The 282323-nt window shown below is 47.2% G+C and overlaps 7 protein-coding genes and 4 long non-coding RNA genes across 42 annotated transcripts; 6 read left to right on the forward strand and 5 right to left on the reverse strand.

Annotated features, from left to right (window-relative positions):
• Positions 1-3365: 3365 nt before the first annotated feature.
• On the reverse strand, positions 3366-44922 carry CFAP91 (cilia and flagella associated protein 91). Of its 9 annotated transcripts, none has more exons than XM_030020989.2 (18): positions 44773-44916; positions 43864-43940; positions 41576-41733; positions 38729-38812; positions 37390-37446; positions 36312-36493; positions 35440-35617; positions 34940-35097; positions 34497-34679; positions 34243-34385; positions 27961-28077; positions 24836-24907; positions 23176-23322; positions 19849-20070; positions 18410-18558; positions 17104-17195; positions 13576-13895; positions 3366-4241 (listed from the first exon to the last, which is right to left on the reverse strand). In XM_030020989.2, the coding sequence occupies exons 1-17, from the start codon at positions 44861-44863 to the stop codon at positions 13594-13596; spliced, it is 2412 nt and encodes an 803-aa protein (XP_029876849.1). In that variant the 5' UTR covers positions 44864-44916; the 3' UTR covers positions 3366-4241; positions 13576-13593. The 9 variants fall into 9 exon arrangements, with proteins under 9 accessions (XP_029876849.1, XP_029876848.1, XP_029876847.1 ...); XM_030020988.2 differs by lacking the exon at positions 3366-4241 and adding an exon at positions 13056-13272; XM_030020987.2 differs by lacking the exon at positions 3366-4241 and adding an exon at positions 13056-13495.
• Positions 14949-25058, forward strand: LOC121233423. Its single transcript, XR_005932799.1, has 3 exons — positions 14949-15045; positions 21475-21916; positions 23921-25058. It is a non-coding gene; the product is annotated as an uncharacterized LOC121233423 (long non-coding RNA).
• A 32-nt stretch (positions 44923-44954) lies between the features above and the next one.
• On the forward strand, positions 44955-57830 carry LOC115344109. 11 transcript variants are annotated; one of them, XR_003924424.2, is made up of 9 exons: positions 44955-45267; positions 46296-46355; positions 46429-46579; positions 47220-47396; positions 48634-48752; positions 49898-49975; positions 53621-53764; positions 54671-54849; positions 57392-57830. It is a non-coding gene; the product is annotated as an uncharacterized LOC115344109 (long non-coding RNA). The 11 variants fall into 11 exon arrangements; XR_003924423.2 differs by lacking the exon at positions 48634-48752 and having other exon boundaries at positions 47220-47418; XR_003924432.2 differs by lacking the exon at positions 48634-48752 and having other exon boundaries at positions 53621-53778.
• A 963-nt stretch (positions 57831-58793) lies between these two features.
• On the forward strand, positions 58794-61593 carry LOC115344108 (cytochrome c oxidase copper chaperone). 4 transcript variants are annotated; one of them, XM_030020999.1, is made up of 4 exons: positions 58794-58921; positions 59009-59154; positions 60890-60996; positions 61390-61593. In XM_030020999.1, the coding sequence occupies exons 2-3, from the start codon at positions 59036-59038 to the stop codon at positions 60972-60974; spliced, it is 204 nt and encodes a 67-aa protein (XP_029876859.1). In that variant the 5' UTR covers positions 58794-58921; positions 59009-59035; the 3' UTR covers positions 60975-60996; positions 61390-61593. The 4 variants fall into 4 exon arrangements, with proteins under 4 accessions (XP_029876859.1, XP_040980716.1, XP_040980715.1 ...); XM_041124782.1 differs by having other exon boundaries at positions 58805-58906; XM_041124781.1 differs by having other exon boundaries at positions 58815-58921; positions 59015-59154.
• Positions 61594-66365: 4772 nt separating this feature from the next.
• POPDC2 (popeye domain containing 2) lies at positions 66366-78078 on the forward strand. Of its 2 annotated transcripts, none has more exons than XM_030019573.2 (4): positions 66366-67609; positions 70056-70164; positions 73289-73643; positions 77625-78078. In XM_030019573.2, exons 1-4 carry the CDS (start codon positions 67065-67067, stop codon positions 77708-77710), a joined length of 1095 nt encoding a protein of 364 aa, XP_029875433.1. In that variant the 5' UTR covers positions 66366-67064; the 3' UTR covers positions 77711-78078. The 2 variants fall into 2 exon arrangements, with proteins under 2 accessions (XP_029875433.1, XP_029875432.1); XM_030019572.2 differs by having other exon boundaries at positions 66367-67609; positions 73289-73781.
• A 2251-nt stretch (positions 78079-80329) lies between these two features.
• PLA1A (phospholipase A1 member A) lies at positions 80330-98157 on the reverse strand. 2 transcript variants are annotated; one of them, XM_030019566.2, is made up of 11 exons: positions 97994-98155; positions 95978-96179; positions 94497-94674; positions 92906-93014; positions 89569-89670; positions 88602-88691; positions 87539-87706; positions 86392-86481; positions 85822-85930; positions 82162-82326; positions 80330-80811 (listed from the first exon to the last, which is right to left on the reverse strand). In XM_030019566.2, exons 1-11 carry the CDS (start codon positions 98064-98066, stop codon positions 80727-80729), a joined length of 1371 nt encoding a protein of 456 aa, XP_029875426.1. In that variant the 5' UTR covers positions 98067-98155; the 3' UTR covers positions 80330-80726. The 2 variants fall into 2 exon arrangements, with proteins under 2 accessions (XP_029875426.1, XP_029875427.1); XM_030019567.1 differs by lacking the exon at positions 87539-87706 and having other exon boundaries at positions 97994-98157.
• LOC121233424 lies at positions 91491-100316 on the forward strand. Its single transcript, XR_005932801.1, has 4 exons — positions 91491-92430; positions 97675-97793; positions 97975-98119; positions 98311-100316. It is a non-coding gene; the product is annotated as an uncharacterized LOC121233424 (long non-coding RNA).
• Positions 100317-103962: 3646 nt separating this feature from the next.
• On the forward strand, positions 103963-176608 carry CD58 (CD58 molecule). Of its 8 annotated transcripts, none has more exons than XR_003924171.1 (12): positions 103963-104082; positions 116899-117198; positions 117842-118096; positions 120254-120349; positions 122637-122696; positions 124509-124556; positions 124908-124979; positions 129295-129363; positions 129542-129610; positions 129953-130021; positions 153940-154081; positions 176240-176608. XR_003924171.1 is itself a non-coding variant. In XM_030019570.1 (11 exons), exons 1-11 carry the CDS (start codon positions 104031-104033, stop codon positions 140266-140268), a joined length of 1119 nt encoding a protein of 372 aa, XP_029875430.1. In that variant the 5' UTR covers positions 103963-104030; the 3' UTR covers positions 140269-140390. The 8 variants fall into 8 exon arrangements, 5 of the variants coding, with proteins under 5 accessions (XP_029875430.1, XP_029875431.1, XP_029875429.1 ...); XR_003924172.1 differs by lacking the exon at positions 176240-176608 and adding an exon at positions 156814-156910; XR_003924173.1 differs by lacking the exons at positions 153940-154081; positions 176240-176608 and adding exons at positions 134070-134230; positions 134890-135230.
• A 5049-nt stretch (positions 176609-181657) lies between these two features.
• On the reverse strand, positions 181658-208151 carry ATP1A1 (ATPase Na+/K+ transporting subunit alpha 1). Its single transcript, XM_030019846.2, has 23 exons — positions 207886-208151; positions 201198-201305; positions 199892-199951; positions 198668-198871; positions 198199-198312; positions 197529-197663; positions 197214-197331; positions 195990-196258; positions 194744-194942; positions 193206-193315; positions 191648-191782; positions 190901-191093; positions 190228-190403; positions 189547-189683; positions 187510-187660; positions 186797-186965; positions 186020-186174; positions 185538-185661; positions 184610-184755; positions 184353-184483; positions 183677-183778; positions 182455-182546; positions 181658-181995 (listed from the first exon to the last, which is right to left on the reverse strand). The coding sequence occupies exons 1-23, from the start codon at positions 207895-207897 to the stop codon at positions 181967-181969; spliced, it is 3069 nt and encodes a 1022-aa protein (XP_029875706.1). The 5' UTR covers positions 207898-208151; the 3' UTR covers positions 181658-181966.
• An 8211-nt stretch (positions 208152-216362) lies between these two features.
• On the reverse strand, positions 216363-224395 carry LOC115344060. The gene is made up of 3 exons (XR_003924396.2): positions 224293-224395; positions 223707-223925; positions 216363-217092 (listed from the first exon to the last, which is right to left on the reverse strand). It is a non-coding gene; the product is annotated as an uncharacterized LOC115344060 (long non-coding RNA).
• A 38342-nt stretch (positions 224396-262737) lies between these two features.
• Positions 262738-281468, reverse strand: MAB21L3 (mab-21 like 3). Of its 2 annotated transcripts, none has more exons than XM_030020617.2 (8): positions 281301-281468; positions 280735-280918; positions 277335-277475; positions 275158-275229; positions 272607-272898; positions 269543-269724; positions 268562-268756; positions 262738-265713 (listed from the first exon to the last, which is right to left on the reverse strand). In XM_030020617.2, exons 2-8 carry the CDS (start codon positions 280780-280782, stop codon positions 265480-265482), a joined length of 1164 nt encoding a protein of 387 aa, XP_029876477.1. In that variant the 5' UTR covers positions 280783-280918; positions 281301-281468; the 3' UTR covers positions 262738-265479. The 2 variants fall into 2 exon arrangements, with proteins under 2 accessions (XP_029876477.1, XP_029876476.1); XM_030020616.2 differs by having other exon boundaries at positions 281075-281468.
• Positions 281469-282323: the final 855 nt, after the last annotated feature.

Consider the following 282323-nt stretch of genomic DNA (forward strand, 5'->3'; position numbering starts at 1 on the left):
CCCCAAACCTCATTCTCTGCTGAAGTTCGGTTTTTTTTGTTTTTGTTTTTTTTTTTTAACCTCTTTTTTTCTTTTCTTTTTAAGTGAAGTTTCGGACTTTGATGTAGTGCACAGCTTGAATTTGGTCGGGAGCTTAGCAGGGGTCATTCAACAGAGCTCAGCGTTTCTTGTCAGTGAATCCATATCCCAGGTTGTCTGAAGAACTGCCCCGGCTCGGTATGGGGAGCAGGCGACGTGGTAGGAAAATAGGTTGCCGTGGGGTGGGGGGGAGGGTTTGCCGTGTGTCTAAGGCTTGAACCGCTAGTGGAAGCCTTTCATTTTAAAAAAATCAGTGCTAGCGATGAAGAAACCTGCAGCTTCATTATGGGAAAAGTCTTACCCGAGTGGGTTATATATAATATAATACACACACATGCACGAACACAAGCGGTTAGCTTTACCGAAGCAGCTCCTTTGCCCAGCCGGAGCTCCTGCCCGGAGGCGGAGGCGGCCGGTCGGCTCCCATCTTCAGCAGAGAAGAGCGGACGAACAAAACCCTCGGAGGGGGCGGGGGCCCAGCCGGGGACGTTAAGGGACTTTTTGGAAAGCGGCCACTGTGAAAACTTGGTGGTTTTGGGTTTTTTTTTTTTTTTTTTTTTTTTTTATTCCTCCTCCCACCCCGCCCTGGCTCTCGATTTGAACAGGCTTCCCTTTCCCAAGGTGCGTACAGGAAAAGGACACCAGGGTTTATAATGTGAACTGTAACAGTCTACTGGTTTATTTTGTAATATTTTTTTTAACTGCAGTTTTTACTTGCAGGATGCCACATTCTCCGATAGTTTCGATTTTAAATCCACAGCTAGAATCTGTATTTAATTTCATCTTTTTTAACCTCTTGCTTTTTTTGATCTCTATTTATTGATGCGCGTTGCCACGTCGCCATTATGTTTTTACATTGGTAGAATATTAATAAAATACACATCCGAGTGCTCTCGACAGTAATTTGTACCTGCTGACTTGTAGGAAAGCTGGCTATATATGAGTGTGTGTGTATATATATTATATAAATATATACATGTATACATAGATACAATACTGCTTTTTTTATTTTGTCTACGATCTCGAAACAGTCTGACTGAAGCGTGAGGTGAATGCTTGTTCTAGTCCATCTGTTCAGGGTCCGGGTTTCCTCCCTGCGACGGCGCGTGGTGTGAGCATCCACGTCTCTCTTCCTGAAGTCAAAGCAATATTCCTCGGGAAAGGGTCAGGTGAGCGGCCGGACGCAGCCGCGGCGTAGAAACGAGACTTTCGGAGACCTGATCTTGTCGTAGGCTTGCGGTTGGTGTCCGCTGCGGCCTTATCCTCCTTCAGAGAAACCGTAGTCGCCTTTGGTGCTTATCGAGCTGTTATTTGACCTGCGGATCTCTAAGGCAAGCGGTTGTTTTTCGGGAACGCGCGGACCTTCGCGTGGCCCGGCGGTTGCCGGCGGTAGCGGCTTCGGCAAGCTCGGCAGCCACGGGGGCGGCAGGGGTTTTGCTCACGAGCTCGGTGTGTTTCCTCTTGTACCTTTTATGCTGTTGACGTGGGATTTTTTTTTTTTTTTTTTTTTTTTTGGAAAACTTTCTCTTAGCAGCCCTGGAGCTGACAAAAGCCCTGCCCTCTCCCTCCTGCCTGACACTCGGGGAGGGTTCGGGGAGGCAGGAGCTGTTTCAAGAGGTGAGTGACCACCTACCGTGAAACCAATAAACCCTCATGTTTTAATCAATCCCTTGGCGATTTGCTATTGGGCACACAAACAAAAAAACAAAACAAAACAAATGGTTTTAAAGCTTTTTAGCTGTCATTAAATTCTGGCTGGCCGCAAAGGAAAGCACGCCCACGTTTAGAAACGGAAGGCTTTCCAAATCATTACGTGCAACTTAATAGAAAGGGTTGAAGAGCATCTTAATGCGAGAGCTCGGCTAGTCGGTGTCCCGAAAGGTAAGTGCAGGAGCTTGGTTGACCCAGTGATCCAAATGGATGCAGGAGACTCAAAAAGTAGGACAGTGGCAGGGTATGGATCTGCTGTATAGGCGAGACTGCTGAAGCATCGGCCACAGACGCTGTTATTTGGAGGCAGTAAATTACCGAGTCTTTTAAAAAAAAAAAAAAAAAAAAGTAATAAAAATAATGAAGAAAAATTGCTGCTTGTGCCAGGAAATGTGGCTTTTCTTCTTTTTTGTTTTATCTTTTTGCTTCAGACTGGCGGAGGGGAGTTAAGAGCGTTTCTCTCTGGTTTCGTGACTGTGCCGGCGTCTCTGTGTGTGTCTTGTGTGTGTGCGTGTGTGTGTGTGTGTGTTAGGCTGGGGGGAGGGTTGGGGGCACCCCTCTGGTTTTCTTTCTTTTTTCAAGGATCATGGCAGGATCACACACTCTTTTATACAAGTTAGATCCAGGTCTTTGAATAACCTTTTTTGTAAATAAGAAAAAAAAAAAAAAAAAACCAACAACAAAAAAAACAAAGCTCCTCACCAAATTCAAGCTTGTACATTATTATTTTTGGTTGTTTTTGAATTTTGAGTTTTATTGTTTTGTATGTAAATATGTGGACCCAGGAACTGTTATTAATGAGCAAAAAGTTACCGTTCAGGGCAGTGATTCTGTTTAATAATCAGACAAAATGTAGACGAGCTTTTTAAAGCCATATAGTTTTAACTCTGTACAGTAGGTACCGGCCTGTATTATTGTAACAATAACTCTAGCGATGTATAGTGTATCTATATAGTTTGGAGTGCCTTCGCTTCCATGATTTTTTGAATTTTATTTCCCTTTTTTTTTTCTTTTTTTTTCTTCCCTCCTCCTCCTTTATTAACAACGCCTCCCACCCCAAACCCGCATCTTTGCTCCCCACCCCCTGCTTTCTAACTCTTTGAGTGCTGTAAGGTTTCGGTGATACCCTGATCAGTAGCGGAACGAAAGGAAACCGTCTCCACCGTCATTCATTTCATTGGAGCCGTGGCTTTGTTCTGGATCTCTCCCAAGTTGCCCACCCTGCCCTCTCCTCCTCCCGCTAGCAGCGACCGGTTTCGTTCGGACACTTGCCCTAGCAGCTCATTTAGACTTTGCTCGTCTCTTTCCCCCCCCAAATCCTGCGCCCAGAAGTCGGCCGGGCGGCAGCAGCAGCTTCCCGAGGCTCGGCCTTTCCACCCTCCCTGCGGCTGTGCCGGGGGCAGCGGTCGGGCCCCGGCGAGCGGAAAGGACCCCCGGGGAGGGAAACCCCCCGCACCCCCCAGGGATGCTGCGCTGGAGGAGCGGGGGCATCGCTGTAGGAGACCGCGGTGGGTTTTTTTCTGCCGGGGGGACTTTCTGTTGCCTTTCTTCTCCCTATTCCCCCCCCCCCCCCCCCCCCCCCCCCCGTTCCCCAAAGTCACTTTTGTTTTCTTGAGATGATAAGTTTAACATGACTCTTGATTTCTTGTGCCCAGCACGAAGGCCTTGTTTCTAAAACTAGTTTGCTTGTGTTTTACTACCTTGTTAGTATTCCACATAAGATTGTCTTGAATGGGAAAACACTTAACTCTTTACCAAACCAAAGGTTGCTGTTTTATTTCGAAGCATCTCGTGTTCATTCCAGTGAAGCAGAGGCTGCACTTTCTTTCTGATGACACGAAGGTCAGTGATGCCAAGCTGTTGGCGACAGTCCGCTCAGAGCTGTCCCTCTCTTCTTTTACTCTCTTTCGGGCTTGTTTTTTAACCCAGTCTGGTCTTGATCTGTCCTTTACGTCAGCCCTGCCTTGGCGTGGGTCTCTGAGCCGGACTGGATCACAGTCTGTCTCCCCCCACGGACACCCGATCAAGACGCTGGTGTTCTTTAATGTTAAACTTATCTACCTTGCTAGGGAAAAAAAAAAAAAAAAAAGAAAAAGAAAAAAAAAAGACCTGCAAAAGAAAATTGGCTGGTAGAAGATCCCCGAACACTTTGTCCCCTTATTTCGAAGCCAAGCTTTACCTAAAATAACAGCAGGTGCCTGCGACTCGCAACTTAAAATTTCCCCCCGGTTTTCAGTACTTGTAGAAGTCAAGCAGCCTGTCAGACTCGTACTCCTGTACTAGGAACCTCAGCCACCGCGGAGAAAAAGGAAAAGCCGATGAGGAAAAGCACAGTAGGGTATTCGGTCCGGGCTCTGCCTTTCGGAGACTGCCAGCGGGTACCCCTGGGGTGGCAGCTGATTTCCACGGGGCTCTCAGCCGGTTCTGGTCGTAGTTGGCTTCGTTTTGCAACACTGCAATAACGGCAAAACGACAGGAAAGGAAAACAGTACCTAAGGGGTTAGCTCGAGAAAAGTAGCTTCCTTGTGTTGGTCTTTCTCAATTTATTTTTAATATATATATATATAAAATATATTTATATATATATAATTTGCTTGCCTGTAAAATTTGCGTTCATTAATGTGTTGCTGATGGATCACTTGGGCCTGTACACACCAATTAGCGTGACCACTTCCATCTTAAAAACAGAAATCTAAAAATATATATATATATTAAGGACTGTGGGTTGTATACAAACTATTGCATACACTTGTGCAAATCTGTCTTGATTTAAAGGAAAAGCAAAACCTGTATAACATTATTACTACTTGAATGCCTCTGTGACTGATTTTATTTTTTTTTTTTTCATTTTAAATATAAACTTTTTTTGTGGAAAGTATGCTTAATGTTTTATTATTTCCCCCGCCCCATTCCCCTTGTAAATACGTTTTGTTCTGTGTGACTCGGTTCGGAAATAGTTAACTGGTACTGTAATTTGCATTAAATAAAAAGTAGGTTAGCCTGGAAATGAAATTTAAAAAATACCAAGTGTGTGGTCTTTATTTCAAAAACTTGCCCCTTTCTTTCCTCCTCCTCTCTCCCTTCTCTACCCCTTGTTCCTCACCCTCACGCCTCTTTCCACTCCGCAAGAATAGGTGGACGTGAATCTTTGTAATAATAATTAAAAGAAAAACCACAAGAAATAAGCATGTTTTCTTAAATAAGCTGTGTTATTCCATGCTATTTTTCAAGAGATGCCAGCTTGTCTATGATACCGTTTGATTTGATGGAGAGAGGAACCCTGGGACATAAATATTTCAAATTAAAACCAACCAATCTTCCTTTACCGTCCACCTATAGATACGAACTTAAGAACCTGTGTAAACTGCTGGCTTTGATGAATCCTGCACTCATGGTTGTTTGGGTTTGTTTTTGGTTTTGTTTTTTTTTTATCATTTGATCCCATTAGTAATGTTATTTGGTGGTGATCTGTAAAGTTTGTCGAGACCACGTCCAGTGGACCGTTCCTCCAGCAAATCAGCACGTAGCTATCTCTGAGTTGGGTTTCCGGTACTGGATAATGTATGTATTAAACATGACATGTCTATTAGCGCAAAAGAAAAAAGAAAAAAAAAAATAAATAAAAATCCTTTTTTGGGCTGGCTGACCTGGCCGAATCCATTCTGTCGCTATCCTAAAGGCTAGATGCGAGGTCATGTGACTGCTGCTTCAATAAAAACAAATTTATATTGCAAAGAGGCTCCTTTTGGTTTGTTCGCGTGCCATGAGCCGCGGTCGTCCCCGTGAAACCTCCTCTGCTGGGCTCCTCCGGGCTGGAGCCTCCGCTCCGGAGCCGCTCCAGGAGAGGTGGGAGCTGAGTGGGAAGGGTTGTCCCCGAGGCTGCTCGGGGAGAGACCTCGGTTTAGGAGAAAGGCCGCCTGCGCCCAAATTTAGCCGGAGACGGGAGGAGAGGCTGCGGGTACCAAACCGGTGGGTGCGTTAGAAGGTCCGAGCGGGTGAAGCCCGGCGCTCCCCGCAGAGCCGAGGCGTCCCCCGCTCCCCGGAGGAGGCAGACGGCGGCGACGGGACGGTTGATGCCCTTGGTGGGTCCGCGCCGTAAGTCTCGCGTCGGGCTCCCTCCGCCCCCGCTTGCTGCTACGCGCCGGCTCCCCCGGACTGAGCCGTTTTGGGGGCTGTTCTCACCTTTCCCGGGTGCTGGAGCTGCACCCCTCAAAGCGGGTGCCAGCCCACCCCGGCTCGCTGTTTTGTTCAGCCTCTGCCGCTCCGGCAGGCGCCGGGACAGGGCCTGGGAAGCTGGGAAGCAACACAGGCGACCAGCTGCTGTCCCTTCGCTTAACGTCGGTCCCCCAGCGTCACCGGGGTTCGGGCTGCATCTAACTCGTGTGCCGAGACCGGGGCTGCTCTGCTCAACCGGTCCAGTTCCATCTGCAAAGGCATCGCTACCTGTACGGCACCTCGCTAGGTGAGTTGGTTGATTTAAAGTTCACCGCTGATGGGGAGTTCATCGCAATCCTCAGTAATTTGGCGGGGGGTAACTATCCTTGGGCACTTTTCTTTTCTAGACGCACGTGCGCTGGGGTCTCCTGTCTCTCCCGACCTCCTCTCGCCGTGGACGCGAGCTGTGGGCTCTCTTTCTGCGCTGTCTTTGCACAGGAACCCCCTGCTCCAGTCTCGGGTCTCTCTTCTGAATGTCAGAGGCCCTTGACCAGGACCCAGTCACCTCCTCACTTCTTGCTAACCTGACTGGAAGGGGCTCTTCAGCTCCTTCACATCTTTCTAATCCTTTCAATTATATCTATCTCCTCTATGGTTGTTTTTTACATGCTCCTTAAGCAGTGGGTACCAAAACCAGCCAGAGGTTTCCTACGACGGTCTCCCCAGTGTCAAATAAAGGCACGTAGAGACCATCTTGCAGCTGGTGCCTCTCTGTCTCCTTACCTGAGGATCACCTTCACCTTTCTGTGTGGAGGCTGCAGTTGTCCAGTTTATCCATCACTCCCTCCCCTTGTAATTCCTGCAAATGTTATCGCTGAGACTTTTATAGTTTCATCCCAATCACCCTTTTAAAAGATAGAATGAAAGGCCTTAGCATCAAGAGCCAATCCCCACACAACCTCCCAGGGAACAGTCATTCCATCACTGTTTCCCAAGTGAAAAATACCTTTCGAGACCTGTCTGTAAACCAGGTTCAAATCCACTTAATTGTCAGTCACCAAAGCCTGATTTAAAATGCTAATCCAAACGCAAAGCAGTACCGAGCTGAATGCGGTACAAAAGTCTCCTCCACTGACGTGCTTTGTCTTTATCGACCAAACTTCCAGCCATCTGGGTTGAAATTAAAAGTCGGCGTCAAGGCTACTGGCACCGTTTGTTATCTGGAAGGTGGCAGCTTTCAGGCTGCCGGTGGTAAGGTCCAAGTCGCTTTCTGCGCGAGAAGAACAAGAGCCACAAAGGAGGAGGGAAGCAAGCCGCAAAACGCGGAGGGGAGAGCGGGAGCACCGCGGTTTGTGTCTGAAGCACGAAGGCCAGTTGCTTGGAGACGGCGAGCCCGGCAGATGGTACACGACCTCATTAGCCAGTCTTGAACCTCGCTTCCCTCCCTTGGCTCCGGGAAGGGCTTGGCTGGGTCGTCGTCCCGTCTTCCCTCGCTAGCCCTGGGGAGGGAGGTGGCATTCCTGGCGAGGGCAGGGCTGCCCCGTCTTTGCCGGCTTTGCTAAACCAGTCGTGCCCAAAGGCTGCAGGGTCAGACCCGACCTGCTGCCAAATCCGAGCTCTGGTGGGAAAGGAAGGCGCGTAGGTAGCAACGCCACGTGAGGCACGGCAGGAAAACCAGGCTCGTGTCTTGGTGTGAATGTCGTACAACTGCTGAGGCTTTGGAGCAGAGACCAGTTCCCCCAGTGCAACTCTTGCTGGTGCTCATCGCAGGTGACAGTGCTCAGGGCTGTAAGGGAGAGTTGGACTTTCACAGCAAACACCCGCCTTTGGTCAATGCAGGAATGCAGTCCTGGATCTTGTTGCACACCCAGCTAACTCCTGACGTCCTGGCGCAGATGTTTTCTTCTTGGTATGTCCTACTGCCTTCTGAGAGTCTGCGTGCGACCGGGTAGGTCTCCCATGTAGTCAGTGGAGCTAAAGCTTTCTCTTTCAGGGATTCCCTGCTCTCTGCATCACCCATCTCTGCTCGCGCTCTCCAGAGGCAAGGCTGGGTCCTCCAGGACAAGGTAAGTGGGGAACGAACAACCGCAGCAGGGTAGGCTGCCCAAGTCCAGGGCAGTCTGCAGAGCCTCCTCGCTTGCCACAGAGTGAGAAAATGTGGCCGCGGGCAAACGAAACCTCATCCCCAGGCAGAGCTGCCTGGCAGAGGAGCCATGGGCAGGGACCTGGGGTCTGGGTACGTAACAGATTGCTAAGTAGAAAGATGGAGGAGTTTGGGTTGGTTTTTTGGTTGGTTTTTTTTTTTTTTCCCCTAAGCAAAATTTTTAAAAACTGGTGGAATCCAGGCGTTAGAACAGGACTGTTCATCTTAGCTTGCTGCCTGAACGCCCTGTGCTTTACGCCACCTCCACGTGGTGAGCATTTGCGGGGTCCAGACGCCTGTCGCTGATGCAGGAATACGTGGCAGGTCTTGTCAGAGGGAAGCTGGGGCTGCAGGGAGCCGGGTCTCTTTTCCCAAGTAACAAGCGATAGGACAAGAGGAAATGGCCTCAAGTTGTGCCAAGGGAGGTTTAGATTGGATATTAAGAAAAATTTCTTGACCGAAAGGGTTGTCAAGCACTGGAACAGGCTTATGGGAAGTGGTTGAGTCACCATCCCTGGAGGTATTTAAAAGATGTGCAGATGTGGCACTTGGGGACATGGTTTAGTGGTGGACTTGGCAGCATTACGTTAACAGTTGGACTTGATCTTAAAGGTCCTTTCCAAGCTAAATGATTCTATGAGTCTATGTTTCCTACGGCGTAAGAGCAGGTGTGTCCTCCTCCTCCCTTCTGCAGCTCGTTCCTGTAACCAAATCCTTTGCCAGGCAAGAGTGCTCAGGAGGCGGATGGTGATTGCTGGCAAAACCCGGGTTGTCTGAGGGCATTTTTGCTCAAGGAGATCACCGATGTTGTTTGGGATGCTGTTGTTTGTTAGCAGTCTCAGGCAATGAAGGGGACTACCCAGCTAGAGAGTCTTTGGACCATCTCAGTTACACTTCATTCCTCTTCCAAGGTTTTTGTTTCATGGCACCAGGCACCATGGTTTGTGTTTGGCTGGAGGCAGAAAAATTACACGGGCAGGTGGAGAAAGGCTTCAGGAGGTAAGGAACCAACATAGCATTTGCAAGAGGCTTTAAAGGTTGGCCGTTACTGGCTCGGTAATAAACAAAGGGGAGATTCATTCTTAGGATCAATCCTGCAGCAACTTAAGGAGAGAGGCGCGAATGCAGCTTTTCAGTCTCCGTAACGCTGGTGGGAGCGGCTGCTTTCCAAATTCTAGCGATGTAAAATGGTGAGAAGATGCTGGCTGAGAAGGGTATTAAGGAGAAGGTTTAGTGCGCTCTCGGTTTAGGGACTACGTAAGAGCACTGGTTAAATATTTCAGGCTTCTTGCTGCATCTGTATTCAGAGCACTGGTGTTGTTCACGCTCAGTGCTGACGTTGTCACCAAGAGCAACAGCATCGGGTCCTTTCTGCGCAGCTGCAATTAGCTCACTGCAATTTGCATTGCAGGTAGCACCGCACGCTTCCAGCCGCTACCCCAAGGAAGAGGAGGAACATCCCAGCACCCAGCACTGACCGAGGAGCTCCAGGATGGGCAAGGAGTGCAGGTTTCTCTGAAAGCTCCCCATCGGGGGGACCAGATGAGATAAATCTCAGACGGCTGGGCATCGGCTGGGCTGTGCAACAGGTCCAACCAGGCGTAGACTAGTGGCCAGGCGCGATGGTGAGTGTTCGTAGGGGCAATCGCAGCAATCAGGTCTGTTGGGGATGGTGTGCTGAGCCAGGCTGGCCGGGGAGGGCTCTGGCCCCGAGTAACAAGTGGATACAGGTGAGCAGCCCAGGAAGGAAACGGGAACGGGACATCCCTTCCGAGTGCTACGTGAAGGATTGGGCTTTGGCAAGTGGGAACAGGCCAAGAGAAGTGGCCTGGACTCCAGCCACAGGAGGTGGAGGATGAGGTGCATGGGATTGACATGGCGTGTGGGAGAAAGGGAAGAACGAGAGGGAACGAATGATACGATCAGTGCAGAGAGCCAGAGCTGCCTCTCCTGCCCGGGTTTCAGCGTACACCCTTCCCATCGGCCCACTGGGACTGTCTCTCCCGTGCAAACAGCCTCTGTTGAGATGCTTTCCCTGCCAGTTCTGCTCCCGGCAGTGGCTGTGAGGAGAGGTGGGGGCCTCGGTCCAGCGCGGTCCCAGGCAAATTGAATTTACTAGTCTAGGTGTACACGTTACGTCTCAGGGAGTTGGTTTTGGCAGGTGTTCAAAACAATTCCTGCCTCTCTGGTGGGATGGCGGGCACGCGTATGAAACAACAGCTCCTCTTCCAAGCCCAGGCCCGACTCTGGAGAGCACTGAGGTGAGGAGGCTGGTGGATGCCGAGAAGATACTGACTCACCGGTCAGAAAAACGCAGGAAAAGCTGCATGAACAGGATTTTGGTGGAAGCAGGGAGACAGGACTGGGAGGAGGGAAAGTTAGTATCAGTGCAATTGGACCTCGTTAAAAGCCTTTGGCATGTGAGGACCATACTTGGAGGATTATTCCCCCACCAAAGTTGTGTGAGGGCTGAACTGAGCCCAACAAAGTAGCGGGCAGGTCCTGTGCGCTCGCGAGACCAGCAGCAGAGGGAACAGCAGCGCTCAGAAAGCGGCAGGAACAGCCAGGTCTACAGCAGCAACTTTTGCGATGGTCATGTTGCTTTTAAGGGAGGCAGGAGAGACGGGAGAGCATGGGTTCGTTGTGTTTTTATGTTGACTAAAACGTAGATATAGTAAGCGCCCAGTGGAAAAGGTGCGTTGGCTTCCAGTTGTCCTACCAAAAGTCCTTTTTGCTGAACTGTAGTTATCGCGATAGGATTTCCTCCTTCCACACTGCAAGAGCCGTATCAGCAGGGAAGACTTGAGACAATTTGCGTTCATTCGTTTACCGCAAAGAGACCGATTTTTCAGCATTCTTACGGCGCAGTGACCCCAGAGGCTCGTTTGGTTCAGCCCGTCTCTCCCACCTGTCAGGATGCAGAAGCCGGCAGAGCAGCACAGCCAGGCTCCCTCCCAGCGGGCAGCTGGTGAAAGAAAAGCGGGACAAGCAGAATTTCCCCAGTGTTTCCACTGTATTGGTGCAGCCCTGGAGGCATCTGCTGTGTTTGTTTCGGGTACGGGCTCCTCCCCAGGGTTGTTCTGGCTCCTGCTAGGAGAGGGAATGGTGCATTCTTCTGCTGTTGATTTATGATCCCAATTCCCTCTCACTGTGCTCGTTTTCTTTCTCAAAGCACATTCTGCAAAGCTTGGAAAAAAAAGCCCGCACGTGACAACTGAAAGCAGTTTCTAGAGCAGAGTTTCCTGCAGGAATCCTGCCGTGGCCGTCAGTTTACATGCTAGGCAATGTCATGTGGAAAAGATGGCTTTACCCCGACGGTGTCCCTTAAATCATAACAGAAGCCAAGACATTTATAGCTCAGGCTGTGCATAGCATCTGGAGTCCTCTGCCCCCTCGTTGTCATGCAGAGGGCTGTATCCCAGCAGAAGACCGGAGCGCTGCAACCTACGTCCATTCCCACACCTGTTGGAACACTTCTTATCTTTTTAAAACCACGTCAAATTGTACAACGAGCCACATGGAGAATGTTTATTTTGCCCTACCATCTCAGAAATACAGTAAATGCCTCAATGCATTGGTCTTCCTGTTCTACTGTTATGCTGCATCAAGTTTTCCATGTCTCTCTCATTACATAGGATCTTGTGATTCATGTTATCCCCCCCCCTTTCAACCAGGCTAAATTTGTCCAAGGTGGCCTGAGGCAAAAGAGCCGATCCCTGCACAGCTTCTCCTCCCACACTGTGGAGAGTGCTTCTTTCTATGTTTTTGCATTTGCTACCTTCCCTTTTACTGACTAGCTATGTACGCAATGAGAATTTTCCCAAATCCCCAAACCCTAATGGGATCATCCTCACAGAGTCCTAACCAAAACTCATCACCCATCTCTGACTCCTGCCAGATTTTGCAGTACTTGCAGAGGCTGCCTGACCCCACCAGTCACCTGGTGCCCCTGGTTCAGTGACCTGGAGACCAGCAGCGGTTTCTTGGTGCAGCCCTTGTTTCCCCTCTCCAGTTCTGATTTACAGCTCAGCAGAATATGGGGGTATTCAGACTTTTTTCCTCCTTTCTCCTCCCTGCCACTCCCCTTCCCCCCCCCCCCCCCAAGCCCAATCCATAAAACAGAAACCTGATGCAACATTTTTCCAGGAATGCACTCGTGAGCCTGAATTTTTCACCAGCTGCTGGTTTGTGTTTTGAAGGAGCAGCGCCGTGTTCAGGATTAGTTAGCTGGACCGTATCTGAGGCTTTATAGACCCCGCACAAAGAACAGGCTATCAGTTACACAGAAATGATGGAAGTACACAGAGATCAGCCCGTTATCACGTTAGCACTGAGAGCTAATACTGCTATTTGTTGCATAAGTTGTAGCCATCCATGAGTAAGCATTTTGGGTGTGGTGGTGTGGCTGTGCCTGCTCCTCCAAAAGCTGGTGCGTTTGATGTTGGTATTGGTGTAAATGTACCTTTCAGATGCTAAACCCAAAGACTTCAGGAATTTTGACAGGTGAGCGCTGGAGAGCTGAGCAAGTCCCTGACAGCTCTCTGATCAGATGCACTGCGCCTGTCTGCAGCCTGCTGATTTCTGACATCCTGAGCTGGAGCACCCCCGTGCTTGCAAACAAGGCAAAGCCAGCATCCTTTCTGGGTAGCCCCCTGGAGCTGGAAAGCCAGAATGACTAACACTGTTCTAAGAAAAAGAAGATTCTTTCCAGAATTGGTCTCCTTTGGGATGATAAAAAGCAAGAAGAGGTCAGCCCAAAGAGTGACATTTCTGGAAAAGCCGTAAGCACTGGCTAATAGGTTCTTTGCACAAGCTCCATCAGCCCCCACCACGTCATTCTGCTATCACCTAGCCTTAGTTATTAGTGCCAGACACTGCCTGGTTGGCAGGAACCACTCTGCTGAGGTCAAGGGCGCCTGTTCTTTATGCAAGGACTAATTATGTGAAAAGATGATGCAAGAGCTGACCGTTTTCATTCAACTTCAATGCTTTATTAATAGCAGTGCTAATGCAGGAAGCCGCTCTGCCTTACTCCACTGAGGAAATCAGTGGGACACGCTTGAGAAAAGACTCTATGTATGGTCTCAACTCAAAATTTCCCACTGCTGGAATATTTTTTCATTTAATGTTATTGATCCAAGGAAATACCATCAAAAGCCCAGGTGCAGATCTTTATTGGTCTGTGCCTGGAAAACAAACAAGGAATGCTGCTTTCTCACTCAAGCTTCTCTTAATAACTAGAAGAGGAAAATTAGTTAATGAGGTCCAAAACTAGTTGGGGAAGGGGTGGAGGGGGTGGTCTGGGGCTGCTGCACCAAAATGTATACAGAGTGGTTCCAGGACAACATTGCTGGCAGGCAGCAGGAAGGACAGCCCAAGGGACAGAGAGGATTTTCCATTCTGGGTGCCCTGAAACAAGTAAATATAATGTGCTTCCCTCTCCTTCATCATGCTCTGAGCTCAAAACACAGAGGCGAAGGGAAACTCACCTGGCTCATCTTCTGTCTCTAGGAGGCTGTGGGATCCTTGTCCAATCCGTCAGAAAGGTTCACTGCTGTCTCTCCTGGGCTTTCTTCGCACAGAAATTTAGCTAGTTCGTGTGCAATGGGGGCAGAGCAAGCGCTCTCAGCTGCACTTGGTCCAGCAGCTGTCCCGCTCAAAGCAGCGCTAGCTGTCCCAGCAGGAGGATCTCCCTTTATCTTGCTGGCAGATGTCTCCTGATGTAGTGCCAGATCAGCCAGTACCCTCTCTGTGCCCCCGTGGATGATCTGATGAGCAGCATAGATGTGTTTTCTTTGGGATTGCCTCACTGTGCATAAAAAGAGGTAAGCCTTTTACTTGGAAATGTAGAGCAAAGTGTTCTCCGTAGGGGAGAAGGGAGGGATAGCTTTTAGCCTTCCTGCAGCTGTGGAAAAGCCTATCTCAGGAAAAAAAAAATCACGCCCTTCTAACTTTGGCTGAAAGCGTTCTACTGCCACCTAATAGCAGCAACCAACTTTGCATTTCACTTTAAAGACTAGCCCCCACGGTGGGAAGGAAAGCCAAAGTGTTCTCCTTTCCAGCTTAGGGCATAACTGCCCAGCATATGTTATCAGGCTTTAAAATAACCTCTACTTCAGTGTCTGTTAATTGCAGCAGGCCTCTGGAAGACTGGAGCTGAAATCTGCCCTCTCCTGTGTTACAATTTTGCCTGCACTGAGAAACTCTTATTGAGTTCCAGGTAAGACTTGGAGACAGTATAGACACATTAAATCACCTACCTTATCACTTCCCTTTTGCTACTGCAGGATTCTTCTTTATTGTGTTTTACAGTTTTCATCCAATCTCATTTGTCTATATTTCCAGCCCACCTCTTGGGAAATAATTACCTAAGCCAAAGCATTCACCCTACAATTCTCTTCATTGCTCTTCACTATTCTTTGTTCCCTCGTTCTCTCTCTAGACTTAAGACACTGGTAAACAGTCATGGGGACTGAAATACTGCATGCTTGTAAGGAGGGTGTGGGGAATGTTGCAGGAATGAGTTATGGCTCTCATCATGTCACTTCCCTGCAGAAGTCCAAGCCTTCCTTGTTGCTTTGGTCTGTTTATGTTGTAAGGCTGAGTGGTACTTTAACTGTGAATCTGAACCACTGGCGTCTTGCATGCTGTCACACAGTTCTGCATACTGTCATTGACTCAGTCGTTCAAAGTTACTAACCCGTCCTGTTTATGTTTATCCATCTCCCAGGTCCATTTTGTCAACAATGAATGCAACTGGATCTCACTTGCATTTGAAAAGCTGACCTTCACCAGCCAGCTCTCAATTCCCAGGAGAGCTTTCTCTACCAAAGGCATTTTGGCTTCAGTCGTGTATGCATGAACTGCATCAACCATACTGGGAATACTCTCCTGGTATTGCTGCAGTCCCCTCCTCCACCCACAGTGAATTCCATCTAAAAGAAAGCAGGCTTACATTGGTGAGTGATTGTCCTTTTAAAAGCAAGTTTTTTCATATCAGCACATTGACTTCTACTTCCAAGGAGGAAGACTTCAGAAGTGAGGTGCAGAGGGGTTTCAGGATGAGCCAGTATTGCATAATCCCTGCTTTTATGCATAGGAATGTGACAAAAAGAGGAGGAAAAAAAAAAGAAAACAAGAAAAGACTAGGTAATGGCAAAATAGAGATGTTTAAGGGAAAGCTAAAGTGTAGGCAAAGACTGAACTTGGAGGCCCTCAAATCTTTGTTCTACAAATGGATTTGCTCCTCTGGCAGGCCAGACAACTGCTCTCAGATCATTTCCTGCTAGTTTCAAGGAGGGTGTATGCTCAAGCCTATGCCAGATTGCTAAAACACAGTTTCATAATGAATAATCTGGCTTGCTATAGGGAAAGCTTTAAAAGCTGTCACAGAAACACAATACACTGATGGGCTCATGAGATGTAATGCCATTCTTTGATACCATTTCCCTTGGATTTACATGGAATAGTTACCGATTCTGCTTCCCTGAAGGTATCGCTGTGCAGGAGGTTTATGGCAGGGTGTGTCCACCAGAGCGCACATTTGATGGAATTCAGCTCTCTCTTAAGTGTATGGAGTCCTCTCCACCTCATGCAGCAACAGCAGAAGAGAGTATGAGCCAGATCTCTTCCTAACATTTGATGTCTGCTGTCACAAGAATATTGTGGCAAGTTTCACCTGATCACATTTGAAGGAGCTCTTGTACTTTATTACCTATTGCTCTAGGTCTTCCACCAGCATCCACTTTAATTTTTGTCTGGGTCTAGCTCTGCTTTCCAGGCAAACCCACTGTAGCTATCACAGATTTTGAAGGTTTTTTTCCTCTGTTGCTTGAGAGTGCTTCTGAGGTGCTTTGTTCATTAGCTGCTGTTGGATTTAAGCTCGGTACGTATTTTCTTCCTTGATGGTACCTCTGTATGTCCAGAATCCTAGGCCATCTCCAGGTCTTCTCTTCTCTTCTCCCTTCTGAGACAGGCTACCCTGTGTGTGTTAGTGCCTGAGCTGCAGGCTTCATTGACTAAAATTACATCACCTGCTTTGGTAGGCTTGCAGAAGCAGGGCTAAGGAGAAGGGAGCTGATTTAAGCTTATGTAGAATTGCCAGCTGCTGAGTAGATACTGTTGTTGCGACAAATATGCAAACTAGGAAGACAAAAGTTTGCACGATTCGGAGACCAGACAATGTGTTTGCAGGGTTTCTGTTTTTACAAAGCAACAAAAAAAGCAATGAAGTGCCTTTGTTCTCAAGTCAGAGAAGTACACTGTGGGAAGGACCACTTCAGACTCTATTGTGATACAATTGCTTTTCTTAGGTTATATCCACTTTCTGTGGGTGACTGGTTTCATCACAGTCTTCTGAGTGTGCTGGTCAGTGGAAACATCCCAGCTAAGAACAGCCATTAATTCATGATACTCAATGTAATACACAGGTTTCCAGGGCCTTCCCCTCTGTATTTTGATAGATACTATTCCATTTTGGCTCAACAGAAGCATCCTTTACAACTGCAAGATTATCTACTTAAAACGGGATCCCACTACAGCCAACCCTAAAACCTTATCTCTGCTTCTAGCTCTCAACCAGTTGGGGGGGAGGGGGAAAGCATAGGAAAGCATATAATCTTCCTTCCACATATGGCATGTATTTAAGTAATCTGCCTGTTAAAGACTTACACGGTTTTTAGAAATTGCCATATAATACACAAATCACAGCCATGCTACTTCAAGACTTTTCCCAGTTTGTTTTTGAAGGTGCAATGGGCTGCTTCTTTTCATGTAGTTTTATTGTTGCAGATACACGAAATTTACATCAGGTCTGAATTCAGGCCACCATTTTAAAAGACTAAAGCTCATGAGAAATTGGTGAAAAAAGGTCAGAGGGCTTAACTTTCTACCTGCAGTGTGCAAAAGAGGAATCTCAGAGAACTGAGAACTCTTGGCACTGCATCTTTCCTTTCAGTGAGCTAGAGCAAGGAGGGTGAACCAGTTCACAAAGAGAATAAAGTTACTGGACACCTTACCTTTTTCTCTGATAAACATTTTCTCAGCTTCTGGAATCAGGAAATCATAAACCAGCTCTGCTACAATCTCTTCTGACTGCAGGCGAGTTCGACTACAGAACAGATGCAGAGTGGTATTAGTATTTTAATTTTCTTTCCAGATCACCTCTGCAAACACAAGACTCCCTTGTAAATATTCGTGCTATTTTCAAGGGAGTGTATTTTCATGGCAGTAATTGTCAGCTGGCTCTCTTTACCCTACAAGTAAGTGACAGTGTGACTATTCCCCTTTGCACTGCACTGCCAATGTGTTCAATACTGCATTGGAAAGCACTATTTCCAGGGAGAAGATCACCCTAGGCTCCTTATCCTCAAAGGTATTTAGGAGCCCAGTTCTCAGTGATGACAAACTGAGTTAGACACGCAGATACCTCTGAGGATTTGCATCTTTGTCAATTTAGTCTTTGGCCCATTGCTGAGTTTGCTAAATTTTTCCCTTTTGTGACTCTGCATTTGGCTGGTCCCCGTGCTCTTTTCCATGCCAGTGTTTAGTGGGTTCCCAATTGGCCCAGGGGCTGCATGCATTATCTACGCTTCATTCTCCCCAAGGATTTCAACATTCTGGTTGTATTCATCTAGTTACAAAATACACAGCTGCTGTACCATAGGAGAGTCACTGTGTCATTGGGATTTTTATGGCTCAGTTCCAAAAAAAGAGCATAGAAACTGAACTGGAGGTTTGGCAGGTCCTAAAAAGTATTCACTGCTGATGCCCCAGCCAAACACAAGACTGTGGTGTTCTCAACAACTTACTCTACTCAAAGTGCCTTGTCAGGCAGCCATCAATATGACTGACCCCCATGGAAATTGGCAGTTTCTTAAAAAACAGCCACCCCAGAATGAAAGGCTGCTGTATAGCTGTATCTTTTAGCATCTCTTTCAAATGGATTTTCTGTAGTAGTGTAAATAAATGAAAAGACCAGTATGAATGGGTATTGCTTTAGGCAGTTCCCAGATTCACTTAAGGCTCAGTCACAGCATCACATTGGCATGGAGAAGTCTAAAAAGGGTGATTCACAGATCCCACAAGTGATTTGCAAACGGAATCTGGCACATGCTGTATAGAAATAAGGCTCTGATGGATTTATATGTGTGTACCAGGTAGTAAGTGTGGTTCCCATACAGCAGTCGCACTACTGAAGCGATCATGAACAGCATTGCTCTGCCCTTCCCATGTCTTAGATTACACATGTAACCACAGATGCAGATGGTCAGGCAGGTTCTAAACTGCTGTAAACAGCCTCTAATGTGCCATTTAATAACATACCGACTTTCCATTTCATAAGCAATGTCATTGATTTCTACAGCCATTCTCTGAATCTCTTCCCTGGCTTGTTCTTCAGCTGTGTCCTCCATGCTACTCAGGATAATGTCCTCCAAGTAGGAGTCAATAGTGCTCTGGTGCACTTTCACCACCTGGAACAAAACACCAAGATATTGTTCCGCTGCCTATTGCTGTGCCAGGAACATGGTGGAAGCAGATTTCCAAAGAAGCAAGAACAACAGATTTTCACCAGACTCTTAATTTCAGGCAGGCCAGCCTGAGATTTGGTTTCAGAGGTGCTTTCTGGGAAGAATAACTTGTGTAAAAATCCATTTTCTGATAATTCTTTCTGAGAACTAATTGAACAGAAACAAGTGCAGGAAAGAACCAGCGGTGGAAAAAAAACTTATCCGCAGATCCAATTCTGCTGCAGCAGGTTAGTTCTGTGAACGCAATGGCAGTTGCATCCTCAGTTCTCATGGTCCCCTGAGCAACAACTGCCAAATAATAATCATCAGTATTGACTTCAGTAAATTAATCAGCTTTCATTCAAGCAAATCCTGAAGGAAAAAGTTCCATCAAGCCAGTCAAAGTAACATGAATAAAAACAAGATAAAATTATTAGTTTCCTTATAATGGTTGTAGAGCAGAGATTCTAGAAATGGGTGTTTTCCTTCTGCTAGTCTGAAGGGCATAAGCTTATGGCACTTTGACTCTCCTTGCTTCCCACTCAAAGGTGCAGAAAAGATGAGAAGCTAAAATTAAAAGAAAAATAAACATGATGCCAGACTCTCTTGGCATTGACCTCCTCCCACAAAGTTTGAAAATCATTGGTTTAGTCAATTAGGCTCCCACTCATTCCCTTCAACTGGGAGGAATATGCTTCACACAGTCAGGAGCTAGGGAATAGGAATAGGACTGTAGAATAATTATGGAATATGGTAATAATTCAGGATTTTTATTTCTGGATTTTGAGGTTATGTTATCCATTATCATTACTTCAAAATAATTTTTGTACTTCTTGTTATTTGCAGTCCACTTTTGGCAACCAAAATCTTTCCAAAACCTTGCTTAAAGGCATCCTTCCTGGGAGAGCACCTAGTACTTCTGCTGGACAGACCAAGTGCTGACGAAACATTAATCTTAAAGATGATCTAGGTACATCTGTTCTCCATGGGTGTTTGTTGTAGAAATTTAGAAACCTACATCCATTCATGATATGCCTAACAGGACTGTCTGTAGAGGTATTCAGATAATCCTTAATTTAATGGGCATGACTCTTTTAGGAAGGAATCACCCTCTCTTCAGTAAGCCTTCCCCCTCATTTTTAAAACTAGCCATAACCAAAGTCAGAGCTGAAGCACCTCCCTTCCATCTGGACCTTCCCACAAGTAGGCAGTTCCTACAAACTGCCCACAGTCCCACCAGTCTCCCTCTCTTGCCTGTCTGAAAATCTCATCTTCTTCCTGACGCCGCCTCTCTTCCACCTGACGACGTCCACTCTCCTCCGCTTCCCGCATCCGCCTCTGCCTCTCAGCCAGCATGACAAAAGCGTGGATCTTCCGTTCTTCTTGCAGCCTCACCAGCTCTTTGGACAGGAAATCAAATATGTTCGCCAGTGCCCTTCCTTCTTCCCTGGCCAAGTGGTTTTCCATTGATGATAGCTTTAAAAAAAAAAAGGAAAGAATTGTGTTACAAACCCCAGGAATGTTGTTCAAAGTCCCAGGACTACCACAGGCATGTGAAACAACTCTGCAACATCCTCTCAGACCAGCCATGGGACAACCCTAGGAGTTTTGCATTCTTTTTGTTTTACATGCGCTGGCCTGGATTCTGTGTAATGTAATGTTCCTATATATAGGCTCTGATGGCATGAAGAGGCTAAAAGATGGCAAAACTAGTCAGGGTGGAAATAGTCCCGACACTGTCACACTAGGACAAGCAGCCCCTATGCTTGGGTAGGCGGGAGGAGATAGAGCACTAGACTTGCTGTATTCCAGGTATTATGAACTGCTTTTGCGGCTGTGAGTATAATCAGAATAGTTGCTGAGGCCATCTGCTTGTTACTGGGGAATGCTCCACTGCCCAGACCAGGAAAGGGGATGTATGAAAGTGACAATGAAATTACTTCAGCTGCATACCCTCCATCTTTCTTGCCTACACCAGAACAGAAAAATAGGATTAAAAGTTGCAAATGAAGCTTCTTTCTAGCATTTGGAAAGTAAATCCTCAATCTTCATGAGTAGGCAGCTTGAGTAAAGATTTAGGAAACCACAATTGTGAGTACAGTCACATTTCTATCCTCTCCTAAGGATACAAAATGTTTGTTACAGTTCAAAGCCACCTCAGTGAAATGGTATGTCTTTGGCTGGACTTTCATGATGTGACCAAAGTGACTAACTTGCTGAGACAATACAGCAACCATGAGTCCCTACAGTTTTAGGTACTGAGTTATTACCTAAAACTGTACAAGTTACTAACCACTAACAAATTGAAATCAACAGTAATTATATTGAGTTTTCAGAAGTGCAAACAAGACCTCAAAATTCCAGGTAATGAAAAATCAGAAAGTCTGTGACAGAGCTGAGATTAAATTCCAGGTGTTCAGCATTACTGTGCCATTCACTCCTTGTTCCAAGCACATCATGTTTCATGGGTCAGGTATGCGTGATTGCACTTTGGAAAGGGACAAGATCTATGGTAAGTTCATTATCTCCAGTACGGACTATGAAGCCACAGTCCTTGGCAGGAGGGATGTCTGGAACTGGTTGGGATGCTGTGTTTCTGTTGGAATAAACAGACAATAACAGAGTAGACCTGAATGTAAAACTCAAAATGGAGCTGAAATATCCCAGACAAGTAGTAATAAATCAGTTTGCTTGTACTGCTGTGCCATTTGCTCATGCAGTGTTTCAAAGAAAGTGGGACTGTCAGTGTTGCACACATCTAGAAGTGACAGTGCTTAGCCCATGGGTGTTTAAGATGGAGGACAGCAATGCTGTAACTGCACCAATCCACAGGGAGGGATAACATGGAACTAATGTGCTGCTTCCTCTTTACTGCTCCAGGTGCTGTGCCTACAACTGGTGTGAAATGGAGGAAAACAACCCAGGAACACTCTTGTCTTAGACTTTTGTTATATAGGAGGTTGGAAATTTTCAACCCCTCATCTTTGACCATTTTATCTAGAGTTTCCATCCTCTTTCTGCAGGAAGCGTTTTTTGAAAAATGCCTCTTTTTATAATGGAAAGGTCAAAAACCTGAAAAAAACCTGTGACTGCCAAAAACTATAGAACTGTGAGTCATCAGTGACTTTCTAAAATAGCCACACACATAGAAAACTCCTGCACATGCATTCCAGAGAGTTTTAAAGTTCAAAGTTTTTGAAGACCTGAGCCTTGGACTGTGTGCCTTCAGAGACATAGCAAAAAAACCAATGCAAGAGTAGAGGAGGTAGATACCAGCAGAGGGGGCTAGTGGCTCTCCCAAAAGGAAATTCGGAGATCAGAGGTCAGCATCTTTACCTTTGCTCTCTCTCCTCTGTGAATGTCATTATGGTGTCTGAACTGCCCTCCTTCACTCTCACCTGCGCTTCCAGAAGAGAAGGAGCATTTCATTTTCCTAATGCCTAAGTCTTTTATTTGTCTTTTAATTTCTCAGTAGAAAAATTCTGTATTCCTGCATTCCACACCTGGGCTCCCTGTATATGAGGGAGCATCTGGAAATGATAAACAGTAAAACACAGTCACCCGGTTCAATTTTTACTGCGATCTGAGGGGAAATTTTGTTGCTGCCCACCCAGCAGGAAGCAGTGGTCTGGTTCCATCTCCACCAGGCCAGCTGGCCAGTGGATGCTGTTATCATAATCTGGAACCTGCAGAATTGCCTCACAGCTGGTCACTGAAAAAATAGGATAGTAGTAAAAACGATAGGAAAACCTGCAGGAATGTGGGAGATACTGTGTATCTGAGATGATGCAGTGAAGTCTGGACAAAATTTCTTTATGATCCATTTCAGACCAGCATCTGCCATTTGATTCACTTTGCTCTGGAAGGCTGTGGCCCTGCAAAGAAATAGGATGGGAATTTGCATCCCCAGCTCTCACTAGATCCTTGGCAGAGGATGGAGCCCAAAATTTCTCTGCTTTCCATAACAGTGGCAAGTACAACAATGTGACACCATTGCTAAGGTCCTAGAAGTCTCAAGCCCAGCCAGATTTACAAAGTAAGCCTGCTTTGGCTTCTTTTGTGATGTCTTATGCCCGAGGAGGAGCCTGAGAGGGTGCCAAGCTAGGAAAGGAACAGGGAAATGACAGAGCAGTAACACACATTCAGTAAAACATCTGACAGATGTGAGTGACAAGCATGTATTGCGATGCCAGGTCACAGCACCAGTCAAATGGTTTGAAATGTGGGAAAACTGAGGTTTGTCTGACAGTGCAGTTTGTTCAAAGCCCTGTAAATATAAATAAGCGCTCTGTCTGCAAACAAAGCAAGTGCAGCCTGGGTAGCAGCTGTGGTCGGGACTCCTCAGTCTGTTTCTGAGATTCCCCAGAGCCCCCAGAGCAGTGAGAGAGCAATTTTAGCCCCTCAGGCATTCAATGCTTGGCCTGTGCTAGGACAGCATTTTTGTTACTTGGGGTGCTTTCTGTGCTGTGGATAATAGAAAACATAAAGAAATTAAATGCGGGAGAGCTGGTGGTACTGCAAGCACAGAGTGCCCGGTCAGGACAGTGTTGTGAATCAGCCTTCCCATCTATACAGGCAAACCTTGTGCATTTGCAAGTCATGCTGTTGCTGTAGAGCCCGTGTCATTTGCTCCTCTGCCTTCAAAAGCAGCTGTCCATCCTCCTGGAGTGCGTGAGTCGTGCGCAGCTCTCTGATCAGTTCCAGCCGCTTCTCCTTCCCTTCAAACATCTTTAAAATAAACAACCAAGCATATTAAATGGAGAATATAGATCAACATGTTTTGCCAGCAGAGCACACCCTTTTTCTCCAAGTTGCAAGGTCAGCTGTTTCCAAGACCTAGTTCTCTAACGAATTTGTGGCCACATTTAGGCAAACACTACAGCTGTCAGGTAAATCTTGCCTAAACCCTCCTGCATAGAAGATGAAAGTTGAGACCTTCTGCTGTGGCATATAGATGATCCCTTGCTACTTTATTATAATTTTTTTATTATTATTCTGTTTGGCTTCACCCAGAACTTAAACCACTGAAATGCAGAACAGCAACACCAATGTCAAGTGAAAAGGGCAGTAGCCTTCTGGATATCCTGTTATATCAGCCTCAACATCCCAGTGTGAGCATTGCCCCTTTTCCTCAGTCCAGGGTTAGATGTCTCCTGGTTCAACATCTACTGTTCTCTGACCTTCATTTTGTGGGAGTCCAGCAACAGCTCAAAGCAATAAATTGGTGGGGAGGTTGTTGAAAACTGCTGCTGTCCCTGTTATGGGATTACGTGCCCCAGCCCTTCCCTGACACTGTCTTATTTTCATTCCCCCTCTCTTCCAACAGGGCTTCCAACAGCAACAAAGGATCACTCAACCCTGCTCAAATCATTCTTGAACTGAGTCATGTATTTCTGATCCAGTAGAAGCTGGAAGAAGATTCCTAAAATGATGGGACATTTCATCATGTGGAAGTCAACAGTCCTGCAATGGCATCAAACATCCTTCTTATAGATCACCACAGAACTGGAGAAGACTTGGGAAGTCTATGTTCCACCTCAAGCCACTTTCACAGTATTGCATTGTTTGCTAAAGCTTAGGTCAGAGTCCCACATGGGAACACTTCACAGGCATTAAATAATTAGTGCAAGAGAGAATATAAATTATATTCTCAGCAGGCATGAAAACAAACCTTCTGGACTGGTCTGATCAAAAGTGATAGACTTGCTTAATATAAAGCCCATGAGGCATGGCCATTCAATTTTTACCTAGACCCACTTCTACTCCACTGAAAGCAGAATGATGGGTCCTGCACTTGCTGGAAATCATGGTGGTATGCTTCAGTTTCTCTTCTAAGGTTCAGCTCACCGTCACAGGAAACTGGAAAGATGGTATGAAATACAAGCTGCCCTGCTGGGATGTGGGAGGTTTCAAGGCAAAATGTACTCATGGTCCAGATCTAGTCTAGAATTTGCCATTTGAGTAATTCTGCTATGAAACATCTAATTAAACAGCTGAGTGTAGAGGATGGCAGGAACAGGGAGACACTCGCAGACATGTGTAGGAACCTAGAAGTTCCTGTAAGAAATTTGGGCTGGAGAGCAAAGACTTCAGCCTTGAAGGACTCCAGATAACATACAGGAGGATACGCTGCAGAAGCCTCATTACCCTTGATTGGTGCTGTGGAAGAAAGATTGCAAACACACTTTCAACCATTCCCACCATCATTCTGGACAGACATAAACAAAGAGACACAGAATACCATGTTCTGAATAGCCCTGCCTCGGAGCAACTTCTGCAGACAGATCACTGCCAGTTCTGTTTCCTCTTCCTCCTGCCAAAACACAACAAATATCCACACAATAATCAATTATTTCTTTGGAGACTGAGATTTGTATAGATTATCCATCTAACTATTAAAAAGTCTAACTCACATCCAGCTTTTTCTCAGTTGTTTCTGAATACCATTCTTCTAATTTCTAGGGAAAGGAAGGTGAGTCAGAATAATATGTACTTCCATGTTTTATAAGAGATGGGGAGAAAGGCTGTATAATTAGATTCTATCTGAGATTTTAGAGGGTCTTTAGAGACAAATATCTAATGATAAGGAGATGTTGATGGAGAAAATTACTGTATGCATGAGAAGTACTATTTGTAGCTTGACTGAATCTGAGTTTGCAAAATGAGCGTCAGCTACATTAATTTAACAGGTCAAGACACTAAGGGGATAGAATTATTATTGAAGGAGGTGCAAGAGAGCTATTAACCATAAATAAAGGGATTAAATTAAAGGGGAACATAAACAATTTTTCTTTTGATATTTATTCCAGTGGTGACCTTTATCAGAGTAACTCCGTGAATTTAAGACCAGAAAGTGATAGTTTGGAAGTCGCATTAATTACATTATATTGTGATTTGTCTATTTGAGAACTTTACTGGCCTAGCATTGTGTGACTGATACCAACTTGGAAGAATGATGGAGCATAGTGGGAAAGGGAACATGACCATGGCGGGCAGGGGAGGGGGGGAAGGCTTATAAAGGCTTATTTTAAATAGAGGAAGCACAGCTGGCAGCATTTTTCTTGCTGAGGGGTATTCTAGTCTGGAGTTGACAGTAGCAGAAGGAAAAAGCCCATTGGATGTCTGGGAAAGATAAAAAGAAATCTAAAAATTGTAGGGAAGTTTTTTTAATAAAGAGCCTATGAGGTCTGCATTGAAATGTGGTATTTTAGAAGTGCTGGAAAAACAGGGAAGACCGTGGGATGAGAGAAGTGGTGTGGGCTTGAATCTTAGTATCTGTTTTTTTCTTAGGTGTTGAAGATTAAGTTTTCAAAAATGGAAAAGGAAGCATTCTTGCCTTTCCACACCACCACCCAGGAGAAGCAAAGCAGAACTAGCCAAAGGACTGCCTTATGATTTGCTATGTTCTTTTTCTCTGGAAAGAAGGGATGAATTTCCAGTCCAGTTAGAGAGCTAAACTGTACCACATCACCTGGCTACAGTCCGAAAGCCCTTCAGCACAGAGTTTTGGAAATGGAGATGGCACATATACTGGACAGGTAAGCCAAACTGCTTGGTTTGATTTAAACTAACATTTGGTTTAAATTTTCGTGAGATGTGTTTTTCTGTACTTCTGTTGTTCAGTGCTGCAAATGATGCCTTAGCAAGGGTAATCATCAACTTCTCCATCTGCCTGCTACAGACCAGCAGGAAAGAATGAGGGGAGATGGAAAGCCTACCATGCCCTGCAGGAAAAAAAAAAAAGGAATTAAGGATATAGAAGGATCTAGGAGCAGGCTGAAAACTAGAGGGGGCTGGGAGAAAGTGATAAACCGGTGAAGGAATTCAGAGGTGCTCTGTGAGCTTGTCATGGCTAGTAAGTGCATAAGAAATGACTGGGGGAGAGGAGTTGAGGAGGCCTGCAGTAGTGCCTCCATTCTCTCCACTTTCTTTTATATCCCTTGTGGTCCATGTCACCTGCCTGTCACTCTGGCACACTTCCCTTTTGAGATCCTCAAGTCCAGCAGGAAAAGGCTGGTGCACATAGCAGTTGGTACTCGTATGTGCGTATGGCAGGAAGAGAAGCATTAACAACAGAGAAGAGCCTTGCTTTCAGTCCTCCTCGCAGCCAGCTGGTAGGAGAAACCTGACTTGGATTGTGCAAGGCAGGAGATGTTAGTGCTGCTCTTTCATGGCTGAAGTGGCCTGATTCTACAGATGGAGCTTCACTGGAGAGCTCCACTCTTTTATATGTTCACACATAAAGATACTTGAAAATAAACCAAATGTTGACAGAATTCATTCAGGTGGAATTCTATTGTATTGGAACTCTTTAAAAAAACATTATGATCTGTAAACATGCTCAAGAATGACTACAACTGGGGGATAAATCTTTCTGACTTCTTTCCATGTTACTTAGAAGTACTTAAAAATCTGCTAAACTGGTAAATCTGAATAGTGTAAATCTACCACTGCAATACAATATCTAATACCTAGGAGTTAGTAAAGCTGTGGAAAGCTCTTCCCAAGGAGAAATTCTTGTTTCAGCCATCTTAAAATAGACTGTATAAAACACAGGACATCATACTGCACAAAAGAAGACAGCATGGATGATCTAATAAGACTTTCTCACTTTCATGGTTGTGTGACTCTTAAATTCACAAGCTTAAATGATAGTAGTGTCTGATTCTTACTACATCATGAAAATGGTGTTAATAAGCAGATAAAGCAATCCACTGGGGCAACCACCTCTTAAGTACATTAAGAAAGGAAAAGAAGTTGCAGCTCCCCTAAAAAGTTGTTTTTTCCTACAGCATATCACATCTCCCATGACACATCATTACTGCTATTTCAGTCTCTGCAGAAGAATCATCTTCTGTGAACTGGAGCATGCTCATCAAAGACTGCAGCCTGCATGATGACAAGAGCTTCACTCCAGCAAATTAATGAAGTGCATGTTCAGTGCTAAGCAGCCAAAGTCTCACTGACTTCAATGGGACTACACTTAATTGCTCTGCTGGATTACGATAGTGTTGTCAGATCAGAAGGTTGGAAGACACTGAATAATAATAATATGATTCTGCTTTTTGTTCCCCAAGAACAAGGGATTAACACGTCTACTGATTTATGTCTTTTATAAAATAAAGTTTAGTTGAGGATTTGGCCAACACATATTGTAAAAGATTTGCAATTCTTTGGCTGCTAGTATCTGAATAGAATAAAGAGAGACTAAGAGAGTCTAAGAAATAGTGATGGCTATTTCTAACATGAATACACACAAAAAAGATAAAGCTCACTTCTTTCCTTCTCTGGACATTCCTTTAACAACTGTGTAGGAAACAATCAGGGATCAAAAGGAAAAAAAAGTGCTAAAACCAGCCCACTTACAATTGATGGGTTTTCCATGATTGGAGTGGGTGGCCGAGGAACAGGCTTTTCTACTTTCTCAAGGAAACGGAGGGGCTTCTTTGGCTCCTTGATTTTATTCTTCCTCTCCAGTAGTGCCTGGAATAGACATACAATTTAATCAGAACTGGGCTAGATAGAAAACACAATAAGGCCAGTCCTCTAGATGCTGACTGTTGCTGATCACGCTGACTAAAGGGAACTGAAAGCATTTCTACTTTGCAAGCTTGTGGCATCTATTTCTCACTGCGCATCAACTAAAAAATGGAATATGGTCAGTAGATGAGGCTATTGGTTGTCCAGCAGATACTGATGGGAACTTCAAAATCATGTGTAAGAAGGAAGCGAGACTTATTTTACTATATTTACAAGTAAGTCATCAGCAATTGCATAGGGTGAGTCACCTAAAATTAATCTAAAAATGGTAGGAACTTAACCTCTAATATAATAAATTCTTAAGTTAAAGCATATTTCAGATTTTTTCATTTTAAAATAGGAATCTCACTGAACCAATTAAATCTTGACCCATATGCAAGCAGAGGAGAGGCAGTTGTGTATGTTACTTTCCTTATGCAATGACAAAAACATTAATTATTTTCTTATAAGATAGAGGTAAGATCCTTTCAAAACATGAAAAATGGGTAGGAATATCACAGTTTAATTGCAGTTTACATATCACTACAGAATGGTTATAAGTCTTTGCCTTTAACTATAGGTATAATGCTTGTTATTGCAGGTTAGAAATGTTATACGGTCAGATTTTATGAAGGGGGTCACTTGAAGAGTATACTGTCACTGTTCTGTGCCCCTTCCTCAGTGAAATGTCTTTGTATGATACGCTCTTAATGTGCAGGGTTGAACCAAATGACCCAGCACCCTTTCCTTGCAAAATATGTTTTAAAACTCTTCTCTGCCCATCTGCAATTGCCCAGCAGCCCGGTGGCACTCACAGCAACTGTACAAGTGGACTAAGGGCAAAAGGGAAACTAACTTGCCTGAGAACTTCCTTCTACCAGGAAAATCCACAAGTCCATTAAGAGTGGGTTTTATCTTGCTTACAGCTGTTTGGTAGCAGATGCCAAACCTCGTCAGCCGAAGCAGGCTAGGAGTGGAAATGCCACCATTGCCCCAACTCTTCCAAGAAATTTTCAAACTGTTTAGAGAGCCAAAGTCCAGCCAACTTCCCATCGCAAGCTACTTAGAACAATATATTCAGATAATCATTTCCAACTGCATGGCAACGCTTGCCTGCTGTAGGACATCACACTTTGGCTTGCAAAGAAAAGGGAAGAGACTATGTACATTTAAAGCTCCTTCAAAATTATAATCCTACGACTGTATGGGTTGGATCTATAGTCTTAATTACTGAAAGAAGAGACGTATTCCAGCAAGGAAAAGTGTGCCTTTTTCTTTTCCCTCTCTCTTTCAAATGTTCAAATACAGTATTTCACTAGGGACAGAAACCAAGCAAAAAACTTAAGAAAAAAATCCCATGATTAATTTCTCTCTCCGGTAACAGGAAATTGATGGCACTTGCACAGAATTGCTAAATTAACGAAGTTTTGAAACTCCAGTGGTCATTGTACAAAACTCTTCTTGCATATTGGATCTGAACTTTCAGGCCAGGATAATTAATTGCTCCAGAAAAGGAGAGAGATTTCTAGGTGGAGGGGATAAAATCCTTCATTATTGAAAACTTCTGAAATGGACCACGTTAATAATGCAAGAATCAAAGCCTATAAACTGCTTATAAGCCATGTGAAATGGTTATAGCTCAAAAATGTTGAGAGATTTTCTGAACTGTTTCTTGTATTTGATGACCTTTGAGCTCTCTGGCATGAAGATTATAACAGTGCTTGCTATGATTTATGAGGTGTTTTGCATGATGGGGGGGGAATTGAAAGAAAAAAGATGCTGTAATTGTGATTCTTTTGAAAACAATGGCTCCTATGTTTATTAGTACAATGTTGCATTCATAAGAATTTTTCTAATAAAACCTTAGCCTCCAAAAATATTTCTTGCTAACCACAATAACAAAATACAACCAGAATAACAACTTTTAAAGACAGAAAAATCTAAGAGCACTTCTGACAAGAGGAAATTCTTATTAATGTAGATTTGAGAAGTACTGCGGTTCCCAGAAGCTGTTTTACCTTTTCATGTCAACACAGTCTAGTGCCTGCTTTGCTATCTTTACTAAGTCAAAAATGCTTACCATTTGCTTTCTCTAATCTGAGGTTTTAAGTTATTTTAAGACTTTAATGTAAGAAAAGAGAAAGAAAATATGTTTTTTTGCGTTAAGTGGTTCTGCCTAACTTAACAAGTTACCATATTTTGAAATAGGGAGACTAGGGCCCAAGAATCGCTGCAGAATACTTTATTTAAGAAGAAAAGAGTGCTAAATTTCTGAACAACATACTTCAAATGTTACTGCCTACGTATCACACTCTAATTTTTCTGAATAGACTACATTACTTTTTTCAGGTAGTAGGTTCAGAGTCATGGTATAATCTGGTTGGATTTGACAGCGAAGGACCAGCCAATTCATCTCCTTTTCATTTTCCTGGCAAATGCAGTGAACAGCAAATGGCATGCATGCCTTTGGCCATACACCTTTGCTTCTTCGCTAGCTTCTGCTAGAAGCAGAACTCTTGACAGGATAGCGGCTTGAGAAACAATTCTCTGTTCAAAGAAATCATTCTTTAGATTCCTTCCTTATCTTCTCTGTGATCCTCTCCTTTTCACAAGACACTAGGTATATTTTATTTTCATGTACAGCACAGAGTATACAGTCATGTTTCTCTTCCTTTTTGCCCATGAATGAAGAAGGTGAGATCATCAAGGACGGACTGACTACCTACTTTGTGATGCAGCATGGCTGCTGCATATTGACTGATCAAGACTGACACAACAGCTCTCGGAGCTTGTCTAAGCATGAGCCAGCTAACACTGTGTTGGGGATCTGTTCTTGATGAAATAACTGCTTGAACAGGATTTCCTACATTTTGAAGTTGGCAGAGATTTTCTCCAGACATTCTTGGCCCCCCTACTTCTCCACCTCCTTCTAGCAACTGGATAAAGGAAAGCAGGTGTGATGAGAGTTACACTTAATGCTGAGGTGAGAGGTGCCTTGTTCTGACAGCATCTTGATCCAGCACTTTGAAACTACCTGACACTTCACCCCTCTTGAGTCACCAGAGCATAGAGGGTCAGCCTAAAGTCACACATTGTTCTGCACTGGGATTTCTTCTAGCAGCTCCTCCATTCCTTGGTGTACTCAGTTACCTCATTCATTTCTTTCCTATAGTAATTAGCTATATCAGTATGCTATCTCCTTAATGCCTTGGATTTTCACACAAGGCTGTCTATATAATGGCTCACTTACTTACATTCCTTAAAGAACTGTCATCTGCACTGGCTAGAAACTGGCTTTCCTTGTCCTTTTACATACCAGGCTTAAGATACAGATCATTGTTTTTACTGTAAATGCTGAGTGACTCCTGTTTCTGCCGTGTTCTCTTGTTTTAGAGAATTATTCAAAGAATACTGAGTGTACATAATATTCCTGCAAAAGGTTTCAGGATGCTCCTCAAAAAGTCTGCTTCTAAAATCACTTCTTTTTGGCTTAATTTCAAGCCTGGAAGAAGCTGTTCTCATTCTCAAGAGGACACAGATCCTTTTTGTAGTTCCTTGGATAATTGCTTGTCCCTTCTTACAAGCTTTAAGCTTAAGAAAACCCTCTATGGCAAACCAAGAGGAACATAAAAAGGAGGACTAGTCTATCTTGCCACTTGTTTGGCCAGAGAAGCAAGCCTTGGAAACTTCCTTTATTAAAATTAATTACTTCAGAGGCCAAAATCTAGCATTCCTCCTCTATTTGCCACCTCCTTCCACAGATTATCCAGGGAAAATGAAAGAAACTCATTCTAGAGCTAGATCACTCTGTACTCTGAATTTTCTAGAGTTCTGCTTTATTTCTAAGATTATGGGAGAAAATGTGTAGATTGTGTGCTAGGACAGCACTAAGAAGAGGCTTTTGAAGAGAAAACTGGTCTAGCTGCTCAGCTATAGAAATAATGCAGAGCAGCACAGTGCCTTTCTGAGATGATCCCTAATTGCCTGCTTTAAACTTCTTTCATACTGTGTGTGATGGAGGTTGTTGGCAGGACTGAGACTGCTTGTGCCAAGTGGTCAGACAGCTGTCCTCTCAAGTGCTAAATTCTGTTAACTCAAGTCCTCTGCACCCTTTACTGCCCTCTTCTTGACAGCTCCAGTAGCTTATGAGGTGGACCAGTCAGAGAGGCCCTGCTAAGCCAGAACATGCTATAGCCTTATAACTTAAGAAGTAAAAGCCTCTGATGGGAGCAGTGACCAGTAACAGCACCACAGAGCTCAAGCGCTAATTAAGGCAGTAATTTCTTGTTGCTCTGAACAGGAAGTTTGTTTAAATCTAACGGTGACTGAGGCAGGCTGGGTGTTTCACAGTGTCAGTACTTTCTGCTTGTCTGGACCAACCAGTCTGGTGGCTACTTCTGTATATCTAAAAGCAGCAGTTAAATTTTGCATAGTGGATTTATCATCTTTGCCTGCAAAGGAAATGCTTTGTGATTTTAAAAGAATATACATTTTGCCTTCTTGTGGTGGGGAAAAGAATATTAATTATGTTAGCCCCCCAGTTGGTATAAACAGTAGATCAAGTGATCTACATTGATTTAAGAAAGAAAATATGCAGAATTGCCTGCTTTTGTTCTGCATTCCATCTCCCTTTGGCCACCAATTTTTCTTTCAAGAGAAATTATTGTGTGAGCTGCCAGCATTAGGGCATACTTCTCCGTGACTACAGTTTAGACACTCCACTGTAGCCTTTCAAACCATGAGAAGTATTTTGAACAAAAAGAATACAATTGCTGTAATTGGAATTCAGCTCTGAAAGCTTGGGCTAACGTTCTGCTGCCTATGAAAACCGTATTATGATCCAGATTATATATAGTCACTACTTGAATTTCACACAAAAAGCACCCAAACTCAAACCCCTTCAATACTGCTGTGTCTTCTTCTCTAAAACTGTAGTGAATTAATGTCCTTAGTTCTTGAACAATTCCTGTAGCACTCAAGATTTTCTTCAAAAATTTTCCTTCTGAATAATAATCAGATGCAATGTTTCACCTTTTACAAGACCTAGTGGAATTTAAATTTGAGATAATATGATTGATTTTTCAGAACAAGATTTCAATTTAAAATTCATTAGTAGAAAGTTACTGTCTGCATTGAGAGTATTATTAAATTACACTAAACCAAGAAAGCTATACGCGCAATTTCCAATTATGAAGTACTTCTTCACTAAATAAAGCATAAGTGAAAGTTGCCAAGCTTTACAAATGAAATTAAATATTTTTCAGAGATACAGCAGCCAGCCAAGAATATGCCTGATTTTAAAAAAGGTAACACTCAACAGCATCACAAGTAGCATACTTAAAAGTACATGTAATTTACAAATACTGTGATTGTAGATGCAAATGAGGCACTTCTTTCCTCAGTGGTTAATTGCATATATGGACACCTCATCTGCATGAACAGTTGTGATAAATTAAGATATGCAAAACACTATTAGCATGTTTGCAAATCAGATGCTGTTGTTAGGGAACAACAGTGATGTGCATCCACCGTTCTGATCTGATTTTATGAGTGGGGTCATTTTAATCATGCTTTGCTGCAGGTGTTTTTACAATATGTACTTAAAATGTACATTTTTAAAAATTTGCAGAATTTTTAGAATATGAACCCAGATTTGGTTTGTTTAATTATTAGTAGTTTGACAGTGTAACCAGTAGGCTTGCCACTTGTGCATTATAAAAGCAAGGAAGAAATGAGAATGAGCAAATGGCGGGAGAGAATTCCTAACTGTTTCGATCCAAATATGTTTCGATCCAATATATGTTGGATCCAAATATGTTCATAATATGTTTCGATCCAAATACCTGATCTGTAGGAAGACAGAAGCAGCTATGCTTGTTTTCTATAGAGTTGGAGCAGAAGCACAGATATTAGGGAGAGAGTACTGACAGACTGAGTTCCGGAGCGGTACTGGTCATGCCTACAACAGTCTGAATGTCCGATCCATTCTGTCCTTGAAGTTGTCTTACAGAAAATACTAATCTAGCGCAGGAACTTGGGATGAAAGCTTATACATGTGTCTTCCAGATAGTATTTCTGAGCAGTTCAAATCTAAGAGGAACTGATGTGCTGCTGGATGCAGCTCCATACCTGGTGAACCTGTGCCAGCTCCACCTCTAGCCTTGCTGATCTTTTAATAAATCCAGTCTTAGTGGTAGTGTACTTAGGTTTCGGAGCTTTAATCTTGGCCTGGGTGAAAGAATCTGGGAGAGATGCTTCCAGTTCACACAGTCCTAAGAAGTACAAACAGCGATTAAGTAATGGAGTGGTGGGGAGAGAATTTGAGTTTTGTTAATATTTTAAGTAAGCATCTCATACAAAGTAAGTCTTCCAAAATGCCTTACCTGCAAAGGTGTTAAGATAGAAGTTTTTTACCACATAGCATTCAGAATGGTTGTCTGGGAAATAACCAATTCTAGACAAAGGAGCGTATGTTTGTGATGCAAAGTCCGTATATTCTTTGATGATATCTCGTCTCTCCAGCTTCCCCATCACATTCTTCCTCTTAGCTATCAGTTTCCTGAGCACTGAAAAGGAAATATAAATGTGAGAAGGTTCTCCATACAAATAGTTCTAACAAAAGCCCCATCTTCGGAAATTCACAAAAGCTTTTGCTGGTTAACATAAAACATGACCTTTTGGACCAGAACAAATGCTGGCCACGCATACTTATATTGTAGATGCAACCTGCTTCATCTTGAATAAAGACTGCAACCTTGTGAAAATAAAAATGGCTTGTCTGAAAACTTAAGTCTCATTCTACTCTCTCCCCCGTTTTGAAACCTACTCAGCGCACAGTCATGCTGAATCTTTTTTATTTTCTCTTCTTTAGCCTTCTGATGATTTTGCCAGTGGTCATCCAAGCGCTTGGCATCCAGCTCATTCTGATTCTTCTCTCGCCTCTGCAGCAGCTTCTTTAAGACTTCCAGTCGAACCTCCTGCAACCTGCAAGGAAAGAAAAGGCCAGGTATCACCTACTGTACTCTGCAGTGTTCTTTGCAGTGCTGTCATCATTAAATCCTACATACCAACTGACTACTTTACACATAGTTCATATTGCATATCTCGAATTTAATCTTTCTTTTAAAACAGTGAGTTTACTACTGGTGAAAAGTATTGTGATAGCAGTCTTTTACACTAAATTTAACAAAAATATCCTTTCCCAAACTCAGGGGATTTTCACAGAAATAAAAGGCTTGTACCCTTCAGCCAATCCCCTAAACCTTCCTGTTCCTTCTCTATTCAGCCAATAATTAAAAGAAATTAAGAGTATAATTGAACTCCTACTTTTCTATTTCCTGTTCTCTAAAGGCCCACTCCTTCCTCTCCATATCATCCATCATTTTCCTCCTCTTTGTGATTTGTGAGGTACTGTCCATTGTTGGAAGAGTTGCTTCCCATGCACGTTTTTCCCGGGCACGTTCAATCATCTCCACCTCGGCGAGTCCTGCTGGTAGCCCTCGACCTTACAGGGACAAGAAGCAGCAGCTCTTTAGAAGAATGGTGAATCCAGCAAATAATCACCACCAATAAAGTATTAGAGGGCTGGATGGGCACACACAAGCAGAGCTGTCAATAGCCAGAAGTAAATACTTCTAGGGCCAGTAAAATTCTACAGTATGAGGAATGGTAGGACCTGCAATTGCTATAGCTTAGTTGATGTTAACACTAGCACTTCATTCCTCTACTGCAGGCTTCAAAGGAGGAAAAACTTTTCCAGGACGACACTTTCTGAGAATGAGCACTTTCTTTGGCATGTTCAGTGTCCATCACTATTGTGGGTGTGATGCTGGGAGATGAGGATCGCAGGTATATTCTGAGGCAGCAGTGTTCGTGCTGATTTTTTACTGATGTCTAACTCAGAACAGCTGAAGAACAGTAGGTAAATAGAAAAACTGCTCCTAGTTTGTATCTGTAAAACATATGACCTTTTTATATCGAATGATCTCAAAACTCTTTATGAAATGCCCCAGAACAGCGCTATTAAGTAGGAAAATAGCATACCTGTTTTAGAAATAGATAAAATAATATGCCCCAAAGGAATACAACGAAGGGCTGCCAAAGCTGGCAATAGACTTGAAACCTGACCTTGAAAAAAAAAAGAATCTCCTGCCAAAGAGGCGACGATTATTATCATTTATCTTAATTTCACAACTCACCCCAAGTGAGTGTAGCAAGTGTCAGAAGTTCAGGGACTGAGCCACTGGGAACTACATATTCAGGGGAATAGGGATCCGTCTGGGTTTCACCATCCCTGTAATCTGTCTGTGTGCCCAAAGTTCGTAACTTGGGACCGAAGACCTTGCTGTCTCTTGTAGCTGAATGGACATAGGGCTCTGTCCTAAAGACATGCAAGATGGAAGAACGTTTGTCACATTCATTAAAAAAACCAAACCAAAACAAACGCAACACTAAGTCAAAGGTAGGATACCCAAATGTGTTTTATCTTAACATTGCTCCCATTGATGTTAACTCCATTATCTTTAGTAAAAGCAGACTGAGGCTACACTGAGTCCTCTGAAACCTCCCTCCTGAGGTAAGCAATCCAGAAATCTTCTGGTTTCAGCTCTCACAAGTTACTACATGCAGATCTTCCCTATGTATCCATTCTAAAGCACTGCTTTTAATGGGCACAAAAAGTAACTCATGGTTGAGTGTAAAATGAAGCTGGACTGCTTCAGTTTAGCTTACATGTTTGTCTTTCCAACAATTCCAGAACAAAGAGTCAATTCTGATGTAAGCACACGCAACTTCCATTGACTCTACTTGGAAATGAATCTTCTTATGTCCCCTCAAAATTTGATCCCCACTGGAAACCTCATTAGACTACTCCATGGATGCTCTGCACCACTGAATAGTACTGCAAGTAGCACAGAGATTGTAATAAAATATCAGAAGATTTTCCAACAATATTGCTGTATTGGAGAATCTTCTTTGCATTGGTATCTCTTCTAGGATTCAGAGACACTTGGCTTTCTCTTTCAGGCCTCATAATCATAACACACTTGAGGCACATGTCCTTTACCCACAAATTACTACTTATATACTGCAAGCAAATTCTGAAACAGTCACCTGTTTCTTCAGGAGTTCTTAATGGTGAACAAACCCTTACCTCTTAATAAATTTCTCCTGCTGGTTCATTATGAATAATCTTGGTCACCAGCTAAATAGTTTCCCAATCTTTTTCTAGTGAGATATGACCCACTACACAGTAATGTTCCAGAACTCACTACTTACTTTGCCATTGCATAAGCAACATTTAGTGGAAGCAGCTTATTAGAAGGGATGAGAGGTCTGAAAAGAGAATGCAGATGTAAGACAACAACCATGAGCATAAAAGATCATTAGAGTTTAGAAAAACTGCAGTCCACTAATTTCAGTGGAGTTACACTGATTTCCCACAACTCAGGTTCTGTAGTTGCGTGTTTAAGAATTGTGCCTGAATGTTAAATAATTCTTTCATAGCTAAGGAGTAAGAGATAAAGTTTCACCAGCAGGACTGAGTGTTATTCTTCTGTCAAAGCAGCAAGTGGAATTGCAAAACAAGACAATAATTAAAAGAAATTTGTTTTGAGTGTGTTCACAACATTTTGTGTATGTTTCACTAATTAGCTCACTTTTTTCACTTTGAGCTTTTGAGAGGTTTTTTTTGAATAAATTCTTGAAATCCTGAAATGAATTCCTACCATCAGCTAGTAAGGTAAGCTGGTTTGGACTTATCTAATTTGATTGTTTCCTTTTTTGTAGTATTTTATGAAGTATCTTAAAAGTGATATGGGCTCAACAACATATTAATAATTCCTTTTTAGGCATTCTTATAGTTTGCATATTGCAGTTCACTATCAATTTCCCTTAGTGTCTGAGAGACTTTAAAGTTTAATTTCAAATTGCAGAAGATAACATCATCTTTGTCCTTTTGTTGTTGTTGTTGTTAAAGGAGCCATAAAGAACTTCAATTTATTAAACTTGGCAATTTTTTTATATTTAAAGTGGACATATTGGCCAATAGCTGTTGACTATTATAGCGAATGTAATTCAAAGTATATGTGACTAAGCTGAGAATGTTTGTACGCTAGCTGTTGGTTCAGATCTTGAGTCCATTGCTGACCTGAAGTGTCATTCTGGAAGGAGCAGAGCAGTCCTGCAGTAGAGGACATTGATGAAAAGTTAATTAAGGATTCCATTTGCTTCCTTTCTGCTCCTGGCAGAAACTGGGAATTAAAAGGTTCCTTCTTACCTTTTCCAGGAGTCTGGAGAACCACAATGGTTTTGTGAGTATCTTCTTCCTTTGTGTAGGAGGATCTACAGCCCAAGGCTTTCTACAAATAATTATCAAGTACAGAATGCCTGGTACATTTGCTTATATGGTAACTCATTACCTGAAAATTCTGGCATAGCGTGAATTTAAAAAGACCTTGTGATTTAAGAGTTGGTTACTATTTAGATTTTCCATGGCAGTGATCAAAGAACTGACAGAAAAGACAGAAAAAATAAGGCTCTGGCATTTATTCACGGGCTCTTTAAACTGCACAAAAGCAAGCTTCTGAACTCTGTTTCAAATCAGTTCATTCCTTACCGTGCAAAGTATTTGTAGCGATTCCTTCCACTAACTTCAGGATCTTCATACACAATTTGAGGTATTTGAAGAGAAGATTGAGCTCTAAAAGCCAAAATACAGGATATCATTTAAGAAGTATATTCAGAGCAGTTCTGATCTTTTTTTCTTATGCATTTTTTTTTTTTTTTAATCTCTCTCTCTGCTTCTCTGGTTGCACAATCAAACATGCACACTACAAATTCTACAAAATCCCCATACTTGTACAAGCAATTATATTTTGGTTTTTTTATACCTACATATATAGCAAAACAGTTTGACACTTTATGTATATTTCCCACTATGTAAGGGCAAGAAATTGTCATTTGCTGCCTTTAATAAAAATGTCTTACCTGCTTGTCATGAAAAGGATTGGCCACTTGTAAATGCTTGACCTTGTAAAGCAAACTACTTTTATTGGGAGCGGGGGGGAGCAAGCTCATTTCCTTAAGAGGGAAAAACTTCCCGTAACAGAAAATACATGTAAAGGAGTAGCATGAACAAAGGGAAAGACTACCACTTTCTACTTTTCAAAAGTAGCTAAAGAGATTTCGAGCAAATGTGGAAAATTTTAGAATCAGCGATTTCAATTTGAATTCTCCAATAAAGGAGAAAAATTAGGATGATCATGTGAATGTTTCAAAACCTGTGCTGGAACAAGCATATCTTTTGCAAGAACAGTCTCTCTTCATTTTTTTTTTCCCCATTTTGAAGTAGGCAGACTGTTTAAAATTTTCACTATAACATGTTGGAGTGTTTTCTTTATTTTAAAGCTTTGGAAGACCATGAGGTAGACCTCATTAAGGCAGTGAGTGAGAGAACGTGTAGAATTGAGTCCTTGAAAAGCTATGCATGAGGATTGCTATTCGATTTCACAACCACTTTATACTCCAGCCTTATTCTTCTCAACCTGCAAGGTAGTTAAAACCAAGAAACAGAAGTTCTTTTTTTTTTTTTAAAAAAAAAGCCCATATCATGCCATTAAGGTAAGTAATTTCTTTAAGGTACATATATGGCAAGTCCTGAAGGTCATGTTTTTCGTAAGACCATTTTTGGGAATTTGTAAGAATCCGGACCTCAGATGTACGGGATTGTGGGTGCTGGAGTTGGTTGCTGCTGCCTAATTTTAAATACAGAGGTATATTTACAGAGATACAATTAACAATACATAACATTGCTCGACAGCTGGGATCAAAACAGCGGATCGCATGCTGAGATCAGTTGTCTTCAAAGACCTCATCTAAGCCCTGCGAGCTGTGCTGTGGAAATCAGGGAGCCACAGTATGGCTACCCACTACAGCAAAGCCTATAGAGAGATGCTTCATTAACCTCCCATGACATACAATTTACTGCCAAGGTAAGTTTAAAGTCATCTCTTCCCAGTGCTTTCAGTCATATCACATAACAAAAGAGAGGGGAATGTTTCGAGATGCAGTGCTGTAACCTGAGAATACTTGCTCAGCACTAATCAACCTATTATTGTGAAGTTGTGTTTGTAATTCAAATGAGTCAATTGAGCTGACTAGTTCCACTAGCTGACTCTTTACATATCAGACTGTTGCTCCATCCAGATGGATTTGTGTTTCATTCAGCACAGGTGGGCACTTATTCTTATGATCTAACTTTATTAGCATAAGCTGTTCATCCTATTATGGTATAGTTATAGGCACAATGGGAACCCAGTGAAATAGCCCCTTTTATTCCACAGATCCTGCCTCTTGCATGTCCTTGACTTACATTTGCTGACTTTGCTGAAATAAATGAGCATTTATTCCTGGTAACCTTGCAGACGCAATGCAACTACTGAGAAGACAGCTGGGAAATATTCTATCTTCTGTATCAGCAACACTGTCAATCAGTGCAGGTTGAAACAGAGGGGATGTATTTCTCATGTTTTGTTAATTTCAAGGCATTTTGCAAATACATGTTGTTGAAATGCAAATCAATTTTAAATCGGCGTAGGGGTCAAATAAGTTCTTGTTACAGAATAACAGGCAAAGTCTAAGAAGCCACTGAGGTTTTCATGTGCTGGGGACAGTTTGAAATGCTGAAAACAAGAAAAAAAAAATCTTATTTTATTATGGAAATGAGAAGAATATGCTTTCGAAACTGAACAAAACCAGGTGTGAAATCCGCTGTATCATTCTTAAACATCTTCAATCACTGTCTGGCATGTGGTAGAACTTACCAACAAGCCCAGAGCACACATCATCTGAAAAGCCCATGGTCTAAAGTTAGCTTGTTAATGCAGCAAAAACTTCTGAAAACCACTACCTAGGCTGATGCCTGCCATCTTGAATACAGCCACAAAAGGACTCAAAAAAATACCTGGTGTGGCAAAACACATAAACTTTTTTTTTAAATATTTGCTGAATCAGAAGCCCAAACTGTGATGCCAGGAGAAAGTTCAACTAAGAAACCCCTGCACTAAAAATGTGGTGCCCTGCTTCAGGCCCCATACACCCTTGCATGAGCAGCAAAAGCAATCTAACCAGCTGCAACTGCATGGGACTAAAAGGAAACAGCTCCTGCTGAAGTAACACACATGAGTCACTGAAGTCTTCATAACTTATCTGATCTATAAGTGATTGAAATAACTCCCTTTCCCGGTAACCGCTGCAAAGCAGATAGCACAGGGATGAAGGAATGTGCAACATCCACCCTGTAAGAAACAGATGGGCAACCATACTCCACAACAGCTGCAATCTCTTAATTTCAAGGGAAATATAAGTAGGAGCAAATTGCAGTCATCTCCACTTCAGTGTGCATGGGTTTTTGTCGGTTTTGTTTGCATGTTTGTTTTAAATTATCCAACCATAGAACACTTACGCAGCAAGCTTCTGAAGAGCCTCCAGGCGCTGCTGAGCCCTCCCTCTCCATCTTCGGTCAATAAATGGAGGCACTGGATCTTTGCCCTCCAGGCACAAATTGTGGCCCGGGAAATGAATCAAGCTACTAAACATACTTCTGAGCATTGGTGCCTTTACCTAATGTTTGTGTGGACACAAAGAAGAGAGGCAGTGATTTAGCGATTTCAAACAGCATTAGAGATCAGAATTTCAGCTTGCTGTGATTTACAGGACTGCACATTTGGGATGGGGAAAGGAGGCATACGTATGCTAATGATGTCAGCTGGTTAGATGGTACTTCTCAAGATGTGGAGCATACCAGACTAGCAGCAGATGCACAGTTATGTCTTCTGGCTGTTTTCCAGTGTCTAAACTTACACTTAAAATCGAAGGATCTAACGGTTCGTTACATAAAGAAGTTAGCGTGCAGTAACTGTGAATATGCAGTAATATGAACTTCTAGCACATTACCCCATGTAACTCCCTCCTATTTCGTGTGCTCTAGAAATGAAGTAACATATTCCACTTACAAAGTTACATTATTTTATACTGTAACAGTTTTAGCATATGTTAAAAATATCTCTATGAGAGTTAGCACACAAAAATGATCACATTAAAAATCCACACCCTTCCTTCTAAGCACTAACTCCCCTGGGTAGATACACCTTAAATCTCTAAATTTATGGTTGCCAGTAAATCTTTGCAATTGTGACTCAAGTATAAGTGATGTAGCTATATTGGCTTGAGCTTCTGTAAAGCCTGAAATCAGTTTTGAATTATGAATCGCTCCTTTCATTTCAGCAGGTGCTAACTCAGATGCATATAGGGTAGTGGTGACATTTCAAGCACACTAACTCACCAGAGTGTAAGAGAGTGTCAGATGATGAAGATGTAGGTACCCTGCTACGAGTAGCTGCTTGCTGTGCATGAGACTGCATTTTTGTTTCATTTCTCTCCAAAGGGAATTCAACTTTCAGGAATTTGGAAAACCCTATAAACTAATATCATCACAACCCCTGTCCACCCAGTTTTGTGATAGAGTAAGAATTCAAAGTTGTATTGTTTTGAATTGCACATTATGCACTTGCTGATTCATAAGCTTAAAACACGTTTTATGCCAGTCAGAGTGAGTCCGTCACCATACCCATCTGCAACATTACACCTATGACGTGACATTAGTGACAGTATGCCTGCTTACTTTGTCTGGCCTGAACTGTTAACACAGCCATACTGTTGCAAGGATCTCTATGATGACAGGCAATGTTTCCAGCTCCATGTGTATGTCTCTCTACAGAGAGGCAAACACACATTTTTTCCATGTAGATATAAGAAAGAGTCTGAGATAATGGGGTAAGAGACATCCAGAAACATTCTTCAAAAAAATGTTTCTTGATTCTATTGTTGGAAAGCTGCTCAGGGATTTTGTCCTCGCAGAACAGCAATGGAGTTTCAGAGTTCAGAATATCTGCCTTGCAGGCTCAGTCAAGTGCATAGCTTCAGGGGACTCTGTTTAAAATCCAATTCATTGTGCAGTTGTACCGAGTCTGTTTTCCTTTGGCATTCTACCTATATGCAGCCTGTCCAGCCATCAATCACTGCTCTCTGAAGGTGTGACTGCAACTCCCACAGACATGCTCTAGCTGGTTTTGAACTAGCTGGGGTGAATACTGATAGCAGGGGAGCAAATGCAGCAGGGAGCTAAGCATGGGCTAACTAGCTGAGGGCTTAGCTAGGAAGTTAAATTGCGCTAACCTAGTATGAAGAATCAGGATGGGTCTGCAATCTTTACAGGCTGCTTAGCTGTTGCTACCTAGTTCATTTTAAACTGTCTAATTATGCTACCTTGAACTGCAGTGTAAGTGCCCAAGGTAAATGAGAAGGCACCATGTGAAATAACACATTATTTTAACAGTTCTGCTTGAACAACAGCCCAAGAACTGTCCAGTTCTTTTAGTAGATCTTAATAACATACAAGCTATTGTTAACAGCATTTGGAGATAGTCTTTTAAAAGTACTGACACACAGTTTAGGAAATTACTCAGGACGTGAAACTGGGCATTTCTAGGCTGCTGCTACAGAGTCACCCTAGGCCTGCAATCATGGTTACTCCCTGTGTTAAGTCTTGTTTTAGATAAAACTGCTTCCTTTGCTTTGTATTTTGCTGTTTTAAGGGAGGAGCTTAGAACTGAGACAGTGTTTCTACCCATGTGTATGCATACACACAGAAACATAAGGTGCACATGTGAGCTATCTTTGGCCAACACCTACCACTTTATCACCGACAAGCTGAATGTGGACATTTGACTTTGAATGGTCCTTCTCACTTGATAGTGTGTACAGAGGGTCTGAAAGGTAAGTGAACAAATGGAACTAGTTACATATTTGAGGAATCAGCATGAATCGTCAAGCTCCACTGTCTGTCCATATGAGAGTATAAAACAAACTAGGGAAGAAAAAAACTGAAATAAATGTCTCCATATCAAAGAAATTCCACCGTCCCACAAATGAGCCTCAGAGCTGAACTACTACTGTTCTGTGGAACACGCACATGACTGAAGAAAAACCTACTTTCTTTGGAAGCACTGCCGACTTAAAATAGAAGATGAAGACATGAAACAGAAAAAAGAAAGCATGGCGCAATGGTAATCAGTGGAAATATCGTCCTCTACATGATGCGTCCCTCTGGGACACAGAGCTAGTGCTGACTTTCCTCCAGCTCGCAAATGTTTCGAGTCCCGAGCCTCTCCTCGCTCCTGGTAACTTCCTTACCGCTGCCAACCCTAACGCTTTACCCCTGCGGGGCTCTGCCCCGCTCCTGGGGCTTGCACCCATCTTCCCGGCTCCAGACCTGCTTTCCCTGCCGAGCTAGTTGCCGGCCTCTCCGTGACGGCCCTGCACCTCGTCTATACACGGCGGCCGGTCGGGGAGACCCGGGGAGAGGCGGGAGGCCTGCTCGGGCGGCCTCAACCGCTTCACGACCCGCACACAACCGTCCCGTCCCCTGCCAGCACCTGACTCCCCGCCCCGGGCCCGGCCGAGCCCCGCTGGACGCGACCTCCCTCCCCGCGGAAGGGTGTCGGGCCTGGTCGCACCGGTTCCCGCCCCCCCCCCGCCCCGCCCCGGGGGCTGCAGGGGGGCGCGGGGAGGACCGCCGTCCCTCCCGGCCGGGCCCGGTACCGTAGGGGCAGTCGCAGGTCCGGCCGGGAGCCATTTGACGGCCGTCCCCGAGGAGCGGGGCCCGCACCGCGCCCGTCGCCGTACGGCTCATGGCGCCGCCGTTCCCATGGCGACCGCCGGCGGGCGGGGCCGGGGGATGCCACGCCCCCTAGGGCGGGACGTTAATGCCGGGGCGGGGGGGGGCGTTCCGGTTCCCCGGCGGCGGCTTCTCGGGCCTTTCCCCGGGGACAGGCCCGGCCCTCGGGGTTTTTCCCCGCCGTTTCCCGCATGCTGCCGCCGCTTCCTCCGAACCTCCGGTGGTAGGGGGTTGCCTCTCCCCCCGCAGGGCCCTGTGAGGCGGGCCAGGCCCGCCCGCCTCCATCTTGTGCCGCCGCGGGCGGGGACGGGAGGGGAGGGAGCCTGCGGGGTGGCGGGGGCGCAGGCCTGTCCTGCTCCGGCGTGGAAAGGGGGGGGACGCGGGTCTTTCGTCGGCTTTTCATCTTTCATCGGGCTTAGGTGGGTTTTGGTTTTTAACGGCTCTTGCTGGAGTTGTTCTATGGGATGCGCTCCAGTTCCCCTGGGCCCTCGCTTAGTGCTTAAGAAAGCTGGTTTAGGAATTACAGTTGGGGACTGGGTTCGAGCCTGGATATTATTCCTGGCTTTGCTTGTTACTGCTTAGGACTTCTGCGGCTGTAAAGTGGTGAAAATAGGGTTGGTATCCACTGCCCGGAGAGGTATTTTTGCACGTGTAAAGCGTCTGGAGAGACCCGCACAAAGCGTTACAAATAAACATTACGCTTTACGAAACATTGCTGTTTTTGCAAGGAGGAGGCCATCCTCGCCATGAGGAACAAAGTTGGAAGCTTCTTTGTTCCCTTAGACAGGAAGGGCTAACGCTTTGGTCAGCCTAAGGAGATAACGGAGGCAATGCTGCTGAGACTTGGAATAGGACGTAAAAAGCAGCAGAATTGCAAATGGGCCCTCTCCTCTGCCTATAATCTTGAAGCAAGTCCCTCGTGTTAGTTATTTTGTATATAAAACTCTGTATACCAAATAATTATTCACAGCTTGCCATGTCTGACATAAAATTGTGGCCCCTTAGTGCTTCATCACAAGAGAGCAATGTTAGGACTATGGTTCCGAATTCCTTGGCTCTGCCAATTTACGCATAGACATTTAATTCAAATTCAAATGCTGGTTTACTTTCTTAAAGGCCCATCACTTGCTTGAAGCAACAACTTCTTTCTTAGGGTATTTGATCAAAATGGGTCAACCGAAGACTCAAATGTGGGTCTGAACTAAGAAATGCTGTCACAGCTTTGTTGCTGACTGACATGTATTGGATACTACTTTCCGCAATGGATTGATCCATGCCCTAAAGATACCCAGCAAGCTGTAAAGGCCCTCATTTTACTAGAGAGCTTTACAATGTGATCTCTTATTTTAGTTATTGACAGGGGCAATGAAAGTCACTTTTTAATAGAGTTGCCCAGCATTTCTCATGATCAGATTCAGTTTTCCTGTTTTGTATCTCATTTCATTAGAACTCCATAATTTCCATGCTGAAATTTTTCCACGCTGGACATCTGCCTTGAGGCAATGAGGTGTGTAAACTGTACTTTGGCCAAAAAAATGATTCTTTGTCGGCTCCACCCTCTCACATTTTTCCACTTTAAGGTTTTCAGGGATGACTGGATACAGGTGGCCTGGAGTTCTGTTTTTCTGATGAGGAAAGGAACCAGATGGAAACCAGGTAGAGAAGAAACAATGGAACAATTACATGAGTTCTGGACACAGTACAGCAAAATGCCAGGGCATAGCTTAACAAGTGAGTACTTTCTGGAGTTGTGGAAGATCAAAAAGGGGCAGTCCCGCTATTAACTTTAATCGCATTAAATTGGACTAAATGTGAGATGTTGCCACCGTCTTCTTTGTTCGCCATGAGCTGCCTGGCCCCACTGCCTCTGACCTCTTGGTGTTGGCAGCTGAAAGACTATGTGGGGAACCATCTCAGGAGACTGAAGTGGCTGAAAACTAACCTGTCGGAAAATAAAAGGTAAAAGTTTTCAGGTCACTGCATAGCTGCCTGAAGACTAGTACTCGCTCACAGAAGGTATATGTGGCTGAGCTAAAAAGCTCAAGGTTCAGGTTCATGGAGCTTGCTTAGATTAGATTGGGGGTGGGGGTGGTGAAATACTGGCTTATTTTTAACTAACGTTTCAGAGAAATCTCTGTGAATTACAGATGTGGACAGTGAACAGCCTTACAAGTGTTCAGAGATGTGTTGATTATTACTATCTTGAATGTTCTTTGCCTGAAGTCTTCATATTCCTGTGGATCTGCAGCTGGAGTGAAACCTGGCCAGGGCCCCTGGCCTGCTGGTGTGTGATGCGGAATACACTGCAATAGCAAAGTGGTGAGGTTTGGTCTGAATCGGTCTTTTTTTTTTTTTTTTTTTTAAAATGCAGATCAGCCATTTCCAAAGAAAAAGATCCCAAAACATGAAAGGCTCTGAGAAAATGTTTGATCCCAGGCAGTAAACTCGGCAACCTTGTCTCTGACCAGCGCTTTGGAAAAGGGACTCAAAGCTTATCTGGCAGGTTGGTCTGTCCACATCAAGGACACATCCTGTCACTCTGGTGAAGGTGAGCTGAAGGCAACTAAATTGTAAGCATTCACAAAAGATTCCTGTTTCTTAGCTATAGTTTTCAAAGAACTTGACTGGTGGGCTTTCTCCTCAGAGCTGCGGGCTGTAGCATGATTTTTTGGGTTGGCTGTTTTGGGTTTTTTCAGTAATAGCTTTTCCAGAACAAGACTGTATCTGAGCTGGGGTGCTGTCTATCTGATGACTTTTTTTATAGCCACTTGGCTCTGAGGGGACACCAGGTGCTCAGATGTACAAGTAAACTGTCCACACCTTTGTGAGTTATTGTGCAGTGACTGAGTGGACTAACTCTGTGCCAGTGCTTAGCATGTTGCAAAATTGCAGTGAAGTGCACTAGTTTAGCTGCCCATGAAAGAGGCTGAGCAAAATGCATTTTATCTCACATTAACCTTGAGATAAGATGGTGTAATTTGCTGCAAGATGAACTACTACTCTGTTGATGGACTCGTTATGCTGTGTTGACTTGCTGATGCGTTTGAACTATAAAATCAGACAAAGAGAAGTGGAAAATTTAGACAAGGAGGGTAGGATTAGGCATTAGTTGAGAGCAGAATAGTGGCTGGACAAAGAGAAGATGGATCAGATGTGAAAGTGTGGTTTTAGAGGAGAAACTTGGCTGGCTGAGCGAAGAAAAATTAGTAGAAGAGGGTGGTGGTAGAGAACCAGCGTGCAGGGGGAGGAGGGAGAGAGAGGGTGAGCAGCCAGTAGAGCAGAACTGAAGTGGTCTCGGCAAGAAAATGGGAGACCTAGATGAGGAGCTGAAAAAGTGGGGAAGGGTGCAGAAAGGCAGGACGAGGGGGGAGAAGGCAAAGAAGTTGAGCTAAACAGATGATGAGGCTCTCAACTCTGTCTTCCTTCTGTCCTCCAAAGCCTGGGAGGGAACTGGGTTTCTTGAATGTGACTTTTCCCCTGAAATTCACGAGGATCTGTGAAGCCCCTGGCAAGATGTCATCCATCTGGCTTTAGGCTTAATTATGTAGATAGTCCTCTTCTGCTCTCTGTTCGTTAGCAGTTGTCAAATGACAGCACTGTTGTGGTGGTGGGTGCATGTGATAGTTTGTGGCAGCTTTTTTCTAGTTATTAAAAAAATCTAAGTTACAGGCAACAAAGTTACAGCAATAAAAGCACTGTTGAGGCTTTGATTGCAGGAAATGCCAAAATTGTCGTCTATTTAAAACCGGTAACCGTTAGCGTGCCATTTCCCATTCTTGCCACAGGATGTCGCAGTTTCTCCAAGTATGGTCCATCACAGTCTCTAACCTGGGTGGCGCCAGTTCAGCACTTCTGTTAAATGTGGAATGATATAAAATTAATTTGGCCCTTGAAGCCATCCAAAGTAAGCTCTAATTTCCATTCCCTGTCCGATCTCCACATGGTTTACTAACTGTGTATAATAAACACCTCTTTCCAGATGTGTGAATCAAGAGCAGGAAAGCAGCAGCACAAGGCTGCAGTCAATGTGATTGCTAGGTTTTTAATCCAGAAGAAGGGGGCCTTCCTCCCAGCCCATCAGAAGAGACTGTGAAAGCGAGTGAGAAAAAGAGGAGGAGGAGGAAGACATGGTCACTATTCCCGGCAGGGAGCACATCAAAAAGATGTGAGAAGACAGATGCTGTGAAATCTAACTTTTTGTGGATTAAGGCCTTGTCTCTGTGCTGACTTTTGGCTTAGTAGGGCATTATATCCATTGTGGAATACCTCACTTGTAACTTGTGACATCTTTTGTAAAAATGGCCTTGGAGTACTGATTGTGGTAAATGGAGGTTTGCCAAGGTGATGTCTTTGGTTTCTTTGTGCTGTTTTTACTAAGAGCTCTGCTGAGAGAGGCATCTTGAGATACAGCTACTGAAACTGAAAAAACTAGATGAGCGTCATTATAGGAGACCTGTTCTCTCCTGCTTTTCTTTTCTTAGTATGACTGTTGGCACACTTCTTGTACTAAAAGCAGTCTACAGATGAGGATAGCCTAAAAAGTCAAAGTTCAAAGAAAATGAAGTAGTAGTACTTTGTGATCACAGTTAAAGGATTCACTTCAAAGTGTGCTGAAAGACTTCCGTAATGGTTTTGATTAGCACTTGGGGAAAAAAAAAATAAAAAAGGAAGGTGGAATGAAGGACATTTTCAGCCCATGTTTCAGAGAAGTCCAATCTGTGACAAACCCCTGAGTTTACCAATACTTCAGGCATCCTCTGAAGGACATTTGTATACTTAATTTCACTTGCATTGAATGAGCTTTGGATGAGATTCTTAATGAACAGGGATGACATTTGAATGATTTGCTGGGCTGAAGTCAGAAATGTTGTTGTCTCACCTCAGTAGGAAAAGGATCTTGGATCAAACTGCTTAGGGGACTAGTGAATTCCTAGTGTTCTTACTCCTCCCATGCAATACTCAGAAGAATAAATGGCAGTGCCAACACGTTAGCTTGCAGCTTTCAAGTTCCAGTGTGTTAAGACATTTCTTTTTAAAATTAAACCTTAGATTCCCTGTGTTCCTTGCTGCACCAATCAGTGGTTGAATCAGCAGAGGGGATGCCACATCCTAGTCAGAGCACAGGAGGTAAGAGAACAACCAGAGGAACAATTTGATGGAAGGGGAATATTACATTAACAGACAGGATTTTATCCTGTAGGCTTAGAAGTTGGGATGAGCTTATATCTTCAAAGCAATCAAACTACTTTTTGCTTCTGGAGACCTGGATGAGAAATGTACTTATAGCTGGGTTGTGATGGGATTCCATATCTGCTTTTCAGGAGGGTTTGGCTCCAGCCTTATCATCTGTTTGTCTATTTTAAAAGTAAATAAATTAAAACCTGTATTTGCTGGTAGCTGCCTGTTGAGCTGAGGGAAGGAGAGAAAAACCCCTGACTGGGAAAAGGGAGTCCAAGTGCAGGGAGGGAGGGAGGGAAGGCAGGCAGGCAAGAGGCAGGTGTAAGTAGAAGGAGCTTGAGGAGGGATGGGAGATGTTTCAGGGAGGGGAAGGGGTTGTGGCCACCACTGAGTTCTGGTTCTGGTGATATCCATTTCTCTCAGCTCCATACTAAGCTGAGAGAGGACAGTTCTTGCTTTAAAAGGGCAATCCTAAAAACCATTTGGAGCCTGTTCATAGTCTGGATGGGAGAATGTGAATTGCCCTATTTTCCTCAGCCAAGCCTGAGGAGGGGCCCTATGAAGTACTGAGCTCCCTAACACTTGACTGGTGGTGCCTGTGCAGCCTGCAGGGATGCAGGGAGGGTGCTGTCACCAGCAACGACCATCCTGGCCCAGCCGATGGATCACGCTTCCCGACTCTGCTCTCCCCCAGACAAGGCAGGGGGCCGGCATGACTAAGAGGGGTGGTGACTCCCTAAGAATGTCAGGGGCTGTACAGAGAAGGTTGTCTCCTTGAGCCAAGGAGATCTCTTTACCCAGAAGCTCAGGAGTTCAGTAGCTAGATTTTTAGTGACTGCTTGATGGATTGTTTGTACTAAACCCCACAGCAGTGCAGGGTAGCTTAACAGTTCAGAAGACAGGGAGACACGTAGTATATATTTATCTGATGTGTCAAAAACTATGAAATGGAGTACCTTGCTGACCTCTGCAGCATTTCTGCCCTCCTTGCTCTTTCTCCTATTGTTTGCCAAGGTGCCTGGTGAAGTCTGGCTTCCAGCTAGTTGGAAAACTTTACCAGGGAGTGAATGTTTGTGCTTGCCTGATCTGAAGGGAGCACCAGGGACTCTTGATTTTTCTGTGACCATTTTAACCACTCTTTTCATGGAAATTAAATAGCTGGACAGAAGTGTTATGGAGACTCATTTCAGCTTGTTGTTAGAATACAGTATAACTCTTCCATACACTACACTCTTATTTCCTCTTAAACAATTAGTGCGACATGGTCTTAATCCTGTCTATTACTTTCCAAAAAAATATTTACTTATCATCCTTTAATTGCAATCCACTGGATGGAAGTCAGCTGAGGGCTAGCACACATCCAGGGGCCTGGGGGAGGCCTACCAGAAATAAAAGGGTGAGACAGCAGTGACAGGACACTCAGGCCACAGGAAGGAAAAAGCTAGATCGGATGGGGGCTGAACAGAGCCCTCTCAAAGATTGGGGAAGGATGCGTAAGTATCACTTCCCTCATGTAAGAAAACAAAGCCTGTACTCTCTTCAGTCTTGAAAGTTCCTCTATCTTTCCCCTCTGTCTTTGCCTGCACCCTTCACACGTCACGTCCCAGTCTCAAATGGTGGAAACTGAACAGAACACAGTACAGGATCTAGAGCACATCACTGGTGTCTTGACGTATCAACTATGAGAGCATGACAGGAACTCAGCATCTAGCGTGTTGATCTGGAAACGTCCCCTCTTTGATCCTGAGTAAGTCTTTGGATGGACCCCTAGGAGAATCACACCTGGAGGAATCCATTCTAGGTTTTAAATAAGAGGCTGGAGTAGTTGAAGTTAATGATGTGGCAGTCCAGACAGGATGCATTGAGTAAAATTTAGTGTTTGTTACACAGAGTAAATACCAACCCAAGACACTCAGTACTTTGAGAAAATACTGCACAGCATACTCTACAGCATCTTGAAAACCAGGGCAAAATAGCCAGGATATGGGCTTGAGCTGAAGGTTTAGATGAAATTTTCTGCCATGTACATGACTTGTTTTCCCATGTCACTTTTCAAAAATAATTGTACTCCAGTGACATAATGTATTTAGGAAGATGTCAATGTAAATAGGCTCTCTTGAGAATCCCTCCACCTGCATATAGAGATGCCCTAATGCTTCTCAAAATCTGATCCTTAAGCACTTGATAGCCAAGTCCAATTGATTTTTGGTGGGAATAAGGATTCTAAAGATCTCCTTGAGAAAGTGCCAGTAATGCTCGTTAGACTTAGAAAATCTCCTGGATCAACAAGAAGAAAAGCAGAAGAAAACAAGTGCAAATGAATTAGGTGTTCAGAGTTGAAACCTAGCTTGAACACTGATGTGAAAGAAATGGCTTAAGAGTGACTGAGTTTTCTACATTATTTTGTAACTTTGCAAGTAACAGCTGTGGGGATTATAAATGGATTCAGAAGATACATAATGTTGCAGGCTCCCTACAAGCAGCTTGCAGCACTGTGCAGCATATGGCTTGATGCAATATTTAAAAGGAGTGAGGTGCTGGGATGTGAGTATATAGAAGTATGCAGCTGCAATCAGTGACATCTCAAAAATGGCATGACTCATGTATTTGTAAATACTAATGATTCCTTCCAGGCTTCCAGTTAGCTCCCGCAGTTTGTAGTGAATGTTCAACTACTTTCTATAGTGGAGCGTCACATTTCATAAAACATGATCAAGAGAGACTTGCATAGATTCAAACAAGCCGGGAGCGCTACCAACACAGACATCAAAATGGCATACCAAGCAGAAGAAAATTGTTAATAGCAGCAACACTTAGAGGAAAAAAAAGACAACTGGAATGGGGGCAGTGGAAAAGAACTGTACTGTATTGCTGCTTCTCAATTGATTGACAGCTTAACACCATTCACTGGAGTTGCAGAAACACTGCCTCGTTTGCAGCAGAGCCGATCAAGGTTAGAAGTTTGTATTAGGGAGTATTTTATGGAACTACAGTGAGGCATTTTTCTTCAGTACACAGGCAAGTGGACTTGGGTTCTGAACGAGATTTCCTGTAATGCATAAGCACAGACCTTAGGCAGCATTTGATTTTTGTGGGGTGACTTATCAGAGATCATCCATGCATGCATGTGGTGCTACCTATTAACAGTGGCTCAGCTGTCTGATTGCTTGGGGTCACATTCTGATCAGTTCTGACAATTCATATAGGGCTTATGCAGAAGTTTGATAGTCTTAACTCTTTCAGGTCATGAGAATAGAGAATGAAGGATGTTTCCTCTTTGGAAAGAACTGCATAGGCAGCTGTCTTGGTTAACTCTGCAGTGGAGGAAAGATAAATGTCTGAGGATAGCAAAACTTCCCCGTGGGTGACTAGTGTGTATCTTCTTCATGCCTAAACACTTTTAAACCTGGGCTATTTTTTTTCTGATGTTTAACTGAAACCAGAGAGTCTGACTGCAGCGGAGGGACAGACCTTTGCAGATTAGTGATGTTATTTTCCAAATACAGATTAGGATTTTCTAAATTACTAAGCGTAGTGACTGTCAGACAATACACGCTTGTGTTCTTCAGCCATGCTCTTTTGTTGTGTCGGTAGCACATGCAGCCATTTGAGCACAAACACCTGGCCTTTTCTTCTCACCAGTCTGTGCAACGGGATCTATTCCAGAATGCTCGGATTTTCATGGGTGTTCCCTCCACGATGGGAAGCAGCTGATCAGTTATCCCAGCAAGCACTGAAGTAAGCCTAACCAGGTTTGAAATGCACCTCCAACATCAGCTGCTGCATATCTGCATTGTGGAAAAGCTGCCACATGTCCAAAGGCTCAGTTGTGCTTGCCTCCAATGCATGTGGAACAGGCAGGTTACTTTGTGGCACAGCACAAAATGCCATCTTCCTTCTTCAAACATGTTACCAGGGAGATCGCATACTGAATTTGCTGTGCTGATCTGGCTTTTGCAGCGTTGCATGCATGGCAAATTCATAATCTTTACTAATATGTTTGAATATGCTTTCAGTGGGCAGTGAAAAGAAGAGGCATAGCATGAAAGTGATGGTAGTCATAATCTTAGAACAAACTGAGGAGAGATGTGCAGAAAAAAAATCTGAGAAAGACATTAAGATCCTTTAAGTTTATACCAAAAACAAGCACTGATGTCTTTTTTTTTTTTTTTCTTTTCCTGCATGAACATCCAGATTTCACTGGAAAAGTCATTCATTGCTGGAAACAGTGTCTTGACTGTACTATAAAACCACTGGTTTCTTAGCAAAAGCAAGCAGTGGTGGCAATTCTTGAAATTAGTTTTGCTGTAAATTTTGATTGGGACAAGAGTCTGCTCTGCCTGTTGCTGTAGGAGGGTCGCTATCTTCTTTACTATGGAGGGCTAGGCCGCAGAGTCCTGGTCCCAACATGAATTTCTGGGATGCTGTGGGCATAGTCCTGCAATGTCAGAGACAGCAGTTCTGGTTCTAAAGTGGCAAGTGGCTGCGATCTTGCAAACTACCTTCCACCTCCAGCCTCTGACGCTCTGAAGATTTGGCCGAATTTCTGGCAAGAGGTGATCTGTTGCAGTAAGAGCTTGTAGGGTACTCAAAGAGACAGAAATGCCTTAAAAGTAATCTTGATTCTACTCTTGTTTCTTTAAGGGCTTGCTTGCCAGTATGGAAGGAGACTCTCTCTATACAGCCTTCCGTGGTGATCTCCTGGGAGGGGATGGTTCAGTCCTGTGGTACAGCGTCCCTGCATACAGAATTCATGCCATAGTCCTGAAACATGGGGATTTGCCTCTTCAGCCTGGGAATGGACTGGCGCATCACTTCTTAAGGTGATTTTAGCCCAGTGAACAATTTGCCTTCACCTAAAGATGGAGTTTGAAGCTTAGAGGGGATGTAATTAATCACCTTAGAGTCTCTTCCATTGTACTAGATCAGAGCAAAGGTCCTTCTATCCCAGCATCCATTCTCTCTCAGGTCACACCGCTGAGATGATAGTATTTGGTAGTTGCAGGTCTGCAACTCTGATCAAAAAGAGAAACTCTACCCTGTAGTTGGGCAGTTAATATAGTAGGCAACAGGGCCCTGACAAGTCATCTTGTTCAGAGGTTTGAAGTCCTTTTTTTAAACCGTGTGTATCTAAGCATTGACCAAAACCACAGACAACTTCTTTGATAATCAAACACAGCGTATGGTTGACTGGGCTGCTGGAGCAGTGGCTGTCTCATGTTTATACTACATCAAAGACAAAAATATTTCTCTAGAGCAATATTAAACAGGTTTCTTTTTTCAAGATGGTAAAGGGTCATTGGTTCCCAGAATAGGCACTACATGGAAAATATCAAAATACCTTCAGCTCTGTTTCACCACACAGATTTTCCACAGTTAAATTTACTTTCCGTCATGTATATCAGAAGTGTGAGAAATCTGGAAAACCCTGGACTACCCCAGACTGCTACTTTCAACTGACATTGACAGGGGCTTACCCTACCTAACAGTAACAATGAATGTAAATATATTTTTGAGGTTCCTTGAAAAGTTTGTCCATTTGAGTCTCTCTAACAGACAAGTACTTGTTTTTTTGGACAACCATTCTTTTAGTGGGCTGAAACCAAAGATAGAAGAAGCCAACGGCAATGACTGCAGTGCTGCTGTGATATTTACACATCACGAGTCACTGCCGTATGTTCTTTAATTCTGATAAAGGGGAAATAGGGAACAGGGAAAATAATTTGGAACCCCATGGCAACTGGGCAGTCTCCCCCTATTTCACCCATTACTCCTCTAAACCAGAGCTGCCAATGTCCACTGCTGTCTGTAGTCCTTGTACTCTCACACGTGGCACCAGGCTGCCAAGTGACATGGTAGATTGAGGGAGGATCTTTTTTTCATTATCTTTTTCAGAGAGACTGAGATTTTCACTGAATCTTCTTTCCTGGGTACTGGATCTAACAATTTTCCAGCAGTCTCAGCTCAGTAGCCTGCCCTTAGCTATTCCTCTTTGACTGGTAGATAAATCTGTTCATCCTGACACATACTCTTTAATATAATTCTCTGCCACTGTCAGCAGGCAGAGGACAAGTGGAAAACAGAAAGCACCAAGTTAACAATCAATCCTTACGCACAATGTAATGTCAGAAGAGAAAAGGCTGTGGTCTCCCCTCTGCACTGTACTCCAAATTGGTGCAATCAGTATGAAGATGTGTTAACTGTGCTTTAATGGCAATTCCCTTCCTTCTCCTCCCTCCCAGCACCTGCCCCTTCATCCCACCAAGAAGTGATTCCTTCTTCCAGGGTGATTCTGTTACAAACTATTACCATGCAGGCAGCATGGCCAAAATAGCAGTGCTCTTCCTTAATCTATTTGGACAGCTGCTGGAGTTAAAATGGAGTGCTGCTTGCAGAGATGTTTAGTCTCCACATGCCATACCTTTGTGCAGACCCCTTTGAAGTCTTCTCCCAAGATGACTAAATTTTAACCTCCCTCGGCCCTTGGTATTCTGTAACTCTGGCAAGAGTATAAAATGTGTTTTGTTTGGTCTTTTCCTGGTTTCTACAGGCTAAATCAATCTAATTCAAACTCTTTTTTTAAATAAAAGCTGTTGTTAAATAAAAGATACTGTTCACTTGCAGACTTGGGAAACCCCCTTTGAGGTTTTTTTACCACAGGCTTTCCCTCAAAGAGTTTGCATTTCTGCCACCAGCTCTTTCTAGGCCTTTGGATAGTGGCCAGCAGATAAAGCTTTAGAAAGAAAAGACAAAGCTAGTTAATTTGAAAGGAAAACTTCCTTAATGTGTTCAAAAAAACCCTAATACCAAGGCACTGGTTTGGAGAGCTGATCTGTGCTTTTGATAGGCATTTCAGTCTCAGCTCCATCTTGCAGCATGTTTGCATGGATTTGGAAAAGCATATTCTGGTCAACATACACAACCAGTACATCTTCCAGTTCATCACAAACTGGCTGCATGGCCTCCCAGCGCATGTGCGCTGAGCCAGGAGGCTCTGTGGGTGTAGGTCAGTCTGAACAACCTTCCCAGCCGAATGGGATAGCTGGGGACAGGCTACCGAGCCTGAGATTCACGGATAATTAAGTAGATGGCTGATGAGGTGAGTGAGTGTTACATGACATGATTTCAGAGGCACGATGGCAGTGCATCAGCGATCTCCTCAGAAACCTGTGTTTCAAGGAGTCACATTGTCAGGGTGCAACAGACGTGCCCTGATGGTGAAGACGGGAGAGCTTCATCGACCCGTGTGATGAAAATGTGGAGCTTTGGACTTCTGGAAAAGAGCTACTAAGTTCTACTTCTCATCTCTCTCTGTGAGAATGAGGGGATCAAAAAAGAATCCTCTCCTGTCATTTACTCATTCAGGTAGCACAAGTCGGTGGTGTTGGCATTCACCGTGGTGATCTAGAGGAACAGAAGAGCAAAATCTCTCAACAGAGAATGACCTCACTTCTGGCCTGGCTTATTGGAAGGGTAAATACCGAAAATAATGAAATAATTCTCTCTGTCTTGCCCAGGGCTCTTGAAAACAATGGGGCTGCTTGATATTTCATGAATGCTGTAGGGCAGGACCCTTTTCAATCTTTTACCTGACTGGAGTATTCAGATCCCTAGCAGATATTTTGAGTTCCTAAGTTTTGCTGAGACTGAGAGCATGCAACCTGTTTTATAGGAGCTACTGCTATTTACTCTTCATCACAGACAAAAATAAATACCTCTGTAATTGACAAGTATGGGATAATCTCCCCCAAGTGTAAAAAAACTCATCCTAAAAGTCAGAAATTAATTAAATACCTAAAATACAGGCCTTTTGTCCCTGTAAATGTTCTTGTCAGTGTTCCTACAATTTCGGATCCCCTTAGTACCTGATCCAAGCTGCCAGTTCTTCTTTGACTCTTGCTACACCCTGTTAAAAGGCACAGCAGCTGCATCCCACTGGGCATATTCCTCTTTTCCCCTTCCAACTTCTCAGCAGCGTCACATCCACTGATGTGCAGCCCTTCCCACATTACCTGCGTGGGGCGTCCCTTTGCTCTGCCAACGTGCCTGCCAGTCTATACATGTGCACGTGTAACCCTGTCGCCATCAGGGCTGGTGGCAGGCACAAGCGTGGCACGCAGTTGCGTTAGGGAGCTGACAGACCGTGGCGAAATAGCCAAGCTGTTTTGTATGTGGCAGAGACCTGGAAGGCAAGAGTGGCTGCTGATGTCTGGTTTGGGGCAGACGACAGAGGAAAAGCAGCTCTGTGTTTTTTTCCCTGATTGCCCGTGGCAGGGACCGGCCAGGCTGGCCCTCAGCCATGAAACAGCAACGTTTCCCGTTGCCAGTGATGGTGGCTGTGCTCGTCACGCGGTCTTCGCTCCCACGCATCTCCAGTTTTCTGTGCACAACTGCGATAAAGAACTGAGCCCCCGTTTTCCCCACTGCTCGAGTAGGAAAAAAGAGCTTTAGGTAGCTGGCTACAACTTTCTGATCGGGGGCCTGGCTCTGGGAGAACTGAAATCCTGTCAGTTGCCGCTCTAAGTCTGCGGTGGGCGGCAGGTCCTCTCAGGAGCTGACGCCATTTTCCACCCTCCTGCCTGCTCTCTCCTTCCCTTATCTTTCCGGCTCCGTAAGGGTCGCGCGTTCCTGCAGAATATCTCTTTCGACGCGCTGATTGATCGTTACAGACTGGAGATCCGTTTGTCTTATAACCGCCCCCGAGCCGGGATAGCGGCCAACACCGCCGGCTGAGGGAAGGAGAGCTCCCGAACTACATCTCCCAGCATGCCGCAGCCGGGAGCGTACCCGGAACCGGCGGAGGTCTCAAGGTTGAGCGGTCCCTGTGGCGGAGGAGAGCGGTCGTCCTTCTTCCTTCCCTCCCTCCCTCTCTCCTCTCAGGCTCCGGGCAGGCAGGTAGCGGCGGGCGGCGGGGCTGGGGCGGGACGCGGCACCCCGCTGACGGCCGCTCCCTGCCTGGTTCTCTTTCCCCCCCCCTCACAGGCCGTGGCCGCCGGGGAGCCGCCCGCCATGTCGACGGTGGCTGCCGCCAGCTGCGACGCGAAGGGCGCGGGGGAGGCGCGGGAAGAGAAGAAGCCGCTGAAGCCTTGCTGCGCCTGCCCCGAGACCAAGAAAGCGCGGGACGCCTGGTGAGGGACCCCAACCGTCCCGCCTCAGGCTTCTGGTGGAGCCCGGCTCCCTCGGGGCGGGCGGCGGCTCCTCCTGCGGGGGTATTTCCCCTTCGCAGGCCGGGCCCGTCGTCGAGTTAACGGGGCTTTTTAGTCAGTCCGCCGCCCCGGTGTGGCTTTGACCCGCTGGATTTCCCTCCCGGCCCTGCCCGTTGTTACCCTCCTAGGAGCTTCTGTCCCTGCCGAAGTGCCGGGGTGATTTTTGGGAACGCTCCCCGCCCCGGGTGGAGGGTGTTGGTGCATCCAGGAGAGGTGGGAGAGCGCGGAGGAGAAGCTGTCTTAAAAGGGTAAATGAGAAATGAAGAGATTAATGTCTCACAGCCCTAGTTTAAAACAGGTTTCAGAGATTAGCTTTTAATGTGGCTTACAAATCTTCACTAGTGTTGACTGGCTGAAGCAGCTACCGGCAGGTAGTAACATTTTTATTGTTTAATTGATTATAAACACTGTACTCTCTTAAATAAAAAAAACCCAACTTTGTTTTTTAGGTCTCAGAGGATGACCTTTCTCACAGGTGCAAAACTTGACAATGATATATATAGCTGCATATGTAATTATAGGCTTAGTCACAATCATCAAACAGCATGAAATGCACCCCCAAAATAGAGTTCCTTTGTCTATGACAGTAAACCTTTAAAAAACTTTAATCTGGTGACCAAATTGTCTTTTTTTTTTTTTTTTTTTTAACCTGACAGGTGGTACAGATGTTGTTCAGTAGGTGACATAATACTGGAAGCTGTATTTTTGCTAAAGCTAGGGGTGCATGTTTAGATAGGTGGTAGAGTAAAGGCGAGTCCAGGGACCCCTAAGGAAAGGGTGGTAGGATGCAAGTCCGGAGTCAGATGGGGTTGCCCTGGGTGGCCAGCTGACCTGTCCGTACTTACTGTAATAAAACTTTAAAACATCTTATTTTCTTAATAATTTGTTATTCACAATTTGGTAGTTTTCTTTCTTTGGCAGCAAGAATAGCATAACGTGGTGGATGAGGGTTGATCAGACCCGTGACCTGCGCTCTGCAGAGCGGTTGAATCCCCGCCTCTGGGGACAGGAAGCGCTCTGCCAGTCAAATCAAAGAGCAAGTCTGAACTGCTTTTGCGGTATGCGCCATATACTGATGATGGTAGGCTCTTACCGCTATTTGAATATATATTAGACACTTGGATGGATGAGTAACACCAAAAGTTGCCATATATGTTAAATCATTTTTTTAAGAGTATCTGGACAGGTTTTTTTGCTTCAGGTTCCCTAAGTACCAACTGATGCTGGACTAAAATGTCATTTACTGGTCAACCTATTCTGTATTGGTCTCTTACTGGAGAAATTTTGTTGCTTCCTTACTGAATGATTTGAAACTGGTTGCTGACGAGATCAGCATAGTTGATGAAGTGATGCGACAACCTTGTGTTGTATAACAAATCCCTGTCTAGACCTGCCCGGAATAGACACCGGCCTGTTCATAGGAAGTTCTGTTATGCATTTCATCAAAGTTCTAAGTGCACAGCTCTGGACTTGGTCACCTTTCTGAGATAGTATTATACTTTCCAAAACAGTGCTACCCTGGACAGGATAGGCAAAAAGATCTCTGGAGCCTAGTAGGGTTTTTTGATTGTCCCCAACAGCTTGTCAGTTCTGTGGCTTTGACTAACAGTAAGCAAACATTTTGTTGTTGAACCTTGGAAATCTTTTTGTTCTGCAGCATCATTGAGAAGGGGGAAGAAAATTGCAGGGACCTAATTGAAGCTCACAAGGAGTGTATGAGAGCTCTGGGCTTCAAGATATGAGATGAGCAGGATTGTGAACGTGGTGAGTATAGCCTTCAGTGTCCTGGCATCTCAGCTGGTGCCACTGGAAGGCCCAGAGTACTGCTCGTGATGGCAAAGGTATCCTCCTTATGAGAGGGAAGGCAAAATAATCCTCATTGACACTAGAGTAAGCACTGCTGTCCTTGTGAGGGTGGTGAAGCCTTCTGGCAGTGTACAGCCTTTGCAAGTAGCTCTTCAGCAGTAGAGTATGGTTCTGCCTCTTGTTGTCTTCTAATAGATCCGAACTTGAACTTAGATTTCTAATGCTAGGGCAGTGTGGGGGTTGTTTTGTGTGGCTTTGTTGGTGGGGGCTTTTTTTGTTGATTGTTGAACTGTCCCTCAGTATCCAGTGGAAATCCATGTTTGGTGAAGCTGTCTTTCCTCTCTCTTCTAGATGATGTCTGTGGTGTGACTGTGTTCTGGAAAGCTGCAAAATGAATTATTTCTGCAAGTTACTTCAAAGAACAAATAAAGAATCTATTTATAAAGAGTCTCTAATGATAGACTGTGCATCATGTCTGTGGCTTTTCCACTGTTAGCTCTTGACCGCAACTATAGAAAATATATTTTTTTCCTCTTAATAAAAGTCTGAAAATTACCAGCGTTCCTGACTTCTGTTTCTTTTTAAGTAAAGAAATGACAGTACCCTCCTCATTGAAAACAGCATGTGAGAATGAGTAAAGCCTGCTTACTCATTGACATGAGAACATTGATTACTCCGGTGTTGTGGTTGAACAGGTGGGCCTTCGGTAGGTTTTCCCGCTGATGCAAATTGAGAAATCGTGCTAGTAACACAGCCTTGTTACAGCTTTCAGCAAAGGCATGCTGAAGCTTGTCGTGCTGTTTGTGACGGTAGGTGTAACTGTATTTGTAGAAAGAAGACCGCTTTCGAAATGAACTTTCCTTAGAGTCAAAACTGGATTTGCTTTCCCCGTTAGAATTCTTTCAACTTTTTTTGAATAGCTTTACCCTAGGATTCAAGCTTCATTCTTTATAATGAAGAATTAAGTACTTTCCATATCAAACTCAAATTCTTGAGCTAGTAGTTCTTCAAGGGAAAGGGAGCAGAGGACTGCAGATGTATGTCCAGGTCACTTGCCTGAAAGAAAAGGCTTTTTTTTTCTGCCCAGTTTTTGTTGGGGGCGTGTGTGGGCGTTCGTGTTCTGGCTTTTTTTCTCACCTGTGTGACACGACAGTGGGAAGGTGGTTGTGGCCTTTGATTCCTTCTTACAATCTAGAGCAAAAAAAGTGCGGTTGGTAGCTTGTTACACGTGGGACTTTTTTGGTTTCATGCTATGTTGCTGTGCGACCCTAATGTTTTTCTTGGTTTGGTAAGTTGACTTTGTTTAAGATGGCATCACTGATTACTTCCTTTCCTCCTGCTGAGTTTTCAGAAATTGAAGACACGAAATCTGTCCTTTGTCTTGATTCTTCTCTTGGTTTTGATCCTGTTGGAGGGATGGGTGCAGTCCTGACCATTTCTCTGCCTGCTGGGCCCTGCGTATTCTGAGCTAGCAATGAACAGGCTGTGAAAGCTTAGTATGTGACACTTGGTAGTGTCTCTGCCGAGGCTCACAAGTTGCGTGAGGAGAGTTTAGACTCGCCTTCCGGGAATGTTTCATGAATGTCCTGGTGTTTGAGGAAATGTACTCTAAAATGCTTGCAGGGGACAAGCCGGGCTGTTAGACTTAGCTCTACACTGCTCGTCTACTCTCCTGTCGTGAGGTAAGAGTTATGCCCGTGTTGGCTTCCAGCCTAAGAGAAGGGACGCAGGTGTAGCTCTGGCAAAAAGCGTTCAAAGCCGCCTGCGGCGCTGTAGCTGGCTGTGGAGCAGGACCTGGTGTTCCTCTTGGTGTTTATTGTTGTCTTGAGGTAGAAACTTGAATAAGGTCGTTTATTGTTGAATCAACACGTGTCAGAGCTTGAACTGAAGAGAACGTTAAAAGGTGGACGAGCACCAGCTTTGCGGTAGCATGTCCAGTCTGGGTAACCTGTGGAAATGGTGCCACAGAGTGAAGAGCAGGGCAGGGGTTGGCAGTGGTCAAGTGAGAGTGGAGTGCTATTTAAATCAGTCCAAGAAAAGAAAAAAATGGGTCCCTGTAGAACTTTACACAATTTCTATAAACTTAAGAAATGGGACATCTGGGCCTGCATGAAGGTAAAAGCATGGTAGATACTTTAGAAAGTTTTTGGAAGGAAGATGATGAGTGGGATGCTGCGATACCTGTGTGCAACAGGTACAGAAAGGATACTGGACGACTCAAGTACGAAAAAAACTTGTAGTCAAATCACATTTCTTGCTGGGCGGCTTCATTTGTTACTACGGGATTCCTGTGGAGTGGATTCAAGGCTTGATTCGAGGAGTGGGAGTTACTGGCACTGTGTTACTACTTACCGATGGAGCTGGTGACAGACCCTGCCCTGCACAGGGTGCTCGGTGTACTTGCGAGGGCATGAAACGTGGCAGCAGCAGGAAACTTGACTAAACTGCACAGCAGTACAACTAAATACAGTACGTGCTGTCTTTGTCGCTTTGTGATTCACCATGAGCTAACAGTTGTAAGTTGAATGTGACTTGAAACACCAGGTGGATATTTTGGAGCTACAGGGTTTATTAGCGTGTAAGTAACAGTTTTGCAGACTAATGCCAGCGATGCACTATATAATAAATCAAAAAGGAGATGTCTGATTATGCCTGCTCTGACTTTAAGCCACCAAGGTCTTAGTGTCCTCATCACAGGTGACTGGACTAGTTTTCAGCTTATGGGATCAGTAGTCAACCTGTAGACTTCCTGAGGATGGGCAAAATAGCCTAGTCGTTTAGCTGCTGTGAGATTTGGGACTGGTAATCTCTTGGTGCGGTGCTGCTCTCAAGGACAGAGGATTTATTTGCCAAACATAGCACAGGCTGCACCTGGATTGCATCATCACATGGGGCTAAATATTAAGTGCTACTGGTTGAATTAATTTTAAGTGGGGAAATCAGTGGAGTCTTATTTTTCTTCTTCACAGACTCATTTTGTTGTAATGCCTTATGTGCCCTCTTCCAGGGAAGAATCTTAGTGCTGCTCAGGCGTTTTCTATGCACTTGCTCTCTTGATTCCAAATTGGTTTGGGCCTTGGTATCTCCTTTTTAATACTTGTGTGGCTTTCCCCTTGAATCTGTATTGGCTTTAGAACACTGATCTCAGATGAACCCCGGCATCCTTAGATGGAAGGCATGTATCAAGGCAAGGCATGAAAATAGAATTTCTCTTTGGAAAATTAAGAGCTTTTTGAACTCTTGCTGGGTGGAAAACTGGAAGTGCTGTGAAGATGGTCTGTATGGCCATGGTACTCTCATGGGAGAAAGGAAGATTTGAGCCTTGGTGGTTCAACCACTTGACAAATATTCCTTTTAAAAAAACAGGCCTGAAAACACCTAAATTAATCTCTAGCATATGCTCAGAAATCTACCTTTTAAAAGGCTATATCATTCGCTCTACAACATCACGTTCAGCCGCAGTAGAAAAGCTGTATAGTTTCTAATGAGAGCTTTATGCTGTCGGTTTAAAGATTCCTGCCCACCTTCCGCAGGGAGGTCGCAACGGGCCGTCCTCGCCTGTGGCGCTGGCCCCAGCAGCACTGCGACCCAGCGCGTGCCTCTGGGCTTACTGCAACACCCCTGTCCGAGGAAGTACCTTCTTTGTCGTAACGAGTCATTAGCACTGTGTTCCAGAGTATTTTCTAGCTCAGGAATTTACCTAACTGAGGAGTGAAATGAATAACTTTTTTTTTTTTTTTCTTTTGTCACTTTCTTTGATGTTGCCACAGAAGTTTTTTGGTAGTACAGAAAGGTGGGAGGAATTGCAACGTTGCTTCTCAGAATGCTTCCTCTAATGTAGTTCTACATTGCTATTCATAGCAGTTCAGTTTTGTCTCACAGATCTTATGTAAAGTATCTTTCTCGTAAGTGTTCCCAATCTTGATATCCCAACTCCCCACTACCATCAAATGTCAGCCCATCTTGGAAGGAGGGCCCCTTATAATAGTGATTTTTTTTGCAGAGGCCTAAAGGTAGACAAGTTGTTGGGATCATCTAGCAAGTACATGGCGGTGATATGAAAAACAGAACTTGGCTCCCAAGATTTTTTATTGTAATGGTTTGGCTATAAGGTCATCCTTCCCTCTTTGCAGAGAAGGTCAAGAGAAATGAAGTTCTTCATTTCCCCATACCTCTTGCAGCTGAGCCTTGTTCTGCTTCAGTCAGTAGGATTTATTTCTTCATTTGAATAAGGGACCACTGGAAACAAGGTTCCCTGTTTCACTTCACCCTTAACAGAAAGCATCTTTCTGAGTGGATCATACTCATCCTCTGTGCAAAGCTTAATTTGTCTTGTTTCCTTCCCACATGGCAACCTGTCAAGATGGCACAGCCTTTGCTGCTCGTAGGAGTCGTACCGCTCCGTGTTGCACGTGGACTAATAGTTGTAGAGATAGATTGTACTGTCCAAGACCATGATGAATTCTTTAAGGTTGCCATAAAGCATTGCTTCAGCCTCGCCCAGTAGACAGTGTTATTCCAGAGCACTGTTAGTAGAAGAGGCCATTCGTGTGTCTTTAAGCGAATGGTGCCAACGGGAATGGCATGTTAGGCAGGGCAGCTGCGAGCTCAGCCTGAAACACGACCACCCTTGAAACCCTATCCGTACTCCACTGACCCATGCAGGCTGACTTCATACTGTTGACTGACTGTGTGGGTTGCGTCAATGCCTGAAATGTAACTGCTTCCTGGCAGTGGGGCAGATCCTGCCTGTGTGACTGATAACGTGTTACTTGAAGCAGGGGAGAAATTGCATTTATTCATCTTTTCTGTAGATGACCACGGAGGACTGAACTCGGAGGGCCCCTCTCGTGCCTGTGACCCGGGTTACCCGAGTGGAAAGTGTTCGCTTTCCTCTTCGTGCTAAATGAAGGTCTGAGGGGTTCCAAATAGCTATAAAGAAATGAAAATGTGAGATGACGTTTCCCAAGGATGCTTCCCAACAGAGCCTGTTCTCTGTGGGATGAGAGAATCCTCCCTCAACTAGGGTTTCCCCGCAAAAGAGGCTTCCAAGTGTTACGCTCCCAAAGTTTTAGGCAGGATAGTCTCCTCTTCGTGATAGATGAAGCTGTGTCCCAACACCTCATTTAATCTAGCTTTATCCCTTGCAGTCACAACTGTCTGCTGGTGCAGAGCTTTACCTCGTGCCCCTTGGTCTAAAACACCCCACGAGATGGAGCTCCCTGGAGCAAGGGGAGGCTGTGCTGCAGTGCCTGGAAAGCATTTCTCCATCTCCCTCTCCTTTCCAGAGACTCTGGTAAGTCCCTGCCGCTGCTACGAGCCACAGCGGGAGAAGGGGGTGACCTTTTTCCTTTTTTGTGCTGGGTGAAAGTCGCTCTCTTGCAGGAGCGCAGAGTGGTGCGGAGCCCCACGTGTGGCTGGAGCTGGCTGCGATAAGCTGGTTGTTTTCCCCTTTCCTTTCCCCTCCTCGTGCTGCGCTGTGCTTATCTGGGCGCCCGAGTTATGTTAAGTAGCGGGTGCGTGCTTGCTCTCTGTTCTCCTCGCTGCTTTTGCTCCTTGGATTTCAATTCCAAACATGGTTATCCATTTGGGGTCTCTCTCGTTTCCACTGCCAAGTGATACACATTCCACGCTCAACACCAGCTCCCTCCGCTGCTCTCTCGTGGTCGCTATTTCCATTTGCTGGAGGGCCGGCGAGAGAGGCAGTACGACAAGATCTCTGTCCTGTCTGCAAGTTTTCCAGCTAATGGCCTCTACACTTTCTTTGACTGAGCTCTTTTGGCCTCGTATTTGCCAGCTCCTTTTCTCACTGGTGTGGCTAAGGAGGGGGCCAGCCGACGGTTTGTGAGCCACAAAGAGGAGAAACAAGCCTTTTGGGGATTTTTCGGGTGCAAAAACGTTCAGCAGCACTTTAACATGTCGCTCTGAAGCGCGCTGCTGTGGGACCGGCCGGCGCTCAAGAGGAGGAGGAGGAGGAACAGCTACCCAGCAGCTCTGGTTTCAGACCCCTGCAGCACCCTTTGTGTATGACAATTCGTTTTGAGCGCAGGACGGCCAGGGAGGGTGGGGAGTGGGGAAGGATGAGCGCAAGCAGCCTCTCTTGGGACCAGGCTGTTCTCCAGCCTCCGGTGTGCGATGCCTGGAAGGAGATTATGGAGGGAGCAGCCTACCAGCTGGCCAGCTGCATCGTCCTCCTGGGTTACATGGGGGGAAGCGGCATCTTTGGGTCCCTCTATATCTTTGGCCTCCTGGCCCCAGGCTACTTCTGCTATGCTCTGTGGGGCTGGCTGAGCGCCTGCGGGCTGGATATCTTCGTCTGGAACATGCTGCTCGTCTTCGCCTGCTTGCTTCAGCTGGCTCACCTGGCTTACCGGCTCCGCAGAGACACCATCCCAGAAGAGTTTGACCTCCTCTACAAGACCATGTACCTGCCCTTGCAGGTGCCCCTGGAAGTCTACAAAGAAATCGTGAAGTGCTGCGAAGAGCAAGTCCAGTCGCTAGTCAGAGACCAGAATTACGCGGTGGAGGGCAAGACTCCCATCGACCGCCTCTCGTTGCTGCTGTCTGGCAGGTAAAGGCTCTCCTGTTTCTGAGCAACGTCTGACAGCAAAGCGCTGTGGCTTACTGTTGTATTTCCACCCCCTGCAGAAACTGGGGTGAGGATTGTTTCCTTCCTCTGAAAGGCTTTGAGATATGCATCTGTTTGTTGGGGAGGGGGGTAATTTGCTTTTGGGGGTTGTTTTTGTTTTCTTTTGTTTTTCTGAACTAGACTATTTCGGGGAACAGTTTGCAGAATCAAGCTATGTGCAGTGAAGCAGCCAGCCCAGCTCAGCCTTGCCTGTGATATTGTTGGGGAATCCTTACCTCCTTCTCTGTCATTTTAAAATGATCTTATTTCTGATGGGAGCAGACTGGCTGTGAGAGAGTGTTTCTCAAGGCAGGAAGGCAGTGCGTCCGGACTTGTGGTCTCTGGGGGTACCAGACACACCTCTGTGATGTGAAGGGATGTGCACTGACTACGCTGAGTCCTCAGTTCGCCTGCTCCCCCAGGCCAGCAGTGGGATTCAGGGAGAGGTTCCACCCCTGTTCCCAATGCCTTGACCCTCAGGGCTCCAAAATTTTTCACTTTGAGGGTCATTTCGTCAAAAAAGAGAGCGCTCTCCTGTGGTGGATCCCACCTCATCAGGCCTCTTTCTTTCCCTGTGCTGTTGTGCATTCATGATGTTCCTTCCTCTGGACCATCAAGGAGGACCTCAAGGACCTCTAGATAGTCACAGCTGATTCCCTGGCAAGCCATGCACATTTGCTGTTCATTTACTGGAGCTTTGATTATTGAGCGAACTGTGCTGATGAAGTACTGTTATTTGTTCACCTGAGATCCCGTGGCATGTCTCTATGAACGTATCTTTTAACGATTTGCAAAATCCAAATGCAAAATAGTAATGATATTGGCTTCCCAGCTGCTGCCATGCACTTGGCACTAATGTCAAGTGAGAGTGGGAAAGGAAGAAGATCTGTAAATGGGAGCAGGGCTGAGCTGTAAGAGGTGTGTCTCACAGGGATTTTCCTTTGGGAAGACAAACCCAGCATCACCTGGGGCTCGTGTTTTATTGCGGTGGTCCATTCTCTCTGGTGAAGGTGAGGGGGGGCTGTAAAGAAGGAAAGCTTCCTTTTTTTTTGGTGTTTGTCCCTTTTCTAGGATGTGTTAAGAGCATCCTGGGACCACTGACCAGTGCTGAATGGCAAAGCACTCGGAGGAAACTGGGTACGTGTGTTTCTGTTAGGTGTCTCCCCTTACCAAATGTCTGTGCTGAGCAGCTTGCTCCGAAGTTTACCATATCTGCAAAAAATGTTAGTGGGAAAGAGTCTGTGCTGTCTTGCCCTGCACTGGATAAACTGCTGCTGCTCTGTGGGCATGAAAGCGCTGCAATGGACAGTAAGACAGTGCTGGTGGGGTAGTTCTGCTCTCTTTTCCAGTGGCAAGTATGCATCTTGGCTGATTGAGGATGCTCTGCGGAGATGGGATTGGATTTCCATTTCCTGGTACCCACTCTGTTGCCTCGTGAGGTCCTTGCTGAGCCAACAGAGCACTGCTACTATTATGGTGTCCCCTCTTAAACTGAACAGTAGCAAGACAAGGGAAGCTTAGAAATGCAGAATGTGCCTGAATCAGGAAACCTGTCTTGCGATCCCTGGCCCTTCCAGGCAGCATTCCCAGCTGACTGGAAGCCAACAGTGAACTGAGCCTTGTAACTCCTGAAAGCAAGAATTGCCTTTGTGCATTGTACAACAGGGGAACATGGCGACAGGGAGGCAAGAGGCCCCAAATCTGGTGGTGCAGAGCTACCAATAGAGCTCCCGAGTGCCCTGCCGTTGCCCCAGGCCTGTGCAGCTCTCTTTCTCTGCTCCCGCAGCAGAGCTGGGTGCAAGTTCGACCTTGACATTGGTAGGCAATTGTAGCAAAAGTAGGGGAAGGGGATACTTGGGAAGCCAAGAGAGATTGAATGGTAACGTGCAGCAAACAATGAGCTCGCAGCATGATGTGTCAGGAACGATGGCCAATGCAATTTTGGGGGTTTCTGGGTGTAACAGCTTCCCAGCATCGAGGCAGGGAATGCCCTCGTGCAACCCTGGGGACAGGAAGAAGATGCAAGTACAAAGAGCCACAGGCTGGCTTAGAAGTACCTGAAAAGCAGCAGCAGTCTTGGGGCTGAGAAGTCCTGATTCAGGACCAAGCATTGCGCCTGTGAGGGCTGCCTTTGTAGCAGGAAACAGAAAACAGATGGAATTTGGGAAGTGGCACCAAATATCGTTTCCCACAGAGAAAGGAGGGACGGCCCCATAGACTGGAGCATCTGCAGCTGTCCTGGAGAGGGTATGAGACACGTGCGTGAGATGAGGAGAAGTCCTTTCCTCCCTGGTGGGAGCAGCTGCCTGCACATTGTGTGAGCTGATCAGGTTCGTGTGATGTCTATTTTGTGGCCTAAGCCTGTGCGCCTTGCCTGTCCTCTCTGCAGGGTCCGAGTGAGCCAGGACGGACAGTTCCTTCACTACATCTTTCCGTATCAGTTCCTGGACTCTCCAGAATGGGAGTCGCTGCGACCCTCCGAGGAAGGAACTTTCCAGGTAACCCCGCACAGCCGCCGCAGCAGCCCAGCTTCGCTCCTTGCTGCTTTGTTGCATGTCTGAGAAGGGGACGGAGAGAGCTCATTATGCCGTTCAAAGCTAACGAGGAATACTTTCCTCCCCTTCGTCATGTTTTAGCCAGCACAGGATAGTGCGATCAGCTGTGTTATCTTTTTTCTACCTTCCTTTGAAGACCTCAGTGTGTGCTCCTACTATCAGCTGACAGCAGGGAGAGTAGAACGTGGAGCTCCTTCCAGTTTAGCAGGGAGACGAGGTATCGGATTGCTGGCTCTCTTCCATTACAGCATTCCCTAGTACCTGTGTTGGTGCATTTTCCCTGCATGCTGCTAGCAGGGTGCATCGTTCCAGCATCAGAATGGCAGCCACGGCGATATGCAGCAGTGATGTAGATCCATAAATATCCTGTTCCTCACAGAAGCTTCTGATGGTGATGTGTTTGGGGTGGAGAAGCAGAAAGGATGATTCACACCCGAATATGGTTCTTTCTAAGCAGAAGAATCCCTTGCTGAGAGGCCAGACCAATTCTTATTTGCAGCAACAGAAAGGATTTTGCTCTTGCTGTCAACACCCCACGGTATTTGTGTGGCTTTCCTTCTGGAGGAGATTACTTAAGCCCACATCTCTCTGCCTTTAACTCACATCCCAGGACAGGCTGATCCCTGTCAGGATGTCAGTCTAGAATATGTCAGTTAGGGCATATGAGGAGGGATTTTGCTAATCCGTTGGGAGCGTGGGACAGTCATGAGGGAATGATGATGCTTTCTCATGAGGGCAGCCACGTTCAGACTTGGTTAAACCAGGGCAGCTCTCCGGATCTGCTTTCCTCAGGTCTGGATTGGGCCCATGTGTGAAAGGGTCATGGCGGTCGCTCCTGAAATCTATGCCACCGCCAGTGATTACGGTCTTGCAAGAGGAACAGTTGCAGGAGTGGGTGGACTGTGTGACTGCAGCACCGGGCTACAGCTTGTGAGCAGAAATAGGGATGTCGGGCCAAGATAACAGGGTAGAGGGGGCAACAGCAGCATGGCTGTGCTAAGGGTGGGGGTATCTCGTGTTTTGCACAGGGCTTCAATCCTGGACCATATTTGCCTAAGAGTCCAGCAGAGAGAACGATGGCTGCCCGGTGCTCCCGGCAGGGGAATGTCCGTCTGGATGGCACGCAACCTGCAAAGACAATCTGCGGCGTTCTCTGAGCTAATTTCTGTGGAACTGAATGTTCCCAGACCTCCTGAGTGTCTTTATCTGTGATGCGTGGGACAGCTCGCGAGCAAGGTGGTGCCAGGCTGCACCAGCCCTGCCAGCACCACGCTCTTGGCCCCTCTCCTGCTCTGCGATACAGGGCTGGTCGGGGAGGTCGGCTGTGCCCGGCACCGGGATGGGCAGGTAGAGTCCTGGGTAGGGAAAGGCTGCAACCAGGTGCTGCAAATGCCTAAAACCCGCGTCTGCTTGCTGAGGAGCACGAAGGAGTAGCAGCCTGTGTGAGACCAGCATTCAGCAGGTGAGACTTGACCAGTCCGTGTTCCTGGCAGGACGTTACTCTTGATGGTCGTGCTTAGCCATGGTGATGTGCTGCTTTTGGCAGCTGTTTAACCCACTAGTCTCTCTTACCTGAGTAGTTAATATAACTCTGTGGCATATCTCAGACTTAGTCCTAGCATCACAATCATTTAGTTAAAAAAGTGCGTGTTTTGACTCCGGGTCTTTGCTGGAGGAGGGCATGGAAGGTTTTTCTTGCCCAAGTTTTCCCCATGGCCCTCTGGATTGAGCGGTTTCAGTCTCGAGCCTGCCAAACAATGGCAGAAGTGCAACTCGGTCTACGTGGAGAGATGGTTTCCTTGAGCTTTCAGCTTTGGCTGTGTCCCACGGGACTGGTGGGTCCCAGAGCCTGAAGGAGTTGGGTTTCAGGGCTGGCACTTTCCCCCAGAAGGCTGAATTATGGGCTCTGCCGATGCTGGAGCACTTGTGTCGGGGGGGATTCATGAGTGAAATCTGTCCTGCTGTCCTGGTTAGGAGGCAAGTTTTCTTATTACATCTCAATCCCTCATGAGGAGTGGAGGCTTTCGATCGCTGTGCCAGAAGTTGGTTAGGAAAATGAGATTCAGGTCATTTCAATTTCCATGTGACCCTTCCTCTTGCTTGCCTCAGCCTGGGAAAGTTCTCAGGTTTTATCTCCCGTATTTCTTTCGTAAGGCAGCTGCTTGCATGGCAGTGGCATTAAATATCAAACCCAAGGACACACACATGCAGCCAAGCCGTGTTCAGCTTCCCAGTGGCCCTCTGCCATGGTGGCTGGCCAAGGAGACCCCTGGATATAGAGTGAAAGGGAGCCCCCGGGATATTTTGGCTCTGGCACTTGTTCACATGCCAGTGTCTCCATTACACTCGGATGTTCTTCTTTGGCCCAAGGCAGTTTGACCCTTCCTGTGTTTCTTATCTTTTTTTTATTATTATTATATTTATATATTACAATATACACTCATGTGTTATGTAATGTTTTTTATTATTAATAGTCTGGTCTTACAGCGAGGGGGAAAAAATGCCTCTGTTTGCATTGGCAAAACCCAGAGCAAAACAAAATGTTCTCTAAAATGAACCCAATAAAACCTCAAGTGAGTTCCCTATCTACACACACAGTAAAACCCTTTTACTTCCTTCCTCGCTGAGCTGTGCCGCACGTCCTTCAAGGCCATTCAGCCCTACAGGGCCCAGGAGAGCTGGCGAGAGAGGATGTCCCTCCGGCGCAGGGTGGCCAGGCAAGTCTTCCAGGTGGCCCTTCGTGCACCCAGGGCTTTCTCGGAGGCAGCAGCATCTGAAAGCGAGAGGGTGAGACGTAGCCAGCCAGCCATGTGGCTAGCTTAAGCAAGGGCATGCCACTAATTGCATAGGAAAACCTGGTCTCCGGCTCCCTGGGGAGAGGAGGAATAAGGTAAGGATTTATCCGATCGTTCAGCTTGGACAATCCGGCTCTCCAGCCCCGCCGTCTCCCAAGGAGAGCAGGTGTCGAAGGGGCTGGGGGTCTTCGCTGGCGAGAAGCACGCAGCCCCAAGGCGGGTGACCCCTGCCGAGGCGGCGGGGCTCACTCCGCTCCCTCCCTGCCCCGCAGGTCACGCTGACGGCCGAGACCGACTGCAGCTTCATCACCTGGCCGAGGAAGAAGCTGTACCTCCTCCTGAGGAAGGACCGCTACGTTGCCCGGCTCTTCTCCTCCCACCTGGGCTACGACATCTCGGAGAAGCTCTACTCCCTCAACGAGAAGCTCTTCGCCAAGTTCGGCCTTCGCTTCGACATCCGCTTGCCCAGCCTCTACCACGTCCTTGGGCCAGCCTCCTCCGAGGGGGAGTCGGAGGACTGCGAGGAGCCGTCGCCTGCCTCCGGCCAGGCTGGTGCCTCTGAGCCCCCTCCGCAGCCACCGCCGCCGCCGCGACCCCGGGCATCCCGGCCCGACAGTGACCTGCTGGGTGAGGACTCCACCAGTCTTGTCTTGGAAGATTTTGCTGAGTTGCCGGGGTCTTTTATGGACTATGTGAGCGAAGGGGAGTATATGAAGTGAGGGCACTCCTGGCACGGGCACGCCTCACCCTGTGTGGGACCCCCGCGTAAGTACCCGCGTGTGGAAGCAAGTCCTTCCCGTGATGCGAATGCCTGGGTAGAGCGGCGGCCCCCAGCCTCTCGCCCTCGTTTGCTGTGGGTTTGCTCCTCCGCAGCATTTTTTTTTTTTTGCCTGCTGCCCCAAGGAATCCTGGGAGGTGGGCTCGAGCTGTCGTGATTTTCTTAAGGAAAAGCGGCAGGGTAGAGGCTTGACTCCAGGCACCAGCCACGCCATGGGGTGGAAGGGCACCGTAGGAAGTTCTTCCCTGCCCTGTCCTCTCTCCATCCCTTGGGAGATGCAGAGAAACTGAAATGGTGTCCAGGCTGGTGGGTGGTACGTGAGTGCCCGCAGAGACCCCACAGGGCTCGACCTGGCTCGCCATGAGGTAGAGCTGTGCCTGGAGATATTCCAGCACTGAGCTGAGAAAGATGTCTGCAGGTGAGAGAGCAGACAACCCCGGAGATGCTGACAGGGGTAGAAACGGTTCCAGCGTTTACAGAGGATTGATAGCAAGGAATTGCTCTACACCCTGCAAGTGCTCAGTCTGGGGAGGGGGAGAAAGCTCAGAGTCCTTCCTCCCCGCTGCCCACCACAGCTCATCCCAGCATTTGTTCTGTTCCCCTTGTTTCTGCTGAGCTTCGTCTCAGCCAAATCAGTAAGGTATTGAAAAGACTGCCCTGTGTGGTATAGCTCTTGCCTCCAATCACCCTGGGTGGACTGAACAGGCTAAACATTGTTTTATCATGCCCCAAACTCTGCTTTCCAGTGAGTGGGAGCGAGATGCTCTCTTCCAAAATGCCAACTCCTTACTCTGCAAGGGAAAAATTCCCGGGCCTGGTGGATGTTGGGGCAGAGGAGCAATGCACGCAAACAGAAATAGACAGGAGGGTGGCTCGTGCTTGAAATTCAGATCCGAGTGGCCAAGAGAGAAATTCCACACTGAGCTCCTTTTAGCCAGCCGCTGCATGCCAGCTGCTGCACGCCAGCTGCAGACCCCAAAATGTGCATTCCTGCTGCTGCCCCATAATAGCTGCTTTCTGGCATCCAGCTGCCAGACACCAAGCCTGGGACTGGGATTTCTGTCCTAGAAGGGACCACTGCGTGTGTCCCAGTTGGGTCTGCATGGCAGGGAGAAAGTTGCAGGGCTGGGCTTGCGGCTGGGGAGACCGTTTTCCAGCAGGCATCCTTGAACACGGTGCACCATCGCATCCTGGTTTTCCCTGCGCCCGCTTGGGTCTACTTCTGGGCTGTAAATGCTTGGGCTGTGGACTCACCGGCAGGGAGCGTGAAGCAGGACACACTCCTGCCATGAGCCCTGACAAGTCTGCAGTAATCTTCCCTACCCTGCAGTGCTTGTGCACAAGCCTCACCGCCGTGAAGGCAAAGGGACTCTCCCTCCTTGGTGCTCTACGTCAGAAGGCTGTCTGGGTCAGACAGCACTTGCTATTTGCAGTATGCATCTGGTAGAAAAGGCCTTTTTTGCTGACTCATCCAGGTGCTGTTCTTAGTTTTTGAAAGATTTTCCTGTTTCGTACAGTTCTGCTTTGGGTTGAGTCATGTGCCTATTCCTGTACTGCTTCCATGCCTCCAAATTTAAAATCTGGGATATGAAGAAACTGGCCAGGGAAGGAACAAGTGTATTTGGTTTTGCTTGAATCAGATAAAAAGTCAGCAAGAGTTTTGCTTAGTTGTTTTTCGTTGGTTTTTTGTTTTAAAAAGGAGGCACAGAGCGAAAAAGAAAATAAAATCCTCATTTGTTTTCTAGCTTAGAAGTCCTAGGAATGTGAAGTTCCTCATTTTGCTGGTAGACTGCTGGAGATATGAATCTGCAGCTTTTTCAGTCCTTACTTGGAGAGGCAGGAACACTGAATCACTTATGAGGCAGCCATCCTCCTAACAGTCAGGCATGTCTGAATGAATGCAGATAGTGTTGTAAACGTGGTGAAGTCACTTTGTCTATGCTTTGCTTGTATTTTGTCTTCTCGGCAGAAGGATATCCATTCTCAGGTCATTGGCAGAATTCTCCTCGTTGATCAAGCTCAATAAAATCAGAATTTCAAATGCAATTAAAAAAGGAAGGAGGCAAGGAACACCGTAGCTTTTTTTTTAATTGTTTCCACCCATTTTTGGTAATGAGTCAATATTGTGGAACATACACGAGAGGTGTGTGCGTATGTGTGTGTTGGGGAAAGCTTGTGCAACACAGCACAAAGCTATTCTTTCTTTCACACAATCCTTTTAGAAAATGTTGGAAGCTGGAAGCTTTTTTCTTTCTAGATCTTGTGAATGAGGCAGTGTCAAGGTATGCTGATAATTGCAGTAGAGACGTGCGATAAAAGCCCAAATGTTTCAGAGGCCGGTATTTGGGGTGGGAGAGGAGGATGATCTTCCTTGTTTGTCAGTCTGGAGACAATAGCCAGTGTGGTATTTTAATTTCTAAGGTAATTAGACAAGGAAAACAAACTTTGTTTAGTGTGTTCATGAACGAGTGCTTCCTTGTTACTCTGCTCACCACTTGGGTATCCTAATCACATCACACCACAGCAGCACAACAGCAATTGTCATGTCCAGACCGTATTCCACAGCGACTTGAGCGCCTAACCACAAAAATTAGTGATACAGAGGGGCTGCAGTTTTCCCTTCTGGCCAGGCACTTGTCAGAGCTTAGCGGATGATCTGAGCAGGTCTGCCGTGGCCCAAGGAAAGCGCTTTCGTAACTTTTCCCTTGGAACTGGTGAAAACATCCATAATAAACAGGGATATTCCCTGCAGTGTCATTGTTCGAAGTAAGCAATAGGTGCGGTACCAGAGGTCAGAGCTCCCCTGGGGCTTTCCCCTGGTCTGTGTTCTTGTCTCCTTCCCCAGCAACTTCCAACCTCAATAATCACCTTCCAGCTCTCTAAATTCCCCGTGCTGAAGTGCTTCTATGGATCACATTCCTTTTCATTTTCTGTCACTACAACAGCCACCTTGCAATACCACAGTGCAGGAGGGCAACTCTTGAATGCCCAAAGTGCTGCAAAGATCATGCAGAATAAAATATTCCTGGGAGATATAGTGGCCCACTATTCTTATCATCGAGTTCCTTGAAAGAGTTTCTAGTCTGCTTACAAGCAAGACAGATTGTGATATCCCATTGATGAGCACATTCTTTCTCTGAGGACGAGAGATACTTCAATAACTTACAGGCTGCCTGTTTAAGAGGCAGATTCAAAGGTTATGTTCAAAGCTTGCTTTAACAGTGTACTGCTGTATATAGCTCAGAGCTCCATAGCAAACTAAACTTTATTCCTTGCATGAAAATTCAAACAACTAAAAGCCACCTGCTTTTTCCCCTTTTCATATTGCATTTGTTCTAGTTTGTTGCTATCAAGTGCTTGCAAAATGTGGAGCTGTTGCTGCCTAGTTTTGTACTGTTACATCTTGGGGATGGCTTTCTATTTGGTGGGTGAGGTGGATGGATGGATGCTTGATGGCCTGTAGCTTGGTATCTAAGTTAGTAGGAATTGTTTTACACCTGCTTTGAGAGCAACATCAAAGGAGCTGTGGCGTCTGTTTCAACAATATCACAGAAGGTGCTCTGGAGGGGTTTGGTTTTGCTGTCTCAGGATGGCTGCATAACCCCATTTTCTGATTTATTACATGTTGAAGAATTACATAGTTTTGCATGCTAATTTAGGAGGGGAGGGAGAAGGACAGGTATCGGTGGGCTCCATGAGGTTAGTGTCTTGGAAAAGTTTGGAAGCAAGATTTATTCCTCTGATAATAATGGTGTTCTCTTTCTTTCTCTCCCCCCTGACACCACCTCCCCCCCCATTTTCCTCCCTCCTCCTCTGCTTTCCTTCTGCAGCCTCTGGAAACCCTCTCCGGAGTTCTCCCTACCCTCTCCGCAAAGGACGAGCCCCTCTGGCTCCTACTCAGACCCCTGAACTCTAGGGAACAACAGGCTGTTTTGCTCCCGAAGCCCCTCCAAGGGAACGTATGCTCACACAGGTTTCTGACCAGAGAGACACTCTTTAGCACGCACTGAGACGTCTGCCTGCAGACATGTACACTCAGGAGCACGTGAAGCACACGCGTGAGACTGCAGTGTGACACTCCAGCACCTCCCACCCCACGGTTGTTCACCAGAGCTGCCTGCCCCAGTGTGCTTCCACGGTTTGTTTTCTAGTCCTGCCTCTCTGAGGTGTGTCGGCAGCTCTGATACCAAGGTACACCAATATCGCTGCAAGCGATACCAGCCTGCTCGCGGATCTGTGTTCCCTTTGATTTAATGATTTCCATTAAAGTCAGAGATGAAACTACTGGTGTTTGAGGATTTGGAGAGGGTTTGAAAGGCTTGAGGTGATCTGAAGGCATGGGGGAGGAAAGGACAGGGGAAAATGGGCTGCCTGATGGCTTTGGCAATGGCCTTGCAATGGAGAGCATGATATGGAGATTTGATATCATGCTTCTCACTGGGCATCCACTCTAGTGAGACCAGAAATTACTTTTCCAGGGGTTAGGATTTCTCATTTATGACAACCACCACTTCTCAAAGAAGTTACCAACTTCTGGTGAAAGCTCAGTTGTTTGAGTTGATTCTTTTGGAATAAGAAAGAGGAGGAATTGGGACTGAGGGCAGGTATGGGCAAGAAGGAGAGCCTGAACCTTTTTTTTTTTTTTTTTTTTGGTGGTGCTCAACGGGGGATGACCTCAGGGTGCACACACTGAGTGAAGAAGTGAGTGAATACAAAACATCTCTGGGGAGAGCAGCCACTGGTAGGAAGAAGTGCAATATCTTAGATGAAAGTAGTGTGGAGGTAGAAGGCCTCTTCCAAGTTCAGCTGCAACAGGCTTTGGCTGACGAGCTTCCCAAGCCATTTTCTCTGTCAGGGAACTGGACAGGGCAGTACTGGTGGAGGAATCCTCTGTCCCACAGAGCCTGGTGCAACCAAGCTGGGCAGTGGGGGTAGGAGCCTCTCCAGGGCAGATATCCAGGGAAAGAGTGAGGAGCATCAGTCCCTTATCAGCACGCACAGGGCAGGGCGTTCTTCAGTGCCTCTTGGCACAGACATACAGGGGCACGGCCGTTCTGCGTGTGGGGCTGGCTTTGTGTCAGCCCTGGGCTGGTGGAGGCAGCCCTACCTGCCTTGTGCTGCTCACACAGGGGCTGTGGCCCAGAGACCAGTTTGGCACGTCTTTCAAGTCTCAGCTGGGCGAGATCTACGCCCTTGGGATCTGGCACCGTTGCTGAGTTCTGGAGAGGCCTCTGAAGTGGTGAGTATGTGGGATCCACGGCGTACACAGCTCCTCGCTCTGCTTGCCTTTGCTGTCACCCCAGGGCAGGAGAATGGGGCTGCCCCGGGCCTGGGGATCATCCTGCTAATGGTTGGCACCATGTTCTGTGGCTGCATTCTTGCTTAAGCCTGACCCCATTGCCCTTCACAGGTAGGAAATATCTCCAGCAAATTAACACAAGAGCTGCTGGGGTCCCTTCTGCAAGGGAACCGAAATGCGCAATGAAACTGCATCCGTCTGTCATGGTGTTTTATACGCCTGCCTGAAGTAGTGGACGGGGCTGGTCTGAATTACACACTGCCCTTCACAGGTGCCTGCTGAGGTTATATTCCAGTCTTCACCAAGAAGCTCCCTGGAAAATCTTCAGTCATGGCACCAACTAACCTGGATCTTTGTCTGGTTGTTGGAGCCCAGCTCTAACCCCCTCTTGAGTGTATGTTGGAGATGGTGTTTGTTAGCTGGCCTTCCAAAGAGCCACGCGGCAGGGCCCAAAAGCTTGGATGTGAGCTGAAAGCAGGAGCTAACTCTGCAGTGACACTGTCTAGTGGAGAACGAGTGACAGGTCATGCCAAATGACTGAGGCTTCTTCATGGCAGAAATGCCTTTAGCACGTCCCTCTCTCCTGACCATGGTGTTCCTGGTGCACTTCTCCATCACCCAGTGAAGCCAGTCCAGGGAACCAGAGAAAATGGTCTACAGAAGATGTGATTTGTAAGCAGAAGTGATGAAAGACTCGTCTCCTCTTTAATTTGCATATGCATCAAGGTGGTGGAAAAGGTGTGGACGGGTGAGGGCTGTTTCTATGTACATGCGTTTCATATTGTAATCTTTCACCAATTCTTTCCAGACCTTGGCTACTCTTCCAGGTCTGAAAGGCTGTGCTGAGTTTCTGGGACTAAGTTGTGTTAGGTGGCCCTGTAGCTACGATGCTCTGTCCTCCTCCTATTACCTTCTATTCTGGGCAGTTGGTCAAAGCAGTGCAAAATCGGATGCAAGAGCACTGCCATGCTCCTGGTGTCTGTTTCACTTCATGTGAGCTTCAAAGAGAACAAGCCAACAGCCAGAGTTGCTACTCCAGCCCTGTCAGGGAAGGAGATCCTTTCCAATTACTTAGCAGGAGCGCTAACATGAAATCAATAGGGTCTCACTCTGAAAGTGTCTTGTAGATGGGACTACTGAGTTTCCCATTGGAGTGTTGGCTAAGAATGACTCCTCTCTGTGCCAACCCTGAACCACACTGTTTCCCCTTGCTGAGGAAAAATAATACCTCTCACCTTTAATATGAAGATCTCGGGACACTTTAATATAAACCACAAATGAATCATCCCAATACTCCAGTTGTAGGAAGAGTGATACTATCTCCTCCTTCTTTCATACAGATCCAAACCTTGAGATTAAATGACTCGTGCATCTCACTTTCAGAGCTGGGTACAGATCCCATGACATAAAAGTCCCAATACGGTCTTTTGACGGAGAGGTCTTGCTGTAACCTGTCGAACTTGTACTCACCGATCTGCCGCACGCTTCTTTTCCTTGACAACCTGTCCCTAATGCAGGAAGTAAATAACCCATCCAGTTTTTATGGCGAAAGTATCATCTGTAAGCAGAGAGCAGCAATAGGTTTAGGGCTCCTTTTCGGTTTTGGGTATGCCTGCATGTTCCAAAGGCAGTGCTAGGCACAAGCAGTGGGCAGCTCGTAGGAGATGTCTCTGTTGCCGGGGAGGGTGAGGTTCCAGGGCAGGCATGACGTTGTCCGGCTGTGGGAAGAGCACAGGGAAGTCAGGCTGGGCATTGGCAGGTGGAGGTTGCTATCCTTAACGCAGAGGCAAGCAAGCTGCTGATGGACCTTGTGCTGCTTTGCAAGGGAACGATGACCAGGGTGCCCTGGCTGGGATGAACTGCCTGGAGGGGTGTGTATGGGGTTGCGTCCTTCACCTTTCCACCGCCCCCTCCTAGCAGAACCATTCTTGCTCTGAGTGCTCCCAGTTTAGTGTAAGAGCATAGTTGCGAACCCGTGCAACTCTACAGCTTTCTACCTCCGTCGCAGCCAAGTCCTGTACTTTTAGGGGTGCAGGTTAGCACACCTTTAAGGCAATGTGCCATGCTGACCCATTCATAGGTGGTAAAAAGCCACGTATCGGCACATCCATCCCAACTTTGGAGTGCTTTGGTCTGCAAGGCACGATAGTAAGGAATAGTCCTTTTGCTCAAGGAAGCGCCTGGTATTTACATAGGAATGCCTCTTTTTTTTCCCCTATCTGGGCCTACTGGATGTATTTTTACTGCCTTGTGCTTGAGTCTCTTTACTGCCCAGCAGAACAGAATTTGAAAGTGAGCCCAGTTTGCCTTCTGCTTCTGGTTTTCCCTGCTTTGGAGTACCCGGTAGCTTGCTTCAGCCTGGAGCCAGCGTAAGAGTAAACTCAGAAGCAACGTGGACAGAGTTTAATGTGTCAGCATAGAGCCAGCTATTTTGTCCTGCCTCCAAGAACTTTGGATCTGCAAAACTCCTGGCAAGAATATTGTATTATGGGGAAGACCATCATCTCTCTCAGGATGAGAAGGACTTGGCTGCTTCTGCTCTGGGTAAGGTAATTATGGCTGAAGGCATATACTCTACAATGGCTGGCCTAGAAAATGCCAAAATGGTTGTTTTTAGCCTTAGTGCTTTATAAACCTGTGCAGTATAAGAAGCAGAAATATATTACTGGTATTCTGTTGTCTCATCCTGAAAAATGTTCATCTGTCATGTTTCAGATGGGGGCCCACTGCAGACAGGGGGAGGATGGAGAGAGCAAGCAAGGACAAAAGGAATAAATTCTAGTTAGTACAAGCTTTTGCCATGGTTTGTGACTTAAGCATCTTCGAGGTGATGTAAATTGCAACTGTTTTCCTTTCATGGCACAACGCTTTTATCCTGGGGGAAGAATTGTAGAAAACTCCTAGAAAACTGCTTTGGTAGTTTGTTTCTTTCACAGGTAGAAAATGATTTACAGATTGGAGAGACCTCTTTATATGTTTATCTAAACAGGAGAGAGAATGCATTGTTTCAAACTACAGGCTGCATCCACAGGCTCAGTGGATCCCTGTAAGATATTCCTGTGACTTACTTGCTATCGAGAGGCAGGGGGGCTACACAGAACTTGCCAACAATGGATGGTTCATCCTTCCTCCAGAATTGATTCTTGGGGAGATACTTCAGTGTCACGCTGTTTATATGGCAGAGGGGAACTCTGTGGGCCAGCAGGCGTTTGCCCATCTCCTGGTGCCTAGGTCTGCAAGGCAGGGCGAGAGATGTGAAGGAGAACATTCAATCAACCTGCAGATGCAGGCTGTGTGCAGATGTGTTGAAACACTGGAGGAACCTGGGGTATTACCGTGAAGCCCTCACATAATCAAACGGAGTGAGAAGACTCATCTGTCAAAACAGGGCATTGCATGAGACTCTTACTGGCTGTATCTCCATGTTTTATCTCTATAGTCAGGAATATTTCTGTGTAATATCCTTCCTTCCATCACACAATTGCAACAACTCTTCTTGCTGTTGCATATAAATTGAAACACTGCCCAGACTGCTACAGAGAGCTAAGTGGTAGATAAAGTCAACGTCTATGAAATCATGAATGGCATGGATAGGGATCGGTGGTTCACCATTTCTTCCAGTACACAAACTAGGGGTCATCAAAGAAAGCTAAGAGGTGGCAGACTCAAAAAGATTGCACACTGCACAGAGTACCATTCCTTTTAAGCTGTTAAAATCCTTGTTGTGGATGCTAGGAAGTTTACATAACTGTACAAGTCATGGGAGGGGGACTGGACAAGTTTGTGGAAGACAAAAGCTAATAAGGACAAAGATCTCAGCTTTGGCTCTGAAAGTCCCTGAGATGTAATTAGTCAGACACTGGGAAACTATTTGGGGAAGTATTGCTACATGCTTACACTGCCTTTTTTTATACTGTTCGCTAGGTATTTGCTTTTGACCATGTCGAAGGTGGGATGCTTGGATAGAAGGACGTTTGTCTGTCCCTATGCCCTTGCCCAGGTAACATGAACTGAGAAATGCCAGAGGTTTGGTGAGCAGCCAATGATCAGAGCCCAGTCGGTCGTGTGCTAGGAAGGAGTGCTGCCCAGCTACTTTACATAGGTGGGCCACCTCCTTTCTGTGGAGTCCATCCAATGGACCTTCTTATGCTTGATCTACCTGGCACATCTAAGAGCCTGGAGATCATTGATTTCCTTGTGCTCACGAAGAATATGGGTGTAGCTGACTCAGCGTGATCCCAGAAGCACCCGGGCGACTGCCTGATCAGTAGTGTGATGGTAGGGGAAGCGGAGAGGTGACAAATGGGTCAGGAAGAGCCTACAATTCCGCTGACCAGAGTAGCACCCCGAAGCGGGCTGACAGCTGCGCTCAGCATCCTCCTCGGCCAGAGTGGCCAACCCAAACCAGCACATCCAGTCCCTCCCTTAGACTGCAGTGGCAGATGCTGGAGGTTTTGTGTGTCTGACTGTCTGGCTTGAAGCTGCCAAAAATAGCAAGCATCACGACATTGTAGCTACGAAGGTGAATAATGAATAGCAAATGGAAAACAAACAGAGGGGAGGCCATCTTTCTATTGTATATTGTCCATGGGGAGGATCAAGCTGTGCCCTAGGACAGAGGAACACAGTAAGGTTAACCAGGCTGAAGAAAGTGACTCCTGGGACTGACGTTTGGTCCAACCCCACACAAACTTTGGATGGATGTAGGATTCTAGGCTGGCTTCAGAAGTATGTTTCCTTGGATATGGGGGATGATGTCGTGTGTGTGTGTAAGCTATGGCAATGTAGCTGGGAAGTGCGCTGTGTAACAAGCTCCTTACTCTGTCAGCCCCATGGCAGCTATGGGGCTCGGGGATATGTCTCTTGGGGCACTCTGAGCAATGTGTGGGGTAACGGCATCCTGAGGAGTGAGAAGGGCAATGTGAGGCGAGACACAACCATGTGAGTCTCTTGCTGATAGTATAAGACTGGCTGAACTCTCCCAGGTTCCTCTGCACTTCTGGGGAACTGCAGATTGACATGCATGTCAGATCACCTGAAATAAGTCAGTGATCAATCAGTGTCTGAACTGCGATGTGAGAATCTATGTTTAGATGCCCATTCGACACTGAGCTTCGCTGCACTGGGGGGCTGAGCTTTGCCTAGAGTGGGGAAGTTTCTTCGCTCTTTGCTACAGTGTGAATTAAAAGGGTTATCTTCAATTTTATACTCTCAAATCTATAGGTTTATTGCTGTAAGCGATTTTTTTTGGTTTAGCCTTGTGCTTCTTAGGAAGGCATTTAAATGAAACACAGCTGCTGTTCTCCCAGGGCAACGGTATCTCTGGATAGGTTACCCTGCTATAACTCTACTGTCTCATTAAAACTTGAAGGTACAGCAAAGCCTTGGGATTGCCTGCCTGTCTCACTTCCCCAGGCAGCCTTTCCCTCCAGTGCTCACGTGGCTCCTGCTGGACACCTATCAACCCTGTGTCCGCCAACTGCAAAAGGAAGTGCTGCATGTCTTTCTGAGCAGATCAAGGGTCCTGACTTGACCTGGGTGTTAACTATTTCCTCCCTCCGGCATCTTTGGAAAAGGCAGCTTTGGCTTCCAAGCTGGGGAGGGGTTGAACAGACTGAGCTCCACCAGGCTGGAGTACAAACTCCAAATTGCAGTGCCTGGCTGAAAGTCTGTGACCAAGCAGCTATATCACACTGGAGAGCACCCTAGAGCGTGGCTTTCCTTTCTCTGGTTCTCACCCCCACCTCCTGGTGCCCAGGACTGAAGCAGCAACACGATTAGCTTTAGGTCACAGTATTTTGGCTCAGCAGTAAGGACTGTGTGAGAGCCAGCGCTGGAACCCTTCTGATCCTAGGAGAGTTGGCTGGGGCTCTTGAGCAGACTGTTTTTCTGCTTCCCGAGGCAACCAGCAGCATGTGCAAGCTGCACGTCTACATTGCGGTTCCCAGCCCACAGCAGTGGGCAGGAAGGTGTAGGAAGAAGTGAGGAAGCCTTCTTCTGGGGAACTGCTCTGTGGTGGGGAAATCCTCCTATGGCAAAAGCTGTGGAACAGGAGTCTGAGTCTGGTCCTTTAATTCAGATACGATTGGGAGGAGTGTGGTGCTTTCAAGAGAGAGCTGTCTGTCTACATGTGTGGTCTTGGTCCCCTGCACTTTGCCCTACAATGGGAGCCTGAGTGCTTTGCTGCATTACTGCAGAGGCAACAAGCTACTGAACACATTTCTGACTGTGCAGAGATGCACTTGTCTCCTTTTTGCAGCTGCTGTCCTATTGGGCATCAAGAGAAATGTCTAAGCCACCAAGTCCATCAGCCTGGAACCTCTGGTGGATGGGATCTTGCTGTACCCATCTCTGTCTAGCAGAGCAGGGCTAATAACTATCTGACAGTGATTGCAGTTTGAATTGGTGCCAGGCAAGGGTATGGTGTAGCAAAGGAACCAGCGTAGCAACACAAATGTATGCAAATTTGGGGATCCTGGAGTATACTGCTTTGTGCACTCAGGGAAGAGGTGGACCTAGCCAGGGTTACCGAGTAATAGTAGCACATGCCTGATGCTTGAGAGCATTTAAGTTAAATGTGGAGGGACTCGAGAAGAAAGGTTGTGGTTCATCACACAGTGATTGCAGTCAGGGAGATACACTATTGTTGTGCCTTTCCTGGACCAGTATAAACATCCTTACAGATGGAGCTGGGATAAAACAGGCCAGAAGCATGCACTGTCACTCACATGGTGATCTTCGCTGTGTCCTTGGTGCTGTTGCTGCAGAAAGTGATCTCAATGCTGGTGACTATGTTTCTTTTCTTCTGCAAGTGGAACTCAACCAGGCTGTGATGGACTGAGCAAGAGGCAAAGTATGTGGGAGTGAGGGCAGGTACTATCAGTTGGACCTACCCCTGCCAAAAGAAGGCCTCTAGCACTCATTCCCTGGTCCCACCAGCAGAAAGACAAACAGACGTGAGAAAGAAACTAGTTTCCGTGCTGTGAGAGGCACAGTGGGCAGCTCTGTATAGTCCCCTGCAAACAGACAGATATTTTCACTACCCTTTACTTCAGTCCTGAAGCCATGTGGCTGTGTTAATCTAGGGCTGCGCCCACACTAATAAATCCATTGGAAAGGGCTGTAATGGAGGAGATGTGCAGGGTTAATGCCCTTCAGCTGTGTGTCTCAGACCAGCTGGGCCACAGCAGCTGATTCTGATGGGGATGGTGGGTTGTAACTACCTGGCCTCCCCGGAGGATCTGTCTCATTTGGTCAACACCCTTCTGACTCATTGTTTTTTTTCTCATGCTACTTACCACAGAATGGGGCTGAGGGACTGGTCATTAAATAAACTTTCACTTCCTTGGGCAGCTTTCTCAAGTTGACACCTGCCTGCTCCAGCAGGCCTGCAGGAGGAAATAAAGCCAGTGCAGGGAAAGCCATGAATGACTCAGAACAGAAATATAATCGGTCCCAATTCACCTCCACTCACCCCGCACAACTCCACTGTCTCGGAGGACAGACCCTTTTTTATACCGGTGCAAATGAGAGCAAGTACAGGTTTGTGATGTCTGTTTGACAGGTTAACATTCCCTCAGGAAACCTATTCCAGCTACCCCAGGTAATCATCATCAGAGTACCTCTTGGAGGCTTTGTTTCATTCCTCTGCTAACAAACTGTGTTATCAGTTGCACCTGTGCAAAATGAGCAAGACTAAAGACTACCAAGTCAGGAAACTTAGTGCAGATGTAAATGACAATGCAACCACAAGGTGCTGGGAAATTGAATTTCTTGTTCAAGTGAGAAGACCACCATAACTTGAGGCCTGCACCACTGCTTAGCTGACAATGTGGCTTGGTGAGATGGGGAAGGGGTGGCTGATCTGAGAGCACCTATACCAAAAGAGGCCTCTCCTTATATTCCTCTGGTACCAGACTGCAAACATCACCAGAGCACTTCCTCTCCTCGTGCCACAGCTCAGTTTCAGAAGCTGAAAAGAGGCAACTGTTACCTTCTACCAGTCCAGGGAGTTCATCTTTGGGGTGGCCATGGCAGGAATTTATGAGAAGGAGGTGTCACAGCAACAGTGAGTGGTTTGTAGAAGAATGGGACTTCAGGCTTGGGCTAAAATTTCCAGCTGCTTCTCTAAACAAGACACTTTTTGAGCTAATTGCACTTGTTAAGCAGGTGGTTCTAGAAACTCTCTTTTAACTCATTTGTGGGCCCTATGAAATGTTTAAAGATCAGAAATGTTCAAGGTTTTGGTGTTCTACCTTGGGCAATATACGAGCTCTTAGAGTTTCTCTATAGAAGCCTGAAAACAAAACAGCTTCTCACTATCCCCAAAGAGATCCAAAGCAAATTTTGCTCAGAGAAGTCTGAACCGCGTACTGTGCTCTGCACTGACTCCCATCAGGAATGTATTGTCCTCTGCTCCAGGAAGGTCTCAGGCTGGTACTGTACCTATTCTGGGACAGGAGAACAGGAAGGGATCAACACAGTCCAGGCAATGACCATTTAAAAAATCTTGATGACTCGCACAGGGGAACGCCACGATTGGACAGGAATGTTTCAAGGCACTGACATAGAGATGTACTGCCCTCATGTGATCACAGATCAGATACTTATAGCCTGCAAGAAAAAAATGCACCCAGAGAAAAGCAGCCATGAGCCTTTCTGTTTGCTTCAGTCTTTTTGCATGCTCCCAAGGAACTGAGAGTCAAGAAACACTCTTACTGATTCTGCAGTGATCCCCTTCCCATTAATAACATTTTGCAGAGCATCTCTGTGACAACAAGCCCAGATCGCACTGCAAGAGAAGTTATGCAGGAAGTTAGAAGGGTATCTTCCAGACTAACAGAGTGCCTCAGAAGAAGGGGACCCCAGGACTGCCCCGTCTCCATCAGCGTACCATCGATGAGGCCCCAAGCTCTCTGCAAGGGGGTACAATAGCTTTGACTCCCACCTGCACTGGGTCCCCAGCTATGGGAAGTGAGGTACTATAGGTGTCCCCTATGACCTGACCCTCAATGTAGCTGGCTCATCCAGAACATATTTGAATACTTACCCACGCTATTTACTATGTAAAGTCCTATTCTCTAGCAGGAAAGGGCAGTGATTGTACAAGCTGTCTCTCTAAGGATAGACATAGCTTGCAGCATGAAAACAAAAAGAAGCTTTTGCTAGTAGTACTTAAGAGCCTTTCTAGCAAAAATGTTTTCTTTGTTGATACAAACTCTACTGATGCTAGGGTTTTGGCTCATACAGAAGTGTCACCAAAAGCACACCTCTTGACAGTGGTGCTGCCAAGACGCTTGACCTGTATGTAATTTTAATTTTAGCTGCTTGTTGTACTGCTGAGAGGACACGTGGGCCATGAATCCCTGGTGCCATATGTCTTTACAAATACATGTTGTCTCACTTTGATGTCTGCCCTGACCGTAGCAGGAGCTGGTTGCCAAACAGCATTTTCGTAGGCTGCTAAATGGCCACGAAAGCCCTTTGCTTGGCCACAGAGCGTTCTCACCTGCAGAGATGAATCGGGGGCATCCTGGCTGATCCTTGCCTCCATTGACGAAATAATCGATGTGGCCTACAGGAATCCGGATCCCAAAATCTGAAAGGAGGTGAAATGCCACTTCATTTTTATGCTTGGGTCTTCTCTAGGCTTTACCCTACATGGTGTTTGACAGGCCCCAATAATTGGTTGAACATTAGTAGTGCTGGACCCAGCTCTAGTGCTGGAGGCAGCAAGGACAGATTTCCTGTTCCGACACGTCTGCATTGTGCAGGTTTCCTGCACGGAGCAGAGTGTGCTCCAGGCCCTGCCATCAAAATGACTGGGAACTGCGGCGTAATCACCACCTCCGTGACTCAGGTTCTTGATTCTGTATAAAGCAGAACAAAACTGACCACAATCTTAATGGGGGATTATGAGGCATGATTGAGAGTTATGTTGGCAGAGATTTTTGTGATCTTCAGGCAAGCGGTGCGACTCAAAGGCACCACATTATTCTTTAGCACATGTTCTGCCTACTTAGACCCTAAGCGCTTTGGAAAAGTTACTCTGTTGTTCCACCAGCTGATGGTTTCACTCTGTTATTTTCCACTGGCACTCACAGTAGCACCCTTCTTAGGTCAGGTGGGAAAAGGCAAAGTAAGACCAGACATGTAAATTCCTTCCAGGTGGTAAAAGCCACGCTGAGCTGATTCTGCATAAACTCACTCTGCTGTAGCAGGGTTAAGGAAGTAATATTTGCTGGAAGATTGCCTTCTGTCTAATCTCCACCTGTCTGTTTTTGCGAAGTGCTCTGGGATATGGATACCTGCCCATGAATTCATCATTAAAGCCTATCTAATCAAGAAATATCCTCAGAGTAAACCTGACCACAGGGTAATCTGGCATAAAAGGCACAATGACCTACAGGCTCCTTAGCAATAGTGACAGCAGGAGGAACAGAAGCATGGGCCGAAGAAGATGGAAGCCAGCTTACTGTCAGCATCGGTATGAATGGCTTCCACAAAGAGGGCATCCCCAGGATCCAGGCGTTCCTCAGGGCTGGCTCTGGTGTACTTAGGGCCTGCAGGATCCAGGCCTGTAACAAAATCAAACGCCTCAACAACAAATGCTCTTCAGCCCCTCTCTTTCTTGTTTTTGGACAAGGTATTTTATCCAAAACTTTTAAAATGTTGCTAGGCAGAAGTGATAAATTATTCCCAGGTTGCACTGGTTATGCTCCAGAATGGTTTCTGTCCCCACTGACTTCCACTACAGCTTCCTTACCTTGTTCTCCACTGTTCCACTCCCCTTTAAGCAGTTTTGTACCTCAAGTTTCTAGGCTGTAAAGACATGACTGAGGTTCAGATAGCTCTAACAGAGTGGGTGCAGAGTGTCTTTTGGATTTTTGGTGAAAGTGAATCAAACTCGTAACAACTTCCCTAACTGTACTGTCATCTGTATTAGTACTACAGTCTGAGAAATGTCACTGAAGATCATCAGTTAGGTGATGAATTCAGCATCCAAGCATTACAAAGGTTTGATACTATCAAAATATCCTTAAAATAAAGAGGCTTCTGAGCCCTCTACCCACAAATAAAATCGAGTCCTTAAGCAGCCATCTACATTTTTGCTTAAAACTTGCTCCTAGAGCAACTTCTGGGGAGTCAAAGGAATACAGAAAATTATCCTTGGTGATACCAAGGTGCAGTCAAAGATTATTTTTTTCTGTTCTGGCTGAGGTTTATCCTGTTCACTTTTCATAGAAAATTAATCTCACAAGATTTTTTTTCACTCCCCAGGCAACAACAATAGTTTAAGCAGCAGCTCTGTTCCACATGCCACTTAGCCTCAGAGCTGGGCAGTTTCACTGCCTTGGACTCAGTCGCATTAATTCTCTATAAAGGCGGCAATATCAACAATGTACAAACTGATGTTTCTGCATTTCTGAGGGGGGGAGGGGAGGAGAGAAAGGGAAAGAAGGAAATAAAATTCTTTCCTATTCTTTCAACAAACAAAAGCTAATAATGGGACAAGTGGTCAGAAGAATATACTGCTTTAATTTTTCTTCCGTGTTCTTTAATCTTGACCCATACAAAAAGCTGAGAGGTTCCCCCCCCATACTTCTACAGACCAAGTTTTAGTTAAAGGCTTTAAGAGATACTGAATAGTGTTATTCAGTATAGCTTAAAGTTCTTCCATGAGTAGCAGTCAATTCTAGCACGGCTCCAAGGCAAGCATGTTTCTATCCTCTATTCCTACCTCCTCCAAGCACAAGCTGCATGAACTCCACTGAGATTTACATCCTCAGCAGCTAAGAAAACTATTCACTGAAGTTATAGTGTATGCAGCTGAATTCCCTCTGGCTTTTTCATTTCCTCTGCAAGAATTGAAACAAATTGCTCTTCAGCAATTTTAGATACAGGCTGTTCATTCCAGTTCCTAGACCATTTGCTTTCCTGCACACGGAGATATCCACAGGAACAGGCATAGGTTGAAGAAACTCACTTCACAAAAATAAACTCCATGCTCTGATCTCCAAGACTCACTCTGCTTTTTTCTCCACAGCTCTTTTTAGGTGATTGAAAACACTTCAGCAAGTTATGGCTCTGGGATCACATTCCTCTGTGCATGTATGCATGTGTGAGACGAGGCAGGAGATGAGATCAGACATATCTTGGGTCTAATTCCACCTGTCTTCAGGCTCCTAAATCTGAACTGGAACCTGCAATGCCCAGCATGCCTATGAAATCATAGGACAATCAGGAGTGTAGAAAAAGGGTGTCTTCTAGCAGAGTTAAAAAATAATGGAATAAATAAACCTACAGAGCTTTTATTACATGTAGACAACATAAAGGGGAGGAGTCTCTGACTCTGAAGTTAATTACCATGGTTTCCCAGGAAAGTGTCTGGTTCTGAAGATGTTGCTGATCATGAAATCCTGGTGCAGGAGAGTCATTACTCCAAGTCCCTCCTAATGTAAACTTTAATTCACAGCTTAAAAAAGGGCCCAGCATGAAACTCAGCTCCTGTTAAGGAATGCCTGTATTTCATGCCATGCGGGTAGCTGTGACATGCAAAGGCTGAACCAACATCTCTCTGGCCTGCCCTGCTGAGTGTGCAGTGAGACCGTCCTTGAGGATACCTCTGAGAGACAGACCAGCATGGGCTGAGGCAGACTGGGAGCTGTGGTCACTCTACTGGAGCCTTTACGTCTGTTTCTTCTTGGTGGTATTTCCCCTCCTATCAAAATGAACCTCCATCCCTGGGGATTCCCAGAACTTGACAAGACCCTCAAAAACCTGATCTAACTTAGAAGGCAGCCCTGCTTTGAGTAGGGGAGGTGAACTAGATACCTTCCAAGGTCCCTTCTTACATAAATCATTCCATGACTCTATTCATGCTCCATACCTAAAGACTGACAAGGCCCTGAGTGAATCAAAAAGCTCTAAATGCCATCATCGGCCTCTAACCACCTTCATCTGTGATTCCCCCACTGCAACCCCTTCCTCACACCCAGGAGTCCGTCTGTCTGTGTTTAAGGTTAGCTCTGATTTGGTACAGCTGGGTGGCCTTAGACCAGTCTACTGTGAAAACAGCTGATTCGTGGGAGAGAACAGCAAGAAGCCTCATCTGGGGCCTCCCAACAGTGACTCAGGCTTTTGCCTTTGGTCCATGCCTGAGCTGTGTCGTAGGCATGCTATGCCCAGCCCCGTGTCTTGCTTTTATCATGCTGACTTGACTTGCCGGCTTGATCTTGGGCTTGCCTCATCGCTACAGACTCGCCTGGTGATCACTGGACTGTGGATGACTCTGGTTCCTGTCACTGGACCTGCTCTGCTCTTCTTGCCCAGATACGGTAAGACCATGTCCCTTGTCAGTGAAGCCACTGTCCCTGCCTGAAGTGCTGTCCCCTTGGGTCTCAGCTTACATTTTCCTGCAGAGCAGCTCTTGCTGCTCCCCCACAATGACATGCGTTGTGGGCTTTAATTTTAAGAACTACAGAGGTATACCTGGAAGCATGGAAGAGGTATACATAAAGTGGAAGCATTAGTCACGAGGCCTCATATCCTTTTAAGCTGGCACCAATTTGAAGAGTGGAGCAGAGGGAGAAGGACCCTTTTGCAAATACATGCATTCTTTTGGCAGTGTGGAGGGGACTGATGTCTGGAAAGGCACTGTCACGCTCTTCTGAAGCTAGGAAGGAGCCCATAAACTTGGATCTAATGAGCCCTTATACAATTAAAAGACCACTGTAGTTGACTCCCTTTCCTTGCTCTTTCATTCTCTCCCTTGAAGAGCAGGTGAGGACCCAAGACTCAGTTTTATGATACCTGTTATCCGTCCCAGCTGACCGCCATGGAAGTGCCCCACCAGGCCCCCGACATGTGCACCGAGGCTTACCCCAATGATGTGGATGGATGTCCCTGAGACTCCCAGGGCCTGCAGATTGATGATAATACAAAATTAATGTTTCTGTAGCAGAAAGGTGTAATACCCTGTCCCAGCCCACACAGGAGCTCTGTATCTCTTCTAATATAGGATTGCTTTTGAGGTGTATGGTGGAGAACCAAACAGATGTGGGAATCATAGGCATTGCCCTTTCTGTTTTTCAGCATCTTTCTTCAGGTCCACAGATGCAAACCCAACCCTAACCAGGGTGGTCAAATGGTCTTGTTCATAACTATGTAGCCTGTAGCTTCTCTTTCCACAGCTTGCTTCAGACTGAATTTCCTTCTCTCAGCTGAGAGATTCATGTTCACCATATGAATAATCTTTTTCTCAGTAAAGCAGAGGAATTTTTTTTTTCACTTTTGTACCACCATTGTACCAATACTCTGATTAGTATTTTAAGATTATATTTTCAGAGATTAAGGATTTATCCATGGGCTGAACTGCCAGATAAAGCACAGCCATTTAGACCTGATGTGAGATGACCCCATCCACAGGAGTTCAGCTGCCTGCAGGCTGGTCTGCATGATGCAGTACCATACAATGGGAGAGCATATAGTGCACGAGAGCGTGGGCACAAGATGAAAAATCTTGACTTTGAAATGTATGAGGCCATATCCTGGAGCACTACTGAGGCTTATGAGAAGAGAATATAGTCTTCTGCGGGGTAGTGTTGCAGGAGAGGCTGGACAGAAAAAGTCCTTAAGTAGCTGGACCAGTGATGAGTGGTGGGGACACTGTCCAGCTCAGTCATTTGTTCACAGTGTGGGCTAATCAGTAACAAGGCATGACAGTCCTCTTCCTCTCCACCCCAGCCCTCATCCTTCTAATGACTCAGCAGCTCCAAGGGTTGCTGTATTTCTGGATACAAATGTGTGACTGTGCACAACGTGTTGCATACCCAGGGTCTCCCATGCTGTGCAGCCTGGGTCTGCAGTGCAAATGTTACATGGAGAGTTTACACGTAGCTGGTTAACATGAAGGTGTGTCACCCTCATTGCATAAGTGTTGTTCAGCTGCACTGTGCACAAACAAACCAGGACACATCTGGGGATTTCCAGCTACTGAGAAGTGTATCTGAAGCCCAAAGCAAATATAAAATACCCTCAAATCCCACTCCTTCCAACTCCCTGCACAAAATTTCTGGGCAGAAGAAGACTGTCCAGTGAAGCATAGACCTGAGAAAACCCACAGCATCCTTCAGGTTTGTCCCGGGCTGGAGAGGCAGCTGACAACTGGGATGTTTTTCCCGAAATTGTCAAAACTCAAGAGAAAGAAGAAAAACAGCGGCATGCTCGAGCCTGGACTGAGAGAGATGGGAAAAAGAAATTTCTTCAGTGCTACACTCTGGAATAAAGAGCCCACTGGTTCAGCTCTTGGAGACAGCAGATTTGGAGCAGTTTTCTGGATTGTTTGCATGAATGATGTTCTCTGGCCATGCTCCCACTCCACTGGAAATGCACAGTAGCTTACCAGGAGCCTGCTGATGAATTGTGAGATGGAGAGGGCCAGCTGTGTGACATTTTCCACTGCAGAGGGATAGGCTCCTGTAGACCCATAAACCCAGTCTACTGCGATCACGTTCACCTGGCTTGTGTGCAGTATGGCATGGACAAGCCCTTCAATCCAGGAAGGTTTGGTACCCAAAGCCCTGTGGAGACATCAGAAACAAGTATGTTGGGTGTCTTCCAAAATAGGCCATGTGCCAGTATGTTGTTGACTGGTGCTGGAGCTTCGTGTGTCTTTAAGGAGGCTGCCAGTCAGTTGCTGAAAGATTTGTCTGGTGCCAGATACAAACACGTGGCATTTCTTCGCGATGGTGTAATAACACTTTCCAGAATGGGCTGATTCAGAATGGAACCAGATATTTTAATGAATGAGATAACATTTACAGGGCTCAGGCTGAGATCTCAGTGTTGCTGTGGTGCTTCAGTTAGCCCCCCCCAGAGCCCACCTAGGGTAAGTGAGCTAACCAGAAACACCTGGATTCTGCTCTGCTACCAACTGGCAGGAAGTCCTTGGCCAAATCACCTAGCCTTTCACTGCTATATTTCCTCATTTGTAGACAATTTTTAAAAAAATTCTGTACCCCAAAATTCAAGGAAAACTGAGGAGGCTATGTTCTACCCACTCTCCCTAATACCACCTGGTGAGGGGTGTGCTATGTCACATAAAGGCAACAGCTGGTTTTCTGAAAAGACCCTGCAACATCTTCTGTGGTTTTGTCCTGGTCTTCTATGCACTTTCTGTTCAGGCTTTTTCACATCAAAATAAATAATATTATATGGTCACACCTGGCTGAAAAATGGCATAGTAAAATAAGCTTGCAGAATGGTGACAGCTTAAAAAAACCCAGCTCAAATCCCTGCAGTTTCAAGAATAGAAGTATAATGTGTCTGGCAAGGCTCCTAAATGGCTGACTAATCCAGACTGTTGATAAATCAGGACATGGGCTCCAAGAAGACAATTTAAAGGGACAAGAATCTTGAAGGAAAGACTTCTTAAATAAAAAGGTCGAAAGAAGGAAAGAAAAGGAAAGGGGTAAAAGAGGACAGAGTGAGAGAAGCAAGAGAGTGAGAGAGAGAAAGAAAGAAAGATTCTAATTTCCTAACTTTTTTTAGGCTCCAAAAAATGTGAAACACACACAAAATAGGCAGCTGGTCCCAAGCTAAAGGACATAAAGTTGTGTTATAATGAGGGTTGTCAGTAGCATTTTCCATGCCTCTGGCCCTGGCCCACCAACAGTCTCCCAGACAATTCCCAGGTCCAGCTTGGAGCTGAGCACTCCAGACTCTTCTTGGCAGCTGTTTTGCATGCAGCCACTCTGCTGGGGAGACTAAGAAGGTCACACAAGCAGGAGGTTTCATTGCCAGCCCCACTCAGTGCTTGGGAATGCCCCAGCAGTGTTTAATTTACCAATAAAAACTTAGTCACAGTGCTCTTCTTTTTCTCACCTGAAGCCATGGATTATGATCTTGGTTTCCAGGCTGCTGTTGAAGCTGTAGTTCTCGATGCTATCATCAGCTAAAATCAGCTCGCCACAGCTGGGTCTTGAGGAGGTAAACAGAAGAAACTGGACCTTAAGTTTACTGCCCCGTAGGAAATTTGCTGTCTGGAAGTCAGTGCAGTGATGCCTTGAGAGTCTGTCTGTACTCCCTGCAATGAGAGGGAGTGAATAGCATATTTAGTCGGCATCTGTGCAATGGAAAAAAAAAAAAAGCTCATTCTAATTCATTAGGAAAATGAAGGTAGCAATCTTGCTTCTATTGGTAAAGATTAAAAGGATAGAACATAAATTAAAATCAGCCTATTCTGGAAACTTTATCTGTCTGATAAAGTTGTTTCTGTCCTTTGGTGGAATTCACGCTGGCTGGGGAAGATAACTGTGGATATCATGGTATCTTTGACTTCTGAAAGTTGTTTTACTGAGACATGAATGACATTCTGTTGGGGTTTTTTTCCAAATTGGCCACACACACCAGCTACTAAGTACATTTATGAGCCAGCTATTAGATCTTTAAAAAAATGATTGCCAACAGGTAGTCACCACTGAATGGGGATATTTCTATTAGGCTTAGTAGAAGGTATAAGTTTAATTTACAATTGTATCAAAAATCCAGAAATAAATATGAGAATGCTGATGTCAAAATATAAGAAGGCTGATGACAAAGTGCGTCAATGATAACTTCCTGATTGATTCATTTCCTGGATGAAAATGCTTTATGGGAAAGAAAACGCAGCTACTGGAAGGCACTTTGATCTAGACAGAAAAAAACAACCCAAAACGTCAAACCTGTAGCTAGTAAAAAACTGAGCAAATTTAGGCTAAAAAGCAAGCATAGAAGTTTAGCAGTATGTATGGCTAGCAGTATGTATAGCTAGGTTACCCACAGAAGAGTTGGATTCTTCATCTTTTGTCATGTCAGAGGACTGGTTGCTATTTTGGAAGGCTTGTTGAAGGTAAGATGTTGGATTTACTGAAGGACTAATGGGGTGAAATTTATTGACCTGCGATGAGCAGGAAGCCAAATAATTGATTAAATGAGCCCTTCTGACCTAAAAAGTGTTACTTTATGAACTGGCATAGTTGCATCCTGCTGCAATCACAATGCATGCACCTTCCCTTTTCTGGACTGGAGGAAGTGAAACTGCCCTGAATGTGCACGTACAATAAAATTTAAAAAAAAAAAAAATTTTTTTTTTAAATCAAACAACCAGCTTCCTAACTGCTGGCTGTTCCCATAGAAGATACTTTACACTAGCTAGGCTGAACATGGCCTAAGGGTCAGCACAAAGGAGTGAGATTCAACATTCAGATTCCCCCTTGTGGGATGTGACTATCCCTCACTGTTGTTTATTTTGGTCTTCCTGTGTACTGAAGGCAAGAGAGAAGGAGATGTTCTCTGAGATCAATTCGGAAAAAACAGAGCTCGTGAGGCAGCTTAACTAGCAAGGGTGGGTTCCATGCAAACGCAGTGCATGTCAGAAACGGCGTAAGACAAGGGGGATCGTGAGTAAAGGTAAGGCAGGAGGTGCACTGCTGTGAAGCTGCAGGTGATGTGGGACTGTAGGGATGACCACAAAAGCAGTTTCTCTGACAGTACAATTAAAGAAAGACATGTAACTGTGGTGTCTGTTTATTTTCCCTCAGCTACTGCAGATTACACTTGCTAAGCTTTCAAAGAGGGAGATGCCAGTGCCAGAGGTCAAGTGGTCGCTTTTCTGCTTCCTTACACTTCAGAGTAAACCCGGATCATTCTTTTAAATCAGGTTAGTGGAATTAAATCACTGAGACTGATTGAATCAAAGCATGGGAGAAGAAAGGACCATTCTTGCACTACCCTTTCTCCTGGCACCTAACTAGGTTATAGCAAGGGCCTCTTGACACACAGGTTGTTTAGAGAGAATTGAATTCAGATCCTTCTATATAAAACCTTCAATTCCTTGCCAGGCACTCATGTTTTCCTTACCTGCTTCTGCTGAGCTGAACAGCAAGAGGACAGCAAGAACAACGAGGGGCTTTCTCTTCGGATCATCAACCATCTTCCTGTTAGTCCACTACAAGTACAAGGATTGTACAGGGAAAAATAGCCGTGGTGGGTTTCTCGATCAGCTTGACTGTTAATGATCAACCAGCTTGTGCTCTTTTGGGAAAAAAAGGGTAAGGGCAATTACCTCTACTCTTATTTGACCATTAGCCAAAGTCTGTGACAGCAGAGGGCTTCACTGACTTTTTGGTTTAAAAAGATCCTGACATTCCTTTCCTCCTTACCTCCCTTTCCTCAAGGAAAACTTCTGACTTCAGAAATCAGCTAGTGAAACCAGTCCCAGCAAGCGACAGAGTTACAGTGCTTTATCCTTGCCACCTAGACCTGTCTGTCAAGTTCTGACTGCGGACACTGATTTGTCACAAGGCTTCGCAGTAAGTCCATGCCAGGAAGATTCATGCCAGCCTTGCGTCTGTGTATTTTCCTATTGCATTGCTGTCTTTTTCCTGTACTTCTACTTTTGGTCGGATTCCTGTAGCTGCCAAAAGAAGGCAAAGCAATGGATTACTTCTGAAAAGTGAGGGGAAAGACAGGCTAAAATGTAACTGGTGGCCATATCACCGTAATACACTCAGATTGTACATTTCTTAGGGTAGGCACACTCTCCACTTTTCCTTTAGAGACTGCATTTCAGATACTACAGGAAATAAAAGGATGATGCCAGTAATGCACCAGTATCACAAGCATGCAAATACTTCAAACAGATCTTTGAAGGAAAAACTTTACTGCTTTGGTGTAAACAGATGGAGAAGCATAAGCGTGCAACCAAACGTGTAACCCCGAGTCTGCCACATGACATTCATGAGATGGTGGTACCATCTCCCCGGCTGCGTTAGACTTTCAGGTAAGGGCACATCTGTTTCCTAAGTCTCGTTGGTGCGTGCTGGTCCTTCTTGCAAAAGAACAAGGCAGCTTTACCCTTGACTGTTAAACGGCAAGAAAGGTAACGAGCGAAAGAGCATTCCCTGTCCAGGCACTATTTTACAGCTGCTTTATTTGAACAACAAAATGAAGAAATTGCTTCAGTCTGATCAGAAAGATGACCAAAGACCTTTCCAAAAGCATCAGACATTATTTTCCTTTACATTTATTGGTAACAGCTGTCATTTCCTTACCCCAGTTTGCTCCAGCCAAAGGCCTTGGGGCTGTTTCAGGCAGAAGATCTCTTTTATTTCCAAGTGACTCCAGAGAGAAATTTCTCCAGTTCTCACAGGGAAGTTAGGCAGCATCAGCTGCCTGGCCTGGAGGGCTACTGAAGCCCTGTCCCATCTGCATCCTCCCAGAGACACATAGACAGATACATTCTGATCCTGAAATACTTGGCTCCATGATCAAGCTGGCTTATTGTCAAAGAAGGAGGTTCTTAGTGTCTCTTCAAATATGCGATTGAGTTTGTCAACCCAATCAGTTTTCCAGGATTGAAAGGTGCAATACAAATAGCCAACTCCTGGCTTCCATCCCACTCTTCGTCTTTCCAACCCCAGCAGTAGACTCGCGTTGATTCACAGATTGTAAGACAAAAGCCCATAGACTGCAACGGACCCCCTCCTTCTTCATTACACCCACAAATTCCACTGATCTGGATAATCTCTCAATCAAGAAAGGAGGAAATAAACCTGTGAAATTGTAGCGATAGGCAGTGACATTTCCACGCAAGCCTCCAGAGTAACAGCGTAATTGTGAAAATGACAAATTTCTTAGACTAAGACAAATCGGAGCACCTAAAGAAAACCAGCGAACACCACCTTCCATTTTTTATTTAAAATTATGGTAATAAGCTCTACTCTTTGTAGCAGGATGCAACTGTTACTCTTTGCCAAGTTCTATGGAAATTTTGAAATCCATGTAATATAAGGCAGGCACTGGTATTACAGCCTTAGAGTAAAACAAACTTGCGGCCAAGATGTGCAGGTCTGATTTAGTTTTGCACTGCTATGTGTATTTGCAGAGTTGTTAAACAACATCCTGGGATGCTAAAAAAAAAAAAAAAAAAAGTCATAATGAAATTCGAAATTCTGTTTCCTCAGCAGTTTTTTTTTCTGTAATCTCAGATTTAGTAATTCCAGGAAATTTTTGATTACATCAGCACACTATGGTGGTCCCTCATGCAAACAGTGAAAGCCACTCAGTTCCTCTGTGCTTAAAATTCTCTTACCAGTAAAACTATTTTGGTATGAAGGGTTTTCTTTTTCTGTTTGTGAACTTAATTACTCAGTAACTACAGTTATGTTAGCTCAGAAACTTAATGTTGGTGCCACTTATTTTACTTCCCAATGAGTGATTATAATAGCAATGGGAACACTTTTGCAAAGACTTTCAAACCACATTAGAGTTCTTTTAACAGTTCCTACAGCCTACGATCACAAAGCACTGTGTGATTCACTTGAGAATGAATCAGTGATAATGAAAGCAAACAAACTCGATTCTTTGCACAAATTCTTTTCATTAAAAAAACTGAAAAAAAATCACACCGTCTGCACATTCAAGCAAATGCTGAAATGCCCAACTCAGCTGAAAATGTCATCTCCCCACCCACAAAGCAACAGCTCGCAGAGGCATATAAGCACTGCAAATGCCCAGTAGTCAAGTGGAAATCTGATCATAGGAAATTCACTTAGACTGGAAAACTGTTCATTGATACTAGAAACAATGCAGTCGAGGCAGCAGTGCAGGACATTGAGGGAAACCAAGGGTGAGTTAAGCAAATGACGACTATTTAAAACCACTCCCTGAGGTCTTTGCATTCGGGGGGGGGGGGGGCGGAATGAAATATATGCAGAGCTTAGTTCACTGTACATTAAGGCCTGGATCCACCCTACTGCTGGAATACTTGGTATCACAGCTCCTGTATTTTCTGTCCCTTGCCCCTGGAGTAGAAATCATGGCTTTATGTTAAGCACTTCGGCTTCTGTGTATTGTTCCCAGGATTGACAGAGGAACCGGGTTTAGTTCTCACCTCAACAAAAAGCGATTCAAACTCCTGACTTTCAGAAGATTGTCCTAACTATGAGAGTGTGGGAAGAAAACATTAAAGATTGACTTGGCAGCTGAGGAAGGGAAAACACGGGCAAGTCTGATTGGGTGCTCAGTCAGGAAAGGAGGAAAACCAGTCATTTTCTTGAATCTTTCATGAGTCCTTTCTGGACCTTCCACCTAGTATGACTGTACAAGCATGCACAAGAAGGGAGGATGCATCCTTGCCACGTATCCCTGTAGTCTCCCCCAAATAGAGGAGCCTAGGTGAGGGCACCAGCCACCAGGCTCAAGTTTCTCACTTTCTCTGCTCTGTGAAGCTCTAATCATCCTCTACAACGTGGAGCAGCTCAGTAGAAAGAACTTAGCCCTGTTTTGAGTGGGTGTGGGTGACCTACTGTGGTTCCTTCCACCCTAAAATAATCTAAATGAAAGTGTCAGTCCCTGCTTCACATTTCTTGCTGCTAACCCCAAAAATCTCATAACCTACAGGAAAGCTGTAGTGTGCAAGGTGGGAGGTGCCCTCCTCTCAGCAACAAGTTCAACCCAAAGTCTCTGACCTCTTGGGAGGACGTTTTACCTGACAAGAGGACTAGTCAGCGGCAGAGACCGGCTGCTCCTGCCACCCGGATACAGCAGGAAGACGGCCACATTACATTTCTAGTGTGAACACTGTGACTTGGAGCCTTCACAGGGTAGGGAGCTCCCTTTGACGCTTGACAGAGATTCAGAACAGAGGGGAAAAGGGAACAGAGGACAGAAAGGCTTGTTAGGGGTTTCTGTCACTGAGCAAAAGGAATTTATGGGATGAGCCTGAGTCCATCTGGAAGCCAGTTATGTGCCATGTCATTCCAACATAGCTATGGAGAATGGATCAGTATTATTGTGATTTTGTAAGAACTGAATGTGACAGCATTGCTCAGCCCAAAGTGCAGTGTCATTCTAGCTCATGTTACAGCCTGCAGTGATGAGGTAAGGGAGCTTACAGGGACTCCTAGAAGGAGGAAAAAAAAACCACTCAGCCTTGGAACATCTTCAGTGTTGATTTTTGGAAGGTCTTCTGGTTAGAAGTCTCCACGGTTGCCAATATTTTTTTTTTTCTGAACTGCTTATGGGCACTGTTGTGTGAAAAACAGAGCTGAGGTCACTCCAAGTGGTGGTGAATAGTCCAACACAGCTTCTTGGCAGTGAGCGTGTGGTCGTGGTTGAACCCCAGCCAGTAACTAAGCACCATGCAGCTGCTCGCTCACCTCCCTCACAGTGGGATGGGGGAGAGAATCAGAAGGGTAAAATTGAGAAAAACTCGTGGGCTGAGATAAAGACAGTTTAATAGGTAAAGCAAAAGCTGCACACACAAGCAAAGCAAACCCAGGAATTCATTTACCACCTCCCATTGGCAGGCAGGTGTTCAGCCATCTCCAGGAAAGCAGGGCTCCATCACACATAACTGTTACTTGGGAAGAAAAAATGCCATAACTCCAAACATCCCCCCCTTCCTTCTTCTTCCCCCAGCTTTATATACTAAGCATGATATCATATGGTCTGGAATATCCCTTGGGTCAGTTGGGGTCAGCTGTCCCGGCTGTGTCCCCCCCCCAACTCCTTGTGCTCCCCCAGCCTCCTCACTGGTGGGGTGAGAAGCAGAAAAGCCCTTGGCTCTGGGTAAGCACTGCTCAGCAGTAATGAAAACATCTCTGCATCATCAACACTGTTTTCAGCACAAATCCAAAGCATAGCCCCGTACTAGCTCCTATGAAGAAAATTAACTGTATCCCAGCCAAAACCAGCGCAGTGTCGAGCACACCAGGAGAGAGCCAGCCAAGGGCTGAACCTGTGGTGAGAGCCTTCCCATCCAGCACTGGTGCTGTGCTGGTCTCCCCTGGGTCAAGCAGTCGAATTCCTGGGAACCGAGCATGCTTTGAGGCTGTAAGGTCTGCAGCTGGATTCTTCCCAGCCGGGATAACGCACTGCGAGTGGGATGCAGGTGAAGGATGACGTATCCACTTGCAGCAACTCACCACCGTGGGAGGAAAGCTGGCTTGCCGCTGGAGTGTTTGGCAGAGCAGCAATTTTTCAATAGTTGGTGAGTGTTTATGTTTCCCAAACTCTTGCGGTATTTTCCCTTTCTTCCTCAAAAACACTCTGTCAAGAGGCCAGTTAGTTACCCACAAAAGGGAATGTAAGTTTGTTTTAGTTTTGTGAATGGGCTTCTGAGCAGCTGGCGTTGAAGGAAACCCCTAGAAGTCAGAGCTGGTTTCTGGGGTTTTTTTGTTGTGTTTTTTTTTTGTTTGTTTTGTTTTTTTCTCCCCTTCACTCAGGCAGAAGGGTCACCCCCCCACGCACCCACACCCCCCCAGAGGCCAACCCAGCCTTGGGTGAAATGGGTGAGCATGCCCAAGTTTATCCTCGAGCCCACCCCTCAAACAGAGATATTGCCAGGTGTCCCCTGACGAGAACAGTGGGCATTTTGGGGAGCATCGGTGTCAAACACCAGGGAGTACTAGGCTTAGATGACCATCATTCTCTGAGGCGGCGAGCTGCACGTTACCTCCCGAAATCCGTTCTCCCCCTCACCTGTGGGGCTCCCGCTCCACGTTAAACTGATTTAATTTCAGCTTTTCAATTAGCAGAGCTGAAACTTCCCCGCTGGGAGAGAGCGAGACGACCGTTTCTGCCGCCAGCTCTTGCCGGGGTTGCGCCCCACGAACCAGAAACCCCCTCGGCAGCATCCCCTCGCACCCCAGCCCCTCTCCGGCAGCCGCAACCCACCGAGACGACCGCGAAGTCTGAAATCCCCTTTTCTAACGGAGACCCGGGAGTTTCCAGAGGAACCCCCGTTACCCTCAGCGTCGCGCCGACGCCTCCTTCAGCCGGGCCCTGTCAGAGGAGGAGGGCGGGCCGCCCGAGGGAGCCGGGAGGTGGGCCGCGCCTTGTCTTTAGTTTCTGTTTTGGCTCGGGTGGGGTGAGCCGCTGAGCAGAAGCAGCCATGAGGCTGCCCTTTTGGCTGGGCTGGCTCCTGTTCTTTGCGTCCCTGCTGGGTAAGTCAGTGGTGAGGCGGCGGGGACTCTCCCCCCTCACCGGTGTCGTGGGCGGCAGGAGGGCGGGAAGCGAGCGGGAACGACGGCGCTGTGGGGAGCAGGTCGCCTCCAACCGCCCCCTGCGCAGCCCGCCGGGCGGGAGGGCGGGCTTGGGCCGCCCCGGCGCTGAGGAGAAGGGCAAGGCGGCGAGGGCGGCGGTCTGGCAATCGCCGTTCGTGTTTGGTAGCCGAGGGTGGGTTCCAGCCTTGGGGAACGGCTTTCACCCGCGGCCGCCCCCGCCTGACCGCGGGCGGACCCGGCGTCGCGCTGAAGCGGGGCCGTTTGTTTTCTGCGTCCTTCCGAACGGTGGAAGGCAGAAGCGAGCGGCTGCCTTCCCCCCCGCATTCCACACGGGAATTTCATAAAATCACCAGCATGTTTAGGATCTGCCCCTGCAATGCTTGTACACCTTTCGTCTCAGATGCGTGTAAATGGGAAGGTTGCGGTGTGAAATGGGTGTGGCGCTTATACTGTGGGTTAGTTTCCTGAGCAGGTGGAGTTAATTATTCTGTGTGCCGGGCGGGAAGCGTTGCTGCAGAAATGGAGCCTCATACTCCCCTCGGTTCCTGAGGTGTTAAGGAATTTAGGAAACTAGCTTTCATTGTAAAAAAAAAAAAAAAAAAATTTGTATTCTTGTCATCCCTGTATGTGAAAATGCTGTTTATTTTGTATGCTGTGTTCCTTCTTGCTCAAGGAGAAATCATCAAAGTTGTTCTCAGTGGTTTTGTTTTGTAGTTTGTTTATTTGTGTTTTTTTTTTTTTAAATAGTTGGGGCTTTTTTTGTAGAAGTAAACTATTACTATTAACTTCTGGTGAAATACTAAACAAAGGCCTTCTTAATCCAAATTCAACCTGTGTGCCTGAGGAGCATAGCCCTCATGTCCATAGCCGTTGCACAGGGCTATGAACTTGAGAAGTACAAACAAAACTTGCTCATTTTTGAAATTGAAGGCAGATGTACAAACTTTCTCATTGTCATCAGAAGTAGCTGCTTTTGCTAGGTGGGCCAGGCAGCGTGGCTTGCTGAATATAGACATTCTTATCATTCCTCTAGTCTAAGGAATTTCTTGGTGACTTTGTTGCTTTGGGAGTTTCCTGGGTGTGCCTAAAACAGGACCTATTGTATCCCCTTTTTAAAAAAGAGTAATCTCCTCTTGCTTTTCCTGAAGGCTTTAAGTAGCTGGTTCCACTACTGAGCGTTCAGAACAGCTCCCTGAGATTTCCTCCCATACTATTCCAGAAGTCTTCAGCTTGTTTTGTTTAATTAAGATCGTGAGATCCTGTTCTGCAACCAAGACTGTAAGAGAGCATTGGGACCAGGTGTGCGAGAGGTCCAGTGGAGAAGCTAGGACTCTGCATACCTGTGTGAATCAGTCTGCCCCTGTTCAGCCCTAGATGCAGTTTGTTTGTCTCACCTGCAGTGCTTTTGCAGATAGTTCGAAATGAGTGTTAGTAATGCCTGATTAATTGAGTGTCCTCTTGTAACTTTTTGTGTGTGTGAAGGCACGTTGTTACCTTACATTACCTAAGTTGGCATGCTGTTGCTACTCTGAGCATGTGAGTCCAGCTGCTGTAGACTTAACCACAAAACAAGATTTCAGGTTCCAAACATGCAGATGAAAAGGAGAAACGATGGTGATTGGGCAACTGGAGAGGCTAATTGTGGCTGCAAGTATCATAATATCCTCCTTTAACGAAAAAATTAACTAGCTCTGTTGTCTTCTCCTCTCTGTAAAACTTTGATTCTGCAATGGTTGATTAGGGTAGGAGATCAGGAATACAAACTCTTCACTGTTGTTCACTCAACTAAATCAGCAAGGTTTCACACCATCTTTTTGTTTGTATGCTTGCATTATTGCTATTATGTGTGTGGTTGCTAATGTGTAAATGTTCTTACGTTAAGTTTATCAAGGTAAAAAAAATCTGTCATCTCCATATGAGAAAATCAAGACTCTGAAAGTCAGACTGATCTGCCCAAGTGCATAAAGTAAATCGGTAGCAGTTTGACTTGGTGTGCAAGTTTCTAGCCTTGCAAATGCCTGTTGTAAACACCAGGACACTGTTGGTAGATCCTCATCCTCTGTCAGCCTTCCCTTCTTGAATCCCTGCCTCCCTGGCCTCCCTGCTTCTCTACCCAAATGCAAAGCACTGCACCTATCCCAGTCTCATGTTGCTGAACATCTGGAAATGGGGGGGAGAGAAGCACATCATAATCCATCCTGAAGACATGCTCCTTCATTCTCCTACGGGAACCTGTGACATGCAGAAGCTGCAGTGTAGCCTTGGCATCTTCAGAACCCCCACTCACCACATAGGGATTACTGCTTTTCACGATGTCCTGCCAGGTCAGGTTTTTATCTGATAAAACCTCAGACTTGCAGATACAATGCATAAAGTGTAAATGGTACTTTGGATTTTGATTTTTAGACCTACCAAGACGATGCTCCTTCAGTCATTGGAAGTTTGAGCCAAAACTGTGGTCATTTGGGGGATCCTGGAGATTGTATGTGGGTGGAAAAGAAGTCAATGCAGTATCTGTGGCCCCATTTGTTGAAGGAACCCACAGAGAGATCTTTGCGCCCTCCCTGTATGAGGTGAATGAATTGTTGGCTACCGCACCCGCAGGAGGATTGCAGTGCCAGCCACACTGGTGGGGATGTTCTGCTGCACTGCAGATGGCAGCCAAACTTCTAGTGACTTTAGCAGAGTCCCCAAAAGCAGAGGGGCTAAGGGAGGTAAGCCACATAAGTGAACTAGAGCACCTAGAAGCATTCTGTGTCTGTAGCGAGGCTCATCTGAAAGCCAGAGAACTCTTTCAGTGGTCTGAGCATCACCTCATTCTTAAGCAGTATTACTGTCTTCTAGTTCTCATATATTTTGCTGGGGCCGACAGAAAGATACTTGTTAGCAGCTCTCGTGTTTTCTGACTTCTGAAAGTGACCAACACAGAAGCCACATTTACCTTAAATGTGGCTGTTTCTTTCCCATTAGGCAGTTTGACAGGTTTGGGCAGGTTTTTGTTTTTGTTTTAAAACTTCCTCTGTTTCTTTCTCTATGCAGAGAAGTACATGCTCCTTTTCATGTTTTCGTTGCTCATAAAAATACCGGGGTTGCTCAATGTTTTTTCCTGTGTCTTTGCACTCCACGAGAGATGTCGTGGGAACTACATCACAAGGTGTTGGGTTGAATGGGAGAAAATCTGTACTCCTAACAAATTCAGGTTGCTTGTAGAATGTGGTTAGTTCCATAGGCTGCTAGTAGAAATGTTAAACACAGTTTTAAATGGTATGAATGGAAAAGTCAGTCGTCAGCTGTGTGAAGCTGACACCTGATTGTGTTGTCATGTTACCTTACTCTTGATCTTCCTGAATAAATAGAGGAAGTTCTGAATTTCTCATAAAGGAGGACCCCCCCCCCCCCCCAAAAAAAAAAAAAAAAAAAAAAAAAAAAGAAAAAATCCTCTGCCTGCCCCCTGCTTAAAAACTCTTGATAAATCTTTGCCTCCGGAGCTGTGGCTGTTTATATCATATTAAAAACAAAAAGAAATAAATATTTTTTTTGCCATTGATATTTAACAATATAGGATGAACACAGAGTGAAAAAATGTTACTGATGCTTTCTTGGCTTAATATGACTAATGGTCTTAGTCCTTAGAAAGCCAGGATCATCTCTGGATTGCATGCACAGACTCCTTTGATCTTGAGAGTTGACAGTGTGGTTAAAGGTGTTTGTCAAAAAAAAAAAAAAAAATTGATTGTGTATGTGGATTTGTCTTTTTTTTTTTTTTTTTTTTTTTTTTAATGGCCCTCCTATCAGTTTACAGCCTCTTGAGACCATATTGGCTGTGTTCAGGGTGGTGTGGCTGTAGGCTACCTGGGTGATGCAGGGTTTGTAAGAGACATAGGTTGTAGTTTGGAGTACATTTAAGCTGGTGTGGTCACAGGATGAGAAGAGTTCCTCTCTATGCTGTCCGTTTGTGCTGTTCTTTGAAAACAGAACTACAAAGGTGATCTGGTTGAAAAATGAACTCAGTTGAAGGAAAAAAGTTACTGAGACAGATTTCTCAGTCCTGTTGATCATATAGCTACATAAAGACTGTGCTAATACAGCATAGGAAGTGCTGTCTGGATGCTGGGAGAAAGTAAGTGGCCAGAGGATTTGAACTGCTTTTTTTTCTGGCAGTTCAGGCTAGGCTTAAATGCAAGTCAGGTCTGTCCCTAAGCAAAGCCCAGAGATCAAAAATAATCAGTATCCTACAAGACACAATGATCCTCCCTAATAGTTCACCATTGCGAAAATGCGAATTCCCAGTTCTCCCCCTTCCTCCTTTGCCTCACGCTGTCATGTGCATTCAGTGGATTATTTAACTCATTGTGTTAATGGCAATGTAATTTGTCAAAAAACCCTACAAAGTTAATGAATGGTGTTGGCTCGGTCCAGGGAGCATGCAAACAGAGCAGGACCTTGAGACTGCAAAAAGGAGGGCAAAAGCAGGAGGGGAGGGAGAGTGGGGTGCCCCCCCCCCCCCCCCCCCCCATGAGTGGGCTGAAGTGTTTGCTTAATTGCCCTGAGCTAATCAATTGTCCAGGGCAGGGGGCATAAGATTTTTAGAATAGGAGTTCTCACATTGCAGCTTGCTATGATGTGTGACCTGAAGAAGGGCCTCCTTGGTTACGTACTCAACAGGAGAGCTAGCTGAATCTAGGTTGCCTCAAAGTACAGGCAGTAATACTTTACTATATAAACCTTCTGAAGCTAGAGTTAAGTGATTAGGTTATCCTAAGTTTGTATATGCAGAGCACCTCATGCTATAACTACAGAGCATACAAGTATGATTTTATGTGCTCTCTTCCCACCATTGCCCCATGTAGTGCCTCTCGCAGCAAATGAAGGTTTAGAAACCATGGTCCTGCAGTAACCCCTCCTCTGTACGGTGAATTCCCTGGAGTACTGTTCTGTTAGTGGACTTTGACTTCGGCAGAATGGACGAAGCTTCCCTGCTCTAGAACAGCATGTAAGAAAGATTCTTGTAAGGCAGGGATCAGTCTTTGCCTCCTAGGGAATGTCTTGCACTACCATAGTCTTTTATAGTAAGACAGGTTAAATCAGTCATCAGAAAAACTGTGACTGAATAATTATTAATAAAGTCATAATGCTGCTCAGAGGTAATTTCTGGGGACTGAGGCTTGGGAGGTAGGACTATACAAAGCTAAAATCCTAGGGTTGTAAGGCTTTGTTACTATCCAGGTGATAGGAATGATGGAGGTGAATTCAGGTTTCTGCTAGACGGGTAGGAAGAAGAAGCATGACAAACTTATGTGGTTTGCTTAGCAGAATTGAAAGCGCGCTACTTAACCAGGGGTGATGATGAGAGCTGCGAGTAGGTGAAGTTTGCTAATAATGTTGTATCTAGACTGTTACATCAGAAATTTCCCCTTGCTGTTAATGGAGCGCAACATAACCAAGTATGAGAGAGGTGTGAGTACAGATTGATCAACGTGTTAGCTACTGTACCACAGTGCTTGGAAGGTAGAGATGCTATGCTAGCTAAAATACCGCTAACTCTGTGGAGCTTTTTGTCTTGCTGCTACCTTTAGCGTGGCCCTGGTGATGCTGTACACATACCTTTATCCTGGTGTATGAACAGGCAGACTTGCTAGAGATAGAATATTTTTGTTGATGTTTGTTTAGTATGAAATGACTTGCAGAGAACTAACCTAAAGCAATGCTTTGGCAAAAAAAAAAAGATCAAGAAGGTGGCACAAGAGTAAGTGCCCACACATTTACGTTCAGAAAGAGGAGTATCCTTTCCAACTTGGAAATATAGCCCAGTGGATACCTCTAAATAAACTTCATATTAGAAGTATCTCCTCAGAGTTGCTTTTATATCAAAAGTTTTAAAGCTTAAGAAAATTTGCCAGAGCTGCAGTCAGTATCCATGTTGAGATGTGCACTGCACTGGGCTCAGAGCTTCCATTTTGGATGTTTGAAGAAACAAAGCTGAGCTGCAAAATTTTGGATTGGACAGATTCTGTCCTTAATTCGAAGGCAAAGACACCAGGGTTTCAGGTGCCTTGTTGTGAACCAGATCCTCCTGGCTCACAGGACAGTCAGAGGTGGGTAGAGATCTGGAAGCAAGTTGTAAAGCCCAACCCAGTCACTTGCTCACTCCCCCTCACCAGGATGGGGTACAGAATCAGGAGGGCGAAACCAAGAAGAACTCATGGGTCAAGATAAAGACAATTTAATAAATGAAGGGGGGGAAACGAAGTCGGAGGGGAACCAAGTGGTGCAAAGGCAATCACTTGCTCCTTCCCACCAGTGGACTTCTTTGAGCAATGGCTACTTTGGAAAAACTCTCTCCCCCTGCCTCATTTTTATTCCTGAGCATGACACATGGTAAGGAGTATCTCTTTGGTCAGTTGGGGTCAGCTGTCATGGCCGTGTCTATTCCCAACCTCTTGCCCATCCTCAGCCTACTCCTAGGATTGGGCAGAGTGAGAAAGAGAGAAGGTCTTGATGCTGTGCAAGCAATGTTCAGCAATAGCTAAGACATTGATGTGTTACCAACGCTGTTTGGTCAGATCTAAAACACAGCACCATATGGGCTGCTGTGAAGAAAATTAACTCCATCCCAAGCAGACCTAGTACACAAGTGCATGGTAGCGGTGACCATGGCAAGTAGTAGGAAGAATAAGACTGGGCAAGTGATCGGAGGACAAGGGGAGTGGAAGAGGCTTGGGCAGGAGACGGAGCAGGGTGGAGGGAGCTAGAGAGATCTGCGAGGTTCAGCAAATGGAAGAGATGTAAGTGGGAACAGGGCCCAAGAACTGAAAATTCTGGCTATTGTAAAAAAAACCAAAAACCAACAAACAAAAAAATGCCCCAAAACCCCAACTTTGGAACTAAACTTACAAAAGTTGTTGGAGATTTGCACCTTCCTCTCCATTCTGGTGTCAAAGTCAGCCGGTGTCTGACCCTGGTGGTAGCTTTATTCCTGGAGAGCTGAAGTTTTGGTCCTCTGTTTTCCCCATACCTCAACTTCTTTCCCTGCAAGTATCCAGGATTGCCTAGTCCTTGTCATAGCCAAGCTTTTCTGCACCTTGCTTGTACCTAAGCTCTGCTAGGACCTACTAAGTCCTTCTGAGCCACATACCGAGGCTCTGATAACCCTGCCATAGGCTTCCCTGAGCTGTGCAGTGGAGCGTGCTCTTTCTTCCTCCTTTTTCAGGCTGTGCCAGCGCCCGCAAGGAAATTGCAATGCAGCTGGGCACAAGAGGGTCTGCTCTGGTCAGGACACAAGTGAGAAGTTTTTAGGCTCTCCTTCAGTCGACTGTGCATTTTATCTCTTTAACACAGGAAAGTGTCTTGAACACGTGGTTTGACTAGTGAATTACTGGAGAAGAGGGAGGCAGCGTCTCCACCTCCGACAGCATTTTGGAAGGCTTTACCTCTGTCCCAGGAAGGCGTAGGGCTGTGAACCCAGAGTGGAGAGAGGCAAGCGCCTTCAATGAAGTGGGTAAATACGAAGGGTTGGATGTAAGATGCAGCTCGATCCTCGTCATTTCCTGGTAGCTATTTTAGGAAGCCTGCTCAGGGCACAGGCACGGTCACTGCGCTCCGAGCAGGGCCTGTGCTGCTGGCCAAAGGGATAGTCTTACTCATGTACTTCCCAGATTCGCTTGTTTCCGCTCCGTTGCATGCACAAACACCGGTGTTCCCACAGCGAGTCGCACCTGGGAATTACAGTCCTTCTGGGGGTGTGTTGGAGGTTGGGGTTTTTTTGGAGTGGGGGTGTGTGTCAACTTGAATTCCAGCAGATTGTACTCTCTGTGTGACTATTACATTGGGGGAACGGGCAGACAAAAACAAAGGAGAGGGAGGAATGGGTAGGTCTTCCCCACCTTTCTGGTCAGCAGCATAGTTTTAAAATGACTGGGTAACCTTTGCATGGGGATGCTGCCAGTTTTTAGGCCCGTGCTGAGGGATATAACTGAAGATACGGATTTTGTGGTGGGGAGGGACCCACCCTTGTTGGTGAGTGCCATCCCTAGGTCCTGCCTTTGCTGATGTGTAGAGCTCTGTAGATGCAGGCAGCCCTGTATTGTCCAGGAGTAGCAACACATACCTCTGTGAACTTGCTGCAGTATGCAAGTGAAAAACTCCACTTTTGATGTTACAGGTAAGATTTGCAGTCATTCCTGCACGAATCTGATTTTCTCTTGCAACAGCCTGGGATGCTGCTACAGCTTACTGTCACCTGTGTTGTCTCTTTCCTGGCTGTAGCTTTTGCCCGTGCTTTTATACCACGGATCTAAGTGCTTTTTTACTGGAGTTTGGGAAGTGGGTCGTGTTTGTGGCCTGTGGGGGAATTAGGCAGACTATGGGTAAATATTCTGATAGTCCTTCTGGACTGAACATTTATTTCAGTGTTCTCTGCAACTGGTGGTTCTGAGGGTTAGGAGGGAATGTAACTCTGCTGCTTACAGTTGCTGGGGGAATTCACAATTTAAAGATAAAAAAAACCCCCAACAACTAAAAAGGGGGTAGTTGGGAAGTTACAAAAAATAGAACACAAATCCACTATTTAGAAAGCCCAACTCCTGAGGCAGACAGTTTCTTGCTATAAGCCAATCAGTAAGGACTTTTCCATCCAGCTTCAGCAGGAGGAACATTAAAGTCTTAATGGTAATATGGGAGCCTAACTACTGCTTGTATAGACCTAATATATGCATATATACATTTCAGATAGGTACTTGAGACCAAAAAAGATGATAGTGATAGCATTAAAAATAAAAAGGGAATTAGCTTACAGAAGTTCTCCGGAATAACTAAGCCTTACATCAGCCCCAAGAAAAGTAGTGAAGAAAATAAAATCAGGTAGACAAATGTAGTAATGAAGCATTTATTGCTGATAAATGGAATATTAGATTCCACTTAGTCTGAACAGAATACGTGGATACCTTTAGCTGGCTTAAATGCTTAAAGAGTCAGAATTATTCAGGTGAATATCAAAACTCAAGTATAGCACACTATGTTGTATGGGTGCCCTGTTACTCTGTGAGTGAAGGGCTGTTGCCTTGTCTCGCATAGGCTGCAATCCAAGCTCTGCATTCAGAGACATCATTCGGTTAGCATGGAGTTCCAGGTTACGTGCATTAGCCGATTCATTGTCAAACATGAGAAAATCTGAAATGTTTTCATGTACTGCAAACTGGGCTAAGGTTCATGGGTTGCTGTTTGCTGCAGGCCAAATCTGTGCACCCATGCTGTTGTAGTGGTTCAAATGAAGTGTGGTAGGAAGAACGCTTGACTGTGGCTCCGAGTCCTGGGTAGGATGAGAAGTCTGTGTAGGCGAAGGTATCTGGCTGCTGGAGAAGTGGGAACAGAAGATGTAGATGAGATGAGGTGGTGGGTTTGTAGGAGAGGCTTTGCTTGCACAATGTTAGCTTCTCTTTATCAGTAACACTTTCATTATGTGATTTGTTTGGAAGGATAGGACACAAAGACATGGCGTAAGAAAGAATTTGGAGTGGGTTGAAGGACGTACAGGAGCAGGTAGTCTGACAGCTTCTACAGAAGCTCCTGGAGGCCTTAGCGCAGTGCTACTTTGTTGTGTGAACTTATCTTGGAATAATAGGGTACAATAAGGAGAGAGGGAGAAAGCAGAGAAATATCATTCTTATTTCTGGCCTTCCAAAAAGAGTGTATGAGAAAGTGTTTGGCTGTTACTTCTCCCTCGTTGCTCACAGCAGGGAAGTTAACTGGTGTGGAGTGGGAAATCTGTGTATAAAATGAAGTAGAAAAGAGGGGGAGGAGTTACTTGGAAATTTAGAAAATGTATGATGACACATGCTTTCTTTAGAAGCTCCAAGATATGTGGTGGAGATCTTGTGCAATGTTTCTGTATGACGTATAATTTCCTTGAAAAAAGGAAGCTGATAGCATTGAGTGGGGGGTTTCTTCATGTTTTCACTAGAGTAGTGAAGCAGGCAAGTAAAAGTGTCCAGTCCCTGATTTTCAGACAGGAGGAGATGGTGGTTATCCTGAAAGGGTAACCTTTTCCCTGTCTTGCTCCTGGGAGCCCTGATTGTCCTTGGGCAGGAACTCTTCAGCTCCTTGCTGCCAAGCCTTTGTTTTAGCAGCCAGCAAGAAGAGAATGCGCTCAAGAGGGCAGCGCTCCCCCAAGCCAAGCAGAAGCTATGGAGGTAAAATGAGTTTTCTATTCAGCTCTGCTTTTCTCCAGTCTCATTTCTGGGCTTGAAGAAGAAACAATCTTACCCTCGTAACTCTGGCCTAGCTCTTATGACTAACTGAAAGAGAGCAAAGACGTGGAGAGTTTACATGCGTCAATACCCAGGCTTAGGAAGTTATTAGTGCTTGGCTGAGGAGCAGTGACTGTCCTTGCTCATGTTCTTAGTCCCGAGCAAATGTCTGCTTTCCTCCCAGAAGAGAGTTGTGTTACCTTGCTCTTGTCAACAGCCACTGTGGCTTGACTTATGCACTCTGACGTTAAGTCACCACAGCTTGGTTGTATCTGTGAGCCGAAGTTGCCGAGACGTAGAATTTCACAGTGGGTAGAGCAGGGAGTTTTTCTCCATGCTAGGAGTACTATAGGTCCCTAGGCAGTGAGAGATGACTTCTTGAGGAAAACGCACTCCTAGAAATTGTCTTTGTGAAACAAAAGTCTTTAACAAGACTTGAAGCTTCATCGGATCAAAACAGTATTTCATCTTGCCCAGCATCCTGCCTTCTTGTGGTCTCCAAATACGTTGGAGCTCCTGGGTTCTTCTCTTTTCTGGAAATTGTTAATTGAGATGTGTAGAAAGAGATGCTCATACTGGAGCATGTTTAAATGAGTCTGAACAGGATAGGAGACAAAAAAAAGGTGGGTGGGTTGTGTTGAAAAGATGTGGGAGTGGTAGCTGAGCCCTCTTTACCCTGTTTACTTGTCCAGTTCCTGTGCCTGGAGAAGGTCACAGCATTAGTGCAGACAACGAGAAGCAGAAACTGTAATGGCATAAGAAGAGTACTTTCATGGGTAAATTGCAAACAAATTGGATAGTCCATGAGAAGTAAGGCATGGAGGAGACCTTCTGTGTGTGCAGTTCTGTACCCAAGCACACAGAATTGTGTTTCCCATTGCTTGCCTTTAGTGTCCTGTCTGAGAAAGTCTTTGTTTCTATGGTGTGGCACCAGGCAGAAGAGCAGGACACTTAGTATGTTGGCAAGCATTGTTCTTTGCTGATGGGGAACCTAATCTACTTAATGACTGGCCTTGCTGACCTCCTGACTGCTTTCATGTGTAAAGGAGATAGGATGTGGAGCAAGATGGGTTATAGTTTGTTTTCTGGACTCATATACAGTGAAGGGAAGTGACTTTGTTTTGATGTGATAAAGCTGTAGAATCTGCATTGATTTATGAACAGTAGTAAGTTTTCACACGATGATGACATGAGAAGCAAGGGAGACACAGAATGATATAGAGTGGTAGATTCTTGACTTGATGCCATTTAGGAATCAAAAAAAAAATCAAACCCAAAACAAGCCCAAAATGGTAGCTGTCACTTGGGAGCACTTGGCTTGAGGAGGCTTTTGAAATATTTCTCTTTCACCGTGCACAGTTAGTGTTTAAAGGGAAGTTTTCCATGGTGCATATTGGAAATCTTGCCTTAATATGAGACCTCATTTATATCTTAATCATGCCTTTCCTTCAACTTAGTAGTAAAAAGTTACCGGCTACCATGGAGCGGAATCAAGTCCTTAATGCAAGTGTAACTTGAACTCAGTATTGGCATGTTTTTGTCGGTGTCTACATACATGTCTGCCATGGCAGTACACTTGTGGTTTTTGGTTTTTTTTTTTTGAGCCATTCAGAGATATTCAGAAGTAGGAGGTGATTGCTGAAGACTGAAGCAGGGACACAGAGATGCTAATGGTTTACAGTATCCCTTCCCCACAGCAGAATTTGGTCTCACCTTAGATCAGTGGATTTTTTTTGCACATACAGCTGTTTTTAATAAAAAGTAGGGAGCATCTCTCATCCCTCTTCTTTTTTTGTTGTTTGTTTGTATTGAATGTTTCATCCTTTTTTAGCAGAATGATTGATTCAAAACTGATAGCAGTTAAGGTTTCTGGACAGCTCCCATTTCTGGCTTGCAGCTCTGCTAGATCACAGAGGTTGGGATGCTAATTCACATACATTGATTGTGAAATAAACTTGCTTAAGTGATGTTTCCAAAGGAAATCCCTAGTATCCCCGTGACTTCAGAGCAGGCGCTTTGAACCAAGTAGCAGTTTTGTGTCAGAAGTGTGCTTCTTAGCAACTCTGTGAATATTCGTGCTGGAAAAATTGCAATTTATTCGCTCAGCAGGAGCTTCAGTCTGGGCATTCTGCAACAAGATGCTGAGATAGATTTTGCTGGTGGTAACAATTCTTCATTGCATCTTTTTTACCAGACCATGGGCAGGAGACCTAATTCAAGTGAACAGGGGAAGTACTGAAGATAGAGGAGCTTAGGATAGGGAAGAAGATCAGGACAATGATTCTACCTGGGACCAGAATGGGGAAATTGGATCCCCTTGTGGCGCCTGTCACAATGTAGTGCAGACAGGCTGGGTTTGGGCAATTCTTAACTGACACATGCCTTACTTTGCAACATTGTGATGTGCTTCTAACCCAAATTTGAATGTATCTGATAGTGCATACAGCATTAGTCAAGCAATAGTTTATAAAACAATTGTTAAAGTAACTTTTTTTCTTTTTTTCCCCTGTAGCACACATCTGCTGTGAGGACGTGTTTGGCATCTTGGGAGAAAATTTTACTTTTCCAGTAAAAATAGACCAAAACATAGTGGAAATTATTTGGACAAAAAACAAGGATAAAGTGGCTGAATGGGAAGGGCAAACCAACCCGATATATTTTACTTCTCTCCAGAACAGAAGCTTGCTTAACAAGGAGAATGGGCACTTGACTATATTTAACTTGGAAAACAATGATGCTGGCACATATGTGTTAGACTGCTTGAATTCTGGGGAAAAAAGTTATGTCTTAACCTTCATACTTGCTGTGTTAGGTAAGTAGTGGAAGAACTGCATAAAGAATTTGTACCACTTTATTCCCTTTAAGAAGTCTAGAAGGGGGATTGTTTATTTGTCAGGGAAGCAAACAGAAACAGAGGGGGGCTGTTCTTTGGCTCTGTTGTTAAGTTGCTTAGGCACTTTGAATAAATTTTCAAAAGTGACATCTAATTTGTGTGCCCATCATTACCCACCTTGGAATGGCTTCTAGAATGTGTGTAGATGGCACAGTGTGTACTTTCAGGTAGATAACCAAACTCTTTGAGCAAGCTGACCAAGTTCTCCTAGGCAGTATGTATCTACTAAAGATGCTCCTGCAGGCATATTATACATGCTTGAATATCTGTGGCATCATTCTGTGCAGATCTATGCAGCTTCACTAGTAGTCTTTGGGAAATATATTTGACCAGTGTGTATATTAGTCCTATTGACAATGAACTGTGAGGCTCTGAAGAACCACAAACTGGGCCACTTTTAGAAATACATTTCTTTCTCACGCACATGCACACGTGCACACCTTACACATACACTTCTACCTCTACACTCTCCTGCTGCTCTTGTTGCTCCAGCCCTTGTCCTGTGCTAAAATTCAAGGCAGTGTGTAATCAAAGTAATACAGAATGTTTTCTCTCCTTTTAGCTCCTCCGTCAGAACCTGAAATAAGTTGCAACATCAGTGGTAATGACATGGCGTTAAAATGTACAGCAGATTTCCCGAAGCCTCTGAATTACTCTTGGAAGTTCAGTAGCTTACCATTCACTCATCAGACCCAGGAAATTGTCATCCCTAAGAAGAACGTTCCTGCCTCTGAGAGCGCTGCATGTTTCATTAAAGTCTCTCAAACGGAAAAGAGCTCTGAAATCTCTTTGACTCAATGCTTTCCAGATAAAAAAGGTAATGAATGGGTCAGGTTGTTTATGCAAGTCTGAGAGGCTAGGCTGGGAAGCAGCATGGACTTTGTCTGTAAGGTTTCTACTGACTTCTCAGGAAGTTGAATTTAAAGAGTAAAAAGCATCAGAAGTCATTTGTCTGCTAAAAGTGTGTTTAAGGTTGCTGAAAGGTATGAGTTTGACAGTTTGATCCCCCCTGGAAAGATACTTTTTGCAGGGATCTCACCAGGATAAAGCCTTCTGCTGTGACTTGAAATGAGTAATAATAAAGAAGGAGACACACTTAGAAGATCTCTTCTGAACCTTTGGCATTGTGTAATTAATGCTAATGACTGTTAGGCTCTTTGTACTACTTTCCAGGAACTGGAATGAAACTTAAGTCACTTTAAGTGAGTCATCTAGCAGTCATTAGATGAAATAATTTCTCATCTAGCATGTACATGAGTCAATGAGCATACGTCTTTTCCTCCTTCACAGGGAGATATAAAAAGGAGAAAAGAGAGTTTTCCCACTGTTGCTTATTGCTTTGGGACAGCCTCAGCTGAGCTCCAGGCTTGCTTGCTTTTTTTTTTTTTTTTTTCCCTTCTTTTTTTAACATAGCATGAGAACTTGTTTGGAACCATCTGGTTTGTAGGATGTGTAAGGCAGTCCCTAACTGACAAAATTTCCCACTTCTCTGCAAAAGTAATTTTCATGGTTTACCAGTATAGAATTCTTCCTCCTTCATTGGAATTATGTGTTAGAGACTTGTTAGAAATGAGGCATGTGGTGGCTTGATCTTGGCTGGCTGCCACGTGCTGACCAAAGCCACTCTATCACTCCCCCTCCTCAATGGGACAGGGGGGAGAAAATACAACAAAAGCCTCGTGGGTCGAGGTAAGGACAGGGAGATCACTCGGCACTTGGGGAACATTAATTTAATTTATTGTCAGTCAAAATCGGAGTAGGATAATGAGAAACAAGAACAAATATAAAACACCTTCCCCCCACACCTTCCTTCTTCCAAGGCTCAACTTCACTCCTGATTTCTCTACCTCCTCCCCCCCAGCAGTGCAAGGGAATGGGGATTGGAGGTTGCAGTCAGTTCATTATGCATTATCTCTGCTGTTCCTTCTTCTTCATACTCTTCCCCTGCTCCAGTGTGGGGTCCCACCCATGGGAGACAGTCCTCCGTGAAATTCTCCAACATGGCTCCTTCCCATGGGCTGCGATTCTTCACGAACTGCTCCAGTGTGGGTTTTTTCCACAGGTTGCAGTCCTTCAGGAATGGACTGCTCCAGCCTGGGTCCCCCATGGGGTTGCAGGTTTTGCCAGCAAACCTACTCCAGCATGGGCTCCTCTCTCCATGGGGTCACAGGTCCTGCCAGGACCCTGTTCCAGCATGGGCTTCCCACAGGGTCACAGCCTCCTTTGGGCATCCACTTGCTCGGGCATGGGGTCCTCCATGGGCCGCAGGTGGAGATCTGCTCCACCGAGGGCCTCCATGGGCTGCAGGGGGACAGCCTGCATCACCATGGTCTTCACCACGGGCTGCAGGAGAATCTTTGCTCTGGCACCTGGAGCACCTCCTCCCCCTCCTTCACTGACCTTGGTGTCTGCAGAGTTGTTTTTCTCACATATTCTCACTCCTCTCTCCCAGCTGCTGTTATGCAGCGTTTTTTACCCTTTCTTAAATATGTTATTGCAGAGGCGCTACCAGTGTCACTGGTGGGCTCAGCTTTGGCGACCAGCGGGTCTGTCTTGGAGCCGGCTGGAACTGACCCCATCCAACATGGGGGCAGCTTCTGGCATCTTCTCATTGAAGCCACCCCTGCAGCCCCCTTGCTACCACAACCTTGCCATGCACACCCAATACAAGACATTTGCTGAAATTTCATTTGGCTGAGATCTGGCTTGGCCTTTCATAGGCCAAAAAATGGAAGAGCCATTGCTTTTCAAGTGGTGATGTGCCTTTGCTGAACTAAGGTACTTACCATGTAACTTTCCTGGAGCTGGCTTAGGGTTTTGCTAGTAACTGACTCTGGTGCATTAATTTCTTGAGGTTACTTTTTTAAAAATGGATAGCTATAAAACGTACTCAGGGTTGTATTTCTACTGAAGTAGTCTATCACACAGTTGCTTTTTAACTAACCAATCATTATTTATTTTATTTTTTTTAAAGGGGACAGCTATGACAAAAGAAACAGAGGTGGTCTTATCGCAGCTTTTACTCTCTTAATTCCAGTTGTAGGAGTACTAGGATTCCTATACAGAAGAGGTATGTGTAGCATTACCTAACTGAGCTTGACATGCTTCAAAATTATGCTGATCTAAGGTTCTGTAGAATGTATGAAAGTTTCTGATCATGGGATGTGTTGTAAATACAGTAGTAGAAACAAGTACCACCTAGGCAAAGGCTAATAGATTTGAAGGAACTTTCTTGCACTTGGACGCTGGGCTCTGTATACTGGGAAACACTGTAGTTTGTATTTGCATGTTTCTTCCTCAGACTGTTTCATTTACTGTGTGTATCTATGGCTTCTCCCATTCCTACCTGAGAGTGCTTTCACTGCCTTTTTTGAGAGCATCATGAAGATGCTATCAAGGTCAGATTTCTTGTTGGGACAGGCTCTTACCAGGGTTGTTGAATACCCAAGTCTAATCTGAGAACTCAGTGTGCTCAACTGATACGTAGGGACTTCTGTGCCTCCTGTCAGCCTGTATTGCCATCATTTTGGAGTTCTAGATTTGTTTCTTGGTTCATCCCTACACTGAATTCGAATATCTTTTTTTGTAAATCTGACAGCTTATTCAGAAATGGTAATTTTAGGCTGTCATTGTGTATCTCTTGCTGCCACCTTTTTAGGTTAATATGTCAGATTGTATTCTGGCTTGAAAAAGAGGTACACACGATCTCTTCTCTTTGTGTTTGAGAGAGTCCCAACCAGGAATACATTGCCTCATCCTAAGAGTGCTCTACGTGGAAAATTTCTGTTGGTTTCCAGGTGGGGTCAATACTTGGGGGTGGCTGCAGGGTGAAGAGCATGGGATGCATCTCCTGTCTGGGAAGGACTGATTGATGGTATTCTGGAGGGAGCCTCTGATCAGACCATACATAGATGTACATTGCATGTGGACCTTTCCTGATCATTCTCCATTTAGTTTCTGTTGGCATGGAATCACAAAATAAACTAGGTGGGAAGGAATCTCTGGACGTTTCATTCAACTTGCTGCTCAAAGCAGGACCGACTTCAAAGCTAGATCAGGTTGCTCAGAGCCTTGTCCAGTCAAACTTTGAATAACTCTAAGGATGGAAATTCCTCAGCTTATTTCAGCATATGTTCAAGTGCTGAATCACCCTTGTGGGGAAGGATATTTTCCTTATTTCTCTTAGGCTTTTGCCTTTTGCAACTTGCAGCCATTGCCTCCTGTCTTTTTGTTCTGTACTTCTGAGAGGAGTTTCCTTTGTTTTCTATGTAAATTAATTGTAGACTGCAATTAGCCATTCCCCTAGCCTTCTTCAGGTTGAACAAACCCAATTCTCTCAGTACCTCCTTGCATAGCTCCTGCCCTCTAAACATCTTGGCGGACACTTGCTGGAGTAGCTTCAGAATGTCAGTGTTTTTTCTTGAATTGGGAGCCTAAAACTAGACACAATACTCCACATGTGGTGTCACAAATACTGAATAAAGGGGAAGAATTATTTCTGTCGATGGGCTGACTACACTTCTACTAACACAGCCCAGTATCTGGTAGGCTTCTACTGCAAGGGCATGTTTCTGACTAATGTTCAACTCATGGTCCACCAGGGCTTCCAGGTCCTTTTCTGCAGAGCTGTTTTCTAGCCAGGCATAGCTCAGCCTGTACTGTTACATGGGGTGATTTCAAGAGGTGCAGGACTTTACATTTGCCTTTGAACATCACATCTTTTCTGCCAGCACATTCCTCCAGGTTGTTGAAGTTCCTCTGAGTGGCAGCCCTGCCTTCCACGCCTACTCTCCCCAGTTTGATGTCATCTGCAGGCTTACTGAGGGTGCCTTCTGTGCCCTTGTCCGTGTTGGTGATGTTGAACAACACTGTGCTTGGTATCAACACACGAAGAATGTCACTCATAACTGGCCATCAGTTAGACCTAAAACGATTCAGCTACTTCCCTTGAAACAGCGAACATTTGACCATGCTAGAAAATAAACTTGTTATGCCTTGGTAGGATGAGCACTGCACAGGTATAATCAAACAGAAGATGTGATTTGCTGATTTAACTACAAGACTCAGAATCCTAAATTGCTAAGCTCTGCTTTAGATTTGGTGAAATGTGTTCTGACTTCTTGTTGTTGCAAGAGGCCCATTTTGTTGATCTTATTGGTTGTCTTTGCCCCAAAACAATATTTCACTCTCTTCTTTCTTCAAGTCAAGTATTCAGTTGCATGTCCTAAGTTAATTTTTTTTTAATTTGGGGGGGGTGGTGTGTGTGCGGAATGGATGGAGGCTGTCAACTAGTTTCCAAAGGCACAAAACTTTATTTCTGAGTAATTTCTCCAGGTATTCCATTTGTTTTGGTGCAGGTAGAATTAAACGTGGAACAGGAAGAGCTGCTCTGAAGAGCAGTCTGCTGCATGGCTCAGGTAAGAAAGCTAGAGTGTCACAAACATGTGGAATTCAGACTATTGCTTTAATTTGGTCTAGGCTTCTAAATTTTTTCTCTGTAGCAGTATAGTCTTTCATTTGAGAGGTAAAGGAGTAAGTTTTGTTTCAGGCCTTAGTTGTTTTACATAGCGTAGTTATTTTTTCCACATCATTGCAGGCCTGTCTTCTCCTTGTAACTTCAAGATGAGGGAAGGAGACAGTCAGTGGAAGAACTTCTCACCTCTCCATTAGTTACCAGTCTGCTTCCCACCCATTATTTCTTCACGTGATGCCGTTCTGCAGGCAGTACAGATTCTCAGCGTTGTCTGCATTCCTGTCTTCCTGTCCAGAACTCCACTTGTGCTTCTGCTGTCCATTCTAATCCTGCATTGTTTTCCTGGGGTGTGGGTGTTTGTTTTTTGTTTTTCATTTGGTTTTTTTTTTTTTTACTTCTTTAATTTGCAGCAAGATTGTTCAATTCTCTGGCTTCTGGGTCTGTGTGTTGGGGGCTGGGAATCACTCTATACAGTGAGCAGCTAAGGAAGGGGACAACTCCTTTAGTCTGTGCTCCTTTCACAAGGGTGAATGAGGCTAACGTGTTTCAGCTTTAACATGTATGCATCTTGTTGCCAGGACCACTGTGGTCTGTTCTTAGAAACCAAACTAAATCAGCCCCTAGGCAGTCAAGCAGATTAGGGAGAACAGGGGAAGACTCTTAAAAACTACTTTGTTGTGAAGGTCACCAGACCAAATACTGTTTTGGTGGGGAATGGCCAAAGCTCCTGCCATCAGATACGAGCTCAGTGCCCTGTTGGAGTGTTCTGGTGTTGAACTAATGTGGCTCCATGCGGGATACTCAGTCTGGTATCTTAGATGAGCTGCTGGAGTTAGCGTAAAGCTGGAGCAGGATATTTCTTGAACTGCAAACTACTATGTCAGCTTTGCAGAGAATTTCTGTATATTTAATTTAATTTCTTAAGTTGTTCTTTAATTTCTGAAGTTTCTTAATGTTTTTATGGGTTTGGAGGTTATAAAACATGGTCCTTGGTTATGGGCCTGGAAGAGATGCCACAGGCAGGGAGACAGCACTATGAAAGCAGGGTTTGGGGTTTGTTTGGGTTTTTTTCTCCCTTTCTACCCCCCATGCCCCAGCATATCAAAGCCTTACAAGCTTTTTAGCAGGATTTTGGATAAAGAACTTCATTTTTCTTCTGATATTTTCATACATTTGTTAAAGCTGTAGTTCTAGCCCGTGGTTCGGAGATCACTGAAGTCTAGAGACTACGGATGGATTTGAAGGTGAAAAAAGGAGAAGGGTGGGAAGAAAATAAAAAGAACAAAAATCTCTTCCTTTTGGTACTGCACTTAAATTTACTTTAGAATGGCCCACGTTTCTATTAGAGTTTCTTTAAGGTCTGCAAAGAGAAGGGGTTTAAAGTCACAGTGTTAGTGCAACACATAGGTGAAGTAAAAAAAGGAGATGTGGATTCTCTTCTCAGCTGTCTCTGGCTTTTTATGGCAAATCTCTGCAGCTTTATCTCCTTAAGTAAACCCACTTCAGAAAGATTTTGTAAAGCTGTAAGCATAAGTATACATAATGTTGGTTATGGTCTGGTACCTTAAGTGGTTGCTGGAGGGAAGTTGAAATTAATTGTGAGTTCTTCAATAAAGTGTCATAACATACTAGTTATCAGGAGTATCTGCTAAAAGTGTTATAATTAAACTGTCACTTTAAGGCTGAGTTGCATATTTTGCAGACTGTTGTGCTACCTCCATACACATTTCTAAAAAGGATTTCTGTTTGCTTGCAGCTACATCTTCACAAGCTGTTGATTGTGAGAATGAAAAGTCTGAAGCAGGTAACAAGTGAGATGGTGCCCTAAACAGGGGAACATGAAGGGAGGAATTTTGCCCATGGCCTTTCGCAGTCCAAAACTTATTAGCATGTTCTCAGTGCAGAGTTTACCATTCCCCTGTTGGTATAGAAAGACCTATTGCCTTAGGAACAGTAAATGTTGATGGGTAGATCACTAGATGAGAAGTCAAAAAGACCTGGATCCTTGTGTTTGTTGAATGGTACGTAACATTGCAGAGGAGGTGGTGTGCTGCTGAGCTCTGGACAGCACAGAGCAATGACATATGCTGGTGTGGGGAAGAAGCGATGGAATGTGCTCCTGAGGGACTGTAGCTCTTCTCTGATCTCTTTTCAGGTGAAGAATTGAACAAGGAGAACAGTGCCCTGAAAGACAAGCAGACAGTTAACAGGGATGTAAATCAAGAAGGTAAGTGCCTGTTCTGTGGAGCAGTCAGTGCTAATGACCCAGTGGGAAGACTGGCCAGGATCCCTTGGAGTTGAAGGCTCAGAGCAACTGCTCTGTAATGCTTCTCAATGGAGGTATTGGGGGGGGATTGTGCCATGAATCCTGAACATCTGTTCTCTGTGCAGGAGTTTCAGGAGCAAAGTAAACCAGCTTTCAGGCTGTAGTTAAGGGTAGAGTGAGTCTTGTGGTTTTACTGCCCTTGGAAATAACCCCAGCAGAGCATACGGACTTGAAGGATGTGTGTTTTGGAGATCATTTGGTTTAAAAAAAAAAAAAAAAAAAAAAAAAAAAAAACAAAACCCTAGTCAGAGTGAGATGAGAATACTAGTCAAGTAGCAGTCCCTGCTGAAGTGCTGGCTTCTGGTCTTCTGGTTGACGCTGCCTGTTGGGAGATCTCTGCAACGGGGCCTCCAGTCCCCCAGTGTGTTTACATGAAGCACTTAAGTGAGGAGGAAGAGTTGATGTGACCAAGAGGAAGCTTTGCCAAGAGGAAGCTTGGTTTGGAGAGATTGCTGCTCTGTGAAATGGAGTCAGGCTGTCCTTCATTGTCTCTGGTGGAAGACGGTACTCTGTGTGCATGTGTGTCTGTCTTAAATCTCCCTGACATCTGCTGGAAAGGCAACGCAACAATTCAAGCAGTCAGGAAGATTTCTGGGCAGTGTCAGGGACAGCTTCTTCACACAGACTACCAGATGCTCCAGCAAGGACTTATGTGTGGCTGTATCTGCTGCTCCCTAACAGGGGAGGACTGGATGGGGATGTGGTCACGAATGGCTGCCTTGGCTGTAGTGCCCAAGAAACAGCTCCAGATCCTGAGAGGAGTGAGGAAGGTAAGCATCGGAGTACAGGCCCTGCGCTTTCAGAGAGCGCTTTCAGAGAGCAAATTTCCGCTTATTCAGGAAGATGGTAGGCAGGATCTCATGGGAGACAGTTCTGAAGAGCAAAGGAGCTCGAGAGAGCCATCAGGCCTCTAAGGAGGACTCTCTCCAAGCATGAGCACAGGCCATCCCCACAGTCCAGAAAACAGGCAGGCAAATCAGGAGGTCAGCTTGGCTAAGCAGGGAGCTCCTGACAGGGCTCCAGTGCAAAAATTGCTTACATTAGACGTGGAGGCAGGGGCAGGCAGTTCTACACTGGAGGAATTCAGGAACACTGCCAGGGCCGATAAGGATGGTGTCAGGAAAGCCAAGGCTCAGGGAGGCTTGAAACCATTGTGGGATGACAAGGACAATGAGAGCAGCTTCTACTGCTAGGTTATCTGTGAAAGAATAAATGAGGAAAACGTGGGCCTGTTGCTGAACAGGGGATTGATTTAGTGATATCTGATGCTGATGAAGTATAGGCTGGATGAGCAGACGGTGAGGTGGACTGAAAACTGGCTGAATGGCCGAGATCAGAGGGTTGTGATCACTGGTATGAATGCTAGTTGGAGGCCAGTATCTAGTGTTGTACCCCAGGGGTCAATACTGGGTCCAGTCCTCTTGAACATCTTCATTAATGATCTAAATGCTGGGACAGAGTATGCCTTCAGCAAGTTTGCTGATGATACAAAACCGGGAGGAATGCCTGACACACCAGAGGGATGTGGGGATGTGTTGCCATCCAGAGGGACCTCGACAGGCTGGAGAACCATGCTGGCACAAATGTCATGCAGGTCAACAAAAGGAAATGCAAAATCCTGCACCTGGGGAGGAATAACCCCATGTGCTGGTATATGCTGGGGGCCAATCAGCCAGAAAGGCAGCTTTTCAGTGAAGGACCTGACGGTCCTGGAGGACAAGAAGATGAGCATGAGCCAACAACGTGCCCTTGCAGCAAAGAAGGGTATCAGTCTCCTGGGTTGCATTAGAAGGAATGTTGCCAGCAGTGTGGGGGAGGTGATCCTTCTCCTCAACTCAGCACTGGTGAGGCCACACCTGGAGTCCTGTTCTGGGCTCCTCAGTACAAGGGAGATATGGAGCTACTGGAGAGAATCCAGCAAAGGCCATGAGGATGATTAAGGGACTGGTCGTGGTCCTGGGCAGCCTGCTGTAGTTGAGCGTGCTTGAGCAGGGGCATAGGACAAGATGACTTCTAAGGTTCCCTTCCAACCTCAACCACTGTGTGATTTTGTGATACCATCTCTCATACAAGGAAACGCTGAGAGAGCTGGAACTGTTCAGTCTGGAGAAGAGGGGACTCAAGGGGGGTCTCGTCAATGTGTATAAATACCTGATGGGAACAAATGAAGAAGAGGGAGCCAGGCTTGTCTCAGTGGTTGCCCAGTGACAGGACAAGAGGCAGCGGACACCATCTAAAACGTAAGAGGATCCATCTGAACATCAGGAAATGCTTTTTTGCTGCCAGGGTGACTGAGCTCTGGAACACATTGACCAGAGAGGCTGTAGAGTCTCCATCCTTGGAGATATTCAAAAGCTGTCTGGACATGATCCTGCGCAGCCTTGTCTAGGTTCATCTGCTTGAGCAGGGGGGGTTGGGCAAGATGACTTCCAGAGGCTCCTTCCAATGTCAACCATCATCTGATTCTCTGATACCAGATATAGATAAGGCTGAGATACCGAGTGCTACCTTTGCCTCCATTTTTGACAGTCTCTGTGGTGTTTTTACCTAGAGGTAGGTTCAAGGAGGAGAGGATCTGCTAGTAATGGAAGAGGGTCAGATCAGGGATTTCTGGAGAAACCTTGGCCCAAACTAGTCCATGGGATCTGATACAAGGGTTGCTATAAGAGCTGGCAGATGTCATTGTGAGGATGTTCTTCATCACCTTCAAAAGTCATGTTGGGGAAGATCTGTGACAGCTGGAAGAAGGGAAACATTGCAGCTATCTTCCAAAAAGGCTAACAGGTCCATCTGTGGAACTGCAGGTCAGTCAGGCTCACTTTCATCCCTGGGAGAATCATGGGGCAAGTCTTCCCGGAACATGTTTTTGGTCACAGAAGAGAGATGGTGACTGGGAATAAGTGTAAATCGCAGTTGACCAAGTTGACAAGCTTTTTTGGATGAAATGACTAGATCTGCAGATCAGGGGAGAGCAACGGGTGTCATATGCCTTGACTATAGCAAGGTTTCTTATGCAGTGTCCCTCAGCATTGTTGGAGTCCTAAGTTGGGATGTCCTAGTATGGGTGAATGTCTGTCTACATGGGTAGAAAACTTGCTAGACTGTCAAGCCTGCAGGTAGTGGTTAATGGGTTGTACTCCACATGAATGCCAGTGGCAGGTGGAGTACTGCAGAGGTCTATTTTTTTGGTGACCTGGACAAGGGAGAGAAAATAGTGTCACTGAGTTTATAGATGACAGCAAAATGTGGAGTGCAGTCAAATCAGTGTGAGAGCGGGATTGTCATTTGGAGGGAACTGGAGGGGTAGAGGCCTGCGTGAACCTCGTGAAATTCTGCAGGGGCTATGCAGGCTCCTGCACCTGGATGGACCAACGCCCTGCACTTGTGCAAGCTGGGCCCTGACTGGCAGGGGAGCAGCTCTGCTGAGAGGTACCTGGGAGTCCTTATGGGCAGGACGCTATGAGTCAACAGTGCTCCCTGGCAGCAAAGGCGGCTGATAGCATCCTAGGCTGTTTTAAGGTGCACTTAAGCCAGTGGATTGAACAAGTGGTTATTTTCCGTTACTTGGCACTTGTAATACTCTACACGTCATTTAACATCTAGTTTGTGGCCCACCCAGTGCTGGAAAAGTGCTGATAAATTTGAGCAAGTTCAGCAGAACGCCACCAATGTGGTCAGGGACTGGAGCACGATTCCTCTGAGGAAGAGGCTGAAGAAACTGGACTTGTTCAACCCCAGAGAAGAACAGGCTTTCAGGGTACCTAACAGCAGCTGCCAATATCTATGGGGATATCGATAAGAAGGCTGAGCCAGGATGTTTACTGAGGTGTATTAGCACGATATGAAGGTGATGGTCCTAAATCGAAGCAGGGGAGATTCTGTGTGGCTATGAGGAAAAAGATTTCTGCCTCTAAGCATAACTAATCACTAGGATGGTCTGCATGGAATCATCATGGAGTTTCTACCCTTGAAGGTTTTTAAGACCTGACTGGAGAAAGTCCTGAGCAAACTGTCTAGAACTGAATGTTGACCTTTCCTTGAGGAGGGTGTTGGGTTAGACACCTCCTGGGCTTCCTTGCCAAGTGAACCCGAGTGATTCTGTGTGTCTTATGAATTGTAGCTGGTGACTCATTTCTAAGCAGTTACTGATACCGCCGTGAAGTTAAGCAGTGAGATACACTCCGGAGCACTGTAGCTCTCCTATGATCTCTTTCAGAAGCCTCTGCCATGCAGAACAGCACCCTGACATCTGAGTGTGCAGTTAACCATGGTGTAACTGAGGAAGGTGAGTGCCTGTTCTGTGGTGGGGAGCTGTCCTGGGGGAAAGGTGTTGGCTTTCTGGTGTTAGCTGATGATGTTGGCAACATGTTGAGTTGTAGCTAGTAACTCGCTCTTAAGCAATAGCCAGTAACTTGAATCTGAGCAAGGCAGGGGACTGTAGTTGTCTTCTGATCTCTCTTCAGACACCTTTAAGACGGAGAACAGCAGCTTGCTGGCCAAGCATGCAGGTGACCATGGTGTAAATGAAGGAGGTGAGTGCCTGTGCTGTGGAGAGGTCTTTGTTCATTGTGACTTTTGGCTAACGTTTCTTGGTCTGAAGTTACGGGCGGCACCATGGGCGCCGAGTACCATCTGTGCTTGGCCTTTGCAGGGTGTGGGAAGGGATCATGAGGCCAGTGTGGAGCTGGGTATGGAGGAGAGAGGGGAGGTGTTGTATGATGGCCCCATGGGGGTGGGGGATGTTGGTCAGGGCTATTATTGATGCCAAACAAATGGCCCAGCTCTCAGTCAGATTACTCTTGATTCATCTGGGCCAGAGAGGGGGAGTGTTGTGTGCTCCAGGATTGTCTGAGTATTGCCTGTTTTCTTTGCAGAAGTGACCCAGGATGCGGAAGGTGGAAATGGGGAGCACCTGAGCAACTCTCCCAGCTTCAGTAAAGAAGGTATGTGAGGGTGAAGCAAGTTCCCCGTGTCTTGGGAGAGTGTGCAGACTGGCATGGAGGCTGGGAGTTGTAGTGCTGGGCCAGGCTGTGTATGACCCTGACCCTTTTGCTCAAGTAGGAAATAGAGTGGGAATTATTAGGAGGGAAGGGGTGTGTGTGTGGTGGGCACATGTGTGTGTGATGTGTGCTAGGGAATCAGATGTTTGTGATGGAAGTGTTCAGAAGACTGATTTAGCCAGCTTAAAACTGTAGGATTAAAGTTTACTAACATTCATTAATAACACACCTCTTGCTCATGCTTGCACTTTTACTTTATTTCATGCCTTAACAAGTGGTAAAGGCTCGTAGTGGTTGAGCTGTCAGTAAGGCAGTATGTTTTTGTGTCAGTAGATTTCTGAACTGCAATTCTACCTTTTTAATTATGAATGCTGTTGAACATCCTATCAAAGTAGAGAGATACTGTGTAACACTGAAGTTGTTTTTTTTTATTGCTTAGGTGTGCAGCTGTGTTTTCTTTGGTCACTAAGAATGGAGAGTTTACTTAATTTGTGTTTTTCTTGTGGTTTGTTGTTTTTTAAACCTACATGGACATGGTGAGCTGGGAAAGCTCTTCTAAATAAACAGACCAGTGGGCCTGAGGGCTGACACATGGAATGAGAAATCTGATTTTTACCCTGTATGGGAGAATAGTTGATCAACACTACATCTTATGGTTATTAGTGAAATTCAGGCTGCAAAGATACAATGTTTTGCAACAATTGTTTCATATTCCATGAATTAATTAGAACCTTTACGCAGTCATCAGTTCTGTATGCTGCATTTACTATGAGGGCATAGCAGGCCTCTGTTTATGTGTCTCCAAAGCTGTTTTGCCCTCTCAGTCTATTTTCTATGGTATGTGTGCAGACCAGTGCATCTGTGAGGTCACACAGCTGCTTCTTGGAGTACAGCAACATGGAGAATATCAAAACTCAGATTAGTCCTGTCCCAAATCTGGTAACAGAAGAATATAAGGGCTATCCTCTAATAAACTGCACAGGCAAAGGCTTACATTGGTCTGTCATCCATCCAGACCAGAATACCGTTTCTGTAGAATTTTTCTGGAGTAGAGGAAGCCTATGGAATGCTACCTGGTTTCACTCTGGTTACTAATTAATTTCACACAGTGATTCCCAAGAAGTGTTAAAGGTCAAAGGTTTGGAGCTGAGATCATTGACTTTTAGTTTATAGTGAAAAATCTTACTGAGGCATCTAAATGTGGCAAAGAACACAAAAGGGCCACGCCCTTGCGAAGAGAGCAATTACTACACTCTTAAGTTTGGCTTCCAAAGCACGTAGTAGTATTGCAGAAAACCCTGCTGAACACTTATCTGTAGAAAAATCCAAAGTTCCTATCTGTGCAACAGGAAGGTTCCAGGCAGAATAGTTGAAGCTGTAGCACAGTGCTAGATCTCAAAGTCTCTGGTCTTCGTGACAGCCGGGTGGTGGAGGTAGAAGTAATTTCCCCAACCTAGCAGATTCAGTGGCAGCATGGAGAAGTGAAATCAGCTGTCATCAATAATCGTGACTTTCTCAATTCCCAAGGAATATAGTTGAAGTGCACGACCTACTTAGAAAGAATTTCACTGGAGTTGTGTAAGAGTTTCAGAAGTAAGACTGTAGGTAAATATGTAATAAAACTTTCTCATTGCTGGTGTGTCTGCAAAGCTTACACAGACTAAGATGATACTGAGAACCGTTGCTGAACTTTGAATCCATCTAATGACAGCAGTCAACTTATCTGGGTTTGAGAGACTTGCTGTAATTTACCGTAGTTCAAGCATGCTTTACTCTGACTCTAGGGAGCATTATCTTTCCTGTGGATGGGTGAAAATTGTTCCATGGCGACTGTAACTTGTGGGATGGCTTGAGCCAATCTGGCCACTCACTATCACTGAAAGTGGAGGTCTTGCTCTTTGGACCAGCTCTGATGTTCATCACACCCCTCTGTGAGCCAGTTTAACTACCTCATGTTAGCAGGAAACTGACCCAGCAGAAAAATCTGGGTGGTCTTCTGCTGGACTAATAGATTAAATCTGATCACTAAGGGCTTTGATAAGTACTGGGCTGACATACTGGAGGGGATGGGATGCTGGTCAGTGGTGGATTCAAAGGGAGAAGGAAGGGCAGGAGACAGGGAAAAGGGCTGGGGGGGGGGCTCTCGCAGTGATAGCAGGACAGGCTGAGATGCGCATATGAAATATGCGTTGCATAAAGCTGTTACTTTCTCACACCGTAAAGCTTTGCTGTGCTTTCAGCATGCTGTAGAACAGCCGTAGTTTAACTGAGAATGAGTCTGGTGGTACAGGGCATGAGCTGGTTTCCCAGAGCTGAAGCCTTTGACAGTACTGGCTGTTCTACATAGAACATAGCTAATTTAAAAGTACTTGACAAATAAAACATCTGTGTTCAAGGAGTTCTGGACGATGCTCTTAGTCATACGGTTTAGTTTCAGGTAGTCCTGAGAAGAGCAGGGATTTGGACTCGATGATCCTGATAGGTCCCTTCCAACTTGAGATATTCTATGATTCTATGAAAGGTTTTGTTTTCAAATTTATTAACTGAGTCACCAGAAACTTCTTGGTTTGAAATTTTTTGTCTGACTTAAATGTTTAAAAAGGAAATTTGTAGTATAAGCCAGTGTATATCAAAGCATTTTTGTTTGGTAAGAAAAGAAGTTTGCAGATTGATGGAAAACAATTTTCTTTTCCTCAAAAGAAAAGGAAAAATGTTGTTTTGTCTGTCATACAGCCCTTAGTTAAGTGCTGTAAATATGGGTATTTCATACTGGTTTCTGCTTTTTGTGTTGTAGATCAGTGTTCTCCAAACTTTTTTGATTGTGCACCACATCAGTAAAACATTTTTGAACATACACACCCAATTTATGTATATTTATTTATAAATTATATGCATGTGCTACTGTACTCAAGTATTATGTACATTATAAAATACGCACAAAAATAGAAATTAAAAAAGGGTGAAGTAGGGATGATGTAAACAGCATTTTTAATGGTGAAAAAATGTTTTCTTCCTGTACTGCAACGGATTGCGTTGCACATACCCCACTTCGGAGACCACTGATGCAGATAATCCATTTAAAGATTCTCAAAATGCACAGGAACGTGTAAGCTAGTGGCACCTTACCGCTGCAGAGTTTTCTGTTCTGCCAGGTTTGATTCTTCTGTTGAATTACCAGCCAAGCAATCACATTCAGATATTTGCTGAAGACAACGTGGAAAAGAGGGAGGGGGGTGGGAAGTCTCCGAATGTGAGAAAACATGGATGAGTGAAACAGTGGGAAGGAGTTAAGACTGAGTATAAGAAACTGTGATGACTCTGTGATGCAGATGAAAACTGCTGGTGAAACTGTCATGAAACAAGGAAACAGACTTAAAACAGGACTGTATAGCTGGGGAGGAAGCTGTGGTAATTTGTAATAACTGAGTCAGATCCTGTAAGTTGCCAAGGAGAAATACTGACGATCAAATGAAGTAAGTCAGTGTATGATTCCTGGCCTACATGACATGCTGCTTTGCAAGGGTTACTTACTTGGCTAAACTGTGCTCCCATGTCATGCTTAAGGGTTTAGCATCTGAAATAGTTATGTAGTTACATCATGTCAAGACATCAGATATAGCTGTGCTTTCCTTGGTGCTGTTTGCAAGCTATGTGTGGACAGAACTTTTTGCATGTTGTGGGGAGTGTGAAACCTGATGCCTATCGCCATAGCTCTAAAATGAGAGGAGAATGCTAATTTCCTATTCAGGTCCTCTCACTGCATAGACACAAGCAAACCGCTGGCTGGCTTCTCAATCACGTTCTTGAGTCTTGTCATCAAGCTGGCGTAAGTCAGCCGTAGGCAAAGCAGTAAACCTGCTTGGATTTTAAGGATACAAATCATAAAAATACTTCAGGCCTATCCAGGAATCTTGTGAGAACCAGACTAGGGAAATCTTCCTCATTGTCTACAGAGATGAGTACCATGTGTCACTGTATGCTGTTCTCCTAGACTGCCTCGGGGTCTTATCCTAGGTTGGAGTGATGCTGAGCTAGAGACTAGTGAAAGGGAGCAGCAGTGCTATCAAAATAGGAGCAAAGACTGAATGACACAGTGTCCTGTTGGTTCACCTTATACTGTTGCTCTGTGTGCACCAAGATGGAAACACTGATGTAAGTGGACCTTGTGTATGCTTTATTGGAAATCAGCCTGGTTAGAGGTTAATGCATGTTGCATGCAGTGAGTTAAGTTGTGCACATAATCTTGAACTTGATGGGTTCTAACTTCCTGCGCTGTAACTTCCCTTTGCCTTCAGTTTCCTTGCTTGTCAAATAAGAGCTCTGTCTGCAATCCTCAAAAGAGAAAACTCCAAAAGCACCTGGCATTACTGTGTGGGAGAAATAGCAGCAGCATGACATGCATGTGTGGTGCACAGCTGATACTAAGATTGTATACTTGAACCTTTGCATGAAAGTGGTATCTTTGCCTAGTTATGTGATCTAAAGTCATGGAGTCAGAACAGCCTTGTTGGTTACCAGCTGCTTAGCCGGTGGCTGGCAGTAAGTGATAAATGTTCTTAACTTGCTCCAGTTGCAGAAGAATGTGTCTAGCCATAAACAGATAATTTGGGTAAAACAGCTAGTGGCTATCATATACCACAGGTTGCATAGCTGCTGTAATTGGATTGTTTTGGATCATGTGACAATGTCTTAATTCATCTTCACACTTTATTAGTATTTAAAGCCCGCAGTATTCTTGTATAACTAGTTCAATTTCTAGAAGAGAAGACATAATAATTTACTTGTGTGCTTTTCTTTTGCTTTTGCTTCAGATCTTAAATCATAAGCAAACAATGGAAGAGAAGTGGTAGAATTCAACGGCGAAGGAGATGCTATCTTTTCTCTTGGAGGTTTTCCATAAGCACTGAAGTCATCCATGAAGAAGTGCTTTGAAGACTAGACGAGCTGTTTCCAGTGCCTATTCTTCTTTTCTCAGAAGGGAAATAGGTTGAATAATGGACAAAATCTTTGGTATTGTTTTGTATCTGTTTTTAGCAAACAGTGTTCTACTTACACAAATTGCAGGGCTAAGGTCTTTTTTATAAATGATATTTGGAAATTAACAAAGTCACATCCATTGACGTGAATGTGGATAAAGCAAAACCTAACCAGCTTTCTGTGCAACTTTGGATCAGTACGTTTTTACAGTCAGAAGAAAGACGGCTCATCCTTCAGCCATTCCAGATGGATGGAGGTTTGCATTTGCTAGTCTCAGTTCTCCAGCTGGAACTCAATGCTCCAGACAAATATTCTCCAAGATAGCTGTCTCCTGGAGTTGGTAGAACACTGCTGTTAGGCACCCCCGCAAAGCCTACTCTTTTCCAGGCTTGAACAAATACAGTGCCTTCAGCTTTTCTTTACAGGGCAAGTGCTCTGACCATCTTGGTAGCCCTCCACTGAACTTGCTCCAATTTTATTGATGTCTGTCTTCTTGAAGGAGTCCAAAACTGGATGCAGGATTCTAAATGTGTTCTAATGTGTGCCGAGTAGAGAGGGATAATCACTCCCCTCAACCTACTGGCTAAGCTCCTGTTAATACAACCCAGGATGCTGTTAGCCACCTTTGCTGCCAGGGGACACTGCTGGCTCACATTTGGCTTGCTGCTTACTGAGATCCCCCTGCTTCTTTTCAGCAGAACTGCTCCCCTGTCAGCCAGACCCTGGCTTGTACCATTGCAAGTGGTTCCTCTCTCCCAGAGCTTTGCATTTGTCCTTTTTTAATTTTAACCTGTCTAGGTCTCTCTGACAGCCCAGCCCTTTAGCATGTTGACTGATTCTCCCCAGTTTGGTGTCATCTGCAAACTTGACAAGACTGCACTTTACCCCCTCCTCCAGACCACTGACGGAGATGTTAAATGGGACCGGTTCCTGCACAGACCCTTGCAGTACTCTACTTGTCTCAGCCATCCAGGAAGAGTACGACCTGTTAGCCACTACCATCTAAGCCCAATTATCCAACCAGTTCTTTACCATAGAATCATAGAACAGCTTGGGTTGGAAGGGACCTTTAAAAATTATCTAGTCCAACGCCCCCTGCTGCGGGCAAGGACATCTTTCACTAGATCAGGTTGCTCAAAGCCCCATCCAGCCTGACCTTGAACACTGCCAATGATGGGGGATCCCCAGCTTCTCTGGGCAACCTGTTCCAGTGTCTCACCACCCTCATCGTAGAAAATGTTGTCCTTATGTCCAACCTAAATCTATCCTCTTTCAGTTTTAAACTGTTGCCCCTTGTTCTGTCACTACAGGCCTTGGTAAAAAGTCTTTCTCTGTCTTTCTTATAAGCCCCCTCTAGGTATTGAAAGGCTGCAATAAGGTCTCCCTGAAGCCACCTTTTCTCCAGGCTGAACAACCCCAACTCTCAGCCTTTCTTCACAGGAGAGGTGTTCCATCCCTCTGATCATCTTCATGGCTCTCCTCTGGACCCACTCTAACAGGTCCATGTCTTTCTTGGGCTGGGGACAATACTTCAGGTGGAGTCTCATAAGAGCAGAGTCAGGGGAGATAATTGCCTCCCTTGACCTGCTGGCCATGCTTCTTTTGGTGCAGCCCAGGATACAATTGGGTTTCTGGGCTGCAAGGGCACATCGCCAGCTCATATCTAATTTTTTGTCCACTGGTATATCCAAGTCCTTTTCCACAGGGCTGCTCTCAATCTATTCATCCCTCACCCTGTATTGATATTGGGGCTTGTCCTGACCGACGAGCAAGACCTTGCACTTGGCCTTGTTGAACTTCGTAAGTTACACGTGGGCTCGCTTTTCAAGCCTGTCAAGGTCCTTCTGGATGGCATCCCTTCCCTCAAGTGTATCAACAGCACCACTCGGTTTGGTGTCATCTGCAAACTTGCTGAGGGTGCACTCAATCCCACTATCTATGCCATTGATGAAGATATTAAATAATATTGCTCCCAGTGCAGACCCTTGAGGGACACCACTCATTACTGGTTTCCACTTGGACATTGAGCCATCGACTGTAATTCTTGGGACGTGACCATCCAGCCAATTCCTTATCCATCCAACAGTCCCTGTAGTTTGCCCATTCAAGCCATAATGTTCTAACTTGGATATAGAAATACTGTGGGAGATGGTGTCAAAAGCCTTGCTAAAGACAAGGTATAAAAATACTTTCCACTCATCCATAAATCTAGTTATTTCATCATTATAGAAGGCAGTTGGGTTGATTAGGCATGACTTACCCTTAGTTAAATGTATGCTAACTGTTCCCAAACATTTTCTCCTTCATGAGCCCAGAAATGTGTCTTAAGTGATCATGCTGCATGATTCTCCCAGGGACGAAAGTGAGACTGACCAGCCTGTAGATCTCCAGGTTGACCTTTTGGTGCTTTTTTTTTAAAATGGATGAACCTTTTCTAGTTTTTCTAGTTAGGGACTTCCTCAATCTCCATGACTTTTTAAAGGTTACCTGCACTCACAGTGACATCAGCCAGCTCTGATAGCACACTTGAATACATCTGATCAAGTCCTGTGGACTGGTGTGGATCAAGTTTTTCTCAAGTAATCCCTGACTTCTGGTAGTTTTTCTTGAGCCCTTTGACTAAGCACAGAGCCTGTGAGACCTTGTTAATGAAGACTGAGGCAAGGAACACATCAAGTAACTAAGCCTTCTCTGTCTGATATCCTTAACCCACCCCCCCAATTCAGGAATGGGCCTGTATTTTCCTCCTTTATTCCTTTACAGTTAAAGTAGCAGCAGATGCAGCTCTGGTTGCTCTTGATGTCCTTTGCAAGTCTAAGTATAGCTGAGCCTTGGCTTTCCTGACACCATCCTTATCGGCCCTGGCAGTGTTCCTGAATTCCTCCAGTGTAGCCTGCCTGCCCCTGCCTCCACGTCTAATGTAAGCAATTTTTGCACTGGAGCCCTGTCAGGAGCTCCCTGCTTAGCCAAGCTGACCTCCTGATTTGCCTGCCTGTTTTCTGGACTGTGGGGATGGCCTGTGCTCTTGCTTGGAGAGAGTCCTCCTTAGAGGCCTGATGGCTCTCTCGAGCTCCTTTGCTCTTCAGAACTGTCTCCCATGAGATCCTGCCTACCATCTTCCTGAATAAGCGGAAATTTGCTCTCTGAAAGCGCAGGGCCTGTACTCCGATGCTTACCTTCCTCACTCCTCTCAGGATCTGGAGCTGTTTCTTGGGCACTACAGCCAAGGCAGCCATTCGTGACCACATCCCCATCCAGTCCTCCCCTGTTAGGGAGCAGCAGATACAGCCACACATAAGTCCTTGCTGGAGCATCTGGTAGTCTGTGTGAAGAAGCTGTCCCTGACACTGCCCAGAAATCTTCCTGACTGCTTGAATTGTTGCGTTGCTTTTCCAGCAGATGTCAGAAGTTCTCTCCTAAGTGCCAGAGTCTGTGAGTCAGAGACTTCCTCGAGCTGTTTATAGAAGCCTTTACCTCCTTCCTTACCCTGATCTGGTGGTGCTATAGCATGCTCCAACCATGTTGGTCATCCTTACTAGCCTTTCCTGGGATCATGACCCACGAGCTCTCAGCCAGCCTGTCACCTGCTCTGGATCATACATTCACCATACATTCAACCCACTCTTTCACAGAGAGGGCAGCCTCTCTTCCCCTCCTACCTCCATGACTTTCCTGTAGAGCTTCTACACATCCACTCCAGTGCTTCAGTCGTGCAAGCTGACAATGTTGTACTTCTGGGAACTTATGGAGAACTGAAATTCTTCCTGCTTGCTTTCCATGCTGCATGCATTTGTGCATGTACTTTCATGCCTCCTCCTGCCAATTTTTTTTTTTTTTCTTTTCCCCCCCTTCTGAGGTCTGTTTTGTTCCTGTCACCCTGTACCCTTTACTTTGGAACCCTATCCACTACTACTTAACTGTGGGTTGTGATCTCCATTCCCATCATTCCTACTTCAGAGCTTTCCTCATGAGGTTGACTAGCCTTTTGACAAAGATTTTACATTAGACAGCTCTGTAGGACATTTAAGCTACTCCTGTGTGGCTTTTCTGGTAGTGAAACCTAACTAAAGTTTCTAACACTATGAGAAAGATCACAGGTAACTTATGTCCTGTTGTAGGAAGTACAGACCCTACAGAAAACTTGAGATACTTATTGATACACATATCATTTGGATGTTTACTTGCACTCACACAATTTCTTCTGTGCTTTGTAGCTGCACTGCAGGAGTATTCAACAGGATCTTTTGTTAGAGCTAGACCACCTTACCTCTACTGCTGTCTGTAAATATTTGCTCCTAATTTATTAAAACAACCTTATTAATATGAAAAAAAGCTTTGCCATATCTTTTTTGTAATATATACATACACTTTTTATATAATCTTGAAAGTCAGTAACCAATACCCAAAATAATCTTTAACCCAAAGTGATTTATTTTATGTATGTATTTTTAAGTCACAGCTCCTTAGCAAAGTGTCCTCCATTGCACCTTCAAGAGGTTTATCAGGATGATGGTGTCTACTTCTTAGTAACTTTTTAACAAGTTTCCACACAAAGATGTCCTTTGTCATGTACTGTGGTAAGGGTAAACCTGTAGCTTCTTTTCCTGCTTGGACAAAGGCTTGCTTTCTGTTATTGATATAAGAAATAATGGTCAAAAAAATGATTGTTTGGAGGAACTGGCTGAAATTGCTCCCAGAAACTATACCGGTTCATCTAATAGACTGCATTCATCCTGTGCAATTTAATACTGAACAGCAAGCAAAAGTCTCACATAGGGTGTGGTTTTGAAAATTCCTTGACACCTGATACTGACTTTGTTTCCAAAGCAAAAAGCAACAGCCTTCAAATATAGTAAGCAGTTGTGGTTAATTAACAACAGTTGCTGGAAGTCTTCAGCATAATTTGTGGAATTTTGGAGCTTTATCAGAAGTAGAAAAACCCACATATATGGCAGGCTGACGTAAGACCAAGAACTACAGGCTCTACAGTGTCTTGCTGCCTGCTTTCACCCACTCGCTTTGCAAAGTGTCTGCTGTGCATGAGAAACTTCTACCCACTGGTAGAAGTATAGACTTTGCAGTTTTCAAAGCAAGATTGAAGCTCAGGGCTTTTTTTATCGCTATTGTTGTTTTCTTTGTTTTTTATGATGGGTAGATTTTTGTTTTTTGTTTTTTTTCTGTCAGGATGTGAAGCCAGACATTTGGGAAAATAAATTGGCCTGACTTCCTGCCAGTTTTGGTGACAGCACTTGCAGTGCCATTCCCCATGTCCCTCTCTCCAAACGTTTCCTTTGCAATAACTAAAAAAGAATAAACATTTTTTTTCCGTGAAAAATTTGTGTTCAATCTTATTTTGCAGTGAATGCAAAAATAGGCAGTTTTCAATAGCAAAGAGTAGAAGCTTACTTGAGATGCACAGTTACTTCTGGCTCGTGTACAACTTGAGTCCAGGAGATGCTGATTGTATTCCAGGAAGCGAGCCTGCCCTCCGACACCCTGAAGTCCCAGCTCATGTTGATGTTGAGACCTGATTGTTGCTAATAACAGAAACTCACAGTGAGTACAAGCTGCTGTTAAGTACTTGTGCTCACAGGACACATCCCAATTGATTCCTTGGTCCTGACTCCTTTTCTTTGTATTAGCTTTATCCTACGGAAGCAGTGCCTGCAGGAAATCCTGCTCCTCGTTTATCCCGGAATAAATGAGATCAGAGCTCAAGTGCTGGTGTAGAACTGATTTGATGGATTTTGGGCATCAAACTCAAACCACAGTTGTCAAGGCAGCTTTGTGTTGTGCTGACATGCGCAGGCAAGCTTTCAGTTGTTTGCAAACACCCTGTCCTGGATCTAGCTGTGCTGGTTGAAAAGTTATCATTGGATGTGCAACTGTTGGGAACAATCTCTAATAGATTACAGTGTGAAAGCAGTTGTGTGAGTTGAAAGAGCCTTCGTTGATGCCCAAGAGCTAACTTCATACCGAGCTCCACAGGCATCGTTGTGAGGACTGGCCTCCAGGAGCAGGACTGCAGGGACACCAGGAACGGCAACAGGCAACACGGTTGTCTTTTGAGCAGACTTGCGTCTATGCCTTAAAACCAGGGGCTGATAAGACCTGGCAGACTGCAAGGAGGTGATGCACACCCTATGTGGCACGCTGCTGCTGGAACACAAGTTTGCAATGCTCTTCAAGCAGTAGCAGGTTAATTTACTAATGCCCAAAGCAGCAAGGGGGAGGTGAGCTTGTGTGCTCTCCCTGTCTCTAGGTGCAGTTTGGGCTGTGGCATAGGTACAAGGACATGAAACGTTTCTATAGACCCTAATGAGCACGTGAACAAAATTCTGAGGAGCTTTGCCATAGGGTTGACCTCAAGGAGACTTTCTTCCTTAAAGGTGGTGAGTACAGTTGACCGTGGGGCACCATGTGAGCCACTGTGTCTTAACTAGTGCAGTCATGGGAGAAATCAGTGTATCCTATGCCCAAGGATGTATCTAAGTTCCTACTTTGCCAAGTTTTATATGACTTAAATATAAAACTTGGGTCAAAACTTGGGTATAATGGAGCTTCTGCTTCATCCCTGTTGGATATCTGAGGACGGGCCTGTGAGTCCCAAAACTTGCCAATTTTTTCTAGCAGTTAGAGAGAGAAACTGTGCCTCTCTACTTAGAAAAATTCATTCCTAGCCTTATAAATCTCAAGTTTCCCATTTAGACTGTTTTCCTCTTCTGTCATATCCTGTTGTGCTTGTTTGCCATTCCTCTTCACTGGGGGATTCTGCGCTCTTTGAGTATGCATTTTTGATCTTTCTTTGGTTCCTGGGGGAGAGCGGGGAGAAGAGAATGGAGAGGTGGACCAGGAAGATGGAGCAGAGGGGAACCGAGCGATGAATGGTAGGTGGAGGTAAGTGCAAATAAGGTCCAGAAATTCTGTGTACAGTACTGCAAAACAGACTGAGTTTTAGGGGTCCAAGGGTAAATTCATCCCAGAATGATCCCTTGAAGTGCTTGCCTTATGCTGCAATAGTCTGTGTCTTGCAGTCCTGGCAACAGAAGAGCCATGCCTTTCTATTGGTATCAGCATTTCCCCGCTAATTCTGGTTGAGGGTTACATATTCAGAAGTTTCAGTTCCAGCTGCAAGTTCTCAGTTTTAAGTGAATGTTAAGCTAACCTAAATAATTTAACTAATCAAGGAAAGTCCTTGGTGGTGATGATGTCTGTCACTCAAGCCAGAGGACTGTCCTGGTGAGACAACGTTTGAAAAAAAGGCGAGAAGCTTTAGGTGCCAGAGTGGCAGCCTGAAGCTCCGTGTGTCTGGGTGCTGTTGCTCTGCTGGGGCAGGACTTGCTCTGGGGCAGGACCCGGCAGTGTAGGGGATTATTCCCAAGTTCCCTCTGCTGTGTGGAGAGGGAAGTTTTCTAAGGAAGGCCATTGATTTAGAGGGAGAGAAAAAGGCTCCTGAAGATGAATCGCCTGTGGATTAGCTGGTTTGCATTAAGAGCTGTAGGAGGCAGGTTGCTGTCCACTTACTCAAAGGGCATTTGGTGAGTGGGGCTTACCCTGTGGGATGGTTTGTTGCAGGTGTTTTCAAGGGCCAGTATTTCTTTTTTTTTTTTTTTTCTTTCTCGAGGAATTAGAAATTGACGAAGACATGCAACCTTTTCTGTTCTCTTTAGAACATCAGAAAGAGGGGCCTGGACCCCTGGGGGAAATGATCTCAGCAGTAGCATCGTGATTTAGGGTAATGCAAGGCCAACAGGCAGGGTGGGCCAAAGTTTGGATTTGAGAAGTAGGAAACTATAAGGAGCTGGCTGTGGGACTTTGAGGTTAGAGGCTTCTTTGGCTGAGGGCCACCCCATGGGGGTGGGGGACTTGTTCCTTGTAAAAAAATGTTGTGACCCAGGGATGCTGTGGATCACATTTCCCATTACACGTAGACTGCTGGTATCCTGTGCTTGTGCGCTGGGCTCTGAAGACCCTTCTACTTCCCATCTCCACTGCTTTTCTTTTCTCCCTCAACAGCAGGAAGAGAAAAATTTTACCAGGGCAGCAGAATTTTACCACTGAGGAGTGGAACAAGTTCTGTGCAGAGTTTTATTGCTCAATGGCCTTGCATGGTTGCTAAATTACATCTGCTCTGAAGCATGCCAGCATCCTGAGAAAAGTTTCGCTGCCTTCCAGTGAGTGTGGACCTGGTTGGTTGCTGCAGCCAATCTAGCAGGGAAAAAAAAAGGTCAAGTGAAATAATACCTAATTTGGGACCACTGTTATATGATTCCCAAATATGTCAGTGCGTGGAATGCAGCCAGACTATTTACTGTTCTTTGGCTCCGTCATGGTTCTGAATCGTGAGTTTTGCTCAACAGCACCAGTTAAATGTAAAGTCCTCTGGTTCAACTCTGCAGTGTATCAGCCAGAACTCATTTAATACGCTTTTTCTAATTGCTATGGTATCACAGTGGTAACAAGTATATGGTGAACTGAAACATTGTAACAATTAGTAATGTGCTCCATATTAATAATTATTTATCATCTGGTTGTTTTTCAGTTCTCTATTTCTGGAGCCAAATAAATTATGACAGAAGTTCATTGTAGTGGCAAAATCAAACACTGAAAGATCAGAGAATGCCGAATTCAAGATTTTCTGCACAATTTTCCCTTATTCCTCCTGTACTTAATGCATTCTGAAAATAGACTAGTATTTTCAGGAGATTCCTGTCACTGATAGTAAATGAATCCTGCTTCCACATTTCGTTTGATTTTTTTGCATTAACTTTGTATAGCCCCCTGGTGGTATCTTTTAGGCATAATCCAAGATGTACTTTAAAGTAATGCACTTTCAGATGTTTTTGAGTTATGTGTTCACACCATAGCATCTGACCATTTCACAAACAAATTTTCTACCCTCTAAGACAGAGGGTGGTACGGTCCCCATTTTACAGATGGACAAACTGACGCACAGTGAGATTACAACCAAGTCTGTCAGATGTGTTCGCGGATTACGGAGCATACACGACTTAAGCCTCGGCTTTCCTGCGTGCTTGTGTTGTCTTAGGGCCTTCGTATGGTTAAGGTAGAGCCCTGTTCACCTTCAGTTGCAGCTATTAGCAAGATCTTTTGTTGCACACATGGGGACACAAAAAGCTTCAGCATGGCAATCCATGTATGAATTCTGTTTGGGTGAAACTCCATGTGTTTGAGCAGCAGAGAAGATGGCGTTCCCTGTGCTCTTGTCCTCCCCTTCTGCTAGAAAAAGTAACAGGGCATTCAGGACAACGGTTCTTTATAAATGAGCCGTACAAGCTGGTGCTTTGACTTGTTAAGTAAAGACCAATGATGTCTGGAAATCTTGTGCTTCGTGTGTGTGCAAATGTTTATGTTCTGTATATGTGCATGAATGTGTGTGCATCTGTATATTGTGCACTGCTTGTACAGGGGAGGGAAGTATGCTGGAGAGGTAAATTATTAACCTCTTAGTGCACTGGAGCTTTTAGAGTAGAAAGCGTTTAAGTTACTACTGTATTTGCCAGTAGACCAGTGCTTGTGCGGGGCTGTGAATGGTTTGGGATCCATTTTGTCTGGATGTAGCAGTTCCCACTGAATTGTGCTGGAATGGATGTCAGGAGATGGGTGCTTTCATCTGCTGAAACAGTAGAATGGTTAAAATCTGTGCAGCCGCTGGCCCAACACAGGCATTTGGCCACTGTCTACCTTAAATATGTGTTCAGCTGAATGTTTTGGTTTATGCAGAGCATGGGGGAGCTCAAACAGCAGTACAGATAACATCCAGTTCTTCAGAAAGGCATGTAACAGCCTTACCGTTGTTTTTGTCTGCCTGCCCACCTCCCACCTACATCTGCCCTATTTTTGCTGAGGATGTAAAATGTCAGCCTGACAGTTCAAGTGTGGCAAAATAGCAAACAAATGTGAATAATGGGAAGCCTCTAGCTGAGGCTGCCTAACATGGCACCACCTGCATCAGTGAGAAAACATGGGTCTGTGGGTGTCCAAGAGTTTACTGTACTGTTTCAGGCCCTGGGAGACCCATGGAGATGGATGCATCCCTTTTGCTCGTACCAGTCTTACCCATTTAAACTCCAAGGCTTTTAAAGCAGGGCTTCGTGTGTGTATTTGTGTATGTTTACGGATAGGTGTGTGTTGTTACCTAGAAGAGCTGTAGGCTCAGGGGGACGTAATCCCAATCTTCTGCTAGAATTCTATTTTCTTTCATACTATAAATTTAGGAATTACATGATATGCAACCTGTTTTCTTTTGTTCATATCCACATTGTCTCCAGATCCGCAGCCTGAGGACAAAGTCTGGTATACTACATTGTTATAAATCTGTGGAGGTGGCATAACAGTCCTACGTTATATCTCTGAAGATTATTTCTTTGGGATTTAATCTTTTTTGTATTCATCATTTTGCGAGCATCCAAGACGCTGCCTCTGTGACGAGAGCTGTTTCACCCACAGCACCATTTCTCTCTCCCAACACGTCATAAGGACAGTAAAAGAACAGCGGTTTTGGCAGCTGTTCCACCCAGTTTGCATAACAGTGACATTACTGGCATTTTGAGCATGTTTCAGTATGTAAAATGTCAGAGCTTTCAAAAGCTCTCAGTGATTTGGGGGTGCCTTACATTCTTAACATCCAACATTAGGTTAAAGAGCTTGCTGGGATGACACGATCCAGATCTGAACTTTCACAGGGAGTTACGTTATTGAAACTGCATCAGTTGTACCAGGGTAATAAAGTCATCGATTACCTTGGGATTGGCTTAAAAATCATAAAACCTTAAAGAGTAAAGAAAGACGAGAAACAGCGCGGGGCTAGAGGCCCGATAGAAAGAAATACCAGACTGATTCACAGAACTGGGACATCTCGTTAGCAGAGGGTGGGAACTTGGATGCCAGCTCTCTGGCAGAAACACGGCGGAGCTGGACATGAAGCTCTTCCCTAGAAATATTTTCCTGAACTTGACTGCAAGTTCGTCCTCTGTAGAAATATTTCCAAGTGCTTCTGATATGACTGGCCAGCAGGCACCGCTCTAGCATCAGCAATTGCTTGCCTGCCGGGGCATCTGTTTTGGCAAAGAGCTTCTCTCGGTCCCTTCCAGCTCCCTTTTTTACAGCTCAAGGCACCAGTTTAGCCTGGAAAGCTTAGGCATGGCCCGAGGGGGCTGGGAGCTGGGCAGCGAGTGTATTTACTCGCATCCTGACACAGGTTGCCACAAGATTTGTGCTTGGTTACTGTGGGCAGTTCTCGGACTTCTCCTGGGTTTCGGTACGCCCGGATATAGCAATGAAGTGTTACTGGCAGGTACTTGGTCAGGAGGGAGGTAATTTTAACAGATTATTATTTAATGCTCTGTGCTTGGAGGTTTCTGGAGGAGCTACCCGAGTGGATTTTCAAAGCACTGGCAAAATAGATTTCCTAAGGAAAGGCTTTTGCTTACTGCGTTGGATTTTAGCCCTCAGAATATCCAGTGACTTAGAACCAAGTGCCCTTGTGCAAACACAGTTTGCGTACCCCTCAGCCACATCCAGACACGACCTGTTCTAATGCGCTTCTTTCAATACAGCTGCAACCCCCCCGCTGCCCTTCCCTCCACCCTCTGGTCATGCAGGTTTCGATCCCAGACTATTAAAGCAGTGCAAAGCCTGCATATTGCAGACTAGCTGGTAATTAAATCTCCCAGCCACAGAAGTAGTTTAAACAGGTACAGCTGGAACTGGCTGAAATTTTTCTTTACTGCCTTCTGGGCTTAGACCAAAGCAGGGGTTCTGCTGCCTCCCTGGAACAGGTAGGGGAGGGAGTTGCAGGAAGAGGGCAGAGAAGGGACAGCTTTATCAGCTAGAAACCGATTGAGTGACCTTTCTGCTCTCTGGACTGAAGTGGGACCATTTCCTCTGTGTGCTGACATTTGCTCCAGCCCTGTCCTCCTGCCGCTTTCTTCACCTCCGCTTCACTTTGTAATTGCCTTTTGTATTGTTGGTTTACCCCACCCATCCCCATGCTTCTTCCCTTCAGCATCTCCTCTCCAGGGATTCCTCTGCATGAACCTGGCCAACACTGGAGGCACAAAAAAGGGCAGCCCTTGCTCTGCTTTCCTTGCTCAGTCCTTCCCGTTTCTGTAGGTTGGGTCTGTCTTATTTGAGACCTCATGCCACTTGTGGTTTCTGTTTGAGGAGAAGAAAAAGGTATGAGGATCCTTTTCTTTTTTCCTTTTCTTCTTCCCATGCAGATCTCCTGGGGTACTCAGAGTTTGACCTCTGTGGGTTCTCACACCCTGGCTGGAGCTGCGGGAGAGTCAACCCTTGAACAGCACATCATTTCTTACTGATAGTTTGTGCGTCATTGTGTTACGGTGTTTATGCAATTGTTGCTTGCAAACAGCACTTTGTGAGTTCGGCTCCATTTCCCCTCCCCTCTCCACTCCTCTGCCCCATTCTTGCCCTCTTGTCTTTCATTTGTTTCTGGTTTTGTCATGATCTAGGCTAGACAGACTGGAGACTTTTAGGCTCCCAAAGACCTGCATTTCTAATGTAAGAAAACAAGCGGAAAAACACTTAATCTTTTTCCCTTGGACCGAAATCCTACAGGCTCCTTAATCTATTACAAAGGCACATAAAGGGCATAAGCAGCATTTCTTTTCCTTTGACGGTCATCATTAAGAGGGGGCGGATCGTGGAGTAAAGACAATTCAGTTGATAAAAGAAGAAACCAAGCGGTAGCATTCCTGATTTCTGCTCTCGGAAATCTGCCACTTGTTGGCTGTCTCACTTGGAGCTTGTCACTTAAATTTTGTGTCAAAGTTTACCTAGCTGTTAAAGAATAGCTGTTGCTACGTTTTCTCAGGCTCTCGCCTGCATGAGGTGATTGTGGAAAAGGTAACATTTCCCTTAATGGCTGAGCTGCAGTCGATTTAATTTGCAATTTGTTACGAAATGGTAGGTATTGTTTTACCTTCCTTCATCCCCAGGCTGGGGGAACGGGCACAGTGAGTTCCAGAGATAAACGGCGAACCAAATAATTACAGGCCTGACTCTTAGGGGTGGCTTGAGGATTAATGGCTGTTTGTAAAGCACTTTGAGATCCTTAGCTGAAATGTGCTTTAAACTCCCGGGCACTGCGGGCTGGAGGTGATGGGTACCCCCAGGCTCTGGCAGAGGTCAGCACTGGCAGGATATCGGATCTTTTGAAGCAGAGATGCAGCTCCAGGGATGCGGCCATCCAGGCGCAGGGAGGAGGTTTATGGTAGACCTGGGAAATGCTCCCAGGTAGGATGGGGAGGTGGGAGAGAGAGCCTGTCCCTTCAGGCTCGTTGCTTTTAAGCAGATGTGGCTGCATGGAAGAGAGACCTGAGGAATAATACATCCAGCGAATGCTACTCTAGCCATCTTTCTTATCTTTCTATCAGCAGCATCCCGGCTAGTAAAAGGAAGTCAGTGCTCAGCTGTCATGGATATAAGAAGAAAACAGCTTAAGTTGCCTTCTGATGCCAGCCAGAGCCTCCTTGGGAACCCACGGGTGACCTCCATAGGTTGCATTAAGCCAGAGCACTGCATTTCAAGTGTTTTGGAGCTCATTTGCCGCAAACGACCACAACTCGTCTAGGCTGGGACGTTCACTGTCGTTATCACAAGCGAGGAAACTTTTCTGTCAGGTGCCTGCGCAGTGTCGGAGTCCCAGCCTGGCTTTTACAGCCCTAGAAGGAAGTGCTGAGTGCATTGCTTTCTAATCTTGCCAGGGAGATTTTCGGAGGGGAGGCTGTGCTGTGGGAAGCAGTGTAAGATACGGATGGATCCAGCCAGCTTGCGCTTGTTTGAGTCCACAAGCGACCGCCAAGGGCTAGGCACTCGGGGAAAGTTCCCCTTGTCCCGTGGGAGGAGCACGTGCGTTTGGAAAGATCCTTGAGCGCAGCAGCTGCGGGTGGTGCAGGAGGGGAGAACTTCTCCCTGGGTCTCAGGAGACCCTCAGGGTGGTGCAGGGAGCAGTTCAACGCTCCCAGCGTTGTCCTAAGCAGCTATGTGACAAGGCTTTCCCGGCACCGAGGTACAGGGATTCTCAGGGGACTATGTTAGCAACTGCAGGGACCATGGGGAAATGGGACAGGTCAGGTTATGGCTGGGGAGTCTGCACTGTACAGATGCAGCGAGTCCATCCCAAATCCTTTGCTACCCATCTCGTATGCCGGGGGGAGGGAGAACAGCTTATCTCCTCTCTGCAGCGCAAGGTTTCAGGAGAACATCCAGCACCTCTGAGCTGCAGAACATCCTCCTTGCTTTTGTTGTCTTCCTGTAAGAGGTGTGTTTTAACCTGCTGTCTGTTCAGGGCTCAGCCCACCACGCAGCAGCATCATACACGTGGCCCTTCATCTGGTAGGACTGCGTTCCTAGTGCTCAATGTCCTCTCCTTAGTATCTTCAACCCCCCTTTCGGGTGTGGAGATGCCATCGATCCATGCCAGTTCCTACCTTGCTGAATCCGTACTCTCTGCAGTATGGCCAACATCTTCCTCTTAAAAAGTCTTTTAAAATGGCCGCTGGTAGTGAGGGACCTCACCACTGTCAGTATTGTCCATCTAGTTGGGGAGAATTTGCTGGGGAACAGACCTGTCATCTGATCTTTGTCAACTCTTTGTTTTTTTTCCTCTTTGAAGCTTCGACTCCTGGTTACGGGTAATGCGGGTAAAAGTGTCCGTCCTCACCACCCCTGCCTCTGGAGAGTAGCACACTGAAGAGGAATGAAAGGGCCATGGGAATGCTAAGCATCATTTTATTATTATGACCTTTAAGGAGACAGTGGGAGGATGGAGGAGGAACACAAGGAAGACACGAAGACAAGACCACACAGACAGCGCTTAAGGGGGGAGAGCAAACCCAAAGGGACTTCAAGAGACAAACAGATGGCAGTGGAGGAAGAGAGATGAAAACAGGAGACTGAGCAAGACTGGCGAGGAATGGCAGAGCCACCTTCTTCCAGTTTATCCAGGGAGTGGCAGGAGCAGACCTGGGGCTCTCCGTCCATGAAAAAAACAGCCTTCTGCGCACCGTTCTCCCATTTTCCTGAAATGTCTGCTTTTGCTCCTCCAGGCAACCATTAATCTAATATTAAGCCCCTTAACCTCTCTAATTGTTCCCTTTCAGTGTCAGCTGGTTTCCTATTAACCTTTCAATCTCTCAGTAATGCAGTTACTTCTGACTCCAGCCAGCCCCGGCTCTAAAGCTTTACCTCCGGCAGTGAATTTTCCAAGCTTTCACTTTTTTTCTCTTTCTTCTCTGTAATGATTATTGCTGCTGTTAAGGAGCCAGTTTGAACCAGCCTCTAAGTGCACAGGGCTGAACCAGTTGGAGTCTATAAATAGCCCTTCACTAACCTTGCGCCTTATTTCATTAAGTTGATTGGCTTCCCTCTCTCCACTTCATTGCATCTGTCTCTCTCTACCCTCTCCGCTATCAATGCTGGTTCTTTTGTTGCTATCGGAGACACCTGCTTGTTGATAGCAGGGTTGATCAGTCCTAGATTTTTCTCTTGTAGAACAAAATAGCGTTGTTGCTGGGGAAGCATCTCTAGAGTTTCATAACAGAGGGAAAGCAGAGGGTGAGGCAGGCGGGCCTGAGACAGCGAGTCGGGAAACGTCCATGCTGTGCAATAGGAAATTGCGTAGCTGAGCACCAGGTCACAGGGACAGTTTGCCGCCTGTGGGCTGGGTTTCTCCTGTGACACTCAACGCGATTATACTTGAATGGAGTCTGCTATGCAAATCCCATTGTGCAATATTGAAGCTAAGGTATCTGCCCAAGGACGAACGGTTCTGCAGTTCAAATGGAGAGTGCTGGCCTAAAGCAGATATGCAGATCCCAGAATGCAATGTGAACTGTCTGCTACATCTGAGATAGGTCCTCTGGTGACTTTGGCATCATTAGTCGGTATACTATTGCTGCTTGACCCTGTAACCTGCCAGAGCGTAATTTGCTTCACTGGTCATTGTCGAGTTGCAGCTCAACAGTGTCTTCGTGCTGTGCCTCCTCTAACTCACCGGCTTCTTTTAGTGCTGATGCAGTTCCTGAGCTCTGCTCAACGCTGGTACCTCTCCCCAGGGCCCGCAAAACTGCTCCTTTTTTTTGTAAGATACAATAAACGTTTGCAGTGAGGACTGAGTTGAGCAGTTGCATGAGGTGACCTGAAATCTCTGGAGTCAGTGTAAATCACAGCTCAACATTACAAGGCTGGGCCTGAGTGGCACGCACTTACAAACCGCTTGTGTGCAGCGATGTACTGGGGCAAAGCATCCGCCGGTGCTTCACAAGTACTAGAGGTGCTATTGCAGCACCATAACAGGTTGTGTTTGATGGACCCGGCAACAGCAATGGCTTCTACAGGTGGGGAAGCACCATCTCATCGCAGAAGAGCTGGGAAGGGGGTTCCAGTCGTGCCTCTCTTTTGCTGTGTGCCAAGGGGCCAGTTCTTACCCCGTGGAGCCTCATTTTTCCCCAAAGAAAGAGAGACACTCAGAGGAAACTTTTCCAGTCTGTGCTTAGGCTGACCTTTACAGCGTTTTGCTTCAGCTTGGAAGAAGGATTTGTGTGTCTAAAAGCTCCTCTGTTTTTTCTAGCTGTATCATTTGTCTAACACCAGCTGTTACCTTTCCCTGAGAGTCCTGCCTCAAAGTCAACAGCAACTTACCAAAATAATAGGAGCTATTCTCTTCTGCTCTCTGTGCAGCTCTGTGTGTCCCTACTTGCCCACTTACTGCTATTCCTTGTTGTTGGAGGGCAGATTCTGGCAGCAACGAGCCTTTGTCTTATTTTCTGGCAAACAACCTCGGTCTGCAGCAAGGCAGGAAAGGCAAACAGTGAAGAAATGAGAGCTGCTAAAACCGTGGTTAAGGAAAAAGGTTAACTTCTTGTGGCTGCTTTTTTAACCGCCGAGTTTGACAGGGGGAAAGGTTTGTAAAAGCGCTGCATGCGTGGAAAGCCCCCCTAACCCCCCCACCAGGGCGGGTGGCAGCTGGCACTCGCATCTGTTTAATAATACAGGTTCTGCAGGACGGCCGCGTGCTCGCTTTCCGTCACTCGCAGCCTCCTTGCCTTCATGTTTATCTTTTTAAATCCCCGGCCCTTGCCTTTGCTCCGGTGCCTTTCGGGTGCCCAGGACCCACCGGGACGAAGGAGTTGCCCCCCCCGCCGGGTGCTGCAGCGGGTCCCCAAGATGGTCAGTGGGGCAATGCCTGCCCCTCAGCCCTCCCAGCTACCGTTTTGGCTGCCGTTAATTATGGAAGGAGCTCGGGAAACCCTTCAACATCATGGCTCTGGGCGCCTCGTAGCGAGCGGCTTGGCGGCTGAGCCAGGCTCTGGCTGTGCTTACAAAGGGATGGATGGATTCACGCCCGGGATGTTGCCCCTCATTTTTGGGAGAAAGTGGGGCCCAGAGACCTCTCCGGTCCCCGCCGAACTGTCGGGCAGAAGAGGAGGAGGATTGGGTGCCTCTTCCCCCTCCTGGGCCTGCCAACGGGTGCCGTTTCTTGGGGTGTTCCCCTCGGCCCTGAGATGGCTCCTCAAGGCGGGGGGTCTCCGGGATCCGGCAGGGAAGGGGGTCTCCGCCAGCTTTGTGGCAGGAACAAACCCCCCCCCCCCAGGTTACACCAGGAGGTGCCCGCTGTCGATGGACGCGAGCGTTTACTTCAGCACAGCTTGTTTTCTCTCCGCCTTTACTCCCCCAGGAGCAGGCGCGGAGGGAAGGGTCGGGGAACGTGGCTGGTATCGCTCCCTTGCACGCCGCTCCCGTCCCGGCAAAGTTTGGGGGGCTGCTCAGAGCCCCTGCAAAAACTTCCCAGCCCACGCGCCCTTCCTGGAGGGTCCCACGCCGCCTACGGGAAAGTCAAAGCCCGCGGAGAGCCCGTTTGACCCGCCGACGAGCGTGCTGCCCTTTCTGCAGCGGGCACCGGGCTGTCCCGAGCCGCCGGGAGAGGGGAGAAGGGCTGACCGGTGCCGGCAAAGCCTCGCGGGACGCGGTTGCGGAGCGACGTGGGCTGCCTTGATGTCGAAAACGCTGCCTCGCGGTCAAGGCGATCCTGGGTCGGTGGCGCGGAACGCGCCTTCAAAGGGGAAGCCGGTGGGAGATGGGACTCGAAGCAAAGCTACCCCTGCTTTTTTGATCTGCATTACGGCAGGTGGGTGGTATCGGACCCCCCCTTCGCTACACCCCAGTTGCCCGTTTCCCCTGGCTTCTATGGTCTGTCCCCTCTACTCCCCTTCCCTGGGAAGCTTCCTAAATATTTACCCCAGTGATCAATCATATGACCCCGCTGTGGCAATGTGATACGGCTTTAGCTGCGCTAATCAGCTTAGCTTGGGCCCCTGACCCCTGTCATCTTATTTTAGGAAAAAACTTTACACAGTGCCTGGCGAGGGCTGTTCAGTCCAGAGGATTTATATCCAAAGTGAAAAATAGCAACACAGACTTTTGCTTTTTTATTTTGTAGCCAGAATTCAGTTTACCATTACAGCTTCTGATTTGTCATTCCTCTAAGAGGAGTTGAGCTCTGAGTAATACACAAAGCTTTCAGCTGCATGGTAAAACATTTGACTCCTTTGACTGTTAACGAAAAATATCCCAAATAGTAAATGTTGAGTGCTTTGGCTGAAGTACTTGAGATGCTCAGTCATCCAAATGGACTTGGACGCTGAATCACTTCTCTCCTTTCTCCTCCCAGCTTTAAATGATGTCCTTCCAAGCAAAATGGGCTCTGGAGAAAAGAATAGTGTTTGGTGCAGAGGACTGGAAACATTTACCTTGAACCTCAGGGGGTTTTATGGGGGACACACCAGAGGAGAGATGGCCTAAAGATAAACATATTCTTGGAGTGTTTTTTTTCTCCACAGAGAGACATCTCTACTCTGAAGCACCAGCAAAAGCCAGAGATGAATGAGCAGCCAAGACCCCAGCTCATCAGCCGGTCAGCCAGGGATGCGGGTGGGAGAAAGTACGCGCTGATAGTTCAGTCTCTTTCCAAGGCGCTGTAAGGTGAGTGCTACAGACATTATAAGAAAATGTGAACTACATCATGTCTGGAGGAGCTTGTTTTATTATAGAGATGAGTAGTAACAACCTTGCCTGCGCCGCATAAGCTCTGACGGGAACAGACTGGCTTTGTGAGGGAGAGGCAGGTGAGGGCAAATGAACTGTACTGGGGCAAAAGAATAACTGGAGGTGTGTTGTTGTGTAAGAGGAGGGTCCAGCAGAAACTGAACACCTTCCAAAGCCTGAGAACTACTACCAGTGACAACTTCTGTCATCAGCCGTGCAGGTGAACATCCAGTGTGCTGCCAGGCCAGGAAACATCTCCAGACCTGCCTGAGGGCTTTCCCAGCCCAGCCCAGCTGCTGCAGCAGCCTCTGCTCCCAAGCTTTTGAAGCACCACCCAGATGCAACAGGAAAATCTTCAAACTCCCTGTTTGCCACATCTCCAGCCCTTCCCCTTCTCTGTGAAGCATGTCCTTGAGTGAGTTAATCATCCTGCTTTCTCAGGAGGTGAAAAGATCCTCCTTTTTAGCATCCCAGGGGAGACATGGCAACTGCCTAGGCGTAGTAGAAGACTTTGAACATCCTCAAGGTTTTGAACTTGTATTGTCCTCTTGACACCCATTACTTGAATATAGTCTGGAACTGATTAACTCAGCTGCTTCAATCTCTGGAAGAGAATGTTCTTCCTGCCGTTAAATATTTACTCATCGTTGCACATGGACCAGGCATTACAGAGGCTAGGGCTGCATTTGCATTTTCTCCCCATCATAAATTGAAAGAGAAAGGAGCATCCTCCAGTATGTCAGTGCTGCCACTTCCATCCTTCATGGTAGTCCAGTCATGCCCGGTTCAACCTAGCTATTCTGTTAACTTCAGAAGCATTCCTAAACCCTATGGCCATGAGATTTGTAGCTCGTGCCATGGGGAGCCCACATTGCACACCCAACAAATACCTCAGTTCCAAAGTACATCCTCAGAGAACAGCACGAATTGCGTTTCTGAAAATCACGTGTCTCTAGCACTTACAAACGCCTTTGCATGACATTGCTTTGGGAAAAGTAAAGCCCCCCCCCCCCGCCCAGCCTTTTTACGGTAAAAGTAATTTCTATCTTAGGCAGCATCACAGTGAAGTGGTTAAAATGGGAAAATCTGAAGCGTCAGTATGGGCTTTTAGAAATACTGGGGTATCCCTACCTTCCCTCCAGCTCCTACCTCTTGTAAATGCTGGGGTGTGTGCCTTTGACATGCCGATAGAGACGACAGGTACCTGTCACCCCCCTCCACTGCTGCCCAGCATCAGACTGCCCCGTCCTGACCGTGGCAGGGCAGAGAGAGTTGCCTGCCAGCCTCAGGATCAGGTCTGGCCCCCAGGACACCAGCAGGTCAGCACCGCTGGATCTGTGGTGGGGAGGGAAGAGAGGCCGGGAGGTTTTTTTGGCTTTGCGCAGGGCTGAGCAAACACAGCAGCTTTTGCCCGGGAATAGGTGCAGTCCCTGGCCACGGCAGTGACGTCCCTGCCGCTCCTGGCAGAGGGACTCTCCTGTTTCCTCTGGCTCAGGCAGGGACTCCTTTTTTTTTTTTTTTTTTTTTTTTTTTTTTCCCCATCTCCTTGGCACCCAGCTGTTCGCTTACCGTTTCAGGCACCAATGACAGCAACCAAAAAATAATACCACTGTGCTCAGTTAATCCATAGGAAAATCCCACATCGGCATACAAAAGGTGGAGACAGCGCTCACTCATTTTCCCCTGAGGGCTTTGGGCAATGGAAATTTTCTCAAGCTCCATTCATTAACGAAATAGATGAGCAGTTATGTAAGATCACGTGAGGGAAGTGGTTGGGCTTTGGTCAATGAAAGAGTTAGTCACACATCATCGAGCTTGATGGGCCTGGGGGGAAAATGTGGAGCCACCCTTTGCTTGTTCAAGGACTGAAGAGGGAGAATTTTAGCCATAAATCCTCATTACCCCCTGAGCTTGGGCACCACCTTTACAGACTAGGCGTTGCGGGAGGCATGTGGTGGTGCCAAGCAAAAAGCAGGGGGTTGAGATCTGTTGAGATCCTCCTCACCTTCCTCTTCCCAGATCACTCACCCCTCCTCTGAAGGACTTGAGCAACCACCAGATGATTCTGGGGGGCAAATTTGCTGTTGTGTGCGTCCCCAGCCAGCCTGCTCTGGAAGCACTCAGGGGCTGAGTAGAAGAACATAGTACGATTCAGTGGTCACAGGGCAGATAAAATCTGCATTAGGGCTTTCAGGAACCACTAGAACATTACTAGGACATTCAGTTGGGGGAGGATTTTCAAGGATCCCTTCTGAAACTTGCCCGTTACCAAAGTTTGTTCCTGGTTTGGGCTGTTGTCTCTCCCACTTTGAATCGAAGATGATGCCAGCACACAGAACTTCCCCGGGACTGACTGTAGGAGAGGAGATGGGGCACTGATTGGGATCCACACTTCAGTACCCAGTTAGATGTGGTCTGGAATTCTCCCACTTCTCACTGGCTCTCGTCCTCTCCCCTGGTAGCCCAGCCAGGAGTCTTCCAGTCCCCTGAGTCTGAGTTACCTTGACCCTTGGCTCTTCTTAGCTTCTACTCTGGGGCTTGCAGATCTGAATTTTAGACGACGACGTCTCGCCGAAGACAATCAAACCAGCTTTGTTTTCTCTCGTTTGCTCCAACCCTTGGACGCTGAATAACCAGCTCCAATCTGCTTCTGTACTTTCACCTCGCAGCCGATCTCTTGAAGGTCATTTCAGACCGTTGGCCTACGCGGAGCAGCAAAGCTTGGCTGGCAGCCTCCGTGGAACGTGAAGCGGCAGTCACCCGGCCCACGCTATCAGCAGGACTTGCGTCCTGATGAGGGTGGAGGAAGCCTGGAAAGAAAATTCACGTGGGAGCAGGTAGGGAGGATGCGCGTGCCAGGGTGTATCCGAAGCGTAGTTTGATGCCCGGGGACTGGGAATAAGCGGGAATTGTGTAAACCGAAGTCCCTCCCACGTTTGCTGGTCTGCCCCGCGGTTGCGAAAGCCTGGAAACGTGCTGCGAGGAGGTGCTCGCCCTGCCAGCGATGCTGGGGACATCCGAACCCACCCAGGAGGGGCTGCGTTGCAGCGTGCAGATTCGGCCCTCAGTAAAAGCCCAGCTGTCTCCCTGAGCAGATGGTTTCCAGGAGGAGCCACATTCCTGACCGTGAGGAGCTGAAAGGACCGCATATGGAATATACCTTAAAATAGACAGAGATATAGGAACAGAGTTCAGGTCCCAGGCAGCATGGACTCGCTGGCATCTCGGGCGTTCGTTCACAAAGGAAAGTGCTGCTAAAACTACAGCTGCCTCAGCCTTGGCTGCAAGTGTCACTGGTAACCCTAGGGTCATTTTCACTCAAGGAAAGGGTTCTGGTTGAGATTTTTTTTTTTTTTTTCCCCAGCCAAATTCCTTTCTGCTTTATTGCCTTCTGCTTCTCTTAAAAGCCAAGCGGAGTGGGAAATAGATTCCCTCTCTCCCAAAGCTTTGAGGTATTGTGGAAAAAGATGTATCTTGAATTGGGGAAAAAAGTTAGAATCTCTAACTTTTCAAAGAATTGATATTTTGCTAGGGAAATAAAAGCTCTTTTTGAAATATTTTATTTCAGTAACCTTAAAATGTTTTTTTAGAACCATTTAAATATATTTAGCCTTCTGGTTTTTAACAACTAAGTATTGTAAATCTGTTTGGGTTTTTTTTTTTTTTTTTTGCTTTAAAAAAATGTCTAAATGTTATGGTACTTAGAAAAGGGAACCCCCCAGCAATATTTCAAACTGACAAGTTCTTTGAAAGAAGCTCTTCCCCAGAAATGATTTGGTTGTGAGGAACTGGCATTAAAATTTGAGAAAAGTTTGGCAAAAGGTTTCCAGCAAATTCTCCTGAAACCTGTATCTTTGTGCTGTAAAGCCGTTTGCAAACCAAGCAGTGACGGGTTGCAAGACAGAGCTTCTTGATGGCAGCTGGAGAATTCAACAAGATCAATTTCTTTTGCCTTCCTTTCTTACTCTTGCTCAATAGTTTGGCTTTGCTCTTTGAAATAGTTGCTCTACTCCCATCGAAATGATACACCACAGTGTCAGTAGTTTCTGTAAAATACTCGGAGCGTGCAGAGTCTGCAGCGTTCAGAGAGCTGTTGGGACGGTGCGCTGCAGGTAGGAAAACCCAAGCACCGGCCGGTCAGGGCACAACATCAGTGAGCAGAAGAAGGAGAATCAGTTTTCCCTTGCTGCCCACCTCGTGCCTAGCTCTCCAGCCGGCACAGCCTGACTGCCTTGCAGCGTCTGCTGGAATGTGTGGCACCAGGCGACCGTGTGAGTTAATTATTAAACAAAATGGAATCATTATTCCCTGTGCCACTGCTGTTCCTCTCATAAATCTACTGCACGGTAGAAAAATGATCCTGTGCAATAAGAACAAAGAAACCTTTTCAGGATGAGCAGACTTTCCTCTGCCGGAGAGCTGCTCTCACTTCACCTCCCTGGAGCTAGAAGAGCGATGGACTTGGTCTCCATGAAGATGGGGTTTGGGAAAGACAGATGATAGTGACACAGAGACCCGCGGCACTGATTTCCATGAATAATCTCCCCAGCTGTTAGCCTGGGTCCAGAGCCATTTCCTTATCAGAGAATACATTTCTACTAGCAACATTTCAGAGTCTAGAAGGAAATACTTCAAAGTTACCTTTGGCATTTCAAGGCCAGCACAATTTCCACCGAGCTTCCCTGGACCTCTAGATAAAATATTAACTCCTGGACAAGGTGCAGAGGCCCCAGCTGGCTGTCAAGCAGCAGCCCAAACGAGGAGACAGGCTCTGGGACAGAGGTGGTGAGATAGCATCCAGTACTTTAAAATCCATCTGTGACTAGTTTCACTTGACTGACATACAAGAAAAACCAAAGGCTTACAGGCGAGGTCCACAGATGTCAGCCACTCAGGAAGGGGTCCCCTTTGCCAAAATAGCTGGTCACCTTAGCTCTGGGAGGGGATAGCAGAGAACTGGTCTGGTTTCTCTGCTTCAAAGCCTCTCTGAAGCCCCTTCTCTCACTCAGAGGGGGAAGGTTCTCTCCTCTACGGCTGCTAAACCTGACGGGGGCGGGAGGTCCGGGAAAGGCTTGTGCTGTGGAAGGAGGGAAGCGTGGGCTGAGACCCCTGCGGAGGTCCGGCGTGCCCCCGGGCTGCAGGAGGGCCCTGGCTGAGGGGTAGGCAGCTGAGATGCTGGCGGTGGCGGGGGGGATCAGGTCAAGGGACTCAGGCGTTGCTTAGATGTTTGGCTCGCATCCATAATGTGGCACTCAGGTACTGCGCGGAGCCAGGTGCCTGAGCCTCTGCCTTTCGCGACCCGGCAGAGCGGCCCTGTGGAGAGCACTGCAGGGTAGCTGGAAGGAAACAGGTGGGCAACACCGGCTATTTCCCTGGGGATTTAATTCCTGAGGATCTGTGCTCCAAGCACTTTTGCAGGCAGCCTCTCTACGCGACACAGGCGTCATGCTCTCCCTGTCTTCCCTGGCTGGTGCCGAGCTGAGTTGGTCCTTTGCTGCTCTTCTCAAAGAGGGCAGACGTCTCGTGGAAGGAGTCCCTCCTCTTTGCCACGTGCTGTAATAGCAGGGAAACAGAAGCACAGAGGCCCTGTGGCCCAGGCAAAGCCAAAAAGCAAGGTGGCTGGCAAGGCTGGCCGTGGGAGCCAGGACTCCTGGCTCCTGGGACCCAGCCACTGGCTTATACGACTTCTCTGAATGTTGTTTAAAGGGACAACGCCGAGCACACGCTTGCTCCTGCTGGGCTCAGTCAGGTGTGTCTGTTGTGGCTTTTGCTTTTCTTCAAGAGCTGACCTCGGCTCTCGCCCTGTTGCTTCACTGGCACCCCGCGAAAGGGCTGCAGCGACCCTCGTCATCCCCTGGATGCAGGATCGTCTGGAGCAGACCGAGGACTCGGGAAACGCGCACGCTCCGGGGCTGGCTACAGGCTAGCTAGCTGTGCTTGCAGGCGTGCTAGCCCCCAGCCACGGCTGGACGTGAGGTCCCGTCCCCCTCCTTGCGGGGTATCGCGCCCCTTAGCAGCCACCTTCCTCGCCTGTGACCCCACGGCGGCTGCTCAGCCCGCGCCGGAGCCTCTCGGCTGGGATGTTGGGCATCATCCCCCTGCGTGGTGCTGGGTATAGCTGCCCCTTCGTACGCCGCTTTTGCTTTAGGGACGCAGGTGCTGCGTGAGAGGTCTGGAGTAGCCTGCGAAGAACGTTCAGCGGGCTGCTGAAGGAAAGGGAAGCTGGTGAGGAAAGGGGTTTGGTACCCGGCGCTCCAAGGCTGTGTTGTCCAGTTTTATCACCGACTCTCCTTCACTCCGCTCCCCCATCCCCTTTTCCAGACAGCGTCATGGGGAGATGGTATGAAGGGGCCCGTATCTGCAAAGACTGGGGAAAGCCTGGACGTGAATAAAAGGCACGGCTGAAAGGCTGACCTGCTTCAGGGTCGCTGCGCTGTTTTGTTCCTCGTGGAAGCAAGCAAGGGGGCACATCTCCACAGGGAGCGGGGACAAAGCCCATCTCCCTGCCAGTGCTCTGAGTTGGCTGGATGCGAAATATAGCTCCGGTTCAGGGGAGACATAGGTGCGTGAGACCCGTGGCTGAGTTGTTGTACCCTGCCTCTCGGTGTCGGTAGTCCGCGTGCTTTCTGCTTCCAAATGTTTACTGCTGCCACGAGCTGTGAGGGAGCTTTCCTCTCTTTCTCCTCTCTGTCTCTCTCTGAGCAGCTCAGAGGCTGTGCGTGACCAACCGGCTCTGGACAGGAGCTAACTGCAAAATATGTTAAATGAACGTTGGTCCTCTAGTTCCAAAATTGGCTGACTGTAAAAGCTGCGAGTGCACATGGCAAAGTCCCCTCTGGTGCCTTCCCCATTGGGGTTTCTTGAGAGTTCAGCTGCGTGAGGATACGGGGGCAAGCTGGTAGCTCTCAGGTCATTCTGGACTGGTTCACAGTGACCCCCCGAGCTGCACCTCTCCCCTCTCCTCCCGCCTCCCTGCTTGTCAGAGTCTCAGTCTAACCCTCGCAGAGGAACAGACACCCCTCTGTAACCGCACAGCCTCTCTAGGACCAGGACCTTGCAACACAGTGCTCTGTGCACTCTCAGCATCTCCGCTACTTCATGGGCAATAGGCGTGCAAGCGGTCTCCCACGAGAGCTCGGTGTAAAATATTCAGCGTCCCAGCAGGAGCAGGGTGTCTCCAGTATGTGTCATATCACTTAGGCTCAGCTTAGCCATAAATCACTGTTTACAGATGGATTTTGTTTATGCAAAATGCAAGTGAATCTGGTTCACGGATAGAGTCAAGTTATAAAGAAAATGTACAAATGTCATGCCGAATTAGGATTACTCTCAGCAGAAAGAAGTCCCTTCAGGTGCTGAGGACCTTGGCTAACTCGTGAGGCTGACTGGTCTGTGCCCTAAACCAGGACTAACATGCTGAGAGAGGTCCTAGAGCTTCATCTTTCTTGCCTCTGGTGTTAAACGTGACTGAGGAGATACCAGGGCTCCGGATACCGGCTCTGGGCACCCAGCACCTTCTTCCTCCTAAAGGGGAATGGACAAGCCTTCTTCGCTTGCCCCACGCAAACCTTAGCTTCCTTAGCCGTCGTGGTGGGAAGACACACGGAATTAAGTCATTTTGTCGTCCCTCCTTCCCAAGGAGCTTTTATTTATTGTTTCTACTTTACTCCTTGACTGGATGTTATTCCTGAACTCAGACGTTAAAGTGTTTTCCCATGCCTGCAGCCTCCCTGTAAGCGTACAAGCTACAGATCGCAAGATACGCATCACAGCAGGGGATCTGGCACGGTGTACCTCTTTCTTCCTCTGGTTGGAAAGAGCAGGGACAAATATTAGTTTGAGATGAAAGTGAATGTCTTCACTTCGTTGGGAACAGGGCGCTGATAATGACTCTGCCTCACGCGCTTGGCCAGCCTTGTGCCGTGCCCTGGGAGGCTGCCAGCCTTGCGTTCAGCTGATCCCTCGCTATCTGCGAGGGAAGGCAGAGCCAATGCCCACTCAACGGGACTTTGTCCTCCCGATGGCAGGCAGCTTACGAAACGTCAGCCTTTGCGCGCGCTGGCATGGCAGAAAGGCTCCGGCCCTCACAATAGCGGCGTTCTCTGTGGACTCAGCTGGGAAAGGCTAGCACAAAGTTAAACCTGAGCGCAGGCAGGCTTAGAGCACTTTTTGGCAAGACCTCATCAGTCGCTGGCGGGACCCGAGGCAACGACTGCGGGTTGCATGGGCATGAGTAGAGGAGCAACGGTGTGTGCGTGCACATGTATATGTCTATACTTGCACGCGTTTTCTGTACGTGTAGCCTAAAAGCCACGGATTTTAAGAGCTGTTAATGATCATCCACCACGTTTCATATATTCTGTGTATGGGGGACGGGGCAGCAGGGGAGGCCGGTCCTGTCTTACGGGGGCCATACTATCCAGACACCGTGCCTCGGGCTGTTGCCATCACAGCACTCCGTGTGTTGCTGCCACAGACTGTTTTTGCACGGAGCACATCTTTGCCAATGCAATTAAGCCTTTCCTGTCCAGAGACGCTTTTAAACTGTGAGAAAACCCTGTTCTGGCTTCTGTAGTCCTTTCAAAGGGAGAGTTTAGCTGTTGCGCCGATGCCTTTGTGTTCGGATCTGCTGCCGGCGGGATCAGGTGCATTTTCTGAGCACACGTTGGCCCTACGGGTGTTTGTAAGTAAGGGTTAATGAGGCGGTGGGGTTCTAAAGAGTGTAGTTTTGTTCCTGCCAAGGTCTGAGCTGGGAGGCTTACCTCTGAGCTTACTTTGCACTAGCTGCTTGCAGCGGGAGCTCTGCCTGCGACCTGACTGAGAGAGCAGGACAGGGTGCTTGAGGGAGCTCTCTCTGCCTAGTAGGAAGGTAATTCACCGGCGTGGCTGCGGTTTCCAAAGCAATCTGCCCTTTTATTGGAAATCAAACTAGCTGACACAGGCAAGGGGAAATGTTTGTTCAGTTTGAGATCAGAGGCTCTTGTTTTGAAAGCTCAGTTTTATCCTCAGTCCTAACTTCTCTCCATACAGCATTAATCACTGGTCTGGGAACAGAGGATTTGAACTGTCTCCAGAGCTATACAAGCAGATTTGGTGGCTCTCAGTAGTACTCTGTAAATAAGTCCCAGCAGGCAACTGTGTAAGTAAACAGCTTCTTTGCGAGCACCAGTGCCTTTCTCCGCAGGTTACGTAGTTCGGCGGAGGGTGCGAGGGAAAGGCTCTGCTAGCTTTTGCAGGGACAGCCTAAGCACCGCGCACAACAGGCACGGGCGATCTGCGACTACCGATCGACAGTTTTCCCACCCGCTTCGCTGCAGCTCAGCAAGAGCAGGATTTGTATCAGGGAGCCAGGAAACCAGCTGTGTTGTAGAAGCAGCTGTGCCATGACATCATCTTTGTCCCTTGGTGCGTATGTGTTTCAACATAGGCTTTAATTACACAAGCGTGAACTCACCTTACCTACAGGGCCAGGTTTCTTACACAGCAGTTTGTGCCTGCGAGAGGAAAGGCATGGTTTTAGGGTGATTGAGGGAGGGACAAATTCTCTTTTAATGCTTCGTGGTAGACTTCTAGAGCAGGGCGTTGTGGTGCAACTGAGAGTAATGTATGCCCTGAGACCTTGCCAATATTTTTTGGAGTATCCCCCTCAGAAAATGACAATTTTTTGACCGTTTGCATAGAATATTTCAGAAATTCTTTGTGCACACATTTGTGTGGTTGAAAATTCAGAGAAAAGGAATGCATTTGCCTTTAAAAGTGTTCTTTTCCATTAAAAGGCTATTTTTCTCTTAAGTAATACCTGTTGTGTTTTTTTTCCAGCTGGACAATATTGCCTAGCCCTCGGGGGCCTGATGCTATCAGGCAAGACTCAAATTATTGAACCACCAAGGATATAAATAAATGCCGCTAAATGGCTCAGCTCAATGGCCTTTGCCCTTCCTGGGGGATGGAGCCGATCTTCCATCAATATGATTAGCGGAGGAGATTGTGTATTGATTAATTGTCCAGACTCATTTCTCGTTAGCTGGCAGTAGCCTGTGATGCGTGACCTTTTCCACCGAAGTCAAAGCAGCACATTTTACTCCCTAGTGGTTGGGTTCCCAAATCCTGCAAGCTCTTGAGGGTCCATGCTAACAGATTTGATAGCTGTCTCAATGAGGGTAAACAACCCCCCAGTCTCCTCCAGGATGCCCCTGGGGCAGAGCTGAAGCTGCCTGCCAGGTTGGGGGAAAATGCCCTGCTACTCCCTTCTTGCTCTGGGGGAAAGCACCCCTAATGCGCAGACCTATGGAAAAAAGAAGGACAAAATACAGCCCGGCGTGCAGGTGTGCTCCCCGGCGCGCGCACAGCTCACGCGTTGGGCCGGTGCGTTGCTGAATGGGCCGTTTCATCACCCCGTCTGGGCATTGTCCATAAATCGGTGTTTTCCTGCCGGGGCTGGAGCGCGGTCAGCTGGGCGTTGCTGCTTTCCCGGGGAGGAACTCGCAGTCCCACGGGCAGGGGAGTGCTGCTGCAGCTGGACGGAGCTCCAGCGTTTCCAGCACAACGTGTCCCCAGGCCTCCAGCCTCCAGAGCTGGCACCTCTCGCTGCCTATTGCGTGCGCGGCGGGGGTTTCGGCGCGAGCGTTGACCTGTTCTTGAGCTTCCCAACACCTGGGCATTTCTACCGCTCTTGGACGGGTGTTGCTTTTTCCCAGCAGGGCCTGGCCCCGGGACAAGCGGGATAAGGAGGTGGCATTCACGAGCTCTATTCCTGTCGCTGCCGTGCGGCGTGACCTTGAGCGAGGCTGACGGGAAGCGAGGGGAGACGGTCCCGTGACGCTGCCGCCGTCCTTTGCCGTGCCGCGGCAGTTTACCCCTCGGCCCAGCAAGCGGGAGCATCGCGTCACTCGCCCCGGACAACGCAACCGTATCTGGGATGGAAACGAAAGGGAAGAATCCTGGGCGATGCTACGCAGCGGTGCCGTGCTGGGCAGCGCGGTCCCCAAGCGAAAGAGGCAGGAGAGCTGTGGGAAGGACTGTCGTTCAGGCGTCGGCAGAGGGGAGCCGGAGGTATCGCGCTTGGACTAGGATACTGAAGAGGTGTCCATCGTTTCTGCCCCCACCTGAGTTAACTGGCTAGGACCAGGGATTCTAGGCAACACAGTCAGGTGGAGATAGATACCTACAACAGAAGCACATCGCCCAAGTCCCGCACCACCCCGGCAGCTCTCACCCAGTGCCGAGAGGCAGGCGGCAGCGGTGTCTATAGCTGTCTTCTGTCAATAACAACAAGCGGGTTACTTAACCTCTGTCTGTCACCGTGATGTACGATGTGAGTCGTAGTAGCTGCCTACCTCCTGGGGAAATGAGTTTCACAACTCAAACTTGTAATTGGAATTGCTGTCTTGAGGGAAAGGCTGTTGTACGTTCTGGCCTTGTGCTGCCGCAGCCTGCCCTTGCTGCTTGAAGTCAGCAGGTCACTTCGGAGCTGGGATCTGGGTAAGGCTAAATTAGGATTACAGCTTCTCTGCTGATGAAGTCTCACAGCCGTTTTTCGGGAGTTGAGGTTTTCAGTACAGAGAGGGGTGCGCTCAGGTCATCCCTACTGTACCTCCTGAGCAAACATCAGAGCAGAGCTTATCATCAGGCACGTTAGCAAGTTCTTCCTTGCTACTGCCTCATTTCAAGTTCAGGAAAAAGCTTGTGGACTGGGAATGGGGAGGAAAAGCAACAAGGAGAAAGGGGAAACTAAACCCAGCAGAGGGTGAAAAGAGGAGATGGGGATGGCTCGAGGTCAGAGGCCAGGGAAGCGTGAGTCCAGGAGCCTGCAAAGGAGGAGAGGCTGCAGGAGGAGCTGCAAAGGACAAGGGGAAGGGACAAAATGAAGCTGGAGACCCCCAGGAAAGATATGTCTGTGTGAGTGGGGAACCTTTAAGACAAATCATCGCCCTGTTACGAAGGGGATCTGGAACTGAAAAGGAGCCTGACAGGAAGAAAGAATAATCCAGTGATTCCCTTCATGTTGAGACAAATGAAGGAGCTAGATTTCCACTGAAATGGAAGAAGGATGACTGCAGATACTGCTCAAGGCACTTTACATACCTCAGTGAAACATGCCGTAGGAGAAGAAGGGCAAATCCATGGCCCAGACATTACAGATACCTTGGGAACTGCTGCCAGCGATGTGCCGTCTCTTTCTTTGAAGGCATCCACAGAAAGAGGGCTCTCCTTGGCAGCCAGCGTGCGCGTGGAGGAACGCAGCCTGCTGAGAGCGAGGTGGCCGAGACAGGCTCTAGACTAAGGCATGGGGAGAAGGACTTGGGATTTTGTGTGGGCTTTTTAGTTGGGACTTGTGTGGTTTCCGTGCTGGCTTTTGGAGGAAGAGCATAGATATTCAGATAGAGCGATGACTAAAGGAACATATGAGAGCAGGAGTGTAATGTTAATTTGAGCAGGAAACTGATACTCCATCCAAGATTATAAAGCCATTCTATATGGGAAACTGGGAGAAACGGTGGAAGTGCCTGAACGCTAAGTCAAGGAGCTCATGAGCAATATGCAGAACTGGGGTGTGAAACTGTGTGTGGCAGGGCTTTCGGAGGTAGGATGGAGACCTGGCATGGCTGGACCACCGAGACTGAAAGGTTTGCGCTGCTGAGAAGAGCAAAGAAAAGCGGGGTGTGTGGTAGTATTGCCTGTGCATGATATTGTTGTGTGTGATGAAACAAGCAGAGGCGATAAAACAGAATCTGTTTGGGTTCAAATCACCTCGAGCAAAGACAGCTGTAGTTCTGCTGCAGTTATCCAGGGTTGCATCAGGATATTGATGAAGGCCTCTCATGTTTTTAGAGAGATATGCAGTACCAGGGACTGTCATTACTAGAGGTTTGAATTTCTTACGTGGAGAAAAATTGCTACTAGCATAGGCTGGGCCCAGGTATTCCTGAATACGCTGGCTGACATATTTCTTCACTAAAAAGGCAGCAGACTAATCAGAGCCGCTGTTGTGTTTGACCTGGTCTTGGTAACCAGTGAGACATTGCAGAACAATGTGGCAGAAGATAACTTTTAACCTTGACTGCGCACAGAATGATTCTGTTTAAATTAAATGGAAGAGTAAATATCATGGGGCCACAGCTAAGATTTTTCAGCCTCCAAACAGGAATGGTCAGAGAAGCTATAGGACTGAAGTGATAAAGCAATTTGAGTTAAAAGTCTCAAGTACTTGTATGTGGAAGGCATTCAGACTCAGCATGGCAAAAGCTAACTTGCTTTCCTGAACAAGAGAGTGGTGGGAGAGCATATAGAAAATGTGGCGCTCTGGTGAAAAAACTTCCTCAGTGAAAGATGGGAGTGGTCAGCAAAGAAATCTACATTGCAGAGGTCACAAAAATTAGGGGAAAAGACACGTCAGTCGGCAGAAATCAAGGTGAGATAGACCTGGCAGAGTTGCTGAAAGAAGTTCTTTGTAAAGGTAAAAAGGCGGCGGCAAGAAATCAGACCTCTGCACAGTGTGGCTAAGATCAAGGTATGCCTCAGAAACCCAAAGTTTTGCCTCATTTTGCAGGAAAGACAGCGTAGAAGGCGGCGACTACAAGTTGATGGCTAAAAGTATCTGGAAATAGAAACAATCCCATTAGAGGTCAAGGCAAAACTCGCAAGGTTTATTCAGATCAGAAGGTTCCTGGAGACACATCAAGTAGTAAATCCAATAGCATCGATGTTCAGTCAACCAGTTTGACTGAAGGTTGGATGGGGACCACATAGTTGCACAGTATCAACAGCTTTGCCTAAATTTGATTAAGGAACAAAAAAGGGATGTGGTTACTTACAGACCCAAGGGCTCAGAACAACTTTTTATCCTAGAACAAAGTAGGAATAATTAAAGATATTGAAGTGCATAGACAATGGGACAAAATTCAACATGGCTGTATGAAAGGTATTTTCGATTATTTTTGTGCTTGCAGGGGGAGAATAGATCATTTTTTAAACACTGGTTAGGTGCTATATGAAATGTATCTAGGTTTCACAGAAGGTGGTTGGGAAGTTGTGAAAGCAGGGAAGTACAGGGATTCACACTTGAACTGAAAAGTGGGTAACGAATTGCTTAATGAAGAGACCCTGAAACATAAAGTAGTAGGCAATTGCTAATGAAATTCCATAGGGACCGGTTTTGGCACCAGTTAATTTCATATCTTCACTGATGACCTTGGAGAAAAAATGTAAATGTTAGCTGAAGAGACAAAACAAGGAGGCATTGCCAGTACAGAGGAGGAGAAAAGTACCTTCCAGAGAGCTGGAAAAAGAGAGAGAAAACTGTAACAAGTGCAAAGAAGGCACTAGAATGATCTAGGGAAAAAGGGAGAGGATGAGAGTAGGAGTCTAGATGGTCTTTGCTTTTTTTAGCCCAGCAAAAGGAATGTTAAGAGGGCATATGATTGCTGCCTATTAATACATCGGATGGGTAAATCCCAGTGAAAGAGAACTGCTATTTCAGCTAAAAGACTGAAGAGTACTGGCATGAGAACATATATGCATCACCTACTTAAAATAGAGGCTAGATAATAAGAGGTCATTTTAACCACAATAACATAGACGCTTCCTTCTAGCCACATGTAAACTGTTTTCAGATGTGTGCCATAAAAAACAGCTCTGGAGACAAACCCTATCTCTCCCTTGACCAATCTCAAATAAGCTTAAGCTCTTCCCCCTGCTCTGTTGTGGGAAACGTTAGCTAAGCCATGCTGTAGGTACTTTGTAATTCCTGCCGCAGAAGGTCAGTCCCCCCAGATGTCATAGGTTCAAGGGCATGTGTTATTGCCCAGCTTCTCACGAGCTACGACGTACAGTCCCTGGTCTCATTGCTCCTGAGATCTGGATGCATGGGTGGCTGCTATTAGCATAAAGAAGAAACTTCTTTGCTGACCTCCCCAAAAGGCGCATACTTGGCACAGCCTTTACCGTTGTGCACTCTCTGATACAAACGCACATGTTACCGCAGCTCCTCGCGCGGCTCTGGACAGTAGCCCATGAGGTGAGAGAAATAAAGACGTATGGGTTAAGCACCACAAAGCATCTTTTACCTTCCCTTTTCATTTTTCTCCTGAACTTACCCTACCTATATGTGGAGTCATCTGGCCCATCCCTACTCTAAAAAACCAACAGTGCGGGACTCAAACCCCAGAGGAGAGTCTGAGCTGTGTTCCTGGGCTGCCTGTGGAGGCCTCAGGACAGAGGCAGGTCTGTCTTCATGCCTGTGCACCAGTGCCTGCTAGGCTTCACGTGAGTCGTGTTGCCTGGCGTCAGACACAGCCCAAAGGGGAAAAAATTACCTCCCGAGGAAGCGTAGGGAGAGAGGAGCACGTTAGTCATGAGTCCCTTGTTTGCTTCTTTCAGCAGCGGTAACTCGCCCCTTCTCAGGTGCTGGCAAAAGCTTCTGAAGTCTTTTCTTCCATGCGGGGAGAGAAAGAGGTCACCCCGATGAGCACCAGCTAAGACTTACCACCACCACCTCCCTTTCCCCTGCCCTCATCTGCCAGGGGAGGTGGGAGAGAGCAGCGCGCCCAAGCGACAAGTTTAGGAGGCGTTGAGGGTCACCAGAGAGATCAACCAGAAAGCGACAGGAGCACCGTGCGTGCTCCTGGTATCCCGCAGACCCGTCGGCTGCGGGCTTGTGATCTGCCTGTGGGCGTGCTTAGTACCAGCGGGCTCCCGGGAGCACGGGGCTCCACCGAGCGATAAGGAGATGGAGCTTTGCCTACACCCTCCACGGAGGGCACCGGTGCACGAGAGGAGGACCTGCCAAGGGGCAGGGGTGGCGGAGGTCCTGATGGACCAGGGACCTGGCCGAGGCACGCCACCCATAGCCGGTATAGTCTTAAAACACGCACTGTTCCAACACGCCGATGAACAACTCGAGGGAGGTAAAGGAAAGAAGGGAGCCCTTTGTCACCGCGCCGGGAACAAAGCCCCGTCTGTGAGACCGAGAGTAATACTGACCCAACCAGCATCAGCTGCCGTTGTTTCTTCCGTCACGCTGACAATGCACAGTTGCAGGGTTTCTTTCCCTGTGAGGAGAATGGGATTTAGTGATACCGTAAGTTAGTCAAACAGCAGCCAAGCTACCAATTCACGTCCCGTTCAATGGATGCAGCGTTTGCTTTGTGTTGTTTTTTCTCCCACTTCCTCTATTTTGCACTAAGTCTGGTTTCCTCTCCCTCTCTCTTTCTCCGCAGCATGAGCACCGCAAGCGCGCGCACACTTTCACTCCTCTCGCCTCCATTTACCTCCTATTTTTGGAGGAAGCAGCTGTGCATTTATATTGCTAGGGAGATCAAATGTTTTTGCCAGCGCGGCCCTCAGAGATGCAAACAATTGTTAACCGCTGAAATCAGCGGCGGCGTTCGCCGGCGGCGGCGTGTCCGCCCAAATGAGCGGGACGGCGCACCTCGCTCTTTCAGACCGTCTTTGCCGGGGTCTTGGGTAGACCAGAAGCAGCCGCTGAGCTACGGCTTCCCTCTTCTCTTGAGCTGCGGTCCAGGTGCAAAGAAGTTTCCCTCTCCGTTCACAGATGCGCTTACCGTCTGCGTGGTCGGAGGGAAGGCGTGCGGTCTGGCTAGATTTTGTCTCTGTCTGCAAGCCGCTTGCTTAACTGCGCCCTGTTGATCCATATTCCTGTAAAAGCAGGACAGTTCTGGCTGACTGTCTGAAGGGCTAGAGATTGGCCACAGATAGAAAGACCAGCTGGTATTTGATCAGGTTGAGCTGAGAAACCTCTCAAGGATCTCCCCGGTGCATCTTGTTGGCGTATTCAAGGGTAAACCAGAGTCCAGAGCCAAGCCAGGAAACAATCTTTGTTCTGGTCAGGTAGGGAAGAATTGTGGGGATGTGATTTGTCCCCCAGGATTTCACCTGGCAGATCTAGTCCTGCTGTCGCAAGGAGCTGGGAACTGGCAGTCCTGTGGCTTCCAGGCTTTTGTATTGAAGGGTTTCCGTCAGTTATAGGTGCTGGGAAGCTTTTCTTGGCACAGAGAAGGGGCAGAGCTTGCATGCAATAAACAGAAAGGCACCTCCTTTATTGACCATAGGCAGGCCCCTGTCCTGCAAATTAATACCTGAATTACTGAGTAATCTCTGGTGATCGCACAGTGCCAGACATACAGAGGAAACATCAGGGCAGAAGGATGGAGCACGCACTTAAAAGCTCCACTGGAGCTCTGGTGCTGTGGGAAGCAGCAGAGGAAGGTCGAAGACTGTTTCGCTGCCTGCACAAGGTGCGAGGAAATAAAAAGGCCTCGAGAAATAGTCCTAGTTCTTACGCCGGCTGGCTCTGATGTGCTTGATAGGTTTGGTAGTTTTAGGGGAGGGGAAAGGAAAAGAGGAGCATAGCCAACTCCCTTGGAGGAGACCAGCCCACGGCTGGAACTGAAAACAAGAAGAACTGCTGGAGAGCCAGAACTAACCCCGACTATGCCAAGCAACACAGCGCATTCCCTCCAAAAGCACGGCTACGGCTGGGCAACTGGGACCCTGAAACTGTTTGTAGAGCTGGGAATTCGCAGCACCGCAAGAAAGAGAGTTAGGACCTGCAGAGCAAGGCGTGTGGGTCAAGGATGGCTGCACACAGACCTGCGGGCCCTAGGCAAGCCATGCAAGCCACGAAAATACGAACATGGCTGGATATAGCTGGTATCTGATGCTGTAATATGGTAATGCATAGGACTGGCTACAGTTCCGTGGGGCTGTGGTAGAGCAGCCTGCGCAGAAGAGATTCAGGCTGGTGGCTGCTGATGCCTATCATTACCAATACAATGGAGGAACGGACAAAATGGAAAATAATCCTGCTTATTTCAAAAAAGACCCAAAGAAGGGCCTAAACTGGTTCAGAAAAGTGCCATGGAGCTCATCTCCCAGATACCCCGCTATCACCATTTCAAGAACACTTCTACTGCAAAGCACTGCGGAGCAACTAGTAACGCGCGAGAATAGTGTCGCGCGTGTAAATGTAGACACGGATGATGGAGATATATGTATGTCTGTGTATACAAGTGTATGTTTGTATATGTATGAAAATATATACATGCTCACAGGCAACAGACATATAGTATACTTATTATATATATTATATATGTTACAACAGAGCACTTAATGAAGAGCGGGTTTCTGCCTGCTGACATCACCGTCAAAAGAAATCTGAAGAGAAAGACTCTGCTGCCCGGGACAGGGGGGGATTTGAAGCAGTACAAAGAGACAAGGAAGATGAAAAAACAACCACCACCCCCCAAGGATCTGAGTTTAGGGAGCAGGAAAGTGCTACAGCAGAAAGAGATTCCCTGAGCCCCGCAGGGGCTACGAAATACCCATCCGAGGAAAACATCTGCTCCTGGCGGCAATTGCTAATGTCCTGGAGGAACCCTGCAAGTCTGAACAACGGCAGTGGGTGCTGCAGCAGCTCTCGGGCATTGCTCTCCAGGCGGGTTGTTCTGGCTGTTTATAGTGATGCCCTACGCTAACAAACTCTGCTGCTGTTCTCCCACTTTCATCTGAAAAAGGAAGATGTGGGACAGGGCACAGTACCTGCCAGATAGAGCCCCGACGGTCCGGGCAGGCTGCAGCGCGAGTTGCGCTGCACAGAAAAAGGCAGATTTCTTGCAAAGAGCCCGAAGCCCCGAGAAACCCCAGGACTTATTATCTATAAGTCTTACAGATAATCTTATCTTATTATCTTACTTGTCTATCGGTAGATAGCCCCAGAGAGCTCAGGGTCCCGGAGCGGGTAGCCCACTGCCCTCCTCTGCCCAGCCCGCGCAGGCTCCTTCCCCCGCCAAGGGCAGAGCAGCCTGGGGTAGGAAAATTAACGCGCTCCTCGTTGCCTAATCTGTGAGGAGCCATTCCAGGGAATCCTGAAAAAGCCATCGTACGCAGGGGTGGAGGGCAGAACGGCACCTTGCTTTGCATTAACGGTGCCATCACGTGTTACTCCAGGCAAGGGTGTGCTTTTGTCACTGTTATCACCGGGGTGTGATCGCTTACTGGAAAGCTTGCTTATCCTGGGGCACGGAATCTAAAGGGAAGTGGTTGGATTGCATCCCTGGCTTCGGCACACGTAACTGAGCTCCCCAAATATTGCTTTAGCAGCGAGTTGGACAGAGAGCAGGACAAGGAGGGTGTCTCTCTCTCTCTCGCACGGCGCGGTTTCACGTAGTTCAGCATAAAGGAAGAAGAGCAGCAAAAGCATCCTTGAGATTCAGCCAAAATCCGCTCCGGAGGGCCCTTCGGGTGCCACTTCTGCTGGGAGGTCAGGCCGGCGTGCGCAAGGTCAGATTCCTCTCAGAGGCGGCTCCGTTGGCTGCAAGGCGATTCCCACATTAAGCCCGAAATGTTGGCGGGCAACTGGAGCACCTCCACGACCACGGACGCAGCATCTTTGTGGAAACTGTAAAGCCGGGAGCATCCTCGAGCATGAGGATGGCTTTCCTCGGCGGGGAGGGTGGACGGGGGCATTTTCTTGCTGAGGAGAGTCGGGGGGGTCCGGAGCGAGGCACAGCCGGTCCCTGATGGCAGCTCTGCTCTGGCTGTGCCCTCCTGCCCCAGCTCCAAGCCTGCGTGCTGGCCCCGCAATTTAGGGTCGGCTCGAGCAGCACGGAACGATGAAAGAGCGCGTTCGATCTTTCTGGTGGCAACAGCATCTCCGTTAAGAAGGAAAAGGGGGAGTGAGTCTGGGTTGTTTGTTGAAGAGACCGGGAGAGTGGAGGAAGGATCTGGTCTGAGGTTCCTCACCTTCATGCAACTCAGCGTGAGTCAGAGCCATAAATGTGCAGGGCAGGAAAGAGGTTAAGTGAAGAAGAGTGGAAAAGGTAAAACCACAAACACCCCCATATAAAGGCCGGGAAGGGAACATTCTGCTTAGCTGCCTTGGACAGAGGTTTATGAATTTTTCCTATGCAGTTCAGCGGCGTTATCCACTGTGAAAAATCATTGGCCGTGGAGATATCTGATAAGAACTGAGCTGGCATCAGTTGGGAGAACAAAATGTCAAGAATGCTTTGGGCTGCACCCCCACTTTTACCAGCAGGCAGGACATGGGGCTGGGAACAGCGTGTTGCTTGCCCTTATCTCTAATTGCCCTGCCTGCCTCGCTTCTTTACTGCTTCCTAATGAGTGCAAATATGATGCTTTGAGATTTGATCTTCTCCTAAGAACCCCTGCTCCTCCTACGTCTCCCCCCCTGTCCTGTGTTCCCTAACGCATAGCCTTGGCTGGTGATGGGAAGTTTAGGGAGCTGGGAATGATGTGAGTACAGAGGAATACCTCTGATTTGGCTAGCTCTGCATTCCTAGGCCAAGGGTGACATCGTTTTCCCCATAGAGCAGCAAAAAGTTGCCATTTATAGCAAAAATCTGTCTGCTCCCAAGTGCTTTACAATGAAGGAAAGCAAAAAAAAAAAATCCCCTTTCTCACTATTTTTTTTTGGTGAGAAAGGGGGTAGGAGCTGTGGGGTGCTGGACAGCCTCAGCCAACACCACAACCGTCCAGGGTGCACCGGCGATGTCCCACCGCCTGGCAGGGACGGGCACCAGAAAGAGGAACAGCTTCGAGGGGAACCAGCGGGCCAAGGTGGGACGCGCCGTGCGCTGCCGTACGGGGCTGCTGCGGGGGCTCGAGGGCTTTTCTTCTCCTGCCCGTGCCACGCCGCCTTCCGTCGAACCTACCGCTCCCACGGCGCGGCTCCCGCCTCACCTCCGCGAGGCTGGAGGGTTGTGTCCTCGGCGAGCGCAGAAACTCATCCCACAGACGCGTGAGGAGCTGTTTGTCTAACAGTTAACGCGACGAGTGGCGTCGGAGGACGCTTTTGCTCCTCAGCAAGGTGGGACAGGCCTTGTTATTAGGGCTGGATCACAGACGTGAGCCCAAAATTCAGAGGGACTGGCTTCCCTTTTCCTGCTCAAGGCTTGATAGGAGTGAAGCGGCGAAAGAAAAGGCTTTTCTGTACTCCTTCCTTCCTTAAGCTTGACTCTAGTAGGGTGCATTTCTCAAACCTGGCTTGGGAGGCTTTGCTCCCCCCATCCCTTGTGAGCCATCCCATACTTACAGCCCCACAAGGCACATCCTAAGCTGCTCCCCGAGGCTGCTGGCAATTCACTTAATTTCAGTGCAACCTTGGGCAAAATACCTGCCTCTCCCTGTGTTTTTTGAGCAGAGGGTGCAAGCTTTGTCCCTGGGGGCTGCTGCACCTTTCCAAGGCTGCTGTAGAGAGTATCCAGATCCAGCTCTCTGCTCTCCTTCAGGGCACAACTGGGATGCTGAGCTGGTGGGGGGGGGTCAAGCCCCACCGATACCCTGGAGCAATGACATTGCTGTGCTCTCCCTAGACAGCGGACAAGCCTGTTCAAGTCTGAAAGGTGGTCAGGCAAAAGAGTATTTATGTAGCTGTATTTATACAGCTGCAGCTGTAAGACATCTGTGGTCATGTATTTAAACAACTACACCTTGCCTGAGTGTTCAGGTGTTAATATTCCACTGATGTGAGTGGAGACAGGGCAATCCTTAAGGATAATACGAACAGAAAAGTCCTCTTATAGCATGGTGGTTATACACCACGCGGGTGTGTTTTGGGGAGGTGGGTTCATGTGTGTTGGCTGAGGATCCAGCAACCGCGTGCATGCAGCAGTGTGAGTGGAGACCTTCACGCGAGGGGATAACTCAAGGGTGAGGCACAGAGAGGAGGAAGAGATGCTTAGTGCTTCTTCCAAATTTGGTAGTAATTTGGGGATTTCACATGACCTCATTGATAAAATGAAACCAGCGACATCCGGAAGGCGTGAAAAGGGACCCTGCTGACACCAGTGCAAGTTCCTTGATGCCAGTAATGACACATGGGGGTTTAAAGATGTTGATGGGTTCAGACAGCTGATTACAAAACCACACTGAAATCCAGAATGGAAGAGGCAGGCTCAGACAAACTGTAGCTATATCTGAGTGCTTCCAGAGGAGGTAGTGAGGATCCTGCCTTGACTGCTCTGTCTGAGACCAAAATAGATCTTCCCCAGCAGATCCTGAGTGTGCTCATCCCAGTATTAAGTTTTCTTTCCTATCATACCTTCATATTTCCAGGTGATGACACTGTTTCCACCAGCTTGTGCTGGATGCCGGCGGTGCAGCTGACCCCTGGTCTACAGCAACGGGAAGACTTTGCTCGAAGCCTGCGAGTGGTATCTGTTGCTTTGGGAGCAGTTTGTCCAAGATGGTCATGTTTCACCAAGGAGGAGAAAGAAGGTCACTCAGAAGTATTCTTGTCTCCAAGGAAAAACTCTTCATTTCTATTTTAATCTCTCTGGGGATGAATCGCCTCCTAAAAAAACCTGGGAGAGCAGAGAAGTAAGAGCATGTAGGTGAGCACATGTGAAAAAGAGGAGGCTGGGGACAACCATGTTTCAGACTGGCTGTCACACTGATTTGCTTTTAGAAAGTATTTTTTTAAAGGAAAAAAAAAAGAAGGAGCAGGAAAAAAGTGCCTGGATGATTAGCTGTAGTTACAATTGAAAACTACAGGGGAAAATAGCCGAACTGGGGAAGAGAAAAAATCCAACTACCTGCTAAGCCTCTTCCCCCTCTCCTCTGCCCGTGGGCCCAGCTTTGGGTGCTGGGGCAGCACCGAGGTGCGGGGAGACTCTTCCCAGCCGTTTCAGGTTGTAGCTTGACGATGTGGTAAACCTGACTGAAGGGCTCCTGACATCAGATCAAACACAGCCCGGCCGTGCCACGCACAGGGCAGATGAGTATAAACTTGTCGGTTCAAAATCTTTTGTGAACTTTTGAGACAATAATTCTTGCACAGCCAGGCTTCACGCCTGTGCTGCTCTGGTTGTTTTTTTTTCTGGCTCAGGTGCTGCCCATCCTCCCACACGTGGGATGAAGCCATCACGAGCACCATGCGATGCTCTGGCTCATCCGACAGAAATGCAGCCCGGGTACCGTGCCTCGGCAGACCAGATTTATAGGGATGGGTAATGCAGGCGGGCACCAGTTGGATATAAACTATCAGATCCTCACCACTTAATACATATTGCCAAATACATGCATGGATAGACAGGTAGGTATTGTACGAATGAAGGGTTTCAGGAGGTTAGTTGAAAGCCACGTTCACCAAGCGGCATCATGACTTAGCCGGGTTAGTTCGTCTGGGCAAGGGTCCACAACCAGAAACTCCTTTGGCAGTTGCTGAGAAGTTGCGTGGAGCTGCCTCCTCCATAATGGTGCTTCTATCGACTTCTTGGCTGTCTCCCCGTCTGGCCCAGATCTGTTTAATTGTGAAACCTGAGACTAATATCCTATGTCCGGCAGGTATGAAGACCAAGGTAAATAACCCTCAATAGAAACCACACTTGTTAGGGAGAGAATGCGTGTTAGATTTCATAATTCACCTTGGGACTCATTCACCGAAGGCTGCTCTGAGCCCGTTAACGCCAATGTCTATTTTTAACCCTGATTCCAGTCAGCTGTGGGTCCCAGTCCATGCACGTGATGTGCTGTCAAGAATCTTTTTTTTTTTTTTTTCCCTTTAACATTTAAAAAAAAACTGTGAATTTTTTCTGCTGGCCATTCAATCTCCTCTCTGCAGCAGTACGGGGAGGAGCTGAGCTCCTCTGCCCGCGGAGAGGTTTCCCATTCCTCACAGCTGATGGTTTTCAAACCATCCCTCACTTTCTGGCTTGTTTCTACGCTTTGGGGATCCAGTTTGGCAAGCAGACTGGACGTGGGGGTTCCGGCTGGGCAAGCCCCTGCGGGGGGTGACACCAACTTTCCCAGGCATGGGGACCAGAGTCCCGTGCTCCTTAAGCAGCACAGCTTTTTCCAGCTATAGTAGGAAAATTCTGTTGGCATTTCACTGGAGAAGCTTTTCGGTATCTCCCTCCCCATCAGATCTCCCCTCTGGGCTGTTTGAACTGGCTGTTTGCCTGACAGCAGCAGCACAAGCCTCCCGGAGGCAGAGGGAATTTTTTTGTGTACCGTGCAGGAAATGTGGGGCCTTTTAAAGTGAAAGGAAGCATAGAAATACAAGATCCCATTGCTGCTGTTACCAGCGCTGGGCAAACTGGCCGTATTTGCTTTCCAGCCTTCTGAAAAGTCAGAGGGCTCAGAAGTTCACGCAAGTGAAGATGTTACCGTGTTCGGGAAGCCAGATGAAAGCAGCAGGGAGACAGATGAGCTTGTGGGAGGACAGATGAATGTAATGAGAGGAATTTCTATCCCTCCCTATGGAAAGTAAAACTTTCCATAGGTACAGACCCTCTGCCTTACTCTTTGTCACCAAAGTCCAGGGGTCCAGAGTCTCTTGGGACGGTATGTGGAATAAGGGGAAGAAAGAAGGAGGAGGGCTGGAGGAGAGGAAGAGGGAGAAGGAGAAGGAGAAAAGGAGAAGGAGGAGAGGGAGGAGAAGGAGAGGAGGAACACAGCAACCTCTGAAGCAAGTGCCGGTAGGGTCTGAGCAAGCCTGCAGCAGAGAGCTATGGGAGAGCACGGAAGGGGCCCCAAGCATTGGTATTATTTGGGAGCTGATGGAGGATGAAGCTGTGAGTGGGAGCTACGGAAGGTCCCTGGGAGGTGTGTTCAAAGCCAGGCTCCCGGGGAGCCTATCCAAAAGGCTTTACTGAATATGTTTGTTTATACATTTCCACCTAATTGGGGTTAATCTGCTTTGTGTTTTGGCTAATCGGCTGGTTCAGAGGCCTAATAGGTTGGAGGGGGGTGTTTTGCCCTCTTCTTGTTTGCAGACCATCAGGTCTGGCAGAAAAGTGCTTTATCCCTTGAGGAACGGTGCTGGGGAGCAGGTCCCCGGGAGGGACTAGTGCCTTTCATCTCGCTAATTGGTGGGTCTCATGAAAACGAAAGATTACTGGGGAAAAAAAAAAAAAAAAAAACAACCACCTCAGTGAGAGCCTGGCACTAAGCGAGGTAACTGCTCTGCAGGGGGTCTGCTGAGGCTCCCAAATCCTGGTGGGCACCATTCCCAGCTGGCCCCATGCCCTGCCCTCACCCTTCTGCCTCGGGCCCCCACCTCGAGCAAAGGAGATGCGTGGGTCGGGCACACGCCTCTTCTGTCCCTCCGTCCCGTCAACATTGTCCCCTGGGAGCCCTTCTGCACCCGTCTGCTCAGGGACTGTTGCTATTTCAGGTCCCTTTTCTGGCCAGGAGGAGGGTGACTCACGGACATCTCATGCAAAGTCTTCCCTGTCACTTTGGGTTAAAGGGGACTCTGTTACCACCAGAAGCACACCCTGCCCTCTGAGGGTGGAAAAAAGAGTCAGGAGGATGAGCTCAGCCATGTGGCAAGAGCCCATTGCACTAAGGGGAAGCTGCTGTAAATGCTGTCTCTACCGCATATTGCTTCGCTTATAAATATTGCCCAACATCTAGGGCCAATATAAACCACCTTGTGTTGCCTTCGCCGTGACCCTGGCCCTGGTTAGCTGCTCCCTTCCCCAAGAATCAGAGCCCCGTTTGCCTTCAGTCCCTTATCCAGGCAAGGATATTAGAGCGGCGTGAAGCTTTCCTTTAACATTAGCCAGTGCTTGCTCCAGACTTGGCTTCCGAGTAGTTTTTCTTTTGGGAGATCGTGACTAGACTGGCGAGCGACATCATGAAATGCAAGAGACCTTCCTGGACTGGTCCGAGATGTCCAGGTGAGGTGTTACTCCTGAGCAGCAAAGCGCAGCCGAGAAGCATTCCTGCAAGACGTGGCTGGGACCTGGCTGCAAGGGAGCCTCAGCTATGCTACAGCACAAGGCCAGCCTAGCGAGGAACCGTGTGAGCCCGCAGAGCACACATTCGGCTCTGGCACAGGTGCTCAGAGGTACGGGACCCCCGTCCTCCCTGCCGGTATTCAGATCTCAGCTCAGCAAAGGCCAGCAGCAACCTGACCATGCTTTGAAAGTAGCTGCGCTTTGAGCAGGCAGCTGGACTTTCAGGGGTCCCTCCTCACCCACACCTTTTATTTTAACAAGAGGCCCGCTGCTAAGGCTGTTTAAAGCTGAAATGCCAGGGGGAAGAAGAACAGGTTCCTTTTTTTTTTTTTTTTTTTGCCTGCATCATACAAGCAACACTGATTTTGCAACTTCACTGCAGTGGGACTCTGAGGAAGTCTCAGGCACTAATCAGAAAGTTCAAGTGTCACGCCTGGGGTGGAACAAGTATCATTTCTGCATCACTACTCCATCATCACCAGATTCAGTAAAATTCATCCCACCTTCTTCCTTCCTCCCTTAGAGCAACTCATCTCCCCTTCCCAGCTAGGATCATCTCAAGACTAGTTACATCAATGCAGCTGTCAGCATGGGCAGACTCCAACAATTGGAAGACTTTATTTATTTTTTTTTTAATGATCTCCAACTGGGGGTTCCACATTAGAGTGTCCAAGACAAGTTAAAACAGTTGCCAACCTCAGACTCTCATTTGTTCTCTCCCTAGTGCTCTCTTCACTATTTGAGCTTATATTGTTCAGTACATGAGAGAAGTGACCTGGGTTTAAAACCCCACCAAAAAAAAAAAAAAAAGAAAGAAGGAGGCACAACAACATGGAGTTTTAACCACAGACCGTTTCAGTGCTGTGGTTTTAAAGCAATCCTTTGCAGAGGTAGACACAGATCAGCAGTTCAGGAATAGGACCAAGGACCCAAAGCATCTCCAGCTGGCTTTAGCACAGCAGCACTAGAAGCACAAAGTTAGGACTTCGTGGTGACTGTCCACATGCAAAAAGCCAGCTCTCCCACCAAGTTTGCAGAAGTGAACCATACAAGCATTAAACAGTAAATCAAAACAGATGGAAAACAGCTAGATATTCAGAGGGAGGCAGCATGACCCACTTCAGCCCACAGAGCCAACTTGGCACCCAGACAACAGCAATGCCTTCCTCAGAAGTAGAAGATTTAAGATCCTGTACCCACGATCAGCCTCTGCCCTCACTCCACTGCAGGCACGAGCCACTACCAGGACGGGACAAGTGCCATGCCGGAACAAGCGTGTGCATGCACAGAGGACACTAGGAAACACTATCCCTTGCTTGGCAAAGCAAGCAGGAAAAATCAGTCAGAATTTTGAGAACAAGGCTGCTTGGATCCAAGTGCCATTCACTGGAAGCCTGTTCTCATTCTGAACCCGGCAAGCAAGTCACAGCCTCTTAAAGCACGCCAGAGCAGACATCCAGCCACCAGCTCTTCTCTCCACTCAATGCTATGTTTGCAGAAAGTAGCCACGATGCATAGTTAGATGCCAGCAAGCCTCCTGAGCTTTAGGCTTTGAAATGCAAGTGCTTGCAAGCAGTTTGTCACATTAGGCACTGAACTACAGAGTGGGATACATCAGGGCTTTTAAAAACCGCATATGCTGTTGTCTCCGGGTCAAGCAGCTCTGTTTCCCTGCTAGAAAAATGGGAAGCCAAGAGCTAACCCATGCTGTCACCACCACACCCTAAGCAGGGAGGGGAGGCTGCTCTGAACCATTTTGCCTTGAGAAAAACATCCACCTAAGACCATGTGGGGGCATCCTCTTATAATCCATCTTTATTTGTAAAAATCCACATATAAAATCTTCAGTTTCCTTTTACAAAAACAAAAAGGCACATAAAACTACTCAAACTCTCATCCCCATGGACTGATGGTCGGACACTCCCCCCACCCCAACCTCCCCCTTGCTTTCTCCTCCAGTCCATGTTTCTTCATGTTTCCTTTCGTTTCAGCTCGCTCCTGTCCAGGAAGTTCTGCACTTGCAAAGATGAAGTACACACACAGGGGAGATGGTGGAGAGGTGGCATGGGCTGTGCGTGGAATGTTTTACAGGTGCTTTTTAGTAGTAGGTCTCTTTTTCCACCCAACCTAAAGGAAAAGGAGGGAGAAAGCAGAGTTAGTCTTAAGGCAGACCAGGTTATGAGGTTCACAAGAGCTCCTTTTATAAGCTCTGGAAATTTGCACCGTAGCACCTGAGCTAGTAAGTGACCTGCCACAATGGAAACATCTTGCCAAACTGTTGATGTGCTGCAGCTTTCAGGCCCCGTTCCAGCTTTCTAGAACTACCCAAGCTTTAATCAGTCTTTTCCATCTACTTCAGTGCATTGTTACTTTCATATACTGCAGGATAATGCAGGGAGAGGGACAGAGAAAGTCCTTAATTTGAACCAACTGCACTATTAATGCTGAGGAAGGGAAAACACAGCAAAATACACCCCTGCGTAGGGCTCAGCACTGGGGGTCCCTGAGCATTATCAGAGCTTCTACAGAACTTGGCAGCATGAAGAGGTGGGGAAGGAAACACACAGATTAGCAGCATATTCTTACCACCAGGGTTGCGTCTGATAATGAGCTTTCTGACTTCATCGTACAGGAATATGAGGAGGGAGTATGGGAAAGCGCAGAACCACCAGGTTGGCCTGTTTGGGAGAGGAGGCAGTGAGAACACAGGCAGTGGAGATGCTCTTTGCCTAGCAGAGCTCTGACTTGATGGCACAGAAGAGTGCAGGAAGGCTGGCGGGTCCCAGCTTGCCAGCGTACCAGCTCCCACAAGGCTGTGGTTCAGCTGAGAATCCTCCAAGCCAAGAATTACCACCAGGTTTTCTTCTGCAATAGGTTAATCCGCTTTTGGATATTAATTCCAACACGAGGTGCGTCACAGCACCTTTGTTCATCTCTGTACCAGCACCTCCCCACCTATTAATCTAGGAATATTTCCTCTAAGTACACATAACCTTTGTGCCCACAGCCTTGCTTGCTTAAACCGTATTGGCTTCCCTTACAATTGACACATGCTAACATCTAGCTGCTGCAGGCACTGGGCAGAGGCCAGCTTTCTTGTCAGGAAATGCTCACACTTCAGCACCAAACTCCAGACAACACTTCTGAAGGAATGCAAAATGTACCAGAATTTTTTTTGCCATGAAAATTTCATGGCACTTAAGCCAGAGGACTGTTTGAAGTTTGAGACTAAACCCTGCCATGAAATGTTGCATGCTGTTGAGCAATAATGCTTAAGATGCTGGCACCCTCCCAACTGTTAGGAATGTTACTGTGCACCAACTGGTCATCTGCACCTATGTAGCATCTTTCAAAAGACTTTACTACTTGTGCTGTTTCTGTGGAAGGTAGAAAAAGCCACAAGATGTCATCACCAGGTCTTTAGTAAAGAACAGTCCCTTGGCCTATGGAGGCTTTCTGGCTTGCTTTGGAGGTACAGTCCCCTACCCATAAAAACACCCCATGCAAGTAAGTACAAAAGCAGCTGCACTACAGCGCACTGGTACAACTGAAGTTGTGTTGCTAATTTTTAGTGGGGCACCGAACTGCAGGCTCCCCATAAACTTTCCATAAGCAGTAAAGAAAAGCAAACCCCTGGCGTGCCCCATTACAGCAAAGGATCACTCACACCCTCTAGGCTGAGCTCTTCTGGGTTAAGACTAGGTTTCGTGATCCACAAGCTCACAACTACTTTTTATCCATCTCACCACCCAAGCACTATTGCTCTGTGGTACACAGCCTACTGCACAAAAAGCATGACACAACTTACTTGAGAGGGTACATCCTTAGAGCAACATCCATCCCAGGGCAGTAGGAGAGGAAGGCAGCCAGAGCAGTCTCCTCAAAGAGACCAAATATTAAGATCTTGTTCCTAGTAGAAACAGGAAAGCAGTCAGGGACTTTCACAGATGAAATCCTAAAAGAACACCTAGTGGCCACATGGTAGTGAATGGAAACAGACATTCTGGGCTAGACCAGAAGTCCATCAGGTGGGGACTATCAGGCCATCCGAGCTGATGGCACGGTTGTCACAAGGGTCTTTCATGTCTCTAGACAGAGATATTCCAGTTCACAACTAAGTCAACCAGCAATTGCTTTCATCACAAATTCAGAAGGAGGCTGGGGTTCATGCCACCAAGTCTCTTGATACACCAGCTGCTCTGCTGCTGCACCAGGCTGTGTGCTGGAGTACGTCACTAGCCTTTGAGGTGGGCTACCTCCCACAGACAATGCCAGCAGAAGTCAGCATTTCACTGTCTCAGCCTGACAACTGTAGCAGGTACTACTAGAGAGCACCCAGTCCCTCTTATTCACTGCCAAGGCACCAGACTGTTCAAGACTTATGCCAAGATGCCCAGACACTGCTGGGACAAAGAACTAGAATGCCGTGTGCTGGAGAATACACAGAGTCCCATTCTAAATCCTCCATGGGCAGCCTCACTTACTTCATCCCCTGCTGGAAGACGGAGTTTCTTCGGGTCTTACAAATGATCAAGTCCGCCCACTGCACAACCACAATGCTGACAAAGAAGGCTGTATGGCAAGTGAACTCCACTATTTTCCTCTGTTCGTAGGTCTAGGAAGCAGACAAAGCAGAGAGCACTCGTTCAGACATGCTGCCTTTGCTCTCTGGTGCTCACACCAAGTTCAGCAGGCATTAGTATTCTGGCTGGCAGCCTCTAAGCTGTGCCTCAAAACTTACCCATTGCTGCCCATAGCTGTCTTCCACATCGTTAACCCATCGGTCATCCCACTGAACTCTGATCCCTAGCAAGCCAGAAGGCCAGAACCCATTCTCTGCCATGATTACAAAATAGGTAAAGAAACCTCCAAGGGCCTGGATCATACCTAAACAGACAAGAAAGGATGATAAAACTGATGAAGCTACTGTGCGGTGCGATTGTAACAGAAAGCAGTTTGCAGGAGACCCCAACCACCTAAAAAATTACTCCTTGTGGGGCTCAGTCTGCCAAACAGCAGCTACAGAATAGTTCACACTAACATCAAATTCAGCTGCAACCATTTTGCTGAGCGGCTTCTGCTCCCAACTTTGTACAGAGTTACTTCTGTTCTGCCCTGTGCTGTGATGGCATGGTACTCAAGGACACAAGATAAAACTCCCTTTGTATTCTCATTAAGCCTTGCCCACCCCCAACCCTTGCAAAATACAGTCAAGAAGGTTCCCAAGGTCTGCTGCAATTAAGCATGAGCTCCCGTCCTGTGAACTGGGCACATCTCTGTAGCTGCCTTTAATCAAGGCTCCTAATACTGTGTGTTTAGGGATACGCTGGAGAGAATCCTTTACTTCTAATTAAACTAACAATGGGATCTATGTTCTTGCTGAACAAGTCTGAACCAGAGGAGAGCTGGTTGTCAGCCAGTTCCTTTACAGCACTATGCAATTAAACAAAATTACTGTGAAAGCGATTCAATGGATCAAGCTGCACAAGCCACCGCTATGTGCCATGGGGGCAGAATCACGGCAAGTTCTTAACAGCCTGAGGTTCTGGTTTACACATCCCAAACCTCAACCCTACCAAAATAAGCAGAAAAGTCACTGACTCAGGATGGTGTATAACCCCCGCTACCACCAAGTTCAAATCAGTGCCAGAGAAAACAGACCAGCTTACCAATCTGCCCATAGGCCATGCTGATCAGCCGTTCATTCACCAGCTTGTCTGTTTTGGGATTTCTGGGCTGCCTCTTCATGATGTCACTCTCTGCTTGCTCATATGCCAGGGAGATAGCAGGGACCTTTGCAAGTGGTAGAACCGCTGTTAGAACTGTTTCAATTTTCCACTGTATAGAGCCTTCCCTGCCCCATGTTTTCAGCCTGAGAAACAGCACTGCCCGAAAGCCCTAGCTATAGTATTCAAGGAAGGACCTTACCACCTTCCCCATCCCCAGTTTGTCCTTACGTGGAACTGAAGGATCCTCAGACTCAGAGCCATGAGACAGGGAGTGCAGATTAAGGGAATATCAAATGGTCACTTGTTTTAAATCAGAACACTAGAGAAAACTGTATTTAAGCATTTTCATTCCACCTCTCCTTTCTTTAGGATACCTAAGAACACCCACATTTCTTCTTGAGACAAAAAAAAAAGACATTCACCATGTCAGTGCCCAAGTCAATGCAGAGGATGGTGACTGTTCCCAGTGGAAGGGGTATGTTCGCAATGATGAAGATCAGGAACGGCGTGATTTCAGGAATGTTACTGGTCAAGGTGTAAGCAATAGACTTCTTCAGGTTATCAAAGATCAGACGCCCTGGGGCAAGGAAGAGAGAACAACATAACTCTCACTTATCAGCAGAAGGCAGCCAAGTAGCTCATACGCAGCTTCAGTGGTAACACTGAAAGGCAAAATTCTAGTGCAGCACACTGAAGAGGTCTCTTGCATGTAAGGGTGAGACTGTGTGCTCCACCACATCATCACCTATACAGAGTAACATTTCTGGTCACAGCAATCAGGCTTCACTGCATACAGCAGTAAGATACTAAGCCCTGGTTTCCGAAGATCATCAAGAGACCCTGGAGGTATCCTCTGTTCTGCTCCTGTTTGAGAGCTACTGCTCCATCAGGGAGGAAAATGTGTCAGACTCAGCTGGCAAAGATGACTGTAGGGTCAGTGTTAGGCAAAAGGACAAAGTAGCTTTTGTTACTCAGCTGCTTTCTACTGTTACCCATCCCAAAGGGTCATGCTGGTCCCACGGAAAGGGAGAAGACTTTGAATGGAGAAGGGAAGTGCTGTCCTCCTTGAAAACACTTGTCATGGAGACAAGCTCAAATAAAGGAGAGCCCTCCAGACACCTTTATTTCAGAGGGAATGAGTAAGTAACATTGCCGAAGCACATCACTTCGCCACCACTGCACACAAGTGATAAACTCACCTTCTTCAACCCCAGTGACAATGGAAGCAAAGTTGTCATCCAGCAGAATCATGTCAGCTGCCTGCTTGGAGACGTCTGAGCCAGCAATACCCATAGCAACACCAATGTCGGCCTTTTTCAGGGCTGGGGAATCATTCACACCATCACCTGTGACTGCTACAATGGCACCCTAGTCAAAGAGAGGGATATAAAGACTGAAATCATCATGTAAGATGTTTTGGGCAGAAAAAGCTTTCTTCTATCTTTCAGGAGTTGAAGCATAAAAGTCCCTATTTCACTTTGCTGTAAAGAGACCTCAGTTTCTCCTTGTCCTCCCCTCACCCCTTTCCCCATTCTGATCAGGCTTATCAGAGAACCATGCTGCTCTCTCCAAAGGAGATGTTGGACAATATCTAAACTTGTTGAATGCTCCTCTGCCAAGCACCTCCAGAGCATTTAGGAATTAAGTGTGTTAAACATCCTAGGACCAGAAAAAGCCTCAGTACAAACTGAAGGTGTTTTCCTGCAAGACCCTTTTATTTATGTATTGTACAGCAGCCAGACATCAGCAGCTGAAGGCTGCTGACAGATTGAGATCTAGTCTGGCCCTTTACCTGAAGGCACTGAGAAGAATAAGCCCTGCCACTTCAGAAGGCAGCACTGGTTAGTAGTTTATATATCTACACATCTGGGGATTTCTCCGATATGAAATCCTTGGACTCCCTTCTCTTTACCTGTCGCTGACAGCCTTCCACAATTATAAGCTTCTGCTGAGGAGATGTCCTGGCAAAGACAATTTCTGTATGATGAATCAGGATGTCATCCAGTTGCTCACTAGTCATGTCCTTCAAATCTGAGCCATGAACAACACAAGCTTTGGCATCCCTGCAATCAAGAAACAATATAATGTTTTACTTCACAAGTTAAACTAAGTTCCTCCTTAGTTGTATTTGCCCCATAAAGCTATGGCTCTTCAGTGCTCTAGGGAAAGACCAACGCCTGCTGTGACTGAATACTAACCCAGGCAGCCTCTGCACAGAAGTTTGATGCTCCAAGTTTAAAAGGTAGATGGGGAACACAGACAACAAGACAGTGCCAAGTAACAGCAAAAAACCCCATGAGCAGACTAATTCTTTCTATGGCTTTTTAAAATGCATCAAGGCAAAGACTAGTTGTTTCCACAGCTCTTGACCTCTCTGCACTAAAGGAACCCCTGGCTCAGGCAGTTAGCTTCCAACATCACAAGAGATGCTGTGGGCTTCTGCAGGCAATCCTTTTTGCAATAGACTGATGATCTACACGTGGCTCTTCGCAGAGAGAGCTCACGCAATGCCAGTTCAGACTACTTTACACTCTTCAGCAACAAAAGCATGCAACGTTATATTTAGACTGGTTTGGTACCCTGCATGCTACAGCAAACTACCACCTCTCTAACCCAGCATACCATCCCTTATAGGTCTAGAAGACTATCCACACAGCTCATGCTATCACCCAGTTTAGACAGGGAAATTCCTTCCCCACCCTTACAGCCAGCCGCTGACCTGCTCAGTCACACAGCCCAGTGATCCCCAGCCTGCATTGCTAGGTTGTGAAGTTACCCTCAAAAAAAAAAAAAAAAAAAAAAAAAAAGAGAATTCAGTCACAATACTTGTCTTCCCCAAGCAATTTCATTCCACAGGGTGTCTCTATTCACAGTTCATAAGCTACATGGCTACCCTCCAGCCCAAACACAGGCTGGGTCAAGCTAAGCAATGCAGACAGCCCAGCCATTCTGCAAACAGCCCGCTTATGCCAAAGCACATTTTCTGAGGATGCCTCAGTTCTGCACTAGGCTATGAAGGCAAACATTAACCCCTAAGAGGAAAGAATTCCATTGTCACATTTATTCTGCTTGTAGCTACTGACTAGTGCCAATTCCTCTACCCAGTCCAAATCCTGCTCCCTTTGCCCACCTACAATCAGACCCAGAAGAGAGTTTGAGAGCAGGAGGGACAGAACTGGGCTTTGAATGATCAAGTTTATAGGTGGCATTTCAGTTCTTCTCTCTAAACAGTACAAACCAGTTAAAGAGAGTTTACTTTCGGTAGCCCATTCGGTCTGGATTGTGACTAACAAACTAGGCATTTTCTTTTTACCAGAGTTTTCCCATGAACCTGTAAGTTATCTTACTAAATAAGCTTGATTAAGTATTTGTTTGGGGGCAAAACTAGACCTAGCCTCTGTTTATAAAGATCTGGAATCACAGGAGTACGTGGTTTCAGGCTCAGCAGCAGCATTGCTCAAAACAGTCCCCAAACAGCCACTTCCCTCCCCGATGCCATTTTAGATACTTTTTCCTGCCTGCTACGTTGGGCCAGTACATGGTGCTTGTGCAGCAACATGAACCAGGCAGGGCAAATGCTTAGCTCAAGGGGAAAAAGTCAGCCCCCCAAAAGACTCCACCCAGCCGGCTGTTTCTTTCCCCCAGCATGGGGACAGACCATCAGGACAGGCAGCTACAGGGCAGAGAAAGGACAGAAGAAACTGCCCGAGTTTCCTGTATTGAGCTTGCTCCTAACTAATTCCCATGCACAAGAGACATGCACATTCAAGACAGCCTTTTGCATTCTTCACATAACTCATGATACACTCTGAGGAGCGACAACATGCTGAGCTAAGCAGATGCCAAGCTTTTCATATCTAGGGAGAGATGCTGAGGGATTATCCAAGGCAAGGAGAGAGGCAAATGCTTAATTCTTTGAACAGCTCTGGCCTTCCCCACCAGTCAGTACCTAGGGTTGACCTGGCTGACAGGAATGTTGAGTCGAGCAGCAATATCTTCTACTGTTTCATTGCCCTCGGAGATGATGCCGACACCCTTGGCAATGGCTTTGGCTGTGATCGGATGGTCTCCAGTAACCATGATAACCTGAAATGCAAACAGACTGCCGTGAAAGCCTTGCCGGTACTGCAGAGCAACACTGCCCAACAGGCAGGTTCCCTTGAGACTGAAAAGGCCACGTGGCTTTTGTTCTACTAGCAAGCCCTGGCACAGAGCACGCCTGAGGTACAGGCAGTAACCTGTTACCAGTATGCAAGGGATTGAGGTGGATAGAAGACAAAGAAAATTGTTAATACTGAGTCAATAGATCTAGTTCCGTTTCCAGCCTGTGCTTTGCTCTCTCGTCTCAGTCAGTACTGTGGGACACGCAGAACACACCTGAGCCAAATCACATGCTTGGGGACACCATGTCATCGGCACCTGCCAGTGCCCTAGCAGTCTGGAGTCTAACTCATTTTTCAGGCCATTAACATACAATCATTTGTAACTCAGAAATGAAGCCTGAAGTAGTACTAGTTAAAAGCTGATCAATACTTCTCTTCATTCACATTACAGCAACACAGAGAGTAACGGAAGCCCTTTGTATCTACAGGTATAGAGCAAGGTGATTTTCAACCCTGGAATAAACTACCTTGATCCCAGCGCTTCTGCATTTGCCAACAGCATCTGGCACAGCAGCACGAGGAGGGTCAATCATAGACATCAGTCCTACAAAGCAGAGTTTGTCTACAGGAAAGTTCACATCGTCCGTATCAAACTGGAAGCCTTCAGGGAACTGGTCATCAGGCAGAGCCAAGTGACAGAATCCTGTAACACATCAAACCCATGTTTACTCTGTTCCTACGTATCAGGAGGCAGAGAGCGCAAACGCTTATTGCTTCTGCAAACAGCTACGCAAGAATAACAGGGCAGCATCAGAGGTTTACCCAGGGCTATTGAGGCAGGAGTCATACTCATATTCTGATAACTAACAGCTGTTGCTAGGTGCCCAGACACAGCTTGGTTCACATGCAGTGGCGCAAATCTAATACCATGTGGCCCCATGGAGACTGAAGGTACCAAATGCTTTGCTTTATTTTGATCTAGGCGACCCAGCTGCTGGGCAAGACGAGACCCTGCAGGCTGCCTTTTAGATTAAAGGCTAAAGACAGGACTGTTCCTATGTGAATTGCTGAAGTGACCTTGACTCAACACTATGGTTACACTGCAGGAACAGAGCACAACCCTCCACTTAATCTGTGGGGACTCCGCACAGGAGCATGAGGACAAATCTTTCCCCATTTATTAAGGCTGCTTTTCCTTACCTAACACTCTCTCCCCAAGGCCTCCCAACTCAAGGTAGGCATTCTGAAAAGCATCTTTCATTTCCTCATCCAGTGATTGCTCTTTGCCATGAATAAGAATGGTGCTGCAACGATCCAAGATCCTCTCTGGAGCTCCCTTCATCACCAGCAAGTAACGGGATTCTGATGGATTTGCATTTTTGTGGATAGACAGCTAGGGTGGAAGAAATGAAACTGTTTTATTGACATGTACCACAAAGGTCACAAGTAATCACCATCACTCAGTGTTTTGTGACTAGCTCAGGACAGTTTCTGATATTCTGCTCTAGTTTTCATTTACCCACAACTTTAAAAAGGTTCACAAACTAAGGAATTACTACGTATTTTTTTAACATTAACATATAACCACAGATGTTGCAATGGCCTTTTTTATATACAAGTTCCACCTGTTAAGGTCATTTCCCAGCAATTCATTCCTATTCCCAGATTTGAGTTCTTCCATTCTCCATGCACTATGGCTGCACAGGTAGGAAGCATGTCTGGTCTTTCCTCAGCAGCTGACACCTTAGTGTCAAGGCAGCTCCAGAAGCTCTTACACAGTGTAATTAAGTATGGTCCGTTAACTTAAATTTATAGTCTTGAGCAGTCTACAAGCAAGTAATGGCTAGACAAGATTTTGGCACCAAAACAGGTTTTGAGGCACACTGCATGCAAATTTATGTTAAGTGCTTCACACAGCAGCTCTCCCTCAAGAGGACACACGCTTACCTGGTACTTGTTGGTAGAGTTAAATGGTATTTCCACCACTTTGGGATACCTTTCTCTCATCTCCTTGACAGAACCACAGCACAATTCAATGCATTTCAGAAGTGCAGACTCAGAGGCGTCTCCTGCCACTGCTCTCTGAGGAAAGAAACAACTATCAAAGCGTACATCCCAGCAGACTCACCACAGAAGATCTGATATTTCAAAAAAAAGTGTATTCATCTCTGCCCAGTCCCAGCTTCTACATAACATGATACTAGAGCAAAGAATAAATAATTCTATTATCTAGTACTGACAAATACTGCATTTCAGAATGCCAGGCCTCCCAGCCTGAGAGAGCAGCAGTCTTCTGGTGCAAAAGTCAAGAAGCCCTTTTAAAGGGCAGAGAAAGTCAGGTAGGCAGGTGCAGTCAGAGAAAGAGAGGCTGGAGGGTAAACTTTAAGAACTGCTGTAAGTTGCTTCCCATGAAGAATAGCAGATGTGAGATGAAGACTGATAACATGCACACAGAAAGACTTGTATGGGCTCTCCCACCCCAATATAAGATCAGCTTATCAAGCCTCTGGCAGGTAAGATTTAATCTGTCCATGCCTCCTGCCCCATAAAGTTAGCACTGGTAGAGATTGTAGATGGGGGTTCTCAGCCCTGGAGATCTGTGTGCTCTCAATGTCCTGCTTGAGTTTCCTTTGCTGCAATTTAAACCAAATATTTCTTGCCCTTCTGGTCTCTTTGTCCATGAGAAATTTTTTTTTTTTTTTTCGTTTTTATACTGCTTTTTGGTATCTAAAGACTTTCAAGACTCCCCCCTCCCAAGTCTTCCTTGGATGGAAAGAACTCCAGCTCTTTACCTTAGGTCTAAAAAACAGGACATGAAGTTATAGTCAGAGAAGTGCTAGGGAAAAATAGTTTTTCCATCATTTCTATTACCACAGCATCAGAACACCCTTGGGAAGTTTACTAAGCAACATGACTGATGTTTGACAGGTTATAAGCACTTTACAGTTAATTTCAGCCCTTGCTGGGTCACAGTTCAGAAGCAGGAATCTGAATTGATGTTATGCTAGCATTTGCACCAGTGCTGAACGAGCAAAAGCTTAAAAAGTCAAGACTTGCCAGTGAGAACAGACTAGCTAAAGACAAACAGTCTCCCACAACTGCTGCTCCCCCAGCTCTGGTGTCTACTTCTCCCAGCTCCCAGAACCATGCCTTTGTAGCTTTTAAGTGTACAAATGCCAGAGATAGCAATTCTTGGAATAGCCAGACATTGGGAAATGCCTAGGAAAGCTTTCTGGTCTTTCCTAGCCCGGTCTGAATTATGTGACCTCCCAAACAGACTGTAGATGCTAGTGGATGGCAGGGAGTCTGCTGTGGGAAATGTCTTCCCAGTCTCATCTCCTCTGCCCACAGCACATCTCCTACAAGAGTGCCAGACTGCAGAAAAGATTAGGAATGGCAGACACCTCTACTTTGCAGGTTCCTGTGACCCACAGGATATAGTCTCACTACCACTATGGGAATGTGGTGGTGGGGAACAGGACAAACATTTCTTTTAGGAACTCACCTTAAGAATTGGTACATTTTCCTGGTTGGCCTGAAACACAGCACGGTTGCAGAGACCTGCAACTCTGGACAATGCACTCCAAGTAGCTGAGCTCTTGTCAAAGGAAGCACCTGAAAGCCAAGGAAGAATGTCAATAAGCCCAAAATCCCACAGGCTTAAGAGCAAGAAACCTTTACCTTAGAAACAGGAAACAGAGCCTGTCAGCACACTACATCTCTTTCAATCCTCCTCCCTTCCCAGGTACCTGAGGAGTAGCTGATTATTTTAAGACCGGAGGGTGAAATACCAACAGTGCAAGAGAACACCTCTGCTTTCAAGATTCCAGTAATGGCTGCATCCAGCAGCAGCAGAGGCCATGCTGACAAAGCCAAGGAATTCTAGACAGATAACATTCTTTCAGAGAGGCTTGAGTCAGGGATGCTGGGTTCCACCTCCAGGTTTTCTCACTTTATCTATCACCCAGGAACTGGATGAAATAGCTCCCAAAGGAACAATGCTTAAATAAAGATACTGCTTCTCCCATGCTGGCTCTTAAGCTGGCTCTGAGGGAGATGAACTAAACAGACAGTTAACTGATAAGCTAGTGTACTTTCCATGAAGTGAAGTCTTCTAGGTTTATTTCTATTGCAGCCAAGCCAACCGTTGCCAGGCCAAAACTGAGTGCTTCCACTTTATTTATAGCTTGTTACTTTGCACTAGTGTTAAAGACCAAGAACAGTAAAGCAGTTTTTTTTTTTTAAGTGGTTCAGGCAAGCACAATGTTTTGGAGTGGTTGGGGGCAGGGTGCAGCACCACCACTGGAAAAAGTTTATGCTAATAATGTGTTGCAAGCACAACATTTCACAAGGTAGATGACAGCTAGGAAACTCCTGAATTTGGTTGTACTAAACAGTTCTGGAGAGATAAGTACCTCTCAATTGCACAGCATACTGAGATTTCAGATTTTTATCAGTGTCTAGAAGAAACTTCCTGCTGAAGTCTTACAGTCACTTCATTCATTGCTACCGCTCTGCAAACACAACGAGGATGTTCTGGGAAAACCCCTGTTCAAGGGCAGCCATCTAGTTCAACATGGGAAATTTCCATCTATGTCCAGTTTATTAGACCCAACTTATTATCAGAGTCAACACCTCCGCTGCCCACACTTTCAGCAGACTTAAGATGGGGCAATTTCATCAGATACACTTCGGCAAAAATAATCAGGTACTTTGAAGTACAGAAAAGCAAATATTTCTACACACAGGACAAACATAAAGGGCTGAACATTGAAGAGGCTCAAATTCCAATGGAGTAATTCTGAGCAAAAGCAGCCTATATGGAGTCTGATTAAACAAAACTGTGGTACAGTACAAAGCTTTTTATGTGTTACTGCAAGTCTTTTAAGGCTCATTGTAGATCATATGTTAGAAGTCCTTGCACTATGAACTTCACTTGGACTGGAGAGCTAGAAACATGGGTTCTTAAAAATACAAGTGTACAAGAAGCCCCAGAAAAAGCCATTTTTTAATGAAATGCCTCAAGCGCAGAGATGGTCTTACCACTCTGGTTCTCGGTAGTATCAGCCTCATGAATCTGATTGTCAAACCACATGTGTGCAACCGTCATGCGATTTTGTGTCAGAGTGCCTGTTTTATCAGAGCAGATAGTGGATGTGGAGCCCAGGGTTTCCACAGCTTCCAGGTTCTTCACCAAGCAGTTCTTACGAGCCATACGCTTGGCTGTTAGTGTCAGACATACCTGGAGACAAGGAAGAAGACAATAGGTTAGATGTGCTTGTGCACTAATACACTGCTACCCAACTCACTGTGGGCATGGAATGACAACCAGCTTATGTGCCCTGCAGCAATTCCCTAACTCCATGCCCACCCTGCCAACGCAAAATAAATAGCAACATTTAGGCCCAGCTGCTAGGTTTAAATGACACATTTTCCTCATCACAAAACCTCCAGAAAAGGACTCACAAGGCTTCAGTCCCCTGCTTCTCAGTGCATTAAGGAAATAACATGCCCCAGACTAACATTTTAGTTAAAAGTTGCAGTTCCCTAATCATAAGAACTCAAAATACGTTGAAGGCAGGTCACATACGAGAAGGCCCAAAATAGCTCTGGTGATAGGGCTGCAACTTACTGGTGTAGGAAGTGAGCAGCCCCAGCTACCCTTTCTCGCCAAAGGCTCTTAACCTGCTTCCAGCTCCCAACTGTTCATTCCCCAGCTCAGCTGCTGCTCTGCTTCCTAAGGCTGTATGGAAGCCTCTAGCCCTGTCCAACACCACCCTCTACACAGCCGAGCACACCTGGATACTCCCACCATCTCTTCAGGAAACCAAACTTACAAGAACCTCTGCCAGGTCCCAGACCAAAAGCTGGGACTAGAGTGAAGCTTGCTGGATGCTCTGCCAGCCCTTCAGGGTTGGAGGGGCTGGTGTGCCTGTGGGTATAGAGGCCCCGAACAGTTGTAACAGGAAGGCCTCTTCTTGCCACAGAAAAAGGCAAGACAAGTCCAGAACTCCTAGTCTTGCTCACTTTAGTTCTATGATGCCAAGCCTCTGTGCAGGTCTAGCTTAGGGACTCATCTTCATTATAAAAACAGCTGCAGAACTTGACACTGATACAGGCAACTAGTCTGAATACACCAAATTTATAAAGCCTAGCCCTACACATACACCAGAGTTCCTTCCATTACTTTAGTGTCTACCCCTGTGAATGCACACTGAGCATGAAGGACTCTGCTTCCTTAAGAACCATATACGTAATGCATTCAATCTTTTTTACCAACTTCACTCACCGTGACAGTTGCAAGCAGCCCCTCAGGGACGTTGGCAACAATGATCCCGATGAGGAAGATTACAGCCTCCAGCCACGTGTACTCAAGGATGAGTGACAGGATGAAGAAGGAGACACCCAGGAACACAGCCACTCCAGTGATGAGGTGGATAAAGTGCTCGATCTCCATGGCAATTGGAGTTTTCCCCCCTTCCAGTCCAGAAGCCAGACTGGCAATACGGCCCATCACAGTGCGATCCCCAGTGCTAATGACAATGCCACGGGCAGTGCCTAGAAGAGAGACAGGTTTTAGAAAACAAAAACCCTTCCCAAAACACACTAAACTGAGTTTGTTCAGCCTGTCCTAGAGTTTAGCGAGCTTTGCCCAAAATAATGCAGGTAGGCATTCCAATGGCCAAAATCTCCCACTGCAGCCTTTTTTACTCTAGCAGCATGAGAAATAAATGGAGATAAGTGCTGCACAGGATTCTCATGTGACTGACTGGTCAAGCTGTATGCCCTCTGCCTTCTATCCCAGGGAATCAAGTGCCAATTGCAGGGAATTAGAGGAAGACATCTTCAAGAAGTAGACAGCATTCTCTTCCCTTCTGTCAGGGCTCATTTTCTTTCCCTGAGGCTCTTGAGAAAGATCAAGAATATCCTTCAGTTTTGCTAGGTTGGGTTTTTTTGGGGGGTGGGAAAGAGCAGGGGAGAGTCTGCTGGTAAGAATCTGTCCAGAGAGGACACGATAGGAGTCAGGCAGAATTCTACACCATCACTGAACAGTCACACCTTGATACCATGTGGGTATGGAAAAGATGCCCTGGGCTTCAGCACAGAGTACTTACCACCATACTGCTGCAACAGGAAGTTCTGCCAGAGATGTTTGAAGCTCCTGCTTTCTGCAGCAGCTGTAGTATTTCTTATAGCTCTGCCTAACCATTTGCATTCACATTACGTTATCTGCGCTTTAGCACTGCTGTAATAAGGCAGTCATGCTTTAAGACACACCACTCCTCTAGGAGCAGCTACAAAGAAAAAACAGTAGCGCTGTGAAGCCTTCTTTGCCCATTGTATGGTACTGCAGTTGGAATGGGCAAAGCCTTTACTGGGAACTTCCAGCCTGCTCTTGCATGGTAGGAGTAGGCTACCAACTAACACACTGAACTCACACAGCATTTGCATTGTTTACCTATGCAGTTCAATCACTAGCATCGTCAATACTTTATAGGGAAGAGTCACATACCTTCCACACAGTTGGTGGAAAAGAAAGCAATGTTCCTGGTCTCCAGCGGGTTCTCATTGGAGAAGTCTGGAGACCTCGTCTGAGGCTCCGATTCACCAGTAAGTGAGGAGTTATCCACCTACATGGAAGACATTACTTTGTCATACGCAAGCAGGCAGATGCCTTCAGCAATGAAAGCAGATAAAACACTAGGCTCTCCCCGCACCCTTCTCTTCCACTCCACCACCCATTCACAGCATAGAAGACATTCTTTGAAACCAGACTAATTCATCATCCTTCATAATAAAGTTTTCAAACAGCGTGTCACTGCTGTACCTTGCAACCATGTGCAGATATGATCCGAAGGTCGGCTGGAATTCTGTCGCCTCCTTTCACCTCTACTAGATCTCCAACTACAACACCTTCAGCATTTATGCTGATCTTCTCACCATTTCTGACTACAAGAGCTTGCTGAAAGACAGTAAAGAAACAACCTATGTCAAAAGCAACTCTTAAGGGGCTCAAAAGATCTGAGTGCCTTAAAATAATTGTGCTATGATTCTATGAGGTTTCTATTTGTACTAAGATATTTATCTCCAATATGTATGTTATTTTAGAAAAATAGCTATTTTTGTTTTCTTGATATTAAAGTTCCTTGTTGCCAAGGTAACAGTAAGATAGTTAGGTACGATACAGACTGTCCATGAAGGAATCTGAGTTTTAATACTTATCACACCAGTTACTGAACTCCCCAGGCTATCGAGAAAGTGTCCTCTGAATGTTAATAAGCTGGTGGAACTCACAGGGTGCCAGGAACTGCCCTGGCCTATTAGCATAGTTACTTGGAGTATATAGAGGAAGGAGTCTCATAGACCCCTCGAAATTAAGAGCTAGTAACCCACACTAACAGCCAGGCCTTTTGCAATTGAAGTCGATGTTTAAAACAGTTAATAACCCCGAGCAAGCTACAGCTTGGCAGATCTCAAAGAAATGAGGTATTCCATACCTGAGGCACCATGTTCTTGAAGGACTCCATGATCTTGGAACTTTTTGCTTCTTGGTAGTAAGAGAAACAGCCAGTTATGATAACCACAGCTGCCAACACAACACCCAGGTACAGCTACAAGGAGCAGAGAAAGTGAGTCAGAGGACAGTCTGCCTGAAAGGCTTCCAGTTTGTCCAGATAAATTGCTTGGTATTTAAGTGCCCCATTACAAAGCATGGAGGTACTTGCAGTCTCTGTACATTTTGTACACAAAGGCCGTCCACAAGCTAGTGTTGCCAACACAACACGAAGGAAGTCAGCTGTTCATTTCATTATGTGGAAGCACTCCAAGACATGTTAAGCTCACACACTGAATTTCCCATGCTTATGGGAAAAGCTTCTGGATTGAATGCTTAGAGGAAGTTAATCTGCTTTGAGCCAAACAGGCTGCTCAACCTGCCTTTGAAGTAAACCAGACATTTTTACTTACATTATCGTTGTTGGGCTCCTCCTCCATCACACTTTGTATGCCGTAAGCCAGAAAACATAGAATAGCACCAATCCACAACAGGAGCGAGAATCCTCCGAAGAGCTGCCGACAGAACTTTACCCATTCAGGAGTGGTGGGTGGGGGTGTGAGGGAATTTGGGCCATCACGAGCCAAAATCTCAGCCGCACGTGCAGAAGTCAAACCCTAGAAGAGAGGTTCCTTTTATAAGCATTGTGGCAAGACTGACTGGGGAAGGTAGCCCTGAAATTGTTCATGTTCTACCACAGCAACAAGGAGATGCTAACAGGTAATGAGATCTCCACAGCTGCCAGGGCTCTGCAACACAAGTGCAGGATGTGAAAGCTGAATGCCAAAAGAGGAGCTATGGGATGCTGGATGCTCCTTGAGGAGCCTGCAGGCCATGGGCCTACAAACACTGAAGAGGGGCAGGACAAGAAGGCTACAGCAGCAGACTTTGAGCTCTGAGGAACAGCCCAGTGCAATCCATCCTATCAAATTATAGAACTAGTGAAAGCTGGGGGCCATAAAGATGATGACACTTTGGATTGGCCTTCCAGGAAGTTCAGCTTTCAGAAGCCAAGTTCTCTCACAGAAATATGCAAGTCTCTGCGCTGTTATAGAGTAAAAGCAGACTTGTTGCTACATGCAATCATGCAAAAAACACATCAAGCAAAACAAACAAGAGCAAAGGTGCAAAACTGCTGCAGTGCTTCTGCACTGGACTTTGATGTTAGCTAGGACGTTTGCACACTTCTTACTATAAAAGGGTAAAATTTTAACTGCTACTAGCCATCATTAAATCTCTGGGCATGTGCTAGCTCACTAGACTACATCTGCAATATAACAAACATTTGCCTTTATTACAAGCTCCTTGGGAAAAAAAATAAATCCAAGAATCAACTTGACCTTGGAACAATTCAGAGGCAGATAACAGTGACTTTGTTAGAAACAAAGTCACTAAAGTATTGCAGCCAGGCTGTGCAGTGGGAGGACGACGAGAAGTATTTGTGAGCTCGACAGTTCTCCCAAAGTCTGGGAAACTTAACTGGAGGAGGGGAGATTAAACAAAAGAAAAAAAAAAAAAAAAACCACCAAAAAAAACCAAACCCAGACCACCCGGATCTCCCTTTGTGAAGTGCTCTGAGCCAAGACTGATCCTTTTCAGATCAGGGCAAGGAAAGAGGGAAAACAAAATCTACCTACCCGACTCAAGTCTGTTCCATATTTACGATGAAGTTCATCAAGGCTCAGCTTGTGGTCATCCTGAAAGACAAGAAATGGTTGGGGAGGAAAGAGATCAGCAAAAGCTCAGCAAGTCCACGCCCCACCCCAGGTTTCCTATCTGTAACAGTTTGGTAAGATAGCAAGCCTCTAGCTCACCTTCTCTATGAAGAAAATCTCAATCTCATTCCACAACTCAAAGCAGCCTCACCTTCAGCATTTTGTCTATTTGGATATGACATGACAGCTTTTTAAACAAATTCTGACTGTATCTCAGTGCAGTCTTTATGCCCCCAGATTCTGTGAAGCCTCAGTGGGGTGGTTGGTTTTTTTGTTTTGGGTTTGTTTTTTTTTTGGGGGGGGGGGGGGGGGGGGGAGGGGGGGAGGAGGGGAAAGGAAAGGAGTTGGGAAGGAACGTAGGAATGTACAGAAGATTAACCCTATAATTCCACACATTTTTAAGAAATGCTGCCAGCTTAAGCAGTGTTTCTTCCCCCAAAGAGGCTCCTTTTTGCAGCCAGGCTATTTTTCAATTGGATCCTATTGGTGCAGAGCACTGCCTCACTTAAAAGGTTGTACTGGAGGGAGCAGGTGCTTTCAGTTAGCATCACTACTGAACACAAAATTTCATCTTAAAGCAAGCTTTAGCATCCCCTCTCCCTAACAGAGGGGACAAAAATGTGAAAGCCCAGACTCAAATCCACAGCACAGAAATAAAACCTGCATCACCTTCAAGGAGAGCAGCTCTAAGCCAGATGATGCTCATAGATAGATGTATAGCACCATCCAACATTCACAGGTGGGGAGGGGAGACACTTCCCACAGACTCAAACATGATTAGAAGGAATAATACTGAGGTCAGTCTGAGCAGAGGCCAGCAGTAAATGGAGCTGCACAGACTCAACTCCTCAGCTGGAATGAAAACAGCAGTCTCACTCATATGACAGGACAATAAAGCCTGCAATGCTGCTATCCAGATAGCGCTTGCCTGGGTGAGGAAATACAGCTACACTGTGCTATGGGTAATGCAGGCAAGCAGAGACTTGGGTTCTGTGTCAAGTGCCTTTTGAGAAGTGATGTTTTCGGGGCCTACTGCGTGGTCATCTTGGTGCTGAAACACTTGCAGCATGTCTGGCTTGGAGACAGAGGGGACAAGAAGGGAGATCAATGCCTTCAGTCACACCATGCTGTCAACACACCAGCTCTTTTCTCTTAGTCACACAAGGCACAGGGCTTTGGGGGTAGTAAACGTTCTTAAAGCTCCTCTTTCTGTGCCCTACACTCTTACCATTGAGACTTCCTTTTTAAGCTCATCCATGTCCCTCTCCTTCTTCCCCTTTTTCTTCTTTGCGCCATGCTCTGATGTAGCAGTGGGCTCATACTTGTCTCTTCCAGCCTGCAAGCAAAGACACAGTACTGTTAGAAACACCTTACAGTCAACTTCTACAGTAGTAGACATGAACTATGCACAGGAGACTGCCATGCAGACAAAATGATTATGGTTTATTAAAGTTATGCCACTTCAGTAAACAAACAAACAAACAAGCTAGTGAGCAGACAAGTGTGCTCAACAGCATCCCCAATACACAGACCACAGCCAGATATTGTGCAAGTCTAGCTAGGAGGAAAGCAAGCTACATGCTACTCAGTCAGTCTTGATGTGTGAGCCCCAGCTCAAGCTGAAACAGTGATGAAGAGCAGAAGAAACCAATTCCTGAGTGCATACGTATGTTCCCTTCAAGGCATTAACTTCTCCTCCCCCCTTTCAGTCTTCCACATCCTCTGGCAAGGAGCAGCCTATCAACTGAAGGTAAATAAGAGCTGGTATCTCTGACTGGTCGAATCTGGGGGTAAATTCCAACACTTTCATTCTCAGTTTGGCACTCTAGCTGGCTGGTTACGCAACAGAAATCTGCTTTCAATTTATGGCAGTTGGACCCGCAAGAATGGTATAAAAAGTAGCAGGACACTTTTGCAGATTCAATCTGTGCTCAGTCCTGCTTACACTTCACAGAGCAGATGATTCGCTTAAAGCCTCTTTATTCAGATGGATTTTCATTCACTGTCATTATGGTTAATTCTACATGAAATCATGCAGAGATTTAGGTCTTGTCACGATGGGGTAAACAAGCATCTACGGACAAACAAGTCGTGACGTAGCACATACAAATATCACTTAAAAGACAAAAAAAAAGTACATAAGAGTTACAGGCAGAAATAATCCTGAACCGCAAGAAGTTTAGACACCCTGTGCGATACCAAAACCAGGTACCAGTACAGCCTTGCAGTGCAGTTCCTTCATTAAGTACTCCATACATTTCCTGACTCTTACAAGCCTCCAACAGCAGCTTTTTCCTCCCTTCCCTTCTGCATGGGTCCTATTACATCCCTGCCAAGTTTTATGCGATGAGGTTTTCACCCAATAAGATCCCCGAGAAGTATTCTGAGATGAAACAGCAGTTAGTGGCACCAGAGTCAAACCGTTAACGAGATTAAGAAAAGGTTTCAAAGGCATCGCCTTGCTTGATCTTTGCATGAGCACCTCAAATCACAAACTGGATTCCGGAGAGCGATCTGGACACAGAAACTATTGTTAGGATCCAAGAACTGTCCTGTTGAGCGGCAAGCACAGGAAATTTTTATTATTTACTCCAAGAGAAGTAGAAAACAAAACCAAAAGTGAAACTACACACACAAAAAAGGAAAAAAGTAAAGACTTTTCTAAAAGAACCCATCAGTCACATCTAGACAAGGATTTTTATTGTTCCGAGAAAGCTCTGTGCACACCACTGCAGCCATGGTCATACATTTCACATGCACAGAAGCCCTCTCTTGCCCTGTTCAGTAAAGGCAGGCTTTGCATCCCCCATATCCTTGCATGCAGCTAGAGCTGTGCAATGGAAACAGTTTTCAATTAAGTGGAACACAGGCGAGCTGTTTGCCTCCTCTCGTCTAGGAAAAGGACACAGAACTACAGACTGTCAGCATTCCTAACATTCTCTTCCCTGCACCTAAATTCCCATTTTACTTCTTAAAAAAAAAAAAGCAAAAGCCACAGAACTTAAACCATCTCGGTCCTCGCATTCCAGCATCACAAGAATTTGCCATGGGGCAATTCACAAAAAGTCACCATGAAGTATCTCTCTTCTTAAGTCTCCAAAGGAAACAACTTTGATTTCTGCTAGAGCTCTAGCAGACAAGTCCAAACACACTCCTGCACAAAACACATGCTTCTTGATTACTGCTTGGAGACAAGACATGATTTCTAATGAAGGTGAAGTAGCTGGTGCCTTGACTAGCAGTCCCTCACCTTCAGCTTCCCCCCTTCCCCCCAGAAAAGGTTGGCAAGCTCTTGCAGGTGATCTAAAAACCTCCTGGTACTTTGAAACTTCTGTGAGAAGTACAGTTACTCAGCTTGTTGGGGGCAGCGGTGAACAGCACAGGAACGTAGGAGTGTTTAGCCCTTTCAGCTGCAGAGACAACCTACAAGTGGGCAAACACGGAAAAGGCTCACCGCCCTTGTTCAAGCATGATTTGCTTAAAAAAAACCTGAACAAAAACCCCAGCGATCAGCTGCAGTCAGGACAAAAAGCGGATAGTTAGTCCTTTCTTTAAGCACCCAAGTATTTGGGTCTTAATGAAGTCCATCTTACCGAGGAGCTCAGAGTTCCTCAGTTAAAAAAAAAAATAAAAAGAAAGCACAATACCTTCCCTTCTGTTACTTTAGTACCACAACCCACCCTTACAGAAAAGGTAAGTCAGTAGAATCAGTTTCAGCTCCTACTATAGGATCATTTCATGCAGAGTCTGAACTTCCTGCTCCATCACTCAAATCTAAACTTGACACAGATCAGAGTCAAAGTCCTGCCCCTGTTCTGTGCCTTCAGGGCCATTGTCTCTCTTTTGGCAAGATGAACCCGATCTGTTCAACAAAGACTTGTGCTGGCTGGGCTGCCAGGGACAAGGGGTTCATCCCACCCCTCAGCGCTGTAGGATTTCCCTGCTCTCCCCTCCTTTTCCTGCCATACGAGGAGAAGGCAGCCTACAGTACTCCAGATTCACATCTTATAGAGAATTAATCACATGGCCTGAACACAAAGGAAGGTCTGTCTCATCAGAAATGTCACCCCTGTTACTTGACTTAGCCTAGGAACTCTGACTCATCAAAACTGCCACAGAAAAAAAAACACCACAGCTTTTTTTTTTTCCATGCAAGATTTTTTTTTTCCATTGGCTTAAGCACAACATTTGTACACATCAGTGTAAGAAGTTTTATACAGCCCCCAGAAAATCCTGTTGTCTTTCAGATACAGCTTATGCTTTTCCGCTCTGGACTAATTGAGCCATTCACGGCTGATGTTCTCAACACAAGCCATGATTGACCAGGAAACAGGAGGGGTGCAAATCAGCAGACAAACTCAGAAATACCCTATTCTAACATCACCTAATTCAACAAGAAATGTCAAGCAACAGCCAAAATAAATTACACAGTCTCTGGAGGCCTGGTCTGTTCTAGTACTTATGTCATTATAATCAACTGTGCAGAGAAAACAGAAAAGTTACTGTCCTGCTGCCTCATGAGACAGTCTTCAGTAAATATATTAACCAGATGAGTCATGATACGGACTATGCCTATTGGACTGGAAACACCACTCTGTGACCCTATGTAATCTTAGCAAGGGATGTGAATGCCTTCTCTGGATCCTTCTTACTCCCTCCCAAGAGCTGTGTTCAATCTCCTATCTTTAACCACGAGTCTAATCAACTGCATCAATTGAACACACTCTCAGCATCGAGGACAGTACAAAGCAGTTTTTACTCAACAGCTATTAATTGCTCATTGCGAGCAGACTGCTGCTTCCCAAATTATGAAAGGACAAGCTCTCCTGCCATAACAAGGAATCTAAACCTTGCAAGGGTTTTCATCATCAGGGTAAAAACAGGACCACCCACACACCTTAAGACTTCTCTGGATATTAGTACAAACATCTCTACTTCTCGTGGAGCTGCTTGAAGACCCAAGTGCAGAGCTGGCCTTCCAAATGCCACTGCTGCCCAGCTGAGCAGCCCCTCCTGGTTTTTCGGCGCTGTGCCAACTACGGACTGTCATCTCCCACACTTCTTTGCCTGGAATGTTAGCGCATCTCTGCCATCAATCCAGACATCTCTAGCAGTCAAACACATGAAGATCAGTAGACTGGACACAGTTCTCCCCCAGAGGAGCTGGTGACTTGAGCTACCCCTTGAAAAGGCCTGGGTGAAGAATGACCTTCTGCAGTTTTCAGCAGGTCAGGATGCCACTGCGTTGTGGGATTGCAACCCGCAGGTACAGACCACTCGCCAGAGACCCTTCATCCTGTTACGCTGCTTTGGCAAAAACATGCGTTGACTGGGCCCAGGGTTTTCTCTGGCAAAAGGAGTATCCTCTAGCCATTGTAATAAAAAGCAGGAATGAAAAAGATGGGGGAGGGGGAGAGTAATATATTAAGATTTCTTAATTGCACCAGATAAGGATCGCTTTGATTTGCATAATTTTTCCTCAGTTGGTGCATTATGCAGTAAGCCTTCCTAGTTTCTGACAGGAAAAAAACCCCTTAACTGGGGTTCAGGCATTAGCACTGACCTCCGAAAGCAACTCAAAGCACACACTGATGATGATCGTGTGCTATGCCTATGCAGCGAGGGAGACAGAGCGAGGGAGACAGAGCGAAACATGCTGCTGTCCGCAGACAGTTTCCAGGCAGCTCTGAACAGAAATGAAATCCCGTCTGCTTTCCTCCACTACGCACACCCCCTTGGATAATCTGCTTTTTGGGCTGAACAACATTCCCCTGCAGCTCACGGCCCTCCCCTCGTCCCGTTACCATTTAAAGTAAAACAGACACTCCGCTCGGCTTCTCCTCACAGCCACAAAGACAAGGAACTTGTTCTCTCACACTTACGCTCTTACTTTCTCTTCCATCACACGCTCCCATGGGAAAGAGGTTTCCTTTTCGGGCACCCTAACTTGGGGCAGGCACATGCTGTTCAGCGTTCCATCCACACAGTGGCTTTTTCACAACCTTGCTCTCTCACATCCTCATTTTTCTGGTCCCCAGCTACTCACACACATTCTCAACACTAAATGAACAAATCTTGTGACTTGCTACCAGAAAGCCTAAGGCAGCCATACACTGTTGGATTATCCCTTGTGTTGGCGCTTCAGCTTCAGGCCAATTGCTCTATTATCCATGCAACCTATGAAATTTGAAATGGAAGCAAGACAGCTAACAGCCTTCTATATTAGAAAGCATTTGTGCCTCCTATTAGTCCAGCCAAGGCAGCCTAAGCCCCTGAAGCCTTTTGCACTACAGTCATACATACACACACAACCCTAAGGCTTCTTTGACGATATGAAGCATCCAGAGGACTGCAACAACACCAAAACCCCTCTCAATGTTTTATCTCTTAGGTGACCTCTTACTGTGCACGCTGCCTGTTGCCCACCAAACTGAAATACATCACGCTGGGCTGCCAAGCATCAAAAGGACTTCACTGAGGAAAAAACCACACCCCCCCCCCCCCTCAAATCCTGAAAAAGCACCGCACACACTCCTCAACCCCCATTTCCAAGTAACTGTCCATTCAGCCATGTTCTTGCAGCTCCCCTACCATTCACACGGTTTTGTCAACATTGCCACCATTGTACCGCACCGATGAGGACAATGCAAAGTCAAGTCCGTGTTTGAACAGCGCTTGGGAAGCACAGAACACCTGTAGGCAGGGACACGCCACCACCTCAGCATCTCACGGCCCTGCGTGGTTACCCTCTCCTCGAGCAGCAGAGAGATTTGGGAATTTTCCAGGAGCGAGTCTAAAACAAAAGTAAGTAAAAGTCTACGCACATCCAACTATACAAGCTACACAGGGAAGTATTTGAAGGGAAAAAAACAAACATCCAAACAATAAAACCCAGCAACTAGTCTTTACTTTTTCAACATAAAATAAAAACAGAGCAACCTAAGAGGTGTTTCTGCTCCCCACACGGGTGTTTGATCGCAACATCCCACTTCAAAAAGCCTTCACGCCCGTTTTCGAGCGCCTTCACATCCACTTTTCCTTAGTTAAAGGATACGGTCTGAATTAAGGGCTTCTCCTCCTTGTGGGCTACAAGGTAGAAACAACGCTGGTACAGGGCAGAAACCGCTGCACGGCCTTCTGGGACGCTTTTATCACCCCAATTAACAGGATAAGCACGACAAAGTCAGGGGCGATCGCCTCCCTCCTGCCACCATCTCCCAGCACGCCCTCACCGCTGCCTATAGGCAAATTAGCCCTAATAAACCCTAATAATCCTCACAACTCCCCTTCCCCCCCCCCACCCCTCGTGTCTCAAGAAGTCTAAAGTACTCTTACGAGACAAGGGGAGCAGCCACGCTCCTCAGCTCAGCTCCAAAAGGGCATCAGATAACACCAGCCCCGGGGGCTGCGGGCCCCACACGCCCCGCGGGCGGGAGGCCCTTTTTCGGGGGGGGGGGGGGGACGGGGAACGGGACACACACACACGACGTTAAGAAGAAGGCGGCGGGGTTTGGTTCCCCCCCCTCCGCCCAGCCTCCACAGGCAACAGGGCCCCCTCCGCGGCCATGTCTGCCGCCGGGGAGAGGCCGCCGGAGTCGTCCCCCCCCGCCTTCCCGCCTCCCGTTACTTCCTCTACCGGCAGCCGGAGGCACGTTGTTCGGAACGGGGGGGGGGGGGGGGGGGGGTGAATGGTGGCACCGGCACCGCCCTCTAACGGCCGTTACCGGCCCTCACACACGACGTGGCTTCCCCAGACAAAGCGGAGCCCCGCCCGCCCCTCAGCCGTGAAGGGAAAAAAAGGGCGGAGGGGAGGAGAGGGGGGGGGGGTGACCGGTCAACCGTCCGGCTCCTTGAATTTCCCATTACCCGGCCGTGCGCTCCGCCCCGGTCAACCCGCCCGCGTCCCCGCCGCTCACCCCTTTGCCCATGGTGCCGGGGGCGACTGCGTGCGGGTCAGGCGGCTGCGGGGCGAGGAACGGGGCTCAGCGGCGCCACGTGTCCCGGCCGGCGGCAGGTGCGGAACAATAGCAGCGCCCCGGCCGCCGCTCCCCTTCTTCTTCTTCTTCTTCTCCTTCCTCCTCCTCGGCGGCGGCGGCGGCTCCTCTCCTTCGCCTCGCCCCCCCCTCTGCCCCCGCCCGGATCGCTCCTCTCTGTCGCCGCAGCCACCCGCAGCTCCGAGAGCCGCCGGCTTCCCGCCGCATAAAAGAACCCTCGCTACACACCGCCCCGCCCCGGCTCCCCGCCGCACCGCCCCTCTGAGGCGGCGGGTTGGCGGAGACGGGACGGGACGGGACGGGCTGTGGGCGGGAGCCGTGCCCTCCGGGGCCGGCCCTTGGCTGCACCTTGGGGTTCTCACCTCGGCTGGCCCAGCCGCGCCTCACCGGGGTAGAGGGAGGAGGATCGGGGTTCGGGGGCTCCTTCCGCGACGGGGAAAGTTCTTCCCGCCCTCCCCGGGGGGCGAGGCCGGGCCGGGCCGGGCTTCAGCGCCGCCGCCATGGCGGGGGCCGCGCCTCACCCCCGGCTGCCTCCCCTGCCTGAGGGGAGCCCGCCCCGCCGTCGCGGCCTCCTGAAGTCTCGGCGTGCCCCGTGGGTTTCCCGCCGGTCTTGCACCCCTTTTCCTTCACACGAAGGGGCAGGGGGCCTCCGTTGGGGGGGGTGGGTGGGTTATTTCCACTCAAAGCTGAGCCCGTGCCGCTGCGCTGTGAGGGAGAGGCGCGGGTGGCATGGCGCCCGCCGCGCTTCGAAGCTGGCGACCCCGTAAGCTGGGAGAAGCGTGCCAGAAGCCGCTTTAGAGCGTGGCAATCCGTACGGTTGGTGATCAAGGGCCCGGTGAAGAGTTACGGGGCGCCTTTCGGCTGCTCGGGGAGACAGCCTGCCCAGGGGACAATCGTCTTTGCCTTACGCTTCAAATTCTGGGAAAGGCAGATGCAGAAGTTGTGACTGTGTGTTTGGTCGCTTTGCTTTTTACTTCTGTCCAGATTCCCTGGCAAAGAAAATCGGTTCCTGCTCTTTTTCGTTCTTGTTGGCTTAGCAGAACCTCAAGGACCCTGTATGAGCTTGCAAATGAGAAAGCGTTTCAGCAGCCTCTTCCCCGCAGGAGGCTTCACCTGCCAAGGGCCCCCAGAATTAGCTGGGAACTTTCCTGCAGAGGAAGAACATAGTTACGGCACTTCCCTGCTAAGCAGGGCTTGAAGCTCCCCTCCGCCGGAGAAGAGGACTGAATTCAGGTCTCAAACATCCTGCACAAGAGCTTGCTCATCAAAGTGTTTGCCCTCAGACCCATGTACGTAAGGGGAAGGAATGCCACTACCACCATCACGTTTTTTTAAAAGGTGGTGGAGGCACCACACCGCCGGAGGGGCTTGGTCCTGTCGCTGTGCCCTAGACCTGCTTTTAGAGCTTCTGATGGATCTGGCGCTTGCAGACGTGCAGGATGCTCCATCTTTGTGATTCCAGCTGGACTTATAAACAGTTCGACCCACTCAGTATTGAGGTGCTTCTGGGACCGAATGTAGTGAACTTAAAAGTAAAAACCAGCAGTGAAATCAGATGCAATGTTAGACGGCAGGCCAGCATTTCAGAGACACTTTTTTAGCCTTCTGCATAAGCTCCGTTTTGTGCCTCTGATGGTTTTTATTGGATCTGGCACTGTGTTGACAGACCGGGAGACTGAAGCTTTCGGTTTACCTAGAAAATACACGGCACCTGGGCAGCCGTCTCCCTCCCAGGCTGCACCGTCTTGACCCCGAGGCAGCGCTCTCAGTTAGCTCTCATTACTCATCTTTGAGGTTTTCTTTTAAGACTTCCCAGGAAGGGCCTGGCTCTTGCAAGGGGGTGGGGAGAAGGGGATAGGCATTAGGCACGGGGTAGAAATTTCAGAGCCTGAAATCACCATTTCATTTTCACTCCTTAAGAGCATTTCACTCAACAGCAATCCACCATACCAAACTTGGTTTTCTTTCTATGTGGCAGTGAAGCGTCGTGAATACAACACTAAAAGAAGATCTCCAGACAGCTTCTGAGCCATATTGCCCCTTGAAGTGCCGCCTAACCAGTGTAGTTGATTTGGCACACTATCAGTCTGATCCATCTTTTGCCATGGGATAGTTGATGCATTATCATTTCTTCACAACATGAAACTGTAGCGTGCAACTGTGGTGCTGTAAACTCAGGCCTAGTGTCTCTTTCAGGAGAAAAATCCGTCTCCGTTCTGTTACTGGCAGTGATTTAAAGAGAGAGCAAATCCATATGGGTCAAAGGAAATTTTATTATGTCAAACCAGGCAGGGAGGCTAGAGTACTTGTGTTCTCCCATAATAGGTATCAGTGAGATTAGCTTAAGAAAAATCAGGAGAGCTCTGTTTCCAGTATCTACAAGCAATTACAAACTCTTTTTGATACCTTGGCAGGGTGACCAAGAGAAGCAGAGATAACACAGGGAACTTCACTGCTGCCAGTGGGTCATTTCCAAATCAGGTTTTAGTACTTGAAAATTCCTGCTCTTTGGCTTGCGCGTCCCTCGGTTCATCCCAGGAGTAATCGTGAATCACTATTTTGCAGATTTGCAGCAATACATTGTTTTTCCCCTCGGACCGCTGACTGTTTGTGGTGCGGTTGTGGGCTGCTGAACAGCAGTCAAATTCCAGGGGTAGGTAGCATGGGATGAGATGAAAGGAGAAGGGTGGGCCTTAGGTAAACACTACAGAGCATTATGTGAATACCTGCTGCTGTGGACATCACACAGCCCTTCTGCAGCATTTTTTACTTCGAGAAGCTGGGAGACTTTTACAGCAGGGAGTTTTATTCTGGCCATTTTAGGGATGGGAAAACAGAGTCACAGAGAGGGAAGGCAGGCATGCAGGAAAGCTTTAGCTCGTTCTGGTTAAGAGTCCATGGGTCTGAAAGCCCTTTGCTCTTGCTGCTAGATACGACGGTTTCTGCTCAGGCATATTCCTGCTTCCAGTAATAGACTGCATGTAGCTCGACACAGAGAAGCAAATCTTTATGCCTTTGCAACTGCCACAGCCTAGGGCTGCATTTGCTGGGAAAACTAGGACCGCAGCAGCGGATACTACCTAGAACAGGAAAGAATGTTATCTCCCACCTGTTTTGTCTTTCTGCGACATCTCCTGTGTTCACCAGCGTTTTTCATGTGTTGCAAGAAGAGCCACACTTTGGCCTTCACCTTGAAAATCACAGCCGCTTCTTCAGTGGCAATTAATATGCCCATGTTGGGGCAGTTTGCCTATGGACAGCACAGCGCCCTTCCTAGCAGAGAAGAAGAGCTCCCGTGGCTCCCACTTACTCAGCAGAAAAGGAATGGAGCTGGGCCCAAATAAGCTCTTTTCCCTCATCCACTTGTACCTTATCTCAAGAGTCTCCAGAGGATGGGGTTACCTACAGCAGACTAAAGCAGGCAACAAAAGCAGCAGCTGTGCAGATAAGGTGAGATGTGCTCCACCATGAGGTCTCCATCAGTGTGGTTCAGAAAGGCGGTCAAAAGGGATTCATGCTTTTTGAAGGGTAATTCCCTTAAGAGGGGACCCAGAGAAGACAAGGTGATTGTATGTAACTGTATTTCTATCGACCTTCACTCCGTAATTGGAGTTCTCACACCCCCTGCTGTCTTGTCCCCTGCCTTTAATGAGATCACTTTAAGAGATAAGGCAGTGACTCCATTAAATGCGGGGGGGGGGAAAATATCTAACTATGGGGTGAGCAAAGATCAAGATCCACTGTACCCGGTCAGGCTTGGCTAAGCTTCTTCCTGCCCTTTTTTCCTCCCCCTGTCTGAGTGATACAAACATTTTGCATTTTCGACAGTATTTGGCATTTTTCTGAAGCCTTCCAAGTCATTCAAATACTGTGGCAAAAACATGCCAAAGGCTCCTCAAAAGCCCTGTGAAAATTAGGGCTCTGGCCTTTGCCGTTGCATATAAACGGTATTACCTTCCTTCAGAGCCATGGCGTTGCGGGCTGCAGAGGCGAAGGGCAGAAACAGGCAGCATTCCCGTCATTTCAAGTGCCTCAGTGCTATGCCTGTACAAAATTCCTGGGCGCTTGGCACTTCCGTAGGTGGGAACTTTGGCTGCTTAGCCTTTCTCAATAGTAAGCTCAAAGTGCCTCAGCCTGAAAACTTGAAAACTGTGGATTTTTTGTGTTTTACCAGAGAGGAGGTGGAGGCTTAGTAGAGTCATGCAGTGAATCAGATCAGTGTGTGGGATTTAGGAGAGCGTGGTTCCTGTCCGACTGCTAGGAGATGGGTTTCTACTACTTGTTCACAAATCCCCAAAGGCTGCTTGGAGAGGGGAATGCTGTGAGAGCACAGAAAGCAAAGCCATCACCAGTAGCTTGAAATACACTATTCAAGGATTTGCGCTTCTTCAGGAAAAATGTTTATGAACCCACAAATGAAAAAAAGAAAGGGTTAAACTCTTGCTCTGGACAAATCTGTAACATGCATTTAAGTGACACTTCTTTTTTAAAGCCCATAATCATAATCTATCATTCCATTTTTAGTTACCAACGCTGTTTTTAATTTACCCTTCTTTGCCAGTGAGTTATCTGGGAGATAAAGCAGCTTTGAAATCCCTAGACTGCCTGGAACCACAGTGTATATCTGTGTATGCACTTTGCCATTCCAGAGCAGATAAACCGGGTGCCATGTAACTTACGCCTTCTCTGTAAATCGTTTGAGCTCTAGTAGCTGTATGGGAATATGTCTAAAAGAGCATAAGGTTGAGCCAAAAATATCTGCATGTACTCTTTTTTCCCCACCCCCCCCTCCCATTTGCACCTGCCTGTATTCCATGGCAGGGAGGTGACTGCATATAAGTATATACAAGCTGGTGAAAAATGCCAGATTTCTTTTTTTTAATCCATACTTCGACTGTTTTTTACCTAGCTGAGAAGGGAAGTGGGTGTATTATTGATAAGTAAAAGGGAGTTGAAGATTGTTGCTCTAGGGTGACCAAGGGAAAAAAATAAAGTATATGTTGACATATTAGAAACAGCTCTGGCATTTTACTATGCTACAGATACGTTTTCAAACACATAAAAGGCACTGATAACTTTCCATTAAAATTTTTTGTTAGAAAAATACGGCGTTTCCAAAGAGAAACACCCCAAAGTCAGGATGTGCCAAAGTCCAGCCTCTGCTCTCTCACCTGTCTGCGCGCACTGTGGTGCAGCCTTCAGTTACAACACGCTGCTGCATCCAGCATGTCGGGTGAAATGCTGCACAATGAATGAGAGGGAGCCAGCTTTAATAGACCGACGTTTATCTTCACCTGCCATAATGCTTCGTTTTGCAAGACTAAAGTTCTCCGAGTTTGAGAGCCCCTTCTAGCAGGATGGCCGGAGGTGTTAAAAGAGAGGAGAGCAGGCTGATGGGGACCCTTGCTGGCTGCAACCTCAGAGACCAAGGTCAGCACGGAGCTCAGCACCCTGCCTGTTGACTGATGGCCAAGTAAGGGTGACAGCAGGATCTTAAGACCTGTCTAGCGGTGCTCCACCATGTCGATCATACCTTCTGATATCTGATCTGGGCTACAGGAGGCCGTGCCTCACTTCCCCATACCTTATGCAGCCAATAGGGGTACTAAAGCTGAGCGTTCCTGGTAGGAAAAGAGAGGATAAGGCTGAAACTTGTTGATCTGAAATAGCCTGAATGCGACAAGTTTCTAAGCAAGCTACATAAGCCATCAAATTGACAGGGTGCTGGGGGAGGACTGAGAATGTTCTTCCCAGCATGACAGGGATGGATTTTCTGGAGGTGGCTGCTTCTGTTCCCGTACAAATGATTACTTTAATACAATAAAAAATGAACAATATGAATTTGGGCACCTATGGCCTTAAATAGCCATGTCTTTAATTTTCACTTAAGTCTGCATCCATCAATAAAATATTTGATACTGTTCGCTAGACAACTGAGTTCTGCACAAGATGTTGAGTCTGGCCCTGGTTCATCAAAACACTTAAGTGCTTTGCTGAATCAGGGACTTGCTTCTCATTAGAGCAGGCACTTTTTATTAAAGGAAGGAGAGAGAGCATGGTGCAACCTTACCTCACTATGTGGGCTCTCTTGGCAAGTGCTGCGCACAGTAATAGGTTATGGATTAGGACTCTGTTCTCAAGGCCCAGACTCTCACTCTGGGTCTTCCACCAGACAAATTTTTCAGCTGGTAGTTATCAAACTGGCATGGGAGTGCTCGAGCTTTGGGAAGGAGCTAGTTGTTGGTTAGAAGGGGTACTGATTTGGTGGGGTTTTTCCCCCTGAACCAGGGAAATTCTTCTATACAGCCTTAGGATTATAGAGAAAAGGTTGAAAGTATTGGGTGCTGAAATGGAGTCAGTCATTGTGCAGGTTCACTTTGGGGATAATCCAGCCCCCATGAAGATTTTTGCAAAAAGCTACAAAACCAGGTATTGTGATAAGGCAAGTGCTACAGAGCCGGCTTTTAGTAGTACCTCTATGTAATTGTCTAAAAAGCAGCGCGTGGTAAGGAGGAAACCAAAATGAAAGAAGGTATATCCCCCAGGGACATTCAAAGGATGTCTCACTAAGAAAGAGGGAGGGTAATCTCATCATTCAGGAATCTGGGGCCATGCCTGGATGTCCCAAAACATCTGTCAGCACTAGCAGGGCAAAAGCTTTGCCTCACTACCATAATCCCCTGTCCCTTTCTTCTGCTGCCCTGGCACTTCCCATCTCTCCCAGCAGCTGTGTTGGCCCAAGTGCTGTGGACAAACACTGTGAAACAGGTTGGAGAACCGATCCCACTTAAAGCAAACATGCAGAAAGCATCCCCCCCCCCCCTTTTTTTTTTTTCCTTGGAGACTTTTATTCAGGGATCTGCTCTCACATCAGGTCTGCACAAACAGCAGTTCCAGCACAAGGGAGCATTGCTGTAAACTGGCATTGCCACCACAGCATGGGAGCCAAGAGCCCCCAGACTTGCTGGTAATTGAGTATAGTTCCTACACGGGTCCCATAGCTTATAATGGCCAAGTACTTCATAGCTGTTAGGAAAAGCATCCTGCCCACCTGGAATTAGTATAAGGAAATGCTCTTGTAGCCCTGAGGCATGGAGGTAGGACCTCACGTAGGATGTCCCTGGGGTCCTGCAGAAGTGACAGAGCTGGGGAAGGGGCTAGGAAACACCCCAGTCTGGATTTGGGACAGTCTGAATATGGTCCTAATCCCTGATGCTCAGGAGTACTCCTGACTCCTGGAGTTTATGTGCAGAGAAGCTGCTTGTCATCTTCGCTGAGATGCACAAGAAGTCTAGGAAAGAGCAAGGATGTCACCTACACCAGCTGCAGCCAGCCAGCCTAGTAGTTCTCCTAAACTGTGTTTGTAGGAGGAGTGTTGTACCCTGGGAAATGTGAAGCACATACACATGATTGGTGTTTATTTATGGGGCTATTTCAGGACAATGTAACTGCTGGGAAAAAAGATGATTAAAAAAAGGGTTTCGAAACAGACAAGATAGCTCCATAAAATCCTCCACTGCCTGAGAGGGAAAGCCAGCAAAAATAAGCTTCACCAACAAATACAATTCACTCCAGCTCTTGCGGTGGGGAAATAAAACAAGAGAACTGCCAGAACAGTGGGTTGCAGTTCATGGCGTGAGTGCATCAGTATCATTATAGCCTTGAGATGAGCAGTTACCCTTAGTAAGAAATGCACATTCAGCAGCAAAATTGTTCTATGCAGATGGGCTATAGCCCAAGGATGCATTGTATTCCCAGAGTGTTTACTGCCCAGAGCAACTCAAATAGGCATGAGCAAGCAAAGCACTGACCAGCTAGAGATTTTTGCTTTAAGTTTATGAGTCCTCCTTATCTGCAACACAATTTTGATTCAGTAACAAGTTCTGTTTGCAGAACATCTTTCTCTTCAAGGATTTTAAAACCAGTTTGCACTGATCACTGTTCTGGGGCAAAAGAAAAGAACTGCTTATCAACACTCTGTAATAATACCTGATGGAAAAAAGTAAGGAAAGTAATTACAAGAAGAGGATTGATGAGAGAGAGAGAGAACTCAGATGACAGGCATAGTTGACAAAGTTGCTGGCTTTTACAAAAATGTCATTTTAAAAATTTTGTGTCTGTGTGTTCAGAACCCAAACAAGAAAGCCTAAAAAGCAGCCTCGACTAGTGGTAATTGAGAACTTGAGAAGGGTTCCTTTGCACCGTGGATAGGTGTAGCATCTCTTCAAAAGCAAATACTTAGAAATCCATTCTGTCCTTTGTCACAAGGGCGCAGCTTAACCCCCTCTCCTTCACTGGCATTACTTCGGGTTTCTGGTGTCCACAAGGACAAGTGCTAGCCCAGAGATTTTTCCGGCAGAGTTTCACACAAATGCATGCATATATGTTTGCTTCATTTTTTAAATAAGCTGGGGATGGCTGCTTACTGCAACGGGAAGGACAAGATGTAGTTCCCCTACAGTTTCAGAAAGAACCTGCATAAACCTGCAGGTTTACTTTTACTGCGGATGAAGTTTGTTAGATCCCAGAAAATTAGACTGAAGTCCTAGCAAGTGTTGTCTGTATTGCTGCTTACTCTGTGTAAACACCAGAGGACACGGAGGCTCTCGTACTTTAATCAGCTTCAGCAAGCGTTGCAAAGAAAGGGTTTGAATGGGCACGGACGTACGACATACCCACAGGATTGTGTCTGGACACTGCCAGCCTAGCACTCCTGCGCGACTGTATGCTGAGCATAGCCGTGGTCTGAGTGCAGACCAGAGCAGCAAGGAGCGCATCATCCTTCCAAAAGTTAGTGCAGAGCAGCGGTGGCTCGGACTCAAACCAGGGAAGGACCCACGTTGTCTCCTCCAGGCGTGCAAGTCATACGGTCCTTGTTGGCAGCGCAGAGCCAGCCGCCGAGGAGAAAGAAGCTCTGGGGAGGATGCTGCTCCATTTCTTCCTCCACCTTCTCTTACCCTGGGGCTCTGCAGGCTGAGGGGATTTACAGCCCTGCTCTGAGATGGCCAAAAGGCTGCTCCGAATTACCTGTGCAGATGTGCTTCTGAGTTATAACTTTCAGGCTGCCCCAGGCACTCCCCCGTACCAGCAAGGCACCTCGGTGGTCCCTCTGTGCTGCTTCTGGCAGCCCTAGAAAATAAAAGAGTTGCGCATTGGCCAGCGGCTGTGATAGGCCCTGTCTGAGGGATTATACCCAGATTAAGAAAAAGTGGTCCTGTGTTTAACCAAATTAGCAAAAGTCTGAAGTACGAGCTGGCAGCCGGCAGGAGCACAGACCATGTACACGGGAACAAGTTATTTCTGGGGAGGATGATGTGGCTTTACAATGCATCGGTTCCCTTGGCTGCCCAAGGCAATGCCTGCAGAGGGAAGGATGCTGTCCATTTGCCATAAGTAACAAGAGGTGCGCATGGTACGCCCGTCTGAGAGCTCGCTTGTGCTCTCGTAGTGGCTTTGATGCACTGCATTAGCCACTTGTGGATTTACCCAGCTGGCAAACTGTATCTCCAAGTGTAGTCCCACACTAAAAGCCTCATGGTGCTATTATCTACATTGTACAGGGCAGGAGAAAGAAACACACACAGAAGGGCAAGGGTAGGATTTGTGTTGTTTCTATACTCACTAAAGAACACCTCTCCAAAGTGCAATTCATTCTACTGACATCCACCACTGAACCTAGAGTGAGGCGTCACTCTGGAAGACCCCATGTTTCTCCACTAACTTTGGCCCTGTTCAGGGACCGCAACTTTTGAATAAGCTAAAGTTAGGGGCAGTGAATTGCACCAAAACTTGTCTTGCCTGAGCTTCTTGGAAAGTTCATGGCTGACCTCAGATCTTCCCATATTCTGCTTGGGATCCCAGTTCCAGGCAAACCTGAAAGCCCAGCCTCTGCTTAGGTGGATATCAGCTCTTCACCAGGATACTAATGGTTCTTTTCAACATCCTTCTGGTACTGGCTGCTTTTGGGCGAGTGCAGCTTTACTTTCATGCAAGACATACGCGTACCAGGACCGCAATGTTGGGTTAACAGCATCTGAAATTGTGGTAAATCTGCTGACTTGTAGCTTGCTTTTTCCCCCGATAAAGAGCGAGGTGCCTACTGCTGTGTCTCCTGTCACCCTCTTTGTTCTTTCCCACAGGCTGCTGAAAAAAGCAGCATTCCCTGGGGCTATAGTGTTAACATCTGGCTCTCCAAGAGGCAATTACAGTGGAGAGAGACAAGGAGGGAAGCACCTCTGAGGAATAGCATGTCCCAGGAGAACGAGCTCTGCTCCTCCTCCGGTGACATTGCTTTGTACAGTGCACAGGTATCTGCCAAGTACATGCAGTACAGCAGCCCAGCTCCCTGTCCCCCAGCGTGGTTTCTTTTTAACGATTATATAGTGTTTAGATATGTTTAGACATTGGCTTGCCAGCACATAGCTATTGTCTGCACGGGCACGTCCTCCAGAAACAATGCAGAGAGCCCATTATGGTTAGTGATAGACCTGACCTGCATAATTGAGATCCACCCTTAAGCCTCAAGATGTTCTGATCTAATGCTCAAATCCAGCAGATTCCTCTGTTGCAGATAAAAGCAAAAACCACCAGACCCAGCATTTCCAGAGCTGAATTTTCCCAGTTCTAAAGAGCCTGAGGGTTTTATTTTGGTTTGAGGGCTGTCAGAGTTCAGATCTTGTTCCCATATGTGAGTGTTCAGGAGGACTGCTGGATGTGCTAGCCTGTTTCAAGCCCAGTCTCTAGTTACATTGAAAATGTTTAGTGGGGAGAGGCTAATCATGAGCTGAGTGAATACCTGGGAAAATTAATTTGAAGGCAGGTCTATGAAAGTATTTTTTTGGTGCCAGAATAGCAATATTGTTAAGGAACATCTCTTTTTCCCCCACCCTTTTTTTTTGGTAGAGAAGTTGAAATTTCCATAATGGCAAAAACCTTAGTGCAAATGCTGTTTAATCCACTTATAAGTCTTTTTGCCAATATATAGTCATTTTTGTTTCACTTATTGTAATCAGCTAAACCAACAGAACTCTCTTGTGGCAGCAAAAGCGGTACTCCCAACGAGGAAGGTTTGCTGGGATAGCTCTTCTGGAATTTTCAAGAATAAGACCTTGCTGAAGTAAATAGGTATAAATATATATATATATATATATACATTGCAAAGAGCTAGTGAGGAAAACAACCTGAGTTATCTCCAGTCTATCCCAGTGGACAGGTGAGAATGTTGTGCCTTGCTTCCAGTTCCTACATAAACAGTGGGAGCTTTCTCTGTTATTTATGCCCTGATGAGTAGGAAGACACCAGTAACAAACACCACCAGCCTTGTCTTCGTTCTTAGCAGCTTATTACCCTCACAGCGTGCACACAAACCTCTCCAAGGGCATTGCCAAACTCACCAGACAGCCTCCCCGAGGTATGTTCTGAAGAGCTAATGCACGTCACGCCCATGCAATCCTCTTTTCCTGCATCTCCAGGCAAGGGCACGCACCGCCCATAAAAGCATGCAAATCATTCCCTAAGTATTGTACCAACGCATAAAAGAAAAGTATTTCCTTGCCCTGAGGAAGTCGCCAGCAATGAAGAGATGGAAAAGACCAAGGAGGAAGTGGAGAGGGTCAGCTGCTCTCTAGCTGAAATAACAGGGGTCTGGAGCTGGAACAAACTGGGTGATGGGGAAGCCAAAACCACCATGCTGGCCAGCAGGACTGGAGAGCGGGGCAGAGGGCTCAGTGCACCCCAAGCTGATCAGCTGCGGTGATCCTTGCCTGGGCTCAGGGTGCTGCTAATCCGTCAGGACCAGGACCAGGACCAGGCTAGGACCTGCCACCCAGCCTGAGCTAGCCTGGCTCTCTTGGCCATCACAGGGGACCTCATCTCAGCCTTGGCCAAGGCCACCAGCTTGGAGCTAAGAGAAATATGTGTCTTCTGAGGCCGACTTAGTGCCCAGGGCACTGGCAGTAACATCTTATTTCAGCTGGCTGACCAAAGGAGCTGCAGTGGGCACGGAGGGGACTGCTTGCAAGCAGCTGATGCTCTGCTGCTGGCCTTTACAGGCTGCAGCTATTGCAGAAAGGGCCTCTTGCATTTTACAGATTTTTTTAATCTTGCTTAACAGCTTGAAGAAATACCCTTTTCCTCTTCCTTCATTTTTGGGGCAACATTTCCCAGGTGTACTTCCAAACTCAAAACACAGGCTTCCTGGTGCAAGCTGAGCATATTGAGCAAGAAGCTGGCATTACTAAATTGGAGCAGTACCATCTTCTCCCGGAGAACAACAGTGGAGGAAACAGAAGGTTTTGCAAACCTAATCAACTAGTTCTACGGGAAGTCATGAGACCAGCTCCTCTCAAGCCAAATTACTGAATGCTTAAACAACAAATGGAGATGTTGTTTAGTAGGAAATAAGCCTTTTAAATCTATATTGGCCAATGCAGTTCAGAAGGGAGGTTTATTGTTGTAAGTGTATATACTATAAATAAGGGGGTTGTTTGATGTTCTGGGAGTTGCGCAACAGACCGCTTCACGCGATCTTTCAAGAAATGATTTTAGCATGAGTGAGGTGGGTGGTTCTCTGAGGTATTGAATATGCTGAGGCTTTTGGGAGAGCTTCCACCTTAAGAAAGACAGATCTGTCATGTTGGGTTTTCTGCCTCTCCCAGGCAACAGAGAACAGACAGGGTGATAAAAGGGCACAACCCCCTCCGAAGTAGGAGAAAAAAAATAGAAAAGGGAAAAAAAAAAAAAAAGGATTGCTTGGGTAAAAGAGGAAGGGAGATTTGTTTACTGCTCTTCCAGAGAGGGAGTCTGCTCTGCATTTGAGTTTTGGAAATACTTTTTGTCTGTGTTGCCAACACAGGCAGGAGTGTATTGGGAGCTGCCTAGATTCTGGCACTGGTTCCCAAGTCCACCGTAGCAAAAAACAGGTGCCTTCGTGATCCGTGGCCATCGAGCAATCCTGAAATCACTTTCTAAGGTGGTGAGAAATAATCACAGCACAACAAGCACCCGTGTGTGATCAGAGATGGGAACTCCAGGCAGGGTGCCATGAGGCAGCTGTGGCAAGCTGGAGGGCAGTAGAAAGATGTCAGCTCCCCTTCCTCACCTGAAGGACTTCAGGACTGCAGAGGGACATGGGCATAACTGGTGCTCAACCTCACACTGTTAACTTTTTAAATTTCTACTCTCCTGTTGTGCCATGTGGAGCCTCATTTCCTCTGCTCAGGAGCATTGATTGCAAAAGGTCTCTTGTGGATGCAAGGCCATTAGCAAATGTGATGGTCAGAGCAGGCTGAGGTGGAAAACAGCCATGCAAGTGGATGCAGGTTACACCTCTGGTTCCTGCTGGCAAGTAGTGCTTGTGCCTCTGTTGATGCAGGATTTTTTTGTGTTTGTTTGATGTGGTTGGGGCAGGAAAGCCAAACTCCTTGTTGTCAGCCCACCCAAGTTAATGAGTATGAACTGGGTCATTGCCACTATAAAAGGGTATGCCTTGAAGGAAGATTGTAGCGTAATAAAAAAGGTAATCCGAGTACTGCACCTAATTCTGTGCTTAGTACCGTGTGGCTGAGATGTTACTCACTCTTACTAGACCTTTACACCAGTCTGACTGTGAGAGTAGATTTCTACCCTAAGTCTGAAAGAGAAAGAAAAGTTTGATCCGAGGGGTAAGGTTTAGAGCTGAACCATGAGGAAGATCAAGCTGTAAGCTTCATTGCACAGGCATTGCCCCGCTTCTAGCTATACTTAAGTCTAAAACACCACGTACTAATTGCTGAGGATTCACCATGGAGCCCAGGAAACTCCAGCTACATCCTAAATGAAAACCTGTAGTTCCCCATTGGGCCATGCACCTATATACAAGGTGCCCCCACGCTTTCTCCTACAGTGGTACAGCGGGGAGATCTCTGGCTCTGCTCACCCAGGCCCACAAAAGCCGCCTTCTTCCAAGGAAAAAGGCCATGGGCTGTACCCGATTGCCTCACTGATTAGCTCATGCTGATCTAACCCACCCATTGCTCTGGGACAGGATCAAGTATACCTACCCCACCCTGCCTGAACTGAGGAGACTTTTAAGCACTGATGGGTTGTAGCCCAGCAGCAGAGGCTATGGGTACTTATTGGAGGACTAGCGACCCTTAAAAACTTGAAAAATATTTCCCCAATGCTACCATAAATCATCCTTACTGTAAATCAAGCCAGGCCCGCTTCGCCTCTGTGGACATGGAGAATAACACATCGCAACTTTTACGAAACGGCAGGTTTTCTGGTCTCTCCCCAGTTGCTGTGTCAGGAGGAAAACATGCTGGACTCTATCACATGTTCCTCAAAGGTCATGTTTTCTGAGCCCTCTGCCCAGCTTTCTGCTTTCTCTTAAAAGTTTTTGCTCACGTCTCCGAGTCTTTAACCCGATATAATGCAAACTTAGTCTGAATTCTGACCCCAACATAAAGTTACCTGTGGCCCTAAGTGAACAATTTCCCTGGTGAGGGAGTAGAAACAAAAGTGAAACATGGGTCCCATCCATCTATAAGGATACTTGTCCCTGGGTCATAACTTCATAGGGTCTTTTTTTAAAAAAGAAAGACTGAGCCAAAATCCTGCCTTTAGCCATCTCCAAACTCTGGATAAGCTTACACTTGAAATGAGCACATAGGCCCATAAGCAGAGCCTGATCCACATTAATTCCTGACCAAAACATTAATAATGCAGGAGAATTAGAAACTTGGGACACTCGGCTTGATTTACAAAAAAAGTTGTGCCCGTGGATTGAGTTGCAGGTCTTAGCACCGAGGCTTGCATGACCCCTCTGTGGTGGCAGAGCTGGAGGAGCCTTTGCAGCTGGCTCTTCTTCTTGCTCTCCTGCAAGCGCGGGCAGCAGAAGACCCGGTGTGTGTTAGTGATCTGGGTTTCAGCACATCTACGTGTGGTAACCAGAGAAGCCGTAGCAGAGCCACAAGGCAGGCAAGCTGAAATCGATCCAAGAAACATGTAGTCCATCAGCTATCCTGTTGCAAATCCCACTGAGAGGATGTCAGTACAGCAGCATTGGAGATTATTGAAGAACAGGCCCTTCACGTTTTATGAATATAAAAAGCAAAATGCAAACCCAACAAGTTTGCAGCTTATGTGTCCCTGTCTTTGAGGATCTGAGAGACCATACGTAGGAAAGTGATGGCAAGAGAGCTGATTCTCACAGGTATCAGCTTGACCCCTGAAACTTAGCATCCAGGAGGAAGACTGACACATCTGGAGTGCCAGGTTATATAGAGAGGAGGCTGCTGCTATCAAGCCAGCAGTGTGGGTCTCAGCTGCACGGGAGCTCTGCCTGGCACAACGGCATCTGTGCGATTCCCTCTTGGGATGGGGAAGAAGAGGTTAATAGTCTTATAGCTACCTACTACAGCCCGAAGGCACTGTACATGCCTAGACAGAGAGGAGGATTGATGGGGCCCTCAGGCTGCTCAGGGAAAGGGATGGTTGCAGGGTGATGCCCCAGTGCTCTCAGCAGCACTGGTGCGGCTACATTTTGTACCAGCGCAGCAAAGCCACCCCAGGTCCCCAGGCAAAGCACGCCGGGCTGGTAATGCTCAGACAAAGCCATACCTGCCAGGCACCCTGCTTGTCCCAGGTCTGTGTGTCCTTCCACCCCTGGCTGAGCTGGTGAGGGACATGGAGCAACACGTGATACCTTGCAGCCCAGCACCTAGTGCTTCATCCAGCACGCCGGTGGCTGCATCGGCACTTACCCACGTCCTCAGAGGGCTTCTGGTCAGCCTGCCACGTCCCCAAGTGCTCAGGGCTCGCCTCCCTCCTCTGGAGCTGGGGATGCCTCAGTCCTTCTACAGAGGGTGTGAAATCCACACCTCTGCATTCATCTGCCTCTCCCACCATGTTACAGGGCTGGCAGAAGACATGCTCCCCGTGCTGGGGCTTATCTGTAATTCCCAATGCCTCTCAGCTGTGTCCTGTTAATCAGAAAAAGGCAGGGTGGTCCAAAAGAGTCAGGGCTGCCCCGGCGCTGCCGGGACCCATCCCCTGTGTGACCGTGCCTGGAGGAGAGGGGAAGGTGAACCCTGATCAGTGATCTGACACGGGGTGATGGGGTGGGGGGCTGCCCCTCATGTTTGCTGGTGTTGGGACTTCACCGAGGGGCTGCTCTGCTTGTAAAAAACATCGCTGGCAGGCCTGCTCTGGAAGCTGTGGTTTTCCAATTCCATGTCACGGGGGCTACGTCCTCTCAAACTATGCCTCTTGTCCCCTTTGCAACACACTATAGCAATGAGATGAGAAACAGATAAGGTTGACACTGCTAAGGTCCTTCGCCTGGGTTACCTGAAAAGCAATGCCTAGATGACAACAACTGCTGCTGAGATGGGATTTTTCTGGCTAACTTCTGCTGGACTCGCTCCCATTATCCTCTGCTTTACGTGTTCTCTGCCCCTTCAAATGATAAGAGTTAATTTCCTTATTCTCCCTAAGTCGGGCAAATATCCAGCTGAACGTGGAGAGGGAGAAAGGACAAGGGATCATTAGCAGCCTCAGAATAATGTATGAGAAATCGTGGGCTGTATCCATCGCTCAGCTCCGTCACAGAGACTTGGACTGGATCGGCACTGTTTCCCCACTTGTAAAACAGAGATAATCAGTCTTCCCAAATCTGTTGCTGGGAGAAAGATTGTTATTGCTCATTAAGCCATTCGAGGTTGTTAAAGGGCAGGCTAGCTGGCCGAACGACACGAGGTCTATCACCTGGCTGGAAGGCACTCTGTGACTTGAAATACAACAGCCCTCTGCGGGGGGGAGGATCATAAATTCCACAGGGCACCAGATAAACCAGAGGAGGTGAAAAGACAAAGGGGCAGCTGAAGTTTCAAGTCCCTTCCCCTCCATCCCCTGCCTCCTCCCTCCCACCTTTGCCATGCCAACACAACAATACCAGGGTGACAGCCCTCTCCATCATCAATCCAGGCAAAAGCAGCCTACGATTGTGCTGCACCAGGACCAGGACCCACAGACCGCGTTTCTCCTTCATCCTTGTTCCTCCTCCTTGGTCAGCAGGTGGACAGTCTGAGCGGCCCCTCTCCTGGGAAAAAAAAAAAAAGAAGAGGAATGGTGATGGAGGGGGAAGGCAGGGTTGAAGGAAGGCAGGGGGAATGGAAGGTTGCAGTATGGGGCAGGATGGAAAAGCTAGAGCTGAGCAGAAGGAGAAAGTAGAGATCTTGGGGTAAGAGAGGGAAGGGGAGAAAGGAGCACGCAGACACCCTTGCAAAAGAAAGGCAACGGGTGGAAGTATGGAGGAGGGCCTGGCAATGGGAGCTGGTGTTGCATGTATTTGCTGGCAAGTGGGAAAAGACGAGAGGTCACACAGAACCTCCTTCCCAGCACACGCATCTCCAGGCGGGTGCCTTGCACACCCAGGAGGCAGCACTGATGTACACAGTTAGCAACTGTCTTCACCTGCCACCGCTGGAGCAGAGTTTTGGGACCAGACCAGAGATCCACAAAAGTAACACCGCCTTCATTTGGTGCAAGAGGTGCCCGCTTCGCCCAGCTCCAGCCCCGACTGTTTGCCTTCCCCGCTGTGGGGTGGTGATCAGTCACACAGTGGTCACCCAACATGTTCTACTGCTTTGGTTGGACAACAGGGAACTGTTACAGGAGCCTGAAGGGTTCCTGTGAGGATGAAGACAAGGGAAACAAGGCTGTACTTAAAAGTGGTATCAGTGTAATCGTTTTGGAAGGAGGCTGGGAAGGGGAAGGAAGACAACACTTTGTCAGAGGAGTAACAACCCAAGGGTAGGTAGAGTTATGCTGCAAAAGAGCACTTTTACTAGGAAAGCTTATTTCACTTTTACAAGGAAAGCTTATTTCACTTGGAAATTCCTGCAAACAATGTCAACAACTGCTTTGTATGGAGAAGTATGTATACAAGAGCCTAGATATGCACCCAGGTCCCTGTGGTGTAGCAAACTCCTCCTCATCAGCTGCATATTGCCTGGGAAGGAATCTCTGAGTTCACAACACGTCCAGGGTCATTGAACATAGGCAAAGAAAGTACAGTCATTATTTATTAGTAGTTTGCTACCATCAATACCTTGAGAGTGTGTCTAAGCTCTAAAATGTGTGCTGTGCAAGGAAAATGGGGGAGGAGGCCATATACAACTTTGGGAATAGCATGCTACTGACAAACCTCTTCGGTGAAGAGAAAGTCTTCTCTGGTTGTTTTTCGTTGCACAGAGGAATAGCTACAGTAGCTATGCAGAAAAAGCCATGTCCACACTGCTGGGAGACTTCTCTGCTACAGCTTCCCAGGACAGGTACAGCCACAGAAAGGGGACAAAGCCAGAGAAGCTACAACAGCTAGATTGACTGACTTCAGCCCAGCTCCTTCTGCTCTTGGACTCACCTCCAAACTCTCCTTCATCCAGAAGCATTAAATCCAAGCCCTTGCTGACTGCATCCGTTTTTCACAAGCCATGCACGCACAGGCTTGGAATGGGTCATTAATGGATCCTACTGTGACAGACAGGGACCGCAGGCTACTCGCAGCCCGTAGGCTGAAAACTGCATTCCCCCAAATGAAGGGTAAAAGAATTTGCCTCTTTGTTTTAGGGTTTGTTCTCCCAACCCTAAGCACAAGCTGAATATTCATGAACCTCCTATATGAATTAGTTATCTTCTAAAAGCAAACACAAAGTCTCCATTCTGCATGAGGTGCCCAGGCGCCGGACAAAGCCAAGCGTCTGCTATAGCAGTGGGTTTCCCAGGGACTCTGCATGCTTCCTTAAACCAGTTACTCTTGCCTATTAAAGCAGGATCAAAACTGAACAAAGACAAAGATCCCTCCAGAGCTGTTGGAGGCAGCTGCAGCTAGTTCAGACTTCTACATCTCTTGACCTAACATGACTCCCAGGCTGCCAGAATTGTCTGGATGGGAAGCCAGAAGGGAAGATCACGAGATTTTTGCTGTAAGCGCTGCTCACCAGTGCAGTCAGTCTAGTTTATATTAAGAGTTCAGGTTGCTAAGTAGCTTGCCAGCGCAGAGGTTCAGATTTGTGTTCGAGCTGTATTTGTGGTAGGAACAAATGGGTGCGTATGAGCACAAATGTGTGTAATGGCTCATTTGCAGGTGTTTGTGGTAGCACGCACGAGGGAAACGGGCATCTCTGAGCGGGAGCACTCCTGAGGTTGTTGAGGACATCAGAGAACGGTTCATTGTATACATGATGGAGCTGACACGATGGCATTTAAGAAATGGGTATCACTGGGAAGGCAGACCCAGGTCCAAGTGAGATGGCAAAAGCGTGCAAAAAAAAAAAAAAAAGGTGATTGCAAGTGTGTGTACAAAAGAGACAAGATATCCCTACTGTCTGTCCTGGGTCTGTCTGGGATGGAGTTATATGAAGTTAACTTTCTTCACAGAAGCCCGTATGATGCTGTGCTTTGCATTTGTGGCTAAAACAGCATTGATAGCACACCACTGTTTTGGCTACTGCTGAACAACGCTTGCACAGTGTCAAGGCTTTGTCTCTCTCCTCCCTGCACCCCTCAAGTAAGTAGGCTGGGGCTGGACAAGAGGTTGGAAGGGGACAGCCGGGACAGCTAACCCAAACTGACCAAAGGGACATTCTATACTGTATGACTATACTATATATCATACTCAGCAATAAAAGCTCAGGAAAAGGAGGAAGGAGGGGCGCTCATGGTTATGGAGTTTGTCTTCCCAAGCAAACACTATGCGTACAGAAGCCCTGCTTCCCAGGACATGGCTGGACATCTGCCTGCCGATGAAAAGTAGTGAATGAATTCCTCTTTTTGTTTTGCTTCCATGTACAGCTTTCGCTTTTCTTGTTAAACTGTTAAAATCTTGACCACGAGGGGTTTTTTTCATCTTATTTTTGCCCCCTGTTCTTTTGAGGTGGGGGAAGAGAGAGAGTGGCTGGGTGGGCGTGTGGCAGCCGGCCATGGTCAACCCACCACACTGTCCTTTCATTTAGGTGGCCTGTGTCCCTCCCGAGACCCCGTGTCCAGGCAGCAGGGATTGTTAGGGACATTTAGGAAGCTGCTGAGCAATTCAGAGGGCCTGTGTGGGGAACTCTCTGGGGCTGGGGGACAGAAAGGAGTACCAGGGTCAGACTGACCTTGTGTCTGTATGCCTGGGAACACAAGCGTCGTTGCCCATAAAAATAAAAAATACCACCACAGTACCAGTGCTACAGTGGTACCCCAGTACAGCAAGTGCCTCTGGGCTGGCCTTACCAGGCTGGACTTTCTGACTCCACCTCTCCTGTGCAGATGGTCACCAAGGTGTCACCAAGATCAGAGCCTTTCTGGACTACAAGTGGTTGGACTCCACTTGCTCCCTTTTCCCAACCCCTAAATGGAGTCAGCCCTTTCACGCAGAAGATGCTGAAGGACACCAGCAGGACCGCTTGCTCCACAAGCCAACTTGACACCCCGCAGAAGCAGCAGGCACAAGCATGGTTTATGGGTCCCCGGACACAAATCCCTTCTGCAGCACAACAGACACCCTGGCACACATGCACCCGACATGCCCCAGCCCCTCTCCCATCCCAAGGGCTACGTGTTTTCCTCCCCACCTTTCTACTCGCACCCTCTCCACCTGCGGCCCCACCATGTCACAAGACCTTGGCGGTCTCCTCTTGGCCCTGGCCAGGCTGACCACCTGCAGCCCCAGGAGGAGGAGGATGGAAAGGGGCGACCATAGTAACTATTTCTCTCCCCGCACTTTGGATGCTTGCAGGGGGAGGTGGGCACAAATGGTGGGGCTCTGCTCTGTGTCCCCTCCTGGCTCCCTGTTCTTGCACTTTTAATCCTCTGACCTTCATCCTTTTTCTCCCACTAATTGTCCCCATTTCTGCTGTTTTCCTTTATGCCCCCCCCCCATCCCAATAGCTATATGCTTTAGTTAGAATCAGCTGACACCCAACATAAGGGGTAGGGTTTTCCCCAGCAGTCCTTGGCCAGTGGCCATATGATTAAAAGCAGCGGGAGAGCGGCGGCAGGAACCCAATCTAGCATTAATGAGAGCGAGCGGTTGTTGCGTGACCGGCTGAGCAGCAGGAGCCTGGCCAAACAGTGGCATAACAAATGGCACCGTGTGTAGCAAAGCTCCTCGTTAGCATAACATGGATCTCAGTTACACCTGAGGCACGCAGCCTCCCAGCTTTGCCCTTTGCTAATCAGCCCTCTTGCATAAGGGAACGTAAAAGACCGGAGTCTACTTGTTCCTTGCAGGAAAAAAAAAAAAAAAAAAGAGATGTCTTACATTTCTACGTTAGTTGTGTTTGCATCTTGTCCATCTCTGGAGCTGATGGTGTCCAGATGGAGCTGGTCAGGCTAAGTGACCTAGGACTGAGCGGTGTGGAAGAGGGCTATCTCGCTTCTCTTTGCTGGGAGCCCGCTTCCCCCATCAGCTGGTGAAGCTGGGAAGGTGTCCGTGGACAGAGAGGACCAGGCAGGACGTGAAGAGTCATTAGGCTTTGCTATCAAACAGCTCACTGCACGGATCTGAGCCCTGCTTGGGCTTTGCAGGACTCGGTTGCTTTGGGACCTGCCCCTGCTGCCCTTCAGACCACAAAACCCTTATCCTTTCTTCATGCGGGTGCTTGGTGAGGCTGATTGCTGGCTGCAAAACTCTCTTGGCTGGCCACTCTCTTGCAAGGTCTATATTAAGAAACTCCTTCTCAAGGTAGCTCACTGCTATATTGTACAGCAAAACACGTGGGGCTTTACACTAACTACCAGTTGTAGTTTATTTCAACTCCTCCATGTACAAGACAGCGGGGACTTGCTGACACAGCTCAGTAAGCAAAAGATCACACTTCTTCGCAGCCTTAACTGATAGCAGATGTAGCGAAGGCCTGGTCCTAAAGTCCCCAATGTGAATGAGATCAGAAGTAATTATATAGTTCAGCTATTACTATACCCCTACACACAACAGTGGTCCCCAACTGGAAGCTTGGAGGCAGTCCATAACCTTTGTGCAATCTTGGGAATTGACTGCAGTCTGAGGAAGCCGCTGTCTACGCAAGCCAGAGACATCAAAACAGGGTATTGCCCACAACATGTTCTTTGCACGGTATTGTTAGCTCAGGAATGACATATAATATGTGGTCATATCTATCATCTGTTTAGCTACACCAGCATAATTCATACAGTCAATGAAGTTATGTCAGTAAAATTTCCCAAGTGGACAAGCCTCATCATGGTTTTCTGACAACCACATAATACAATATTTTCACACTGCTCAGAGCAGCTAAGCAAGCAGCAGACCTGGCTTTCAGTGTAAGAAACCCTCTGAACAAAAGCAGCATGTTAAACGGTAGGTCACCATCCAAGAATTTTTCCGCCTTTTCTGCACTAAGGAAATGCATGAACGGTTTCTGCCCTTTTAGAGTACAAATTCAGAATAAATTTTGCCAGGGACTTCAAAAATCATCATTTGGAGCTGGGAACCCAAGAAGACAGGCAGTGTTTGGTCTGTATGCATTAGGACAGTTTGTATCACCAACTGCATTTCTGCAGTCAAGATGTGACTCGTTCAGACCCCAGGCGGAAAGCAGACCGGCACAGGAGTTTGCACAGAGCATGTCTGTTGGCACAGATCTCCACTGGAAAACTCTCGTCTCAGGGCAGGGACTCCCAGTTGTGCCCTCAATAGAAGTAGTACCTGATCATTTACGGTTTTGAGGATGTTTCTCTTGCATGCAGCCTGAGCGGGGACCTGCGAGGTCAACCACAGCTCCAAGACCCGTGAAAGAGCTGCTCTGGGGACGGAGGCGAAGCCGTTCGGCGCCGAGCACAGAAAGGCAGAGCTATCAGAGGCACTGCTGTGCCGGTTGCTGAGGACATGGTGCGGTCCCCACGTGTCCCCGTGACCAACCAAAAACTGCCATTGGGAGGGGGCACCCAACCACCAACGTGAAGTACACCTTGATTTGCAGCATGCAATCGCTCTGGTTGTGAAAAGCGCATCCTTGCGCTTGAAAGCTTGTGAGAGTACGTGCTGGGGGGAATTACAAGGGTCTACTGTGCAATGAAAACTGCATCCCAGCAATAGCCCCAGCGCAGGGGATTCATACTGGCTTTCCAGGGCCTTCTACAGGCAGAACCTCCCCTTTCTGAGTGCATGAAGAGGAGGATACCAGTACAAGCACATGTAGGTGATACAAGCCACGGTCCTGGCCGCAGGAGAAGCGGAAGGCATGGCATAGGTATGTCCGTGTGGTGGCAGAAAGGATGCTGTGACACCGCACCGCAGCTAAGGGGAAACCCTTGGAGGATGGGGCCACAGCGTTAGGTCCCGTCAGCATGCCAAAATGAAGCTATCTGCACTTAGCCAAACACCTTAAACATGCCCCAGGCTTCAGCCTGGTTAAGAAGAGCTGTTGAAATGTTACCTGCAAACATGATTTTGTCTTGCTGAATACAGCGCTCCACTGCTGAATATTGCACTCCACTGCAATACTGATGGGGTGACACCGGGTCTGAAGTGTAGGAGGGTTAGACAATAACACTAGAGATAGAAAGTGTGTCCGTGCAATAGGTTAGCTATGGAGCAATGTCCTGCTGTAAACAAAGTTTGGCCTCACCTACGTAGAAGGGATCAGCCTAGGTTTACCATATGACAGCCTTGCAGAAACCAAATCCTGACATTTCATTAGCTTCAAGAGTGGCGCCGACTCAGAAGACAGTTAAACGCCATTCTAGTTCTTTGTGGATGAAAAGGATGGATTTTCCTGTAACATGAGAGGAGCACTGTACCTGGTTGCTTCAGGGCTATGGTATTTGCAACAGGGATGGGACTTTGGCAGGCCAAGGAGTAGGAGGCAAGAACAAGCCACGAGCTGTATGTGTGAGGCCACAACAACAGATGGGGCTGGAGGCAAACCATCCAGATGAAAATTGTCCATGGGTGAAGCAAAGACCTGCTTGCAAAAACCTGTGTCTGAACTTGCCCACGCAGAGTGGGTGTTTGAGTCTCAGTCCAAGCCTCCCTGGAAGCTCAGTGGTGTAAGAGGTAGGAGTCAGAGCAGAAGAGATCACAGGGTTCATATCAGAAGAGGGTACAGACCAGGTAACAGAGTCCAAATACAGCAGCTCCTTTGTCCTGTGACTCATGAGGATGAGGAGAGTTTTGCAGAATCATAGCTTGAGGCCTTTGGATTGTTTGCAAAAAGGCATCTTGGTGCTGATGCACGTGAATTTCTCTCAGCTGAGCTGTGTGAGCACAGAGCATGGGTGGCATTCCACCTACCCTAGTTTTATCCACTCCCTCTGTATCATCACCATCACAGACAGTGGAAGAATTGCACAAAGGGTTGCCCAGCTGCTTTCCCATCACAGCCCCCCACCCCGACTGTGATGGAAGGTCTGGAAAGCATGGCTTGTGTTTTCATCCAGTCCGGAGGAGACTGAGAGGAGCCACGGTAATAGGCTTCAAACATGTGAAAGGTCACTGCAGAAGGCAAGGGAATAACCCGTTCGCTTTTCCCACTGGGGAAAGGTCAAACTCACGTGCCTAAAACACAGTATAAAGATCCAGGTCAGTACCATGAACCATCTCTAAATAATAAGGTGAGTGAATCACTTCCTGAGTAGGCTGCAGGATTGGAGGGCTGTTAAAGACATGTCAAAAAAACATCTGTCAGGCATGGGCTAGGTTTAATTAATTCTGCCTTGGAGAGGAGGATGGGTTAGCCGATCCCAGGCTCCTTTCCTATTCTGTGTTCAGTGATTTCACCAATCCTCATACTACCCAGGGACCAAATGCAGCTATTAAAAGCTTTGTAAGATCCCTACTGGTTTGTGTTTCTTCCATAAAAAAACCCCAACAGACTCACCCATGGTTTATTTAGGAAGGAAATAGACACGTTCAGGGAAGGAAAACATCCTCCATTTACTCCATAGCTAATACTTAAGGGAGGACTGTGAGAGGAACCAGGTCCTGCAGTGCTTTCTAAAAGCAGGCAAAACTTCTCCTTCAGAACAAAAAGATACACCACAGCCAGCACAGCCATCTCTCCCGTAAGTGCCTCCAGCTTCTTGGACTGGTGCCTTTCAACCTTTCTGATTATAGATCTTCACAAGATTTTCTCCCTTTGAAGATGCAGGCCCCATATTGCGAATTTAAACTGGCAAGCAAAAGGCTTGCTCTCCTTAATTACCTTTCATGGACCTTTCAGAAATAGGGAGTCTGCAGACCACAGGCCAAAGGTCACATTGCTGAAGAGACGTCAGATTTAATCTCTTTAAAACCAAGTGCAAGGGATTAGGCATCTGAAGGTGATATTGCCTGGGCCTCTACCTTGGATTTTGCTTCCAGGGAGCATTTTGTATTTTGAAGCTCTTCTTCGGGACAGACCAAAAAGCAAGCAGTTCAGAGTCGAGAGGACTGTGGACAGGCAAAGGGAAAAAAAATACATCTTTTCGATTAACGACGACAGACTGGTCTATAAACCCACCGGGGCTTGTGAACAACCTCATCATAACGTCCACGCCATTTCTCACGCACTCAGAGAAGTAGCTGGGCATTCGCTCAGATGCTAGACTAGTGTCTTCCTAGGCCATTTGCAACCCTCACAAAGTACCCTGACACGCATATCCCACGACGGTGACATCCCACAGCTTTGGACTCGGGGTAAAAGCCTCCCGACGAGCTCCTCACCCCTGCAATTCCCTGGGGGCTGCCAGGAGTTTCTGTTTCAGCTCATGCCCTGGGGGGCTGGAGCATGGCATAGTGCAGCACGGAGCATTGTTAGCAGAGACCGAAATGGGTTGTGCTTGGCAAGCGCAGTGGAAAGGAAAAAGAGGGTGACCTAGGAGCATTGCTGTTCTCACTTCATTTTTCCATTGCATCCGCTGCCTTTTTTTTTTTTTTTTCTATCAAGTCCAAAGGGAGAAACAGAACAGAAAAAAAATATAAACAGGTTCTCTCACCATAAGTACTACTGGAGGGGAGCACTGTCAGAGAGAGGAAAGCAAGAAGGTCTGGGTTATAGTCTCCATCCTTCCACTCACCCCCTCTTCTGTCTTTTATCCCCCCCAGACTCGCTTTCTCTCCAGCATCCCACTGTCACTCTCACCCAGGGTGCTGAGCTGATGTTCCCACTGGTGCCTCAACAGGGTACCAAAGAGTTATATCACTCATAGGCTGGCTCTGAAGACACATTTTTGGAAGCGCCTCAGCTCTCCCCACAGCGTATTGTCAACAGATACAATGGCTCAAATACAACAGCAATTGAAGGCAACAGGAATGTTATTGTCGTCTGTGTTGCTGGGAGCAGCTTCTGGCTGCTCAGAGGGGCCGGGCGTCTTTGTGAAGCATCGACAAGCCCATTGCTCAAAGCTCGAACCGTATAGAAGGTGCCCGTCTCCTGCGGCACCACCTCCGAACCGTCTTTGGCAGAAGCTGAATGTCATCAGTATCTACCTCCCCTAAAAAAACCCAGCCCTTGCCAACCGGTCCGACGCGGCCCCTCTTCTGGCTGCCTCAGCTGAATGGCCAAGGAGCGAGTGGTCCAGACAGCTCCTGTCCTGCAAACATGGGGGAAGGTTGCTTTGCCACCACCTTGGCCACGCTTTACCTTCCCGAGGGCTGTGCATGCAGCGTGGGGCTCAGGGACGCGATGTGTCCATCAGGGAATCTGCTTCGCCCTTCCCTACCGGCAGCTCTCCCGCGTCACCTGCCTCCCTCCATCCCCGTGCAGCCGGAGAGCTGGAGCACACGGGTTATCCGTGCTCAGCTCCAACAGTCCGGCAACTTCAACTGCCCGTTTCCACGATGGTATCGCTCTCTGCAGAGAAAGGTTTGCAGAGGACACGATGCCAGGAAAGTCCCTGGAGAAGGTCTATTTGGAGAAGATTCCCTTTTGAGCCAGAATCTCACCCATGGGACCCATGACGACCGATCTGCCCTAGAACTGGATCCAGGGAAAAGGCATTTATTTTTCTGCATTTGTCTGGCGATGTTACCGCCCTGGCCATGGGCACAAGGCAGACCCCTGAACTTGGCTCCCCTTTTGCTGGCAAAGCTGCAGGGGCCGAGGGAATCGCAACTCCCAGAGGCTTCAGAGCAATCGTGCGCTTGCTTGCAAGAAAAGTCGTGAAGCTGGAGGACATTTTACTCAGACCTGGAAGCAGAAAAAGCCAACATTTCTTCCCTCCATAGCATGGCTCCGAGAACAACAGTCACCATGAACCGCCTTGACATCGGACTGCAGCCAAAAGCACACGGGTCCCAACGCTGGGGGAGGAGGCTATGTTTATGCCCTGCTGCTGCATGTAACCTGCCTCAGTTGCCTGCCCCTCAAACCTGCTAAAAGTAACCTTTCCTGATCTTGCTTTAACTCTCCGAGAACGTGGATTCCTCTGTAAGCCCAGCACGTACCAGTTTTTGCATTTAGCCGGCAGATTTTGCAGCCATGCTGCTACAAGCAGACCCTCTGGGGCTGCGGCCGTGCCCCTTTAAACGCTGCTCCTTTATTTCAGATGGCTCTTGCAATCCTCTTGTAACCCGAGCAGCCAAAATTGGTGCTGGCACTGGAAAGCGGTTACACAATACCCAGGAAGCGAAACCCTTTTGGCAGAGGGATGTGAAAGGAGATACAGGTGAGAGGCTCCGAACCCCACTGTGTCCCCCAAGAAGCCTGGGAGAGAGGAGATGGACAAATCCACTCAAGTGACTCTCTCCCTCCCGGCTGTTGTTGTCCCAAACCATCCCTGCCGTGAAGCGTGGACGGATCCGGACAACAAGGTGACGGCACTGCCGGAAAACGGAGCAAGCCAGACCTGTCCGAGCCCAAAAAGCCACCAGACAGGATACCCGCATAGACGCCGTTCGCCCTGCACGTGTTTCAAGCATCACCTTTTGGTGTCCAAAGCTGTCAAGCCAGCAACGTGTTCACCGAATTGCATCGTGTCTTCCCTCTCCCAACGCCACCCCAGCTGGGGAAGCGTGCAAACGCCGGAGACCCCCCCCCCAGGCAAAGCTGGGAACGTGCCAGGCGATGCGCAGCCCGCAAACCTCGCCGCGCATCGCCCCGGCAAACCTGCCGTGCCGCGGAGCCGGCTTCTCCGCCAGCCGGAGCTCCCGCTGCTCCCAAGGGCAGGGTTTGGCTGCGGCAGGCCGGCTCCGGCACGCGTGAGCGGCAGGGCATGTATCCCGTTTCTTTGCACGGGCTCGCCGGCATGTGCATCGCTGCGCGGTGGGACTGTACGGGCTCGAGCCGCCCCGTCTCCTGATGGGTGATGTCTGAGGCTGGTCCCACCCCTGCTGCCAGGGTAATCGCCCCAACCTGTAAAGGCAGGATTTTGCCCACAGCATCGTTTTTCTGCAGCCATGCAAATTAATTTGCTGGTAACCAAGAAGCGTGATCTAACTGGTGCTCTGCACCTTTACCCATGTCGGAGCTGCTGGGATTCCCGTCCTTCTTTTCTCCTTGCTCAAAGCCCCCGAGTCGCCAGCTCCCCATAGCTGCCTTCCCACCCTCAGCCGGAGAGACCCGGCTTCCAGCGCTGCCAGTTTGCCCGTGAACGAACGCCCATCCGCTGCCTGCTGCTTTCTCCTGCGTGAGCCATGCAAAATATTTGCACCTTGGCTGCAGAAAGAAGCCCCGCACCCTGCTTCTTCCTAGCCCTTGCACAGAAGCTGCCGTGCTTTTCTCCTGCCAGGTTGAGCACATTCCTTCCTCCCTCCCCGCTTCGCTCTGCCCTGCAGCGATTTCCAGAGCATTTTTGCTTTGTCTCCGAGACCCGGAGACAAATTCATGAGATGTGGAGATGTGGTTTTTGTCACGTGCCGTTAGCTCCGAGTCCTCGCTAGTGCACGGGTGGTGGGTCCACAGGGGCGCGGGCACTGGCCGTGCTCCTTCCCTGAAGGTCAGGGTGTGCTTACTGTTTCGCAGCTGGCTCCTTTTAAGCGGAATTAAATTGCTCTTCATGAGCTGATTGGGAAAATATTGTGTCTGCACTCTCTCTCTCCCAGGTTCCTGACAGTCAAAATAATAATTATGTGGCCTGGGAAACAATGATTATTAACCATAAGCCTGGGAACTGCTTTTGCTATTCAGCATTATGGGAATCCATACGGCTCCCGTGGAAGGGGATTATTTACCTAGGCCCTGAGAAAAAGCCGAGGAGCCCGTGTGCTCCTTCTGGCCATTGTATTGCCGAATCCCACGGCGGTGTGGCTGGAGAGCGGCTTCCTCTAGCCGTCATTAATCCTTGCGTGCTTGACTGCCTCAGCACGCGGCATCCTTTGGGTCACCGGCCGCTGGGAAGCCGGGCCATTGTTTCGGGGCTTTTGTCCCAGACGGAGGGCTCGCTGGAGCTGAGGAACCAGGCTTTGCGCCGTCACGAAGTGACTGGCTCGCAGCCTGATGGTTGCTCGGGCCCTTCCTAGCTCTGCTGCCGGGAAGCCAGCTGGATCTGGACCCGTTTTGATGAGGACGAAGGAAGGACTGGCTCTGGGATGTCCCGGTACGAGCCGTGCTCGCCCCGCATGAGCGAGCTTCTCTGCATGCCCACGGCTGCATGGGGGTGGCTCCACCGCAGCCCCCACGGATGGGACGGGACCCCCAGGAACCCCCCGCTTCCTTCTGGTCCCTAATTCCCAGCCTGGTCTTCTAGTGCCTGCAGGGGAGAAGGAAGACCCATTTTCAATTCAGTGCATGAATTGAAGCAAAGGAGATGTTCTCCTAAAAGCTAAAAGAAAGCTTGCAGAGGAGGCTTTTTAATAGGGATGGTGCCCATGACTTGCATGCGCACACACGTGCGTGGAAGGAGTTAGGGCACGCAGGGAAACCTAAACAGGCCCTTCGTTCCTTGCCGTGGGCTCGTGAAGCCCTTTGTGCTTCCTCCTTCTCCAAAAGACACTTGTGGTGGCCTTCAGGAGGTGGGAAGGAAAGAGGAAGATGTGGGAGATCAGTATCAGTGATTCAGCCATCATCAGACCGTCACCGTCATGCACTAAACAAGTGGGCACACAGCGATGCTCGAGAGCAAGCCTGCAATAACAAACCTTCACCTACAAGTCAGCCGTCTGCACAATCTTGAGCTGCCCTACAATAACCAAGCAGCGTATCTTCTCCTGGATGTCATCAAACCAACCCACTGCTTCCCTGGCCAAGCCAGAGCGAGAGGGCCGGTGCTTAGGAAGGGCCCCGGCTTAACAAAGCGTGCCACCAACCCTCGAGAGTCTAAAATGCCCGTACTGTGTTACAGCCCCGAGCTGTGAAGCAGTGAGCTCTGCTTTTTATGGTAGGTACCTTCAGGGAAGGAAAAGAAATCTGAGTGTTTCCCAAGCCAAGGTTCAAAGGGAGTTTATAGCTTTGACGGGAAAGTCTCTTTTCAAGGTTGCCTCTGCCTCAGCACAAACTACACTTTAGGGACAGCTCAGAAGGAAGAAAGTTGTGATTTCTTCCCCTTTGATTACGGCAGGCAATGCACTGGAGAGCCTGGAAGGAGCTGCCTTTTCTTTCTCTTAGGTGAGGCACACAGCTGGGAATGCCTATGCGCCTATTATTTTGATGCTGCCAGTCTCAGGCATCCATCCCTCCATCTTCTCCCCGATTTCGCCCGGTGAGCAGCGCACGGGGGAGCTGAGGGTCACCCTTCCCCTCCCACGTGTGCTCGGTGGATGCAAAGCGCGGCGGCAGCCGGACAGAGCTGCTTTCTCCGGCACAGTGCCACTATTGTCTTGGCCGGGCTCCGGGATCTCTCATCCCCACCAGGCAGGCACGGTCGGGACCTCCGCGGCCCAGCAGCACAAATGACAAGGTGAAGGGGATGGAGGCAAGCCTCCGGAGCGGGCAGCCCACTTTTGCATCTCCCTGGCGCGACCCCACCGCTTTTTGGACTTTTGTGCAAAAGACAGTGTAAGGGAGGACGCTAAAGCGGGGGCTAAAAAAAAAAAAAAAAGGAAAATCTGGATGAAGAAGAGAGGGAAAGGAAAGGAGACAACGCTGAGATGCGAGGGGCAAGACAGAGCCGGGCTGGGAGCCGGAGAGGAAAAGCTGTGAGCCCCATGGGAGCCGGGCTGTGGGAAGAGACAATGCGATGGAGGGGAAGGAGCCAGCTCCCGCTCTGGGACATGCGAGCCCTGCACAAGGCTGCAATTAGAGAGAGGAGACAGCGTGTCTGCCCGGGCTGGGAAGTCTCCTTCTGCCACGGACGCAGGCTCGCGCGAGGGCTGGTGCAGAAATGCGTCGCCTGCTCTTTGCCCCTCCGCAGAGCCCCCTCCTCGACTTGCACCCCCAGGATGCCAAAAGCCCCGAGGAAAGATGCCGGCAGTACCCACGGAGATTTCCTCCGGGGTGCAGGGGGCTTTGCTCTCCAGTGCCGGGACAAGGTGTCCGGTGGTGCTTCGTGCTTGCCCTTGCAACTGCACGGCCATGCCAGAGCCCCCTCCCCAGGTCAGCCCCGCTCCTGCCTCCTAAAATAGCCTCTCAAACACCAACGTCCTCAAGGCAGCAGGTTGTTTGACTGCGGCAACGCGCCCTTCGGCAGGCTTTTGGGATTTTCCCGGGTAAGGGATGCTTACAGACACATGCGACTCCAGAGCACAAGCTCTGGTTTTAGCGTCCTCCTCTGCACTGCGATTATCCAGCCCCCAGTGGAAAATTCAAGTCTGTTTGGAAACAAAGTCTCTGGTTTTGGCTTGGAAAGGCTCAAAAAATACCACGTAAGGGTCAGAAACTTTTAACACGAACCGTGTTTGGTTGGGGCCGTACAAGAGGAGGGAGGCAGAGAAGGAATAGGAGCACACACCTTCTTTGCTACCACAAAGTTTGGCTGGGAAACTCTTTGTGCTTTGCTCTCTCTGGACATAAAGGTCCAAGCAAAGAGTTAGATGCTCTAAAAAGAAAGCAAATGAGCAGTGCAGCCAGAGCAACTGATTTCCAAATTTGCTTTTTATGGTTCATTTTCACCGCCCAGCCAGGAGGCGGATGAAGCAGAGCTCCTGCGACCTTCTGCTGGAGTGAAGCAAAGGGAGATGCTTGAAAAAAGCCAGCAACTCATGGCAGGAAAAGAAGAAAGAGGAGAGCCCTAGTGAGACAACAGTGGGTTTTTTAAAACACAAAATCATATACTTCAGGCTTGCCGCGGTTTTTGCTTCCTGCTCAACAGTTTTAAACTAACACAACTGCTTTCCTCTCCTTCTGGTCATTTTAAGATCTTTTTTCTGAAGGGAAATTAAATACAAGGCATGGGAGGAGACCTGCCGGTTTCCCTGCCATTCTCACCTGCGTGGGAGCGGTGGTAGTGATGAGTTAAGGCAGCACCATGTATTGACCGACCTGTCAGAGAGAGAAGGTGGAAGATTACCGCAGCATATTTAGAGCTGTGCAGCAATAACAGCTAATTTGTTTTTGCTTAAAGAGCGGTTAAGGTTGGGTTTGTTTCATTTTAAATAAAGACATTTGGACTCCAAAGGTCATTTCCGTGAAATAACAATGCTCCTTTCAGAAAGGGGCACCGGCAGGGTCTCCGGTACACCCAGTGCATCCAGCCTGGTTTGAAAGCCAAGCCGCGGCTCAGCCGGGCGAGCATCCCGCGGGCTCCCCTGTGCACGGTGCAGCAGCTGGCCGTCCCAGCGTCCCCGCCACCGACAGCACAGGGGCTCGGGAAGGAGTTTCGACTTCTCCGCTGGGGTGTTTGCAAGCACCCGGTGCCTATTTGTCAGTAAAATGAGGGTGGCGTCCAGCCCCTCTCACCCCAACCTCAGCTGCATCCCTGTGCCTTCTGGGAGCGCTGGCAGAGGATGGCGCATCCGCAGCAGGCAACGTACGGCCACGCATTTCCCTCATCCGCATTAAATACGGCACGAGGATCAGATAGGACCAAAAATACTGATTTAAAAATAGTCTATTTGCAGCGTGTGAAGGTTTTCCAGGTGCAGCTGACTTTAAATGGCAGGTGGATGTGCCTCACTGACTCCAGTGGAGTTGGTACCACGATCTGTATCCACGCAGGTATGTCGAAGCAAGGTGATTTATCCAGCTCATGCAGGAAGCTTTCAGCAGAGCTGCGAGAAAAAGCAGGCATCTTGGTTCCCTGCTCCAGTTAGATTTCATATTTCTTTTCCTATATGCTTCCTAAATAGCTACTCGCTCAGGCTTTCAGCGTACAGAAAGCAATGGAGCTGTGAAAAAGAAAACTTGAGGGTCAGGCCGTTCTCTGCCTTGCATGCATGTATTTGCCACAAATTTTCTCTCTGCTGCAGTGCAGCCCCCAGCGTCGCTTTCTGTCAAACAGTCTTCAAGTTTCAGGTCACTTTGCTCTAAAAGTAGATTATCTTTTATTCTGTGTGGGGAAAGAATCTGCAGAAAGAAAAAGCCTTCGGGTTAAAAAAAGCTCCCCTCCTTAGCGAGCACTGCTGTTTGTCACTCCCTCGGAAATTTGTAAACTCTTTTCTCTGTATTTATCTAACTTTGCTATTTTTGGATTTGCCAGAGCTGTCTGTGCCGACGACATGTGTACGGAGGGGGAGAGCGTCTGTGCTGCTTGGCTGGTATTTTTGGCCAGTGCATCAGTCATTACTGGGAACTTGGGTACCGCGGGAAGATGCGGAAGCGAGTCCCCATCCCCTCATCTCTCTGCCTCCTCGGAGAGCAGCGCTGCCCTGCCCGCAGCCGAGATGGCCAGTGTAGATGCCACCAGGAGTGCCGAGGGCTGGAGGAAGGCTCACTGTGGCAGCTGAAGGAGGTCTGCACAATTTTGCCTCCCAAGGGCATGGCAGGACCACGATGGTCCGTAGGAGAAGGGCAGTTTCCTCCTCTGCTCTTCCCAAAGCTGCCCTGGCGATTCCCAGACAGCCGGCTCCAGCGCGGGAAAGAGCAGCACGGGATGAGCGCAGCCACCGTGCACGGAAAGGAAAGGGCTTCATCAACCCACACCCCTCCACAGGGAGGTGTGGGTGTACACATATTGTACGTACACAAGTGCGTGTACATAGATTAATACCCTACAGCTTACGAGACACTCATAATTTTAATTTTCTCGTCTTGCCAGGGGCCTTTCCAAACCAGCTCCAGCTGTGGTTAACCCGGGCTGCCCTACGCTGTGCCCAGAGGTGGGCTGCGTGGGGGAGAAGGGACCCGCCACTGCGGGAATGTCACCTCCACAGCTTTGTTTGCAACCAGGGATGCCCCAGCAGCTTGCGAACGGATTCCCCCCGTATTCCCTAAATAACATCAGTGCACGTTTATGGCTGAGATCGGGGGTGAACCCCAGCACCGGGCAGCGATTTGGTCCTGTCCGCGCAGGCAGTGATGGCACTAAAAGGAGAGACCACCACGGCTCTCCCGTGCTGTCGACAGAGAGATCTGTCCTACCCCAACCAAAGTCCTGATCAGAGCCACTGTGCATCTACTGATCGCACACAAAGCTCTTTCCGATTTCTTGCAGGCTTGCGGGAGTAATTTTTTTCAGCTCCAGAGTTTTGATTAGGGCTTGTCTTCCAGTAGCCAGGAGGTCACGGTGTCTGGATAGATCACAACCTGAACATCTGCATCCTATTACACAGCACGGTGATTATTTTTCAACATTCCCCACTTCTTCTAGCAGTGACAGCAGTGATTAAAGCCTGGAGTGGATTCCTGAGTAGCGTTTCAACTTCCTTTACTTTCGCATCCTGACCGTAAACAGGAGAAGAGGGCTTTCCTTGGGCACTAGGTCAGGAAGCCCATGTGCCTTACGGCGATACCGACGCACTGATGAAAGCCCGGAGATGTCAACTGGTACAAAGCAGCTGAACAAACCTGCCAAGGGGTGCCAACAATAGCAGGATGTCACCGCGGCTTGCAGGGAGGATGTTTCCATTCACTGATTTGGCTCCCGTGCCAAAAGCCATCCACTGGTCCAAGGAATAAAGCCATTGTCTCCAGGAAGCGACCACGAGCAGACCCTGGTGGCTCAGAGCGAGCGACGGGGATTTGGTTTCCCATCGGCAGTGCCAGAGCAGCAAGAGGAGGAGGAGGAGGAGGAGGAAGAGGAGGAGTGCGAGGCGAGCGCCGGGCATGGCACCTCTGGGCAACCCCGGTCGCAGCTCTCACTTGGTCTGGAGCTCCTGTTCCAAGGGGACTCCATAAACCTTCTTGTTGGAGACTGGGACTTTCTCGTTCTTCTTGGAGGAGGGAGGGGAGACGGGTTGGGGAGATCAAGGAGCCAAGAAGAAAAGGATTAGTTGGGTCAAGTCTATAGCAAGAGGCTGGAGCTGCCAAGCAAGTACTCCAGCTGGGAGACAGCCTCAAAATTTCCCGACCGAGTAAGGGTTTTATTTTCTCTCCTCATTATGTGAGGAGGCATTAACGAGCCCACATTTCTGGGCCGTCGGGTTTGGGCTCGTACAGGTCAGCATTCAACATTCAAAAAAACTTCTTTCACCGTAATTTTCGCTGCAAGGTTTTGTAACGCAGCCAAGGGCAGGAAACTGTCTGTAAATGAGCACGACTGCTCCGGGTGGGTCCCGGCACTGAAAGCAGCTGCTGTCTACGGTCTGGATCCGGCCAGCGAGGAGGGAAGAGGCTGGACTCATCCAGCCGCTCACCCCTTCCCTTGGGAAAAGGGGCCGTGGCACACGCCTGCTCCAGCCGCTTCCCCTCACCACGTGCCGCCGCGACTCTTCCCGTCCTTATCCCTCTCTACCAGCCCGGTATTTCTCTGCTTGGCTACGTCTGTCTCTTCCTAGGCATTTGCAGGTGTCCTGTCCCCATGTGCCTGCCTGCACACGTGCACCCACGTTTGCAACGTCTCCTTTAGCCCCCGTGCGTGTCTTGCTCTTAATTGCTCAGGTTGCCTAGCGGCTGCATGCATATATCTACGTGCAGCTGTATTTTTCTGCTCGATTACACTTGTGTGCCTCTCCCTGTGCCCGCCTTCCAGCATCTCTGCTTGCATTTGTACATCTCCCCCCACCGGCTCTTTTTATCGCGGTAAACAGGACAGGCACGTGCATCCAAGCCGCGTGCGCCCAAGTCGGCTGGAATCGCACCGGCCGAGAGCAGAGATGGAGGGATGGGGTGGAGGAGGAGCGGGGAACGCGAAGGGGAGCGAAAGGGCTGTTGGAAAAGGCCGAGGGTACAGCCCTCCTTCTCGCTGCCTATGCGCTGCTCTCATGGAAAAGATCCCGAGATAAGCCTGCTCCTTAAGGGAACGCCTGGGTGCCTGCGGAGCTGCAAGCCACCAAGCTGGAGAAGCGTCGCAGCTCTCTCATTCACCCTCCGAGACAAGAAAGGACGAGGGTGTCCTGAGGCTGCTGCTTCTCCGGGGCTAATGGGGGTCGAGGGTGGGGGGCACAGATGCGTACCAGGGCTCAGCTGAAAGGGGAGGGCTGCAGCGGGTTGGAAAAGGCAGACGCGAGGCAAAAATACTCCGATTTCAGAAAAACGCGGGGTGAGCAATTAAGGCCCTTTAAAACAGGAGTAATATTTCATCCCTCCCTCGCAGAGAAAGAGCGGCTGGGACTGCGTGACCTAGCTCGTAAATAACCTCCGCAGAGCCGTGGTTAAAACTCTGTCCCCAACACGACGATGCTGGCCACCGCATCGCGCACCAGCTGAATTGCCACCCGCAGCGGGAGGCTTCCTCGCCTTGCCCGTGGGCGCGGTGGGGAGGATGAGGAGGGAGGGATGCTGCAGCGAAGGCACGGTGGGACCAAGCATCCGAAAGCGCTAGCAAAGGGCAGGGGAGCTGTGGCAGCTCGGAGAGCGCGGAGGACCCTGATGGGCCAAATTAGAGGATGCGGAGAGGCCGGGCGAGAAATCCTGGGGAAGAGGGACGGGCAAGGTTTCTGGAGAGGTAGCTGGGAGGGATGGATGGCACATGCCACGCAAGCGGTCAGAGCCGCTCCGGCAATGCCGGCGGCGTTCGCGCGTGGAGGGAGGCAAGGCAGCGGCCATGCCGGGGTGAAGAGAGGAAGAAGCATAGAGGCAGGCACAGCCCTCAAAACAAGGTAAAAATGAGTCAGCTGTCTCGGCTGATGACTAAAGGGGGGGTTCCTGGAAGATGTCAACGTTTCTGTCTCACTTTCTGGAAAATACCCAGCCTCGCACACGTTCCCCGATGACAAAGCCCTGCAGCAGAAGTCACAAACGTGGTTGCGCACGGGGCAGGCAGGAGGGCTGGCGAGGACCGGCTGCGATGCCTGGCAGATGAGCCGTGCCTGCAGAGCAGCCTGCAAGGCCCACCGGCACTGAAGATTGCAGGATTTGGCCTTTTTCCTTCGGCTGGCATGCTAATTTAAGGGCGGGTGGGTTTTTTCCTCCCCTTCCTGCAGCACTCCTGATGCTCACGGGGATTCGGTAAAAGCAGCGACGCCACACGGAGAGCCTTGCAGCCGTGCGGAGGAGCCCGGTCCCAGGCTCCTGCTCACACGGGACACATCAGCTGGTGGGCAGCTTGGATTTTTCAGCTTATTTCTGGCCTTTCCTCACATACGACTAGCAGTTAATTTAAGAGAAATTAAAAAAATGATAATAATATATCAGTGCAGCCAAGGCTGAAGGTCAGGAGAGGGATGCCGGCAGCAGCGAGTGCTCTCAGCTACAGCAGCAAGATGGGGCATCTTCACTGCCCACGGGAGAAGGCTAAAAAAAAAAAAAAACCAACCCAACTCACTACATTTCTCTCCCTTAACCACCCACTTAACTCCCCGGGCCTTCTGCTCGTTTCTTGCAATCTAATTAAATTCCCTCAGACGACCGCGTTTCAGGGCAGGAGGCTGGCGCGGGGGGTACGCGGATCCCCCAGCCCTCGGCCAGCCGCGGGGAAGGAGCGTCCGTGTGTGCGCATCCCTGCGTCCGCGCTCCGGTCCCGGCTGCTCCGTACCGTTGGACGGAGACATAACCAAGGGCACGTTGCAATATCTACTGCAGGTTAGGAGATAAGCAGCCCTCCCTTAACGAGGACACGATATACCTGGCAAGATTATAGCCCTCACGGGGAACAACAGGCTCTTTCACTCCGGGCGCTGGCACAGCTGGGAGCAGAGGGAATTACAGGTGATAAATCAGCTCAGCACCACCAGCCATAGGAAGCTGTTGGTTGGGAAGCCCCGGGATGCCCCACGTTGGATTCCACTAACAATCGCGGCAGGAGAGCAAATCTGGAGGGCTACAGCTTTGCTAAAACTGGCTTTTTTCAGGGAGGTTTAGGTGGGGACGGCAGGTCTCCGGCGCTGAGGGGAAAGCTGCGTTTCTGCCTCCGGCATCTGCCGAGGCAAGCCCATCCCGGAGGAAAAGGGCAGCATTACCACACCGAGAGACCTCTGCTTGCTGCTGGGGAGGAAAAGTCCCAGCTGAAAGGAGCCAAATCTTTACTGTGCATATCTAAAGGCACTGAATTATTAAGGAGAAGAGATATCTTAAAGCTGCAGGTGGAACAGAGAGCTTTACAGATGGCTGGTAATAAGTATAATGGACCCGTGATGGAAAACCACCCGATCGCTGCAGGATGGCTCCTCAGCTGTGCAGCAACACAAAGCAGCCGGAGTGAGCGCGGTACAGATCATCATCGCCCCAGGGAATTACCGGTTTTTGTAGTCCATCGCAGCCTTTGGGAGCATTACAGTGAGCGTGTGATGGGGAGATACCCCCTCCCACCCCGTTCTCCAAGAATATCCCCAGTCCAGCCTTTTCTTTTGCTGGGTGAGCCCAAAACAGCCTTTCCCTGTCTCACCAGAGCAGGGGAACAGGCCTTGCTAGCCTACAAAGAAAAAACACCTTTCTGAGCACTAGGTAAGGCCAACCAGCGATACCCGACATGGGAAAACACCATCACCTTGGACGGTGCTTGCGAGACTCGCACGCAGCAGAGGTCCAGGCGGGTACCGCACGCAGAGCCCCAGGTTTAGCATCTCTGACTGCTAAACAACATCTGGGACAGATGTGTGCAGCGTCTGTTCTGCGAAACTTGGGCTGTTTGTCAGCAATGAGGAAACCCTCAAATACGCTAGAACCAGACTTCTTCCCACCCTCCCGCTTCCACGTGATTAAGGTCATGTAAGAGCCGGCTGTCGTTTCCAAGCCTCCTGAATTTGCCAAAATTAGGCTGGATTTGTGGAAACTGGCTTCCTGAGACCTTGGGCACTTCCTGCTTCGAATACCAGGCCAAAAACAACACAACAGTGTTTGCTCTCCCAAATTTTGGTATGACTCCTTTAGTCTCACACGGAGCCACAAGTTACAAAACTCATTGATTTTGAAATCTCAAAGGTCAAATATTTTGGCTTTTTCAAGGCTGCTCAAGCAGAACATCGCTATGACACTGGGTACAGGAAAATTTTGGAAGTCGATACCTCAAAGAAACGTTATCTTCTGGTTGCTAACACCGGCACCAGATACTCCTTTGCTATTAAATGGCATCCTGAGGTCAAAGGCATCTCGCCTAACATTGAGAACTTGCGAGAGTTATTGTCACTTATTATGGGCATCCCCGAGTAATGCTTTTAGGGACCTGCAGAATAGGAAAGGATGTCACCGCTGACTGCCCTGCTGCCCTGGGACAAGAAAGCCTTTGCCCCAAGACCTCATAATCAAATACAAGACAAACAAGAAAGATGAAATAACCAGGGTGGAGAGGAAGCCAGGGGCTGGAAGAAAGCGTGATGTGTACCAGAGCTGCAGGGACTGAGGCTTTCTATTCCTAATTAACAGACTCACTTGTCTTATTTTCTGCTCTAACCACCATATTAGCCTTTCAAACATAGAAAGCTCCTCCCTGGCTACGTACACAGCCAGCCCGGCACCACCATCCATCTCGCTACATTGCCACAGGTTGTATTTTCAGAACCACTTGATGGGTGGATTAATGGCTGCCTTTTTATTGCCAGCTCCTCAGCTTTTTTCCTTTTTTTTTTTTTTTTTTTTTTTTTTTGGGGGGGGGGGAGGTGGGGGAGGAGTAATAAAAAAAAAAAAATCATATGTGAGGATTTCAACTGTCATGAAGATGGCTAAAAAAAGCCAAGGGGTTTTTTTGTTTTGTTTTGTTTTTAAAAAAGGAATCTGTAGGGGTTTTATTTGCTGCTTAGTTTGAGAAATGTGAGGCTTGTAGGCTCATTTTTCACACTTTCCCACACACACCCCCCCCAGGCCTGGAAAGATACTTTATTATTTTTAAATGAAAATGTGGTGTTTTTCATAATTACATGGCTCCAAGCTGTGGAGCTTTACTGGGAATACCTACTAACTGTGAGTGCTTGTCAGTGCTGCCCAGTGCAGCCACCTGAGCAGAAAACGTGATGGAAACCTCAAGATTAAGGTGAAGACCGAGGTCTCTCATCTTCTCTTTTCAGGCTTTGAGAAGTAATATTTGACATGAAAACCATAGAAGTGATTTACAAATAATTGTGATTGTTGAAACTGGTAGGTTTGATGTACAAAACAGTACAAATTGAAAAGACTTGGGGTTTTTTGTTTGTTTGTTTTAAATTATCACTATCAAGAGGGAAACTACCCGCATGTAAAAGTTTCAAACACAAACAAAACCCCAGCGGGATGCAGAAAAAGGTCTGGGTGCAGGCTAAGGGGAAGACGGCCAACGGTACGCACGGTGCTAAAGCTGGGAAAGGGGGGGGGGACGGTGGGAAAATAGGCACGACTTGCTCTCTCCATCACCCCGCAGAACCGCGGCAAAGCAGCGCTTCGGTCGGAAAACTCCCATCCAAGCTGATGTATCTCATAGTGGAAATCCAATCCCCCCCGCCAAAGGACAGGGAGGGATTATTTTAACCTCTCGCTCAGAGCCAAGTCTCCAGCCGCGCTGCAGCTGATCCGATGCGGATACCGCCGCGGCACGGCTCCCGGCCCCAGCTCCTGCTCCCACCCAGCCCACGGCCATCCGGATTTGACCGCGGCAGCGTTCCCTGCCGCGGACAGATCCGAGATGGCCCCTTGCGCTTCGCGTACACCCGCTCCGACCACAATGACTCAGCCTCGGCCCCGTCTTGCCAACGCCGCCTGTTATTCTTCGGAAAAACCAGGGTGACGCGAGTCATTCGGTCACGCCGGCGTGAGGCCAAACGCTTCGGGCTCCCTGCAGCTGGCTCGGCTGCCGGTGCCGCTCAGACCATCCTCACCCCGCCGCCTGTAACGGGGCCGCGTTCATTCGTCCTCTGCCATCCCCGCGACCGCAGCTAGAAGCGCCTGGCCGTGCTACGGGGACACGTCTACCTCGTGGGAGACGGGAGATGTGCGTGGCGGGGACCCGCCGGCGCGCTCGTAAGAGATACCCGTCTCCCCGCCAGCAGCCGGCTGGAACAGGGGAGCACGCTTTTTACTGCTACTCCTTCGAGTAGGGGACACCCGTAAGGGCTGGGTCCCCCCCCCCCGACATCCTATTTCCCACCCTCCATCACCTCGCACGCCGGGCTCGTGGGGCTGCAAGGATGCGCGGGAGGAAAAGCATCCCCGCTGGGATCAGCCCTTCTCAGCCTCGCCCGGGGGCTGCTGCGGGTTTTTGGGGGTGGTGGCAGGGAGGGGGGGGGAGAAAATCGCTGACGGGGCACGCTCCGGGGGAGCAGCAGCCCGGGTGCCGTCCCCAGGGCTGAGTGCTGGAGGGGAGTCACAGCGACAGCCCTCCGCTCTTTTTGCCTTCAAAAGTCACGTCGCTCGGGGTTGGGTTGACTTGCTGGCACGGGGCGTGCCCTCGCTCGGCGATTAATTTGGATGCAAGTAGCATTTGCATGTTATTTACTCCGCCGAAGGAACACCGTGTGTGGAGTAGAGAGCGAGTGCTTTTCCCCTACTCTGAAATAACTCCGTTTATAGAGTTTGAGCTCTATAAAGCTCTTTGAGATGGATGAGGCCCAAAGCAGATATCACGGTACTACCTACAATTTTCACAGGGCATCACCCCGACTTTGTCAGACTGCTACATGGGGTCAGGGGAGCCCAGGGGCACCCCAAATCAGAGCGGGAGGGCAGAAGCACCGTGCCAAGTAACACAGGGTCCCCCCTACACCAGCTACCCTCACGGCGTGGACTTTCCTTCAAGGCTGGCACAGCACCCGCGGGTGGGAAGGAATTTGGACCCGGTGGATCCGATTATGCGCTGTTAAGGAGGCACACGCTGCCATCCCGGCGTTAGCAAGCCAAAAGCCTGATGGTAGGGCTGGCGATTGCATCCGAAGTGCCTGCTTGCATCTGGACCCCACGCTGGCTCCCGGGGGGTTGCAGTGCTCAGTCTGAGAAAAGGAGGGGGTCAACGTGTGGGCCCCCCCCCTTTCCAAGCTCATCTGCAGGTTTGAAATCTCTTCCGGAGAGAAAGAACAGGAAGGAGCTGTGTAAAAAGCTGCTGAGAAATATTTAAATATTTCGGTTTCCAGCGTAACTTGACTCACTTGGAACGGAAAGTTTCCATTGCCCAATAAATCTCACACACTCGTTTTAAGGGGGGCGGGGGGGGGGGGGGGGGGGGGGGGGAGGACGACTTTTGGTGTTGGCTGGAGGAACGCAACAGCGCGGCGAAGGCTGACGCGCACCACCCACCAGCAGGTACGTGATGTTCTTGGCCCCGGCCGGGGCCGAGGAGGGGCAACGGGGCAGGCACGGGGCAACCTTCAGATGAAATTAAAATGCATGAGAAACTTTCCAGGAGGTTTTTTTTTTTTTTGGTGGAGCTGCCCAAGTGTGAAGCAACCTGACCTGCGAGGGCAAATTCAGGCCAGGGGTACAAGACACGCTCAGCTGTGACTTGTGCCCAGGGAGGGCAGGTTTTACTTTTGGGCAGCTACCCTACTGCTCTGGCAGGGATGGCTTCGATGCTGGATTATGCTGAATCCAGGAGCCCTCTGCTTAAAGTAGTGGGACGGAGGATCAGCTCTACCTGCCCCAGCTCCTTCTGCTGCTCCCCACAAGCGGAGCTTGTTCCTAATGGTACGCTTTCCCGAGGACTGCGTTCCCCACATCAGGTTTTGGGGGGGAAAAGAAGAAGGTTATGGGGGAAAGAAGGAAGTTTACCTGTGCACGGACTGCTATTTTCAAGCAGCTCTCAGCTCCCCTGATGCGAGAGCCGGGGAGGGAAGATGCTGCAAGGACCTCCCGTGCCCAGAGGGATTGGTGGTGGGGAAAAAAAAAAAAAAAAGGGCTCCCTCCGCATCCCTTGGAGCATCCTCACAGCCCTCCCCAACGCCTTTCTGTGCGCCACCGACACCTCTTTGTCAGAAAAACCTTTTCAGTATTAAAGCCACTTTAGTGCCAAAAAGCTTCTCCCGTTAACGTCCTTCCCCTCCGTCCCAGCCTCCCTCCGGCAGCACGGTACGGCTCTGCAGCCAAAGGATGAGGGTGCAAAAAGACCACGGGCGCGGGGTTTGGGGAGCCCGGGGCTGCTTGCGGTGGGTAAGGACATGCATGCACATAGAATTAAACAGGGTAGGACCCTCGGCAGCACCTCGTTCCCCAACCCCGAAGAGACACGGGGCACAAGGGAGAGCAAACCCGAGGCAAACCGGAGCCCTTCTCCCCAGCGCTGACAGCTCTCCAAAGGGGAAGAGGTGGGAGGAATCGTGCTGCGGCACTTTGGTGGGCGCACGCGGGTTTTAGGGCATCGGAGGGGTCACCTACCTGCCCCCTCCCCGGCTCGTACACACCGGACCCCAAGCTCAGGGAGCGGAGGAAGAGGAGGCGAGCAGGGAAGGCTGAGCTCGAACGGCGGGACCTGATGGACACCAGAGCACCCAGCGGCCGGCGACAGGGCCGGAGCGATGCCCTGTCCCTGATGGGGAAGAAATAAACACAGGGAGGTCCCCCTCCACCCGGAGATGCGGCTGCAGTGCAGAAACTACCCCCAAATACAGCATTCGGACCCCGGTGGTTCTGCGGAGCTGAGACAGGCAGCCCACGGCAGAGCTTTCACCCGAGCTGGATGGATCGGGGGGGGGGCAGAGGAGAATTGCCTCCCCGCAGCAAGTAAACGCGATAACATCCATTCCCACGCTGCCGCTGTGTTTCTGGGCAGGTAGTGACAGTGGTCTGCATATTCATATAGCTTCCCGCCCAGGCTAGAGAAACAGAATTACTGCAAATACTGCTATTTCTGGTCGGTCTGAGAAATACCATTTTTCCAGTCACTCCTGCCCTGTTGCAGGACCAGAGGGCAGGGCAGCAGCATATATATAATGCTCTCATCACGACAACCTTGCATTTACAGCCAGAAACTATTGAAACTAATGAAAGCGATTTACGTTCAATGCACAAGAAATGTTGCAGACAGAGCGCTGCAATTTGACAAGAGATGGCTCTATAACCATCAAGAAGGATTTAAACAAACAAACGGAAGGAAACCATAGCATTAAGAATATCAAATAACAACGGAGAGAAAAACAACACAGCATCGCTAGCAGCAGCTTTTCTGTATACAGGAGCAGCCGTACAGTCACAGATGACTTTCTCAGCTCAGCACACGCTAAGGAGTCGGGCCAGAGGGATGGGAGAGCCGGGAGAGCCTCCCACCCTCTGCTGCATCCCCTTGGACAAGCCACCCTTTCACCCCAGGCACCGAAACACGAATAAGGAGAAGCGTAGAATATGCAACATCGCAGTCACATCTCCCTCCCAAAATGATGCACAGCACTACCTGTGCCAAATGGCCGTGTTTGGAAGGAGAAACTACAGCTTCCACCCACCTTAAAAGTCCTGCTAAACCCAGCTCAAGGCTTACCCAGTTCTTGCAGGCTCTCGGAGGTAGGCTGATGCTCACAGCGCGTTCGTGTCTTGCCCAGGCAAGAGAGAGGGTCTGAAGGTGCTTTTGGGGATGTTGTGGTGATAAATTGAAGGGAAAGGGAAGGAAGAACAAGAGGGAGTCCAGGTGATTTTAATGGTCATCTTCTTTCAAAGCACTACCGTGTGTCTTACATCACAAGTGTTTCAAATGAGACTCCAGCACCTGCATTTCATTTGACCAGGTTTTTTTAATAGGGCTTTTCCAGCTCGTAAGAGCAGATCACTGGGAAAAAAAAAAAAAAAAATCAATAAAAGCTAAGTTTGAATTGCAGCCCCTTATAGACTGATGTTTAGATTGAGCTGTTGTCCACTGTTCCCACATCATATTGCTCTCACGTAGCTCTGCTGTCAGCCTTACAAGACTCTTGCTGGGCTGACATTAGTACTTCTGTCTATTAAGCCCTAGACTTTGGCACATACTATAGTTTTCCTTTATTATTGCTCACAGACCAGATCAGTCTCTCTGCGAACGGAGAAAGGGATGGGCCTGTTCGTACCTCCGAGTTTTGTGTGAAATTTCAGTGTAGGCTTAGCACAGCAAGTTTGTGGGTACCTGAGCAGCCTCTCAAAGAGCTATGCCTGCAGTGCCCTGGACACGGGGTAAACCAGAAATGTGTATTAGGGCTCTCCCAGACTGCTTTAGGCTGTATTTTAACTACCGAGTATAGTCAAAATTTCTATTTGTTTTCTGAGATGTTTCCTATTGAGAAAAACACCCCAGACTCCAGAGCCCTCCTGCTCACTAACCACGTGTTACGCAGAGCTCAGTGAGCAGACACTGGGTTTGGATGCTAGCATGTTTTTTGTACATTACATATATTTCGGATGTAAACAGCGACTATTTGTTGAAGCATTGTTTTCTTGTTTTGATTGTAGGCTGAAGGTTCAAAGAGATTCAATTTGAGAACACCAAGAATGGCCTTTGCTGTGGTTTCCCACGTAAAAGCGGAAAGTTAAATACTGTAACGCAAACAGGGATATGGTCTTCCACTTCACGTGGAAAAACTCTGCTCTCCTTAAATCCTGGCAAATGAAAGCAACCGGTTGCTACAGTTTCTCCATGCTGCGATCACATTAATGGCTTTGCCCAGGCTGCCACCTCCAAGTCCCAACCTCCGTCAGTCCAGCTTGCCATATGGCTGTTGCACATGCAGCAGGCAGGGCAGGGATCATCTCAGGTCTTTGCTCTTGTTTTGGTTTTTTTTTAACCGCTCTTGAAGTACTTTCATTTGCTAGAGGGTCGGTACCGACGTTTTTAGGTGTTGCTGTCCCCTTGTGACAGGCCCCAAGTCCACGTGTATCACGGGGTTTGACTTTATCAGTTCTGATGTCTCACCGCTGTGCCTCGGATTCCCTTCTGTCAGTGCCTGGAGAAACCTAACTGAAGCCATTTTCAAATCAGTTCTTGTGTTGCAGCAGCTCCGAGAGCCATAATAAAGACCGGGGCCGCTCTCCGTGGGGGCTTTAGCAGGATCACCGCCTTGGAGAGCCTTTAATGCAAGGACAGCGCCTGGGCACAGGCTACCTTATCTGACAAAGTCACCAGGGCAACAGGAGGACAACATTTCATGGGTTGGTCTCCTCATCTCGGCAGCGCGCTTTGCATCGTGCTTACCAGGGCAACCGTCTTCGGTTCAGGCAGAGAGAGCTTGGGCTCTGCCCCGAGTGTATGTTACCCGTGTACCTATAGAGGACGATGGAGGAAAATACAGCCTAGGTCTGGCTAGATTGGTAAATATATTATATAATGTGTATTGTATGCATATTGCATACGCTCGTCATCACTTATTAAAATCGTCAGCAAGACCTGAGATGCCTTTGCTGAGAGAAGCCTCTTTTATCATCAGGGATGCTTTTGTGTGGTGCCACAGAGGGAGCAGCTCCTGAGGGCACATAGCTGCTTTCGCCCCGTGCAGACCTGGCTCAGACCACCGCTACACCCAAGGTGGGCTCGGCCAGCCGGAGCAGGATTTCTTCCCCTGCTCCGCTCCCACCATCGCTGTGGGCTGAGCCGAAAAGCCTCCAAGCGCCGCCGAAGGGCTCTGCCTCCGGAGCGGCTTCCCCGGCTCTTTGTGGGGCCAGGAGCTTGCTCAAAGTCAACATGCTGCGCGGAGGTCCTGGGGGCAGCCCAGGACTCCGGCTGGTCCGGGGGGAGCAGCGAGCATCCCCCCACCCTGCTGCAAGGTTAAAGAGTGTCACGGCTAGATTTATGCTTTCCCGTTGTGCAAGTGCCCTTTCTCAGTTTCTGTCAGGCGCCAGGAGGGGAAGGCAGTCTGTTGCCGTCTTTTTTTTTGGTTGTTAATGGTGGATGCGAGTTCCCCGAAGCCATATACCGAGCATCTGGCACTGCCATCCCCTGCGTGCTGGCACTTCATCATCCCAAACCAGGGGATGTCGTTAGCGATCTGCAGGGCCGTAGCACTCACGAGGAGCGGGGTGCGAGTTTCTCGTCCATCTGCTCCCCCCCCCCACAAGTGCCTCCTCATCACCCCAGAAGTTGTCTCGGGTGGCTGGAAAGGCTTTGGCGGCTTTCCAGCTGTTTAGATCAGGATCTCCTTCGTTACTCTGAGGTTTTCTGGGGGTTTGCATTGTGTTAAGTTTCAGAAAGCACAATGAAACTGAAGATCTTTTTGTGCCAGGCTCCTGCCCTAAAGTACTTAGTCTCTAGGGAATAGAGAGCAGACAAAGGAGGAGGAAGAGGGTACAATATCTGAGCTAAAGATCAAGCTGATGAGAGAATATATTATTCATTAAGTGTATCTCCAGGACAAGTAACAGAGGGAGTGTGGGAACAGAGCTTACAATGGTTTTAGGTACAGTTTTTAAAAAATGTATATACCCATTTTTGTCGCCACTTTTTTTGACAGCTGTTTACTTCATTTGGGATAGGACTCAGCCTAGTCACCATTTCTGAAAGTGGGTATATTTATACGTTCCCACTGGTTTCACTGGTGACGATGGGATGTGCATGTGATTAGGTGAATGCATGCACCTCCTCTGAACCTGGAGCTCCCCCGAGCCAAAGCAGTTCTCTCTACAGATTTTTGCCCCCCAGTTGGCTTTAATAGTCTGCTGCCTAAAGGAAAGAAAACAGGACAGAGATTCCTGAGCTGCACTATGGCAGCCAACATTTAAAAAAGTCCTTTTGGCAGGGTTTGGGGTACCTGCTGCCCATTGCAATACCCATGGAGAGAGCTGCAGAGGTCTGAGTTTGTTTCTGAAGTTGGTGGTAGCTGGGATCTCTCCGTGACCTGCCTGTTAAATGGGCTGAGGACAGAGACCGGGGCTGCTTTGACCCACGATGACATTTCTCTGTGGCGGTAGAGATGCCAGAAATTCATCCGCACGTTGCTTTCCCAACCTGCCAACTTTTTCTCTTATTGCTACTTTTAATACTAGCCAGATCTGCTCAGAGGAGCTCGCAGAAGACCTCCTAGCTGCTATATTCACACTGCGGGGCTCCTGCTGACTTTTGGAGGGTGTCTCCTGCCCCCAGACTTCTGGAGGCCTCATAAGATGCTGTGCTAAATGCACTGGGGTGGGAAGGACCTGGGTCTCCAGCACAGAGATAATGAGAACTAAGTAGTTAGTGACAAGAGCATCCCCCTCCCAGAAGTACCGCGCTTCAGCCCACATGCAACTTTGGCTTCTGGCATCGTTTATACCCCCGGGTTTTCCTTCCCCGCGCGAGCCCTCTATTCGAGTCCTCATTTGGGAAGCGGAGCAGAGTGAACCAACCCTGTGAGGGGCTGGTGGCCGCAGAGCTACCCCGTATTTCAAAGTGGGTGCTAAAACCCTTCTGCTCAAAACCGAGCCGGGAACCAGTGGAACAAATTGTCCCCCAGTTCGAGCCTCCACAATTGCTTTCTACCCCCCTCGCCGCCCCAAGTAGAGGCAACTCTATACTGTCACACAAAATTAAACTTTCTCTTTATTCTCCAGTCTAATCTCTCCCTCCACAACGCGATCCTGAGGTTTAATCTGATTACGGTCCTTCATATCACACTGTAACAAATGGTCCCAGCTGCCAAGCTAAGCAGTTTAATGAGATACCGTGTTGGCTATCAAACGAAAGGCGGAGGAGATACTGCAAACAAAGGCATTGCTTGCTCAGTCCCATCCCCGGGACGTGGTGCACAGGCTGCAAGGAAACGCTCGTGCAACTCATGTCACGCCTTTTAGAGGACAGAAGAAAAACCTGCCTTTCTGCAAGAGTTTTGATGGAGAACTGTGCTTTACCAGGCAGGGTGGCGGACGCTGCGTGACCGGCAGCCGTGAGATACAAACACAACGTTCGCTGGCCGTGGGGTTCTGAACACGAGAGAGACAGAAAATACAGTTTGTTTTGGTTCAGATGTTATTACATCTGATCTAAACATAACAGCCCGAAACGTATCACGTGGCGAATCGATATCGTTGTTTGTTAATCCCAATGCAATCAGGCACATTTTTTTTTCTTCCTGCCTAGATAAGACCCACCCTTCCCCCTCAGAACTGCAGCCATAATGTAATTCCCTCTCAGCAGCTAATGGCATTCATAAATTACGCTCAAGACCTATTGTTCATTTAATCCTTTTTGCTGCTATTAGCTCTGGTCACTGATCTGTTGCCTCTCCAGTCTATGGTATTTTAATGACACAGCTAGAAAACAGCCAAACTCTTCAGCTTAGCGGCGAAAAGCTGGATTTGTGTTATAAGGAGGGACGGTGTCTGCCACTGGCTCGGGGGGAAGAAGTGGGGGAGAAACACAGCCCAGAGCCGGCTGTCGACTGGGGAGGGTAGAGAGGGACAGGCTGAAACAGACTCATCGATCCTGGCCTGAGCTCAGGATCACGGAGATGATGAATCCGTTGGCTCACAGCCTTGGGAATTCGGTTCACTTGCAAGACAACCAGACCATGGCAAGCCTTTCAACCGGCCTAACCTGGTTTGGCAAAGGACATCGCTGACGATAGTCGCTCCTCCTTTGAAGCTGCAGTTAGTTTTTAAGGGAACTTCACCCTCAGGTGTACTTTCCTCTTCAGCACAGGGTACGTGCTGCGTGGATTAGTACTATCTATGTGACGCGCCGTTACAGCAGGCACTGATGAGACCCCATCTGGAATGCTGCAAACCACCCTGGTTATCCATGCTGAGATGAATTACACTTGGAAAAGATGCAGAGCAGGACTGGAACAGAGGTTTTTTCAGAGAAAAAGAGACCAAAGTGTTTGGCAAATCTAGTCATGCTCTGCTAAAGTCAAGGGAGCTTATGATTACCCTTGTGATGGTTGCACAGACAGCAAACCCTACGGAAGGAGAACAGCAGCTTGAGTCTGTACTGGTATGAAACCAGACAGTGCTGGCTGTGAACACATTTAGGCTGAAAGTCCAAAGAAAGCTCCTAATGATCTGTGTGGGTCCGAAACAGTCTGCCGGCCCGAGGAGGCAGGAGCAAAGTGTCTAACTACCTTTAAAAGAGCTCTCTGTTCATTTAGGGGGAAGGCCCAGAAAGAGCGGTGGATGGATTTCATGGCTGATGAGATCCCTCCCAGCCCTGTGTCCTTACCCTTTTAAAAGGGGATCACAGGAGTTCACCACTTGATGTTAATTTCCTTAAAAACTCTTTTTGCGAGGGATTTTTTTTTTAATTTCCCTGAGCTGCGTTTTCTTCTTTGTTACTAGCTTGGAATTGGACTTTCATAAGCTCTCTTGAACTAACAAAACTCCTTTCCTGGAAAGCGTTACCTAGCCCCCTTGGGTTACAGCGCACGCAACCTCGCCCCTCAGGCCCCCCCAGCCACGTGAGCGACAATATTGGCACCAGAAGGGACTACGACCTGGCCTTTGCTGCTGGGATGCGGCGCAGAAGCAGCTGGATCTAAGGCTGCCAGCAGTTGCGACAGAAGGGGTTTGGCCGTCCGGGTTGCCGGATAACAAGTGGTACCCGTCGCCTCCAAGGCAACAGCGAAGACGCAACGGGCCAGACGCAACTGAGCCACGGCTTGGGGTCAGGCTCTGGACCGCCCCGCGCGTAAAGGGGCGCCCTGCCAGGCTGAAGGAGGCTCGATGCGCTTTTCTCGGAGCTGTTGGCCTGCGTAGCTGCCGATTCCATGGGTGGCTTCTCTAAGAAAGGAAACAAGAATATATTTAGCTTTTTAATCCAGAAAACTTTAAGTTGCACAAACCACAGTTGTGCAGCTGGTAATTACCACCACCCAGGGGAGCCTGAGAAGACGCCATTCTTTTTTCTAATTACTACAAAGCCTTTCAATCTGATTAATTCTTTCCTTGATGCATTTCCTTGTAATTTCTATTTGTGAGGATGCTAAGGGTAAATTAGAGAATCTTTCCTGTGGAAAATACATTCTGCACTCTCCACAGGCCTGGCCTCTGGTAGCATCTGTGCATTCTTCATCACCTGTCCAGGAGTTGCTTTCAAAGCCAGGCTCTGATCCTGTCCTTTCTTTCAGACCAAAGGCGTTGCTTGGAGCAGAACTGACAAATACCTGTATCATGACGAAAGCGTTCTCCATTTCTTTTTGCAACAATGGCTTGGGTCAGAACAGACTAAAATACATATGCTACCTGGAGCTGTTTAATTTCCTTTGAAACTGTGCATATTCCTCCAGCCAGAGAAGTCAGACCACAAAGAGGTCATGGGCACGACACACCTCCTACAGCGATGGCAAAGGTTGGCTCGATAGGGTGAGTGGGATCTCTTACCATGTTTTGAGCACTGGTGCTGTGTCGCCATCTCATGTGACATTGCAAGGGCCTCAGATAAGAGTCCTGGAGGGGAGTAGTAATAATAATAAAAAATACGTTTATCCTCCAAACCAGCAATCCTAGCATTGGTAAGGAGAAAAATATTTAGTGTGAAGGCAGAATTAGCCTGTTATCTTATCTATCACTGTCCATGTCCCAGTTTCACTCAGAAGGGGCTGAGCGGCTCCCACTGGGAACATAGTTTGCAAGGTACTCCAACTTCATTGCTGGGCATCACTCCAAACTAAAAATGGAGCATAAACGGGAGGTCGATGGTCTGTAATGGCCTCTGTGTCCACCTGGGTCCCACGACATAAAGGAGAGATGATGCGCGCTCAGAAATGACCATTCCCACCAGAGCCAAAGGGGTGGCATCAGAAAACCTGTTCAGAGAAAATCTTTCTTTCGGGGGCGGGGGGTGGGGGGGGCAGAAGGAGAAAAAGAGGGAGACAGAGGTGCTTGGGACACAGGAATACGTGGGAGTCCCTCCCCATGGAGAGAGGACAGGAGACATGCTCTGATGGAGCAGGGTGGTGGCTATTCCCGCAAGTTCCCTCCTTCCCAGAACCCTGCCTGCACTTTGCTTGTCGGTGCTCTTCCCAAATCAAGCCTGTTGGGAATTACCGCAAGCCCATCTTCTGCTGCAGAAAGCAATAAATCCATATTCTGGCTCTTGGAGCGGTTCCCGGCGTTTAGAGTCTTTTTACCAGAGTCTTGCTATTTATTAGAAAGCTCTCCCATGGTCTCTTTCCTTCTCGCCTTTTTGGCAATAGAATTTAGCATTAAATTAATCCAGTTCATTTGTGTCAGTTCAATGATAACTAACAAGATGCTGATTTTAAGCGCAAGTGAGATCCCGGATCCGTGTGCGTGTTTCGGAGAGACATTGCCCTCTAGTGACTTAAAGGCAGACAATGTACAAGGACTAAAACATCACGAATTCTGCAAGGTTTTCTATGGGGACAGAGCAACACACTTCAAATCGAAGTTTCTGATAGATGGAGCAATAATGTCTGTGGTGAGGGCTGAGAGTGTCCCACAGCTGTAAGGAGACCCTCAGCACCCACCATGAGCCATCTCAGCATCCCTCGCCCCGCTCCAGGCTCCAGCACGTGGCACGGCAGTGAGGATCACACACGCCTCTCCTGCCCACCCAGCAGCTACCGACAAGCTACCTCGAACAAGCTGCCTTTCAAATACCTGGAAAAATACCCTCAGTTAGCACTCAGCCTGAGTGCCAGCACCTTGTGCAAAAAGCCACGGCGGCCAAGAGCTCAGCCGTGAGTCAGCCGAAATTCTCTCAGAGCTGCTGTTTCATACCTCCTGCACGCAGGATTTCGGTAAACACTCATTGCACCCCATGTCTTGTCACAAATATGCATTTTAATTTCTCCCTCTTTTGCTCATGCGGATGCTTTGGGAATGTCTGTGGTTCTTGAGTGCTGTGCTTCATGTGCATGCAAAACAGTTCCCTTTTGGCTACTGTTTGCCATTTCTTGTTTTAAAGACAATAATTCAGCTGAGGAGAGAAAGCAAAACTGAGAGGTAAGCAAAAAGTCATGGCCAACCATAAAGAAATTAAGAAAGTCCAGAATTCTCCTTCCTTCCTTGATAGAGCGAATACTCATGAAAGTAATTAAAAAGAGAGGGAGAATGAATGGTCATTCCTTCCAGACATTCTGAACAAAGATAGAGCATTTGATTAAATTTAATGTGCTTCAAGAAAGTCTGTATTTGTCAAGATGCTCAATTTTTTTACAGAAAAATTAAAAATATGAAACGTAAAACTTATTCTGTGGGCAAAATACAGTGTGATATCCTTTCTTGGAGGAAAACCTTGGGACAAGGGCATAATTTTGCAATCAGGCTGGACATGTAAGTGCAAAGCTATTTGCAGAAAGTTTACTGTGCTGAGAAATGCAACAAGTATATTTGGCAAGGTTTTTTATCAGACACCTCCTGCACAACTCTCACACCACTGCAAAAAACTGCCTCACAACCACCCCCCCACCACCCCCAACCAGACCTGCACTAGATGATATAAGATAGTATGTAGCATTCCGCCCACCTATCTCCGAGGTAGAATAATTTCTTTTATTCGACCACTTCAATGAACACGTAAGATTTTTCCTTCAAAGCCTTTTCCCTCATCGTTTGCTAGTGGCCAGCTGTGTCATGTCTTGCTGCCCCGGAGAAAAAGCCGGGGATGATTCCTGTGCCTTTGTGGTCAATAGCAACGTGCCTTCCAGGGCAGATCTTTAGTTTTATTGTGGTCACAATGATATTTCCTGCGGCAGCATACGCTAGCTGATGCATTTGCTTGTGTGTCAACAAGAAAAGAGAGGAAAAAAAATGTCAGAGTTGGCTCAAAGCAAGGGTCCATCATTCTGTGCTTGCTTACTGGCTTTGCTGATTCATTCCTGGCTGTGAGCTTGCCGCCCTGGCAGAGCAGCAGTACCTTCCACCTCGTGGTTCCGCAGCACACGGTATATGCCCACGATTTCACTTCGTAGCAAGCAGGCTGTGAACCGCAGCAACTGAGGACTCTGATAGGCAGCTGCAGCCAAGTTAAGATATCACCACTGAAACACTTTTCCCCCTGGCTACAAAGGGAGATAAATTCTTCAGCAGCCGCAACTAAATCCAAAAGGATCATGCATCAGAGCAGTAAAATATCAAACTTGGGATTAAGAGCCCTGAACATTTTTCACTGTCCTTTCGAACTGCTTTTGCCCTCCTCCAACTTCAGAAGCTAGCCCTTCAACCACAAGACAAAACCAAGACAGAACAGGAGACGTTACTTCATTGTCACAGCTGGCGGACTCTGCTCGGCAGATTGGCATTTCTTTGCTCTTTACTGAAACAGCTCTGCTCATCGGAAACAGGAAAGCCACGCTTTAACGGGGGGTTGTCATCACGAAACTGCCACTTCTGCCCCATTTAGAAACCAGCCCGGGGAACAAAGCCTTAGCAAGAGAAGTTACCTGTTCAAAATGGTTCCGCGCAATGCAGTTACCCATGTGGAAAGGCGACTTGAAGGGTATTTCCAGGTCCTGAGCAAAGAGGGCACCGGTTTCGTGGTAGGGTCAGGTCTGCACACAGTGGGATCTGATGCAGGAGGCCACTACAAGAATGACCACACAGCTGGGATCCTGCCTGACCCATATTCTTCTCTGCCAAAGAATTAACTGTAGAAGAAAGCCTCCTCCTACACTTGGGTGAAGGATAAGGAAGCAAATAGAACAGAATAGACTATTTCAGTTGGGAGGGACCTACAACGATCATCTAATCCAACTGCCTGACCACTTCAGGGCTCACCAAAAGTTAAAGCATGTTGTTAAGAGCATTGTCAAAACGCCTCCCAAACACTGACAGGCTCGGGGCATCGACCACCTCTCTAGGAAGCCTGTTCCAGTGTCTGACCACCCTCTCGGTAAAGAAATGCTCCCTGATGTCCAGTCCAAACCTCCCCCGGTGCAGCTTTGAACCATTCCCACGAGTCCTACCCCTGGATCCCAGGGAGAAGAGCTCGGCATCTCCCTCTCCACTCCCCCACCTCAGGAAGCTGTAGAGAGCGACGAAGTCGCCCCTCAGCCTCCTCTTCTCCAAACTAGACGAGCCCAGAGCCGCTCCTCAGAGGACATGCCTTCCAGCCCTGTCACCAGCTTTGTTGCCCTCCTCTGGACGCATTCAAGGACCTTCACGTCCTTCTTAAACTGCGCGGCCCAGAACGGCACACAGCACTCAAGGAGAGGCCGCACCAACGCCGCATACGGCGGGATCATCCCCTCTTGAGCGGCTGGTCAGGCTGTGGTTGATGCCCCCCAGGGTGCAGGTTGCCCTCTTGGCTCCCAGGGCACACACCGCTGGCTCGCATTGAGCCTGCTGTCGACCAGCCCCCCCAGATCCCTTTCTGAAGAGCTGCTCTCCAGCCACTCCTCTCCCAATTTACACTCGTGCCCGGCGTTACACCGTCCCAGGTGCAGAATCCGGCATTTGGACTTGTTAAATTTCATTCCGCTAATGATAGCCCAATGCTCCAATCTATCTAGATCCCTCCGCAAGGCCCCTTATCCCTCCAGAGAGTCAACTGCACCTCCCAGTTCGGTATCATCAGCAAACTTGCTAATGGTGCATTCAACTCCTGCATCCAGATCGTTGATAAATACATTGAACAGAACTGGCCCTAGAATTGAACCCTGGGGAACATCACTGGTGACCGGTCACCAGTCAGACGTAGCCCCGTTCCCTACAACCCCTTGAGCTCTGCCCTTCAGTCAGTTCTCCACCCAGCACACCGTCAACCTGCTCATCCCACAGCTGGACAGCTTGTCCAAGAAGGATGCTGTGAGGGACAATATCAAAAGCCTTACTAAAATCCAGAAAAAACTATGCCCACCGCCTTCCCTTCATCCATTAGGCGGGTGACCCTAACGCAGAAGGATATCAAACGAATTAAACAGGACTTTCCCTTTGTGAACCCACGTTGACTGTGCCTGATGATTGCATTGTTCTTTAAATGCCTTTTGATAGTACCCAGTATAATCTTCTCCATAATTTCTCCAGGAACAGAGGTTAGACTAACAGGTCTGTAGCTCCCTGGGCTCTTCCCTCACATCCTTCTTGCAAATTGGAATAACACTGGCTGGCTTCCAGTCAGCAGGGACCTCCCTGGACTCCCAAGACCTTTGGTAGATGATCGAGAGGGGTCTTGCCATAACATCCCCTAGCTCCTTCAGTACTCTGGGATGAATCCCACCAGGCCCCATGGACTTCTGAACATACTCCGGCATACAAAATAAACCAGAAAGCAGAGGCTGTGCTAAAGATGCATGGTTAGACCACAATTTGACACAAGGGGGAGATGCTCTGCCACGGATGGTCATCTTGCAGGCCATGCACTGCAGCAGCTCCCTGGAATATGGGCTGCAAATCCTCTCTCTGCCACCTCCCTTGGCAAAGGAGATACTTATTTACATTCCTGTGCAGGTGTGAGAAAAAAAAAAAAAAAAAAGCCCACTTTGGTTTAGTTTCAGTGATTTAATAACATTAAAACCAACATTCTTTACACTCATTCTAGAACTTTGTTCTTTTGAAACACTAAAACCGATTTTCTTTTTAAACATCCATAATATTAAAAGGACTGGGGGTTTTGGAGCTAACAGCTTTTGAAAAATATTCTCCTTCTGTATACCACCCCAAAAATATGTGGGTGCTAACAACTAGGGAAAGACCTGCTCCGCCTCCAGCCTGCTGGATGGAGCCAGGGGTGGGAGCGAACTCGGCTCTGGCAAAGCCCCCTGGTTGTATGGCACTAACACAACTGGCAAAGGCAAACACGAAGAAAACATATTTGAAGCAACTGGAAGAAAAATGGAAGTGGAGGAGAATAAAACGAGGAGGCGGCAAAAACCACCGTTCCTCCTCTTGCTTCCCTTGAGCTATTCAACACGAGCAGCACGGTTATCTTCGTACTGGAGCAGGATCCCATTTAATTGGAGATAGAGGCATCAAAGTGCCTCTGAGAAAGCCTCCAGCTTCAGTACACTTCAGAAATGTTCCTCTGCTCTCCTGCAGAGCTGGCCTGTGAGGTAACCGGGGAATTAAACCCGCTGCCCTTGCGAGGAAGGGGGAAGCGGCAACAATACATGTGCTAGGTTACGCAGCGGGTAGGCAGCCCAGCGAGACTTCTTTGCACCATCTTTCTGCTTAGGTGCCACAAGACTGGAGACGGAGAACGAGGCAGTTGCCTGCTCTGACTGACACAGAAAGTTGGGTTTCACTGGCTGTAGCTTCCAGGAAGGCTGTCGCTGTTGAAAGCAAATTAGATCAGCTGGGCATCAAGCGATACCTCCCATCAGTTTTCACCGCCCACTGCTGCCAGCTTGACACTTCTCTTTCACGCTGCATGTGCCAACTGTCTTACAAAGCCAGCTGCAGCATCTACTGGAAGGACACGAAGAACAACCACAGGCGGGGAGAGGAGGCGGGGGATCAGCTCAGGGTTGGGGTGAGTAGACCTTTTCCTGCCTCAGTCCAGGCAGAAGACGGGGTCCTCCAAGAAGACCGCGAGCTTGCTGGCCACCAGGTCCAGGTCACTGGTGTTGGCATATTTGAGCAGATTGGTGTTCTTGACAAAGTAATGCTTGAGGAAGTGCTGGCTTACACACTTGTGCAGCTTCTGTACCAGCCTCAGAAAGGCTTCGGGGAAGCAGCGCCAATCCTTGGTGCGTGGGTATTTTTCACACGTCCAGAATAGCACTGTCTGCAAGAAGCAGATGGGAGAGGAGAGGTGTTAGAGGTTCTGTTGAGGGCTCACACAGCTTACTAAGGCAGTTTTAGTGCTGGTAAGTGGCTGACAGCTTTGGAAATCAGAAAGACTCGCACTGCTATCTCCCCGTGTTAACATTTCTGCGATGGAGGGATCGCAACTAAAGCCTCCTCCGGGGATCAGGCAGAGCAACTCTGACGTGCCTGGTTAGGATCTCTGCTTCTCTATTGACTGGGCCGGGAGCCCAAGAAAAATGGTCTCGCTAAAATAACCTTAGCCTATTTTCCATCCTCCAGCAGGAGCCTCTGTAGAAATGCCAGGCACTTTAGGGTGTAGAAAATGGCCTATTATACAAGTGTAGAAGCCGGTAGGTGCTAAGAGAAGAATAACCAGACTAACGTAATTATTTGTTAGCTTCAGCTGTAGTTGTGCTGAAGATGCACACAGACCTGCATCCCAGACTGAGACTCCAAGCAACTATTGCAGGTGCAGGGCATGCTTTTTGGTCAAGTGCAGCCTGGTTTTTTCTGATACGTAATACTTACAGCAAGTGCTATGTTCTATTGCCCCATGTTTATTTTATGTAATGTTACATTTGAGAAATCTATAGTTAAAATAACAAAATGCATATGATTATTGCTCTTACAGTATTACTTTTACACGCCCATGTTGCATTTTTCAGACTTGCTTATGACTGAGAAGAATTTTCTCAAGGTATTTACACTTACTGTACCAAAAAAGTCGTACTGACTGCTTTGGTCAACCTGAAATCAGTTTTTAAAGTACAAAGTCACCCATCTTGGGTTCAATAATTCTGCTAAGTTCCTTACTGTCCTCTGAATCCCAATTTTATTTTGCAGATTCAGTGGCCCAAAAGAGACCCACAGACGCTGTGAGATGTGGCCAAACTGCAGCCTTCGACTCCTCTATTTCTTCAGAGGTAGAATTTCATCAAAATAAGCCACACTTTTCTGGATTGCCTGGTTTGTTTTTTTCCTGCAGTAAGCCTTGCAATAGTTGTATTGCTGACAAATTTCTTCTCAGGCAGCTTTTCAAATGTGAACAATTTTTTTGTTCACAGCTGCAATAACCACAAAGACCTTTTTTAAAATGTTGCTGGGGAACAAAAGCCATAGTGAGGAATTCAAGCTGTAACTCTGCGAGAGCTACTCCTTGGAGACTTGCAGAGCAGTTAGTTACCTTTCCTCACACTAAAACTACTTCAGCAAGATCCATGAGCAGCAAATGCAAGGAAGTTTCTGGAAAATAGTGCTGCTCTTCCCGTCAGGTGTCAAACAGGTGATCTAACCCCAGCATTTACTGAACTGTCCGTCCCTAACTGCCAGCTGTCTACTGGAGGCATAGAGTTGGCTTTCAAAATGTACCTAGGTCTTTTTGGACTTCCTGATCTTGAATTTCATTCCTACGGAGGTAAGCATAATGAGTCTGCTTACTCAGTCCTCTAAGGCTTTCACAACTTCTGGGGGAAGGATTTCCTCTGTCATAGAGGACCTTTTTCATATGGAGTCTTGTTTAATCATAATTGTTGGATACCTCTGACAGGGGAAACCTGATAATGTGAAGAAACCTAACACTAAGCCTCTGCTCAACTGCTGGTTTATCCACTGACTGTTTCTCTCTCTCTTTTTTTTTTTTTTTTAAAATGTAAGTAATGTTGAAGCATTCCTTCTGTCTGGTAAACTAATCCTCTCTTGCAGTAAAAGCCTGAAGTACAGTTACAGCAAAGAACTGAAGAGCTTCTAAAGAGCTTTTTATTTTGATCAAGAGTCTGTGCAACAGCACTTCCTGCACCTCCTTCTCCTTCAGCCACAGAAAGAGATCGTTACTAATGGTTAAATGGTTTTTCACTTTCTTCTACCTAAAACAGTTTTCCTACCAGGTTGTTTTTACAGGCACTGAGAATTTTTGCATTCTGCTAAGCTATAAACAGCCTCGTCGACTCTTTTTTGACTCCATCATGACTTAGATGAGTCCCATGACTATAATAGCATTTGATAGTCGCAACCTTTTCTTTAGGGGAAATCTTGGCATTGCATCTGGTTTTGGACACCAAAAGATCAGTAACTACTGTGGAAGCCTAGTGGCTTGAGGCTTCAAGGTGGGAGAAGAACAGCCTCTCCCTGGCAGCTCCAGGAGGATGGAGGCCCAGAAAACAGGATTGCTCTACTGTCTGATAAATGGTGCTGCCTGTGGTCCACCAGTGTCTGCAGCTGTCAGATGTGGGGACACAGTCATAGCAGAGCCTTCTGTCTCTTCTTCACAAATGTTGTTTGAAGCCATCTTGAACCCTGAAGTACGTGGAGGGAAGATGCTACCACCCCTTTATCTCTTTCTTCCTTTCCTATCCCAGGTGAAACAACACCAGAACTGTAGTCTGCACCTCGTTCATGAAATAATGCTCACCTAAGAGAATTTTGTTTGGTGGATATCCACAAAGACAAATGCACAATTTTCCTCCAGACAGATAGATGGATACGGATGGCTGGGATAGTTAAGAAGCAGGAGGCAACCGTGCTATTAAAGACAATATTACAATGCCTATGTGAAGTCAAAACAGAGCAGAGGCCTCAACTCTTAACGTTATTTATGTTGCTGCAATCACAATGTTCCTACAGGCTTTAGTTTCTTATTGAAGTTTGGCATATATATTTACTGAACCTCTTGCCACTGTAAAGCAATGAAATAGTACTGCAGTTTTGACAGTTACCTTAGAAGTTACATAGATGCTACAGTGATTTACGCCATGATATTTTGACATTACTGGATGGAAGCCACTGCAACAGATACTGAAACCGTATCTTGGTATCATGGTGATGCCTACCTGAAGGTGATAAGCTGTGATGACAGGTTTATTTCCAGCACACCAGACATCTTCCTTCATCTGCCTCATGACCCTGAAGCACTTCATGCGACAACCACCATCTTCATCAAGTCCTTCCATGAGTATATGCTCAGCGCGGGAGAAACACAGCTGCCAGTGATAATTGGAGCGGGCCAAAAGGTCGAAACCAAGCGACTGTGGACAAAAGGGGAAGTGTGACACCAGCTCAGAGGGAAAATTCTCTGAGCAGTGCAGGGAGATGTTACAAAAAGGATGTGTGACATCTCTCAAACTGTATTCTAAACAGGGTTAGCAGAGGCAGCAGACATGAGTCATGCTCCCATCCTAATTCTTAGTCAAACACACACGCAATTTGTTTTGTTTCCTTGTGTGCTGATACCAGTTACTCCCAGGAGACCCAGCCCTAGAGCCATCAGGTACAGTACCAGCTGTGCTACTAAAGCAGAGGTGCAGCTCTGCAGGCACTTTGCCATGGAGCAGCACGTCGTGCATGAGAGGGGAGCGGGACTGGAAGGCGGAATGGGACCTGCATGAACATAGCAACTGGGTTGAGCTGGAGTGCCAGAATCCAGGCACGAGCATTGTAGGGAAAGATGGGATTAGGCCGGAGGGAAAACTGCAAGATAGCAGCCCATTTGCAGAAGGCTTACAGGAGGCAGAGCAGCACAGCAAGAATGATGCCTGTCAGAACTGAGCTACACAGGCAGAGCTGTGCGTGAGAGACTCATGCAATAAACAGTTAAATCAGTTTTTCTTCCATAGAATTCACCACTGTAAGGAGGAAAAAAAATCCCAATAAAATTTGACAGAATACTTTGAAATGTCGCTTCTCTAGAGAATACACCTTCCAACTGTACTGTTGCCTGCATCACCATGCAGTCCTCCGTTTGGGAAACCACTGTCAGACACCTGCGAGGTAAATGCCAGCACAGACTTAATAGTGCTTTTCACACTGTTCACCTTGATGCACTGCACTTTTTCCTGGGAAGGCCAACGCTTAAGGCAACGAGGCCACCGGGCTTTCTCGGGCCAGCAAGTTGGAATCTCCACAGCAGGGACCAGCTCCACCTCGACCTGGGATTCTGATGTCTCCACAGCCACCCGGACCACTGAGCTGAAGCTCTCCAGCACTGTCACTTTACCTGTGAAGGAACAAGAAAAGATAATAAGGATGAAAATGTCCTTTTCCACAAGCCAAGCAAGAGCCTGTCTAGGGTCTTGCAGTTCTATTGGTCTGTCTTAACACTTTCTCTTCAATGCCATAAGCAGAATACAAGACAAAGACTTATCATCTAAATCTACCCTGGAGAATGAGAACAGGAAGAAGATGAAGGAACAACTAAGGTCTCAATTTTATGCTCAGTTACCATGCTTTTGTTTTCCTTTGTGGGTCCTGTTAAATCCTAGGACCAGCTGCTTAAAAATACAGATAGGCAACTGGTGCAACCTAACATTTCTAATGGTACAGTATAAGGAGATCACTGCAGATTAGAGGGGACCAGATGAATGCTTCGTATCTAAAGATGTCCTTATTCCTTCAGAGAACCCGTAATCAGACCAAATGACTTACCCTTGCCAGTCATTCAGAATGTTTTGTGGGGTATCTGTAAGTTTCGTTTCCGGAGATGCACTTGCACAGAAGACAATGCAAGAATTTAGGACCTGTTGTGCAGAGCAGTCATACAAAAAGGGCTAACTGCTTGCCTCACGGGGGCTGCCGAGTGTCAAAAAGTTACTTCCATGGTGATTTGGAGGAAAGAAGTTTCCTCAGTGAAAGAAGAGTAGCTCATCTCCAGGAACAACATGCTCTAAGAGAGCAGAAAGGAATGAAAGCTGCAACTAATGGACTTAGTGAGATGTTTCCTGGTAGTCCAGCTGCGTTCATGGAAGAAGTTTCTGTCCCCAGCTCTCCCTGCCACGCTGGCAGGATGACTGTTCCTTCAGCTTTGCCATCTGAGCCAATTGCATGATCATGCTCTAACCCACTGAAGTAAAAGACGGAGCAGATTACCATAAGCAGTTTAAATAGTGGCGTGTTAACCCACCTCATTTTGATTAGCATGGGCTAGGGTGCAATTCCACAAGGAGCCCGCACAACAGACTTGTAGGGACAGTGATGAACATTTGGGATGGCAACCTCTTCTGCGCTCACAGAGGAAATATCTGCCTACTCCCAATGGCAATTTAGCGTCCCCTCCAGAAAGCACAGTGTTGAATTACCTTGCAAATAGTGGAGTCCATCTCAACCAGAACTTTATAACCCTCAGTAAAATCTGCATGTTGTTTCCCTGCTGAGCCAAGCCTGGCACCAAAACAGGAACCGCACTGCTCCCAAGCCCTCAGCAGGGATACCCAGCAGCTGAAAAGCATTAGAGCAACCACTGTGTCAGCATGCAAATATGTTCACAGCATTTCCAAAAGCATTGCAATGGGGCTACCTATTTTTCCAAAAGCATTGCAATTGGGCTAGCTATTTTTCCACTAATGAAAAGCAAGACACCTCAAAAACTAGTTTTGCTGGAGCTCAAAGAATTAAAAAACAGGGAAGCAATGAAATCAGGGAATTTTTTTCTGTAACTTTAGCTGTACTGTGGGATGAAGGAAGTTCATTCTTCACAGAAACAAACAAAAATGGTAATTACTCCTCCTGACTTCATCTTAGCTCATCTCCTCCCAGCTGGCCTTACAAAAAAGGCATCAGAATCATCAGCCCAAACATCACTCCCTGGGTCCCATGGAAGTATCTCTCCTGGCTCAACAACTTGATGTACTGCTACTAGACAACATGGCAGGTTTTCACTTCAACACAATGATTTTCACATAAGTAAAGTCTCAGATACAAGCCCATTCCACCTGATCTTTTCTGTGAGCCACAACGGGGAAATTTCAACCTTCCAACCTTTCATCTTTCAACCTGTAATCATTTCTATGATAACAAGTATTTCCTGGAAGAATGCAGTGATCTAGCTGAGCTCAACTTTAACATGTTTTCTGCTGTGACTAAAATTCAGAGTGCAATCAGATGAGTGGAAATGGCTCCTATTTCTCTGGAATACAGAAGACCCATATTAGGCTGCTGATGAGTAAAGTCATCCTGGATACATGCTATGAGAAGAGGCACCACAGTCCGGATTTGATCATGTCACAGTACCTTAATGTGAAAAGATGGGCACAGACTATTTAGCTTGGACCAAGCCAAGTGTTCATTAGCTGAAGTCTATAACACGCCTCTAGGATGCTAAGAATTAAGCATGAGGATCACTGTTCAGCCAGCATCTGGCTACAGATGTTGTAGCTATAAAGGCATGTTACATGCACCACTGATTGCGTTATGTCAGTGATCAGCGCTTCTAGTATGAATAGCCACAGGAAATAAACAGGCAGTTTAGATTGCTTACAGAGGGATCAGCACCGTTACTGAAAGCAAATTTCCTGAGTCCAGTTCTGCTGAACAGCACCGGAGTAACCTGGACACTGGGGAAAAGAGCATTTGTCCAACAGACTTTGCTTAAGTAGAAGTCCTTCTACTTAGTTCCCACCACCCCATGCGGGAAAGCTATGGGCAGCTGAGGTTTCCTCAGGGTATTACTTGCCCTATACACATCTTCAAGCACTTTCTCCTCCAACTTATGCACCTTCCCTGTATCCAATTTTCCTTGATAGTCTAGATATATTGCAGGTGCTGTAGTAGAAAAAGATTTTTCCCAAACAAATTTCTAAATGTTCTGAAAATCTGGGTTGCATCTTGGTTGAACTGAGGGTGATGTTGCTGCAGATCCTACCCAAATTCCTAAGAAAGGAGCAACACCTTGGGTATGAAGAGCCCAAGAACTACTTAATTCTATCTTCAATGCAGGTCTACGTCATCACTGCAATGGGCTAAAGGCTCCCTGATTTTGGAGGGGTTTGTTGTTTTTTAACTTCTGACCATGTGAGTCAAACAAACAGCCTGTGTGTGTGATGGTTCCCTCTATCAGCTGCAGAAGACAGACAGTCCCGTTATACCTGTCCCCACTAAACTCACTGGAGAGGTTACAGGAGATAATCGACTTCTCCACCAGCTCCCGGAAGACGATAAGCACTTTGGCTGGAACCAGATCACCTTCGATGTTCACATCCGTTTCATGCCACTGCTGAAGGCTTTTTGAGAACTGCTCCACCTCTAGCCATTGATGCAATTCCTCGGGGTCCCGTACGGAGGAGAGGAGCTTGGCTCCGTGCACGGTGTAATAACGCCAGTGCCGTACCTGGCATTCCCTGTACCCGGCCAGGCCACGCAGAGGGACTGTGATGAGGAACTGGCTGGGTGCTAAGACCTAGGAGAGTGCAGAGAGATTGAGAGAGGAGACGAAGGCACATCCATGAGCCTGCAGTAAGGAAAAGAGGGTTAAGGAAGTAAGAGGTAAAACTGTGGGCTTTGGAGAGAAGGAAAAGCCATGGCATGGCAGGAGCAATTGAATACAGCCAGGACCTGTTCCATGCCTGTCCGAGGGTTACTTTGGAGGCACGCAGACTAAAAGAAAATTGTCTTAGGAGGAGTCTGATGTGGCAGCCATGGCCCACAGAAGACAAAAGCGCACTGACTGATTTGCCACGACACCTGCTACAGTTTCCCCCATTCCTTGTTATTTCTAGCCTGCAACTGCATGAGATGTAATAACTAACAGCTTCCAAGGAGCACGAAAGCATCAGAGAGCATGTTTTGAGATCCAGCAAAGGGAAATAAAATAGTGCAAGTTATGACCTCAGAATAGTTACTAGAGATAAGCCTAGAGCTCAATAGTAGTAATAACTATGGCAAAAAGTGCACTTTTCTGACCTCTTTCAAAGTCCACTACAGACTTTAGTAAAATAAGGCTATGGCCCATTCATTTTACAAGCGTTTCACTCCGCATGACTGCCCTTTAAGAGGCAGAGACGTGAGGCAAGTGACATGCCTGAGCCTACCACAGGCAGTGGCGTTCTCAGAAATAAACCCAGGTCTTGGCCAGCCATACCGTATGAAACTGCACCTCCCGCTGAGCAGAAGCCAGAAACGGTGTAAGGATGGAAACAGTAACCGATGGATAACAAACCCACGAGCAGGCTTGTTTGCAAGACAATAATTGGCCTCACTTTGGGAACGACCATTTTCCAACAAAACCAGCGCTGAACCAGTATTTGCAAAGAGTGAATGAGGTGACACAAATACCATGAAACCTCCTACTGGCCCAAGGCATAGCCAGACATCTCCAAACAGTGGTTTGGAAGCATTTGGCAATCGTGGCTCCAGGTATTCAGAGAGGGTGTTCAAACTCCTTCAGACTTGCCATGTTGACTCAGAAGCTTTTCAACCCCGCTTGCTACCAAGCCTAATTTACATTGGCATTAATAAGGTGAAGCTGCTGCGCGAGCAGGATGTGAAGCGGCGGTTGTTGCTGCAAGGTGGTTACCTCGAGGTGAACGAAACGCCCTTGTCACTCTCCTGTAATAATCCAAAACATTCCGGTGGCCTTCCTGGTAGCTCAGCTCATTTAAAATATTACTGCAGAGGTGCCAGGGTCCTGAGGGCACTAACAGGCTTTGATGGTCCTCAGCAGCCTTTCTGGAGCTTCTATTCACACTTTCTGCCCGTGGGTCTGGGACCCCCATTTCAGCTCAGTGCCGGTCTCCAGCCGTGTGACGGCCGGTTTTCTCTGCTCCCTGGCAAGCGATTTGAAATACAAAAGATGGCCAGCCAGAAGCACAGAAATGGCAAAGGAAACACCAGAAAGCCCTTCTTTTGTCAGATATAAACCACCTGAAGGCAGGAGGATACTGGAAGGATGACCCTGCAGACCAAGCTGACCCGCACAAGTCCGGTTTGGTGAGGCTGAGAAATCCTGTGAGCAGCTCGGGAACAAAGCGCTAGGCTCCATAAGGAAAAAAGACAATGACTGTCATGCAGTTACTGCTCATCTCACTGCCTCGGCCACATTTGCAGATAAACAACCATTTCTTCCCGTACCAAGACGCTGACTTGTACGCACTGGCACCCAACAGATTTTAAATGGAAGAGCTGCAGGTGTTAGGCGAGTGCCTTCACATACAAGTCACAAGGCTCCTCTACCTGGGGCTTACCGGGAACCACCAGAAATCACAAGGCTGGGGACGGCACTGCAAAGCTGGGCAGCTGGCGTCCTCTTGGCCTAAACAAATCCCAGTCCCAACACCTATGGTCTTTCACACGGCGGTCTTACGCGCCATATCCAGACCACGGGCCCCAACAAGTCACAGGCTTGAACAAGAGCCTCAAATTCTGCGGTGTGTAACTTATGGCCAATTCTGCTATATTAAAAACCTGCCTGCAGTATGCCGGGCCAATTAAACACAGCCTTATTCTTGCGATCCTGGCCAGGATATCCCAGGGGGGCAGAAGCATTAGGTTAGAAATAAAATATTTACGCTTTCAGCAAAAAAAGCAAGTTTCTTGCAGGGAGGATGAAATAGCCATGGGAGGATCGGTTAGGCGGATAGAGTTGTCTGAAGAAGAGGGCGGGCGAGGAGGAAGGAGGCATACGGACCGGCAGGCACCAGGTGGCAGGGAGGCTTTGTACCTGGATGGATGGGTGGAATGGGCGCTTCCCCCGAAGCATAGCTGACCACTTGGCCAGTAAAGCTGGCTGATCCTGAGAGAAGCAGAAAGGAAAACAAGAAGTACACAGAACAGAAAGAAAGCATGTGCCGGGTCATTCATTCACAGAGCAAAGCTGCAAGCTTCCTTTGAGCCTATTTGTTGAAGGATCCCCCCTCCCCCAGATTACAGAGTTAAACACTTGGCAATGCCATTGGGCAGTGCTGTACTAATAATTACTCTTGATGCTAACCTGCTCACTACGCCTTACTGAAGCCTCCACAGCTTTTGCATCAGCCCTGCACAGTTTACAGCTGCAAAAATGGTGGGCCACAACTAAAACAAACACTTAAATGTTTTAAAAAGAAAATATTCCATTTTGTCCATCTGAATTTTATTTCAAGTTTTTTATTAGAGATTTTGACTTTTTGTCCCCTGGGTTGCAGAAAAACATGGAATATCTAGAGACTTTTCTTAGGTATTACCCACTCAGCCCTGCATATTTAGAAGGAGACTTGTAGCTTCTCAACAAATCTAGACCTCCTCACCGTGTTAAATTAATTCCTTTTAACCAGAAGCTGAAAGTTCTGAAAAGTCACTCTAAATTTTATTGACAGAAAAAAGACGTTGCAAAATTAAACACAGAATAGCTAATACATTGGCTTTCCCTTGACACAAGTCTCCTCTAGGTTGAGTTATGTCAGCAATGATATTAAAGATTCTATTTTTTGGAAGCAGAAGAGCCCAAGCCAAAAAAAAAAATTTTCTTATTAACCCATTCTTTGCTGACCCATACCTACAGGACAAAGTTAGCCAGGCCCTCCCAGTGTGACTTCCACAGATTTATAGCACTGGGTTCACTTAAGTGTGAATAACAAATCTGCCACTTTTTAAGAAAACACATTCTGAGGATTTCTTTTCAGCAGAAGTTGTTCAGATCAGCCTACCGTAATACCAAAGTACTGCTCAGAATAGATCGCCTTGGTGTTGTTCTGCTTTGTTTTCCAGAACACCAATTTTACCCTGACCCTGCTCCAGTCAGACCTCATTAGCCAAGCAGGTTTGTTCCAGTATGAGAGGCGGATGGCAGACCATGGCACTAAGGAACACGTAGACCAGGATGCGGCACTGTTTTACATCACTGTGGTCATTCCTATTGGCAAGACCACAAGCCCTGGGGTACGTGAAATTCCAAAAAAGTTATAAATCTGAATGTGTTTGTCCCCAGAGCAATAGCCACATTTCAGACTGGATGACTATATTCTGCCTCCACCTCCATACCCTTCCAGCAGCTTGATACACAGAGTTCTTCCCTTTCAATCCTAGACAGCTGCAAAAGTTGCCTCATGCTTCCACATGTTTGCTTTCGTAACTGGCTGCATTTCAGTATAAGGGTTGACATAGCTAGAGTATGTAAACAAGTTCAGATGAAAAAGATCATTTTCATCTGAAGTTGCCATTGCTATGATTGTTTCTTATACCCTTACTCTAGTTGTTCTTCTGTTAAGTAGTCATAGGAAATAACCAGTCTTCTCCTGTTACAGCTGGGACAGGACTTTATTATTTTGGTATTTGATGGTCTAAAATGGGGAGGCATTTAACTTCTCCCACTAATAAGCATATATCTTCCCAGTAAAAAAAGAAGTTCCAATCCATGACCAAGAAAAAACATATTTTTCTGAAGAAGCTTTCTAATGTTCATAGCGGAAGAAGGATTTTTGATTTTTTTTTTCTTTTTTTAGTGAGGTGACAGGTTTTCCACCTGTGAAAAATATGAGTCATAGCTCATGAAAGCATGAGCATTTTTGTCTTCTTATGTTACTGCTGTACAAGTTTTTTCTTTCTGTCTCCCAAAGAGCTTTGGCTTCTGCTTGCAGATTGACAGCTCTGGCAATAGACGCTCTTTGTAAGAGCAGCAGCTGTAAAAAGAGGCTCTGCCTGATTTACCCAGCCCTCTCTGATGCTCCTCGAGTTGTAAGATGTCCACGAGTATGTCCCTATGACCCAGTCAGTCACTAAAACTTCCACAGTGAAGTGTCAACACATCGTCTGTGGCGTTTTGGGTGAAGTACCTGTCCATACAAACACTTGCGCAATGGAGAAATCACTTACTGATTGCCTACAAGCTGCCAGAGAGTATATTAGAGCTCTTGTTCATACCTTAATATTCTCATTGTGAATGCCAGAGTTGGAGATCGCCTGGAATCGTGTGGCCTTATAGCTGATTTCTGTGGTCAGTTGCTGGATGATTTTCTGCACCTCCTCCACTGTTTTGGAAACCAGATAATGTCGCTGTTCTACCTGTCAGTTCCGAGAAAGACACTTCATATTACAGGTAAGTGCATTCTCTGTCTCTGGTGGGAAACAGAATCAATTTAAAGCATCCTGAAACATTTGTGCCTGTGCTGCACCGGGAATAAAATTTATCGTTCCCTGCGTGTTACAACCAACTTACCATGAGACAGAGCTGGTAAACACCAAAAGTCAGGTTGGATGGGGCTTTGAGCAACCTGATCTAAGGAAAGATGTCACTGCCCACAGCAGGGAGGTTGCATTAGATGATCTTTAAAGGTCCCTTTCAACCTAAACCATTCTGTGATTCTGTTCTAAAACTCCTGTGTCCTGCTCGCTTAGCATCTTCTTCAGCATCTAAATAACACTCTTCTCCCTTTTAGAAAATACCACTGACAAGGACTTCATGAAAAGTCCTTTTGGACACCTTTATGTCACATGTTGACCTGTCAGACAACACACTTAAATGTGTTGAAATGTGTCCCCAAGCCCTGGGAGGTGACAAAAAAGATTCACTTCTTCACAACAACAGACCATACAATGGACTAAAAAGGACTGGTGCTTGTCTAAGATCAATTAACCAATGAATAGCAGTTGACTAACACTGAGCTTGAAGACGAGCAGAGTTTGAATACCTCCCCCACCAGCCAACAAAGTCAACTGTATTTTTACTAAGCCTGAATAGTTTTGGAAGTGGGAAATACATCAGACTGTAGTATCATATTATTCCCTTTGCTGGGCTCTCATCTACCCTTGACATCCTGATTCTTTGCTATGCTAACAACACATAGTCCCTTATGTTTATATAATACCCTTTAATTTCCCCAGTAATTCACCCTCCTCCTCCTCATTCCAATTCATCCTTGTCCTCCGAGACCAGTTTTAGCTAGCTTACATGTACCTTTTTTTTTTTTTTTTTTTTTAAGAAAATTTACACTGGAAAATTTTAGCCCATGCTAATTTTCACCTCATCTCAGCTTTCATTTACAGCACTTCTCCATCTATAGCTATAGCTATTTCCTCCACCATGTTTTTGCTCATCCAGAAGAAATCCTTAGAGCAGTCCAATAAGCTTGACTTGCTCAGCAAGATACCTAATGGTTTCTCAAACAAGCAAAAGGTATGAGCGGTAGAGAAAGTTGTCCACTTCTAAGAGCTTTTAGACACAAAAAGCAGACTTTTTCTGTTGAAAGTACACAATCGCTGTGGGTCAGATTGAACAGAGATCTAAGAGTGCCTCTGTACGCATTGCTCACGCTATGTTCTCTCTAAGGGCCACCTGCTAGAAACACTTTCTGCCAGCTCCAGTATCCTGGGAGAATCCATCCAACCCAGCCTGGCCTTATTTAATTGTGCCTTCATCACCTACTGGCTAGGCTACAGCGGTTGTCATGAAATCTTTAAGAGAGTATAGACTCTCAAAAAACCTATTAAGGAAGGTACCACTAAACACCTCTTTCTGCATGTACTCCTCATCGCTGGGGCAGGGATAAAAGAACAAAGGGCATGTGACAGATGGTGCTAACTTTTGCTAACCATAATTAGCTCCCTAATCATGCTATTGGAAAATATAACCTTCCTACAGAAGGGAAGGCATAAAAATCAGAAGACAGAACATGAGTGAGTGAATGCAGCTTCTGAAGAGCCAAGGCATTTATCTAAGATGTCTTTAGCACCAGCACAGACATGTTGGGAGAAGACACAGAATAAGCTCTTTGTTGGATAGCCGCTTCTACTACCTACTGGCATTCCCCTTACCAGGTCTTAACTTTGGAAATCATGCCAAAACAAATGCACAAAACCAGAACAACAAGGTCAGTTAAGGTTTTATTATGGAGGAAAAAAGCAGGACTGGGATTTACTGGGGATTGCTAAGAACATTCGTGTTTGTTCTTATCTACCCAGTCACATCAACTCCGTATGCACTTGAGTTTTTCCTTTGCTGAGCGGCTTAAGGAAGAAATCTTTGGTATCATAGAGATTCATTGCACCAGGTGGTTGACTTATTTTCGAAAACAAGCAGCATTTGACAAGCAGCACTGGGGCTGCCTGAGGGTTAGGCAGCCTCACTTGGACAGGAGGCTCAGGAGTAGGCAGAAACTAGGAATCCATCAGAGCTGGAGGGTTGCTAGAAAACAGACTTTCTGTAGAACCTAAAATATTGGCAACTATGAGCCTCACTTAACTGCACTCTGCTTCTGTTCCCTGTACTTATGGCTGTCATATGAGCATCTTCCTGTGCGTGGCTTCCCTCTGTTCCCTCCTTTGTAGCTCCGCTTTATAAACCTTCAGAGAAGTGTTCGCTATTATAGCTTACTGAACAGATTCTCATGGAATGATTTTTCCGGTGCACAACACTGCATGGCTGAAAACGAAAGTTCTCAAAGAAATACACCTACTTGTCACCAAAACATTTCCATAGAGAAAACAAACCTTTCTTACCAGCCCCTTCATGGTACCAGAATATTTCTTCCTTTACGGAACAGAAAGCTTTACAGTTTTCCATTTTGAAATGATTTTTCACTTTGGTGTCTTGCATTTTGTTGGGGAAAGCAGACTATAAAACAGGACCTAGCTAAGTACTGTGATGAAACACGTCAGCTTTAAAAAATGTTATGGCTCACTTAGAGTTGCTTTTATTAAACAGTATTGTTTCATTGATGATTTTATTCTGTTTTACTTCATTTCATAATGGGAAAAAAAAAAAGTGCTGGAACATCTCATAAAATAGAAAACATGGTTCCAGCCTGCATGTGCTAATAAGGCATGTTATTTTAATCATGCTATATAGAGAAGTATCCTTAGCTGAGGTGACAGACTGATGGGTGAATTCTAACAATATCTGTCTCTCTCTCTCTCTAGTTCCTACATGCATCTTTCTTAGAGACAACCCCTGGTGTGGTTTCGGTCTTGTTTCTGTCAAGCCAAGACCACTGGACAGGGAGAGGGGAAGGACCTTTCCTTAGATTAAACGCTGGCAATTACAGCTAGTCTCATATCGGGAATTCCAGATCAGGAGAAAAAATTCAGGACATCTGAAGAAGAAGAGGACAAGCACCTTGGAAAATTAGGCTACCAGCTCAGATCCCTGATAACATTCTGCAACAGAAACCTAGAAATCTCATTAGAAATACAGTTCTCATGAAACTTCACCCAGTCTTGTCTCAGAAATGAAGACAGCAGGCGAGCAACTAACTGTCAAGTTTGGCACCCTTCAGAATCAACACCTAGTGTGGGAGACAGAAAATCTGGACAGATAAAGCCTTACCTTGCTCTGGATGTAGATTTCTACATCTTCATCTGTGAATGGTTTCATGGCAAGATGGTCTTCGCTGCTCTCTAAAGTGTGAATTCACTCTTCACTCGTTCACCTGCCTCTGGAAGTAGAGGGATACTCAGAGCAAGCTGCTCAGAGCCTTCTTGCCCTGTGAAGCTCGGGTCACCTAATTCCTCTGTGGATAAAGAAGAGGAGAGAGAAGCAAGGAAGTATGCCTATTTTTTTTAGATCTTTTTTCTGGCCTGAGTTACAATGGTGATATCCAGCTGCTTTGGAAAACTAGCTCCAATTACTATTTTCTAAGTTCAGTCATTATTATTCATCTTATTACTTGTAAATGATGGGTCTTGCATGCAGGCACACACAAAAATATCCCAGCTACTGCTCTGTCTCAGGGCAGATCTGGAAGTGCCCTTCAGATTGCACTGCAGATTCAGTATGCTCGTGCACAGCATTATTATTCTGTGCGCCACAAGTACTTTCCTGCCTCACTAGCCCTTCACTAAACCATTTGTTAAACACTCTCAGCTATCCCTTGTTGACTTCAATCCACCCACTTTCTGTCTGAAACTGCATGGGTATTTTTACACTCAGATCATTCATTTGGGTTGCAGTCTGCAGCCTCTGCTCCCCTCTCCTCCCCTCTCCTTATATCTCCTCTCTCTCCGGCTGTATTGACAGTAAATATCCTGCAGCCTGTCCCCTCCTGTAGTTTGCTTTGCTTTCTTTACAGTAAACAGACAGAAAGCTGTCTCTCGTTTTCTGCCAGCAGCTTAGCTAACAACCCCATATGGATAATTCAGAGGGAAAAACAATTGATCAGGCCTCATCGATCCAGCGAGGGTTGGTGGCTTTTAGAAAAAAAGGGTACATTGGCACATGGAAGGGAGTGACAGAGTACAGAGATGAGATCCCATGCTGCTAAGTGTCCCTTATTAAGGAAGGCACACTCCACTTGAGTAAAATCATTATTTCCCCCTGGAAGCTGAACTTTGACATCCCTTGACTGATTTATTACTTCTACAGCAGCTGGCAAAAGGCAGCACTTGGGTAGGCACTGGGTGCTACCTCAGGGCAGGCACTGATGTTGCTAGTTATCCTTCATGATGTTCCTTATTAACAATCAAATACTAAGTACATTAGTGGAGTACCAATACCTGCAGGACATCTGATTCCCCAGAATCTACAAATCAAACCTTTCTCTGTGCCTCCCAGGCTCTCTGTGCCTGTGTCTTTTTGCTGAGGGACTTGAGGACTCCTTCACAAAGACATGTAGGCATTTATTTCCCAAACCAGCTTCCATGGGAGTTGGGCACTGAAAAAGATGAGCCCCCCCCAGTTTTTAGGGAACCGTACCTCATTCTTGCTCACGTCAAGACTTACTGGCTATCTTTCACCCGAGGGGCTAGCAGCGTATGGGAGCTCTGCTAGGGAAGCCAGACAAAAGGCAGGTTCTGAAAGAAGGTGAGTGGAACAATAGGGTAGGAAGGACTTGTAGGGGCAGGTTGGATGGCATTAAGTCCAAGCAGAGCGTGCAAGGGAGGAGAATGAGCCTTTAAAATGGTCAGGTTCTGTTAAAA

The sequence above is a fragment of the Aquila chrysaetos genome, chromosome 7, assembly GCF_900496995.4.
Source record: "Aquila chrysaetos chrysaetos chromosome 7, bAquChr1.4, whole genome shotgun sequence".
Classification (NCBI taxonomy): domain Eukaryota; kingdom Metazoa; phylum Chordata; class Aves; order Accipitriformes; family Accipitridae; genus Aquila; species Aquila chrysaetos.

Bases quoted from the DNA above. Each gene is read 5' to 3' on its own strand.
- ATP1A1 (XM_030019846.2), bottom strand. The intron at 190,404-190,900 runs GTAAGGAAAAGC...GATGTGTTACAG, and splicing joins CCTTGGGGAGAGAGTGTTAG to GATTCTGTCACTTGGCTCTG. The intron at 182,547-183,676 runs GTAAGTTGTGTC...TCTCCCAAACAG, and splicing joins CTAAGGATGTACCCTCTCAA to GCCAACCTGGTGGTTCTGCG.
- MAB21L3 (XM_030020617.2), bottom strand. From the start codon at position 280,782: ATGAAACCATTCACAGATGAAGATGTAGAAATCTACATCCAGAGCAAG. The intron at 268,757-269,542 runs GTGAACAGTGTG...TTTTGTCCACAG, and splicing joins AAAAAGTGCAGTGCATCAAG to TCGCTTGGTTTCGACCTTTT. The intron at 265,714-268,561 runs GTAGGCATCACC...TGCTTCTTGCAG, and splicing joins TCACAGCTTATCACCTTCAG to ACAGTGCTATTCTGGACGTG.
- CD58 (XM_030019569.1), top strand. From the start codon at position 104,031: ATGAGGCTGCCCTTTTGGCTGGGCTGGCTCCTGTTCTTTGCGTCCCTG. The intron at 104,083-116,898 runs GTAAGTCAGTGG...TTTCCCCTGTAG, and splicing joins GTTCTTTGCGTCCCTGCTGG to CACACATCTGCTGTGAGGAC. The intron at 129,364-129,541 runs GTGAGTGCCTGT...ATCTCTCTTCAG, and splicing joins CCATGGTGTAACTGAGGAAG to ACACCTTTAAGACGGAGAAC.
- CFAP91 (XM_030020989.2), bottom strand. From the start codon at position 44,863: ATGAGCCGTACGGCGACGGGCGCGGTGCGGGCCCCGCTCCTCGGGGAC. The intron at 34,386-34,496 runs GTAAGGCATTTT...TGTACTTCTTAG, and splicing joins CTATCTTAACACCTTTGCAG to GACTGTGTGAACTGGAAGCA. The intron at 17,196-18,409 runs GTATGTTATTAA...TCTGTTCTGTAG, and splicing joins GCTTATGAAATGGAAAGTCG to TCGAACTCGCCTGCAGTCAG.
- LOC115344108 (XM_030020999.1), top strand. From the start codon at position 59,036: ATGTCGACGGTGGCTGCCGCCAGCTGCGACGCGAAGGGCGCGGGGGAG. The intron at 59,155-60,889 runs GTGAGGGACCCC...TTTGTTCTGCAG, and splicing joins AAGAAAGCGCGGGACGCCTG to CATCATTGAGAAGGGGGAAG.
- POPDC2 (XM_030019572.2), top strand. From the start codon at position 67,065: ATGACAATTCGTTTTGAGCGCAGGACGGCCAGGGAGGGTGGGGAGTGG. The intron at 67,610-70,055 runs GTAAAGGCTCTC...TCCTCTCTGCAG, and splicing joins TCGTTGCTGCTGTCTGGCAG to GGTCCGAGTGAGCCAGGACG. The intron at 70,165-73,288 runs GTAACCCCGCAC...CCTGCCCCGCAG, and splicing joins CCGAGGAAGGAACTTTCCAG to GTCACGCTGACGGCCGAGAC.
- PLA1A (XM_030019566.2), bottom strand. From the start codon at position 98,066: ATGGTTGATGATCCGAAGAGAAAGCCCCTCGTTGTTCTTGCTGTCCTC. The intron at 96,180-97,993 runs GTAAGGAAAACA...CTCTCATTGCAG, and splicing joins GTTCAGCTCAGCAGAAGCAG to GGAGTACAGACAGACTCTCA. The intron at 85,931-86,391 runs GTAAGTAGCATG...CCTCTTGCTCAG, and splicing joins TCCCTCAGCCCCATTCTGTG to TCCATCACAGCCTGGTTGAG.